We start from the raw sequence: 288,358 nt of genomic DNA, 5'->3' as shown, positions 1-288,358 counted from the left end.
ACCTATAGTGTTAGAAATGGCCTGGGTTGTATTGGTATTCCCCATGGAACCCCAGTGGAGAAAAATCCAGTGTGGCATAACCCAATCCTTATCCTGGGAGCTTCCTTTGATGAAAACATTAGGCCAATTCAGATTCTGTCTCCCCATTCTTTGGAGACTTCCTTTAGATTACCTTCATGCATGTGTATATTTTAAGATTCTACTTAATGAATTTTCTATAATACTGTTCCAAAGGCTATTATTTTTAGTGTGTTTCTCTTAATTCTCCATCATCTCCCTTTTCTTTCCCCTACCCCATTTAATTCCCCCATTCTAGTTGCCCCATCCCTCCCATAAGTATTTATTCTATTTCACTTTTATAATGATATCTATCTATATCCACATACTACTTCACTATATACATAACTTGATTATTATTGACTTAAAGGCTAATATTCACATATGCATACCATATTTGTATTTCTGGGTTGGGGTTACCTCACTCAGCATTTTTTTTCAGTCCCATTCAGTTACCTGTGGTGTTTCATTATTTCACTTTATTTTATTTACTTTCTCTTTTCTCATACAATACATCTCAATAATAGCCTTACATCTATCCCCTCATCTCAGTTCTCTACTCTCCTCTTCCCCAAATCAACTGCTCCTTCATTTATATTCAGAAAAGAGCCAGCCTCACAGTGATATCAATCAAACACTGTAGACTAATGAGGTTTACTAGAAGTGTGAATAGATCAGAACTAATCAGCTAGTGTATCTGAATTGATCCTCTAAGTTTTTCTGGCCAGGAAGCACCTAAGACTCTGGGTAGACCAGCCTTGTGCACTGTCTCAGGTACATTCCATAATGAAATGATGTTTGTTTATGTTGAAATGGCAGGGTTAGATGCTATATTACGTTTTTGATAACTAACTGATAATGTCAGTAAATGAGATGCTATATTAGACTATTCACCTTAGTTTTAATACTTAATTGAACTTCAAGTTTCAGAAACATACTCTACAAGTATAAAATAAAGTTTATCCATAAGGAAAAATAAAAAAGAATATATATATATATACATACACATACATATAGATAATACAGATATCATAAAATCTCAAACATGTATTTTCCTGCATAGGTCCTCCCAAAAATATCATGCCTACTCAATAAGGATTCTCTGAAGTAGCTGTAGGCTACTTCTCTCAAAGTATCTGCTGCAGTTTGCACTGTGAAGGTCGAAATAGAAATGCATCTCTTCACTTCTCTCAAGGGTCCATTCTGCTATCAATATCAAGAAGAGCATCATAAATCCCTGGGAATGACTCTCCTACATACTTGTGACTGCTGCAGTAGAGATGATATGCCTGTTGATAAAACAGGCCCCTGTCCATTAGGTGCAGACAATTTACAAGACAATGAGGGCACTACAATAGAACTGCACACTTCTGATTTTGTGACTTAAATAATCCACTTGTCACATAAACTTAAATTACAATAACCCCAGTCACATTTGTACACCTGATTTTTATTTTTAATGGATAACTCAGAGTGGTTCAAAGCTATAAAAATAATAGTAAGGTTAGCAAGTATGAACTGTGCCTATTATTTTAAAAGGTGATTTTTATTTTTGTAATTAATAAAAATAAACCATATAATATCAATATTAATGTCCTCAGAGGAGGAAACTGGTCAGACAGGAACAGTCATAAAATAATTAGTCTCCTTGCACTTTGTCAGGAAGTGATGATGTTTACATTATATTTCCTGCTGAGACATAGCTCTCCTTTGATCACAAAAGTCATGCTTATATCCATTCTACTGAATACTATTGTCAAGATTTTCAGTGTTTAAATAAGATGGGTTCATACAATACAAGTGTTCACTTAAAGCATGGCATATCTTTATGAATCAGTTTTAGGGTTATTCATGACCTAGGTAGGTGACTATTATTGAAGTGCACAAACAACTTGATTCACTGACCCTGGAAAACATGAGTTTAGTAATAATAATAAACAGCTTAGTCCATTATTTTTTTAAACTTGTCCTCATTGAAGTTCTTGGGACTTAGCAGAATGAAGCCAGATCCTTTATATTCTTTATTAGAAAGAAACAAAAAGTCTCCTGGCTCAGGTTGTAGTGGACTCTGTACTCCCATGAAATTAGTGAGCTGAATACAAACTTTCTATATTCCTCTCAGCATTCTAGTCTTCCTAACTCCCATCAGATGGACTCAGTAAGTTGTGCTTACCATATTTTAGGGCTTAACCTTCAAACTGTCCCACATTCAACCCACAAACTAATTCCAAAAGACCATAAGCCTTAGTGAGATTTTCACCACAACAAGCCACACTCAGCACAAGTTTCTTGTATTATTCACTTTCTACTTGCTGTGACAAAATACCTCCCAAAATCATCATAAGAAAAGAATGGAACATTTTATATCACAACTTAAGGGTAGTGTCTACTATGGTGGGGCAGATATTTGGGGCAGTTGAACATACTGCATCCACACTCAGGAAACAAGAGATGAATGCTGGTGTTCCAATTGCAGCAGCCCTTTATTCTTCCTGGACACTGTGTCATGATGCCACTTATACTGTGTGTGTGTGTGTGTGTGTGTGTGTGTGTGTGTGTGTGTGTGTGTGTGCTTTGCTGGTTTGATTAAATACTTTTTGAAACAACCTCACACGTAGGGTTTTGTCCCTTATACAATTCTAAATCTCATCAAGTTGACTGTAAGATCAACAATCACAGTCTCCAACCATTCCAAATGATTCTGAAGGAAAAAGATAATGCTGGAGCTATAACAGTACTAAATTTCAAGCTATATGAAAGAACCCTAGTACGAAAAAAGTACATGAAGTAAAGCTACATGTGAATAAATGGAATGGAAGAGGTGATCCAGAAATAAACCCTCACATTTACAAAAATGTCAAAAATATTTATTGAGTAAAAAGTCTTCAATAACTGGTACTGGGTAATGTGCATAAAAAAATTAAATTGCATCTGTGTCTCTTAATCTCTACAGCAATCATTTCATAATACATCAAAGACCAAAATATAGGACCTGAAATTCTGATAATACTATAGGTAATATAATGGAAACCTTTCAAAGCGTAGGTACAGATATAGACAAGAACATTTGAAATGATCTCCAATTGCTAGTAAATAATACCAAAACTTGACATTATTTAATGAAATATGTGCAACAAGAGAGAAAATCAAGTGCAGGAAATACCAGGTAGTTAAAAATAAAGGATTTATAAGTAGAATATATAAAGAACTTACACATTAAACACCCAAACCATATACTACTCATTCAGTAAGCAGGCTAATGAGATTAACACACTATTATCAAAAGAAAAGCACAAATATCGAATTAACACATAAGAAACTATTCAACACACTTATTATGAGGGAAATCTAAATTAAAACCAGTTTGAGATTCCATCTCTACTCAGAAACTAACAAAAATGAACATTGGTAAGTATGTAAGGAAAGGGAGACACTTATATCTCAAAGGTTAAGATGCCATTTAGCCCAATTACTATAGGGACAAATATGAAGGTACCTCAAGAAAACTATAAATAGGCCAACCATATTACTCATCTACCCCACCACTGAGTATATGCATGAAGAACTCCCTACACAAGATAGAGATAAATGCATACCAGTGCTTATTGTAGCACTATTCAATACAGAGGAATCATGGGGCCAGCCAAGATAGTTATCAATGAATTAATGGAAAAGAAAGTGCTAGAATATTACAAAGGATTTTTATTCAGCCACCAAGAGGAATGAAATTGTGATGCATGATAGAAAATTGATGCAACTAGAAATCATTATGTTAAACAAAATAAGCCATACACAAAAAGGCAAACTAATTTTTCTCTAATTTGTGGAACTTAGAATTACCTAAAGATATGTAAAATACAGAGGGACCCTGGAGGAATGTAGGAAGCCAGAGGGGGGGGGACTAGGTATTTAGAGGGGTGAATAAGCCTGGTATGAAGGAAAAGTACATTATGCATTTGAAACAATTTTTGTAGAATTTCATTTTACATACAATAAATTTACCTCAATAAAATATTTTGAATAATAAATAATAATGTTTTTACCCACTGCCAAAAAAATTTCAGTGATATTAGAGAATAGAATCATTTGTTCCATCACCTGTAGAAAAACCTGCTTAGTAACCCAGAAGGATCAATGAATGCATGTTCCAGATATGTCAGCTGGTCATTCAAATCATGTTTCCCATATAAGTTTGACAAATAAGTGCCTCAAAAGAAAGTTGGTTTGAGACAGTTTTCACAGAGGTTGCCAGTGAGAAACAAGAGCAAAATTCTCTAAACTACATTGGAGAGAAAAAACTTTTCACCCTGTGGTGGGCTGCTGGTCCTGCGATTTTTTAGAAGTGGGTTGAGCAGGCCATGGGTGTGGGGAGCCACAGCCTCAAGATGGCACCTGGCTGGATGCCAGGGAGACCGAGCTTAGCTGTAAACAAGCCTTATTTGGAAGAGCTTAGTGGATCTGGTGTGCCTCCTCCTTCTGTGACCTATCCGGGATCGCCAGGTGGCGTGAGCTAATTGGGTAATGAGCTTGCTTTTAAGGGCTTGCGGGGGGGGGGGGAGCTGGGAGAAAGAGAAGGTGAAGGAGAAGGTGAAGTAGAAGGTGAAGGAGAAGTTGATGTAGAAGGTTCCTGAATAAACTGCTTGAAGAAGAGTCATGGTCGTGTTTCTCTTGCTGGTTGAGATAGATGCAACAAGTGGTGGCCGTATGGGGAACCTCTCTCCATGGGTGAACGGCTCAGAACTTCCTGCAGTCAGGGCAGTCGACCGGCAAGTCCCAGATAAGTTGGGACCAAGTTAAGGACCTCGGTAAAGAGGCAATAAGGTCTCTGGTAAGGAGTGATAAAGTTCCGTGAACAGACAAAGTAGAAGTAACCAAAAGTGAAAGTATGGGGAATTTGACATCGCAACCCATTTATCTCGCTCTTCAAGAGCTGTTGCACTTTAAAGGGCTGAAGCTAGAAAAGGGGCAGGAGGTATTAGAACAGCTGAAGGATGATTGAACAGCACTCCATGATATTGGAAAAGGACAGTTCTGAAGAGAGTAATTCAGATTTGGAAGAGGAACTAGAATTGCTGGTGAAAAAAATGGAGAGGTCATCTTTCCGGAAGCGCTCTGACTCCTATGAGGTGGAGCCTACTGCTCCAAGACCACCCCGTCATAACTTCCTCTCCCGGTGGCTCCCGGGGGCAGTCCTTTTGCCCGGAGGTATGGAAGGAAGTGAGACATGAGTTGTATTATCCTGTCTTTCAGAATAACGAGGGCCAGTGCTATGATGAGCCCCTTGATTTCAAAACGATTAAAGTGTTTGCTGAGTCTGTCCGCACTTATGGGGTAACCACAGCTTTTACAACAGCGCAGGTTGAAGCTCTTAATCGCCATTGCATGACTCCAAGCGACTGGATGAGCTTGGTGCAAGCTTGTTTATCCCCTGGACAATATTTAGATTGGAAAGCCTTTTTAATAGAATATGCCAATGAACAGGCTGCTGTCAATCGTGCGGCAGGAAACACAGCCTGGGATGTGGACATGCTCCTGGGGCAAGGCCCATTCACTCAGCAACAGACGGGATATCCATTACAGGTCTTTGGACAAATTAATAATATAGCAACTCGAGCCTGGAAATCATTGCCCAATAAAAGAGAAGTGAGTGGCAATCTTACTAAGATCATTCAAGGTCCCATGGACATTCTGTTAACTAGTAAGGAGTTGAAATTGCTGCACTTAGCATATGGAGATTTGGTAAAGACCTTGGAGAGGAAGGGATTATACATAGCCCCAGAAAAGGGTAGTGTTATTAACTATTTAGGGGCTAAGATAAATAAAGATTAGATACATTACAAACTTTAAATTATTTTCAAAAATTATTAGGTAATATAAATTGGATTCAGCCATTTTTGAAAGTGTCTAATCAGGAGTTGAAACCATTGTATGATATATTAATTGGTAATTCTGATTTCAATTCCCCTCAGATGCTGACTGATGAAGCACAATTGGCATTGCAAAAGGTGGAACAAGGATTGAGTACAGCGTCCTTGATGCGATGCATCCCTAATCAACCCATTTGGCTGTGCATATTGGCAACCACTTGTCAGCCCACAGGAGTGCTATGGCAAGGGGCACCACTGTTATGGATCCACCCTAGAAGTTCATTGAATAAATCAGTAGAACCTTATCCTATCAGCGTGTCTAATCTTGCTTTAATGGGGATTCAACAATGTTTGCAATATTTTGGATGTCAACCTGATGTGCTTATTACTCCTTATTCTGCTGTTCAGATAAAAGTTTTGGTTGCCTCCTTAGATGAATGGGCTATTTTAAAATGCAGCTTTAATGGAGATATAGATAATCATTATCCTAAACATCCTATTTTAAATTTTTTGAAAGAACATCCAGTAATTTTTCCAAAAGTGACCTGAAAAGAACCCATTAAGGCTGCTGTAACCATATTTACTGATGGTTCCAAGACTGGGTGTGGTGCTTATGTAATTGAAGAGAGTGCCCCAGTTGTTTGTCAATTCATGCCGGGGTCACCTCAAAGTGTTGAATTTCAGATAGTCCTTGAAGTGTTTAGGAAAGTCCCTGAGGCCTTTAATTTAATTTCAGATTCCATTTATGTTGCTAATTTGGTGAAAGATTTGGAAGTTGTCGGGAAGGTGAAGGTAAATAGCCCTATTCAGCCATATATAATATAGCTGCAGGAGTTGATTTGGAGGCATTCACAGCCCTTTTATATTCAACATATTAGGGCACATTCTGGATTGCCGGGACCAGTTAGTGAGAAGAATGATTTAGTGGATAAATGTACCCGAAAGCACTTTATTTTTACATCCCTTCCGCTTGACAGAGCTCAACAATTTCATTCTCAATTTCATGTAAATTCAAAAACCTTACAGCATCGCTTTGGGATAACATGAGCAGCTGCTCGAGATATTGTTAAAGCCTGCAAAAATTGTGTAATATATTTGCATCCACCCACTTGGGGAGTGAATCCTAAAGGATTGGCTCCACTTAGAATATGGCAAATGGATATTACTCATGTTCCCGAATTTGGCACATTAAAATATGTACATGTATCTGTAGATACTTGTTCAGGAGTGATACATGATACCCCCTTAAGTGGTGAAAAGGCAAAAATGTAATTGCCCATTGTCTAGAGGCTTGGGCTGCTTGGGGTATGCCACAACAATTGAAGACTGATAATGGACCTGCGTATACTGCTGCGTCCTTCTCTGCATTTTGTAGACAAATGCACATAGATCTGAGACATGGCCTTCCTTATAATCCACAAGGTCAAAGCATCGTTGAGCGTGCTCATTGAACTTTAAAAGAATGTTTGATAAAACAAAAAGGGGGAACAGGCCATGGCCATACCCCTAAAGAGAGACTATCCTTAGCCCTGTTAAATCTTAATTTTTTTCAATTGGATGTGGATGGCCATTCAGCCACTGCTCGCCATCACAGTGTTCTCCCCATTGACAAAGGATTTGTCAAGTGGAAGGATGTCATTTCTGGCCTATGGAAGAAGGGTCCTGACCCTGTGTTATCATCGGCAAGAGGGTCTATTTGTGTTTACCCACAGGATCATCAAGAACCTCTGTGGGTTCCTGAAAGATTGACCAAATGAGTCCCTGCTCCCGAAGATTGTGAGGCCCAAAGACAGGTTGATTCACCTGATGCTAATGATGGTGATGCTGATTGGCGAGATGGCAGCGGATCAGCGGTGGAGAATCCTGTCAGTGTTCCCAAAGCCCATGCCGATTAGGCATTTGGCTCAAGTTTTTCCTAGGTTTTTTAGTAGCAATTTAAGCTTGAATTTACCTTATTTGCCTTTAGATAAAGATATTAGTCCAATAGAAGGTAATGTTAGTTTTAGGCTAGGTGGGAATTTATCTATAATGAAACAGATCCTGGATATAATTGGACTTGTGTCTGGCCTCCTTTTGTGTTTGTGATAAGTGATAGCACCTCTGCCAGCCTTAATGAAGAAAGCTAAATCACATGCCCCAAGTATGCTTTTATTTTCTATGCTGGGATGAAAGTATATTTCCTTTAGCCCTGGTAACCAGGATGCCCAGGTATGTTCCTGTTCCAGTAGAAAGTCCGAGCACCATGACCATTTTTAGACAGAAGAGAGATTTCGGAATCACTGCTGCTATTGTGGTGGCAATTACAGCTGCAGCTGTAGGAGGCACCACGGCTGCCATTGCCATGCACTCCACCGTTCAGACCACAGCTGATTTAAATAATTTGTAGCTAATGTAGCCACCGCTTTGGATGTGCAGTCTTCCCTTAATGCTCAATTAAAAGGCAGTATTATGGTTTTGAACCAACACATTGACCTAGTTCAGGAACAGGTCGATGCTCTGTGGCAGTTGGCACAACTAGGATGTGAGTGGAAGATGACTGGATTGTGTGTGACCTCTGTAATTATTTGTTAGCAGCCAATATGTCTAAACAGCTTTCTCAGTATCTTTTAGGTAATTGGTCTGGTGACTTCGACAAATTGATGCAGAACCTGAGGCTCTCTATTGTGAATGTGAATTCCACCCGGGTCAATGTCTCTGTTGCCGAAGGACTGTCTGCATGGATCACTCAAGCCATGAATCATCTGAAAGAGTGGGCGGGAATGGGTGCCCTGGGAGGAATGCTTATCCTAGTTAGTTTCATAGCCCTATGGTGTATCTGCAGGATGAGGGTCACACAGCAGAGAAGTAATGCCATGATTGCACAAGCCTTCGAGGCCCTGGAGGCAGGACAGTCACCTCAGGCTTGGCTAACAGCACTAAAGAGCTAAGCAGACATCCCACTCAGGCTGAGAGACGAAGTACTGCACTTGAAGTCAGTGTTCTGCAGCTTCATGAAGGGCATATCTGATTGCATATGGTTTGGTATCGTACTCCCCTCTCTGTGAAAAGATACCGGACAGGTGTGGCACCAGCTCGGCCGATAACTGGGCATGGGGTCATTACAAAGTCCTTTGATTTCAGGGATCAGACCTCTATCCTTGCCTGTTGTGTTATTCTTAAATAAAAAAGGGAGAACTGTGGGGAGCCACAGCCTCAAGATGGTGCCTGGCTGGATGCCAGGGAGACCGAGCTTAGCTGTAATAAAGCCTTATTTGGAAGAGCTTAGTGGATCTGGTGTGCCTCCTCCTTCTGTGACCTAGCTGGGATCACCAGGTGGCGTGAGCTAATTGGGTAATGAGCTTGCTTTTAATGGCTTGCTGGGGCGGGGGGGCGGGGGAGGGAGGGGGCGGGGGAGGCTGGGAGAAGTAGAAGAAGTAGAAGTAGAAGTAGAAGCTGAAGTAGAAGTGGGTGTACAAGGTTCCTGAATAAACTGCTTGAAGAAGAGTCATGGTCGTTTTTCTCTTGCTGGTCGAGAGACGCAACATGGGAAGCAATAACAGCTCCCCTCCATGGTCTCTGCACCAGCTCTTCCCTTTGGGATCTTGCCCTGTTTGAGTTCCTGAAGTGACTTATTCCTTCAGTGATGAACAGCAATGCTGAAGTATAAACCAATAAACCCCTTCTTCCCCAACTTGCCTTTTGGTATCTGTGTTTTATTGTAGAAATAGAAGCCCTAACTAAGACATACATATGGTAAATTAAAAGGGAGCAACAGAGGAATCTCAAATGGCCTAAAGGCACTTAAGGAATTACTCAACATCCTTAGCCATCAGGGAAATGCAAATCAAAACAACTCTGAGATACCATCTTATACCTGCCAGAATGGCTAAAATAAAAAACAACAATGATAGCTTATGCTGGAGAGGATGTGGAGAAAGGGAAACACTCCTCAACTTCTTGTGAGAGTGCAAACTTGTACAGCCACTTTGGAAATCAGTATGGCAGTTTCTCAGGAAAATGGTAATTGATCTACCTCAAGACCCAGCAATTCTACTCTTAGGTGTCTACCCAAAGATGTACATTCACACCAGAAGGATATTTGTTCAACTATGTTCATAACAACATTATTTGTAATAGCCAGAACCTGGAAGCATCCTAGATGCTTCTCAACTGAAGAATGGATTTAAAAAATGTGGTACATTTACACAATGGAGTACTAATGGGGGAGGGGGATTAATGACATCTTGAAATTAGCAGGCAAATGGATGGAACTAGAAGAAAACATCCCAGGTGAGGTAACCCAGACACTGGAAGACAAACATGGTATGTACTCACTCATAAGTGGATATTAGACAGAACAAAGGATAACCAGGCAACAATCTACAATCCCAGAGAAGCTAGGAAACCAGGATGATCCCAAGAGAGACATACATGAACCTCTTAAGAGGAAAGGGACAAGATCTCCTGAGTATATTGACAGCATCAGGGGAGGAAGGAGGGAGACAGGAGAGTATGAAGGATCAGGAAGGTTAAGTTGGGGAAAGAACAGAGAAGGAGAGCAAGGAAAGAGATAACTTAATAGAGGGAGCCATTAGGGGCTTAACAAGAAACTTGGCACTAGGGAAATTCCCAGGAATACACAAGGATGACCCCCAACTAAGAACGTAAGCAATAGTGCAGAGGCTACCTTAAATGCCCTTCCCCTATAATGAGATTGATGACGGTCTTAAATAGAGCCTTCATCCAGTAGCTGATGGAAGCAGAAGCAGACACCCACAGCTAAGCACTGAGCTGAACTATAGAATCCAATTGTAGAGAGGAAAGAGTGATGAGAAAAGTGGTCAAGATCATGCTGGGGAAACCCACAGAAACAGCTGACCTGAGCAAGTGGGAGCTCATGGACTGGGGAACCTGCATAAGTCTGAACTAGGCCCCCTGAATATGGGTGTCAGTTTGGGGGCATGGGCAGTCTGTGGGGCCTCTGGCAGTGGAAACTTTATTTCTAGTGTATGAACTGACTTTTGCAGCCCATTCCCTATGGAGGGATATTTTCTCATCCTAGATACATGGGGGAAGGCCTCAGTCCTGCCCCAAATGATGAGACAGACTTTGATGATACCTGATGGGAAGCCTCACCATCTGTAAGGAGTGGATGGGGGGGTGGGTTGGGGAGATGATGGGGGATGGGAGAACGGGAGGGAAATGGAACTGGGATTGGTATGTAAAATAAGATTGTTTTTAATTTAAATTAAGTAAATGATTTTCAAAAGGGAGCTCAGGTTTTAAACATGCTCACCTGTCCATCATAATTTTTCTTAATAATCATCAATTTAGGAAAATTTTCAGTAGAAATATACTGTTATTATGTAAGCAGAGGTGATTTTCGGGATTCACAGGATGTGAGCTTTTTCCATTTTATTGGACTGGAAATTTACAAAGGATATCTGACCGTGAAGCCAATTTCTCTTGTAGGATCACCACCTAATGGTAATTGTGGCTAATTGCACATTTTTGAACTGAGAAGTATAGCAAAGTGAAGCTGAAACATTTTGGGTCTCTAAAACATTGCATTTCCTGAGACTTTTGATTGTAAGAAAAAAATCAAGAAAGTATATATAATTCTAAATGAGTATTATCACAGTATGGTGGTTCAAGGGGCCAAAGCAACAGGATTGTAGGAGCTCCAGGGCATCCTGGGTTAAATAAAGAGACTGAAAACTAACAAACAAAGCAATAATATTAACAAACATAATTCTACAGAGACAAATTGCTCCCAGAAATATTCATAGGTTTTTTTTCTAACACTAGGGTAAAACTTCCTTGTGCAGAAGCACTTCTCATTGATCAACAGGAATTTCACAGCATCATGGGAAGCTGACAGGGCAGCATTATAACAATGCTGCTTATAATCACTTCCCTGTTACACCAAGCTGAGAATACATTTCAATGAGGTGCTATTAGTCAGGGGTCTTTCTAAATACTCCTTCTTCTTCACTGTTTGCAGTATTTAATAGACAGGAGGTCACAGGTATAAAAGATAAGTATAAACCAGGCCTTACTGTAGAAACTGAAGGTATACTCTAAGTAGCACTTGAAGCTGTTTTGGATGATGTGAAAGAATCACATTAGAAATTTCCTTGTTCTTTTTTGTATTTGGTTTCCAGTACACTCATTATCAATTGTATTGTATTGTCAAAATGATGAATTAATTTCAATAATTAGCATTAGGTGTTTCTCAAAATTCAAATAAAAATGAATTTATCAAATGAGATCAATTTTGTTTATTTAGAAATTTATTATATTTTTACATATTGACTTAGTGCTTTTGTGCATGCTATGTCAGCATGCATGCCATGATACATATGTGGCAGTCTGAGTACAGATTGCATCTGTCAGTTATTTCTTCCCACCATAGGAGTCTGAAAAATTGGACTCAAATAATCAGGTTGTTTTCTTTTGTTTTTTGTCTATTGTGTTGCAGTATCATTCAAATCCCCTAATCATTCATTCCTTATCATTTCATTCTTTGAGCACAACCCTAATTTATGACAATGCTGACTTGCATTCAGAGTAGAAATGTTCTTAAAAAGTAATGTAACAAGACTAAACAAGACCAAGTTCATGAACTATGGAAACACCCACCCATCGCCCAAATTTCATTTGTTAAAATTTTAAGTGGAGCAGCTTTGTGTTTAAATTTGAAAACAGACAACAGAAGTCTGTAATGTCATGGCTTTAACCTCTGTCACATATTATGTATATCACACTAGGGTAACAAATATAAAATGGGAACAAAATAAGGAAAATGTCTCCACAGCTACTGTAGCATTAAAATAGATGACACAGTGTAACCATTTCTAAGAAAATAGTATGTAAGGTAAACATACTTTCTTATTGTTGATTTGTAGTTAAGGGCTGTGTGGTAGCTCTGTTGGTAAGGTACTTGCTACCAAGCATGACAACACAAGTTTTGACCCCAGGAATTGACTGTAAAAGAGAAAGCAGACAACTACAGGCTGTCTTCTGTGATATGCATGCATTAGCACACACAATACATGAATGTAAAACATATATATATATATATATATATATATATATATAATGTGTGTGTGTGTGGTGTGTGTGTGTGTGTGTGTGTGTGTGTGTCTGTATACATACATATATGTGACTTACGTTGTGCAGAAAGCAGAGTATCTTGTTTGTAGAATCTGTTAAGAGAGTGAACTATGGGATCTCTATATAATGAAGATTTTAAAACCTACCAAGCCAGACCAAATCCTAGCATAGAGATGTGTGTTGGGCACTAAATTTCATTCTTAGGATTGGAGCCAGTGGCAATAGATAGGTTCTGGAACAGGGACAGAAAGTTTTGCTATGGTCTGGAAGAAGGGCACAACAAAGAATATTTGGGCAGCACATATTGGTCTTGACAGGTTAAGAAAAAAGGACAGAATATAAAGTGAGAAGGAAAGAATTGGGGAGAAGAATGGATATCATTAATAAAGAACAGTCTAAGAAAGTCACAAAGAACTAGTTAAACCTAGATGCCCCTCAACTGAAGAATGGATAGAGAAAATGTGGTACAGTCACACAATGGAGTACTATTCAGTGGAAAAAAAACAATGGAATCTTGAAATTCACAGGCAAATGGATGAAGTAGAAACCATCCTCAGTGAGATAACCTAGTCACAAAAATGCAAAAATGTTATGGACTCACTCATATGTGGATTTTAGATCTAGAGCAAGTAGCAGCCTACAATCCACAATGCTAGAGAAACTAGGAAACAAATAGTACCCTAAGAGAGACATGCATGGTCCCCCAGAGAAAGGGGCAAGATCTCTTAAGCTAATGGGGAGCATGGCGAGAAGGGAGTTAGAAGAAAGAGAAGGGGGAAGAAGATGGGAGAGGAGTACACGAGGGAACAGGAAGATCTAGTCAGGGGAAGAATAGAGGAGAGAAAGAAAAGAGATACCATTATAGAGGGAGCCATTATAGGTTTAAAGAGAAATCAGGCACTGGGGAAATGTCCAGATATCTACAAGGTTGGACCCAAATAGCAATCTAAGTAATAGTTGAGAGGCTACCTTAAATGCCCTGCTCAGATAGTGAGATTGATGACTACCTTAAATACCATCCTAGAGCCTTTATCCAGTAGCTGATGGAAGCAGAAGCAGACACCCACAGCTAAACACTGAGCTGAACTCTGGAATCCAGTTGCAGAGAGGGAGGAGTGGTGAGCAAAGTGGTCAAGACCAGGCTGGAGAAACCTATAGAAACAGCTGACCTGAACAAGGAGTTGCTCATGGACCCCAGACTTCCTGGTAAATCAGCATAGGACTGTTCCAGACACCCTGAAGGAGGAAGTCAGTTTGGAGGTCTGGACAATCTACAGGACCACTGGTCATGGATCAGTATTTACCCCTAGTACACAAATGAAATTTTGGAGCTCTCCCCACATAGAGGGATACTCTATCAGCCTAGATACACTGGGGAGGGTCTAAGCCCTGCTCCAAATGCTATGACAGACTTTGAAGATCCCCCATGGAAGGACTTATCCACTCTGGGGAGCAGAAAGGTGTTGGGATAGGAGGTCAGTAGTGGGCACGGGTGGAGGGCAGGGAGAGGGAATTGAGATAGACATGAAAAAGAAGCTTCTTTCTAATTTAAACAAAAAAGAAAAAAGAACTCTAAAGAACAAACAAAATATTTTCATTTTATTAAATATTTTTCCATTACTTTATATACCAACCACAGTTTCCTCTCCCTTTTCTCTCCTTGGTCCCACCTCCCCTTTTTTGCTGTCATCCCCTTGCTCTTCCTTTCTCTCTCTCCATTCAGAAAGGGACAGGAATACCATGGGCTTAAACAAAGCATGGCACATCATGCTGAGGCAGGACCAAGCTCTCTGCTTGCATCAAGACTAGGCAAGGTAATCCAGCATGGGGAACAGATTCCCAAAACCCAGCTAAGTGCCAGTGACAGGTCCTGGTCTTACTGTTAGGATCCTTATAAACAGACCTAGCTACACAATGGTCACATACTTACAGAGGGCCTAGTTTGGTCCCATGGAGTCTCCTTAACTGTTAGTCCAGAGTCCATGAGCTTCCACAAGCTCAGGTCAGCTGTCTCTCTGGTCTCCCTGGTCATGACCCCTCAGGGTCTTACAATTACTCCTCTCCTTCTTAAGCAAGATTCAGAGCTCAGCCAAGTGCTTGGCTGTAGATCTCTGCATCTGCTTCCATCAGTTACTGAACAGATTATTTCTGATAACAATTAGGGTAGTCACCAATTTGATTACAGCAGATAGTCGGTTCAGGCATCCTCTCCACTATTGCTAGGAGCCTTAGATGGGTCTATCCTTGTCAATTCCTTGGGTTGTTCCTGGATCTAGTTTTCTCACTAACCCTGAAATATACCCCCATCAAGAAGTCTCTTTCATTACTCTCCCCCTCTGTCACACCCCAGCCTCCTTCCTCAAGTTCCTAGCCCTCCATCCACCTCCCCCACTCTCAGTTTACCCAGGAGAATATCTCTTCTATTTCCTCCTCCCAGGAGATGATTGAGAGAAAAAAGCTAGTTGCCTTTATTATTTATTTTCTTTGTTGAAAAGGTATTTTATACAGTATACTTTAATTGTGTTTTTCTTCCCTCATTTTGTATCAAATCTTTCCACCTTTCTATTCATACAACTATATGCCTTCTTTCTCTCTCTTTAAATCAGCAAACAAAGGTGGAGTTAGTGGTGCACACCTTTGTGGATCTATGTATGTGTTAGGCCAGTCTGGTCTACAAAGGTAGCTCCAGTTCCAGAAATGCCAAAACTGTTACACAAGGAAATCCTGCCTAGGGAAAAACAAACCAAAACCAAAACCAAACAAACAAAAAAGACAAACACTGCAAAGAGATGAACTTTCCAGGACAATGCAGGAGAGCTCACCCTGGATGTGATTACAAGAGAGAACTGAAGTACTGACTAACCCTGCAACTACACATGCCCAGAACCAGTGTTATTCATTGGTCCACTTTAACATCCACATCTGTCCCTTCTGTGACCCGCTAGAACCCATGAAGGGACTGGTCCAGTAGACCCAAAGCTGCAGGATTTCGAAGAGGAGTTCTAGTGAGAGCCCAGCATTGATAGTGTAGCAGAGACCAGAGGCCTCGGACCAGAACAATGACTCCTTAGTATATTAAATTGTGTGTGTGTGTGTGTGTGTGTGTGTGTGTGTGTGTGTGTGTGTGTGTGTATGCTTTTCTTCACATGAACTTATGGAGCCCAGATATCAGTCTCATGTGCCTAACTCTATAGATTCCTACCATTTTTGTTTTGAGTCAAGCTCTCTCACTAAACCCGAAACTCAAATATTTGACAAGACTAAAGCTAGCCTTCATGAAAATTACAGTGGCAAGAAATACATTCAAGTTATCCATAGTGTCTTTTTTCATAACAACAAAAACAAGGACCAATACTAGTTGTCCTTCAACCTGTGAATAGTTAAACATATCATAAGGTGATGTATGACCTCAGCAAACAAAGAAAGGAACCTTGTGCACAAAACAGCTTAGTTAGAAGCTAGTTGTAATTTGAGATAAATACATGTGTAATTTTTCCAACAAATCATTATCCTACCTCTCATAAAACACAGGTAATTGTAGGTGAAACTAAGGGCCTCCCTACCCAAATCAGCCAGCATGAGCATGTACCCCAGACACTTCCTTAATGTGGAACAGAGTGGAGTCAGAACTAGATTGACAGCAAGTAGTTTATTAAGAAAGTACTCACAAAACAGAGCTGGAGACCAGGTTTACCCCGGATGCCTGCCCATTCACTCAGCCAGGTGGGAGAGGGAAAAGAGGGCCATATTCATGTGTCCCTGATATTTAAAGCCTTGCTATGTCACTCTGACCACGCCGAAGTGTGTGTGGTCAGCAGCACCTGTGCCATCCCTAAGTGAGGGTGGTCAGCATTTCCCCCTATTCTTCCTCCCTGAACAAAGGCTGCCACTATGCCCAGAGACTGCTGATGAAGAGACATCTGACTAGAAATGCCAACAAGGAAAGGACAACTTAGAAGAGTCAGTTACCTGAGCCAATGGGTTGGGGTATAAAGGAAGCCTAACTTCCATAATAAATGAGTCTGCAGTATGCTCTGCTACTTACTGTACTCCCAGTGCCTGTGTCTTTGATGTTGTGTCTTCTCACACCCTCACTCCAGGGGTGTCAGAGCAGGGTCATCTGTAACAGCTAATACTTATGTTTATCCAGACAAAAGATTTTGTAGACATAAGTAAATAAATCTTACATCTAGTTCCATGAAATTTCATGTATTCTTTAACTACAAACAAAGAAAAATGGGATCATTTTAATAGGCTATATAACTTGATATATTATATCATATAATATATTATATTGTTTTTTTTTACTTTTTTATCCTTTGAAGATATTCTCTTGTTCTTTATTTGAATAAGACACATGTAGACATCTGGTGTAGATAGATGTTTTAATCAATGTTTGCAATTGATTAAAATATACTTCTGAAGAACTATCAGGTAATTACATACATATATATATATATATATATATATATATGAGAGAGAGAGAGAGGGAGTAGAGAATTATTTAATACATTTCAATATATATTCACTGTCTATCTGATATAATTGTGGGATAATGATGAATAAGTATCTCTGTATCTTTTAAGAAATCAAGATCTGACCTTTAGACTTTTCATATAGGGCACTCTGTGATGAGTATTGGGATGAGAGTTCCATACTTTTTGTTGGAAGGTAATGGAGATATTGTGGTTGTTTGCTCCTTAAAGGCACTCAGGGAATGGGAAATGTGATATGGACCTTGAGCCTCAAAGCCTGCTTTTACTAGAAAAATAAAAAAATATCTCAAAAGCTTTGTATTTAAACTCATGACATATCAACCCAAAAATCTTCTGAGTTTGTGTTTACAATATCTGCAATAGTTGGTGAAAAGTTTTAACAAAGATTTTGAGTCATTTTCTGAGTAATGACATTGATTTATTTACTAAAAATCTATAATTCCTGTAAACGGGGGATATTTATTGTGAATAAAAATCTGTAATTATGGATTGTCCTGGTCTCATTTGTAAAATGGGGACTGTAATACAAGCTTGAGAACTTTGTCCTTTGATTAAAAACCCTGGCATAAAAATGTCCTCAGTATAATTTTATTGTGGTTTCACTACTATGTGCACCATTTCCAGGGTTAATGAACACTTGGTTATATTTTAACAAAAAATTATCTACAAATAAAACAAAACCAATCATGTACATCAGTACTATGCTAAACTACATAAGAACCCTAGGCAAAATAAAAATACTAAGAGCAATATTTATATAAATTTTTACATACCCCATCATAGATTATGTTTACATTAATATTACCTTTTAAAAGTGAAGTAAGATATATTTTTGCTGAGTCATTTGCCTTCCTCTACCTCATGTTAGTTACAGAGAACATAGTCATGATATCTTACTATGTGTTGGTATTTTTATTTTGCATGTTGTCTGCTTCTGGCTAGAACTTCCTGTTTAAGGGTTACAGCTACCATTCCCTTAGATGCTGAGAGCTACAAGTAGATTATTCCCAAGTCTCCTACAGAGACTACCTTTGATTAATTCTAGGCTAGAAAAAAATCATCCTGGCTATTGTTTGTAATATCCAGAACCTGGAAGCATCCTAGATGCCCCTCAACTGAAGAATGGATAGAGAAAATGTGGTACATTTACACAATGGAGTACTACTCAGCAGTAAAAAACAATTGAATCTTGAAATTCATAGGCAAATAGGTGGAACTAGAAGAAACCATTCTGAGATAGGTAACCCAGTCACAAAAAGACAAACATGGTATGTACTCACTCATATGTGGATTTTAGACATAGAGTAAAGAATTACCAGCCTACAATCCACACTGCCAGAGAAACTAGTAAAGAAGGAGGACCCTAAGAGAGACATACATGATCCCCTGAAGAAGGGGAAACAGACAAGATCTCCTGAGCAAATTGGGAGCTTGGGGTGAGGGAGCTAGGAGAATGAGGAGGGGAGAAGAGGAGGGGTGAGGAGGACATGAGGGAGCAGAAAGTTTGAGTCAGGGGAAGAATAGAAGATAACAAGAATGGAAATACGATAATAGAGGGAGACATTTTAGGTTTAAAGAGAAGCCAGACACTAGGGAAATTTCTGGAGATCTACAAAGAGGACACCAACTAACAATCTAAGAAACAGAAGAGAGGCTACCTTAAATGCCCTCCCCTGATTATAAGATTGATGACTGACTTATATGCCATCCTATAGCCCTGATGCAATACATGCTGTAATTTTGAAAACACCTGTCAATAACAAATTCTTCAAGCTATAGGATGGCTATAGCCTTCATCCAGCAGCTGGTGGAAGTAGAAGCAGACACCCACAACTAATCACTGAACTGAACTGGAATCAAGTTGCAAAGAAGGACGAGTGATGAACAAAGTTGTCTAGACCAGGCTGGTGAAACCCACAGAAACAGCTGACCTGAACAACTGGGGGCCTGTTGTTCCCCATACTGATACCTGGGAAACCAGCACGGGACTGATTCAGACCTGAGGAATGTGGGTGACAGTGTGGAGACCTACTACGGGGCCTCCTGTAGTAGATCAGTCCTGATCCCTAGCATAGGTGTGGACTTTTGGAGCCCATTCCATATAGAGGGATACTCCCTGAGCGAAGACACATGGGGCTGGCCCTAGGCCCTATCCCAAAGGATATGAAGACTCTTATGACCCCCTATGGAAGGCCTCACCCTCCCTAGGGAGCAAAAAGCATATGTGATTGGTAGGGATTTAGTTGGGGGGATGGTAGAGGAGGAGGGGAGGGAGAGGGAACTGGAATTGACATGTAAAACAATCTTGTTTCTAATTCAAATAAAAAAAGAACCTGGGAACTATTTCTGGGATGAAGTAGTATTTCTAATCTCTTGAATAAGAAACCTACAGTATTCAGTCAAGTGCTCATGGTGAAAACAGAGGAGCTACAAGGGAAAATATGATCATCTTTAGGAGAATACTAAGGCTCCATATAATCTCATCTCCAAGTAGTAGGTAAATTGAGATTCAAGGACATTATTTAAGTTATTCAGAGGCAGATATGAGCCTAGTTATGTTTTCTAGAAGTAATATCTGACCTCAAGTCACATTTAATGGGTGCCTTTCTTATTGTTACTCTCTGGACTCTGGGACAATTATTGACTTTTTCTTTTCCATCTGGAGAGGGAGCATTGGCTCTCAGGAGGAGAGCAAGCCAGCAGAGCTTTCGCCTCCAGAACAGAGTACTAACCACTGGCAGTAGATTCTGGATCTGCTTTCCTTCCCTTATAGAATATTTTAATGCATTGTATGTGGATTGTAAATCTATATTTCATAAGCACTTGGGTGTCTCTATATTGGACCACAAAGAATAGAATGATTCTTCTTTTCTTTGTTTTGTTGTTGTTGTTGTTGTTTTTCAGACAGGGTTTCTCTGTGTATCTTTGGATCCTATCCTGGCACTTGCTCTGGAGACCAGGCTGGCCTTGAACTCACAGAGATCCACCTACCTCTGCCTCCTGAGTGCTGAGATTAAAGGCGTGCACCACCAACACCCAGCAAGAAGATTGTTTCTTCTTTATCACCTACATACTCTCTTCACTTCTACTTCCAAATAAAAGAAATTATGAATCAAAATAAAATCATCCTGAGTGAGGTAACTGAGACCAAGAAAGACAAACATGATTGATATCCCCTCTAATTGGATATTAGCTATAAAATAAAGGAAAAGTATGCTACAATCCACAGACCAAAAGAGACTAGGTAGCATGGAGCATTCATGGGACAGGCAGAGGGGCACATGGATCCCTGGGAAGGGGAAATAGAATAGATTTTGTGAGTGGACTGAAGTCTGGTAGAGATGGGAACATGAGTGACTAGGTTGGGTGGGGTAGCAAATGGAAGAGTACTGAGACTAATGGAAATGGGGATGTTTCTAGGTCAAGTAAAAACTTGGCACAGGGGAGTCTCTGAGGATGATCCCAGCTAGACTCCTAGCAACAGAGGATATGTAGCCGGAACTGGATGTCTCCTGTGACCCCACAGGTACCTACCCCAAATTTCATCAGATAAGCTTCATCTAACAACTGATGAAAACAGATATAAACTGACAGCCAAATATTAGTAAAAGTTCAAAGAGTCCTGCAGAGGAGGAGAAGAAAGGACTGTAGGAACCACAGGGGTCAAAGACACCACAAGGAAACTCACAAAATCACCTAACCTGTACTGAAAGGTGTTCATAGAGACTGAAACTACAACCACGAGCCTTCATGGGACTGACATAGCCACTCTGCATATGTGTCACAGTTGTGTAGCAAGGTCCTCTTCTGGAACTTCTAACAGTGGGATCAGAGGCTGTCTCTGACTGTTTTTTGATGGCTTTTAGGACCTTATTCCTCATACTGGGTTTTCTTGCCCAGCCTTAATACAGGAGGAGATACTTAGTATTCTGCAACTTGATATGCTATGTTTTGTTGATACTCATGGAGTGATTTTCCTTTCCTAAACAGAAATATAGAAGGAGTGAATTTGTGGAGAACAGAGGGTTGAAAGGACTGGGAGGAGAGGAGGAAGAGGAAACCTGTGTGTAAAATAAATAAATAATATTTTTAAATGATACCCAATTTTCTTTGTGGTTCTGAGATAGTGTCTTTTAAGGTACTAAAAAACACTCCTGGAATGATTAAAATACAGCATCAGAGAGACACACTTTATAGTTTATTTATTACTATAAATAAATAATAAAAATAAAATAAATATGATTAAAATTCTGTGTGTATATGTGTATGTGCATGTATAAGAAAGAGAAAGAGAGAGAGAGGAGTCTATATATGTTCAGGAATTTGTGTAAGTGTATCTGCACATTCATGGTCATGTCCATGGAGGTAAGAGGTCATGTCACATGTTTTCCATCACTTTCTACATTTGAGACATGGTCTCTCCCTGAACTTAAAACTGACTGATTTTGGCAAGACTAATAGGTCAACAAGGTCCAGGGATCCTCCTTCTCGATTTCAACTGTGGTACAGTTCCTGGCCCATTGTACCATGCCCAGCTGAACAAGATGCTAGAGAACCAAATTCATGTACTCATGCTTCTACAGAAAGCACTTTACTGGATGAGTCAACCTGAGTCATTTCCAGGACTGAGATATTATATATTACTACCAGATATGGGATGTGGATATACTTAGGAAGGATAATGCAATCTAGACAAACACCCAGCATTAATCAAGGGTAGTCTCTGGAGGAGTCTTCAAAATATGCTTTAAAATATCTGCCTTTTTACTTAATGTGTCAAAGCATATTCCATGCATTAAATTTTCTTGCTCACTGTTATTCTGTTTCTTATTGTTTTGTGAAGTATCATGACCAATGGCATTCATGAAGGTACTGAAGTTTTTCACTGTTAGAAATCTTCCATTATCACAAGTTATGCTTTAATCACATTCATCTCTAACTAATACAAATGCTTAGACTTCATTTATCAATACATTTATTTACATCCATAATCCATGGTGCTTTTATAGGTTTACCACATGCTGAATCTTAACCCAAGTGATACAGCTAATAGTCCCAAAATAAAAATGACCTTTGCATTAGATTGAATACATACTTCTGATTTTTAAATATAGAGGTCCTCACTTTTGAAACTGGTGGCCTTAAACTAGCTCATAAAATTCTTTTTCTCACAGACATGATGGTGGAATGATTAAACATGCTGTGAGGCCAGAAATGGTCTTACATTCTTGTAATTCTAGGACCTGGAAGGCTGAGACAGTAAACTCACAAACCCAGGAATCGATCCCTGAGGACCCTAGGACCCTGACTCTGCTGAGATCACTGGGCTATTCTAGCCCCCACGGAGTGCAGAGAGTGCATAGTTGAGCTGCTTCAGGCCCTGCCTTGAGCCCAACTTTTGCCTGCCCACCCAGGCAAATCATGCCCCGGGGGTCTGGAAACAGGACAACTTGACCCCTGAGGAGCAAGCAACGCAGAGTCTGCTGACATCTCTGCACCAATGCTGCTCTCACCCACCTGGAGAGTGAGTGCCTCAGACCTGCGTGCACCAAACATGAGACTCATCAGAGTATTGGAGCCAATTGCACACACCTCAAGAGAACACAGAACCCATACACAGCAGGAAAGGAAGTGACACCACCAGTACCCACTGAAAGAAGAGATGGGAAGACGACAAGATAAGAACACATCCAACAACAGGAAAACCAATATGATACTACCAGAGTCTAGGAACTCTACACTACCAAGACATGAAAATCCCAACACAGAAATAGCAGAAGAAAGCAACCTTAAAAACAACTTCATGCAGATGATAGAGGAACTAAGAGAGGAAATCAGAAAATCCTTCAGAGAAATGGAAGAAAAGATGAAACAAAAGAAGCAAGAAATCAAGGAACGCCAAAAAAGCCAAGAAAATACAATTAAACAGCTGAAGGATATAGTTCAGGACCTGAAAACTGAGTTAGAGACAATAAAGAAAACACAAACTGAGGGAATGCTGGAAGTGGAAAAGCTGAGTAAACAATCAGGAACCACAGATGCAAGCATAAAACCACAGAATACAAGAAATGGAAGACAGAATCTCAGATGCTGAAGACAAACTAGAGGAAATAAACTTGTCAAGCAAAGAAAATCTGAAGTCCAACAAATCCATAACACAAACTATCCAGGAAATATGGGACACAGTGAAAAGACCAAACCTAAGGATAATAGGTATAAAAGAAGGTGAAGAAACCCAACTCAAAGGTGCAGAAAACATATTCAACAAAATCTTAGGAGAAAACATTCCCAACCTAAAGAAAGACATGCCAATGAAATTACAAGAAGCTGCTGGGTATTGGTGGCACACATCCCTCGGGAGGCAGAGGCAGGCAGGTCTTTGTGAGTTCAAGGCCAGCCTGTTCTCTAGAGCAAGCGCCAGAATAGGCTCCAAAGCTACACAGAGAAACCCTATCTTGAAACCCCCCCCCAAAAAAAAACCAAATTACAAGAAGCCTCCAAAACACCAAATAGAGTGGACAACAAAAGGAAGTCCCCTCGTCACATAATAATTAAAACACCAAACATACAGAATAAAGAAAAAAGTATTAAGAGAAGCAAGGTAAAAAAAGGCCAAATAACATATAAATGCAAACCTATCAGAATTACACCAGAATTCTCCATGGAAACTCTGAAAGCCAGAAAGACCTGGATAGATACTATACCAACTCTGAGAGAACAGGGATGCCAGCCCAGACTAATATACTCAGCAAAGCTTTCAATCTATATGAATGGAGAAAACAAGATATTCCATGACAAAACCAGATTTAAACAATATGTAACCACTAATCCGGCCCTACAGAAAGTACTGGTAGGAAAACTCCAACCTAAGAAAATTAACTACACTCACATAAACACAGGCAATAGATAACCCCACTCTACAAAAACACAAAATAAAAGGCAGGGTAAATCCTCATACAATACCAGTACCAACAACAAATAAAAAACAAACAAGAATAAACACTCAATGGACATTAATTTCCCTCAATATTAATCTTCTTAACTCGCCTATAAAAATACACAGGACAACAGATTGGATATGAAGACAGAATCCATCCTTGTGCAGCATACAAGAAATACACCTCAAATTCAAAGACAGACATTACCTCAGAGTAAAGGGTTGGGATAAGATATTCCAATCAAATGGACCCAAGAAACAAGCTGGTGTAGCAATCCTAATATCTAACAAATTAGACTTCAAAGTAAAATAAATCAAAAGAGATGAAGAAGGCCATTTCATACTCATCAAGGAAAAGTCCATCAAGATGAAATCTCAATCCTGAACATCTATGCCCCAAATACGAAGGCACCCACATTGGTAAGTGAAACATTACTAAAGTTCAAACCACACATAAAACCACACACACTTATAGTAGGAGACTTCAACACCCTGCTTTCACCACTAGACAGGAGCACCAGACAGAAACTTAACAAAGAAACAAAGAAGTTATGTCCCAACTGGGTTTAACAGATATCTATAGAACATTCCATCTAAATACAAAACAATTTACCTTCTTCTCAGCACCACATGGAACCTTCTATAAAATTGACCATATAGTTGGCAACAAAGCAAACCTCCACAGATAAAAAAGAAGTGAAATAACCCCCTGTATCTTATCAGATGATCATGCTTTAAAGTTAGAATACAACAGCAATACAAATTGCAGAAAACAAACAAACTCTTGGAAATTGAATAATACCCAATTGCACCATTCCTGGGTTGAGGAAGAAATAAAAAAGAAATTAAACTTCCCAGACTTTAATGAGAATGTAGACACAACATACCCAAACTTATGGGACACTCTGAAAGCAGTGCTAAGAGGAAAGTTCATAGCACTAAGTGCCCACATGAAGAAACTGGAGAAAGGTCACACTAGAGAATTGACAGAACAACTGAAAGCTTTAGTGCAAAAAGAAGCAAATTCACCAAGGAGGAGTAGATGCCAGGAAATAATCAACCTGGGGGCTGAAATCAATAAAGTAGAAACTAGGAAAACAGTAAAAAGAATCAATGAAACAAAGAGTTGGTTCTTTGAGAAGATCAACAAGACAGACAAACCTCTATCCAAATTAACCAAAAGGCAGAGAGAGAGAGAGAGCATACTAATTAGCAAAATCAGAAACAAAAAGGGGATATAACAATGGACACTGAGGAAATCCAGAGAATCATTAGGTTATACTTTGAAAACCTGTTCTCCAGAAAATTCGAAAATCTAAAGGAAATGGACAATTTTCTGGATAGATATCATATACCAAATTTAAGCCAAGAACAGATAAGCAGTTTAAATTGACCTATAACCCCTAATGAAATAGAAGCACTCATCAAAAGACTCCCAAACAAAAAAAGCCCAGGGCCAGATGGCTTCACTGCAGAATTCTACCAGAAATTCAAACAAAAGCTAATACCAGTACTCTGCAAATTGTTCCACACAATAGAAGCAGAAGGGACATCGCCAAACTCTTTTTACCAGGCTGCAATCACTTTGATTCCTAAGCTACACAAAGATACAACTAAAAAAAGAGTACTACAAACCAATATCCCTCATGAACATCGATGCAAAAATACTCAACAAAATATTGGCAAATCAAATCCAAGAACACATTAGAAAAACCATCCACTATGATCAAGAAGGCTTCATCCAAGGGATGCAAGTATGGTTCAACATATGAAAATCCATCAATGTAATCCACAATATAAACAAACTGAAAAAGAAAAACCACATGATCATCTCACTAGATGCTGAAAAAGCCTGTGACTTAATCCAACATCCCTTCATGATAAAGATCTTGGAGAGAACAGGAATAACATGAACATATCTAAACATGATAAAAGTTATATACACCAAACCAACAGCCAACATCAAACTAAATGGAGAGAAACTCAAAGCGATTTCTCTAAAATCAGGAAAAACACAAGGCTGTCCACTATCTCCGTATCTCTTCAATATTGTTCTTGAAGTTCTAGCTAGAACACTAAGACAAGAAAAGGAGATAAAATTGATACACATTGGAAAGGAAGAAGTCAAACATTCACTATTTGCAGATGATATGTATTTATCATCTGTATATAGTAGGTCTACTGATTTTTTTAATTAATTTTGTATCCTGCTACTTGGCTGAATGTGTTTATCAGCTGTAGGAGATCCCTGGTAGAGTTCTTATAGTCATTTATGTAGACTATCATATCATCTGCAAATAGTGAATGTACAATATTAACGTACATTGATTGTTGGCTCTTGTTTTTTTTTAGGATTTATTTTTGGTGGTCTCTTTGTGTTTGTATTTCACGCTCCTATTTCTGTTCTTATTTGGTACAATTGGATTATCTATTGCCTATGTTTTTGTGAGTGTAGTTATCTTCGTTGGGTTGGAGGTTTCCTTCCAGAACTTTCTGTAGTGCTAGTTTTATGAATATGTATTGTTTTAGTATGGTTTTTTTCATGGAATATCTTGTTTTCTGCATCTATAATGATAAAATTTTTGCCAGGTACAGTAGTCTGGGTGGGCATCCATGCTCCCTTAGTGTTTGTAGGATACCTCTCCAGGACCTTCTGGCTTTCAAAGTTTCCATTGAGAAGTTAGGTGTGATTCTGATATGTCTGCCTTTATATGTTACTTGGCCTTTTTTTTTTGCTGCTCTTAATATTTTCTCTTTATTCTGTAGGTTTTCTGTTTTGATTATTATGTATTGAGGGGACTTTGTGGTCCAGTCTGTTTGGTGTTCTGTGAGCTTCTTGTACTTTTATAGGCATATCCTTCTGTAGATTGTGGACGTTTTCTTCTATGATTCTGTTGAATATGTTTTCTGTACATTTGAGCTGTATTTCTTCACCTTCTTCTATACCTATTATTCATACGTTTGGCCTTTTCACGGTGTCCCATATTTCCTGGATATTTTGTGTTAGGTATTTGTTGGACTTGAGATTTTCTTTGGTTGATGATTGTATATCCTCTAGAGAGTCTTCAACAACTGAGATTCTCTCTTCCATCTCTTGAATTCTATTGGTTATACCCACATCTTTAGTTCCTGATCATTTATCCAGCATTTTTATTTCCAGCATCCCCTTGTTCTGTGTTTTCTTTATTGTGTCTATTTCACCTTTCATGCCTTGAACCATTTCAAGTTCTACCTTCACTTGTTTGTTTTTTCTTGGCTTTTTTTAATTTCTTTAAGAGATGTGTTCACTTCTTGAATTTTTTGGTTTGTCTTTTCCTCCATTTCATGTAAATTTTTTGCTTGTTTTTTGTTCTATTTCTTTAAGGGATTTTCTTTTTTTTCCTCTTTAAAGGTCTCTATCATCTTCCTAAGATAATTTTTGAGGTCCATCTCCTCTTCATCCTCTGTGTTGGGCTTTTCAGATCTTGCTGGTGTGGAGTCCCTAGATTCTGGTGGTGTCATTTTGGTATTTCTGTTGTTGAGTGTGTTCTTACTCTGTCTTCTTCCCATCCCTTCTTCTGGTGAGTGCAGTTGGGGTCTCTCCCTCTCTCTGGTGGCAGGTGGAGGGCTCAACCTCTGGTGGCAGCCGGATGGCAGAGGGTGATGGGTTGACAAGGGTGAGGTGTGTCTGGACTCAAGGTGGGCCTTACCAGTCTCGGCAAGTCCACCCTTGTTTGGGTGGGCTCAGGCAAAAGCAGGCAGGGGTTGATGGGGGATGTAGAGCAGTGCCCAGACTTACCTGCTCCCTGCCCCAGGACAGAAGGCAGAGTGTAGACATTTTCAGGGGTCTGCTCACAGACAGAAGCGAGCAGAGGTTGATGGGGGAGGAGAGACAGCAGAGCATTGCCCAGACTCACCTGATGCTTGGGCACCCATTGCAGGACAGAGGGGTGAGTGTGGACAGGGGTAAAGTGTGTCTCGATATATTGCTATTTCTATAGTTCGAATTCCAGGACAGAGTACAAAAAGACAGTAGTAGGGGAAATATCAATATGTCTTAAACTCTTTTCACCAACTCAAAGAATTATCATAAGTTCCAGGTAGTAGACTTGGATTCAACTCAAACAGTTCAATTGCACCCCACCCTCCCTTAATTACGAGACCCTAACCAGCCTAAGCCTTCTTCCCATTCCCCACTCTCTTCCCTTCCCCCAATAAAACTCCCCACATAGGCTCCATATGCATGGCATATTTGTTTTCATTGGCCTTTGGACTTCCCTCCAAAGTCTAATCTCATGCAAAATCATAGCAAATACTATTGTATGTTTATAGCCTAATATATAGACCAGTGTTATTATATGTTCCATAGAATTCAGACTGCATAGATTCAAGAATTAATGACAGAAAAATGTACTGACTACACAAAATAGATGTATATAATTAGCAGAGAATTAATATTCTACTGTTTGGGTTGCAGATGGCCCAGGAAATCGCAACAGTTAACACAAATGCCTTCTATTTGAGTGTAAATATCATTAGCATAGAAAATGAGTGTCTTCTATCTCACTGGTTTAAGATGCAGAAATATTTAAGCATGTTTGAGGGAAAGAAAAATAAAGATTTCTTTTGAGAGATGGGAGAAAGCATGTAGACTCAGACAGTCTCAACTCAGCATTATCCTCCTGCTTCATTTTTCTGAGTTTTGGGGTTACAGACCTTGTTCACCAGGCTTGGATTATGGTGCTTGCTTATGAGCACAATAAATAATTATATAATTAAACTTTATTTCAATATGTTCTTCAATAAAACATATATATATATATATATATATATATATATTCTCTCCACAATATACTATATTGCTATTCACACATATAATATGTTTCCACATATAGTCTTTTGACTGAAAAATACATCTTACAGTTCTCTTCAACTGTGACACACTAACCTAACCACCTTAGATTTCTGAAGTGTAGTTTCATTTTGCACTAACTTTAAACTATTTTCCATTGATACAAATGCAATTTGTCTTATGGTATTTGATCACATATTTGATTCTGATATGACAAATTAATATCATTGAAATGAAAATTTGTTAGTCAATATCTTATAGGTTATACATCTAGTCATATGCATCTGTTTGTGGAGAAATATTGTAATGTAGACAACTTTTAAATGTTTAAATAAAAATATATGAAGAAAAATTTGTCAAAATAAAAATTAAATAATCTTTGTAATAAAAAGAAATACAGTAAAAAAGAATTCTAAACTCACAAGAAGATACTTGAATTATCTAAAAGTATTATGGTTCCATGTTATAACTAAAATACTGAAAAATGTGAGCCTTGACTGTTGCTACTCACTTATCAATTTAACATGGGTTTGGCATTATCCATATAAGGAGTTCCTTCTTTAGTTTATGATATAAATTAATGCTTAAGGTTTGTTAGTAAAGTTAAACTCACAGGCTCATATATTTTCACAGTTGTCCTCAGATAATCAAATTGCTTTGTGAGGCTTGGGAATTATTAAGAATAGACACCTAACTTGTGGATAGAAAAAAGTATAGAACTCCCTCAAAGCTTAGAGCCTGGTCTGGCTTCTTATGCTTTTTCAATCTCCCAGTCAACCAGTATGTGAATACAGGTACTACACACTCTTCCCCAAAATGATGCCTTACTAGATGCAAGCTCTTTCCTGCCAGAGTGGGCCAGTGCCTATTGAACATGGGATCCAAACTCAATCCTCCCACCACTAGTCTTTGTTGTCAAGTATTCTGCCACAGCAATATGAAGAGTATTAATATGGATTATCACAGGCTTTTCATGATTTTCATTTTTTGTTTTGTTTTCCAATCCTTCTTTGTATTAATGCCTAGATACAATTTATACCAAATATGTTCTCACTTGCACAATTCCAATGTATGTGTAAAAAAGTATCAAAGTTTCTGTAATCACTCCACCTCTGCAAGAATCCTGTGTACCAGAGATTTCTATACATTTGTTCCACCATTTTCAATGTCATATATCCCCAAACTCTTGGGTATATATTTTTTCTGTTCTCTTTCCTGTTTTGATATGTTTCAGTTGAAGCATTTAATTTATTTAGGCTAATTCACATGAAGTTTAAAGTATATTTTGTTCCAAAACTTTGAGGACACATTTTAGATAATTTAGCAAACAATCATTACTTCAATTTAAAAAGTAAATCTTTAACTCTCATTCTATGCAATAAACAGTTTTATAGTCTTACTGTTTATCCATTACATTTTTGAATAGGAAAATTCACTTGTTTTTTTCTGTATAAAATACTACAATCTCTTGTCATTAATACTTTATTCTTTAACTTAATGTATGTTAAGAAAGCAATAGACATCAATCAAATAAAGAAATTTATTTGAATCTTCCTTTATACTAGAGCAGAAAAATAATTCAGTGTAGTGGTGGCTGTGGTAGTGTTGGTGTTGATGTTTGTCCTGTTTGTAGTGGTGGTTGTAGTTCTCTCTGTGTGTCTCTCTCTGTGTCTCTCTTTCTGTCTCTGTCTCTGTCTCTCTCTTTCTCTCTCTCTGTGTATGCATGTATGTAGAAATAATAATTTCTACAAAGAGACAATTAATTTGAAAGTAATTGAAAGAAAGATATAGAAAAAGATGAATGGAGTAGAGTTTTATTGGAAATTTATATAAACCCAGTACTCACAAAATTATTGAAAATATAAAAAGTGAAAAATCTGAAAAAATCTTTTCCTATGGCTTTACATTGAAATTTTTTCTCTGGTGGTTTCATGGTTTCGTGTCTTGAATTAAGGTCCTTGAGCTATTTTGAGTGGAACACTGTCTTCCTTCATCAATACTCTTTTGTTTTCTTGATTGAGTATATTGAAAATACTTTCAATGGTGGTTTTAATTTAAGAAGGTTTTAATTTCCAAAATTTCTATTAGATTAATTTGTTTAAAATCCTTCTTTTCTTTCTTAATTATTATTATTTCTTGAACAATGACAGGGGCTCCATATTCATGTGCCTGGAACCAACATATAACTGTATGAGTTTGACATAGTTAATACTTTAATATAGAAGCTTTATTTTGTTACATGTAACCTCTGGCTGAAGGGACTTGCAGTCCTTTCTGTCAATGCTTGTTTGTTTGCTTTGCTTTTCTATGTTATTGTTGGTGCTTCATGAACCTCTTCTGTATTCTTATTTATTGTATCATTGAGAACTAGATAAGGCACATGGTTTTTTAGCTCTCTTACATTGTGCTTACAATAAAGTTATTTGAATTTAATTCTGTAGAAGGAATGATTATGGGTGGCAAAAAGTAGAAAAAAAAGAAAAAGGTAAGAACACAAAGAAAGAATTTGGATTGCCAGGACTTCGATCTAAGAACAAAATGTTTAAGTGTGTGTATTCAGGCACTCTTTTTAGCAATGTGGCTGCAAGAATGATTCACTTGAGACCACAGATATAATGAAGGAGTTTTGGAAGAAATACAAGACTACATTCTTTCAAGTTCTTTGCCTCCTCAATGAACTAATCAATAACCAGAAACAAAAGACCAATAAGCAAAAATTTTATTTGAAAGCAAAAACATTTGAAACCTGAACACCATATAGAAGAGAGATTAATTTTGTGAAAACCTTGCTAGAGAATGGAAAACTGTTTGTGGCTAAAAATAAGAAAGGCTATCTCTAGTGTGATGTGGTTTATTTTAATCCTGTTTTATTTTAACTTAGGTCTTCAGATAACATTGTTATGCAATCAAACAAAATCATGTACAGCTAGTGGTTTGAGTTGAGGCAAGCATAGTAGGGACATTTATTTATAAGCACAGAAGATTTAAGTCATTCATTGGTTTTATTATTGACAGTGGTTTTGAAGAGGACAGAGTATACCTCAGGATAGGTTTTTACTTGGTTGATACAGATAAGTAATTTGTCTCAGTATGTGTGAGGCTAAAATGAAATAAAGTATGGAAGGTAGACATTGTTTCAATTCACGACTTGGAGTCTGGTAACCCTTTGTCAGTGTGACTATAAAACATTGTAAATATAATTGAGAGAGGCAATATATTCAAAATATTATACTTTTTGAAAAATGAAACACAATTAAATATAAAGGATTGTAGGGAAAACTGTTGCCAGCCCCTAAGTAGGCGTGGCTACAGCTTCCCCTACAATTCCCCTTTTAGTCTAAAAGAGAATTAAAACTAGGACATATAGATATTCCAATAAAGCATAGACTATCCAAAGGGATTTCTTACATTAGAGAGAAAATAATTTGTATTTTAAGGCATTGGAAAACACACCAAGGGAAATCTTTCATGGACAAGTGATTTCTTCTGAATTTTTTGTTTGTTCTACAAAATCTTTCTATATAATGATGGCAAAATTCAACTGCACATAGTTAGAAGTAAGACCTTTCTGGCCACAGGCAGGCTAATAGACACATGTGGAAAAATTTTTGTGGTAGTTGTTCCTCTGGAGAAACAATACCTCCTCACACCAGACACAGAAACAAAGAAATAAAAAAACTAATTCCACTAAAATGCAACATTTAAAACCAATGAGTTTATTGGGATTACTTACAGTACTATGGAAGAGACAAACCCAGCTATATCACAAAAAGCTCCCATTCATGAAATTGGTGACAACTCACCAATGCTGCGATCCTACAGCTGTATGCATGATGTTCATATCATTTCACAAATCATAGAGCATCAAACAGGCACTAGCATCAGTATAGTTGCAGAGTCCCCTCAGCCTAACAATGGTTTAACCTTTCTATCATTTTCAGAGAGGGTCTTATCTGTATTTTTCAAGTATCTGCAACCTCCTCAGAGCACACTTGACATCATTGTTCCTCAGACTGTAGATTACAGGATTAAGTGCTGGGGGTAACACAGTGTAGAGCACAGAAAAAAGCCTGTCTGTGATTGATGGTACATTTGAGGGTGGCTTCAGATAGACAATGCAAGCAGTAGCAATGAAAACTGTGAAAACAGTGAGGTGAGGGATGCATGTGGCAAATGCTTTGGACTGACCTTTAGAAGTAGGAGTCTTAAGTACAGTAAAGAATATGTAAAAATAAGAGATCACCACACATATAAAACAAGATGTGGCTAGACACACACACCAATTACAAGACTTTTATAAATGAACAAAAGAATTTTGGAGCATGAAATCCTTAGCAATGAGGAAACTGCACAGAAAAACTGTGGGATCACATTGGAGCCACAGAAATGCATAGAAAATGTGCCAGCTGTATAGATGGCTCCAAAGAATACTCCAGTGGCCCAGGAAACACCCAACATCACCACATAGGTACTATTATTCATGATGGCATCATAGTGCAGGGGACTGCAAATGGCAACATAGCGGTCATAGGACATGGCAGTCAGGACAAATAGTTCCCCTCCTGAAAAAATGTCATTAAAAATACCTGAAATGCACAGCCAAGAATGGAAATAGAACTGTTGTGAATTAGGCTATTGACAAAGAAATTTGGGATAAGAATTGACACAAATAAGATATCCAACAAGGACAAATTCTTCAAGAAGAAGTACATGGGTGTTTGAAGCTGCAGGTCAAGGGTGATGAGAGTGATGATGATGATATTACTTATTAGGGCTGCCACATACATCGCTAGGAAGAAAACTCCATATAAAGTCTGTAGCTCCTGGATGTCAGAGAACCCCATTAGGATGAATCCACTTATTGCAGTGACATTGGGCATACTAGAATCTTTACAGACACGGTCAGCATGAAAGTAAAAAATAAGAAATATTGGAACTGCCATAAGCTGTAAATACATTATGTACAGAAATAATCAGTGGAAAACAATTCAAGAAGTATACATAAGCTGTAAATACATTTCAAAAAATATTTTCAATTCTTTCTCCCTTTCTCTGAGACCATTGTCTTCTTTCTCTCCCTAAGGGATTTCGTGTGTGTGTGTGTGTGTGTGTGTGTGTGTGTGTGTGTGTGTGTGTGTGTTTTGTATCTATCTCTCTCCATCTTTCTCCCCTCCCTAAGTGTCTTCTCTCTCTCTCTCTCTCTCTCTCACTCTCTCTCTCTTTCTCTCTTTTTGTGTGTGTGTATGTGTGTGTGAGTGTGTGTGTGTGTGTGTGTGTGTGTGTGTGTGTGTGTGTTTGTGTGTCTTTCCATAGCCTTGGATTGTCCTTAAGGCTCTATATATGCAAATTAGGTTTTCTATGAGTTATAGACCCTATATTGAATAGCATAAAATGTAATTAAAAATTAGTCTTATAATTTTAAGTCTATAGTCATAATTAGTTTATGAAGAAATTTTCATGGTTTTAAGAAGGTCCTGATTCCATTTAAGTAAGTTATTCTTTTATGAATATTATAACCATGCCGGAAGTTGGAAAAAGAGGATTTTGAGTATTTGAACAACCGTGTCATGATAGTCATAAACATATATCTAAAATTACCTCAATATGATAATTACACATACATCAGAAAAATCACATTACCCCATATAACATACAATTACTATGTATCAATATGCATAAGCAATATAAAAATGCAGAAAAATAAAATAAATAAGAGAAAAAACTAAAATGTAAATTTTTCCTTTAAATCTTATAGACACAAACTTGCATTTGTATGAGATTGCTACTGAGTTTGAACAACAAAAATTTACCATGTAATAAATATTTGTGTCAACTATTTCTTAACAGTTTTCATCAAAGCATCTTAAATAAATAACAGATATTTAGATAATTCTTTACTTAAACCACTGCAAATGTACCACTGAAATCTAATGGTAAGATAAAAGATTGACATATCTCCCATAATTTAATTTGCATTTGGATTGTCTTAAACCTTGAGAGAAAGTGATACTCCACTCTGAGGACAAGCATTATGACTACCTCTAAACAGTAATACTGTCCCTTAAAGGCTTAAGAAAAGATAGATTAACCAAGATGTTTTCAATTTAGTATCATCTATTTTTTACATCATCTAAAAAGACCACCAAGAAGTCTTTATTCATTTCCCTAAACTTGTTTCGAACTGTGGAGGAATGTAGACAGATGACTAGCTGATGATCCTGACCCTATAAGGAGTAATAACCAAACTGTGAAGAAATATCAAATCCTTCAAATAAAACATTTGTCATATAAACAGCCTGCACAACAAATGCAGATTGTTCATCCTGACATTTCCCTTTAAACAGAGATTTTTTTCTCTAAGCAGAGTCAACTGTAACTATGTGAAAAGTGTGGAGACACTGTGTGATCAGACTGAGATAAGAATCAACCAGAACACAGCCTGACCTGGTAGTTATCATGTACTTTCCCTGTTTAATCTTGGAGTTTTTGCCATTATTTTGGAAGACAAGACTACTCAATATAATTATATTTGGTAAATCCCTTTCCTAACTTTCCCTATTATGTTTAATGTTTGATTTCTGTTGATATAAGATGTTCTTTTTTTCTCTCTTTTTATTATTATTAATTCAAGTTAGGGAACAGGCTTATTTCACATGTAATTCCCCTCTCCCTCTCCCTCCCCTTACCCCCATTCCTTCTCCCCCACCTCCAACCTACCCCCCACCCCATCCACCCACCACTCCCCAGGCAGGGTAGGGCCCCCAACCGGGGCTCCACCAAGTCCACCAAATCTTCCTGTGCTGGGCCTGGGTCCCTCCCCATGTGTTCAGAGACAGAGTGCATCCCTTCAAGTGGGATGGGCTCTCGAAGTCCCCCACATACACCAGGGCAAAAAGCCAGTCCACCTCCAGAGGCTCCCAGGAGTGCAGGGGCCTCCCCGATGGCATCCATGATCAGGGGGCTGGATTAGTCCCGTACTGGCCTCCCAAAGAGCATCTGGGGTCGATATGCTTTCCCTTTTTCAGGCCAACTGTTTATGTGGGTTTCTCCAACCTGGTACAGACCCCTTCATTCTTCATTCCTCCCTCTCTTCAACTAGGTTCCAGAATTCAGCTCAGTGTATTTCTGTGTATGTCTGTCTCTGCTTCCATCAGCCACTGGATGAGGACTCTAGGATAGCATAGAGAGTAGTCATCACTCTCATTCTAGGGGAGGGGCTTCTAGGCCATCCTCTCCTCCACTGCCCGGACTGTCAGATCGTGTCATCCTTATAGGTCTCTGGAGATCTTTCTAGTTCCAGATCTCTTCTCGGACCTATAGTGGCTCCCTCTGATATGGTATCTCTCATCCTGCTCTCTCTCCTCTATTCTTCCCCCAACTCAATATATCTGCTCCTCCATTTCTTCTCCTCTCCTCTTCTTGTGCTCTTATTGTGGCAGCACCCACTCCCCTACCCTCATGCTCTCAATTAGCTCGGGAGTTTAAGATGTTCTTAATGTACTGTAATAATCAAAAGCCAGGATTTCTGTGACCAAGGATTTGTTTAAAGAAACTCCAACCCAATGTTCCCTCATTTTCTTGAGTATTTATTATAATGTCATATTATTTGAAATTCACTTTTCAATATCATCTCTTATGACTTGATATAAGCCAAGTGCTGTTTGTTCAAACTATATTACTTGGTTTCTAGGTCAAAACTATTTAGATAACACTATTCTTTATTGAAATACAAGTAGGAAAATCTCTCATTGTCTCTCTTGCTGTCTGTTTCTCTGTGTGTTTGTGTATATGTGTGTGTGTTCCATGATTAAGTGACTGAGACTACTATAAAGTATATGGAGGCTTCTTATTCTCAACTAAATAAGGCAAAGTTAAACATGTACAAGCATGTACAAATATTTGAGTAAAAAACAAAAAGTCTTCAGATGGCATGAACTAGGTCAATAAAAGATCATAATTTACTGATTAGCCAATTACCTGCTTATACTTAAGGGATTTCCACCAAAGTTCACAGGGACAAGAATACATGACAAAGTCCCCTAGAAATGGCATTTGGGAAAGCACATTTCTAATGCAATATAAGATGAATCATATTTGGAATATTTAAACAAAATCTGTCTGACTACACAAACAAAATTGCTGGTAGAGGGGTAAGATTCTGGACACTTGCTACGCTATGATAATCCTCAGGCTGAGGAAATACAGGAAGGCAAATATGAGATATAAAGGTGAATAAATCACTACTAAATGGCATTGCTTTTTATAAACTTCTCATATGTCATTATTTATAATATTTTAGAATGTTTAAAGAACATATTATGACAGTTTAGCAATAGAAATTAGAAATTTGTACCTTAAAAATTCAGATTCTTCACATTCCTGTAATAGAATTACTCTTTAGATTTTCCATCAATTTGATTTGTTAAGGGAAAGATTTTAAAATCTGTAAGAGCTCATTTTAGCATTGGATCACCTAAATGCAATTCATATCATATTAATATTATATTGAGATTGTTATAAAACTCAAAATTTTGAGCTAAACTGCATTCATTTCTTATCCCAAGAAGGCAAATGTAAGCAACAAGGAAAATATTTTACCTTTTTATAAACTTTAATGTGGACTCACTTGAATTCATATATAATGAACATATTCCTAATGACCTTTTACAGTCACTTGGTCACTCCCTAGGAGTCCCAAATGGCAAATATTTCTGGATAGTCTTACTAGGAACCCATGTAAAGACAATTAGTGTTGCAATAATTGCTGTTTTCTAAAAATGAGGTTTATCAGTTCCCAGAAAATACACTGGAATAGGTCAAAAAGAGCATGGTCATATTTTCCTCAGAGTTAAATTAATAATTTATTTGTTTAGCTGAACAGTGAAAGGAGTTGGAGACAATGTTATAGTTATAAAATGTTACAAAATGTAAAAATTAGGAACTACATTTAAAGACTCCTGCCATATCACCTGTATTAACTACTTTCTCAAGACTGTAGCAAAATATGTCCGGAAAAAAGACAATATGAGAAAGGAAGGACTGAATTTAGCTCATGGTTTACAGGGGAAATGCTTCATGTCAGAGAACGCATAGTTTCTGAACACAGTACAACAACAATGGGAAGGCAGAAAACAACAAACTATACTGCTATAATGGTCATCTTCCCAGCTTTGTTTTTATACCTACTTGGACCTAAATATAGAAAACACAGCTACCCACACCCAGGATACATTCTTCTGTATCAAGGTCAAGCTTTACTGGAAATATGCTTAGATATAATCCATGTCTAAATCTCTAAACCAAAATTGCAAATCCCATCAGATTGATAGTAAATATTAGCCATCTCAAATTTATCAGATATCAATTTGATGTCCAAATTCATTACTTTTAAATCATAACACTGCACAGTGGTTCTTAAAGATGCATTTTTATTTCATAATGGCAAATATGTTTAGCACAAATATGTTTAGTACAAATCCATAAGGTCTTAGAAATTCTAATGGTCTTAGAGAGATGACTCTAAGTGGTTAAAGTTGATACTGCTCATGCTGAGGACTCAAATTTGTTTCACAGCTCCCACACTATGAAACCCACAACTGCCCATTAACTTCATCTCCAATGACCTTCTCCAGCTTCTGATGATAACCTCAACCACATGTACTCACTACCTCACACACATACATAGACATAATTTAAAATAAAATCAGTATTTTTACAAGTGGGATCCAATTTTCTCTGGAAACTCAGAGAAATCTCTTGCCTGGCCTTAACAAAATAAAACATCAAATTATATATATATATTCAGTGACACACACCCATTATAAAAGAGACATTCCCATTATAAAAGAGAATAACAAATGAAAAGTAAGGAAAAACCATTTAAAAGCAAAACTAAAATCAAACATGGCAAACAACAAACTTTTAGGTCTGTATTAGGAATCTGGGGTTTATGATGGAATCATTTGCATTCCCATAGCCTTGAGCCATCCCACTCATCCTGATCATAGCTCATATGCTTTTTCATCAAGCTGTCTCTACAATATACCTGCAGCATTCATTTTTAGACACACCATATTCTTGGCATTGCCAACACCCTGGGTTTCACTATATCCTAAGCTATACTTTCTCAGTTCCCTCTCAATCTTACTATCAGGAAATCTGTATTAACTAGTCACATATTATCTGGCCTCTTTAACTTCATGCAACCTTGATTTGAGTTTCCCTGCACTTGTTATTTTCCTATATTACAATTCAGCAAACTATTGTGTATCACACTTGTGGCACAGGTGAGTTCTACTGTCAACTATCATATAGCCTGGCTCCTCCACCAAAGTTCCAATGGCCTATTTAGACCTTTGATGCTGACCCTGGGGAAGTATCCACCTAAGTAAGAATTTCATAGTAGGGAACCATGTTAACAAGTTCATAGGTGGGGTTTTACTCTCAAAAGACCTTCCTATTTTTCCATGTATGAAATGGTGTTTTTGATTACTGGAGCAACCTAAAGATATTTTGTCTATTTTGTCAAGGTCTACAACTTTAAATTTAATTAAAAATCATTCCTCACCATTTGTATGCTTTTCTTATCTTTCAAAAACTTCTCACAATAAGTTTGATTTTTAAAAGTTTTGAGTAATAACTTCACCATTGCCTGAGAGACATTCTTTCCTAAAGGTCTTATGCAATAGAACTTAGTCTAATATGTTGAACTCAGTCTGACTCAACATTTCTGGATATGGGCAGGCTGTATGAATGTTCATTGCCAGAGTACAATGAAAATGTTTTGAGTCCACTTTACAATGAAAATAGTGTCCATGTTTTCCTTAGGGAGGCTCATGAACTGTGTCTACACTGTTTTAATTTTGCTAGGAATTCTGACCTATGAAGATTCTCCCAAAATGTCCCACTAATCTCTGCATTCTTAGGCTCTAAATTCTCCCACCTTCCTCCTATAAATAAATTCTTAAATATTAAGAAGCAAATAATCAGGCTAAACATAGTAAGAAAGACACTGCTTAATTCCAATGTTGTGCTAGTTACATTTCATATTATCATGACACAATAGTTAAAACAAGTAAGGTATTGTATTTTGCCTCATTGTTTTTTCATATTGTCTATTCCATCAGGGAAGCAAGGTTAGCATATTTATGAGGTAGATGGTCAAAATGTATCTGTGGTTTAGAAGCAGATAGAGATGAATTCTCTCACCCTACTTACCCCACATTTTGATTAGTACTGGGCCCTATCCCACTGAATGGTGTTCCACAATGGATGGATGAGCCTACCCAGATCACTCAAACATCTATGGAAATGATTTTGTCTGAAGTGATCATATTGATTGTAAGTCACTAGCCAACAAAACCATCCAAACTACTCTTAATTCCTCTTCATCACAATAATTGGGGGATTATGTAAATACTATGATATTAATGTATTTAAATATTTGGTAGTAAAAAAACACATGATGCCTTGAAAATCCTTGTTCAAACACCAATGTCAGCATGAAAAGAAAAATTAATTATAATATCCATTCATTATTTGTTTATTTGGGCCCTAGTATTTAAAGGCACCAGTTAAAATTTTTAGCCACAATAGCTCTGAACTCAGTTGCTGTCACAAAGGAATGAGTGGAATTCACACCCCCTTTTTTTATTTTCCAACATTTTTTTATTTGAATTAGAAACAGGATTGTTTTACATGACAATCCCATTTCCCTTCTCCCACCCGTCCACCACTACCTCCCCCCCCACAACTAAAACCTTATCTGTCACATATCTTTTCTGCTCCCCCTGGATGGTGAGGCCTTCCATAGTGTGTCATCAGAGTCTTTCGTATCCTTTGGGATAGGGCATAGGCCCACCCCCATGTGTCTTGGCTCAGGGAGTATTCCTCTATATGGAATGGGCTCCCAAAGTCCACACCTATACTAGGGATAGATACTGGGCTTCTTCAGGAGGTCCCATAGATTTCTGAGGTTTCCCAAGGGAAACCCATGTTCCTGGGGTCTGGATCAGTCCCATGCTGGTATTCCAGCTATCAGACTGGGGAGCACGAGTTCCTGGATGTTCAGGTCAGCTGTTTCTGTGGGTTTCACCAGCCTGGTCTGGACCTCTGTGCTCTTCACTGGTCCTTCTCTGTATCTGGTTCCTGTTCAGTTTGGTGATTAGTTATGGGTGTCTGCTTCTACTTCCACCAGCTGCTAGATGAAGGCTATAAGGTGGCATATAAGTCAGTCATCAATCTCATAACCATGGGAGGGCTTTTAAGGTAGCCTCTCTTCCATTGCTGAGATAGTTAGCTGCTGTCATCTTTGTAGATCTCCAGACATTTCCCTAGTGCCTGATTTCTCTGGAAACCAAAAATGGCTCCTTCTATTATGATATCTCCATTCTTGTTATCATTTATTCTCCCCCTGACTCATACTTTCTACTCCCTCATGTCCTTGGCATCCCTCTTCTTCTCCCCTTCTCATTCTCCTAGCTCCCTCCCCCCTCTTCCCATGCTCCCAATTTGCTCAGCAGATCTTGAACCTCTCCCCTTCTCCAGGGGACCATGTATGTCTCTCTTAGGGACCTCCTTGTTTATTAGCTTCTTTGGCAGTGTGGATTGTAGGCTGGTAATCCTTACTCTATGTCTAAAATCCACATATGAGTGAGTACATACCATGTTTGTCTTTTTGTGATTGGGTTACCTCGCTCAGAATGGTTTCTTCTAGATCCATCCACTTTCCCGCAAATTTCAATATTCCATTATTTTTTCTGCTGAATATTAATCCATTGTGTAAATGTACCACATTTTCTCTATTCATTCTTTGTTTGAGGGGCATTTAGGCTGCTTCCAGTTTCTGGCTATTACACACCCCTTTTTAATATAATAAACTTTCCTTAACATGTGATGCTGTTGTCACCACACCAGTAAGATGATTTACAGATCTTTCCACCAAGCATCACAATAAAGAGTACCCTGTAGAAATTTAATATATCAAAAAATAAAATTATCTATCTTCTCCAAAGACAATTTTAGCTTCAGTATATAGTAAACACTTGTAGAAAGACTGGTCATATCAGAAGAAGAGATTTTACTAGCACAATACTTAAAGAACATAATATTAAAATGACCTATGATAACATGATTATACACATAGATCTGTGTATTTCTCAAGCATCATCACATATTTTTATTAATATGAGAACATTTGTTAAAATTTCTGGCAGAGTGGGAATACAATTTAAGAAATGAAGGTGGTGGATGGTTGGTGTTACATGTGACCTTTTTAAGATTTGAACTAAAGTATTGATTTTTCTACTCATGAGCATTATCTTAGCTTTAAATATGATTATATAAAATTTGCAATTAGTTCATGCATTAAGCTGTTTATATTTAAAATAATCATTTAATGTAATATATTTTAATGTCTAAATTTAGAATATGTTCAAACTTAAAATTTGTAAGGATATTGTGGACTAGATTTCCTGTTTTCAAATATTTCCTGTATTTCAGACATAAGAAATAGCAAAATTGTATATTAATCTAATAATTATGTCTGGTTTTCTTCATGTTTATCTCCTTCAGATATACCACTAAGTTTACTTTATCCCACTCTTACTTCTAAAATTGTATGACATATGAGGGGGGTCAGGTTTGGTGTATAGTAGTCATATTCCATTTGGCTTTTCTACTTTGAAATAAGTCAGTTGTTTTTCTGTCTATGTTTCCAGTCAGAGTTTTGGAAATACTGAAGAACATAAGATAAATACTAAATAAAGAAAATTTTAACTGAGGATTTACACTTAAGCCTTGACTGTTGCTATTCACCCACCAATTTGATATGGATTTTATGTAAATCATGTTTTGAGTTAATACAGATGTTTTGATGTAAATTATTTCTTATAGTTTGCTTATAGTGTATCACTTACAGGCTTATATGTTTTCACAGTTTGTTCTAAACTTTTGAGGACACACGTTTTACAAATTAGAAAAACATGTTTCCTCAAAGTAAAGCATATATAATACTATCATGAATAAGAAATGGCTAAATTTAAATCTTGGTTCAGGTCCCTGTACTATTTGAGGAAGCCATGTTGATATCCAAGGAACATGCTACCATAAGGTCCATACAAATCTTGGTGGTCTGAGCAGCCATTCTGGGCAATGGTGACATCCTCAACTGGGTTGCTGTCAAGGATCATATCTGGGTCCATGGAGGCCAGGATCTGTATTGATGTCCACTAAGGGCCACATGGATGTCCAGTGTCTGATGCACAACCTATGACAATGTTGGTATCTGAGGGCTATGCTGCCACCAGGGTCAGTCCGATTTGGGTGGCCAGAGCTGTTATGGTATTGTCTGGACCAGGGCTTCAGCCAAGGGCCAATACAGGGCCAGTACTGAAACCTGTAGCTCCTGAGACCATCAAAGAATGTGCCAATGCCAGTAGTCTGTGTTTCCACCTGGGGTCATATTGGTGTCTGTGTACCATACTGCCTTGAAGGTCAGGCTGGTACAAGTGCTGTGCACTGCCACCTGGGGCCATACTAACATCTGGGTTAGGCAGATGCTTAGAATCATGTCTGGGTCCATGGTCTCACCACTTAGCCAGGGTCTGTATTGATGTCTGTTGCCCATGTTGCTATTAGAGACCATAGAGATGCCTTGGGTCTGAGCTGCAATCTGTGCTCCCAAACATATCTGAAGGCCATGTGGCCATTATGAACATGCTGATCTGAATGGCCTGTACTGTCTCTCAGGACCATGGTGACATCTGGGCCAGGACTTCTGCCAAAGGGCCATTGCCTGGGTCTATGGACCCACAGGAGCTATAGTCTGAGTTGGTGTTCATGACGCCTGTTACCAGCAAAGGCCATGTAGATCATGCAGGCCTGGTAAGCCACCTGAGACCATGTAGGTCTCCAAAGACCATGCTTCTGCTGGGGGCATGGAGGCAACTGGGTATGGGCCACTGCCTAAGATCATGTCAGGTCTGTGACCCTGCAGTGGCTGGGGTCTGAGGTGGTGTCCATGGCTCCTTTTACCACAGAGGAGTCTGCATATGCCCAGGTTCTTGTCAGCCACTAGAGACCATGGTGGTAACCTAGGGGCATACTGCCACCAGGTTTATGCTGATCTGGATGGCATGTGTTGACAGAGGGTTCATGGTGACATCTGGGTCAGACTGTGGCCAAGGGCTATGTCTACATTCATCTTCCTGCAGCTGTGGTCTGTAATGGTGTCCATAGACCAATTTAGCACAGATGCCCATTGGACTCAAGCTGTGCTGAGTTAGCCCAGCCCTTCACTGGCCCAGCTCTGCACTTGATGCTCCAACAGGAGAGTTGACCCTCCTTCTTAGGAGAGAGCTTGCTGTCCTCACTCAGGAAAGATGGACCTATCCCTAATCACAGGCATTCATCTCATCTGGGCAGCAAGCTAGAGTTGATTATCTGGTCAGGGATACATGTGAGCTGAACCTGAGGGAATGAGAGCTTAAGAGCTGATCCTACCCCCTCCCCTACATCAATTGAGAAAGAGTGCACTGAACCTTGCCTGGACAAAACAATAGAGCTGACTTTGGTGATGACTCATTGGGCCAGCCAAACTACATCCTCCATGTCAAGAGTATTCTTTATTTTTCTTTTTGGTATTGTTTTGTTTTGTTTCTCTTTTTGTTTGGTTTTTGGTTTTCTTTTAAATATGGTTTTGATTTTGTCATGATGTTGTAAGGAAGCAGAGGACAAATTTGATAGAACTGGGAGGTACATGGGATCAGAATGCATGATGTGAACCCCACAAAAAAAATCAATAAAAATTAAGAACAGAAAAGAAATGTCTAAATTGTTCCTCTACTGCCTTAGTTATTGTAGCAGCACTTTTATGGTTTTACTGTTTATCTGTTTCATTTCTGAATTTGGAAATGCACATGTGGTTTCTTCCTGTGTAGCGTATTACCCTCTCATGTGTTTGGCTCTTTATTCTTTAACTTAATATAGGAAGGACACCACTAGATATCAGTCAGAATGGAAACTCCTTTTAATTTTCCTTTATACCACATCTGAAAAAAATATTTAAGTGGTGGGAATTTATTATTGTTGTTGTTGCTGCTGTATGTGTTCATAAACAAAATTTTTTAAAAGAACAAATGAATTTTCCACATATGCAGGGAGGATATGGAATCAATTGGAGGTGGAGGGAGTAGAGTGGAAATGATATAAATACAGTACATTTTAGGCAATTAAAATAAATTTAGGCAATTAAAATAAAATTTGAAGAAAATAAATTTGAACAAAGATTCTTTGTCATAATGTGTTTTCATTGCTGGGTTTGGAGTTTGGGGGGTTTAACATTGAGGACTTTGAGGTTTAATAATATATGAAAATACACAGAGGTAAGCAAGCAACAGTTTATTGAAGAAATGAAAATATGTCAGGAATGAAAAAATAACTGCAATGACATTGCAAGTGAGAACCATGCTTTCAAAGGTGAGTTTGCTTCTTTTGTGTGTTAGCAGGTGTGACTAAGGGGATATCTTCAGTGTAATCACACTGACTTGTCTCCCATAGGTTCTTAGTTTGCATTGAAGTTGAGGTAGCCAAAGTAATGTGCAAATACTAATATTGAAATCATGAATTGGCCCAGTGGGCCCATTTTTTCCATAATTTGTACTTACTACTCAAGTTCCATCAGTAGAAGGTGATATCCTTGTCATTTTCAGAGGCTTCGGTGAATTATATATTGCTTAGGAATGTGTGTATGAGCATGGTATGAAATCATCAGAGCTGAGAACAAAAAGTTGGATCCCTTTATTTTCTGACTCATTGAGAATACATTTTTGTCTTATATATTAGACAAATATGAGATAGGATAATGAGATAGCTAAACACTGACCTGATCTGTGCATGATTTCTAGCTAGTAATGGGTTGTCAAACTGACTGTAGAATATCCTTAACATAACAGAAAGTGAGAAAACCATTATGGAAAAATTCATAGAAAACTGGATTTTTTTAGATGCAAAGCTAATTTTGATAAAAAAACAGCATCTACAGAAGATAATATACATTAAAAACCAGTCTTTCACATTAGAGACATTAGTGAAAAAGTAAAACATATCCAAGTTATTTCTGCCATAATTATAGGTTGCACCACCTCTTTTCAGCGTTTGTTAGAAAACACTTGACTTCACAGAGGAAGAAGTGAATATTTCCTCAATTGTAGACATCAGACAAAAGGACACATACAGATCATACTGGTACAAAATACCCAAGGATCTTTCTATAAATATTCTCTACACACCTTCTGATGCTGTTATAGAGTGGAGTAAATCTCAAGTAAGCCACTAGACTTAATTTTTGCTTTATTGTAAGTAGGTAGAGTTTCATAGAAACCAAGTGGGTATCTTTATCAACAGCTAATTTGCTTCCTATGCTGTGATCACATGTAATCATCTAAATTGTTTTGTTCGTATTCTATATATGAAGCATTATGAAAACCATCAAATTATTTTATATGTTTACTACTTTCTTTAAAGAGATAAAAATTCTTAAAACTTGAGCAGGAGAGATGGCTCAGCCATTAGAGGCTAGGCTCACAACCAAAAACATATTAAAACTTCCCTGTAAATTGTGATGAATTGTGTCACCCTCAAACACTTTGAAGCATTATGCGAAAGGAATGTCTTTAGTAAAAATTTTGAAGTACCCTTTTCAGAGCATTATGAACATCAGTGTTTCTCAGGCTGTAAATCACAGGATTAAGTGCTGGAGGTAACACAGTGTGCAGCATAGAAAGAAACCTGTCTATAATTGACGTTGTGTTTGAGGGTGGTTTCAGGTAGGCAAAGCAAGCTGTAGCAATGTAAACAGTGAAAACAATGAGATGGGGGAGACAGGTGGCAAATGCTTTGTACTGACCTTTAGTGGTAGGAATCTTCAGTACAGTGGAGAAAATGTAAAAGTAAGAGATCACAATACAAATAAAACAAAACATACCTAGAAACAGACCAATTCCAAGACTTGTGTAAATGACTGCAAATGATTTAGAGCACAAAATCCTTAGCAATGAGGGAACATCACAAAAAATCTGTGAGATTACATTAGAACCACAGAAAGGCATGGAAAATATGGCAGCTGTATACATGACTCCAAGAAGTAATGCAGTGCTCCAAGATGCACCCATCATCAGCATGCAGGTGACATTATTCATAATGGCATCATAGTGCAGGGGACTACAAACAGCAACATAGCGGTCATAGGACATGACAGTCAGGACAAATACTTCTCCTGATCCAAAAGAGGCCATAAAAAATACCTGACATGCACATCCAAGAGTAGAAATTGAATTGTTGTAAGTTAGACTATGGACAAAGAAATTTGGAATTGTGACAGATACTAGAAAGATGTCCAACAGGGACAAGTTCTTGAGGAAGAAGTACATGGGTGATTGGAGTTTTAGATCCAGGGTGATAAGAGTGATGGTGAGGAAGTTACTCATTAGTGTCAGCAGGTATGTTAACAGAAATGTCACTCCACATAGAGTCTCTAGTTCATGGATATCAGAGAACCCCATAAGGATGAATCCGGTTATTGCAGTGACATTGGACATAATATATTCTTTCACAGCCTGTGAGATGAGGAAAAATGAACAGAAATTGGCAAAGCCATAAATACTTACATTGATGTATAGATACACTAAGTGGAAAATTGTCAGTAAGTTGCCAAAATTGCTGCTACTTTTCCATAAAATTCTCATTTCTTCCTCCCTCACTCCCACATACTTGCCTTCTCCTTCCTATGTTTCTACATATGTCTCCTACATATATGTCTCTCTCCTCCTCTTTCTTCCTACTTCATTCTCTCATTTTCACTCCCCTTTTTATCTCTCTCCCATTCTATGATGGTTTTAGGAGTTTATATCTTATGCAGCTTTCCACAATTGATCTCTATAATATTAACTCATAGATTTTAAAAGGAAGACTAATTAGCTTGAACACTGTGAGATATAAATTAGTCTTCTTTTACTGTTCAGGGGAAGTTTTTAAGGTTAGAAAAACATTCATGGTTTTCCATGGTTTGAATTTTATTTGAAGTGTAAAGAATATTTTAAAAATACAGAAAATAAAGTTGAGAAAAGACAAAAATGATACCAAAAAGTTCCATTTAATCTTGTAGCCTCAACTTTGCCTTTGTTTTACATGCCTATGAGAGTGGCAACAAAGAATTTGGACCAATTTTTGACCTTTTGTGTAAATTATTTACTTAACTGGTTTCATTAAGAAAACTATAATAGTGACTAAATGATACATTTTCTAAAACCATTGCAAATGCAGTGGATAATAAAGTGTAGGATAAAATCCTCCCTTATCTTCCATTATTTCCTTTGTTTTGATTGTTTTAAACATTGAGAAAAAAGATAACCGTGCTGTCTACCTCAAGTCAGTAACAATAAACCTATAAGACTGAAGAAAATATTAGCTAACTAAAGTATTTGCAATTTTATTAACTGCTATCTTTTACATACTCTATTCCAGACTGCAGAGGACTCCAAGATGTCTTTATTTGTTGCCATAAACATTGCTTAAACAGTGGAGGGTAGTAGACAGATGACTACTGGTGACACTGACTCAGTGAGAAGATGTGATCAGCAAAAAGGAAACAAATTTTCTCTTCCAAATGATAGTTCTGACAAGCCAGTTACCTATAAATCAAATAAAAATTGCTCATCAACCTGATCAAACTTCCCTTTAGATTAGGCAGGGATTATCTCTCTAAGCAGATTCAACTCTAATAACCTTGCAACTCTTAAGACTCTCTCTAACCCAGACTATTTGACAGTGGTAATTCCTATGCTCTTTCCCGGTTTAATTTGGAGTTCTTGTCAATACTTCTGAAGACAGGGCTAATCTATTCCAACAAAATATCCCTTTATTTTCATGAACATTATTCTTTATCCCTAAATATGTGACACTTTTACATTTTGAAAAATCACATTGCCTATGTTGTTAAGAAGAAAGATTTGAATTCTCTCATGTCACTTACACCCACCTTTCGATTCATTATGGGACCCTTGGCCACATAATGATGTACCTCACAAAAGTGGATGAATCTTCCGCCTTTGTCAACCCTCTATGAAAATGTACTCAGAAGTTTGTTTGTTTGATTGGTAATTCTCAATATTGTAAAGTCTCTAACCAACAATACAGTCACAATTATTCTTAATGGTTTTTCATCTTAATAATTTTGACTCCAAAGGTTTAGGTAAACCTATTGTGTGTGGAGGAATGGATAATGATTCATGGGACTAGATAATAATATTAAATATAATTTATTTTAGGGAGAAGTCACTTACAGAAGAAACAGATGGCAATCACAGGTTTCCGCTCTAAGTATCCCCACAGGGCCAGGAGTTTGTGGCGCACTCCTTTAATCCCAGGACTCGAGAGGAAGAGGCAGGCAGATCTCTGTGAGTTTGAGGCCAGCCTGGTCTCCAGAGCGAGTGCCAGGATAGGCTCCAAAGCTACACAGAGAAACCCTGTCTCTTAAAAACTGACCGACCAACCAAACAAACAAAAAGGATCCCCACAGGCTGTACTTCTGAGACCTGCCCAGAAGCAAGAGAGAGCCCTGGGGTCAGGGACCCCAGATCTAGTTCTCCCTCTGTCATATCCTCACTTGTGACCACACCCAAACTCGCATAGTCAGTGCTACAGGTTGTGGGTGGGTTGGATATCTCACTACAATTGTATATAAGTATTTGATAGTATAAGAATAAGAGAATGCCATGAGAAAAATCTGTTCAATTATGAAAACCTTTGGCATGAAAAGCAAATTGATCATAAATGACATTAATTGTTTAGTCATTTGCTCCCTAATAGATTTCAAAGGGTGAGGTATATAAAATTTTAGCTATGTTTTTCAAAGAAAATTTAGTTTAAGCAAATACTAATATTTTCTAGTAAGACAGTCTATATGCCCCATAGGAGAGCCTTTCATTATGATACTCTTAAATGAGTTTAATATTAAAGTGGCCAATATAGACATATGCTTATGCCCATAGATTGATGCATCTCTCAGCAATAATGCAAGCTGCTTCTATTTACAATAGAATATGATTAACATAGAGAACCAAAACATGTTAAGGTAAAAAGAATAAGAGTCTACAGAACACAGTCCTAAAGGGAGGATATACACTGCACACCCAATCTGCAATGATCAAGATTATTGCTAAAGAGGGGTGGAAAGAGGGTAAAAAGTTCTCTCAGGTCTTTGCCCTGCCTTGCTTCCTCCTACAACTTCTCTATGTCTTTCCCTCTTCTCCTTCCTCACTCAGTTTCTGACTTTCTCCTCCCCCACCTCCTGCCGCTCTCTTTCATAGTGTTTCTGTATATGCATTCTTGTTGTGACTAAATGATAGACTAATAAAGAGATTATGGGGGCATCTTATTCTCCACTGGAGGAGGAAAAGTTAGTGCATACAAATATTTTTAGTAAACAACAAAAAACTTCAGAAAATGACATGTTTCTGGGCATTCAAACCTTGCTTTAGAGGTTTTGGGGTTGATTGCTAGAGTTTAAGGACTTTCCCCAAAATTCACAGCCAAGTATCTGGGCAAAAAAATTCTGGAGATGGTGGTTTGGAAATCACAACTCTAATTCAACATAAGCATTGATCATATATGGAATATTTCAAAAAAAGCTCCCTGTGAACAGAAAGAATGTTTTGTAAAGAGATAAATTTCAATACACTTGTCTGGCTATTATAACTCTCAGAATGGTGAAATATAAAAAGAAAATAAAGAAAGAAGAGTGACTATATCACTGTTAAATTACATTGCTTTTAGTATCTCCTCTAATTTCCTTCACATATATAATATTTAAAAATTTTTAGACAGTGCATTTTAACATTTTACCAATGGAAATTTAAAGTTGGTACCTTAGAACAATTCAGATTCTTCATGTTTCTAAAATCTGTTACTTTTCAGATATATGTAGAGAGATTTTCCAGGTCAACTTGATGGAGAAGATTTTTTTTTCAGATCCTTTAGAGGTCAATTTATCAGCAGATCAACTGAAAGTAAAATAGAACATGCAGCTCTTTTTGGAAACTCTAATATCACAACATCATTTTTACATCTTCAATATTACAAGAAAACTCAATAGTTCTAAGCTAAACTGTAAACATTTCGTAGTATGCAAATATATGCAGTAGGGATTTTAAACCTTATATAATCCAATCATCTCTAACAGATCTTTTTAAGTCACTTGGTTGTTCCCTTGGAGTTCCCAAAAGGGTATCTTTTTGGATAGCCTTACTAGGAATATATGACTTATAACAATTAGTGTTGTAATAATTGATGCTTACTATAGAAGAAATTAATCAGTCCCTAGGAAACACAATGAGATTGACCATAAAACAATGCTCATATTTCCCCACAATTAATTATGTGTTTCCTTAGTTGCATGGTTCATAGAGTTGGAGAAAACACTATAGTTAGAATCAAATATGAAATACAAAAATGAGGAAATTTGATTAAAAACTCCTGTCATCACTTGTATTAATTGCTTTTATAAAAATTGTGGCAAAATATATGAGAATAAAAAACAGAATGAGAAAGGAAAGACTGACTTTAATTCATGTTTTATAAGTGCAGTCAATCATGGTAGAGAAAGCATAGTTGCAGGATCATGAAAGAGAAGATTATGGTGTACCTACATTTGCAAAGAAGAAAAAGACAGACTAGAAATCTAATTATACGTGGCCCTGCTTTTCCTTTTCCATCATTGTTGTAAATCCAAAAAATAGAGCCATCTGTACTAAGAGCATATTTTCTTAAGAAGGTCAAGCTTTTCTGGAAATACCCTTAAACTCCAAAATTGTTTTTGATTGGTGACTTTAAATCTTATCATATTGGCAATAAGTATTAACCACCTTATCCTCATCCCTTATCATCTTGATGTCCAGATCAATCTGACACAACACTGTTAAAGAATAACACTACATTGATAAGGTTTCATCCTCATTTCATGATACAAATGTGTTTTGTACACCTCTATATAACCCTAAAGTCAGAAAAATTTTAAAGTTTTTCAAATGTCTATGGTCCAAGTTCTTGGAGAAATGACTCAGTGATTAAGAGCTGGGATGGGTCTTGCTATGGTTTGGTCTCCAGAAGCCCCATTATATTGCCCACAAGTACACATAACTTAAACCCCGAGTGTATTCAAACAAGTGTATTGAAATTTATCTCTTCTGTTTTCTTGTGGCATACTCACTCACATGTACACACATACAAAGAAAAGATATAAAATTTATAAGTGCATGGTCTATTTACCCTGAAAACTCAAAGAAATCTCTTGTCTACCTTTAAAATTTCAAAATTCAAATCATATACTTCAGTGAATACAATGGCACAGGGAAAATGGTCCAATTATAAAAAAGAGAATTGAATTAACATCAAGGAAAATGTCAATGGTAGACAGACATTCATCAGGACACAAAACAAAATTTTAGTTTTGTATGGGGAGCCTGAGGTTTATGATCGATTGAACCCCTGTATGCCCATAGCCTTGAGCAATCTCACTCCTCCTGTTTTCTAAACTTGGCTTCTCATTGAGCTGACTTTACAACAAATCTGCAGCTTTCCTTACTAGAAACCCATGATTTCAGAATTGCCAGCTTCCTGGAGTTCTATTACATATTTTCTTAGTTCTCTCTCAAACCTTCATTGCAGGGTACCTTTATGAACCTATCACACATTGTATGGATCCTGCCACCTTCTGAGACTTTACGACTTACCACAACCTTCATTCTTGTATACTTCGCTCCATCAAAGCAGGTATAATATTTATGGTACTAGTGGATTCTACTGTCAAATAAGAGTACAGAGTGAACCAAATCCAGTTTCACTAGCCTTTGAATGCCTCTGATTCTTGCCCTGGGGCAATATTGTCTTAAGTGAGGATTTTGCAATAGGATCCACGAACCCATTCTTAGTTTAGGATATCTTCTTTCAATATATTTGCATTTTCAAGAGGTAGGGTTTTACTTGCAAAATACTTCCTATTTTTCAATGTGTGAAATGGCCACTAATAAAAGATATTTTGTTGCCAAATGGTGGTAGTGTATGCCTTTAATCTCAGCACTCTGAAGGCAGAGGCAGGCAAATCTCTGTGAGTTCAAATCCAATCTGGTGTATAGAGTGAGATCCCAGACAGCCAGAACCATTATATAGAGAAACCTTGTCTCAGGAAACAAAACAAAACAAAGCAAAAAGATGTTTTGTCGACCTTATGATATACAACTTCAAATTTCCTTACACTCATCCTTCGCCATTGTTTAAGTTTTTTTTTCTTTCAGAAAGTTCTTGCCATAAGTTTGATTAAAATCTTTGGGTACTAACCATACCACTGCCTGAATGCCATGCTTTCTGAAATATCCTATGTCAGAAAACTTAGTCTAATATGTTAGAACCCTGACACAAAATTTCAGAATATGGCCAGACTTCATGGAGGTTCATTGTCAGAAAACAACAAAAATGCTTCCAGTCCACTTTATAATACCGTTAGAGCCCTTGTTTCCTTCATAAAGACCTATGAGCCAAATCTATTATTGTCATTTCTCTGGCAATTTTGACCTATTAAGCTTCCATGAGACTGTCCCACTAATGTATAAATTCTTAGTGTTCCACAGCTCTATAATCTCCAACTTTGATACTTAAATAAATTCCCATATATTAAGAAAGAGAGAATAAGGGTTATCATAACAAGGCCCCCCACTTCTTGATATCAATGGTCTGTATTAGTTACCTATAACACTGATGTGACAACATACTTAAAAGACAAATTTAATGAAGAAATTTCTATTTTGCTGATATAGTCAATCATGTTGGGGAAGAGATTTTGGCAGAACCATGAGGAAGATGATCGCAATGCCTTTATGTTTAAGAAACAGTTAAAGACGAATGGACTCTCTCTCTCTGATTGCCCTTTCTTTTGATTTAGTATGTATTTTGAACAGTGTTCTATTGCTGTAAATAGTTACCATAATCACAGCAACTCAAAAAAAAATGTTTAATTGGGGCTTGCTTACAGTTTCAGAGATTTAGTACATCATCGTCATGGCAGGGAGAATTATGATATTCATGAAGACATTGTTCTGGAGAGGTATCTGAGAGTTCTACATCCAGATCCTCAGGCAGCAGAGAGAGAGACAGAGCCTGGTTTAGGATTTTGAAACTTTAAAGCCCATCCTTATTATTCACTTCATCCATCAATGCCACACCTCATCATCTCTTTCAAATAGTACCACTCCCTGATAACCAAGCATTTAACTATATGATCCTATGGTGAATGATCTCATTCATACCACCACATTCTATTCCATGTATACATGGGATTTTAGCCTTATCATAATTTAATTTTTTTTACTCCAACTTTAGTCCTAACTATTAATCCTTCACATTGTCAACACTGCTGAAAAGTCCAAAATTCAGTCTCTGAGACTCATGTCACTTTCCCAATTGTAACCCCCATAAAAGCAAAAGGCAGGTCACATATTTCCAATACACAATTGTACAGGATATATATTGCCATTCAAAAGATTAGTGGATGAAACATAGTGAGGAAATACTGGACCAAAGCAAAACAGAAAAGTAACATGGCAAATTCCATATTTCATATCTCTATGTCTGATGTCAAAGGATTCCTCAGTTCTCCAAGGCCTATATGCTTTTTTGACTGACACATTTCTCTTTCTGGGGTAGTTCCAATCCTAGTCTCCAAATCTCCTTATCAGGTATCCCTTGAATCTGGAGTCTCCAACATCTTGGTTTTACTTTTATGTTGTTTTTGGCAACTATAAAGAGTGATGTTTCTCTGATTTCTTTTTCCACAAATGTATCATATGTATATAGTAGGGCTACAGATTTTTTTGAGTTAATCTTGTATCATGCCACTTTGCTGAAGGTGTTTATCAGATACAGGAGTTTCCTGGTAGAGTTTTTTGGGTTACTTTTATAGACTATCATATCATCTGCAAATAGTGAAAGTTTGACTTCTTCCTTTCTGATTTGTATCCCCTTGATCCCCTTTTGTTGTCTTATTGCTCTAGCTAGAACGTCAAGGACAATATTGAATAGGTATGGAGAGAGTGGAAAGCCTTGTGTTGTCCCTGATTTTAGAGGAATTGCATTGAGTTTCTCTCCATTTAATTTGATGTTGGCTGTGGGCTTGCTGTATGTTGCTTTTATTATGTTAAGATATATTCCTGATATTCCTGATCTCCCCAAGACCTTTATCATGAAGGGGTGTTGGATTTTGTCAAAGGCTTTTTGGCATCTAATGGGATGAACATGTGGTTTTTTTCTCTCTTTCTGTTTACATATTTGATTACATTGATGGGTTTTCCTATGTTGAACCATCCTTGCATCCCCGGGATGAAGCCTACTTGATCATGGTGGATGATTTCTCTGATGTGTTCTTGGATTCAATTCGCCAATATTTTATTGAGAATTTTTGCATCAATGTTCATGAGGGATATTGGTCTGTAGTTCTCTTTCTTAGTTGTGTCTTTGTGTGGCTTGGACATCAAGGTTACTGAAGCCTCATAAAAAGAGTTTGGCAATTACCCTTCTGCTTCTATTGTGTGGAATACTTTGAGGAGAATTGGTGTCAGCTGTTCCTTGAATTTCTGGTAGAATTCTACACTGAATCCATCTGATCCTGGGTTTTTATGGGGGGGTTGGGAGATTTTGATGACTGCTTATATTTCATTAGGGGTTATAGGTCTATTTAAGTTGCTTATCTGTTCTTGATTTAATTTTGGTAAATGAAATCTGTCCAGAAAATTGTCCATTACCTTTAGATTTTTGAACTTTGGGGAATACAGGTTTTCTAACTATGACCTGATGATTCTCTGGATTTCCTCTCTGTCTGTTGTTAGGCCCCTCTTTTCATTTCTGATTTAATTAATTTGCATGTTCACTCTCTGCCCTTTTGGTAAGTTTGGATAAAGATTTGCCTGTCTTGTTGTTCTTCTCAAAGAATCATCTCTTTGTTTCATTGATTCTTTGTATTGTTCTCCTAGTTTCCACTGTATTGACTTCACCCTCAATTTGATTATTTCCTGGAGTCTACTCCTCCGGGGTGTATTGGCTTCTTTGTGTTCTAGAGCTTTCAGTTGTGCTGCTAATTCTCTAGTGTGATTATTCTTCTGTTTCTTCATGTGGGCACTTAGTGCTATGAACACTCCTCTTAGTACTGCTTTCAAAGTGTTTGGGTATGTTGTGCCTGCATTCTCATTGAATTCTAGCAAAACTTATTTTTTTTTATTTCTTCCTGGACCCAGGAATTGTTCGATTGTGTGTTACTTAATTTCCATGAGTTTGTAGGTTTTCTGCAATTCATGTTGTTGTTGAATTCTAACTTTAAACCATGGTTGTCTGATAAGATACAGGGGGTTATTTTAAGTTGTTTGTACCTGTTGAGGTTTGCTGTATTGCCAAGTATTTGGTCAATTTTAGAGAAGGTTCCATGTGGAGCTGAGAAGAAGGTATATTGTTTGGTATTTGGATGGGATGTTCTATAGATGTCTGTTAAGCCCAATTGGGCCATAACTTCTATTAGTTCCTTTGTTAGGTTTCTGTCTGGTGTTCCTGGCCAGTGTTGAGAATGGGCTGTTGAAGTTTCCCACTATAAGTGTGTCCAGTTTTATGTGTAATTTGGGTTTTAATAATGTTTCTTTTATGAACATGGATGCCTTTGTATTGGGGATATAAATGTACAGAAGTGAGACTTCATCCTGATGGATTTTTACCTGTGAGGAGTAGGAAGTGACCACCTTCATCTCTTTTGATTGATTTTACTTTAAAGTCCAATTTGTTGGATATTAGGTTTGATACCCCTGATTGTTTCTTGGGCTATTGGAATATCTTTTCCCAACTTTTAATTCTTAGGTACAAACTGTCTTTGAAGTTGAGGTGTGTTTCTTGTCTGCAGCAGAAGGATGGATTCTGTCTTGTTATCCATTCTGCTAACCTGTGTCTTTTTATGGGTGAGTTAAGACCATATTGCAGATATTAATCACCATTGATTGTCCATTCTTGTTTGCTTTGGATTTGGCTGTGGTGGTGAGATTATGTGTGGGATTCTATCCCTTTTTTTCCTTTTGGCTGTTGGTAAAGTAGGGTTATCTATTGCCTATATTTTTCTGGTTGTAGTTAATTCCTTGGGTTGCAGTTTTCCTTCCAGAACTTTCTGTAGGGCTGGATTGGTCTATATTTACTTTTTAAATCTGGTTTTGTCATGGAATATCTTGTTTTCTCCATCTATATTGATTGAAAGCTTTGCTGGGTATAGTAGTCTGGGTTGGCATCCATGGTCTCCTAGTGTAGATAGAATAGCTATCCAGGACCTTCTGGCTTTCAGAGTTTCCATGGAAAAGTCAGGTGTAATTCTGATAGGTTTGCCTTTATATGTTACTTGACCTTTTATTCTGCTCTTAATATTTTCTCTTTATTCTGTATGTTTGGGGTTTTGAGTATTATGTCGCAAGGAGACCTTTTTTTGGTCCAGTCTATTTAGTGTTCTGTAGGGTTCTTGTACTTTCATTGGCATGTCTGTCTTTAGGTTGGTAAAATTTTCTTCTATTATTTGTTGAATATATTTTTGTTGAATTTATTTGAATATATATTTGAATATATTTGAATATATATTTGTTGAATATATTTTCTGTCCCTTGAGTTGGATTTCTTCATCTTCTTCTATACCCATCATTCTTAGGTTTGGTCTTTTCACAGTACCCCATATTTCCTAGATATTTTGTATTAGGGATTTGTTGCACTTAAGAATTTCTTTGGTTGATGAGTCTATTTCTCCTAGTGTATCTTCAACTCCTGAGATTCTCTCTTCCATCTCATGTATTCTGTTGGTTATGCTTGCTTCTGTAGTTCCTGATCATTTATCCAGTTTTTCTATTTCCAGCATTCCCTCAGATTGTGTTTTGTTTATTGTCTCTATTTCAGTTTTTAGGTCTTGAAGTGTTTCCTTGAAAGATTTGTTGATATCTTGTATTTTTTGGCTTGTTTTTTCTTCCATTTCTTTAAGGGATTTTATCATATCCTCTTTGAGGTCCTCTATCATTTTCATGAAAATGTGTTTAAGATCATTTTCTTCTGCTTCTTCTGTTTGCGATGTTCTGGTCTTTCTGGTCTATGGTACCTAGTCTCCAGTGTTGCCATATTGGGTTTTCTGTTGTTGAATGTACTTTTGCATTGCATTCTTCTCATCCTTTCTTCTGGTGGGTGAAGCAGGAGTCTCTTCCTCTCCTGGTGGTTAGGGGACTAAGATTCCCTTGTGGTACATGCAACCAATTCTAATACTCTGATGTCTGTCCTCTTCTCCTGGGCTGGTGGATGGAGGCAGGACTGTTACTGGGACCTTGACAGTCTCTGGGTATGCTGGAGCCCTCAGTTTGAGTTCAGAATCCATTGACCAACAATTTTATAATTAATATAATGTCTGTGTGTTTCTTTGGGGCAGAGAAGGGCTGCAGGACCATGCTTGACCAGAGAATCCCATGATACAATTGATTCATTAAGAGAATCAACAACATAGACAAACTCACTATTCAAACTTACTAAATGGCAGGGAGAAAATATCCAAATTAACAGAAAAAGAAACAAAAAGTGGAGATAACAATAGATACCTAGGAAATTCAAAGAATCATTAGGTTATACATCAAATACCTATACTCTGTAATACTGAAAAAATCTTAAAGAATTGGAAAATAGTCTCAACATATAGTACTACTTTCCAATGTTAAATCAAGTTTCAGTAAACAATTTAAATAAATCTATAACACCCACCAAAATACAAGTTTTTATTAAAAGTCTCCCAACCAAATAAGCCATGGGCCAGAAGGTTTAATCACAGAAATTGACCAAACCTTCAAAGAAGAGATAATGCCAATATTTCTCAAATTATTCCACAAAATAAAAAACAGGAAATGTTATCAAATTTGTTTATTGAGGCCACCATCACCCTGATACCTAAACCACAGAATTACTGAAAATGAAAATTACATACCAATTTTACTCTTGAACATTAATACAAAAACACTCAATTAAATACTCAAAAACTGAATCCAAGAATAAATCAAAAACATCATCCACCTTGTTCAAATAGGCTTTATCTTAGAGAGGCAGGAATTGCTCAACATAGGAAAATCTGTCAATATAATCTAGCATAAAAAGAAACTAAAAGAAAAACTATAACATGATAATCTCATTAGATACTGAAAATTTTTTCACCAAATCCAACACACAACCATGATTAAAGTCTTATAGAGATCAGAGATACAAAGAACATACCTAATCATAATAAAGTCAATACACAGAAAACATCATAGCAAACACATGTACAGCCAAAAATATATATCCAACATCAAATTGAATGGAGAACAACTTAAAACAATAGCACCAAATCAGGGACAAAAACTGGCTGCCCAATCTCTCCACATCTATTCAACAAAATGCTTGATTTTTTGCTAGAGCAGTAAGAAAATTGAAAGAGAACAAGCAGATACTCTATTTCTTTTAAGGACATTCTGTATCCTTTTTCCTTTCTCTCCCAATCATAGGTATATTTTTAAACACACTGTAAACTGATTAGAAATTATTTTTATATGGAACAGTCTTTACTATATACCTCTATAATTTTCTGACATACTAGTCTTTATTTTTTTTTTTTTTTTGGTTTTTATGAGACAGGGTTTCTCTGTGTAGCTTTGGAGCCTATCCTGGCACTCGCTCTGGAGACCATGCTGGCCTCGAACTCACAGCGATCTGCCTGCCTCTGCCTCTCGAGTGCTGGGATTAAAGGCGTGTGCCACCAACGCCCGGCAATACTAGTCTTTAATCTGCTACAAGGCATGGCTAAGATTAAGTCAGTGGCTTGCTCCACTCCATTCTTTAGCTTCATGAGAGTCTAACTTTATGGCAGAGGGATTGGTGGGAGCCATGTTTATTGTCAAAACTCTGTGGAGTTTCTAAGTCCATATCAACACCAGAAAGCAGGCAGCTGGATGCTCATAAACTCCATGTAAGTGTTTGGTAGCAGGGCCTCTTAAAAGATGCTTGAGTTTTTTGCTTCTAACCCTAAATCAGGAAGCCTCTCTTAAAGGATCTGAGATTCTGCTTGCCTCTAGCACACAGAACACACTCAAGAAAATGCTGCTACCAAGAAGCCATGCTTGATTCTGTTTGTGTGTGTGTGTGTTTAGAGTCCCTGGCCACCCTCTCACAGGATGTATGTAGATGTAGTTGTAGGCAGCATTTGTGGACAGAAGTTTCTGTCCCACCTGGTCCCACAGCTGTTTAACCCCAAATAAACACAAATAAACTGTATTTCCTATGGTTCAGGCTTCTTATTGGCTAGCTCTTTCTTAATTATTAACCCTTTTCTATTCATCTGTGTATTTCCACATGATCTTTGCTTACCAGAGATATGTGAGCCTCTTGCATCCTGGGAAGCTACATGGTATTGCCTTGACTCTGCCTACTACAATTATCTCTCCCTGTTTGTATTTCCTGCCTAGCTAAATCCTGCCTGTCCATTGGTTTATGCATTAATCAATAAGAGAAACATATATTCACAGCATACAGAAGCACATTCATCATCACCTTTCAGAATAGCTAAAATCAAAAACACAGTTGATAGCTCTTGCTGGAGAGGAAGTGAAGCCAGGGGAACATATGTTCACTGCTAGCAGGAGTACAAAGTTGTATAATTACTTTGGAAATCAATATGGAGGTTTCTCCAAATATTGGAAATTGATCTACCTCAAGACTCAGCTATATCACAAGGACACTTGCTCATCTATGTTCATAGCAGCTTTATTCTTAATAGCCAGAACCTGGAAAAACCTAGATGCCCCTCAACTAAGAATGGATTTAAAAATGTGATATATTTACACAATGATGTATCACTCAGCTGTTCAAAACAATGACACCACGAAATTTTCTGGCAAACAAATGGAACTAGAAAACACCATCCTAAGTGAGGTAACCCAAACCCAGAAGGTCAAATATGGTATGTACTTACTTATAAGTGGCTATTAGCTACAAAATAAAGGATAAACTGCTACAATACACAAACCCTGAGAAGCTAAGCAACAAAGAGGGACCAAGGGGAAATGCATACATCTCCAGAAGTATCAAGGACACCACAAGAAAACCCACAAAATTAATTAATCTGGACTCAAAGGAGCTTAGAGACTGAACCAACAACCAGGGAGCCTACATGGTACTGACCTAGACACTCTGAATATATATGACAGCTGTGTATCTTGCTCTTCTTGTGGGATTCCTAGCAATGGGAGCAGGGGCTGTCTCTGACTCTTTTGCTGAGGTTTTTGATACTTTCTTCCTGCCAGTTTACTCACTAGTAAGAGATCTCCCCACTTTCTTTATGAAAGTACTTAGTGCTTGGAACTTTGTGCTCAGCACCACTTTTATTGATTGTGTCCCATAAGTTTAGATATATTGTATATTCATTTTCATTGAATTCTAAGATGTCTTTTTTCTCTGTTCAGTTTCTGTCTGAATAACTTGTCCATTTGTGAGAGTGGATTGTTGAGGTGTCTCATTATTAATGCCTAGAGTTTGGTGTATTATTTAAGCTTTAGCAATGATTCTTTTACAAATGTGGGTGCTCTTGCATTTGAGAGAAGAATCCTTGAACAAAGTGGAAGCATGAGGGTAGAGAGGAAGGAGGTGGGAAGGGAGGAAAGATGGAGAGGAAGTAGAACAAGAGCTCTGAGACAGGGGAGGAATAAAGGAGGGCAAGAAAGGAGATGCCTTGATAGAGGGAGCCAGTACAAGTATGGATAAAGGTCTGGCACAGGGGAAATGTTAGGGGATCCACAAGGGATGACCCCAACTAAGAATTCAAGCTGTGGTGGAGAAGATGCCATTGATGCCTTTCCCCTATAATAAGATTGATATCTACCTTGGGTACCATCCCTAGAGCCTATGTCCAGTAGCTGTTTGAAGCAGAAACAGGCACCCACAGCTAAACACTGAACCATACTCCTGGTATGCAGTTGTGGAGAGGGAAGAGGGATGAGCAAAGGAGCCAAGATGGTGCTGCAGAAATCCACAGAAACAGTTGACCTGACCTAGTGAGAGCATGGATACCCTAGTCATAAAGCTGGGGAAACAGCATTGGACCAAACCAAGCCATCTGAATGTGGGTGCCAGCTAGGAGGCCAAGACAGTCTATAGGATTTCTAATAGTGGAGCCAGTCTTTATCCTTAGAGCACAAATGGACTTTGGAAGCCCATTTCCTATGGAGGGATACTATTGCAGCCTAAATCAGGCAAGGAGGGCCTAGGCCCTCCCCCAAATTATATGGCAGACTTGGAAGGTCCCTGGTGGAGGGTCTCACTATCCCTAGGGAGGAGTTGGGGAATAGGTTGGGGAGACTGTTGGGGAATATGGGAGGATGGGCGAGCGAGGGAATGCAGGGATGAATATGTAAATATTAGTAGTAATTAAAGAATTTAAATATAAATGGAAAAAATAAAAATAATTAAAATTTAAAGTTATCTTTAGTGATGGAGTGTGGTTTTCTCCTTCTCTAAACCAAAGAATACTTGTTAGAAGAAAATCCAATGTCTCATGTCAGAAGAGCCACCTATTATGAGACAGAAGAAGACCAAACTTAAGGGATTATTTTATTGCCACTAATTTCAAAATCCTTTGGTTTTATTTTAGTCTTTAAAATTTTCTTAAGGCATAAATATATCAAATATATCTGACATGATATTAATGATCACATAAAATAGAAACTAATTCTAGAAATACACTTCACTACAAAGGGGTCAAGACCATGCTGGGGAAACCCACAGAACCATACTCAAATTGGACATGCAGGACACAAAAGAAGATGACTCTCAAATTTTGCCAAGAAAAGGTAGGATAGTCCTTTGAAATTACTGCTTAACAAAATATCTGTCAGATATTATAGGCCTGAAGGCCAAAGACATATTCCCTGATATTTCAGAGGAATCTTGGGGTGCTGTACAGGCATCCAGACAGTTGTCACTGCTGTTTCTTAGTTTTGGAAGCTGCTTGCTCTACACTTCCTATTCAATCAGGTTTTATATATTTCTGAGATGCTCTTATGAGGGCCATGATAGGGAAGGAAAATTGATTTGTATAGGGGTTAGTTATGTTATTATAGGGGTTAGATAGTTATGTTATCTGGTGTGTGTGTGTGTGTGTGTGTGTGTGTGTGTGTGTGTGTGTGTGTGTGATGTGTTTTATTTGTATCCTATTTTGTTATGAACTAGGCCTTGAAATTACATTGATGTGCAATTAACCAAAATTGTATAGTAGTTAGAGCTGAGTCAAGCATAGTAGGGACATTTCCTTATGCATTTTTCCTTGTCACAAAGTTTCACACTGACATTTTAGGGAACATTGCTGGAAGGTTTTGTTATTGATAGTGTCTTTGAAAATCCTATAGTGTGCCCTCAAAAGATGATTCTGTTTTTATTTTGTTTGGATGAGAAGGATAAATGATTTGTCTTAGTATGTGTGAGATTAAGGTGAAATAGGATACTTAAGGAGGTGGACATTGCTTGGAATGATGATTCAGACTGGTGACTTTCTCAGAATGATCACAAAACACTGTTGAGATAATTGAAAGAAGCAATTCATTAAAAATACTTTACTTTTTTCTGGAAAGGAAAACTAAATTAAATATAAATGATAGATGATTATTCTGATAAAACATAGAATGGCCAAAACATTTCATACATGTTAGAGGAATTTTTTTTAATATTTGAAGACAATGGTAAATTCACTAAAAGAAATGTTTCATGGAAAAGTGATTTCTTCTGCAATTATAGTCAGTTCCCTAACTTCTTTTGAGACAGTGGTGGGAGCTTTTACAAGTACATAGTTATAGGTAATACTTTTCTGGAATGCACCTGACTGGCAGATATACATGGAGTAATCTCTGGAGACAAAACTCCTACTCAAACAAGTTAGATAACCAAAGAAAAACCAAAGTAATTCCACCATAGTCCAACTTCATGTACAAAAGAATTTATTGGAATTATTTACTTACAGGAGCATGGAAGAGTCAGCCAGGTATAGCTCCCATTCAGCATAGGTACAGTCATATAGCTGTAGTTTCACAGGTCGTTTCACAGATCAGAGAAATTTGTTCAGGCACTCGGGATAGTCAGAAAGAGTCCTTACTCCAGAAATTATTTAACACCTCTGTGATTTGGATAGAGGTACTTGTCTTTTTATCTTTTTTAACTCTCTAGAACTTAGGTTCTCAACTTTCCTAATGCTACAGCTCTATAATATAGATCCTGCTGTGTGATAACCCATAACCATAAAATTATTTTGTTGCTCTTTCATAAGTGTAATTTTGTTAATTTATGAATCATAATGTAAATATCTGATAAGAAGGAAATCTTATATGCAATCCCCTTGAAAGTGTCATTAGCCACCACCATACCCAGTGAAAAAATGACGAAGCCTTTTAGAAAAGTCTATTCCTCAAATGAGAACAACTTTATCGTAAAAGAAAAGAAACTGGTACTGTGACTTCTTATGTTAGTCTCATATAATCTAATTATCTAAATTTAGAAAATGTCATCCTTAATCTGAGTGTCTATTTACTAGGGGCAAAATATAAATGTCTACCCATCTATGTCTAAAGTTAAAAATTGAAAAACTTGCTTGTAAATCATGAGGCACTATATCACTGACAGACACTTTAAGGTGTAACATGGAGTGAACCCCTTGGGCAGAGATTTTGCTGCAACCTTCTCAGAGCACACTTGACATCAGTGTTCTTCAGGCTGTAGATCAGAGGGTTTAGTGTTGGAGGTAACACAGTATATAACACAATTATACACCCTGTCTGTAATTGATGGCACATGTGAGGGTAGCTTCATGTAGACAAAGCAAGCTGTAGCAATGAAAAGAGTGAAAACAGTGAGGTGGGGGATGCATGTGGCAAATGCTTTGGACTGGCCTTTAGTAGTAGGAATCTTAAGCACAGTGGAGAAAATGTAAGAGTAAGAGATCACAACACAGATAAAGCAAAAAACGCCTATACAAACACCAATTCCAAGACTTGAATAAATTACCACAAGTGTTTTGGAGCATGATATCCTTAGCAATGAGGGAATATCACAAAAAATCTGTGGTATCACATTAGAGCCACAGAAAGGCATAGAAAATGTGCCAGCTGTATATATGGCTCCAATCATTACCCCAATAGTCCAGGAAACAGCCACCATAAGCACACAAGTATCACTACTCATTATGGCTTGATAGTACAGGGGACTACAAATGGCCACATAGTGGTCATAGGGCATAACTGTCAGGATAAATACTTCTCCTGCTGCAAATGAAGTCATTAAAAATACTTGGAAGATACATCCAATAATGGAAATGGAATTGTTGTATGTTAAGCTGTTGACAAAGTAATTTGGGATTGGAACAGACACAAATAAGGCATCCAACATAGACAAATTCTTCAGGAAGAAGTACATAGGTGTTTGAAGCTGCAGGTCAAGGGTGATAAGAGTGATGATGATCAGGTTACTTATTAGGGCTGCCAAGTACATCACAAGGAAAAATACTCCACATAAGGTCTGTAAGTCCTGGATATCAGAGAACCCCATAAGGATGAATCCAGTTATTGCAGTGACATTGGACATAGTAGACTCTTTTCTGGCCTTTCAACAGGAAAAAAATAAGTAAAAATTTCCGTGACCCCAAATGATAACATTGATGTACAGAAATGCTCTGTGAAAAAAGGAGTAATAACTTAAAAACAAGAAACTTGGTTATTGATTTAAAAGGTAAGTTTAAAAAAAACTGTACTGCACTCCCATGAATTGATGTGTTTATTATCTGCCTCAGAAGCCAGGCTTTAGATAGCAGTGGTAATTAATGCTTCCAACATTATACCTAATTGTTGTGAACAGCAAATCCTATTTGACCACTCACTTCAGCCTGTGTGTTCCTGCTGTTTTGAATAATCAAATGCTGTGCATTGTCTCTACCTGAGCTGCAACCTGTTACAGACTTGAAATTCTGTTAAGTTGGAAGCAAGAATCCCTGACTACAAACCATATATAAATAAATGAATAAGTCAAAATAAGGATGGAAAAGTTCTAAAATACTCATTGCTGATGTTTTAAGATAGTCTTGCTTTCAGCTTCCGGGAGTTAATTTTTTTTGTTTAATTTGATAATCCAGACATGGTTGATTTATCTTGGGTTTAAACTGTGGTGCTTTCATGTTTACTGTAATTTAGTTTTACAACATTTTTTACTTATTAACCAGTACTTTTGATAATGTGGTGGCAACAAACCAGCAACTATTTAGAAGTATTACAAGACTTCATTCTTGAGTATTGGGAAGCTCATTCCAATCCCACTCAAAGCTCCTGTACAAGGTAAAGAGAAACCAAGGATCTGTATAGAGGAATGATCTGCAGTTAATTGAACTAGCCTGATTTGCAGTGATCTTTAGCTCTACAAAATCTCGTATTACTGTTTAAAGTCATTTCTTTTGGCAAATTGTCTGACCCAGTTATTAATGAATGAATATGTATTTGAAATTTTTTAAACTAAATAATTTGTGCTGTCACAGAAAAAAAGGGAATGTTCTATGGAAAGGAGTCAAGAAATTACACTTAAGGTACATTCATTTCCAAAGATTATTTATTTCTCCCTTACTCTCATACCCTCACTTTCTTTCTCCGTCTCTCTCCTTACTGTATATCTGTATACTCTGCCTGCCTCTTTCTCTATACTTTTGCCTTCCCTTAATGATGACTTTCTTCCTTCATCTCTCTCTTTCTCTCTGTCTCTGTCTCTGTCTCTGTCTCTGTCTCTGTCTCTCTGTGTGTGTGTGTGTGTGTGTGTGTGTGTGTGTGTGTGTGTGTGTGTGTGTGTGTCTTTCCTTGGATTGTCCTTAAGGCTCTGTATATTCTAACTAAATCTATAACTGAGCTATAGAACCTTAACTCCTCACCATTTTAAAATAAAGTATGAGTAGCATGAGCAATGTGTGATATATATTACCCTTATATTGTTTAAAGTATATAGTCATAATTAATCTAGGAAGAATTTTTGTGGTTTGAAGAGATCTTCTTTCCATTTAAGTGCTAATCAGTTATTTTGTGAATAGAAAATTTATGTCAGCTAGCTATAAGAGTTTTGAATGCTTGAACAGTAGAGGAATGATAGATTAATATGAGATCTGCCTAAAATTTACCTGGGCATTGTAAGACAGATATATCAAAAGATCACATAACCACATATAATATTAGGTTATTATGCACCAAAATACAGTAATAAACAAAACGATATGCAGAAAAATAAAATACCTAAAAGCTGAAAACAAAATGTAGAGGTTTTATTTAGTTCCCTAGCCAAATCCAAAAATAAATAAAATAAAAAAACCCACTCCTCCTTTGATTAAACAGTGATTGCCTTTCTAAGCAGAGGCAACTGTAATTACCTTGACATAGTGGAGACTCTGTGTCATCAGACTGTAATAATAATAAACCAAAGCACAATCTGACCCAATGGTTCTTATGCTCTTTCCTGTTTAATTGGGGAAGTCTTATCAGTACTTCTGAAGGCAAGGCTATTCGATACAAATATATTTACTAAGTTACTTTCTCACCTTTCACTATTACATTCAGTATTTAGTTTCTGTAGAGATCAGCTATTCCTAATGTGCTATGATTTTTCTAAATCCAGAATACAGGTTGCATAGGATTTCTTCTTTCTTGAATATTTTTTCATGCCTTATTGTTTGTAATATATATATATATATATATATATATATATATATATATATATATCCTGATGAAAGTCAGATGCTCTATGTTCAAGCTTTATTATTTACTAGGTCAAAATTTGTTACACAATTCTGTGGATGGAAGGTCTCTGTATGTGGGTGTTTGTAAGTGTGTGTATATGTGTGTGTGGGTGACATGCCTTCTCCACTGAAGGAGGCAAAGATAAGAACATACAACCGTGTACAGATATTCTACTACATAACAAAAATCTTCAGATGTCATATTTTAGGTCACTAAATAATAACTACTTACAAATTGGTCAGCCACTTAAGTTTAAGGGAACTCCACCAAAGTTTAGAGGACAAGTACCCATGACAAAGATTTCTAAAGATGACATTCAGGAAAGCACAGATCTAATGCAATAGAAGGATGAATCTTGAACAATTAAAAGAGAAGCTTATTCTTTGCTCAGGAAAAAGGTGTCATAGAGGGCTGAGATTCATCTATACCAATCAGTAGGCTGGCAAATACAGAAAAAAAGGCAAATAGGACAATGATAATGAATAAAGCACTGATGAATTACATTGCTTCTTATATCTGTTCCAATTTCCTCAACATCCATAATATTTTTAAATTCTTTTAGAGAGCATATTTTAACATTTTTATAGAAATTTGAAATTTGTCCTTTAAAACAATTCAGATTCTTCACCTTAGTAGAAAAGAATTACTCTTCACCTGTAGGAAGATTGTCCAGCAACATCAATGTGAGGAGGGGAAATTCTTCCATAAACTTTAGGTTCTTTTTGGCAGTGGATCACCTGGAAGAAAATGAAACATATCTGTTTCATTTGGACAATCTAAAATCATGTCATATTTATTACTGCATATTTAATGTTGTGAAAGAGTTCAAATTTTCTTTGCTAAAATGGTCATTTTCATCATGAGTATGCAAATATAAAAAATGTTTTACCTTTTTGTAACTTTTGATATGGATTCATCTGAGATGTTATGTAATCAAAATATTTCTAACCAACCTTTTAAAGTCACTTGGCTACTCCCTGGGAGTCCCCACAGGCAAATCTTTCTGGATCGCCTTATTAAGAATCCATGTCTTAAGACAATTAGTGTTGCAATAATTGGTGATTCCAACAGAACATATCAATACCCAGAAAATGCAATGGGTTAGATCAGGAAGAATATGCTCATATTTTCTGAAGAACTGAATTTGTATCTCTTTAGTTACACAATGCATAGAGTTGGAGACAACATTGTAATTGTAAACAAGTGTTACAAAATACAAAAATTATAAATGATGATGAAAAACTGCTACCACACCACCATATCAATTACTTCTCTTAATGCTTTTTGGCAAAACACATGAGGATAGAAGACAACATGATAACCAAAGGACTGACTTTAGTTCATGTTTTCAGGTATAGCAGATCATGGCAGAGAAAGCATAGTTGTGGGATTATAAAAGTCATGGTGTACCTAAAAGAAGGCAAAAAAGAGACAAACTATATCATTCTATTTATATTCTGTGTAGTAATAAAATATAAATGACCCAGAGACTGATACTGGTTCAAAATTCAAGCTGAATATCAGAAAAGCAAAGCTGCCAGCCACTAGCTTTTAGCACTAACTAGCTCAGACTGAAAGGGCAATCCATGCATGATCTCATCACCGAGTCTCAAACTGCTTTCTCTCCTCAGTGTGGCTGGATTAAGGGTGTGTACCACCACTACCTCCTAGCTTCTGGGTGCTGGAATTAAAAGTGTGTGCCTTGATTTTATGGCTTATGGCTGACTTTGCTTTGTGAATCTTCAAGCAAGTTTTAATAAATCATAAACAATATATCATTACAACTCTGTCCAGCTGTTTTTCTGCCCAGGACTTAAAAATAGAAAACAGAGCCATCTACACCCAGAGTACATCCTTTCCCAAGCTTAAGCCTTTCTGAGAGTCTTTGCCCTTAGAGATACTTGGTCTCTAAATCTAAATTCTAAATCCCATCAAACTAACAGTAAATATTAGCCATCTCAACACTATCTCTTGTCAACATGATGCTCAAAGGCATTACTTTTAAAACATAACACTACACAATATTCCTTGAAGAATCATGCATGTGCATATGAAGTTAATAATGTTTGTTTATTTATTCATTTATTTAACAAACCAACCACAGTTTCCCCTCCTTCCTCTCCTCCCGTTCTCTTTTCCACCTCCTGTCTACCCTGCCGTTCTCCTGCATTGTAATATCAAGTTAAGGCAGAACCAAGCTTTTCCCCCTTGCATTAAAGCTGGAACAGGCATCCAACCATAGGGAATAGGTTCCAAATAGTCAGACCATGCATGCACCGAGGACAGGTTCTGGTCCCATTGCTAGGGGCCCCACAGAAGACCAAGCTATACAACTGCCACCCAGATGCAGAGGGCCTAGGTCAGTCACATGCTGGCTCCTCCCCCTCTTCAACTAGACTCTCAGAGCTCAGCCCAGTGCTTGGCTATGGATCTCTGCATCTGCTTACATCAGTTATTGGCTCTATGATGACAATTAGAGCAGTCAGCAATCTGATTAGAGGAAAATGCCAATACAGGCACCCTCTCTTCTATTGCTAGGAGTCTTAGCTGGGGTCATTTTTCTGGCTTTTTTTTTTTTGGAGTTTCCTTGACAGCAGTATTTTCCCTAACCACATAATGACCCCTTCTATCAATATATCTCTCATTATTCTCCCTCTTCATCTCACTCCCAACTAGACCATCCTGATTCCTTATGTTCCCATGTCCAATCACCCCAACCCTCCCTTCCCCCAGTTTACTCAGGACATCATATTTCCTCTTCCCAGGGAGATTCATACGTCTCTCATAGGGTCCTCCTGGTGACATAGCATTTCTGGAGCCTGATTATCCTTTGCTTTACATCTAATATCCACTTATGAATGATTACATACCATATTTGTCTTTCTGGGTATGGGTTACCTCACTAAGGATGATTTTTTTCTAGTACCATCCATTTGCTGGCATATTTCATGTCATTGTTTTTTCCTAGCTGAGTAGTACTCCATTGTGTAGATGTACCACATCTTCTTTTCCACTCTTCAACTGAAGATATTTAGGTTGTTTCTACATTCTGAAAATTATGAATAATGAGCGTAGTTGAACAAGTGTCCTTGTGGTATGATTGAGCATCTTTGGGTATATGACCAAGAGGGGTATCCCTGGGTCTTGAGGTATGCTGTTTAAGGCCAGACATCCTATGACTTTGTGTGTCTGAAGAAAATTGAATCATATACTTAAATATAGTTATTTATTTTAAATTATGTTGTTATATGTGGTGGAGTTGGTGAGTAAATGTGAGTAAGGATGACATCAAAAGCCAGAATGACCCATTTGGGCTAGAGTTATAGGAAAACCTTCATAATCTAATGTGAGCACTGGAAACAAAACCTGCCTCCTCAGCAAGATTAGTGCCAACTATTAACAACTGAGTCACTCCAAGATTCTAGACCACAGACTTTTGAGTATTGCTGTAAAGGTTTAGGAGTTTCAAAAGCTTATTAAATACATTTGGTCTCATGAAATGAGCATGAGTCTTTAAAAACTTTGATATAATGTTGCACATAAAAGTAATGGGTTTGGGCAGCCAGTATACAAGGCACAGAGTTGAGATGGCTGATATTTCTTGTAAGTTTGATGAAATTTAGTATCAACTAAGAAAAACAATTGGAGTATGTCTCTAAGGACATTTCTGAATAGTATCGACCTTCTTAGAAAGAGGTAACCTGCCTGTCAGTGGCACTCTTTTCTGGATTTACACCCTGGAAAAAAAGAGAAGAAGCTGGCCAGAATACCATTAGAGTGCTGAAGTTTGCCATTTCTGCTTTATGACTGTACATACATTGTGACCAGATCTTTCATCATCCTGCAAGTAGTCTTTCTCTGTCATTTAGATTGTACCTGCAAATCAAAAGCTAAAATCAATCTTCCTTTTATTGCATTGACTTTTTTCCAAACACATTTTGGAACACCCATGAGAAAAGTAATTAATACAAGGTATATGGCTGGAGTCTTTATTCAAAGTTTCTAATTTTTGTATTTTGGAACAGTTGTTTAGAACTGCAATGTTGTCCCCAGTTCTGTGTGCTGTGCAATTAAGAAAATATACAATTAATTTAAGTATTGGGGAAATGTTATCATGTTCTTCATGATTTATTGCAGTGTATTATTGGCAGGCTGATTAATATGGTATGCAAAAAGCAGAAATTATTATAATACTAGTTGTCTTAAGACATGCAGTCTTCATGAGGCTATCCATAAAGGTTTTCCTTTCGAGACTGTAAGGGAGTAGGCATGTAACTTAACATTTCTTTTTTCAAAAGAAGTTTGGCCAAGCTGTGGTGGCACATGTCTTTAATCCCAGCACTCAGGAGGCAGAGGGCAAGGGATCTTGGAGAGTAGCCTGGTATACAAGAGCTAGTTCCAGGACAGCCTCCAAAGCCACAGAGAAATCCTGACTCAAAACACCAAGAAAAAAAAAAAAAGGTTTGATTAAATGAGGTTTCAAATGAATGTACATAAAAGAATATAAAAAGGAGTAATGTATACCCTGAAGATTTTATTTGCAATCTCAAGATAAGAAATCATTATAGTGTAGTTAAGAACTTTGAATTTTCACATAATCCTCTAAATGTAATGATAAGTTATGATTTAGGTGTTTCTAAAGGGGGTTATATGCTCTATTTTCCTTTCAGATGATTCACTGCTACACTGAACTCTAAAGTATGTGAAGAAATTACTCACCTCAAGTTGATCTGCTAAAACATCCTCCTACATATATATCTGAAGAATAACTCTTTGCTAGGAACATGAAGAACTAGAAATTTTTTAAGGTTCAAATTTCACATTTCCATTTGCAAATGTTAAAATAAATAATTTTTAAAATATTATACATTGGAGGAAATGGAAACAGCTTTTAAAGTAATATAATTTAGCCACGATTTATTCACATTTATTTTCTGTATTTTCCTAGACTGATTATGGCAATAATAGTCTGGCAAAGATTCTGAATCTTAGCTCTCTATTACACATTCTTTCTACATAAATAGACAGTTCCTTTATAAGTTGTGCAAATAGCATCTATCCTTTTATTTTATTAGAGCTGAGTTTCTAAAATGCCATCTCCAGAGACCTCTGACCTGTATTTTTTTTTCTGTGAATTTTGGTTGAAAGCCCCTATGCTCAAGCAATCAACTGACTAGTCTCTAAACCAAGAGCTTGTATTGTCCTAAAGCATTCCATACAAATAATTTTCTGTTGTTTTGTAGAATACTTATGCTTGCTTATCTTTGAGTTCTCTAATGCAGAACAAACTGCACTGATAATCTCTATTTTATTTTTTATCATATAGACAATGTAACACACACATACAGAGAGATGGGGAGATATATAATGGTTTGTCTTTCAAAAATTAAGTAAATAACTTTGCCCTAGTATTCAACAACGTAATTTGAAGCCAAAACAGTTGCATCAGAACAAGTCAGATAATATTAAAGGTGAATTTTCCACAATATGACATAGTAAAGAACAATTCTTAAGAAAATATGAATATTTTGTCTGATACTTTAAGGGAATCCTATGTCACAGGAACCCTAACTTTAGAGTCACAGCATATTAGGGATAGCTGATCTCCATAAATATCAAGCTGTAAACATAAGAGTGAAATGTAAGAAAGGAATTTAATCAATATAGTTAAAATGAATAGCTTTTTCTTTATTACTATTGACAAGAACTTTAATATTAAATAGAGAAAGAACATAGGAACTAACATAATTGAACAATCTGCCTCAGACTCTGGCATGTTTGATTATCTCAGTTCTCACATCACAAAGTATTAGCTGTATCAATGTAATTGCAGTTGACAATGATTAGAATGTCAATCCCTATTTATTCTAAAGAAAAATGTTGTCATATTAAACAGTTAATAAAACTGGAAACATCTTAGTTAATTCATCTTTTCTTCAGCATTGAAGGGATATATATACACCTTGGGGCAGACACCATACTTGTCCTAAGAGTGTGGCAACAATTTGTCTCAAAGTTAAACAGAATCAAAACCAACTAAAATAAGAGGAGATATGTCAAGCTTTATCCTATCCATTGGACTTTTACAATGATTTTAGGTAAAGCAGCATTTAAGTGTCTTATACATTTCTTTTAACCACTGTTGAAAACTTTTAAGAAGAGTTGACAATAATGTTCATTAACTGACTTCTGTTTCCCAAACTCATAGCCATCTTATGCAAAGGCAAAGTTTAAGCTACAAGAATAAATGAAACTCTTAAATTTTATTTTTGTGCTTTTTATGTTTTATTTTTCTTCATTTCTTTCATTTGTTTATGCATACTGATGCATATTAATTGCATATGATAAGGGAAAATATAATCCTTTGATGCATTGTAAATTATGTAATTATCATATTGAGATACTTTTGTAACTTACTTTTTCTTAATTATTGCATTTTTTATTGAGCTATACATTTTTCCCACCCCCTTTCCCTCCTTCCTTCTCCCCTTCTCCTTGCACCCAACTCTCCAATTTATTCTGGAGATCTTGTCTTTTTCCCCTTCCTAGGCAGATCCATGTATGTATCTATTAAGTCCACTTTGGGTTGTCCTTTGCTTTATGTCTAATAAACACTTTAGAGTGAGTACATACTCTCTTTGTTATGAGTCAGAATGACTTTTTCTGGTTCTGTCTATTTGCCTGCTAATTTCAAGGTAACATTGTTTTGGGGTTTTTTTGTTTCTTTGTTTTTTTCTGCTTAGTAGTACACCAATGTGTAAATGTACATTTCCCTTATCCATTCTTGGGTTGAGGGTCATCTAGGTTGATTGCAGTTTCTGCCTATTATAAATAATGCTGAATGTAGACAAGCAAATGTCTTTGGAGGTGAGTATACATCTTTTGGGTATATGACCAAACTGCCATACTGATTTCCAAAGTGGCTGTGTAAGTTTTCACTGCTACCAGCAATGGAGAAGTGTTCTCTTTGCTCCACATCCTCTCCAGAATAATGTGTCATCAGTGTTTTTGATCTTGGCCATTCTGACAGGAGTAAGTTGGTATCAGAGTTGTTTTCATTTGCATTATTCTGATGCCTGAGGAAGGTGAGCATTTCCTTAAATGTCTTTTGGCTATTTGAGATGCCTCAGTTAAGAGTTTACTATTTGCTGATGATATGATAGTATACATAAGTGACCCAAAAATCCTACCAAGGAACTGCTATAATTGATAAACACCTTCATTAATGTGGCAGAATACAAGATTAGCTCAAAAAATTAGTAGCCCTCCTATGTACACATGATAAATGGACTGAGAAAGAAATCAGAGAAAAAACACCCTTTGCAATAACCACAAATAGCATAAAATATCTTGGGGTGACTCTAACCACACAAGTGAAATACCTGTATGACAAGACCTTTAAGTATTTGAAAAAGAAATTGAAGAAGACAACAGAAAAATGGAAAAATCTCCCATGCTCTTGGATAAGTGGGATTAACATAGAAAAAAAAACCTGGAAATCTTAACAAAAGCAGTCTACAAATTGAATGCAATGCTCATCAAAATCCCAGCAAAATTCTTCACAGATCTTGAAAGAACAATACTCAGCTTCATATGGAAAAACAAAATAAATCCCAGGGTAGCTAAAACAATTGTAAATAATAAAGGAACTTTTGGAGGCATTACCATCCCTGACTTCAAACTCTATTACAGATTGATAGTAATGAAAACAGCTTGGTATTGGCATACAGACAGACAGTTTTACCAAATGGAATCAAATCGTAGGCCCTGACATTGATCCACACACCTATGAACACCTGGTTTTTGACAATGAAGCCAAAATTATACAATGGAAAAAAGAAAACATCTTCAAAAAATGGTGCTAGCATAACATTCAACATGTAGAAGAATGCAAGTAGATCTGTATCTATCACCATGCACAAAACTCAAATCCAAATGAATCAAAGGCCACAATATAAAACTAACTACATGAATCCTCATAGAAAAGAAAGTGGGAAGTATCCTTGAAAGAACTAGCACAGGAGATGATTCTTAAATATAACACCAGTAGCACAGACACTGAGAGCAACCATGAATAAATGGGACCACCGGAAACTGAGAAGCTTTTGTAAAATAAAGGACATTGTCAACCTGACATAATGGAAACCTACAGAACAGGAAAAGATCTTCCACAACCCAACATCTGACAGACAGCTGATCTCCAAAATGTACAAAGAACTCAAGAAACTAGACACCAAAAGACCAAATAATCCAATAAAAAGTTGGGCACAGATCTACACCAATCTTCTTAATTGTCTAACATAATTCTACAGGCCAAACATTCAAAGTTCTTCCTAAACTTAAGTGTATGTAATACTCATATAAGGATAATTCATTACTAAATATATGCAAATATGTCCAAATTAAAGCCATCATTTTTCTAAGTCATGAAAATATTCTAAAAATAAAATAAGACTAACATGTCACACATTATTCATGCTAGTCAGATTTATCTCAAAATAGTGAGGAGTTAATGTTTATATATTTTTATATATCAATTTTAATATCTCAATCTTAAAACAGATAATATTACAGGGCCTTAAGGGAAACTTGGGGCTAAGAGAGAAAGAGAGGGGGGTAGAGAAGAGTCAGAAAGGTGTGAGGAAAGGAGAAAGTGTGAGATAGGGCAAACAGGGATGATATAGAGTGAAGAGAGAAAAGAGTAGTCAGTGGCATAAGAGGGAGGGATAAAGAAAGGACAAATTTATGCAAATGTGGTAGTACTCTGGGTAGTTTCTTGGCTCCTTTTCTACTCAGTGCTTAAAAGCTTGACCTGATCATGCTAAGGACCTGAATATTTTCCCAGAACCCACATTAGGCTATGCATAATTAACTATAACTCAAGCACCAACAACCTGTACTATCTTCTGAGCACATTCTGAGTGACATGTACTCATCACTGCACACAAACAAACACAACTCAAAATAAAATAACTATTGTTGTGTATATTATCCAATTTTCTCTGGAAACTAAGATAAATCACTTATCTGGCTTTAAATATTAAAACACAAATTATAAACTTTATAAATTCAATCATACAGAGCATACATTCCCATTTTAAAACAGAAAAATGAGGGACCAAAAAGGTAGATCAAGTTAAATTGAGCAGGGCAAAAAACAAAAATTTGGGTTTTCATTTAGTATCTGAGGTTTATGATGGAATCATCTGCGCTGCCATAGACTTAAGTGAACAACCCACACTTCCAGTTCTGCTACTTTTAGCTCATGTGACTTTTCAGTGACCTTTCTCTATAACACATCTGCAGCTTTCTTTGCTAGACACCCTATGATATTAGTATTGCCAGTGTTTCAAAGTTTCAATACATCCTATGTGAGTTTCCTCTCCAACCCTTCTAAGAGGAAATCTATATAAACCTGTCACATATTGTCTGACTTCTTTAGTTTTCAGGTTCATTTGTTTATGATGCAATCACCCTTAATTTTAGTATAGTTCATTCCAACCAAACCAGTATCATGTTTGTCGCACTGGCAAGTTATACTGTCAATTCATGTGTAGCCTGGACTCTAGACCACAGTTTAAGTGGCCTCTATATGCCTTTGATGCTGATCCTGTGGAAATATTTCCTCAAGTGAGAATTTTGCAACAGAGAACCACTAAGACATTCTTAGGTGAGGATCTATTCTTTCAGTAATTTACATCTTAACAAGTTAATAGTTAGGGTTTTAATTTCAAATGACCTTATTTTTTCGTGTATGAAATGGTACTTCCATTTAGTGGAAATAATTAAAGAAGTTTTGTCTGCCATGTCATTGTCTACAATGTAAAATTTCCACACATTCATTCCTTACCTATTTGCATATCTTTATATCTTTCAGAAATTTCTTTTCATACACTTGACTAAAAGCCCTAAGTATTAACCACACCAGTACCTGAATGTCATGCTATCTTATGGTTCCATGCCAAAGAAGTAAGACTAAAACTATTAAGTTCAGTCTGACTCAACTTTTTTGATATGGGAAGACTACATGCAGGTTCACTGTTAGAATACAACAAAAAGTGCTTTGAATTTAGTTTACAAACCAATAGATCTCATGTTCTCCTTATGCAGCTTTATGAGCCAAATCTCTGTTTTCTGGCAGGAGTCATGCTATCACTACTAGGAAAAAACACTGCATAAATGTTTTATGGTTGAAACTCCTTAAAGCAAGGTCCTTTGGAAAATTCCATCCACCTGGCAAGAACCCATGGAAGAAATGCTGCAAGGCCATGTTCTGATCCGAGGGAGCTCATGGGCTTGAGTTCTCTCTCACTTTGCTATGTGTATTCTTATGGTAATTCTTAATTTTTTGTTTGGATTATATCTGAGTTTACTGTGAACAAAAGTTGATAATTTTTCATCAATTTCAACAAAGAAACAAAACCTCCCTGCAGTCATTCACAAAAACAAGTTTCTTGGGTCACCCCTGGCCAACTTTGCAGTTATTCTGAGAAAGCAGGAGGAATTCATTTAACATTAATGATTTTTGCTTATTTATCTCCTCTAAAATAGAGATAACTACAAATGTAATGACTTGGGAAAGAGTTTCTTTTTTTGACTTTTTTTATTTGAATTACAAACAAGATTGAATTGCATGACAATCCCACTTCCCTTCTCCCTCCCCCATCCCCCAACTAAAACTCTACCTATCACATATCCTTTCTTAAAAGATGAAATTAAACACTTATGTGGAAACATATAAAAAGGTAAACAATATGAAAATTCACAAATCTCTCTGGTGCCAGGATATGCATGGTTAGATTTTTTTTTAGTTGAAACTACCAGTTCATTTGGAAATGAAAGCACATGTTGAAAGGAAAAGTACATGTAGAAACTGCCAGGAAGGCTGGTATTCCTTTGCTCTATGTCTAATATCCATATATGAGTGAGTACATACCCTGCTTGTCTTTCTGTGATTAGGTTACCTCACTCAGGATGGTTTCTTCCAGTTCCATTCATTTGCCTCTGAATTTCAAGAACTCATTGTTCTTTTCTATTGAGTAATAATCAGTGTAAATGTACCCCACTTTCTCCATCCATTCTTTGGTTGAGGGGCATCTAGGTTGCTTCCAGGTTCTGGCTATTAACAACAATGCTGTTATGAACATAGTTGAACATATGTTCTTATTGTGTGAGTGTGCATTCTTTGGGTATATGCCCAAGAGAGGAATTGCTGAATCTTGATGTTGACGGATTCCCATTTTCTTGAGAAACTGCCATACTGATTTGCAAAGTAGTTTTATAAGTTTCCACTACCACCAGGAACAGAGGAGTGTGCCTATTTCTCCACATCCTCTCCAGCAAAGACTGTCATTGGTGTTTTCAAGTTTAGCCATTTGGCCAGCGTAAAATGGTATCTCACAGTTTTTTGAGCTGCATCTCCCTGATGGCTAAAGATGTTGAGCACTTTCTTAAGTGTCTTTCCACCATTTTAGATTCCTCTGTGGAGAATTCTCTATTTAATTCTGCACCCTACTTATTAATTGGATTGTTTGGTGTTTTGGTGGCTAGCTTCTTGAGTTCATTGAATATTTTGGAAATCAGCCCTCTGTAGGGATGCTGTAGCAACGCCTTCTAGGGGATAGCTACAGGTGTACCTGACCATACCTGTGAGGGAAAGGGTAAAGAGTGACAGATGGTGGCCCTGCTTTCACTTTCATCTTTGGCTTGCTATAGGGACTGCTACCCCACCGGTTGGCTAGGACACTCAGTAAGTAAAGCTTCTCCCTATTAAATACCCTTGCATTTTTTTCAATCATAGCCAATTTTATTTAAATTGTCCAAAATTTATAGCAAATGTCAATTGTTTCTAAAAATGTATGGCACCCTTTATATATAATGGTTACTGTGTCTTTAATCACTTCCTTTTTCTTCTTTTCTTTATAATTCTTTAGTAGAAGCCAGAATCTTGGGTTGCACAGTTGGGAGCCTCTGACCTACTGTTCTGATTAAGCTTCTTTTCGATATTCATGGCCAACATTTGGCTTCTAAAAGAAAGACTTTTTGTCTTTTCAATCACTTGCTGATAGGGTGAGACTGCATTGTTTCCCATAACCACATGACCTAGTTTAGAGTCAATCTTGGTGTCCAACCTTGCATTCCTAATCAAATTCACAATCCACCTTTCAGCTTCTTCTGGAGTCATATTCAGTTTATCTGCTAACATATTAATGCTGATACACTAGTGGATATGACAAAAAAGTTTCAAATATGAAGAGACGGGCATTTTCAAGACAAGCCACCAAGAAGAAGTCATTCACAAGCACTGATTCACATTCCCTCAGCTTTTTCTGAGCCCCATCAAAGTCAAAGTTAACATACAAGCATTCAACAAATTCTGTAATTGGATCTTTGTATCTTCAATTACAAATTCTGTAATTGAAGATCTTTGGATCTTCAACTCATGTTGAATAACTTTCATCAGATCTTTCAGAACCTGCTGGCGGTTCTCCTTGGCGTTCAGCAAGACGGCCGAGTATGACCTGACCACCTGCATTGCTCACTTCCTGGACCGGCACCTGGTCTTCCCGTTGCTCGAGTTCCTTTCCATGAAGGAGATATATAATGAAAAAGAATTATTACAAGGAAAATTGGATCTTCTTAGTGATACCAACATGGTAGACTTTGCTATGGATATCTACAAAACCTTTATTCGGATGACATCCCTCATGCTTTGAAAAAAGAACCACAGTTGTTGCACAACTGAAACAGCTCCAGGCAGAAACAGAACCAATTGTGAAGATGTTTGAAGACCCAGAAACTACAAGGCAGATGCAGTCAACCAGGGATGGTCGGATGTTATTTGACTACCTAGCAGACAAGCAAGGGTTTAGGCAAGAGTATTTACATACACTGTACAGATAAGCAAAATTCCAGTATGAGTGTGGGAATTACTCCGGAGCTGCAGAGTATCTTTACTTCTTCAGGGTTTTGGTTCCAGCAACAGATTCCCTTGTATTTTTACCTGGCTCCATATTGGTAATTTCCCACACTAGCCCTCTTTCAGATGTGGGGTTGGTGAATATCGTTTCCCATTCTGTGGTCTGCCATTTTGTTTGTTTACTGTGTCCTTTGCCTTACAGATGCATCTCAGTTTCGGGATGTGCCATTTATTAATTGTCAATCTCAATGTCTGTGCTACTGGTGTTAGGTTCATGAAGCTGTCTCCTATACTAATTGGTTCAAGGGTACCTCCCACTTTCTCTTCTAAGAGGTTCATTGTGGCTGGATTTATGTTTCGGTCTTTGATCCATGTGGACTTAAGTTTTGTGCATGGCAATAGATACAGATCTATCTGAAGTCTTCTACATGCCAGCATCCAGTTATGCCAGCACCATTTGTTGAAGATGCTTTCTTTTTTCCATTAGATAACTTCAGCTTCTTTGTCAAAGATGGGTGTTTGTAGGTGTTTGGGCTAATATCAGGGTTTTCAATTTGATTCCATTGGTCTACCTGTCTACTTTTGTGCAAACAACAAGCTGTTTCAGGACTATGGCTCTATAATAGAGCTTGAAATCAGGGCTGGTGATGCCTCCAGAAGTTGCTTTATTGTACAGTTGTTTTGGCTATCCTGGGTTTTTTGTTTTTCCGTATAAAGTTGAGTATTGTTCTTTCAAGGTCTGTGAAGGATTGTGATGGGATTTTGATGGGGATTGCACTGAATCTGTAGATTGTTTTTGCCAAGATTTCCATTTTTGCTATGTTGATACTACCTATCCAAGAGCGTGGGAGATCTTTCCAATTTCTGGTATCTTCTTTAATTTCTTTCTTTAAAGACTCAAAGGTCTTGCTATATATGTCTTTCACTTGTTTGGTTAGCAATACCCCAAGATAGTTTAGGTTGTTTGTGGCTATTGTAAAGGGTGATGTTTCTCTGATTTCTTTCTCAGCCTGTTTGTTTACTGTATATCAAAGGGCTACTGGTTTTTTAGTTAATTTTGTATCCTGCCAGTTTGCTGAAGGTTCCCAGAAGAAGAGGAGGAGGACAAGAACCTCTGAGCAAATTGTGAGCACTGGGGGGGAAGAGGAAGGTAGGAAGGGGAGAGTAGAGGAAGGTGAGGGGCCTGAAGAACAGGAGTGATGGGAAGGAATAGAGGAGGGCAAGAAAGGAGATGCCTTGATATGGAGAGCCAATATAGGTTTGGAGAGAGGTCTGGCACAGGGTAAAATATAGGGTATCCACAGGGATGACCCCAACTAAGAATCTTGGCAATGGTGTAGAGGCTGCCTTTGAAGACCTTCCTCTACAATGAAAATGATGACTGCTTTGGTTGCCATTGCTGACTGAAGCAGAAACAGGCATTCACAGCTAAACACTGAGCCATAATCCTGGTATCCATTTGCAGAGTGGGAGGAGAGAAGAGTGAAAGAACCAAGACTGTGCTGGAGAAACATTTTTCCTGACCTAGTGAGAGCAGAGACCCTAGTCATAACAATGGGGAACCAGCACTGGACCAAACCTAGCCCTCTGAATGTGGGTGCCAGATAGAAGACCAGGGCAGTTTATAGGAACTCTAACATATACCATTATATTTATAATATGTAGAATCTTCAGAGACATTTCATAAAGGATAAAAAACTCATTGAGTGGTAAATTCTCCAAGAGAAAAGTTTCATGGAGTAGTGATTTCTACTACAATTTTAGTTGGAGATTATATATATATATATATATATATATATATATATATATATATATATATTGAAGATGATGATGGAAACAATGTCCTGCAAGTAATGATAGCTGATGTTTTACTGGACCACCGGCTGGCGGCTGGCTGACAGACAGACTTGGACCTGTGAAGACACAACACCTACACACACCAGATGGACAACCAAAGGAAGAGCAAAGTAATTCTACCACAGTAAAACTGCTTGCACCAACTGGTTTTCTGGGATAACTTATTACAGATGCTAGAGGACTAAAAGACAGTTTCTTCCAAAAAAAAGCTTCAATACCAAATTTTGGTGAAAATTCACAGAAGCTGCAACCCTGCTGCTCAATGCTTGAAGTTCAAATAGCATTGCAGATCACAGAACTGCATCGAGGTGCTTAGGATTGTCAGAGAGTCTTTTCTTCCCAATAAATGTTAAACACTTCTATAATGTGGGAAAGGGACTTGTGCTTTTTAAACTTTTTAGAACTTGTATGGTTATTTTGACTTATTCCTTAGACCCATAAGCCATAATTCTCTAGACTGAAAGCAAAGCTTCTATTCATGAAAAACTGTTAAAAATCAGCCATATACCTTTCTTTGTCTCCAGGGTTGTTCTGATAATTCTCTCAATGTGGTTGGATACTATTTCTCTTTTAGAACTTAACCAATATGGTATTTCTCCAAGGTTGCCTTTATCAAAGCATTTGGCAGTACTTTGAGAATTGGGTGAAATCTTCAGAATGCTCTGGGCTTATAAGTTAGATTCCTGCATTTTCTAATTAGTAGAAAGACTGCACAGAAACTTTGAGTTAACTCTTCTTGAGTTTCTGTGCAGTCTTTCAAGTAAATTGTTTTTGTTGTTGTGGTTATTATTTTTGTTTGTAAATGAACAAGATAAGGAGTATCAAATGAATAGATATTGAAACTTATAAAAAATGACCAATCCTTTTAGAAAGTTATATTTTCCAAATGATGACAGTATTGATATAGGAGAGCAGAAGCCAGTACAATGATTTTATATGTTAATAAAATAATTAAATTTTCCGATCATAGAGAGTATCAGCCTTATTCTGAGTGTTCACTGTCTAAGGACAAATAGATTATGTATACTTATCTTTCCAAATTCAAAAACTGCAAAACTGTCTTTTAACTTGTGAGGCACTATAACACTAACAGATTCTTTGAAGTGTTAAATGAAGTGAACCTCCTGAACGAGATTTTGCTGTAACCTCCTCAGAGCACACCTGATGTCACTGTTCCTCAGGCTGTTGATAACAGGATTAAGTGCTGGAGGCAACACAGAGTAGAGAACAGAAAACAGTTTGTCCATAACTGATGGTGTTTTTTGAGGAAGGCTTCAGATGAACAAAACAAGCAGTAGCAATGAAAATAGTGAAAACAGTGAGGTGGGGGATGCATGCGGCAAATGCATTAGACTGGCTTTTAGTAGTGAAAATCTTCATCACAGGGGAGAAAATGTAAAAGTAAGAGATCATCACACAAATAAAACAAGACATGCCTAGGCACATACCATGCCCAAGACTTGTATAAATGACTGCAAGTGTTTTAGTGCAGGATATCCTTAATAATGAGGGGATGTCACAGAAACATTATGGGATCTAATTGGAGCCACAGAAATTCATGGAAAATGTGCCAGCTGTGTATAGAATTACAAAGAGTACCCCAGAGGCCCAGGAAACACAGACCATGAGTACATAGATTCTATTATTCATGATGGCCTCACAGTGCAGGGGACAAAAAATGGCAACATAGCTATAGTAGTAAATTACCAATACGGAGTCAGGTAGAAATATAAGGGTATTTAATAGGGAAAAGCCTTACTTACAGAGCGAACCAGCCAGCCGGTGGTAGTCTGTACCGCAAGAAGCAAAGAGAAACCGAAACCGAAACGCAGTCCCCCTACTCACTCTGACCACACCCTCACAAGCCCTCAGGTACTCCTGTAGCCAGCCCCTAAGAAGGCGTGGCTACAGCTTCCCCTACACATAGCCATCATAGGACATGGCAATCAGGACAAAAATATCACTTGCTAAGAAGGAAGTCATGAAAAGGATCTGAAAGGCACAACCCAGAATGGAAATGGAATTGCTGTGATTTAGGATGTTGAAAAATAAATTTGGAATTGGAACAGAAACAAGGAAGATGTCAAAAAGGGGCAAATTCTTCAGGAAGAAGTACATGGGTGTTTGGAGCTTCAGATTCAGGGTGATGAGAGTGATGATGATGAAGTTACTCATCAGGACTTCTAGGTACATTACCAAGAAGAACACTCCACAGAGAGTCTGTGGCTCCCAGATGTTTGAAAATCCTGTAAGGATGAAATCAGTTATTCTAATGAAGTTTGGAATTCTAGGTCCTTCAAATGGCCTATCAGGCAGGAGAAAGGAAAAAACAAATTGACACAGTCCCAAATATTTACACTGATGTAGAAAAAAATGTTCAGTTGAAATGGATCCAGAGCACTACATAGGTATATCTCCATTTCTAAAGTTTCTAGCCTTATTTTGCCATTAGATGGTACTAAAATATCTGTAGCCCTACTATATGCCAATGACACATTGGTGGAGAAAGAAATCAGAGAAACATCACCCTTTACATTTGCCACAAACAACATAAAATACTTTGGGGTAACACTAACCAAAAAAACATGAAAGACCTCTACCATAAGAATTTTGAGTCTCTAAAGAACAAAATTAAAGAAGAAACCAGAAAATGGAAAGATCTCCCATGCTCCTGGATAGGTAGGATCAACATAGTAAAAATGGCAATCTTGCCAAATGCAATCTACACATTCAATGCAATCCCATAAAAAACCCCCAACACAATTCTTCACAGACCTTGAAAGAACAATTCTCAACTTTATATGGAGAAACAAAAGACCCAGGATAGCCAAAACATCCTTGTACAATAGAGGGACTTTTGGAGGCATCACCATCCCTGACTTCAAGTTCTGTTACAGAGCTATAGTCCTGAAAACAGCTTGGTATTGGCACAAAAATAGACAGGTAGGCCAATGTACTAGAGTTGAAAACCCTGGTATTAACCCATACACCTATGAACACCTGATTGTTGATAAACAATCCAAATTTATATGATGGAACAAAGAGAACATCTTCAACAAATGGTGCTGGCATAACTGGTTGCAGACATGTAGAAGGCTGCGGCTAGACCCAAGCCTATCGCCTTGCACAAAACTTAGTTCAAAATGGATCAAAGACCTCAACATAAATCCAGTTACACTGAACCTATTAGAAGACAAAGTGGGAAATACCCTTGAATTAATTGGTACAGGAGACCACTTCCTGAACATTACACCAGTAGCACAGACACTGAGGTCAACAATTAATAAATGGGACCTCCTGAAACTGAGAAGCTTCTGTAAGGTAAAGAAGACAGTCAGCAAGACAAAAACAGCAGCCCACAACTGGGAAAAGATATTCACCAACCCCACATCTGACAGAGGGCTGATCTCCAAAAGATACAAAGAACTCAAAAAGCTAGACTCCAAAACACCAAACAATCCAATTAAAAAGTGGGGTACAGAACTAAATAGGCAATTCTCAATAGAGGAATCTAAAATGGCTGAAAGACACATAAGAAAGTGTTCAACATCCTTAGCCATCAGGGAAATGCAAATCAAAACAACTCTGAGATACCATCTTACTCCTGTCAGAATGGCCAAAATCAAAAACACCAATGACAGTTCATGTTGGAGAGGATGTGGAGAAAGGGGAACACTTCTCCACTGCTGGTGGGAGTGCCAACTTGTACAGCCACTTTGGAAATCAGTATGGTGACTCCTCAAGAAAATGGGAATGAGTCTACCACAGATCCAGCAATCCCACTCTTAGGCATATACTCAAAAGAAGCACATTCATACAACAAGCACATCTGTTCAACACTGTTCATAGCAGCACTATTTGTAATAGCCAGAAACTGGAAGCAGCCTAGATGCCCCTTAACCAAAGAATGGATAGAGAAATTGTGGTACATTTACATAATGGAGTAGTACTCTGCAGAAAAAGCAAAGGAATCTTGAAATTTGCAGGAAAATGGATAGAACTAGTAAAAACCATTCTGAATGAGGTAACTCAATCGCAAAAAGACAAACATGGTATGTACTCACTCATATGCGGATTTTAGACATAGAGTAAAGGATTACCAGCCTACAATCCACACTGCTAAAGAAGCTAATAAACAAGGAGGACCCTAAGAGAGACATACATGGTCCCCTGGAGAAGGGGAAAGGGTCAAGATCTCCTGAGAAAAATGGGAGCATGGGAAGAGGGTGGAGGGAGCTAGGAGAATGAGAAGGGGAGAAGAGGAGGGATGCCGAGGACATGAGGGAGCAGAAATGTTGGTCAGGGGATTAATAGATGATAACAAGAATGGAGATATCATAATAGAGGGAGACATTTTTGGTTTTCAGAGAAATCAGGCACTAAGTAAATGTCTGGAGATCTACAAAGATGACACCAGCTAACAATCTAAGCAACAGAGGAGAGGCTACCTTAAATGTCCTACCCTGATAATGAGATTGATGACTAAATTATATGCCATCCTATAGCCTTTGTCCAGCAGCTGGTGGAAGTAGAAGCAGACACCCACAACTAATCACCGAACTGAACTGAAACCCAGATTCAAAGAAGGATGAGTGAAGGGCACAGAGGTCCAGACCAGGCTGGTGAAACCCACAGAAACAGCTGAACTGAACATCGGGGAATTCTTTCTCACCAGACTGATAGCTGGAATACAAGCATGGGACTGATCCAGGCCCCATGAACATGGGTTTCTGTGAGGAAACCTCAGAAATCTACCAGACCTCTTGTAGAAGTTCAGTACTTATCCCTAACATAGGTGTGGACTTTGGGAGCCCATTCCAAATAGAGGAATACTCCCTAAGCCAAGACACTCAGAGGTGGGCCTAGGCCCTATCCCAATGGATACAAAAGATGCTGATGACACCAATGGAAGGCCTCACCATCCAGGGGGAGCAGAAAGGATTTGTGATAGGTAGGGTTTTAGTTGTGGGTGGTGCTGGTAGGGGAGGATGGGTGGGAGAAGAGAACTGAGATAGTCATGTAAATCAATCCTGTTTCTAATTCAAATAAAAAAAGTTGAAAAAGGAAAACATTTAATTGTGTTGGCCCCTTACAGTTTACTTGGATCAATCCATTATCATCATGGTGGGACATGGTGAACATAAAAGCAAATATGGTGCTACAGATGGAGCTAGCTGGTAAATGTTGATTTCCAGGCAACAGGAAGCAGACAGTAACACTGGGAGTATTTTGAGCATAGGAGAATACCTTCTTAGTGACACATTTCTTCCAAAAATACCACACCCAACTCCAACATGACCATATCTCTTAATAGTGCCATACACTTTGGTGGCCATTTTCTCTCCTTTAAATTTATTGAACACAAACATGTCATTTTGATGAGAAATCCAGCACTGCACAAGTTTATCTAGTCAAGGTCTAACATAACTTGGATTGAGGACCTCACAAAGTTTTGTGGATCTGAGGTGAATAGCCACATGAATGTCAGTACAAGAGTCCTGGCAATTGCTTCTAAAAAGCTGATCTTTCCTTGTGAAGAACTCCATTAATCTTTGGGTTTGAGCTATACAATATTTTTTGCAACCTATATTTTCTCTAGGTTGTATCATGGAATCTCAGGTAATAACAGGTCAGAGTATGTCACCAGAGTATCAGTAGGCCACACTGGTCTTACAGCCATTTCTTATGAGGTTATATTAGGATTGCAGTTGCCACTCCACTTGAATCAATTATCTTTTTGATGTCCTGGGAAGGTGAAGATAGAAATCTGTACGTTCAGGAAATTAGCCCCTAGAAGGACCTAGATTTTTGTTTGTTTAATGTTTAATGCTATTTTTCCCAGTAGTGAGAAGTCCTCTTTCTCTATAGATAATATTACGGACATGTGAGGTAGTAATAGCATCACACATACACACACACACACACATACACACACACACACACACACACACACACCCCTATGTGTGTTTGTGACTTTTTCCCAATTTAAAAGCCTGGGTAAGGCAATTATTATCACTGAAGTAAGGTACTTGGTTTGGAGTCAAAGCATTTTAGCAAAATTAACTACTGCAGTTCCCACATAACTTATTGTGTCTTTCATTATGAGACATGCATGAACATCTACAAGTTATCAGGAAATAAAGTAGAAAGATTGACAGCAAAGGGTTTCTGGAAACAGACTTGAAGAGGGACCAGGAATAGGGTCACACAAGCATTAGACATTCTACATACTCATTTTCTTTGGAGAAGTCCCTCAGGGTTCAGGATTTCTAAACATTGTACATGATTCTGACCTAGAGTTAAGTTGTTTGTTTGTTATTTATTAGAGTAGCAGTAGCTACTAGAGCCAAAAAGAACATAATATGGGCCATCCTGTTGTTACAGGGTACAAATTTGGGACAATTATGTTATGAGGCATTTCCATGACCCAAAAGTTTGAGATAAAACTGCCTTTATGTCTTTTTCTTTGTGGATAAACAGGTCAAATGGTTTTGAGACTTCTGGCAGTGATAGGTCTGGAGGTAATTTCACAGCTATATTTAAAGCCCCAAATGTCTTTTGTTTAGTCTGAGTCCAGATTAGTATCTCACTGACCCTTGAGCATAGAGACCTTATTATGGATTGTATTTCTATTCCTGAAAACTATGGTACCCAGAGGCAGAAACACATAGCTATTGAATCTGTCTCTTTGTCTTTGGACTTGTGATCTAAAGGATGGAAGCCATCCTACTCTGAGCCAGGTACATTTTGCCTCCCCTCAGTTGGTATTCAAGGTAAGTAGCCTCTGGTTTACAAAGTTGAATTTAATTAGCCAACTTTTGTGGTCCAGTTTGTATAACTGATGCAGCAGTCTCTCAGTGCCCCCTTTATGAAATTTATTTTAGTTTTAGAGGAAGAGATCATTTATGTATTATAACAGTATGGCCCTGGGAAACCTCTGATGGAAGGGCAAAACGACCACATTTAGTGTCTCATTAGAGAGCTTGAGAATTTTTCAGTCTTTGGGCAACCTTATCCATGTGAGTTGCTTGCTGAAATCGGATCTAAAGCTGTCCACTTAAAGGCAAAATGTATTGAGTCACTTCTGCCAATGGGAAGCTGATGGATGTATTCTTCAGTTCCAAAGGTATATACCTATCATTCTGGAAGACTCAGACTAATGAAAGTTAGAGGTCCCAGGTTTCTTCAGCAATGAGAGAAGTATATTACAGAATGTCTAGAATGACAGGGGGATGCCTGTCTCTCCAAGCCAGGCAATATTGACTGTAACTTTCCTTTGTGTTTCCATGGCCTTTGAGCATTGTTTAATGTTGACACAGAAAGATGAACTTGTCAGTTCATCTTTGATAGGAGCATATGTATGTGCCAGTCTCAAGAGGTTGTTTTCTTCCCACACACTAGCAATCTTTGATCTCAATCATATAGATAGTCCAAGGCAATCTTTTTTCTTGGGGTAGGACTTTCAGCTAGAGATATTCTTCTGACAGAAGGCAAGGCAGCAAACTTTTTCTGGGTATCTGCAAGTTAAACTACATCTCATCATTGAAAAAAGTGACTTTAGTTTTCAGGTTATGAAAAAGTTATTTATTCTCAGTTGATTCTCTCCTGTTAAAAACTTTTGAGATACATCCAGCAACTGGGACCCATTTATACCTTTAAACTTTTTAAACTTTATAGCATTTTTCTAATGGCCAATTAGATAACAAAGAAAATATTTTTAGATGCTGTTTTATTACCTCTGCAAATGTTCCATATAAATTGTTTAAAGTCTCCACCCTCAAAAGGAAAGTCCATTCTTTCCAAGTTGCATTATCCAAAGCCATCCCCTTTCCTGACTACTGTGAAGTTTTTGTTTGTTTGTTTGTTTGTTTTGTGTTTTTCTGTGAATGTTGGATTTGTAATTATACAAATTACTGGTTGAAAGGTAGAAAATCATGAAAGATGAAGGAGTGCAACTTCCTGTTTCCCTTTGTCTGGGTCTCCTTTTGCTTTGTGCATTCTGCTTTGATGGCAGAGGTCCTTGATGAAAATCGGAAAACTTTACTGCCTCTACACAGGAACCAGGACTGACCTGGACCATGATCAGGAGTCAAACTGCTAAAAGAGTGTGTACTCCAAAGTAGAACTGATAGAGGTTTTTGTGGTTTCTCTGGGGTATGTGTCAGAGAACAAAAAGGATTACAGTTCCCAGCAAGAAGGCATAGGTGTCAAGTGGAAGAGGGTACAATGGAATGGTGAGGTATTCACAATAGAAAAACCACTGGTGAATAAATGAAATCAGAACTGAGATAAACTACTTGAAAGACACACAAAAAAACACAATAAAGACAACCAGGTGTAGCCACCACACATTCATAAACCTGGACAGGAACATACAGTGACATCTCTCACAGATCTATCACTCAGGATCAGTGACTGTGTCAGATATCTCCTATGTGTTCAAACAGAAGACACAATGACAAGATTTACCACCAAAGATGACAGACTAGGCAACTTTTGAATTTGTTTCCTTTGGGGATGATTAGAAAACTCCTCTGAAGCATTAGACAGCAACTGATCTGTGATCTCTTTCTGAAGGGAAAAATGGGGATACAGTATCGAAATTATTGTATAAAAGAGTAGATTGTACCACCTAGAGGGATACTCCTTGAGTCAAGACACATGGGGGTGGGCCAAGGCCATATCCCAAGGATATGATAGACTCTGATGACCCCCTATGAAAGGCCTCACCCTCCCTGGGGAACAGAAAGGATATGTGATAGGTAGGGTTTTAGTTGGGGGGAGACAGGGGAGGAGAGGAGGGAGAGGGAACTGGGATTGACATGTAAAACAATCTTGTTTCTAATTAAAATTTTAAAAACTTAATAAAAGATTAGATTTCTAATTATATTTTGAACAACCATAGTCTCTAGTATTTTACATAGGTTTGGATTTTTGCATGTTGATACAAATTTAAGGTTATTTTAGTTATACTGTATGTTTATTTCTTTTCTTGTCTAAGGTATTGTACTTATGCAGCTCATTTAAAAATGTATTGAAATGTTTTAGTCCTTGAAAGCTATTTTTGAATAATAAAGAAATATAAAGGTTAATAGTCATCTATAACAATCAAACTTATGTTTGTTTACAAGATCAAACAGAGATACATTTTAGATAGGTGATCTTTAAACTCCTCAAAGACTAACAGGATATGGCATTTCAAATATTTTAATAACATAATGCTTTTTAGGAAAGTGAAAACTTCTGATCCTGGCAACACCAATTTACTTCAAAGTAGGATAATGGACATCAAAGAACCTCCTTATGGAACTTGCTTTTTTTCTGGAAAAATCTGGGCAAAGAAACTGTCCTTGTCTCAACTGAGACATTATACTGTCCAAATTGAACAGTGAAATGGCTATTTAAGTCTGTTGCTTAGACTACCCAGCAGCAATTCAGTAGTTTTACTTCTTAATTTCTGAATAGAATTTGAATGTCAGATTGTATCATATAACATGCTACCACCACATGTGTTAAACTCTTTGCTAATAACACGGTGCATACAAGAAACAAATAGATACTTATCTGAAAGAGAGCTCCTTGCAATTTTTCCTTTATTCCACAGCAGTAAAACACTTCAGGGTGATTTGGTTTTTGGTGGTAGTAGTAGAATGTGGTTCTCTCTCTGTCTCTGTGTCTCCCTCTGTGTGTGTCTCTCTCTCATGTTTTGTGTGTTAGGGCAGGTAGAATCATTATCTTTATGGGTTAGTTAATGTTGATGGGTGTGTCCAGTGTGATATCTTATTTGTCTCCTTTCTTGTTTTAAAATAGATCTTTAGACTACATTGAGTTGCAATCACACAAAATCATATACAACTAATGTATGGAGTTGAGTCAGGCATACTAGGGTCATTCCTTATAAGCTGCATTTATTATCATTAAGTTCCACTAGTAGAAATTGATATACTGGTAACTGTATGGAGGTTTGAAGGAACTGAACGTTGCTTGGGGAATTGGTTTTTTTGTCTTCAGAATCTGTCATATGCTTTGGATGTGTGTCAAGGCTCACAGAGTATCCCTCTATGTGGAATGGGCTCCCAAAGTCCATACCTATGCTAGGGATAAGTACTGATCTACTACAAGAAGCCCCATGGATTTCCGAGGACTCCTCACTGACACCCAGGTTCATGGGGTCTGGATCTGTCCCATGCTTGTTTCCCAGTTCCCCCTTGTTAAGGTCAGCTGTTTCTGTGGGTTTCTCCAGCCTGGTCTTTAACGCTTTGCTCATTACTCCTCCTTCTCTGCAACTGGATTCCAGTTCAGTTTTCAGTGTTTAGCTGTGGGTGTCAGATTCTACTTCCACCAGCTGCTGGATGAAGGCTATAGCCATCCTATAGTTTGGAGAATTTGTTATTGACAGGTGTTTTAAAAATTGCAGCATGTATCACATAAGGGCAAGTGCCTTCATTTTCTTATTGGATGACATGGATAAGAGATTTGTCCCAGTATGTCTGTGTCCTAGGTAGGATAGGATAAAAGGGAAATGAAAATTGCTTCTATGACTCTGATTTTAGTCATTCTTTATAACAGAAACCATAATACATTGTTAATATAACTGACACTGGTTGTAGATTATGAAAACCTCATAGTAAACATTGTATATTTTCTACAGATGAAAATTAAGCAAATACAATACATAAACCATTATATTGGTAAAGTGTAGAACCTTCAGAGACATTTCATAAAGGGTAAAGAAATACTATGTGTTTGAATACATTGAGTGGTAAATTCTCCAAGAGAAAACTTTCATGGACTAATGTTTTCTACTACAATTTTATTTGGTTCCATATCTTCTTTGTAGATGATGATGGGAACAATGTCCCGCAAGTATTTATAGATGATGTTTTACTGGACTACAGGCAGAAGGCAGACACACATGGATCATTGGTGTGTGAACTTTTCCTGTGAAGACACACACCTACTCACACCAGATGGACAATCAAAGTAATTCTACCACAGTACAACTTTTTGCACCAGTGGGTTTCTTGGGATTACTTACTTACAGCCACTGGAGGACTAAGACAGTTGTTACAAAAAATACTTCAATGCCCAATTTTGGTGAAAATTCACAGAAGCTGCAACCCTGAAGCTCAATGCATAAAATTCAAATGGCATTGCAGATCACAGAGATGCATCCAAGTGCTTAGAATTGTCAGAGAATCTTTTATCCCCAACAGTTATTTAACACTTCTATAATGTGGGAAAGGAAATTGTGATTTTTAAACTTTTTAGAACTTGTAAGGTTATTTAGACTTATTACTGAGACCCATGAGCCACAATTATTTAGCCTGTAATTAATGCTTCTATTTAGGAGCAACTGTCAAAAAACAACCATACAAATTTCTGCCTCTCCAGTGTTGTTCTGATATTACTCTCAACCTGGTTGGATACTAGTTCACTTTTAGAACTTGTCTCATATGATCTTTCTCCAAGATTGTCTTTATCTAAGCGTTTGGTAGTACTTTGAGTATTGGGTTAAATATCCAGAATGATCTGTGCCAATAAGTTATATTTCTGCATCTACTATGTAGTAAAAGTCTATCACAGAAAACTTAATTCTCCCTGATTGGTTACATGGTACTGCTATCTAAATTGTTTTTGTTGTGGTGGTTATTATTTTTGTTTCTAAATGAACCAGAAAAGGAGAATAAAAATGTGCAGATATTGAAACTTACAAAAAATGACTCATCCTTTTAGAAAGTTATATTCTCCAAAGGATGAAAGATTTGGTATAGGAGAGCAGAAACTGGTACAACCATTTTTATATGTTAATTACATATAATTTAGCTTTGTGATCATAGATAATATCAGTCTCATTCTGGGTGTTCATTTTCTAAGGACAAAAATGATTATCTATGCTTATCTTTCCAAGGTCAAAAATTGCAAAATTGCTTTTAACTTGTGAGGCACTATAACACTAACAGATTCTTTGAAGTGTTAAATGAAGTGAACCTCTTGAACAGAGATTTTGCTGTAATCTCCTCAGAGCATACTTGATGTCATTGTTCCTCAGGCTGTATATCACAGGATTAAGTGCTGGAGGCAACACAGTGTAGAGCACAGAAAACAGTTTGTCTGCAACTGATGGTGTTTTTGATGGAGGCTTCAGATAAACAAAACAAGCAGTAGCAATGAAAATAGTGAACACAGTGAGGTGGGGGATGCATGTGGAAAATGCTTTAGACTGGCTTTTAGTGGTGGAAATCTTCATCACAGTGGAGAAAATGTAAAAGTAAGAGATCATCACACAAATAAAGCAAAACATGCCTATGCACATACCAAGCCCAAGACTTGTGTAAGTGATTACAAGTGTTTTAGAGCAGGAAATCCTTAACAAGGAGGGAACATCACAGAAAAACTGTAGGATCACATTGGAGCCACAGAAATTCATTGAAAATGAGCCAGCTGTGTGTAGGTTTCCTATTAGTAGCCCAGTAGCCCAGGAAACACACATCATCAGCACACAGGTTCTACTACTCATAATTAATTCATAGTGCAGGGGACAGCAAATGGCAACATAGCGGTCATAGGACATGGCAGTCAGGACAAGTATCTCACTTGCTGAAAAGGAAGTCATGAAAAGTATCTGAAAAGCACAACCCAGCATGGAAATGGAATTTCTGTGAGTTAGGCTGTTGAAAAAAAAGTTTGGAATTGGAACAGAAACAAGGAAGATGTCAAAGAGGGACAAATTCTTCAGGAAGAAGTACATGGGTGTTTGGAGTTTCAGATCCAGGGTGATGAGAATGATGATGAGGAAGTTACTCATCAGGACTTCTAGGTACATTACCAAGAACAACATTCCACAGAGAGTCTGTAGCTCTTGGGTGTCTGAAAATCCCGAAAGGATAAACTCTGTTATTCTAGTGAAGTTTGGCATTCTAGGTCCCTCAAATGACCTGTCAGGTAGGAGAAAGGAACAAAAATTGACACAGTCCCATATATTTAGACTGAAGTACAATAATGTTCAGCTGAAATGGATCCAGAGCACTACATAGGTATTTCTCCATTTCTAAAGTTTCCAATCTTATACTTCCATAAGATGGTATTTTCACTTAATATATAGATTGTGCTTTGAAATGGAGTTCTTCATTGGTCTAAGTAATAAAAACACAGAGTCAGATATAGAAGAAAATCCTGAGGGATCAGATAGAAGGAGTAAGCTGTGGCCACACCTTATCTCCTTATTGTCTCAGCAGACCTGAGAGCAGGTTCCTATTTCTCCCTGCTTGTGTCCTGTTTCCACCCACCTATCTCACTTTATGTCTGTCTTTATAGACCTCCAGACCACTATGAATAACTAGTGGCAAGCTCCTTTTGCTGACTCTCAGACAGGCTTTATTGGACAAGCAAGATATCATCATAGTACTTATTTTTCATTTATATCATTTTACTCTACCATCTAGTATAACAATTTTTTAGAAAAATCATAAGATATATAAATGGTGCTTTTCCTAATAGAAATGACTCTTTACCTGAAACTGCAGTTACCCAGAGCACAACAAACTAATGGATAAAACTGTAGATTTTCTCCCTTCTGTGTCTTATTTCCTTTGTCTTAATCTTGAGTGTGATCACTATTCAATTTTGCGTACCCACAATTATCATTCAATAAGTGTTCAAATAATGTTATTGTCTTTACTACACTTAGAGTATTTTTAAAAGATTACCAAATTCCACCTTTTATTATGTGTTCTGGACCTTTTAGATGGCACATGCATGCCTTCATTCATTGGCTCTAGTCTTTGATGAAGAGAAGTATACTCCATGAAAATCTCTCAATCACTAAGCAGGAGCAATCATCTCCTAAGTACCAATTTGCTCCCTTTCCAGACCACATATATGATACGTAAACATCTTTCAGTAAACATGAATGTTCTGCTTCCCAGAAGAAGCCTTTTCTCTGGATCAAATGGGGATTGACCCCAATCCAGCCTCAGCAATTTTCTTGTTAAAGATAAGATTCTACATGCTCAGAACTGAAATATCTATCAACCAGGCCACTATTTGAATAGGAGGGTTTGAGAATGCATAGCTCTCATCCTTCTTTAGTAATAATCCTTGAGTTCCTCTCACTACTTTTAAATACATATTTGCCTTATATGGTTATTTTACCAAACTCCTAATTTTACTATTGTTTTGATTTGTTTCTGTATTGATTAACCACTCCTAGTTTGTTAGAACTCTCTAAATCAGGCTTCTTATGACATACAATTTCCAAAACAAAACAAAGGAATTTTCTTTCTTAAGGAAATAATATTATCCATCACATTAGTTGTATGTGTAAAATAGTAAATAGTCATGGGTTCTAAGTCTTTATGGTTATAATTAATAGGCTAAATATGCAAATATATAATCTCTGTCTTCATTAATGTAAACAATGTCATATAAACACAGATTTGTTGTTCAATATTTATATCATCTTAAATTCATGCAATCTTAAGTATTGAACATATCAGTGAGTTTACTAACATATGAGAGCTAAGGCTTATTGAAGAATAGGAGAAGTGATTTCCACAGTGAAAAGCACATATGTGGGGTGTGTGTGTGTTTGTGTGTGTGTGTGTGTGTGTGTGTTTGTGTGTGTGTGTGTGTGCATTCACTGTTATACACATATACATATATGCATGCAACATCTATTAGTGAAACAAAGTGACAACAACAAAAAAGAGGCCATGGGCTGGAAAGAGGGAAGTATATGGGAGGGTTTATAATAAGGGAAGTGAGAAATATTGCAATCCAATTTTATTCTCAAAAATTAAATATAAAAGAGAAGAGAAAATTAAAGAGAAAGGTGAGGGGCAGGAGACTTGGATCAACCAAAAACAAAACAAATCAAAACAAAACAGAAAAACAATAAAAAAATCAATTGCTGCTCAAGGAGCAATATAATTTTAGTATCCAAAATTTACTTAGGAGCTCAAAACTGACTATACTCCAGTTCCAAGAAACCTAAAACCTATTTGAATTGTTTATAACCACCATTCAGGCCCAGTAAACACAAACATAAATGCAAATAAAAAAAATCCCACAAATACTCAGAAAATAAAAACAATAGATATGTATTAAAGAAAGGAGATAATTTAGAAAAGTTTTTTACATTGTTTGGGTACACACATTTATAGTAGAGACATGTGAGGATTCTTTGCTGTTTTGTTTGTAAAAGAATCTGGATAAATGAACAAATTAAAGTACTTCCTCCATTTGTTCCTCCATATGTTTCTTCATCACATCACTTTTCTGGAATCAGGTTTGAACAAAATCCACCATATTATGATAGTCTATGTACATCTAAGCTGTAACAGATTCAATTTTACATACATATTAGACATGGTGCTAAATGTTAGTGAAAAACTTATGGAGCAATGGAATGCTTCTTATACCAAAGAAGAGGTAAAATATCTATACTTTAAAATAATATACAAAACAAAATACTTGGACAGTCACATAACAAAGTTTATAGAATAAAATCAAGCACCCATATAACTAATCTAATACAAATGTTTGAGATGACCTTTGCCAGCCCATTGGAACCGTGAAGAAACATGAAAAATACAAAAACAGTGAAGAAATTACTTATATGTTACATTATTCTTAGTATCTATTCTAATTCTCTAATCATAATAATATTTATGAGATTTCAATCTTTTTTGGAGTAAAGTATTTTAATATTTTATCATTATAAATTTGAAATATGTACTTTAAAACAATTTTGATTCTTCAATTTCCTGGAAAAGATATTAGTCACCAGACTTATGGAGGAAGACTTTCCAGGAGGTCCAACTTAGGAGCCAGAATTTCTTACAGATGTTAACATTCAGATTATTGGTGGAACATAAAAATTCGCAAATTCCGTAATTATAACATACAGTTATGATTTAGGCTTCCAATAAGACTCAAAAGTCTATGCAAAGCTGTAATCATTTCTTAATTCAGAATAAATCAGGTACAAACAAGAAAATCATTTACCATCTTATAAATTTTGGTAGACTTCCTTTGAAGCACTGTGTAAACAAAAAGCCTCTAATAGATCTTTTTAAGGCATTTGTCTGCAGCCTTAGGATTCCCAAAGGAAAATCTTTCTAAATAGACTTCCTTATTATTTACCTTTCTCTTAAGACAATTAGTGTTATAATAATTGGCACTTTCTGTAGAAGAGACTGATCAGTCCCATGAAAATACACAGATAGATCATGAAGAATGCAGCTTACACTTTTCCCCAGATTGTATTAAACTATCTATATATACTCTGAGCCATACTGGAAAAAAAGTTATTATAATTGTTAGCAAATATTAGGATATGTCCAGAAATTTTGCCTAGGGACACTTGCCACATATTTATGTCATTAGTTGTTTTCATCATTATTATAAAAAAAATACCTGAAACACAAAACACATCTTAAGGAAAATAAGATGTATTTGTGCTCATGTTTGAGTGTGCAAATACATCATGATAGGGAAGGCATGATGTCAGAAGTATGGGGTGGAAGGTCACATTGTTCTTGACTTATGAAGCATGAAGTCATGTGCTAAGACTCTGATGATGCTTGCCTCACTCTTTCCTTTTTATTCACTTAAGGACCACAGTGAACAGAATGGTACCTCTAACACAGATAGTCCACTTTCCAGCTCATTCAGTACTATTTGGAAAGTCAATCATGAACTTGACAAGATATGATTTTCTTCTGTCATTCTAAATCACACAATGTTGAAAATTGTTATGAATCATGAAAGTTTCATCCTTTGCCAACTTGACACACAAACATGTTTCCACCATTTTATACCTTATGTCTAAAATTTTATATTTGTTTCATCATGCAAAATTCAATTATTCTGTCACTTAATGTTCACAGTTTTAACGGCACCAATATTCTTCAAGAGTCTACTGTTCAAATTTCTTTGGAATCTATGTTGACCTAAAAACTGTGAGTTTCCCTAAAATGAAAATATAAGTTACATATTTCAAATATACAATGGAACAGCATAAGATTGCCAATACCATAGGTAAAGGGAAGGCAGTGGGAGGGGGTGGTAGTTCATAACAAGGAAAATTGGTTTAAAACAAAACTAAAACATCAGAAAAATACTATAAACTGCAGCTCTATATCTGGTATTTGTCACTTATGCTGGTATCATTTGGGCTTCTATAGTGATAGGCAAAGGCAAACCCACAACTCTAGCTCTGCCACCTCCAGCAATGTGACTTCCTGTTTAAGTTGGAGTCTCTTGTGTTTGTAGCTTTCTGAGGTAGATTTCCAGGAGTTTTGCTATCATCAACATTTTGAGATTTCCACTAAAGCTTTTGCTTCATTTTCTAGGTGTGTGAGGTGGCATTTCAAGGGCTTCTTGTGAGATACTTGACTTTACCACACTTTCCCTCTCCTCAGAAGCTTTATGGAAATTTTTGCAACCTTCACATTCTCTTTTCACTTGAATATTTCATGACTGTAAAACCAGTGCCACATGAATAACTCAGCCATGTTAGCCAACTACATGCTCAAGCTGTAGTCAGGACTCTTAAGATAACAATTACAGTGGCTTCCATATTCTTTTGATGCTAACTTTGGGGAACACTTTCCTAAATGGCCATATTAGATCAAAGAAGCTCTGATGGCATATTTAATTTTAGTTATCATTTGAAGGGATTTTAAATTTGAATAATTTGGAGGTTTTCATAAATAAGAATTTCATTAAGTCAACTTTCTATTGTCTGAGGGTGGAGCATGTTCCATTTCCTTATGTGAACTGCTCCATTTAAGAATTATAGATTGTCTGTTTGTTTTTGGTTTTTTTTGTTTTTTGAGACAGGGTTTCTCTGTGGCTTTGGAGGCTGTCCTGGAACTAGCTTTTGTAGACCAGAGATCCACCTGCCTCTGCCTCCCGAGGGCTGGGACTAAAGGCATGCGCCACCAATGCCCTGCAAGAATTATAGATTGTCTTTACCAACTTTACTTCAAGTTTCAAATTGCTTATCCTCCTTGCCAAAATAAACTGCACATTTTCAATACCTTTGGCTCTTTTACACAATAGACTTGAATAAAAATAAATGGTAAAAACTAGGAAAACCTATAGAGAAAAACTTCACAGACACAAAACACAAATATCAGTAGACATCTATATAAACAACCTTGGTCTTGCCCCAAATGAAGTGAGAGACTTTGATGAGTGCCCATGGGAGGCCTCACCCTCTCTGAGGAGTAGATGCGGAGTTGGGTGGGAAAATGGTGGGTACAATGGAAAGATGGGAAGAAGAGGGAACTGGATTTGGCATGTAAAAAAAGGTTGTTTTAAAAATAAAATAAAAATGAGAATGAAAAAACTTTTGAGGACCAAACCTGAAGCAGCAGGGTGACCTTTAGGGGACCATGTTAAAGCAGGTAGAATCATTTTCTTAATGTGTTAGTTAAAGTTAATGTGTGTGTTCAGTGTGATGTGTCTTACTTGTCTCATTTTTTGTTATAATTAGATCTTGAGAGTACATTGTGTTACAATGAATGAAAATCATGCATAGCTAAAGTTTGAAGTTGAGTCAAGCATGTTAAGTGTTATCTTCTTACAAGTTGTATTTATTATCATCATGTTTCACTATTAGAAATTGATATACTGGTCATTGTATGGAGGTTTTGGGGAAATGCAGATTGTTTGGAGAAATTGTTATTGGTTTTAAAAATTGAGAATGAATCCCACAAAGGTAAGTACCTTTGTTGTCTTTTCTCAATATACATATGTCTAAATTGAATAGGATAAAAGAGAAGTGAACATTGCTTCCATTAGTCTGATTCTAGTAATCATTTGTCACAGTGACCATAAACCATTATTAATATAATTGAAAGTGGTTGTACATTAAGAAAACTTGTTTTTTTTTCTAGAAATGAAGATTAAATACAAAACACAAATAATTATATTGATAAAGTATAGAATCTCCAGAGATTTCATAAATGGTAAACAAAATCTTGTGTGTTTCAATGCAGTGACTGGCAAATTCACAGAGAGAAATTTTTCACTGATAAGTGATTTCTACTACAACTTTATTTAGTTCCAGATCTTCTTTGTAGATGATGATGAGAACATGCAGCTAGGTAAAGGTGATATTTTGCCAGACCACAAGTAGGCTGACACACAAAAGAGGACCATTGTTGTGTTAACATTTCCTGTGGAGAAACAACACCTACTCAAACCAGATAGACACACAAAGAATGACCAAATTAATTCCACCAAATACAACTTTTTCACCAATTTGCTTAATGGGATTACTTACTTATAGCAGCTGGACAACTCAAAGGGCAGTTGCATCAACAAAATGCTTCCATACCCAATTTTGGTGAAAAGTCACAGAAGCTGCAACCCTGCTCCTGGAAAAGTGAAGTTCAAATACATTACAGATCACAGAGCTGTATCTAGATTCTAAGGGTAGTCAGAGAGTTTTTTCTCCACATAATTTTTTAATCTAAAAATAAGGAAAAGAGACGTGTTTTTTAAACTCTCTAGAACTTGTAAGATATTTTAGAACTATTCCCTACACTCATGATCCATCATTTTCTCATCTCTAAAAAAATGCTTCTATTAAGGAGAAACCGAAAAAAAAAAAAAACAGTCACACAAGATTCTGCCTCTTCTGTGTCCCTCTGACAATACACTCAACCTGTTTGGATACTATTTCAGTTTTATAAATTGTGTCATATAATCTTTCTCGAAGTTTGCTGTTTTTAAGCTTTTGATATTACTTTGAGTATTAGATTAAATCTCCAGAATTATAGGGGTTTCCTGGTTATAATCCTGCCTGTATTTTCTAATTAGTAGAAAGATGAGCACAGAAGCCATGTCCTTGATGGATCACATTCTTCCAAAATGTAAACTCTTTTGTTGTGGTTATTATTTTTTGCTTGCAAATAAACCAAATAAGGAGTTTCAAGTGAGCAGATACTGAAATTTACCAAAAAACCCCAATCCTTTTAGAATGTTATATTCCCATATAATGACAGTTTTACTATCTAAATGCAGAAACTAGTACCACAAATTTAACCAGATACAATTAAATTTTTTGATCATAGATAATATTAGCCTTATTCTTGGTATTTATTTTCTAAGGACAAAAAATAGTGTCTAAATTTGTCTTTCCAGTGTCATAAATTGCAAAACTTGCTTGTAACTTCCAAGTACTATATCACTGACAGTTGTTTTGAAGTGTTAAATGGCATGAACCCATTGCGCAGAGATTTTGCTGCAACCTCTTCAGAGCACATTTGACATCATTGTTCCTTAGACTGTAGATCACAGGATTAAGTGCTGGAGGTAACAGGGTGTAGAGCACAGAAAAAAACCTGTCTGTGATTGATGGTACATTTGAGGGTGGCTTCAGATAGACAAAGCAAGCAGTAGCAATGAAAACAGTGAAAACAGTGAGGTGGGGGATGCATGTGGCAAATGCTTTGGACTGTCCTCTAGTGGTAGGAATCTTCAATACAGTAGAGAAAATGTAAAAGTAAGAGACCACCACACAGATAAAGCAAGAAATGCCTAGACACAGACCAAGTCCATGACTTGCATAAATGACCACAAGTGATTCAGAGCAGGAAATCATTAACAATGAAGGGACATCACAGAAAAACTGTGGGATCACATTGGAGCCACAGAAAGGCATAGAAAATGTGCCAGCTGTATATACAGTTCCAAAGAGTATGCCAGTGACCCAGGAAACACACAACATCAGTGCACAGATTCTACTACTCATAATTAATTCATAGTGCAGGGGACAGCAAATGGCAACATAGCGGTCATAGGACATGGCAGTCAGGACAAGTGTCTCACTTGCTGAAAAGGAAGTCATGAAAAGTATCTGAAAGGCACAACCCAGCATGGAAATGGAATTTCTGTGAGTTAGGCTGTTGAAAAAAAAGTTTGGAATTGGAACAGAAACAAGAAACAAGTCAAACAGGGACAAATTCTTCAGGAAGAAATACATGGGTGTTTGGAGCTTCAGATCCAGGGTGATGAGAGTGATGATGAGGGTGTTACTCATCAGGACTGCTAGGTATATTACCAAGAAGAACACTCCACAGATTGTCTGTAGCTCCTGAATGTCTGAAAACCCCATAAGGATGAATCCTGTTATTCTGGTGAAGTTTGGCATTCTAGGTCCTTCAAATGGCCTGCCAGGTAGGAGATATGAGCAAAAATTGACACAGTTCGAAATAGTTACACTGATGTACACAAATGGATCCAGGACACTAATTAGGTAGACCTCAAATTTTATAGTCCCCATTTTATGTTTTCATAAGGTGCTACTTTCACGTGATCCATAAATTGTACTAATTTATCATTTATATCAATTTTCTGTACCATGAATTGTTATAAATTGTAGACAAATCATAACAGACATGCATGATGTTTTCCTAATTGAAATGAATCTTCACCTGAAACTGAAGTCCAGTGTGCAACAAACTAAAGGATAAAACCTTAGATTTTCTCCCTTCTGTGTTTTATTTACTTTGCCTTAATCTTGGATGAGATAACTGCTCATCTTACTGCATTTATTTTCCAAAGAGAGTTCAACTCAAGTTAGTGTCTTTCTTGTATCTATAATATTTTTAAATGATTGCCAAAGTCCTCCTTTTATCATGTTTTCTGGACCCTTTGAGTGGCACTGGATGCCTACATTCATTGGTTTGGTCTCTAAGTGAACTTTTCTTCATGCAAATCTCTCAAAGGTGAGCCTGTGCCCCTAACCAGCATTGATCATCTCTTAGGCACCAATTAGTCTCCCTTCCAGATCACATATCTGATACATAAACATCTTTCAGTACACATGAACATTCTGCTTCATAGCAGAAGTCTTTTCTCTGGATCAAATGGGTATTGCCCCAATTCAGCCTCAGCAATTTTCTTTGTACTGATAAGCTTCTGAATATTCAGAACTGAGATAACTAACACCAGATGACTATGTGAATAGCTGTGCTTTAAGAATCCATAGTTCTTATCCTTTTTTGGTAATAACCTTTTAGTTCTTCTTACTACTTTCAGATATATAGTTACCTTATATGTTTATATTATCAAACTCATTCCCTGTTTTATAATTGTTTTTTTATTTGGTTTCTCTGGTGAATAACCAGTTCCATTTTCTGGAACTCTCTAAAGTAGGCTTGCCATGGCATAAGATTTCCGAAATACAAAAAAAAAATGCAAGAAAGAGTAAAGGTATACAGGAGGCTTTGGAATGAGGGAATGGAAGAGAGAAACATTGGAATTCAATTTATTCTCAAAAAATTAAAAACAAATGAGAGGAAAAAATGAGAAATGCGAAGTGCATGGCACTTGACTCAGCTATTACAAGTACTTGTTCTCTTGGAGGAGATATTGTTTCAGTTTCAAAAACCTAATGGTGGCTAATAATTGAGTATATCTCAATTTCCATGGAACCTGGGGACTATTTGAGTTGTCTGTAGATCCAGGCAGGCACAATGTACACAAACACAAATGCAAAGACAAATCCTACAAATACACAAAAAGTAAAATATGTGTCTTGAAGACAGGAGATAGTTTATAAAAGAATTGAGTAGGTCATCTACACACATTTGTAGTGGAGACATGACAGAATTTTCTGATTTTTGTTTGTAAAAGAATAGTGAGGAATGTATACATCAAAATACTTCCTCCATTTGTTCCTCCATATTTCTCTTTATCACATCATGTTTTCTGGAATCAGTTTTTAGTAATATCCAACATACTATGGTATTCTATGTATATTTAAGCTATATTGATACATTCCTGGTTACTAGGTTTAGGTATTGACTAGTCTTCAATGAAAAACAAAAAGATACATTGTTACATATATATTAGTCATGGTACTAAATAATAGTAACAAAATTCAAGAATATTGTGGGGCAGTGGAAAAATTGTTCTCCCAAGGAGGAGGTAAAATATAAATACATTTTAGTAATATACAAAGCAAAGAAATAAAATTCTAAGGCACTGACATAACAAAATTCATAGATTAGCTATGCAGTTGCTTCATTTTTTAAAGATGGGGGACTTTCAATTCACACCAAATGCAGAGGACAACTGAACATATCTCAGAGAAGGTATTTTAGAATGAATAGTTCTCATGTAAAATAAATGTGGGTCTTGTTTAGATACTTTCTCGAGAAGCAGTGGTGAACAGTGAGGAAGTGTGGTAGGGTGCTAAGAATTGTAATGACATTTGTTTGCCCATTGCAATCAACAGGAAAAAGAAACACGAAAAAATACAAAAACAGTGAAGAAATAACTTATACATTGCATGTTTTGGTATCTACTCCTATCTTCTAAATCTTAGAATGTTTATGGGACTTTGAGTCTTTTATTTGGGGCAAACAATGTTAATATTTTATCATCAGAAATTTGAAATCCATACTGTGAAGCAATTCAGATTCCTCAAATTCCTGTAAAAGGGATTAGTCACCCAAATTATGTAGACATTTTTTCTAGGAGGTCCAAATGAAGTGTCAAAATTTTTCATAGACATTAACATTCAGATGAATGATAGATCAACTAAAAGTTTTGTAAACTCTGTAATCATAACATGTGGTTATAATTTAGACTTTTGATGAATCTCAAATGTCTATGAAAACCTATTGTCATTTACTAGTACAGAATAAAGCAAATGCAAACAAGAAAATAATTTACTGACTTACACATTTTGGTTGGATTTCCTCTGATGCACCTTGTAATCCAAATGTCTCTTTCAGATCTTTTTAAGGCACTTGGCTGCATCCTTAAGATTCCCAAAGGAAAATAGACTTTTCACTATTATTTAATTTTTTTCTTAATTGGTGTTATAATAATTGATGTTTTGTAGGAGGAATTTCTCACTCCCATGAAAATACACTAGAATAGATCATAAAGAGCAAGGGTAACATTATTCTGAGGATTATATCAAACTAATTATATTGAAAAACATTATTATAGCTGTTAGTAAATTTTAGAATTCATCCAGAAAATTTGCCTAAGAACTCTAGTCATATGTTCATATTATTAGCTAATTTTTCATTGCTGGAACCTAAAAAACAAAACACAATTTAAGAAAATCAAGGATTATTTATGCTCATGTTTGAGTTTGAGTTTGAGCATTATTTATGCTCATGATAGGGAATGCATGTTATCAGAATTATGGGGTGGCAGGTTACGTTGTACCTAAATTATGAAGCAGAGAAGACACAGTTTTAGGCTTTGTTGACACTATCCTTTCTCTTTTCCCTTTATTCAGTTGAGGACTACAGTCAATGTAATGGTACCTCTAACACAAAAAGTCCATATTACACCACACTCAGCAATACTTGCAATGGCCATCATAAATATATCATATTTCTTTCTTCTGTCATTCTAAATCACACACAGTTGAAAATTATTATTATTATTATTATTATGAACTTTATCCTTTGCCAACTTGACATCCAAACATATGTTTACAGTATTACATTCCCTTCCTTATGTCTGAGGGATTATATTTATTTCATCATGCTAAATTCACATAGTCTATCTTTTAATATTTAGTTTTAACAGCAGCAACATTCTTCTGGAGTCTGCTGTTCAAATTTCTTTGGAATCCTATAAAGTGTGAGCATCATAAAATCAAAATATAAATTACATATTTCAAATACACAATAGAAGAATAGAAGAATGCCCATTCCAAAAGTATGCGGTAGGCAGTGGAGGGATGGGGGTTCATAATGAATAAAATCTGTTTAAAATGAATGTAAAATATCATAAAATACCATACTCTGAATCTCTATATCTGATATTTGTCAATTATGATGGTATCATTTGGGCTTCTACAGTGCTAGGAAACCCCACAATCTAGCTCTTCCACCTGCAGCAATGTGACTTCTTATTTAAGCTGGAACCTCTCTAAGCTTACAGCTTTCTGTGGTAGGTTTCCCAGAGTTCCAGTGTCACCAACATTCTGGGGTTTTCTTTCTTTTTTTGAGATTAATTAATTTATTACGTATACAACATTATGCCTCCATATATGCCTGCAGGCCAGAAGGTGGTACCATATCTCAATACAGATGGTTGTGAGCCACCATGTGGTTACTGGGAATTGAACTCAGGACCTCTGGAAGAACAGCCAGTACTCTTAACCTCTGAGCCATCTCTCCTGGGGTTTTCACTGAAACTTTAGCTTCTCTTCCTTGAGATGTGCAATGGCCTCTCAGGAGCTCCTTTTGGGTATTTGACCTTGCTACATATTCTCTGACCTCAGCAGCTTTCTGGAACTTTGTCTTCAACCTCTATATTCCCCTTAGTATTGAACATTTTATGGCTGTAAAACCAGTACCATATGGATGACTCTGCCATGTTAATCTAAAATAGCTTCCACATACTTTTGATGCTAACCTCTGGGAAACACTTTCATAGATTGCCATCTTAGAATAAAGGAGCCCTATGGTACTTTTAGTTATTTTATTTGAAGGGAATTTATATTTGAATAAATTGGAATCTTTGATAGACAAGGTTTACTATTGGATGAATCTTTCCATTTTCTGAGGATGGAGCATATTCCATTTCCTTACTTGGACTAACCCATTTAGGAATTATAGATTATTGGTCTTTACACTACTTACTTACAAATTTTCAACTTGTTTATTCTACTTTCCTACATAAACAGCACATTTTCCATACCTTCTGTCTCTTATTTATGAAAACCTCCCTTTTGTCTCTGTGAATCCTTGCACATACTTTTCCTCTCTTTCAAATTCATGGGCAATTGTTCATTAATTACAATGACATACATCTTGGAATATGTATATACATATATTTCCTGAAATATAACCTCTGTGTAATGTTGCTTGTATGCATGTTTGGTAGATGACACTTTGGTATTAAATAATCAATGGTGGAAGATCTATTTCTTCCACTCTCTGCATGATTTGGTTGCCTATAGTTCTCAGTGTAGCAGTGAGGCATCCTGGTCTCTCCCCAACACTTTAGCTAATGTCACAGGTGTAAACCACTTAAATTACTTTTTTCCTGAACTTGTTGTTTGCTTGTTCATTACATAAGAATGTAAGAGATTTAATGGATACTTAAATTTGTTAAATATGCTAGTCTTATATTGCTTAATTTAACCTTTTTAAAATGTTTAATCATGTTACCCTTGCTAACATTTTAAGTTCTATGCATTTATTCACCAATTTCCCATTATCCAAGAAAGCATGCTTATCTAATATTTTTCTAGTAAAATTGTCTAGCTACATATATGATAGCACATAATTATAAAGTTTTTGAAATGTCTACTTCACCATCTATGTTGATTTGAAACTCAAGGACATAACTTTAACATATAACACTTCACTCAGATTCATAAATATTTGTGGTGTTATAAGATATCCATACCAGACTTCTCAGTCATGGGTTTAAGCATAGAAAGGCTTTATTAGACAGGCGGATTTTATAGTGGGTGCTTGGGATCACACTGTATTGCTGAAGCATTCAAGGTGAGCTTTTCAGCACACACACACACACACACACAAAAAAAAAAAAAAAAAAAAAAAAAAAAACTCTTGTTCTGGCAGCCTGTTACAATCCACAGTGGTCTTAATGAAGAAGTCAAATTATGGACTCATACAGCTCTAAGGAGGTAGTTGGCCTTAAGAACCACTGAGTTTACTGCATTGATACATAGATGGCCATATACTTTAACAAGCACATGCAGTGTTGTACCATTAACCTTATAAGTATGAGAATAGAACACCCAGACAGTGCTGATAGCAGAGTAATTACTCACGGGGACCAAAAGAATAGAGACTGGTATTAATTATCTAATTTATGACTTTGTCTCTTCCTATTTGAGGTTTTTCCCAAACAAGCCAAATTTTATTTACTTACTACTTATAAATTAACATAGAAAAAACAGGGTTTTCAAAAAGCCATACCTAGTTACCCCCCTATCTCCTGAGAACTATCCTGGAAAAGACACAAATTCCCTGTGTTCAAAAATGGTTATTTTTGAATAACTAGGAATAAGTAGGAAACTAGGAATGCTAAACACAGGGTTGCTTCTTCAGCAGAAGCAATATATACAAGATTTCTGTAAAAAAGAATGTGAATAGATGTAGTTAATAGCCTAGTACTATATGCAATCTGTTGGGCAAAGCCACATCAGAACCTCCCATACTATTTTGTTTATCCCAGTCTTTTCTTCCCTTGACCCTTATCTTAGCATTGCTTTGCAGACAATAGAACCCATCTGTGGGGGAGATATGACATGTTCTTTACAGGTTAATGACTTCTACACTATCTCTATGATGACACCAGATTCTCCCTAGGACTCGCTAGTCTTGTAAACTATATAAACCACAAGAGACTGACAGAGCTGTTACCAGGAAACCACTTTTTTTCCAAATTTATTCTTAAGTGTGCCTAAAATAAACTATTTGGGGTCAGACTCTAGAAGTCTGAACCGGCATGAACTACGGAGATGTGTTACACTTGATTTCCTTCTAGTCTCAAACAGATTGTTACTCTGCCAGCCATGGATTTCCTACAGGTCCCTACACTTCTCCAGTTTTGTAAACCTTTTCTGTAATGGAAAAGGAATGCTGTTTTAATTGAGAAAGGGAAACTTTTAATACCTCTAGTTTCTGCTCAGTCTGTATCCTTTGGTTCTTAGTATGCATCTTCCATGATAAATGCTGATATTTCTAGAACTGTTGTGCTGGTTGTACTACATCCCACCAAAAGTGAAAAAAAGATAGGTGTAAATGTTTTTGTAGGCTAGGGTCCATATTTTTATTTCTTTTCTATTATATAAGTAAACCTGAGACAGAATTATATAAAGATGAATAAAAGGGGTTTCTCAATTTTAAAAATATCAAAAAGGGGAATACATCAAAGTATTACTACATGTGCTGCAATAAGTAGTGTCAGAAACCATTAATTTTGTTCTCCAACTGAGTTAACTACATGATGTATTCTACCATGTAGAATGTGCATGAAGCAGAAATCCTAATTATAAGGAGAAGTTAAACAAAAATATTTCAGGGAAGATGATTTTAGTGAAAAATTCTACCATATCTTCACAGAAGAGTTTGTACCAATGTCTCACAAATTATTTCATAAAAAAGAAATAGAAGGAACATTGCTCAAATCACTTTATTAGGCTAGACTTACCCTAATAACCAAAACACACAAAGATGCAACAAATAAGAAAAATTACAGACCAATTTTCCATATGCAAATATTCTCAATGATACTTGCAAAATAAAACTAAGACCAAATCAAAAGGTCATTTACCATGTCCAAGTAGTTAGGTTTTATCCTAGAGATGCACATGTGGGTTAATATACTAAAATTAATAGATATAATATGCCATGTATATAAACTAAAAGTCAAAAAACACATGTTCATCTCTAGCTCCTATATATATTCCCTCAAACTTCATGATGCTGTTGTTTTTAGCTGCTGATTAAAACTCATTCCATTGTGTAAATATATCACATTTCCTTATCCATTCTTCAGTTGAGCGACATAGCAATTTCTTTCAGGTTCTTGATATAACAAATGAAGCTAATATCATTAACTCATTAGGTGCAGGAAAGGACTTTACAATATTGAACACTCCCTCATGATAAATGTCCTAGAAACATTAAGGATTTATGGTACATACCTTAACAAAACAAAGGCAGTATACAGCAAGCCAACATTTAACATCATATTAAATGTAGAGAAATTCTACTAAAATCAAGAACAAGACAAGGCTTTCCACTCTCTCCATGCCTACTCAGTGAAGTCGTAGCTGGAGCAATAAGACAATTGAAGGAAAGCAAGAGGATATAATTTGGAAAGTAGAATGAAAACATCTACAAATGTAGATGATATGGTAGAGTATAAAAGTGAAGCTAAGAAATCAACTGAGAAAATCCTATAGTCAATAACCAATCTCAGGAATGTAGCAGAATGCAAAGCTAATACATAAGCATCAGTAGTCTTCCTATATAAAAATGACAGATCAAGAAAGGAATCAGGACTTGCTTCCAGTTCCGCCAACCTGACCCCGACGGAGGTGAGTGACCCTCTGCTCTTGCCCAACTCTTATCCAAAGCCCCATTCACCCCGATCTCTCTGGGCCTGGACCTGCTTAGAGTAGACCCGCCCAGCCAGGAAGGAGCTCCGTGAGTCTAGAAACACCTCACTCTTCCTTCCCACTCCAAAGACCTGACCCCTATGGAGCATGACCCCTATTGAGTCCCATTCACCCTGGATCTCTCTGGGACTAGGCCTGCTTGGAGTGGACACAACCAACAAGGAAGGAGCCCCCTGAGTCTGGAAACACCTCACCCTTCCTTCCTGACCCATCGGCCTGACCCTTCCTGAGGACTAACCCTTACTGAGTGAGGAGACTACTAAGAGAGGCAAGACCATCCAGAAGTGTGGACATTGAAGTCCTGGCCCACACACACCACCGGAACACAAGAGGAGATAGAGAGACCCCACCTATACCAACTGAAAGAAGATATGGGAAGAAGACAGAATAAGAACTCACTCAACAATAGAAAGAGCAATATGACACCACCAGAATCTAGGGACTCCACTCCACCAAGATCTGAAAAGCCCAACACAAAGGATGAAGAAGAAATGGACCTCAAAAATTATCTTGGGAAATTGATAGAGACCTTTAAAGAGGAAAGAAGAAAAACCCTTAAAGAAATAGAAGAAAAAAACAAGCAAAAAATTACACGAAATGGAGGAAAAGACAAACCAAAAAATTCAAGAAATAAACAAATCTCTTAAAGAATCTAAAGAAACCCAAGAAAAAGCAACCAAACAAGTGAAGGAAGCACTCGAAACAGTTCAAGGCATGAAAGCAGAAATAGACATAATAAAGAAATCGCAGAATGAGGTGATGCTGGAAATAGAAAGGCTGGATAAATGACCAGGAACTAAAGATGTGAGTATAACTGATAGAATTCAAGAGATGGAAGAGAGAATCTCAGTTATTGAAGACTCACTAGAGGACATACATTCATCAACCAAAGAAAATCTCAAGTCCAACAAATCCCAACACAAAATATCCAGGAAATATGGGACACCATGAAAAGGCCAAACCTAAGAATAATAGTAAAAAAGATGAGGAAAAACCTCTTAAAGGTACAGAAAACATATTCAACAAAATCATAGAAGAAAACTTCCCCAAACTACAGAAGGATATGCTTATGAAAGTACAAGAAGCTTACAGAACACCAAATAGACTGGACCACAAAAAGAAGTCCCCTCAACACATAATAATCAAAACAACAAACCTTCGGAATGAAGAGAAAATAATAAGAGCAGCAAAGGAAAAAGGCCAAGTAACATATAAAGACAGACCTATCAGAATCATACCCAACTTCTCAATGGAAACTCTGAAATACAGAAGGACTTGGATAGATATCCCACAAACACTAAGGGAACATGGATATCAACACAGAGTACTGTACCCAGCAAAACTTTCAATCACCATGATGGAGAAAACAAGATATTACATGACAAAAACAGATTTAAACAATACATATCCACAAATCCAGCACTATAGAAGGTTCTGGAAGGAAAACTCCAACCCAACGAACATAACTACACTCACAAAAACATAGGCAATAGATAATCCAATTTTACCAAACATGAAAACAAACAGGGGGGTGAAATCCACACACAATGACACCACCAACAATATATCCAAAACAAACAAGAACCAACAAGCAATGGACATTAATATCCCTCAATGTCAATGGTCTTAACCTACACATAAAAAGATAGAGGCTAACAGATTGAATACAAAGACAGAATCCATCCTTCTGCTGTATACAAGAAACACACCTCAACTTCAAAGACAGGCTTTACCTCAGAGTAAAGGGTTGGTAAAAGATTTTCCAATCAAATGGGCCCAAGAAACTAGCTGGTGTAGCAATCCTAATATCTAACTAATGAGACTTCAAACAAAATCAATCAAAAGAGATGAAGAAGGACATTTCATACTCATCACAGGAAAAGTCAATCAAGATGAAGTCTCAATCCTGAACATCTATGCCCCAAATACGAAGGGACCCACATTTGTAAAAGAAACATTACTAAAGCTCAAACCACACATAAAACCACACACACATATGCTAGGAGACTTCAACACCCCCTTTCACCACTAGACAGGACCACCAGACAGAAACTTAACAAAGAAACAAAGGATCTGAAAGAAGTTATGAACCAACTGGGTTTAACAGAAAACTATAAAACATTTCATCAAACACAAAAGAATATACCTTCTCAGTGCCACATGGAACCCTCTCTAAAATTGACTACATAGTAGGCAGCAAAGCAAACCTCCACAGTTACAAAAGAATTGAAATAAGCCCCTATATCATATCAAATCACCATGCTTTAAAGCTAGAATTCAACAGCAATACAAATTGCAGAAAACCTACATATTCGTGGAAATTGAATAACACTGAATTGAACCATTCCTGGGTTGAGGAAGAAATAAAAAATGAAATTATAGTCTTCCTAGAATTTAATGAGAATGTAGACACAACATACCCAAACATATGAGACACTCTGAAAGCAGTGCTAAGAGGAAACTTCATAGCACTAAGTACCCACATGAAGAAACTGGAGAAAAGTCACACTAGAGAATTGACAGAAAAACTGAAAACTTTAGAGCAAAAAGAAGCAAACTCACCAAAGAGGAGTAGATGCCAAGAAATAATCAACCTGAGGACTGAAATCAATAAAGTAGAAACTAGGAAAACATTACAAAGAATCAATGAAACAAAGAGTTGGTTCTTTGAGAAGATCATCAAGATAGACAAAACCTCTATCCAAACTAACCAAACGGTAGAGAGAGCATGCTAACTAACAAATCAGAAACAAAAATGGGGATATAACAGCAGACACTGAGGAAATCCAGAGAATCTTAAGGTCAAACTTTGAAAACCTGTACTCCAAAAAAATAAAAATATCTAAAGGAAATGGACAGTTTTCTGGATAGATATCACTTAACAAAATTAAACCAAGAACAGATAAGCAGTTTAAATCAACCTATAATCCCTATTGAAATAGAAGCAATCATCAAAAGCCTCCCAACCAAAAAAAGCTGAAGGCCAGTTGGCTTCACTTCAGAATTCTACCAGAAATTCAAACAAGAGCTGAAACCAGTACTGCTCAAACTGTTCTACACAATAGAAGCAGAAGGGACATTGCCAAACTCTTTTTATGAGGCTACAATCACTTTGATACCCAAGTGACACAAAGATACAACTAAAAAAGAGAACTACAGACCATATCCTTCATGAACATCAATGCTAAAATACTCAATAAAATATTGGTGATTCGAATCCAAGAACACATCAGAAAATTCATCCACCATGATCAATTAGGCTTCATCCCAGGGATGCAAGGATGGTTCAACATATGAAAATCCATCAATGTAATCCACCATATAAACAAACTGAAAAAGAAAAACCACATGATCATCTCACTAGATGCTGAAAAGACCTTTGACAAAATCCAACATCCCTTCATGATAAAGATCTTGGAGAGAACAGGAATAACAGTAACATATCTAAGCATGATAAACGAAATATATATCAAACCAATAGCCAACATCGAACTAAATGGAGAGAAACTCAAAGCAATTCCTCTAAAATCAGGAACAAGACATTGCTGCTACTCTCTCTGTATCTCTTCAATATTGTACTTGAAGTTCTAGCTAGAGCAATAAGACAAGAAAAGAGGATCAAAGGGATACAAATTGGAAAGGAAGAAGTCAAACTTTCACTATTTGCAGATGACATGATAGTCTACATTAGTGACCTGAAAAACTCTACCAGGAAACTCATACAGCTGATAAACCCTCCATCAAGGTAGCAGAATACAAAATTAACTCAAAAAAATCAGTAGCCCTACTATATACAGATGATAAATCCAATGAGAAAGAAATCAGGGAAACATCACCCTTCACAATATCCACAAGCAACATAAAATATCTTGGGGTAACACTAACCAAAAAGGTGAAGACCTGTACAGTAAGAACTTTGATACTCTAAAGAAAGAAATTAAAGAAGATACCAGAAAATGGAAAGATCTCCCATGCTCTTGGATAGGTAGAATCAATATAGTAAAAATGGAAATCTTGCCAAAAGCAATCTACAGATTCAACGCAATCACAATCACAATCACAATCACAATCCCAAAACAGTTATTCACAGACATTGAAAGGACAAGTCTCAACTTTATATGGAAAAATAAAAAAAAAAACAGGATTGCCAAAACAACTCTGTACAATAAAGGATCTTCTGGAAGCATCACCATCCTTGACTTCAAGCTCTATTATAGAGCTATAGTCCTGAAAACAGCTTGGTATTGGCACACAAATAAAAAGATAGACGAATGGAATTGAATTAAAACCCTGATATTAACCCACACACCTATGAACACATTATTTTTGACAAAGATGCTAAATCTATACAATGAAAAAAAGATATCATCTTCAACAAATGATGCTGGCACAACTGGATTTGAACATTACTCCAGTAGCACAGACACTGAGGTCTGCAATTAATAAATGAGACCTCCTGAAACTGAGAAGCTTCTGTAAGGCAAAGCACATGGTCAAGTAGTCAAAATGGCAGCTAACAGAATAGGAAAAGTTCTTCACCAACACCACATCTAACTGAGGGCTGATTTCAAAAATATACAAGGAACTCAAGATTCTAGCCTCAAAAACACCAAACAATGAAATTAAAATTGGGATGCAGAACTAAATAGAGAATTCTCAACAGAGGAATCTGAAATGGCTGAAAGACACTTAAGAAAGTGCTCAAAATCCTAGGTGATCAGAGAAATGCAACTCAAAACAACTCTGAGATACCACCTCACACCTGTCAGAATGGCTAAAATAAAAAATACCAATGACAATCTATGTTGGAGAGGATGTGGAGAAAAAAGGAACACTCTTCCATTGCTGGTGGGAGTGCAAACTTGTAAGACCACTCTGGAAATCAGTATGTTGGTTGCTCAGAAAAATGGGAATCAGTCAACCTCAAGATCCAGCAATTCCTCTCTTGGGTGTATACCCAAATAATGCACATACATACAACAAGGACATATGTTCACCCATGTTCATAGCAGCATTATTTGTAATAGCCAGAACCTGGAAGCAACCTAGATGCACCTCAAATGAAGAATTGATAGAGAAAATGTGGTACAAGACTGATCCAGACTCCTGAATCTGGATGTCAATGAGGAGGCCTCTGTACTCTAGGGTACCCCTGGTAGTGGATTAGTATTTTCCCTGGTGTAAGAAGGGTCTTTGAGAGCACATCCCATGTGAATGGATGCACTCTTGCCCAGGACACATGGGGAAGGGCCTAGGCCCAGCCCAGGATGATGTGGACTTTGTGGAGCCCCCATTGAGGGCCCTACCATGGCCGGGGAGTGGAAGGTGTATGGGGTGTGGGGTAGGTCGGGGGTGGGGGATGAGGGGTGGGAGAGGGAGAAGGGATTGACATGTGAAACAAGCTTGTTCCTAATTTGAACTAATAAAAAAATTCACAAAAAGAAAGGAATCATGAAAGCCATATCCTCCCCAACAGCCTAAAATAATATAAAACATCTTGAGGTAACTCTAACAAAACAGCCGAAAGACTTGCACAATAAAACTATACATCTTTGAAGAAAATATTGAAGATGATATCAGAAGATAGAAAGATCTCCAACACTCATTGATTGGTAGTATTAATATAGTAAAACTTCAAAAAGCAATCTACAGATGAAATTAAATATCCATTAAAAATTGAATACAATTCACAGACCTTGGAAGAATAAATTTCTATTTCATATGAAAAATCAAAATCTCCAAAATATCTAAAACAATTATAGACAATAAAAGAATATTGGGAGGTCTCACCATTTCTGAACTAAAGTTCTACCGATAAAAACATCATTGTATTGACATTAAACCAGACATGTTGTTGAATGGAATTGAAGATACATAAATGTACCCAAATGGAAACCTGAAATTTTATTTAAAAAGCCAGAAATATACACCAGAATAGATACAAAGTCTTTCAAATATTGCCAGTCAAACTGGATGGTTACATGTAGAAGAATGCAAATAGATACATGCCTATCACCCAGCAGATCTAAATGGATCAAAACCACAACCTAAAACCATATGCACTGAACCTGATAGAAAAGAAAGTGGGGAATATTCTTGTGCACATTGGCTTTGGAGAATTTCTATCAGAACCCTGAAGGCACTGAGGTCATAAAATAATAAATGATACCTCATGAACCTGAAAACCAAGGCAAAGGACACATTCATTCAAAGTGGCAGTATGTAAAAATATTTTAACTCACATATGATAATCCACTAATATACAAAATGCATAAAATTAGATTTCAAAAATAAAAATAATAATCAAAGTTAAAAATGAGATACACATCTAAAAGAATTCTCAATAGTGCCACCTCTCCCATAATAGAGCATTTTATACAGCTTCTAAGCAAAGTTCCTCTATATAGCAGCAGCTCTTTCTTTTTCTTTTTTTTTTTTTTGGTTTTTCGAGACAGGGTTTATCTATGTAGCTTTGGAGCCTATCCTGGCACTCATTCTGGAGACCAGGCTGGCCTCGAACTCACAAAGATCTGCCTGCCTCTGCCTCTGCCTCCCGAGTGCTGGGACTAAAGGCATGTGCCACCAACACCCAGCCATAGCAGCAGCTGTTTCACTTCTCTCTCTCTCTCTCTCTCTCTCTCTCTCTCTCTCTCTCTCTCTCTCTCTCTCTCTCTCTCACACACACACACACACACACACACACACACACACACAAAATTCTCCTACATCATTCTGACTCTTTACACTCTCTATCATTCAATCTCTCACACTTATCTCACGTTTCTTCTTCATATATCAAGCCTTCTCTCTCTGCCCTTTCATCGGTATTCCTCACTCAGCGCACACACACACTCACTCTCTGCATAGCTCTTACATAGCTCTGTACAGCCTTCTCTCTCTACACCACCACATCTCTCAAACCAAACTTTAGACAATTATATGTAATATTTTTCATGTCTGATACATTCTTAACATATGATAAATCACTTAGTTTCTCTTAGGCTAGATGTCACATTAATGGTTCAGTGAAATACCTGGCTCTGCAGATAGGCTTAGTGCTTAGGGTTTCCAGACAGAAAATGACATGGGAATGCAAGACATAACAACTACAGTTAATTATCTGGACCTTCAGTGGTTGGGAGTACATGCAGATATTACATTCCTGCAGTGAGTTATGTCTACTAAAGTTACTTCAAGCTCTGACCTTGGATCAGCAAACATCTGGGAAAATGACCTTGTATTTGTCCCTAAAGCCAACCAGATATTCATCTCCAGGGGCAACCAGCATGTTTTGCATTTGTTCTGGAGTCTAAAATTAGCTGTCTATGTAAAAGGCTGTCTTTGTGACTAAAAGTGCTATGTCAATCTGAGTAATGTAATAAACTAGTATTATTCCTATTCTTAAACATTATACAGTTTATGCAGAAATCATCTTAATGACTGTCTACAGCTATATGTGTGCTCAATAGATATATTACACACATGATATAAAAACACAAGCAGTAGAAATACACCCAAATCTATTATTGGTGAAGGAAAGCAGTTCCTAGGGAAGAATGAAGTGGCACATGAGAGAAATTAAAGACATAGACAAGTGATTATCTATAGCCTTTCTCCCACAGCCTTTCCAGGTGGGGCTACACATCAGAGATTCACTCATCTGATAGGTTGACCTGTTGAACACAAATTGTCTCCTGCTGTATTGCTCCCCAGCCCTCTGCACTTTCCTTCACTTCCTAACCTTAACTGTCCTTGAACTTTTGCTGTAGACCAGGTTGGTATCAAAGTCAGAGATTTACCACTCTATGCATTTTTGAGTGCTGTGGTTAAGGGATGCATCATCACACATGGCTCTAACCTTTACTTTAATTCCTTTTCACAAGTTGGGACCTTAGCTGGGTTGGATTTTTCCCTGAGGCTATCACTCCTTTTATTTCATTTCTTTATCTCTTTGTCTCCTTGAACACAGGATCTAGTTCCATCCCACTTTCTGATGTTCTTGTATTTCTCAAATATCTTTATTTGTTCTGTTTATTCCTTTTTATAATATATCTTCATTAGAGTTAACACTAATAACCACACAACAAAGTCTATATTGGGCTGTTTTAAGATTTCCTCTGCCAAGGGAAACAATCTAAAACTCTTCACTTTAGCCTTAGGCAAACTTTTTGGACAAGGACAAAAGCAGTCACATTCTTCACCAAAATATCACAAGACCAGTCTCTAGGCCACATACTGACATTCTCCTCTGAAACTCTTGAGCCCCACAATTCAAATCATTCTCATCATCATTGTCTTTCATGCTCCTACAACTATGGCCCAGTGCTCAAAGCATTCCACTGTTTCCCTAGCTCAAAGTACCAAAGCCCAAATTTCTCTGAACCAAAACATGGTCAGAGATATAACAATAATAACCCACTCCCTGGCACAAACTTCTGTCTCACTTAAGGTTTCTATTGCTGTGAAGACACACCATGACCCAGGCAACTTTTATGAAGGAAAACACTTCATTGTGATGACTTCTTACAGTTTACTTGGATCAGTCTGCTTTCATAATAGTGGGTCATGGTGGCATGAAAGCAGATATGGTGCTTGAGAAGGAGCTGGCTGCTACATGTTGAATTCAAATTCAATGCCTACCTGTCCAATGACTAATATCTTCCAAAAGGGCCATACCCAACTCCAACATGACCATATCTCTTAATAGTGCCATACACTTTCCATGTCATCAGGATGAGACATCGTACACTGCACAAGGTTATCTAATTCAGGTCTTACATAACTTGGTTTGAGGAATTCACAAAGTTTTGTGGACCTGAATTGAGTAGCCAGATGAATGTCAGTACTACAGTCCTACCAATTTCTTCTAAAAAGCTAATCTTTCCTTCTGAAGCACTCCATTAGTCTGTGTGTTTGAGCTGTCCAATTTTTCTTGCAACCCATATTTTCTCTTTGTTGAAACATGGAATCTCAGGTAATACCAGGTCAGAGTATGCCTCCAGACTATCAGTAGGCCACACTGGTCTTAGAGCAATTTCTTATGAGGTCATATTAGGATTGCAATTGCCACTCCACTTGACTCAGTGGAGGCATTTCTTTGATGTCCTGGGCAGGTAAGGATAGAAATTTGTAGAGTCAGCAAAGTAGCCTCTAGAAGGACCAAGATTTTTATTGTTTCATTTTTAATGGTATTTTTCCTAAAAGCATGATCTCTATAGACCATACCATGAACATGTGAAGTAGTAAAGGCATAGCCATTATAAACAAACAAACAAGCAAAAGCAACAAAATGAAGTCAAGCCTTCCCTTGTGAAAAAGAGAACTGGAAGCATATTATGTATCCACATTTCCTAGTTGTAGGCAGCCTCTGTCTTTCTGACTCAAACTGTGGTAATAGATCTACATTCTAATCTTCATGCTTAAATGAGTTGTCAGATAGGATGATGTTTTACTTTTCTGTATCAAACTTTGAAATAAGCAACTGGAAAATTTTGATGTTCCTTCCTATTAAAATTTTATGGGCCATGAGCTAAAGTGTTGTGAAATACTTTGTATTTTAAAAATATTTGAGGGTAATTCTTAATTTATATTTTATCTAACTCATACAAATCTGCAAAAACTAAGAAAAGGAGTTGAAAGTTTTAAATAATTTTTGGAAACTCATGAAACTGAAAAGTGTCATTTGGGTTTTAATGCAAGTGTTGAGCACAGAGCATGTTGCTATTGCTCTCCATGTTATGATGGCTAATGGATGTTCAAAAGCTTACATCCTCATTTAAATCCTTAGGAATCATATTTTACATTATATTTTAGGTTTTAAAAGAGATGATTGTAATTCTGTTCTTTTAATATCTTTCATATATTAGTATATCAGCATGAAGAGGAGTGACATGGAGAGAAAAAGAAAGGGGTTTGAAAGGAGGGAAAGAGATGAGAGAGAGAGAGAGAAAAAAATATCTGATTGGTTTCAGATGTTAAAACCACATAGAATATTGTCTTGTGGTCCATGCAGGTACCTGCCACATACTTCAGATGATGGAGACTATCCTTAATCTTCCCACACCATTTCCTTATCTCAGTCATCATAGCCACAATTTCAAAGTGACTCAGGTGACAATTTGTCTGCTCCTTCTGCTCATGTGTATTGCTGGATTTTAATTGGGTCCAGTTTTACCAAATCTCTGGAAATAATTACCTGCCTAAATTGTCTCTGGGCATTTTGTCCCAATTAAACCTATGTTCTCAGAGCCTTTGTACTCAGGAGGATGCCTACATTTTAGATAAAAGAGAACAAAACTAGTAAAATTTTTAAAAGTCAAGAATGGTGTTTTATGCATCTGGAGACATCCTGCAACCTACTATAGACAGGATTAACTTTCTTTAAAACCTTTATTTGGAAAAGTTAACAACAGAGAATTTCAATCTCATTTTTGAATGATGAGCAGTCCCTGGTGAGTGTCCTGTGACCATAGTTGTAACCCTAACCTTCCTTCCTATTTACTGGGGGATTTCCCAGCCATTGCCCACTTTAGTTTAAAAGGTTTTAAGATGGAAAAGGTAGTTCAATTACAAGTCCTGAATATGTGACAAGAACAAATCTTATCTTTTTCATTTGGGAAGCAATCGGTAATTTCATTAAGAGAATGAGTGAAGACAGCATACACTGCTTTTAGAGAAAAGCAATCACAGGAAGATCATGATGTTTTATAGAAGTTCCATTTCAAATATAACAGCAATATCATGGAGTGTGATAGACTAAAGTGTCAAACATAAGACAAAAAAGCTGATCAATGTGTTTCTACACCACCTGACTCATACTTTATATTTACAACATCATTTACTCAATATTTAGAAAGTGATCCACAATTGCATATAAACCAATCCCATCCCAGAAAAGATGTAAGTATTAAAAATTTTTATAATATATAGTATATTTTAATTTGTTCTCTATTTACACAACAATATTAATACAGTTATGTAAGCATTACCTATATAACAGAAGCATATATGCCTAGTTAAAAGATTGCAAATGCTTTTTTGATAACATTTTAAAAGATTTATTTATTTTAATTTTTGTAATTATAATATAATTATATTCTTTCTTACTTCTTTTTCCTCCCTCCAAACATCCTCAAATACCCCAATTTCTCTATTTCAATTTCAGGTTCTCTTTTTTCATTAATTGATATACATATACACATATGTGTATATATGCATATATGTGTATATATAGGCACGTATATTCCTAAATACAGATTTATGAATGTTTTGCCTGCAAGTATGTGTACATACCACCTGCATGCATTGCCATTTGAGAAGGGCAGAAGAGAGTATTGGATCCCCTAGCGCTGAAACTAGGGGATAGTTATGAGCCACAGTCTGAGGCTGAATCTGAATTCAGAGCCTCTGCATGACTACTCAATGCCTTTAATTACTACTGAGCTGGCTACTAAGTCCCTCTCTCAATTTTTGTGGAGATTTTTTCCTGAATAAATCTTAAAGACTTTACTTAGTGTTTATGATGGTTTTATTTCACTTGAAATATTTTTACATATTGAAATCATAGTGTTTTAAATGAGATAAGTGATACTTAATATATCGAGTGTATAGTATAACAATTAAAAATACCTGGTAAAGAGAATGTTCATTCTTACTAAACTTGACTGTTTAAATTCCATTTCAACTATAACTTGCTTCCATCAGGAAATCAAGAATAAAATATTTTAAAATTAGAGAAATAGAACTTAAAGCAAATACATAAACCATTTGTAAACATTAAATATTCTTATTACTTATAAACATAAAATGGTCACCTTTATAATGACTTTAACCTGTCATCAAATCTCATCAGAAGCTTAAAATTATCTTTACATGTAGAAAATATCTAGTTATAAATGTTTCATTATGGAAAATGGCAGTATATCATATTCCTCTCAGATTTTTTTTCTTTGCTCTAGGCTTATAAAGATCTTAACATATTTTATGAAAATAGTATATGTGTCCTTTGTAATCAGTATTTCTTCAACATTTATGACTACATATGATGTTGACACAATACTCTTGAATATCTTCTCAAGATTTTTAATAGTTTGAGGCAAGCAATTTTCTTGATTACATGTGTATTGGTATACCAGTCCTAAAAGTAAATAATTATGAATATTCAGCTTTGAAAAACACATTTAGTACCTCAGAATATAGTTAGTTTATTTCCATATTTCTATGGGAATTAAAATAGCATGAGCTTATTTTAAAACATAGTTATTTAATTTTGAAAAACAAATTGTAACAATTAAATTATATTAATGCTTACTGGTTTTTAAAGTGATCTAGATGTTTTAAATTGGTTGTCTAGTGACAAATGGTCATTTCTGAAAACTTACATACAGTTATATACCAAATGAACAGGTTTATTTACGTTTATTTCATTTATATATAAATACATTTATTTGTGCAATAACAACTAGAAAAAAAAGGGCCATGGATCTGAAGAACAGGGAGAAATTTAGGGATGGGTTTAAAGAGACAAAAGGTAAAGGAGAAATGTAATTATATCATGATCTAAAAACAAAAACAAAAATAACTAAACAAGAATGACAAATCACACAGTAGCCCAGTAAGTTAGTGTAGATCCCCTAATTTTACTTGTTATTATTCTGCCTTCATGCTCTGGGGGAAAAAATGCTACTAGTTTGCTCAGTGGAAGAGATAAATCTGTCAGTGTTGCCTTGTATCAAATCTTAAGGAAAGGTTTTATTTTGCAGCACAAACACTCCCTTTAATGTACTATTGAAAAATTTACACATGAATGGTGATGGATATAATAAAAAGTCTTCCTGCATTTGTTGAGATTGGCATGTGATTTTTAAACCTTGCATCTTTTAATCGGTGAAGATCATTGACTGCTTAAATTGAAATTGTCACCAGTGCAAGGATAAAATATAATTGACCAAGAAGTTTAACAGATTTAATGCATTAAACTATAATATCTACTAATACTTGTTCAGTAGTTTAAAATTCTTAAAGGTTATTCACCTATATTTTATTGAAGTGACTTTGTCTTGTTTTGGTGATTAAGCATCATTGTTTTGGTGCTTAATTTGTGGTTTTGCTTTTTTATTAATTGGTATGAAAAGTTTTCATTCAAAATATTTATTATTTTCATTTGAATATTATTAAACTGTGGATGTTTATTGTTATTAATTTTCCTTTAGTGATGAACTTACAGACTACAATAATGGTCATACTATGTCTCTTTGACTTAATATATATTTTAGAATAAGTATTTGATTTCTTATTTGATCTATTTTTAAAATGTAACTTATTGCTATTTTTATTTTTCCCATTTTACCACTGATTTCTAATTCATTATGAAGTCATGAAAGGAATTTGGGTAATTTGATTTGTGTTTTAAGTTTTCCAGGTGTATTTTGGCTCAGCATATGGTGTGCTAGACTTGTTTGACTTGGTATAATATTACAGGACCATCCATGCTGCTTCAAATAGATAAATGAGGAAAGTGGGCATCTTCAAAGCAAGCTAAAGAGCTGCAGAATACTAAGGTCACAATTATACTGATACTTTTGAGGTGAATTTTCCATATATTTCTACAAGATCCTTTTAGTACATGGTGTTCATATCTATGCACTAACATTTATAAAATCTATTTCCAATATGAGCTATTGGTCATTTTGAAGGCTGAGTATTAAAATCTTACATTTCTATTGTGACATTTATTTAAAGTCTTTCAGTTTGATTTCATATTGAGATGCTCTGATATTCATCCACAGAGCTCTGTAACTTTTATTTAGTAATGATGTTTGGCTCCAGTGATGACATTTTAGAGCTATTATAAGAGATCCTCCAAGCAAGAGAGTCTCATGAACCTACTCATGCTCCTACTGAACACTCACTTCAGTTTCAGTTGGAGTTTTTCTTTATAGATGTGATGTTATACAATATTGTCAAAGATGTCATACAATATCACTTCATTCATTGTTTATGCTTACTATATTGCCATTTAAATTACAACATTTTATATTTGTAATATATAGAGTTTTAAAACCTTTGCATAGATAGTGGTAATTCACAATATACATGTAGTCTACATCTGGTAAAAAGGAATATATGTCTAGATGCTCAATAACTTGTGGAGTTTCAGCACAATACACTCTACTTTTTCCAAAATATGGTATTGTGTAATTATCCTGATACAGCCATCATGAACCTTTGTGAAAGGATGCACTTTGTAGATAACCAATTTTCTTTTCTCTAGCACACTGCAACTATAATCAAATTATGATGGATGTTCCTTTCTGACTTGATGCTCAGTTACACTTCCCAAATTGCCATCTTACACTGCTGCTGAAGGTGAATTTGAACACATCATATTTCCATTCCAAGGTGGGTCACCTACTGATAAAGCCTGCATTCAGTATATTTTGCATTTCAGTCATTTATTTGTTAGGGGTTGCATTTTTGAATGGGTTTTACATTTTTATTTAATTGCTTACTTTACTGTGGCTCTAAACTAATTTGTGGGCATTCTAGACAGTTATCTTGACAGATATCTGCCAAATACAGTAGAGATATGCTGATATATTTGATACATGCCATAATAATATCTCTATTTAGAAGAATATTTTTCTTTCTTTGCATCTTAAAAAAACAATTTACTACCATTTTTGAAAATGAATTAAATTTTGCAAATGTGGGTTTAAAGTAGTTAATGATTGTAGAATGAATATTAAAAACCCAGAGGCATATTTTGGGGCTAAAGCTGAAGATCAGATAAGCAAATTGTCCAGCCACTAGACATTTTTCACTTCTACCAATCTTCATACAGAAAGGGACAATCCTGTCCTCCAGACTACACTGCTCACCACCAAACCTCAAACTCATGGAACTGATCTAGTCTAAAACAGAAACAGAGCTCTTGTCTTCTCCAGCCTTATATTGCTCTCTAGAGCTGGAGTTAAAGACTTGGGATCCAAAGTGCTGAGATCAACTTTGGGTGAGCTCTGTTTCTGTTTTAGACTAGATCAATTTTATGCATTTCAGTGTGACCTTGAAATAACAGAGATCTATCTGTCTCTGTTTCTTCAGTGCTAAGATTAAGGTGTATGCCACCACTGACTGGCCTCTATGACTGTGGCAAGCTTTGCACTCTGATCTTCAGGCAAGCTCTATTTGTTAGATCATAAACAAAATATCCCTTTTTGTCTAAAACCAAAAAGAAGGCTATAACCAATACAAGAATACTTATATACAATAAGTACAATAACTATGATATATACAGGCAATAAGGTCATCAACAATGACTAGTACATTTTCTTTTTTCTCTATTTTTTATTTGAATTAGAAACAAGACTGTTTTATATGTCAATCCCAGTTACCTCTCCCTCCCATCCTTTCCTACTACCCCCCCCAAATAAAACCCTACTTATCACATATTCTTTCTTCTCCAAAGGGAGGGTGAGGCCTTCCATAGGGGGTCATCAGAGTCTATCATATACTGTAGGATAGGGCCTAAGCCCACCTCTGTGTGCCTTGGCTCAAGGAATATCCTCTGTGTAGAATGGCCTCCCAAAGTCCACACCTATGATAGTGATAAGTACTGAACTAATATAGGAGGTCCCATAGATTTCCGAGGTCTCCTCACTGAAACGCCTGTTCCTGGGGTCTGGATCAGTCCCATGCTGGTATCCCAGCTATCAGTCTGGGGACCAAGAGCTCCCTGTTGTTCAGGTCAGATGTTCCTGTGTGTTTCACCAGCCTGGTCTGGAACTCTTTGCTCATCACTTGTTCTTCTCTGGAACTGGATTCCACTTCAGTTCAGTGATTAGTTGTGGGTGTCTGCTTCTACTTCCACCAGCTGTTGGATGTTGGCTATAGAATGGCATATAAGAGTCATCAATCTCATTATCAGGGGAGGGCATTTAAGGTAGCCTCTCCTCTGTTGGTTAAATTGTTAGTTGGTGTTGTCTTTGTATATCTCCAGACCTTTCCCTAGTGCCTGATTTCTCTTTAAACCTAAAATGTTCCCTTTTATTGTGGTATCTCCTTTCTTGTTTTCTTCTATTCTTCCCCCAACTCAAACTTTCTGCTCCCTCATGTCCTCCTCACTCCTCCTCTTCTCCCCTTCTCATTCTCCTAGCTCTCTCTCCCCTCTTCCCATGCTCCCAATTTGCTCCTGAGATCTTGCCCATTCCCCTTATCCAGGGTACCGTGTATGTATCTCTTAGGGTCCTCCTTTTTTACTAGCTTCTCTGGCAGTGTGGATTATAGGCTGGTATTCCTTTACTCTATGTCTAAAATCCACGTATGAGTGAGTACATACCACATTTGTCTTTTTGAGATTGGGTTACCTTCACTCAGAATGGTTTCTTCTAGTTCCTTCCATTTTCCTGCAAATTTCAAGATTCCATTGATTTTTTTCCTGCAGAGTAGTACTCCATCATATAAATGTACCACATTTTCTCTATTCATTCTTTAGTTGAGGGATATTTAGTTTGCTTCCAGGTTCTGGCTATTACAAATATTCCTGCTATGAACATGGTTGAACAGATGTCCTTGTATGAATGTGCTTCTTTTGGGTATATGCCTAAGAGTGGAATTGCTGATCTTGTGATAGACTGATACTCATTTTCCTGAGGAGTCGCCATACTGATTTCCAAAGTGGCTGTACAAGTTGGCACTCCCACCAACAGTGGAGTTTGTTCCATATGCTATCCAGCATAACTATCATTGGTGTTTTTTATTTTAGCCATTCTAACAGGAGTAAGATGGTATCTCAGAGATGGTTTAATTTGCATTTCCCTGATGGCTAAGGATGATGAACACTTTTTTATGTGCCTTTCAGCCATTTTAGATTCCTCTATTTAGAACTGTCTATTTAGTTCTGTACCCTACTTTTTAATTGGATTGTTTGGTGTTTTGGAGACTTGCTTCTTGAGTTCTTTGTATATTTTGGAGATCATCCCTATGTCATATGATGGGCTGGTGAATATCTTTTCCCAGTCTGTGGGCTGTCGTTTTGTCTTGCTGACTGTGTCCTTTGCCTTACAGAAGCTTCTCAGTTTCAGGAGGACCCATTTATCAATTGTTGATCTCAGTGACTGTTCTACTGGTGTAATGTTAAGGAAGTGGTCTCCTGTACCAATGAATTCAAGGGTATTTCCCACTTTGTCTTCTAATAGGGTTAGTGTGGCTGCGTTTATGTTGAGGTCTTTGATCCATTTGGACTTAAGTTTTGTGCATAGTGATTGACATGGTTCTATTTGAAAACTATATTTGATAATATAGGATAGATATGGAGTAGTTTCTCCATATCTATCCTATATTGATGCATTCAAAAGTTAGTACCTAATTAACTTTCTATTCTAATTTGAATTATTAAATTACCTTTTAATGTCTCTCAACATTTTACACTTTACATCGCTTTAGTGAGTTTCTTTTCTGAATCTGATAAACCAGGAAACCTATAACTAGAGCCAAGAAGGAAATAATATTAATGGAGTAAGCAGGAAGTGCAAACAAGTGACTTCTAAAAACTGTGAGAAATGATAAAGCAGCTGGATGCCTGAACAGTCAGTCACCCAAGGATCTTCTGCAACATTGGGTCATGCATCTTTGGCCTAGCATATCTGACAGACTTTTCTGTGAAACAGGATTTTGAAGGACTGTCCCACCTTGTCTTAGCAAGGGTTGGTAGTCACTCATATTGGTGCCCTGCTTGTCTAGCATACTGTCAGTAGTCACGGCAAGGTACCTTTTATGCCAACTGGCATACATTTTCCACAAAGAAAGTAAACTCAGTGTGGAGTTTCTTTGATGCCCAGCACCTTCTCTGATGTATATTGGTGCTGCCAGGAGCAGGCCTGTCTCGTTATAAAAAAAAAAAAAACTAAGTTATTAAAACATCTTAAATAACATATTCTGCAGATCTCTGAAGTGTTTGAAGATGATCTGTATAAAATATATCTGTTTGACCTTGTAAACATACTTAACATAACTATAAATTCAATTGTAATAGGCACCTAATTACTAACCTACATTTCCTTATTATCCTATATAGTTGGTAATAATAACTTCCAAGAACTAGAAATTTGCATTACATTGTTAAAAGAGATGTATAGGTACAATATCTTAAACAAGATTAGAAACATATGTCCAGTGTGTTTTAACATAATTAATCTCAAATTTGTATCAATATATTATACAAAATTTGAATACAATATATAAAAGCCCAATCTAATTTAAAATATTTAAAACTAGTAGTTGCTTTTTAGAAGTCAATTTATTAATCTACCTTTTTAGTCTTCTCTACATCTTTATTTTTTCAAAGTATATTCAATAATCAATCCTTTTTATTCTATCCCTTTTTCTTTTCAAAATGAGAACCCTGAATCTAATCTTTGTTTAGCTTTTTTTCTGACCATTAGCAATAAAAACTTCTAACCAATCACCTAAACACTTACAATATCCATACTGAATAAAAAACAAAAAAACACCCATGCCACCTCTTGGGAAAGTGAGTGTCATATTCTCAAACTTTCTTCCTGATGTCCAGGAGTGATGGCATCTTTAAAGGATCCAGATTAGAAAAATTTTGGTTAATTGTCAAGTCTTGGAATTGGTATCTGTATCATATTTTCCAGTTTATACATAATTTTAAAGTATAGGGCTTGTCTCAAGTCCTGGATAGAGTAGTCTGTGAGGCTGGGTCATCTCAATTAGTCACTTCAAAATTATTCTGAGCAGTTTGTAATCCAAAGCTGATGTTTAGTTGATGCTTTTCAGGTTAGTAGTGTTATTGTAGTCCTGGTGTAATTGTCATTGTGGGGTTCTATATTTTTTGGAGACTCCACAGATCACTTTAGGTCAGATTATTCCTTTTCTTGGCAATATTTTCTGGGAAGTTCTCGCTTCCACTTTGTATTTTTACCCCAACCCTAACTTTAGGGTGGTTCCAAACCTAATCTTTATCTATCTAGATTCATGGTTTCTACCCAAATTTTTGTCTTATCTTCTAAAGCTCTTCTGTCATCTAGAGCAGTAATTTTTAAACAGGTATTAGGTTCTTATTTTGCTCTGGGAAGGAGTTTCCACAATGACAGTAAACAATGAATTGAAATTGTCATAGGGGCTTGCAAGAGTCCCCTCAAGGAGTTCCCCAATTGCAAACGGTTACCTTGAATATTCCTTATTGATCTACATTAATTAGTCCAATGCATGCCTTTACCACACCTTCTGCATAATCCAGAAGGAAGGGGGAGTTCTGTTTGGATTATGGTTAGAAAAATACATTGTTTCTAGGAATGCCCTGTTTACAGTCCCTTTTAAGGTGACCTTGCTTGTCACAAATGAAACATTTGGCATTTCAATTTTTCGTCAAATCTTTGGAAATCACCTCTCCTATTCGTACATCATCATGGTCATGAGATCCAATATTGATTGTATCTCAGACTTATTCCTCCAAAGGAGCTGACCTTGCCTTTAAAGTTATAATTATCCTTTTTCACTGAAATTTGCCATTTTCAAAAGACAGAGATTGAATTGTTATCTGTCTAGCCTCTGAACTTGGTATCATTCTATTTACTGCTGATGTCAATCTTTGTAAGTAATCTGTGAAGAATTCTTTTGGACCCTGTATAACTTTAGTAAATAATTCAATCTTATTTCGTATTTCTCCAAAGCTGATTTGTGGCATAAAGCCAGTGCATGGTCATGATATAGATATTTATGTTAGTAAATTAGTTAGCTTTCTGTGTTAGTATAATCTCCTCCAACAAGTTGATCTTGGGAGATTTTTATCCCTCCAGGTTTACTCCATTGTTCAGTCATCTTAGCCTCTTCTTTGAAAAAGTTACTTCATTGTAATTGTGAACCAAGCTTTAAAACACCTTTAAGAAAGTCTATTCAGTCTTTAGGGATACTTCTATAACAACCTGACTATGAGTTTAACATATGCTTCACAGATGGTGAATGCATACCATGTGAGACTTGAATCTCCTTAAATCTAACATTGGCACAGGGGTCCATTTAGTTTTTACAGAGCCTCTGTCATTTGGCAATTCCTGAAAAGTTACTGGATATATTAAGGTTGTTTGTTTGAAAACCCTAAGCCATTCTCTAAACTTATAATTTAATGCTGGAATTGGTTCTCCTTTAAATTCCTCTGTCTGAGTTTGAATATCTAAATGGCCTGCTTTAGCAAGTTTTTCTAAGGCCTGTACCTTGGCATTTGTATCAACCAAATTTTTAGAGATAAACCAAGAATTATCAAACTGACAACAAAGATTACCAAAATTATAATTAACAGTATGTTAATACTGGTTATATTGACTATCCCTTCATTTAATTCTCCCTCCATTGTACTAGTGTTTCCCAGTTTTTTAATGTGTGAAGCATTCCCCTTTTAATTTTTTTATTTAAATTAGAAACAAGATTGTTTTACATGTTAATCCCCATTCCCTCTCCCTCCCTCCTCTCCTGTCCCCCACTAACACCGTATCTGTCCAATACCATTTCTGCTCCCCAGGCAGAGTGAAGCCTTCCTTTAAGAGTCCCCAATTGTTTCACTGAATCTTCAGGCATTGTCAGTGAACTGTGAGGTGTAGCACAGCATGTCTGATCAGAGAACTGCCATGTGGCCATGAGCTAAGAGTTGCAATCCAAGGAGAGAGTCTATAGGGGAAGCCCACAACCCAAGATGGGGGTGGGGGTGGTAGGAATAGCGGATGTCTGAAAAACCAAACATGGGATTGTGTGGAAAAAACACATGTGGTAGGAGTGGCCTGAAGGTAAAACCAGCCAGTCTAGGGTGCTTAAGTCTTATGCCATTTGGAGCATAGGTAGTTCTGGAGTTTTCATGGCAGTTGGATACTGTTTTAGAGAGGCTACAACAGGAAAATTCCAAACTTGCACAGAGGCTTGGGAAAAAAAGAAAAGAAAATCTAGCATGCTGGGCAGTAACTCCAGTGGAAATCCTGTATGCAGCCCGAGCCTGTGCCAGTGGCTGCAAAGTCACAAACAAGTGATCTGTTGTGAATTTGTACAACGAAAATTGGGTTCCAGATATAACACCAATAATGAAAACCTGTAGACAGGTATTGGGTTTCAAACTGAAGATCAGAAATGAAAAGCAGTCAACCACTAGAGAGCTCTAAATTCTACCAAGGCTCAGAACAAAATGGGGCAATCCTGTCCTCAGCAGGACCAGATTGAACACACTGCCCTCCTTTTTCCATTCCCCTTTATTCCTCCTTAGTGTTGGGATTAAAGTTGTATATCACCATCACACTGTTCCTATGGCTAACTAGTGTGGCTGCTAGGATTAAAAGTGTGTGCCACCACTGCTTGGCCTCTGTGGCTGACTAATATGGCTAGTTTTGCACTATGATCTTCAGGCAAGCTTTATTTGCTAGATCAGAAACAAAATAGCACCACAAATGTTCATTAGCTAATGTCACTAAATAATGTTCCCTTAATTTTTTTTACATTTTATGCTGTTAGAATTTTGAGGTTTCTAATGTATCAAATTCTTTAAACAAGAAGTTACCACTTGTGATTATTTTACCACTTGCCATTCTTTGGTTACCTCTTTTATGACAGTTTCCTATCTCTTTTTATCAACACTTCTTAGGCTGTTCTGTTTTTAATTAATTAATCTTTTATATTTAGGTAGTATCTGGTGGTTGCCATTATGGATCTGATAAAACTTATTACATTATTTTATTAAGCTGAGAGCAGCTTACCTTTAATTACTTGTGTATAAATCTCTGCACTTTAACATCCATATACTCAAGTATAAATTTCAGAACATAACTTTTTATACTGTGCATTATTCAGGGAACACGACAGTATGTTGATCAATATTAGGAGAACATGGTATGGCATTCAATACTATAAAATGTTGCCAGTAAAGCTTGGAGCCCAACTCATATGAACATAAAAGCTACCATGCATTGTATCATGTTTAGTTTTATGTGGAAGTTGTTTGCTCCAGGACCCAGCTAGCCAAAGAATATTTCAGATGTTGCTGTGGATATGTATATAAATACTGTTTGCAATCTAAATACTTTAAGAAATTGGGATTATCATCTTTAGCAATAGTGATTTTCAGGAAAACCTGAGGTTTCACCAAGAAGAGAAAATTCTTCCTTAATTATGTAAGTTAAACTGTGCCTGGGTTTCCAGGAAAATGTTATTACTCTGAAGTTCTCAGACATTCTAAAAATTTAGTGAGATAGTTTCTTAAACTCCCCCTTCTTCCATGCTCATTATTCTCTCTCTCCCAACTCGTCCTCTTATGTCCATGTCTCTCAAATTTCACTCTCAATTCCCCCATTCTTCCTCCTATACATTTGTGTGTAAATATGAAAAGAATCATGGAACATAAATATGCTTCATATGTAAACATATATATGATAATAAATATAAAAACACAATTTTCACATACACCCCACTTGCTATTGCTAATTGATAAGGTAGTTTACCTGGAAGAGGAACTTACCATATATTAATTATTATGGAATATAATTCAAAGTGCTTAGCATCATACAGTACAATTGGACAGGCTGCCACATCTTTCTGTATTAACAACTATCATGATAAAAATGTGTACAAACCAGAGAAACAAATACTTGGTTTTTCACACATTAAGTTGGAAAATAGAAGCAAAGAGTATTATGAGAAGTGCTAGTACGCTTTCAATTATTTTAGGTTATTCTTTGTCACTGCTTTTCTCTTTCAGATAAACCTGTACTTTGGGAGTATGGCCAATTCCACCCTGGTGACTGAGTTCCTCCTGGAGGTTTTTGCTGAGACATGGGAACTCAGGCTCCTCCTCAGTGTACTGTTCCTACTGGTGTACTTGGGCAGCCTTTTAGGGAACTTTACCATCATCATTGCTACCACAGTTGACCCGACCCTGAACACACCCATGTACTTCTTCCTCAGGAATCTATCCATCTTAGACATGTGCTATGTTTCTGTCACTGTCCCCAATGCCTGTGTCAACTCTCTCACTGACCACAGGAATATTTCTATGACTGGGTGTGCAGCTCAGATCTTTTTGGTCTTCTTTTGTGCTTGTGTAGAGATTCTCTTTCTTGCTGTCATGGCTCAGGACCGCTATGTGGCCATCTGTAAGCCTCTCCTCTACCCTATGATCATGAGTCACCAAGTCTGTATTCAGATGACATTGGCTTCCCTATTTAGCTGCCTTGTCATTGCAGGTATGCACACTATCAAAACATTCCAGCTTTCCTTCTGTCATTCTAACATGGTACCCCAGTTCTTCTGTGATATCCCTTCTTTGCTGAGACTTTCTTGCTCAGACACTTTTATCAACAAACTATTAATTCTTCTGACTGCCATTGGGGTCAGTGGTAGCTGCTTTATCTTCATTGCTATATCATATGTTCGAATATTATCAACTGTGATGAGGGTTCCTGTCAAAGGAGAGCGAGGGAAGGCTTTTTCCACCTGTGTCCCTCACATTATTGTGGTGTCTTTGTTTCTTTCTTCTGGTGCCTACGTGTATCTAAGAACTCCAGTAACATCAGAAGTAGTTCAGGAAATGACACTTTCTGTATTATATACCATCGTTCCACCATTCTTAAATCCTATCATATATAGTCTTAGAAACAAACAGATAAAGGAGGCTGTGAGGAAAGTAATATTAAGGATTTTTTTCAGAGTTTAATATAAAAATATTGTATTGGTCAGGATGTTATAGAGGAAAACACACAAGCACACACACACATACACACTACCAAGTGGCTTTTTCCCATTTTATTGAAGAAATTTTTTACATAATATATTCTGATTTTAGTTACCCCTTCCTCTACTCTTCCTAATTCCTCAACCTGTCCTCCCATCCAGATCTATCCCCTTTCATCTCATTAGGAAACAACAGACTTCTAATTGTAAATAATAAAATAAAATGAAATAAAGTATAAGAAAAAGCAAAAACTAGTGCATCAAAACATCCCAAAAGCAAGAAATAGACAGAAAGAGATGAAGACAAGGTCCAAAAACTGCAGAGTTCCACTCATTTAAAAACTAAAGAAGCCCATAAAAATATTAATATATATGCAGAGGACTTGTATGGTAAAAAGATGGAGAAATAAATCTCTGCAATATATCTTAAAATAAAATATAAGATAAAAAATAGCCCTGAAAAGAAATTATGAGGGAAGGCTCCTTTAATTAAATCCTTGAGTTGGTTTTCTCTTCAACACCCACTTCTGGGCATGCAGTCTAGTGTAGTTTGTTTAACCATTGAAACTCCCTTGGAAGAAAATAAATTTACACTTGGAAGTAGTTATCAAGTAGAGATCATTTCCAGTTTAAAGATATGGGCATGTGTCTTCTTCTTATTTCAGTTCTAGGATTTCATCTAATGAGACACATGTAGCCTTTTGATGTTGCATCAGTCTCTACAAGTTCATATATGTGGACATCATGTTGATTTAGATGGCCTTGTCTTCTTGTTGTCCTCCATCACCTCTAATTCATACACTCTTTCAGTTTCCTTTGCACAAAGCTCCTTGAGCCCATAGTGGAAGGATCTGGTGGAGCCATCCAGTTTAAGGCTGACTGCTCTAAGGTCTCTAGTCTTTCACTCTCTGCATTATGTTTGCTGAATAAGACACTGGTCTATGAGTGTAGCAGATTGTCATTAGGAGTTATTTTATTTTTAAGTTTTTAAATTTAATTTATATAGAGTGGTAGTATTTGATGTTACCCTAGGTCCTAGGGCTATCTAGTCCAGGTTCTTGTTTACCCAAACAGTTAATATGGGTTCTGTCTAGAGGTGTGGATCATAAGTCAAACCAGACAAACTTTGAGTCACCATTGCCCTAGTGTTCTGTTCTTGCAAGCCAGGACACAATTATAGTTCAAAGAATTTGGGGCTAGACTGGGGTTTATACTACTATAATGGTAATATGCAAAGAACTTTTCTGTACCAAATACACGAGAATGTAAGAGTTAAGGAACTCTATAGACACCAGCTTGACTTCTTCACCTTCAATAACATGTGTAGGTTTGTCCTCAGCAATGAACTTTACGGTCAGTTTTGGAGAGCAACCTGTAGTCTTGATGATGATCTGGGTTGTTTTGGTGGTCCACATGAAGGCCTTTGGCCAACAATTCAATTTAACATTACACAAAACTAGTACTGGGAGCTTCATTTGATAACAACAGATGGCCTGTTTGGACTCTCTCCCATTATTTTGTGATTTTAGTTTAGATTGTGATTTAGTTTAGATTAGATAAAAACATATATATAAATGTTTTTACTGCATTGGGTTTCCACTATGCCCTTCCAAAGGGTCTTATTTTATTTTGTCTCCCCGTAATCCCATCTTCTTCCCTGCCTGTTTTCTCCCCCAACCAACTTAATCCTCCCATTCCAGTCTTCCCCATCCACCCACAACTATTGATTGTATTTCTCTTTTCTAATGAGATCTATCTGTTTACCCTACTCCCTTATTCTAAACAAAACTGTGGTTCTAATAATTGTAGCTTGGTTATAATTGACTTAAAGCCTCATAGTCACATATAGTAACTAATACCCTATTCATCTTCCTGGGTCCCTGTTACCTCACTCAGGATGGTTATTTTTCCTGGTTCCATCCATTTACCTGTGACATTTCATGATTTAATTATTGACTAATATCCCTTTGTGTAAATGTACCATAATTTCTTTACCCATTCTTCAGTTGAGGAACATCTTTAAATTCATGACTATTATAAATAGAGCAATTAACATGTTTGAGCAAGTATCTCTGTGATAGGATTAAGTAACATTTGGGTATATGTCTAAGAGGAGTATAGCTGGATCTTGAGGTAGATTTATTTCCATCTTCCTCTGAACTGCCACATTGATATCTATAGTGACTGTACATTTGCACTCCTACCAACAAGAGATTTGGTTTGCATTTCCCTGAGGACTAAGTATGCTGGACATTTCTTGACATATTTCTCAGCTACATGAGTTTCATTTTGAAAATTTTCTGTTTGGAACTGTAACTTTTTTTTTAACTGGGTCATTTGTTTTCTTGATATCTCATTTCTTCAGTTCTTTGTACATTTTAATATTAGCCCCCTATTGGGTATGAAGTTAAAAATATTTTCTCATTCTGTAGGATGATATTTTGTCTTTATTATGGTGTCTTTTGCTATCCAGAAAGTTCTCAGTGTCGTGAAATCCAGTTTATTATTTGTTGATCTTAAATTGTGTGCTAACGGTGTTCTTTTAAGGAGTTATTTTGTGACAGTAAGTTCAAGGATATATTCAACATTTTACCTTCTATCAGGTTGTATATCCAGTTTTATATTAAGGCTTTGATTCATTTGAAGTTGAGTCTTGTTCAGGGATATATGGATCTATTTACATTCTTCTTTTCTATGTACAGCATCCAATTTGACTAGTCCCATTTGTTGACCTTCCTATCTTTTTTCAATTGCATATTTTTGGTTTATTTATCAAAATTCTGGTCTCAATAGGTATGGGGATTTATGTCTGGTTTGCAATTTGATTCCATTGACTAACATGTATGTTTTATGCCTTTACCATGCTCTTAGTTTTTTAACTATAGCTGTAGAGTATATTGTGAGGTCATCAATAGTGATATGTTTAGTAGGTGTTTTTTTAATTCCAGGTTGTATTAGCTATCCGTGTGTGTGTGTGTGTGTGTGTGTGTGTGTGTGTGTGTGTGTGTTTCCAATATTAAGCTGAAAATTGTTCTTTCAAATATGTGAAAATTGTGTTGGAATTTTTATAAGAATTGCATAGAATCTGTAGATTGCTTTTGGTAGGATAGCCATTTTCACTGTATTAATCCTAATATATATCCATGAGCATAGGAAATCTTTCCATCTTCTGGCATCTTCTTTAGTTTCTTTCAAAAATATTTTAAAGTTTTATCAAATAAGTAGTTATATTCAGTGTTCTCTTGCTGTAAAGAGACACCATGAGCACAGAAACTCTTATAAAAGGATGAATTTAATAGGGGATTTCTTATGGTTTCAGAGATTTAATTTATCATCATTTTTGGTAGTATAGCTGCACACAGGCAGACATGGTGATAGAGAAATAACTGAGAGTTCTACATCCAGATCCATTGGCAGCAGGAAGAGACTGACATTGGGCTTGGCTTGGGCTTTTCAAACTTCATTCCCCATCCCGGGTGAAAGCCTTCCTCCAACAAATCCACACATACTCAAACAAGCCCAAACTTCTTAAATCTTGTCAGGTAGTGCCACTCCTTGATTATAGTAGGAAATTACCAATACGGAATCAGGTAGAAATATAAGGGTATTTAATAGGGAAAAGCCTTACTTACAGAGCGAACCAGCCAGCCGGTGGTAGTCTGTACAGCAAGAAGCAAAGAGAAACCGAAACCGAAAACGCAGACCCCCTACTCACTCTGACCACGCCCTCACAAGCCCTCAGGTACTCCTGTAGCCAGCCCCTAAGAAGGCATGGTTACAGCTTCCCCTACACTTGATGACTAAGCATTCAAATCTATCAGCATTTAGGGGCTATTTGTATCCAAACCACAACATAATAACTTCACTTGGATGGTTAGAGTTACCCTAAAATATTTTGTATTATTTGAGAAAGACTATTGATTTTTGTGATTTATTTTGTATCGAGCTACTTTGCTGAAGTGCTTACCAGGAATAGGAGTTTCCTAGTGGAAATCTTTAGGTCACCTATGTATGCTATCATATCATCTGTAAATAATGATATTTTGACTTCTTCCTTTCCAATTTGTATACTTGTTCTCCTTTGTCTGTGTTACTAATTTAGCTGAGACTTCAAGTGCTATAGGAAATAGGTATGGAGAGAGTGGACAACATTGTCTTGTTCCTGATTTCAAGTGGGATTGCTTTGAGTTTCTCTTCATTTAATCTAATGTTGAATACGGACTTCTTGGAAACTGCCTTTAGTATATTGAGGTATGTCCCTTGTATCCCTAGTCTCTCTAGAACTTTCGTCTTCTTTTTGTTCCAGAACTTTCAGGTGTGCTATTAAGTTACTAATATGAGATGTCTCCTTTTTTTTTTAATATAGGCACTTAGTGGCATGACCTTGCCTTTTAGAAATTTCTTAAATAAAAAATAATTAAAGTAAAAATAAATAACCAAAAAACATGGAGTTATTTATTGTTTTGTTCAACCACTCCTGGGGTGGAGGCCTACCCTGGAGTGTGGTTGATACAGTGACACTGTATTGGAGAAAACTGATTTTCTCTTTCCCAACAGGTATCAGTTGCTAAGACCTCCTTGGTTAAAGGTAGGTCTTTGTATTGATTTTTCCCTTTTCCCTTCTTGGATTTTCTCACCTTGAACCTGTGCAGGTCTTTTGAATGCTAACACAATTTGAAATTTTTGCCTTACTATTTTTTTATTTGTTTTGACTTTTGGTTTTGGAATTCATTTCTATTTTTTGAGAGAGAGAGCATACATGAAGTTGGATGGGTATAAAGGTGATGAGGATATGAAAAGATGGAGATTGCCAGTATAGTGACAATTCCTTACAGCTTTCATATACATCTAAAATTCTCTTCACATTTCAGATGGCAATGATTCAAAGTACCAATGCTGATGTAACTTGTCATTCTTTCTGATGTCTCTGTTTGTTCAAATAACTATGTGATTTCTTTCCTTTGCTCAACCCTTACTGATAAATATGACTCCAGCAATGTGGTGTAAGGAAATCTGATGAACTACAGAAATAACTCAAAGGCAAATAAAAAAAGATGAGCACTGCAACATACAAATGTATGATTTTAATATATATACATATATATGCAATGAATACAACTAAGTTCAGTGAATTTTGTGTAAAAAAGGAAATAATAAACATAAAATTCAAGACCATGATTATTTTGACAGAAAAGGCACAGCTGTTCAGGAATGCACAGTTCTTTCTTGATATGGTTACTGAGATTACAAATGTTAGTTAATTATTAATTATACATGTATTTTGCATATAGTTTAAATAAAATGAATTTATAGTCTAACATTCATGCTTTAAAATGCAGAATGATGAGGTTTACTAGAATTGTGAATAGATCAGAAATCATCAACTAGTGTCTGAAGTGATTCTTTGAGCTTTGGTGTCCAGGCAGCACTTAAGCCTCTGTGCAGAGCAGGCTTGTACACTGTCACAGGTGTGTTCCCTAATGATGTGATTCTTGTGTACGTTGAGATGACACAGGTAGATGCTATATTAGATTTCTGAAAATGTCAGCTAAATGAGTTGCTATATTTGACTGTTTATCATAGTTTTAATGACTTAATTGAACCTCAAATTTCAGAGGTATATTCTACAATTACAAAATAAAATTTATCCATTTTTTCTTTTTTGATACACAAGGAAAAATAACCAGAATATAAATGTGTATATAAACATACATACAGATATTACACATAATCATAAAATCTCAACCTGTATTTTTCTATATAGGTCATCCCAATAATATCATACCTACTAAATAGGGATTCTCTGAAGTACCTTTAGGCTACTTCTCTCAAAGTCTCTGCTGCAGCTTGCACTGTGAAGGCTGCAATAGAAATCTGTCTCTTCACTTCTCTCCAGGCCTTAGAAGGGTCCACTTTGCTATCAATATCAAAAAGAGCATCATAAATCCCTGGGAATGACTCTCCAGCATATTTGTTGTGGCTGCTTGGAGCATAGATAATATGCCTGTTGATAAAACATATTTCCATACATTGGTTACACAAACAATATACAAGAGAATGAGGGCACTGTGTTTGAACTGCATATGTCTTATTTTCTTGCTTGAATGTTTCAATTGTTACCTGAATTCAAAATACTATATTCTCCTGGAATATTAATATACATAATTTTACATTTAATGGATAACTCAAAGTGCTTCAGTGCAAAACAAATAACAGTAAGAATAACTAGTATGAACTGTGCTTAGTATTTAAAATGTTGACTTACAATTTTTTATAATTACTAAAATAACTGTGTAATGGTGATAATGGTGTTACAAGGAGGAAAGTGATCTGAGAAGAAAAGTAATAAAATATTCTCAATGCACATTGCCAGTAAATGGTGATGTTTTACATCATACTCCCTGCTAAGACACATCATGGCATCATGCTCATAGCCAGCCAACTGTGTACTATTGCCAACTTTTTATTGTTTTGGTAAGATGGATTCATCTTTATAAGAATCAACCTATAGTATAACAAGTCATTATGAATCAATTTTTAGTCTCATGCATGACATAGGTACATATATATTACTGAAGTAGCCAAAGGACTTAATGGAGTGACTCTGGAAGACCATTTCATAATAAAGTCTTACACCAAGCAACATAGTCCATAGTCTTTTTAATTCAAACTCATTCATGTTCTTAAAAACTTGAAGAGTGGCTCTCAACCTTCTTAAATACTGCGTGACCTTTTAATACAGTTTTTCTTGTTATGGTGATGCCCAATTATTAAACTATTGAGTTGCTGATTCATAACTTTGCTTCTGTTATGAATCATAATGTAAAACTCTCATATGCAAGATTTCTGATAATTCACTGGGAGTTTCCAGTGAAAGTATCCTGTGACCTTCAAAGTGGTCAAGATCCACAGGTTGAGAAGCACTGGCCTATCAGAGTGAAGTCAGATTCTATACATTTTTTATTAGAATTAAACACAAAGAGCCTTTGTCCAGGTTCTAGTGGAGTCTTCATACTCTCCACTGGTGAGCAGAACACCAAGTCTGCATGCTTCTCTCAGCATTCTAGTCTTCCTAACTCCCACCAGATACACTCTCAATGAGGTGTGCTTATCATATTTTAGGAATTAATCCTCAAACTCTCCCACACTCAACCTTGCAAACTAATTCCAAAGGACAATGAGCATCAGTAAGATTATCATAGCAACAACCCACACTTAGCACAAGTTTCCTGTATTACTTACTTTCACCTAACTGTGACAAAATACCTGCCAAAATCCACATAAGGTAAGAATGGAATATTTTGTCTCAGAATTTAAGGGTACAGTATACTCTGGTGGGGGAAGCATGACAGCAGAAAGGTGGGGCAGCTGAGCATATTATATCCACACTCAGCCAGAAGAGAGATAATTCTGGTAATCCCATTACAATCCCCTTATATTCCACCCAGGCCCTGTGCCATGTCAGGATGCCACCTATGCTAAGTATTATGTGTTCCCAAATTGGTTACTCATTTTCTGTAAACAATCTCACACCCAGAATTTTGTCTCTTGTGTGATTCTAAATCTCATTATGTTGACAATGAGATTAATAATCCCAGTCTCCAACAATTCAAAATAGTTCTGAGTGAAAAGAATAATGCTGGAGGTATCATAGTACTTAGTTTCAAGCTGCACTACAGAGCCCCATTCCCAAAAAAGCACATGACACAAAAAATACATGGATAAATGAAAAGATGTCAATAAATATTCATTGAGAAAAAGATAGCCTCCTCAACAAATGTTGCTGGTTAAACTACACAAGAGAATGAAACTATATCCCTGTCTCTTTTGCTACATATACAAGCATTTCATAATGGATCAAAGACCATAAAGTAATACCTGAATCCCTGATAGTGATAAAATATAGGGAAAACATTTCAAGGTGTAGGTGTAGACAAGGATATTTGAAAAGGACTCCAGTTGCTAATAAATAATGCCAAGTTCTTAAAACCTTTGCTCATATTATCTATTTTCCCTTTCTATGACTGAATTCCAGGATTCTAGTGTTTAGCTGTGGATTTGTACATCTGCTTCCATTAGTTACTAGATGGAAGGTTCTATGATGACAATTAAGGTAGTCATCAATATGATTGCAGAAGAATGGCAGTTAAGGTATCCCTACATGATTTCTTTGGTTCTTAGTTGGGGAAGACCATGATGGGGAAACCCACAGAAACAGCTTACCCAAGAAAGTGGGAGTTGAAAGACTCTAGACTGACAGCTGGGGAATCTGCATAAGACAGAACTAGACCATCTGAATGAGGGTGACAGTTGGATGGCTGGGCAGTTTGTGGGGCCACTAGCAAGGTAACCAGTATTCATCCCTAGTGCATGAATCGGCTCTTTGGAGGTCATTTCCTATGGAAAGTACCTTTCTCAGGCTAGATACAGAGGGGAGGACCTTGGTCCTGCCTCAAGTAATGTGACAGACTTTGTTGATTCCCTATGGGAGGTCTCACACTCTGTGAGGAGTGGATGGGGGTGAGGTGAGGAGAAGGTGGGGAAAGCAGGAAGATGGTATGGAGAGGGAACTAGTATTGGTATGTAAAGTAAGATAGTTTAAAAAATAAAAATATAATAAAAAGGGAAAATATTTCCAGGGATTGATTAGTATAATGTAAGGAAAATTTAAAGGTTCTGTGCAGCAGGGGACAGGTAAATGAATGGACTATTGATGAAATTGGAGAAAATCTTTGTTACTTAAACATCTGACAGAGGATTGATATCTAAAATATATAAGGAACACACTCATTAAACAACCAAACCCTACACTACTCAGTTAATAATTGGGCTAAAGAGAAAAACACACTCTTCTCAAGAGATGAAGCATAAAATCTAATCAACATGCAAAAGTGTTCAACATGCTAATTATCAGGGAAATTTAAATTAAAACCACCTTGCGTTCCGATCTCTCCCAAGTAACTAACAAAGCAGAAGAAATGCTGATGAAGATGTAGGGAGAAAGGAATGTTTACACATCAATGGTTGGAGTGTACCTAGCCTAATTACTATAGGAATAAATATGAAAGTAACTCAAGAAAAATACAAATAGAGCTACCATATGATTCAGCTACCCCACTTCTGGGTATATGCCTGAAGGGCTCTATTCCTATGACAGAGGTGAATGTATACATGTCCTTATAGTAGTACTATTTATTACAACTCAGTTATATGACCATCCTAGATAGTTATCAATGAATTAGTAAGAAAAAGATGGATATATTCAGCTACAAGGAAGAATGGAATTATGCTGTTTACTAGTACATGGATTCCACTAAATAAACCATACACAGAAGGATAAGTCACTATTGCTTTAATTGTGGGACCTAGAATTCCTTACAGATATGTGAAATACAGAAAGGACACTGGAAAAATGATGCAAGCCTGTGACAGGGGACAAGGGGACTGAGTACTTAGAGTGATGAATGAGACTGGGATGAAGGACAAAGTATTTATGTTTTAAACAAACAAATTTTATAGAACCTAATTCTGTGTATAGTGAAATTACCTTACCGACAATATTTTGAAAAATAATAAACTATGATATTTTTTACACAAAGTGATATTAGACTATGGAATTATTTTTTCTCACCTGTAGAAAGGCCTGTCTGGTAACCCTAAAGGATCAATGAATGCACGTTCCAGGTACATCAGCTGGTCATTAATAATTCTCAGTGATATCGGGCTAAAAAAAGAAATTAATAAATTTGTACCTTCATGAAGTTATGAAAACAACCTGGTAAACTATAAGTCTGCAGTAAAATTACTGATGCATTTTAATCATTTTGAAATGCAAATTGAGAATATCATGAACATTATACAGATTGACAGGACTGTACTTATTTATTTAGGAATACTGTAACAACAATTAGTGGGGGGAAAAGGCCATGAAATACCAAAGATAATAATAGGGATATGAAGGGATTAGAGAGAGGAATGAGAGGGTAGAAATGGTGTGATTTTATTATAATCTCAGAAATAAAATAAATTAAAAGATATCAGCATGTATAACCCTCATATTTCAAACATCCCATAAAGTACTATTCAAATAAAGCATGAGCTATGAAACAGTAACATGCTGATGGTAAAACATGATACAACTTTAATGCACAGGGAAATGAGAATTAATAATTCTGTGTTTACAATTACTGTCAAGTTTTTTCTACAATAGAGAACCTAGAAATCTACTCACAAAATTAACAAAAACATGGCAATATGAAAATCTATTAATATCTTTTAAATTTACCAAATTAAAAATATTAAGTAAGTGACAATATATAATATTCTTGTTTTTAAAGATAAATTTGTCAAATATATAATCCTCACTTTATATTTTTCTCAGTATTCAAATATCATGTAGCAAATACTTTTAAAGAGATCACATTCTCAAGGGACATTATGATTCAGGAGGTTATTATTATTAATAAAAATGAATCAATCAATTAAAAATCAACTATCAACACCCAAATCACTCCATCATTAATTATCAAATACAGTAGTCTAATCATGCCATGCTTTAATTAGTGAATATTATAGTTTTATTAAATAGTTGTTTTATCCATTAATTTATCCAGATCTTCATTTTATATGTATTTTAATAATAATTGCATGTAATAGTACCTCACTCTTATAAATACTATTTTAAAAGTTTAACTTTGGAGTAATCCTGAACATTATACAGGGTTATAATTCCATTTCATAAACTAAGGATTAGTTTGGCAATGTTTATAATTTTACATCTAAACAGTAAATGTTAACATTTGTCAAATTCTGCTTCTGGTTTTGGTTTCACACAGAATTATTCCTACTTGGTCAGCATTTCTAAAAATAATGACTGAATAGTATTTGTTATTGCTGAAAAACTGATTTTTTTACTGGAGATGAAAAGGATTGTATACATATATGGACATAATGACTTAAAGCACAAGTAGAGAAGTTTGCTCCAAGAACAAAAGAATCTAACTGGAGTATGATATACAGAAGTGAAAAAAGAACAAGTGAAACCAAAGCATGTTGGAGTCAGTACTAAAGTAGATAAACTGTATGTAGTAGACTCGCAGGAAGGAGACACTGTGGTGCAGTTACAATTCATGTAAGAAATAAAATCTTTGAAAGATACAGAACACTGAATGAGATGAATTAGAGTGAAGACAGAAAACATAAAAGAATTTCCCAAGCTATTTCTACAACAAAAATTTAAATTAATGTTATTTTAATTATATCTAATATATTCTACATAATTATCTACTACAGATAGAATATAGTATAATACATGACATACTTGCTTTTGTCTAAGTCTTGAATTTTTTTGTTGAATTCATATGTAATCTCTGTAAAATTCTTTACTGCAGAAAACAGTGAATCTGAAATGGAAATTCAAATTATCAAAAGCTATAAGAACATCATTTCTAAAGCAGGTAAGTTGCCAATGCCTGCAGTCTCAGCACTCAGGAAGCTGAAGCATGTGGATCACTCCAACTCAGGAGTTTAATATCAGCCAGTGCAAGATATGAAAGTGCCATTTCATTATGAGAAAAACACAGCATGTTCTGTACAGTTCAAAATATACAAACTACATAGGAAGTCATTTTTTAAATTTATGAGGTATTTATATATTTTAGAGCATCTATGTAATTAAATGCATATATTAATAGAAAAAGATCTTATCTGGTATACTAGAAACAATGATGAAAAATCATTAAAACATAAGATTGAATTTGAAAGATAAATTGTAACATACCAAATGATACCATGTATTTCTTCATCTCCTGTGTATGGTTTATTGAAATGTTGTAGATACTTTCAGCATGTTTTTTCAGAGCTACAGCATAATCTTGACAGTTAAAGGGAAGCACTATAGAATTTGCCAGTTCAAACACCATCCCTCCACGAACTTGGGCCACAGTAAGGTGATATTTAAATGTTGGATCATAAAATTTTTCAACCAACTCATATGTTTCATAGACACTGTGATAGAGTGGATAGCTTCTGACTTTGTTTGTTTTCTACAAGGAATAAAACAAAATACATCTCTGTAAGATAGCTCAGAACAAGACCCATAATGTGATACTTATTGTGGATATTGTTAAGTTTGATCACTGATAAATAGGAACCATATAAACTCAGGAACTTAGAATTTAGTAAAGTGCTAATTCAGCCATGTGCAAATGAAAACACATGTACACATGATACAGGAAAAAGGCAGTGAAAATATTCTTTCATAGGCATTCAAGAGAGTTGTCAGTCAGCCAGAACACAAGAGATATGTAAATGTGTTGAGAGTCCAAAGAATAAACTGTATTAGAAAAGAAATAATTTAAGAAGAGTGGTAGGGAATCATCAGACAAGTGAAGTAATATTACAGACTAGAATATAGGTGACTCTGTCAAATCATTTATCACTGAAAATTCCACACAAAAAATGTCTGAGAAGCAGAATGCTGCACAGTGGAGGAACCGAGCACTGAGGACCACAGTGGTGGATAGGGATACATATTCATGAGAGAGAAGTGATATTCAATCAGGCATAAGAAAGCTGCCTATGTGAAAGCCAAGGACTTTCTACATAGTGAACTACTGACTAATGTCTTCTGATCTTTTCTCAATATGCTCCATTGCTACTGATGTAAAACACATGTTGTTTAGTATGCTGAAGAGACAGACTAGGAAACTCTTCATGATGGTGAGTTTCATTCTGACTGAAAAATTCATTATCAAGTACATTCAGTAATCACCTGAACTTTATAGTTTCTGATATGTCAAAGTTATCTATTCTTATCAAAACCCCCATATAAACTCATATAACTTCTTACACAACAGATTCCTGGCTGGGGGCAAATAACTTGTTAAAGATTACAGAATTACAAACATTCACTGTTGTCTAAATAATATCATCTGGTTTTAGGATTTGGAGCACAATGGAAAGTCAGAATTGAGTCTAATTGATTTCTCCTCTGACTATATCCTTGTTTGCCAACAATTTAAGCAAGGTCTCTCTTACATTTTAATGATTGTGCTGGGTAGCTTTATGTCAACTTGACACAATCGAGAGCCATCTAAGAGGAAGGAACTTCAAGTGAGAAAATGCCACTGAAAGATAAGGCTGTAGAGAAATCTTTAAGGCACTTTATTAATTAATCAGTTATTGTAGTTGGTGCCATCTCTAGACTGAGGAAGCCATAAAAAGCAAGCCGTTAAGCAGCACTTCTCCACAGCCTCTGCATCAGTTCCTTCCTTTAGGTTCCAGTTCAATATTGAACAGTCCTTCCCAAGTTGCTTTGGTCATGCTGTGTCATCTCAGCAATCAACCTTAAATAAGGAAATTACTTTGACATATTTTCTGGCAAACATAAATCTGAAAAATAAACTTAGACATGTAAGTTATTACTTACAATCATTGAAGTAAGTAAAGTTTAGAAAAAATTAAAAGGACTTAAGGATTAAGTATATACCCATACTTAATCCCTAAGAATTCATTAATTTAGACTTACCCAATTTTTAGTATATCTTGCTCTGCCTGAAGCAATTCCAAGTCTTTGGAAAAACACTTCAAAATCATTGCCAGATCCCAGCTTGCTAATCCTTTCAGATACAAAGTTAGTAGAATTAGTTCAGAGTACATGCTCATTGCATAAAGATCAAAGGTCAAATACTAAATTCTAGTTATGCTAGTACAAATATGATAGCCTTAGACATACACCTAAAATAAGATATTTATTCTGATTTTGAAAATGTACTCCTCTGTAATGCAATTCTATGAAGTGACACTTTCATAAATCATAGGTTTATTTAAGGATTCCGGAAGGTGGAAAACACTTTCCTTCAAAATATTTGTTTCACGTATGTCTGTTTATATGCTAATGAAAGAAATGAGACATTAGACATTTTCAGATAATTAGAATATAAATTATGCCTGACCATGTATGTTATTCATATTGTAGATATCTTCATTTATAAAATATTGAGATATTTATTTCCCTTCTCTTTCATGTAAAGATACAAGCAGTAAGTCATAGTTATAATTTATCACAGTAAATAAAATATTTGCTACATTCATGATGTTCAGGAAAATGAGTAACTATAGATTGGCATGGGATAGATATCGACAGGGTTTGTGTTCCATTTTCTCTACTGTGACCTTTAACATGTACCATGTAAAATCATCATGTGTACTAATGAACCCATAGTTCTTTCATTCCTTTTAAAGGAAAATGAAAATTATTTTTCACAGTGTACCTTGAAGGGCCCATATCATTAGAAGTTTCTGTGCTCACACTGAACCTCTTATAAGAGAAAGTGGGAGGTACCCTTGAACTAATTGGTACAGGAGAACACTTCCTGAACATAATACCAGTAGCACAGACAGAGTTCAACAATTAACAAATGGGAACTCCTGAAACTGAGAAGCTTCTGTAAGGCAAAGGACACAGTCAACAAGACAAAATGGCAGCCCAGAAAATGGGAAAAGATCTTCACCAATTCCACATTTGACAGAGGGCTGATTTCTAAAATATACAAATAAATCAAGAAGCTAGTCACCAAAATACCAAATAATCTAATTAAAAGTTGGATACAGAACTAAGTAAATAATTCTCAATGGGGGAATCTAAAATGGCTGAAAGACACTCAAGAAAATGTTCAATATCCTTACCACAAATCAAAACAACTGAGATACTGTCTTGCACCTGTCAGAATAGCTAAAATCAGTCCATGTTTGTCTTTTTGTGACTGAGTTACTTCACTTAGGACGATTTCTTCTAGTTCCACCCATTTGCCTGCAAAATTCAAAATTTCATTGTTTTTTTTTTCCACTGAGTAGTACTCCATTGTGTAAATGTACCACATTTTCTTTATTCATTCTTCAGTTGAGGAGCATCTAGGTTGCTTCCAGCTTCTGGCTATCACAAATAATGCTGCTATTAACATAGTTGAACAGATGTCTTTGTTGTATGAATGCACATCCTTTGGGTATCTGCTTAAGTGTGCAATTGCTGAATCTTGAGGGAGACTGATTCCCATTTTCTGGAGGAACCTCCATACTGATTCCAAAGTGTCTGTACAACTTTGCATTCCCACTAGCAGTGGAGAAGTGTTTCCCTTTCTTTGCATCCTCTCCAGCATAAACTGTTGGTTTTTTTTCTCTTTTAAAGTTCAAATAAGAAATAACTGGTTTTTTTTTTCATTTCAATCCCAGTTCCCTCTCCCTCTTCCTCTGCCTTCATCTAGTAGATGATGGAAGCAGAAACAGAGACCCATAGCTAAACACTGAGCTGAACTCCTGGAATCCAGTTGCAGAGAGGAAGGAGTGATGAACAAATGGGTCAAGACCTAGCTGGTGAAACCCACAGAAACAGTTGACTTGAACAAGGGGGAGCTCATGGTCCTCAGACTGACAGCAGGGAAACCATCATAGGACCGAACCAGGCCTCCTGAATGTGGGTATCAGTTAAGAGGCCTTGGCAGTCTATGGGGCCTCTGGTAGTAAAACAGTATTTATCCACAGTATACAAATGGACTTTGGGAACACATTTCTCATAGAGGGATACTCTCTTGGCCTAGACACTCAGGGGAAGGCCTAGGCCATTCCCAAATGATGTGAGAGACTATGATTATCTCCCAGGGAAGACCTCATCCTACCTGGGGAGCAGAAGAGGCATAGGATTGGAGGTAGTTGGGGGGCATGGGAGGATGGGAGGGAGAGAAAACTGGGATTGATATGTAAAATAAGATTGTTTCTCAGCTTGTTATTGGCACAAAAATAGACAGGTAGACCAATGCAATATAATTGAAAACCCTGATATTAACCCACATACCTATGAACACCTGATTTTTGACAAAGCTAAAGAAAGCATCCTCAACAAATGGTGCTGGCATAACTGGATGCTGGCATGTATAAAACTGTAGGTAGATCTATGTCTATTGCCATGCATAAATCTAAAGTCCAAATGGATCAAAGACCTCAACATAAATCCAGACACATTTAACCTATTAGAAGAGATAGTGGGACATACCCTTGAACAAACTGGTTCAGGAGACCACTTTCTGACCATGACACCAGTAGCACAAACACTGAGGTTGACAATTAATAAATGGGACCTCCTGAAACTGAGAAGCTTCTGTAATGCAAACGACACAGTCAAGAAAACAAAACGGCACCCCACAGAATGGGAAAAGATATTCACCAACCCCACATCTTATAGAGGGCTGATCTCAAAAATTTACAAAGAACTCAAGGAGCTAGTTTCCAAAACACCAACTAATTCAATTAAAAAGTGGAGTACAGAACTAAATAGAGAATTCTCAATAGAGGACTCTAAAATGGCTGAAAGACACATAAGAAAGTGCTCAACATCCTTAGCCATCAGGGAAATGCAAATAAATCAACTCTGAGATACCATTTTACTCCTGTCAGAATGGCTAAAATCAAAAATACCAATGACAGTTCATGCTTGATAGGATGTGGAGAAAGGGTAACACTCCTCCACTACTGGTGGGAGTGCAAACTCCTACAGCCACCTTGGATATCAGTATGGTGATTCCTCAGGAAAATGAAAATCAGTTTACCACAAGGTCCAGCAATTCCACTCTTAGGCATATACCTGAAAGAAGCACATTCATACAACACGGACATCTGTTCAACTATGTTCAAAGCAGCATTATTTGTAAGAGCCAGACCTGGAAGCAGCCTAGATGTCCCTCAACTGAAGAATGAATAAAGAAAATGTGGTACATTCACACAATGGAGTACTACTCAGTAGGAAAAAAATGGAATCTTAAAATCCGCAGGCAAATGGATGGAACTAGAAGAAACCGTCCTGAGCTAGGTAACCCAGTCACAAAAAGACTAACATGATATGTACTCATTCATAAATGGATATTAGTTATAGTGCAAAGGTTTACCAGCCTACAATCCACATTGCCAAAGAAGCTAGGAAACAAGGAGGAGTCTAAGAGGAACATGAATGGTTCCCTGGAGAAGGGGAAAGGGACAAGATTTCCTGAGCAAATTGGGAGCATGGGGAAGGGGAGAGGGAGCTAGGAGAATGAGAAGGGGGATATGAGGGTGCAGGAAGGTTGAGTTGAGGGAAGAATAGAGGAGAGCAAGATAAAAAATACCATAATAGAGGGAGACATTATAGGTTTAAATAGAAATCAGACACTAGGGAAATGTCCAGAGATCTACAAAGATGACACCAACTAACAATCTATGAAACAGAGGAGAGGCTGCCTTAAATGCCCTCCCCTAATAAGATTGATGACTAAGTTACATGCCATCCTAGAGCCTTCACCCAGCAACTGATGGAAGTAGAAGCAGACACCCACAGCTAAATAATAAACTGAACTGGAATCCAATTTCAGAGAGGGAGGAGTGATGAGCAAAGGGGTTAAGACCAGGCTGGTGAAACCCACAGAAACAGCTGACCTGAATAAGGGGATCTCATGGTCCCCTGAAAGATATCTGGGAAAACAGCATAGGACTGATCCAGACCACATGAAAGTGCCTGTCAGTGAGGAGGCCTCTGAAATCTATGGGGCCTCTTGTAGTAGATCTGTACTCATTCCTAGCATAGGAATGGACTTTGGGAGCCCATTCCACATAGAGGGAACTCCCTGAGCCTGGACCCAAGGGGGAGGGCCTGGGCCCTGCTCCAAAGGATATGATAAACCCTGAGGATCCCCCATGGAAGGCCTTACCCTCCCTGTGGTATAGAAAAGGTATGGACAGGTAGGTTGTTAGTCCGGGTAGGGAAGAAGGCGAGGGGAGGGAACTGGGATTGATATGTAAAGCAATTTTGTTTCTAATTTAAATTAAAAAATGAAAAAATATTGTTTCTAATTCAAATAAAAAGAAAAAACAAAAAAAGAAGTTTGGCTGCTGCCTGTTGTATACAGCTTGCTCAAAAAAATCACCTTTTGAAATACTAAGATTTAATTTCAAAACACAGGGTAATATTCCATTGCAAACCTAAGCACTGCATTCATTTGCCACATGTGGGAGCATTTTGAAAGTTACTTTTTACTAGCAATTGAAAAAAGTACGCTTTTATTTCCAAAACAATCCACAGAGTAACCAAACTAGGTACAATGTCTGTGTTGTTTTTGTACCTGGGCAGTCCGCTGAATTCTGGTGAAGGACTCTTTTCTCTCCAGCTGTCATAAAGAGATTTGCCTTCAAAGCCTTCATCGGGGCTTTGGAGCTAAACAAATGTAAAAGAAGAGAACACTTACATATCTAATGCATAAACTTCAATGTCCCTCAATGAGAAAGTGAAGAGTGAAACTCCATTACAGCAAAACAAAATAAATGAGCTATCTACATTAGAAGTTGCTGTGAATTACTGGGCTGCTGTATGGCACGGTGTAAGTGTGCTTTCCTGGTATTCTAGAGGCTTTGGATTCAATCCCCAGCATAGAGATTAGACAGTTACAATGAGAAATTTCTCAAGAGAAAATGTTTGTGCATGTGTAAGTGCAACCATGAAGATTTGAGGTGCATTGAAAAGAATTCAACAAATTATTACGAAGTCATTTTCTGTAGAAGAACAATTGTAGATCTGTTTTCCAAGATTAAAGGAAATTACTCTCAAAATCATATGCTTTTCCTACTCTTATAAATAAACACATGGAACAACCTTACTAATGCAAATATTCCTGTTAATATTGCTTCTTGTCAATAGGATTAATGAATTCTTACATGATATATAACAGAGTCATTAAGTAACATAACAAAATGCAATGTAATTAACGGTATTCTTTTTAATTAATTCTTGGGCTAAACATTGGGCTTGAAACTCATTACCTTTTCTTAGAAATAGAAGTTAAAGGAATAAAACATGACCTATTATTGAATTTTATAATTAGAATATATAAAGTTGCATCAGGAATATTTAATAAGCTAAGCATAACCAAAGCTCCATAATTATTTAGGTTCAGTGGAAGAATTTACACAATATTTTGTTTCATGTTTAATAACTCTCAAGTATATTATTTCAAAATACAGTCAGTTCAAAAAATATTTAACACCTACACTATTTAAAGTTTTTATAAAAATGTAGAGGTCAGTGTATTATATAGTGCAAAAATATATCTATAAATAATGATTAGATTAGATAGATTAGATTTTTTCTTGCATGTGAAGAGAATAAAAAATATATATGCACCTTTACCTCTAAAATATGAATAAAGAAACAAATTATTTTACTCACACTTACAAATTAATTCAATTTTCTTAAGAAAAATACATTTAAAAGTAAAATATATTATTACATTATGAGTTTATCAAGTAAAGATTTTTAAGTAATTGCAAATACTCTCTCCAACCAAATAAAACAAAACAAAACAAAACAAAAAACTGCCAAGCTTTGTCATTTGCCTTAAATTGCTGAAATACTATTTGTGAGGGATTTAAATTTCATATGCTGCATAGTATCTGATAAAATTGCATTGAAATGATGAAGATCTTAAACATCTACATGAAATTTTTCTAATTAAAGTTTTTTTGTTTGTTTGTTTTTGTTTCTCTGTGTAGCTTTGGAGCCTATCCTGGCACTCACTCTGGAGACCAGGCTGGCCTGGAACTCACAGAGATCTGCCTGCCTCTGCCTCCTGAGTGCTGGGATTAAAGGCGTGTGCCACCAATGCCCAGCTTAAAGTATTTCTTACATCTCTAGAATAAACCATTTTTTCATGATTGAATTCCATGCTTTGAATACAAAGATTAGTGGTTTTATTTATAATTCCTTTGGGAAGTAGTTTTGATTTTCTTAGAAATACAATTGAAATGGTAAACATATCCAAGGATCAGGTTTTCTGGGTTTTACTTGGTTTTTGCAGTACATTACAGGTCAGTTTCAAAAACCTGTCATGTGCCTGTAATTCCAGATCTCTGGAGGCTGAAACAGGAGGATCTAGAGAACAAATCCAAAGAGATCTGGACTTAGTGTCAAGACTCTTACTTAAAAGAGCTTTCCACATAGCAGTGTTAGTTCTGCCTCTCAACCAGCTTCAGTATCTGTCACTGCTAAGAGAGCTAGGAAACATGCCAGGACTGGTCCATAAACTGGAATCCAGGGCAAAAGATAAGAAGGGATCTACACAAAGCATCACCTAGTGTTTGTCCTAAAATGACTCTGCAGTTTCAATAAAGAAATCATTTTTCATACATCTTGAGTTAATTGATTTTTACCATAAAGAGGATATAAAGCAGTTTCAGAGTACAGGAATTAAACTACAGTTTAAGCAACTGTGTTTCTCCAGTTTCAAACCTGGGAATGCTGCCTAAACGCTACCTCACAGAGGATAGGGAGATTGGATGTAGTAATGGAAAAAGTGTTGGGAAACTGTGACAGCTCAGGGAAGGGAATGTTTATCATATGAGAAGTAAAGCTGGTTATACAAATATAAATGTCAAACATAATTACACCCCAAGCAGAGGTCCTGACATGGTGTGTCTTTCTCTTTACCTCTTTCGTTAGGTTGTACACTAGGCTGTGCATCAGTGGTGTGCAATCAACTCTTAGAGTGTAATTTCCTGAAAGAGAAGGGATAGAAAAGTTTAGCTGTTTTGTTTCTGTTATTTTATTCAAAGATGACTGCTGAACTTTATATTGAATGATCTGTTCAAACATGTACTTAATGAAAACTCCATAATGCACTCCATCTTAAACTATAAAATCCAACATCTTTGGCAGTGAAACAATTGAAACTAGACACGAGGTTGGGGAGAGAGCTAAACAGATGACCAACTCTCCAAATCTTCTCCTCCAACTCTACCTAAGACCTCTGCCTTAAGGACTTTGAAAATACTGTTATCTCAGCCTGTATCAGCATTCTACATAATATCTGAATGACTTCTTCACCTTTTGCACTCATGTTACATTTTCTGAGTGATCTTCCTCACTCCTGTATGGGACACTACACTTTACATCCACCCCATAGTAGCTACTGTCTTCATCTCTTGCCTTTGGTCTGCTGTAACATCGCGCACCTCCCTCAAACTTGACTGTCTTATTATTTCTTTCCTCCAAATGCACTGTTAAAAAAAGAGCCTGCACATGTATCCAAATCATTGGATTTCTTCTTGGAATGTTATTTTTTCCCAAAGTAAAGGATCTATGTCACTGAAAGCTGTGTGGTGCAGACATGCAATCCCAACATTCAGGAGGCTGAAGCAGGATGCTCATGAGCTCTATACCAGACAGGACCACAATGTAAAAACTCTATCTCAAAAAATATAGAAGAGCCGTTTCCGCTGACTTGATCTATAAAGAGGTGAGCAGCCCTCTGCTCTTACCCAACTACCATCTAAAGACCCATTCACCCCTATCTCTCTCTCTCTCTGGGCCTTTGAGTGCTTGGGGTAGACCCTCCCAGGCAGGGAGGAGCTCCCTGAATCTGGAAACACCTCACTCTTCCTTCCCTTTCTGCTGACCTGATCCATAGCAGGTGAGCAACACTCTGCTCTTACCCAACTCCTATCCAAAGCCCCATTCACCCTGTTCTCTCTGGGCCTGGGCCTGCTTGGGGTATACACGCCCAGGCAGGAAGGAGCTCCCAGAGTCTGGAAACACTTCCTTCCTTCCCACTCTTCCTTTCCATCCTGATGACCTGACCCCCATGGAGGCCTACCTCCTTCAGAGTGAAGAGACTAAGAGGAGAGGCAAGACCATGCAGAGCTGCAGACATTGAATTGCTGGCCCACACACACCACTGGGTCACAAGAGAAGATAGAGAGACCCCAACTGCACCCACTGGAAGAAGATATGGGAAGAAGACAGAATAAAAACTCACTCAACAACAGAAAGACCAATATGACACCAACAGAATCTAAGGACTCCACTCCAGCAAGATCTGAAAAGCCCAACACAGAGCATGAAGAAGAGATGGACCTCAAAATTATCTCGGCAAGATGATAGAGACCTTTAAAGAGGAAACAAGAAAATCCCTTGTCCTTCCCTTTCTGCCGACCTATCCGCAATGAGTCCAAAGCGTCATTCACCCAGGTCTCCCCAGGCTTGTGCCTGCTTGGAGTAGACACACCCAGGCAGGGAGGAGCTCCCTGAATCTGGGAACAGGCCACTCTACCTTCCCTTTCTGCTAACCATGGTGAGTGATCCTCTTATCTTACCCAACTCCCGTCCAAACCCCATCCACCCCAATCACCTTGGACCTGCTCCTGCTGGGGGTAGACCTGCCTAGGCAATGAGGAACTCGCTGAGCCTGGAAACACCCCACTCTTCCTTCCCATCCCCCGCACACACACCTGACCCCTATGGAGGCCTAACTCCTTCAGAGTGAGAAGACTACCAGGAGAGGCAAGACCATCCAGAGCTGCACACATTGAATTCCTGGGCCACACACACCACAGGGTAACAAGAAGAGATAGAGAGACCCCACCTGCACTCACTGGAAGAAGATATGGGAAGAAGACAGAATAGGAACTCACTCAACAACAGAAAGACCAATATGATACCACCAGAATCTAGGGACTCCACTCCAGCAAGATCCGAAAAGCCCAACACAGTGCATGAACAAGAGATGAACCTCAAAAATTATCACAACAAGATGATAGAGACCATTAAAGAAGAAACAAGAAAATCCCTTAAAGAAATAGAAGAAAAAGCAAGCAAAAAAATTACATGAAATGGAGGAAAAGACAAACCAAAAAATTCAAGAAATAAACAAATCTCTTAAAGAATCTAAAGAAAGCCAAGAAAAAACAACCAAACAAGTGAAAAGAAGCTCTTGAAACAGTTCAAAGCATGAAAGCTGAAATAGACACAATAAAGAAAAAACAGAATGAGGCGATGCTGGAAATGGAAAGACTGGATAAATGATCAGGAACTAAAGATGTGAGTAAAACTAATAAAATCCAAGAGATGGAAGAGAGAATCTCAGCTAGTGAAGACTCTCTAGAGGATATACATTCATCAACCAAAGAAAACCTCAAATCCAACAAATCCCTAACACAAAATATCCAGGAAATATGGGACACCGTGGAAAGACCAAACCTAAGAGTAATAGGTATAGAAGAAGGTGAAGAAACACTGCTCAAAGGAACAGAAAACATATTCAAAAAATCATAGAAGAAAACTTTCCCAACCTACAGAAGGATATGCCTATGAAAGTACAAGAAGCTTACAAGACACCAAAAAGACTGGACCACAAAAAGAAGTCCCCCTGACACATAATAATCAAAATGCCAAATCTACAGAATAAAGAGAAAATATTAAGAGCAGCAAAGGAAAAACGCCAAGTAACATAAAAGGCAAACCAATCAGAATTACACCAGACTTCTCAATGGAAACTCTGAAAGCCAGAAGGTCTTGGATAGATACCAAACAAGTACTAAGGGGGCATGGATGTCAACCCAGACTACTGTAGCCAGCAAAACTTTCAATCACTATAGATGGAGAAAACAAGATGATCCATGACAAAAACAGATTTAAACAATACATATCCACAAATCCAGGACTGCAGAAGATTCTGGAAGGAAAACTCCAACACAACGAACATAACTACACTCACAAAAACACAGGCAATAGATAATCTAATTTTACCAAACACAAAAAGAAGCAGGAGGGCAAAATCCACACACAATGACATCACCAACAATAAATCCAAAACAAACAAGAAGCAACGAACAATGGACATTAATATCCCTAAATGTCAATGATCTTAGCTTACCTATAAAAAGATATAGGCTAACAGAATGGATATGAAGACAGAATCCATCCTTCTGCTGTTTACAAGAAATACACCTCAACTTCAAAGACATGCAATACCTCAGAGTAAAAGGATGGGAAAAGATTTTCCAATCAAATGGGCTCAAGAAACAAGCTAATGTAGCAATCCTAATATCTAACAAATTAGACTTTAAACTACAATCAATCAAAAGAGATGAAAAAGGGCATTTCATACTCATCAGAGGAAAAGTCCATCAAGATGAAGTCTCAATCCTGAACATCTATGCCCCAAATTCGAAGGCACCCACATTTGTAAAAGAAACATTACTAAAGCTCAAACCACACATAAAACCACACACACACACACACATGCTAGGAGACTTCAACACCCCCCTTACACCACTAGACAGGACCACCAGACAGAAACTTAACAAAGAAACAAAGGATCTGAAAGAAGTTATGACCCCACTGGCGTTAATGGATATCTATAGAGCATTCCATCCAAACTCAAAAGAATATACCTTCTTCTCAGCGCCACATGACACCTTCTCTAAAATTGACCACATAGTAGGCAGCAAAGCAAACCTCCATAGTTACAAAAGAATTGAAATAACCCCCTGTTTCTTATCAGATCACCATGCATTAAAGCTAGAATTCAACAGCAATACGAATGGCAGAAAACCTACAAACTCTTGGAAAATGAATAAAACCCAATTGCACCATTCCTGGGTTGAGTAAGAAATAAAAAAAAAACAAATTAAAGACTTCCTAGAATTTAATGAGAATGTAGACACAACATACCCGAACTTATGGGACACTCTGAAAGCAGTGCTAAGAGGGAAGTACATAGCACTAAGTGCTCACATGAAGAAACTGGAGAAAAGTCACATTAGAGAATTGACAGAACAACTGAAAGCATTAGAGCAAAAAGAAGCAAACTCACCAAGGAGGAGTAAATGCCAGGAAATAATCAACCTGAGAGCTGAAATCAATAAAGTAGAAACTAGGAAAACATTACATAGAATCAATGAAACAAAGAGTTGGTTCTTTGAGAAGATCAATAAGATAGACAAACCTCTAGCGAAACTAACCAAAAGGCAGAAAGAAAGCATGCTAATTAACAAAATCAGAAACCAAAAGGGGAATATAACAATGGACAATGAGGAAATCCAGAGAATCTTCAAGTTATATTTTGAAAACCTGTACTCCACAACATTCGAAAATCTAAAGGAAATGGACAGTTTTCTGAATAATTATCCCTAAGCAAAATTAAACCAAGATCAGATAAACAATTTAAATCGACCCATAACCCCTAATGAAATAGAAGCAGTCATCAAAAGCCTCCCAACCAAAAAAGCCCAGGGCCAGATGACTTCACTGAAGAATTCTACCAGAAATTCAAACAAGAGCTGACACCAGTACTCCTCAAACTGTTCCGCACAATAGAAGCAGATGGGATATTGTCAAACTCTTTCTATGAGGCTACAATCACTTTGATACCCAAGCCACAAAAGGATATGACTAAGAAAGAGAAGTACAGACCGATATCCCTCATGAACATCGATGCTAAAATACTCAATAAAATATTGGCTAACCCAATCCAAGAACATATCAGAAAAATTATCCACGACGATCAAGTAGGCTTCAGCCCAGGGATGCAAGGATGGTTCAACATACGTAAATACATCATTGTAATCCACCATATAAACAAACTGAAAAAGAAAAACCACATGGTCATATCACTAGACACTGAAAAAGCCTTTGACAAAATCCAACATCCCTTCATGATAAAGATCTTGGAGAGAACAGGAATAACAGGAACATATCTAAACATGATAAACGCAATATACACCAAACCAATAGACAACATCAAACTAAATGGAGAGAAACTCAAAGCGATTCCTCTAAAATCAGGAACAAGACAAGTCTGTCAACTCTCTCCATACCTCTTCAATATTGTATTTGAAGGTCTAGATAGAGCAAATAGAAAAGAAAAGGGGATCAAAGGGATACAAATTGGAAAGGAAGAAGTCAAACTTTCACTATTTGCAGATGACATGATAGTCTACATTAGTGACCCAAAAAATTCTACCAGGGAACTCCTACAGATGATAAACACTTTCAGCAAGGTAGCAGGATACAAAATTAACTAAAAAAATCTGTAGCCCTACTATATACAGATGATAAACTCAATGAGAAAGAAATCATGGAAACATCACCTTTCACAATATCCACAAGCAACATAAAATATCTGGGGGTAACACTAACCAAAAAAGTGAAAGACCTGTACAATAAGAACTTTGAGACTTTAAAGAAAGAAATTAAAGAAGATACCAGAAAATGGAAAGATCTCCCATGCTCTTGGATAGGTAGAATTAACATAGTAAAAATGGCAATCCTACCAAAAGCAATCTACAGATTCAATGCAATCCCCATCAAAATCCCAACACAGTTTTTCACAGACATTGAAAGAACAATACTCAACTTTATATGAAAAGATAAAAAACCCAGCGTGGACAAAACAATTCTTTACAATAAATGATCTTCTGGAGGCATCACCAACCCTGACTTCAATCTCTACTATAGAGCCATAGTTCTGAAAACATCTTGGTATTGGCACAAAAATAGACAGATAGACCAATGGAATCAAATTGAAGACCCAGATATTAACCCACGCACCTACGAACACCTTATTTTTGACAAAGGTGCTAAATCTATACAATGGAAAAAAGATAGCATCTTCAACAAATGATGCTGGCACAATTGGATTCGGACATGCAGAAGATTGCAGATAGATCCAAACCTGTTACCATGCACGAAACTTAAATGCGAATGGATCAAAGATCTCAGCCTAAATCCAGCCACACTGAATCTTCTAGAAGAGAATGTGGGAATCACCCTTGAACAAATTGGCACAGGAGACCGATTCCTGAACATCACACCAGTAGCACAGACACTGAGGTCTGCAATCAATAAATGGGACCTCCTGAAACTGAGAAGCTTCTGTAAGGCAAATGACACAGTCAGTAAGACAAAACGACCACCCACAGAATGGGAAAAGATCTTCACCGACCCCTCTTCTGACAGAGGGCTGATTTCCAAAATGTACAAGGAGCTCAAGAAGCTAACCACCAAAACACCAAACAATGAAATTAAACAGTGGGGTGCAGAACTAAACAGAATTTTCAACAGAGGAATCTGAAATGGCTGAAAGACACTTAAGAAAGTGCTCAAATCGACGCCAGATGCTGTCAGGGAGGCCAGTACAAGACTGATCCAGACCCCTGAACATGGATGTCAATAAGGAGGCCTCTGCACTCCAGGGAGCCTTTGGTGGTGGATTAGTATTTTTCCCTGGTGTAAGAAGGAACTTTGAGAGCCCATCCCACGTGAAGGGTTACACTCTGTCCCTGGACACATGGAGAAGGGGCCATGACCAGCACAGGAAGATTTGGTGGACTTTGCAGAGCCCCTGTTGAGGGCCCTACCCTGCCTGGGTAGTGGGGGGTGGGTGGGGTGAGGGGGTGGGCTGGGGGTGGGGGAGGAGGGATGAGGGTGAGGGGAGGGAGAGGGAGAAGGGACTTGAAATAAGCTTGTTCCCTAACTAGAACGAATAAATAAATTTAAAAAAAGAAAGTGCTCAAAATCCTTGGCCATCAGAGAAATGCAACTCAAAACAACTCTGAGATACCACCTCACACCTGTCAGAATGGCTAAAATCAAAAATACCAATGACAATCTATGCTGGAGAGGATGTGGAGAAGAAGGAACACTCCTCCATTGCTGGTGGGAGTGTGAACTTGTAAGACCACTCTGGAAATCAGTATGGCAGTTGCTCAGAAAAATGGGAATCAATCTACCTCAAGATCCAGCCATTCCTCTCTTGGGTATATACCCAAATAGTGCATATTCATACAACAAAGACATATGTTCAACCATGTTCATAGCAGCATAGTTTGTAATAGCCAGAACCTGGAAGCAACCTAGATGCCCCTCAACTGAAGAATGGATAGAGAAAATGTGGTACATTTATACAATGGAGTACTACTCAGCAGAAAAAAGCAATGGAATCTTGAAATTCGCAGGCAAATGGATGGAACTAGAAGAAACCATTCTAAGTGAGGTAACCCAGTCACAAAAAGACAAACATGGTATGTACTCACTCATATATGAATTTTAGACATAGAGCAATGGATTACCAGCCTATAATCCTCTTCACCAAAGAAACTAGGAAACATGAAGGACTCTAAGTGATAAATAGACCCCAGGAATGGGAAGTGGCATGAACTCCTGAGCTAATTGGGAGCATGAGGGTAGGGGAGAGGGAGCTGCTACAATAAGAGCAAGAGAAGAGGAGTAGAGGAGAGGAAATGGAGGAGCAGAAATATTGAGTTGGGGGAAGAATAGAGGAGAGAGAGCAGGATGAGAGATACCATATCAGAGAGAGCCACCATAATCCAAGAAGAGATCTGGAACCAGAGAGATCTCCAGAGACCTACAAGGATGACACGATCTGACAATCCAGGCAATGGTGGAGAGGATAACCTAAAAGCCCTTCCCCTAAAATGAGATTGATGACTACTCTTTATGCCATCCTAGAGCCCTCATCCAGTGGCTGATGGAAGCAGAGACAGACATCCACAGATATATACTGAGCTGAAATCGGGAATTTAGTTGAAGAGAGGGAGGAATGAAGAGCAAAGGGGTCTGTACCAGGTTGGAGAAACCCACAGGAACTGTTGGCCTGAACAAGGGAGAGCACTTGACCCCAGATGCTGTCTGGGAGGCCAGTACAAGACTGATCCAGACCCCTGAACATGAATGCCAATAAGGAGGCCTCTGCACTCCAGGGAGCCTCTGGTGGTGGATTAGTATTTTTCCCTGGTGCAAGAAGGGACTTTGAGATCCCATCCCAAGTGAAGGGTTACACTCTGTCCCTGGATGAGGGCGTGGTGATACAATCCATTCAAGACTTTTACTACACTAATATTTTCTTCCTACAGGACCCCACATGACTATCATTGTCCCATTTCAGCAGGAAGTAACTTGAAGGATGCTATGCCTCCTTTCCCCATTGTTGTCACTTAGGATACTGTATATACCTAGTTAGGGATAGCTTCCTATTGTTTTTGGTTGGGATTGGAACGAGGTGTTCAGGCTTGGATACCTCTTTCAGATGACTTTAGTGTTTAGTTAAAATAGATATTTAGGATGTGACATAAGCAGATTGTTGTATCTTCTTATATTTTACCTTTATGGTTGTTAATTTTGGATACTTTAAACTGTTAAGTTTTAATCCTCTTTTAGACTAAAAGGGGAATTGTAGGGGAAGCTGTAGCCACTCCTACTTAGGGGCTGGCTACAGGTGTGCCTGACCACGCCCTCAAAAGCTTGCAAGGGCGTGGTCAGGGGACGTAGGGTGACTGCATTTTTGCTTTCGGTTTTGCTTTTGGGCTTGCGGACAGACTGCTGCCATGCCGGTTGGCTAGGTAACTATGTAAGTAAGGCTTTTCCCTAATAATAAATACCCTTATATTTCTACCTGACTCCGTATTGGTAATTTCCCACTATACCTGGACACATGGGGAAGGGCCCAGGACCAGCACAGGAAGATTTGGTGGACTTTGCAGAGCCCCCATTGAGGGCCCTACCCTGCCTGGGGAGTGGTGGGTGGATGGGGTTGGGGGTAGGCTGGGGTTGGGGGAGGAGGAGAGGGATGAGGGGAGGGAGAGGCAAAAGGGACTTACGTGTGAAACAAGCTTGTTCCTTTACTTGAACTAATAAAAAATATTTAAACAAAGAATGAAACTCAATGAAAAAATACAGAATAGATGTATAAATAGAAAATGTAATTTCAGATACACATGAATATGTGTATTCATATGAGAATGACTTGGAGGGAGGTGGTTTGAAAGCATTTATTATAATTTAAGTGCACTATTCCTGGTACCAAAGAATTATATTTGTGGATCTGTATTCACTTCAAACTTGACATAGAAATTTGAATATACATTAAAGGACACTTGCTGCAATATTAGCTACAGAACTAAAATGTGATTAATTGTTCTATTGAGTATGCTACAAAAGTATTTCTATCATTTTATTTTTGTCACTTTTCTGTTGTTTTGGAATTTGTTATGGTGTGAAGTTAGTAAGTCAATGTGTGTTCTGCATATGGAAGTTTTATATAATGTTTTCTGAGTGAAAAGTTGGATTTATAACCATTTACATGTCATATTATAGGATCTAACTGGAGGTAAAAAGCATAATATGCGGGATGGTTCTGAACTCAACCCTTCCCTTGCAGGTGACCTGTAGGAAGTTATTTTACTTCTCTGAGTCCTCTTTGTACAGTAGAAGCAATATAAGTACTTATATTGCATGATAGTTAAATTCATACCTATTAGATGGAAAGCACTTAAGACAGTATCTTAATGACTTCTGGAACATGTGTCAATTAAATAGTCTGAGAATCAACATGACAGAAACTCTCTCAACTGAAGCAAGCATAAGATGACAGCTCTTTTGGGTAAGAGTGGTTTGTGTATTGCTCATAATTATTTGAAATTTTATAAATTTTATTATTTTTGAAAACAGAAACATCACTTTGTTTTGTTTTATGTACATAAGTACATTTTAACAAAAATTCACAAATATGTGGTTTATTTTATCTCTTTAGAAATAAACATCTAAACAAAAAATGCAATAAAGTGAGATATATGGTATCTCAATTAGACTGTACCTATATGTATTAGTTGTTGATCATAAAAATTATGATCCAGTTCCAGTGATATACTAAAATACTGGACAAGTAAAATATTTGAGACTACCAATAATAATAACATTTCACCTTATTTGAAATTTGTTTATTTGGAGTATTTATTCTGTTAGGCACACATGTGCAATATAATCATATTTGTACTTGTATGTTTGCAATGTTCTGGAATACATGCAGGGCATAGGGCATGTTAGGTAACCTCTCTGTCACTTACCTGTGTATGTCCAGCCCCCCAATCATATGATTTAAGTAAGAAAAGAATGATAAACACATTGATGATTTTTGAATAGTCACTGTGTGCAAGTCAGATATCATGGAGTTTGCAAACGCCAATTCATTTTAAAATCATGAAAGAAGCCTTTGAGATAGGTATTTTTGTTGGGGGTAAATAAATTTACACACACACACACACACACACACAAAGACACAAAGGAAAGGGGTGGCAGACTGTCATGAACAGCACTGCCATTGCCCATTAAGGCAAGAGGAGGAAGGAGAACTGACCTCAACCAGGAAGGCTAAACTTTGAAACAATGATGCTCAGAAATGCAGATGAAGAAGAAAATGTAAATGTCAATGTGACTCCAGCAAAGCATTATGCTACCACTGATGGCTGGAGAATTTACATTGTGCGTGGATGTGCTTGTGCGTGTGACAGTGTACATGTAGAAGTCAGAGCACAACTTTGTGTAGTCAGTTTTCACTGTTCTTCTTTAAATGGGTTCCTAGAATACACCTTAAATTTCTCAGGCTTGCTTGAAAGTGCCTTTGCTTGCTTAACCATCTCTCTAGTCTCTATATGCAAATGTCTTATACACCATTCAAAATCAAAAGACTCTTCAAGTTCATGACTTAGGCATTCAGCAGGTAATTGTTGCCACATTAAAGAGCATCTGGTGGAGGAGGTAAAGTAAGGAATACTGTCTTCCTGGACTAGCAATGCAAGGGAAATGCCTCTTATTTTACTCATGCAGTCAGTGAAGAGCTCAGCTTATAAAAACTGTAAGCCTACACATATTCTGGGGAAACTGGAGCTGACAGACACTGCAAATTACTAATAATTGCTTCTTGCCTTACAGCCTACAGTCTGGCAGCTATTAGGTATGGAGGTAAACTTTTAACAGTTATTTCCTGCCTTATAGCCAGGAAGTTATGGTGAACAATGGTTATTTTCTAACAATTGCTTCCAAGTAACTCCCTGCATTGTAATCCCTTCACCTGTAACTGTCTCTCCTATGTGACCTTCTGAAAGGTTCAGGCACTATGCTGGCCTGCCCCTGTTACCTGGTGGAATCCACTCAGGCAATACCCTGGTCAGCCCAAGGTTCCATGGGAAAGAAGTCTGCACGCAGGTGCAGAGGACCCCTTTAAAAGATAGGCCTCTGCCCCTTTATACTCTCTCTCTCTCCCTCACCCTCTCCCTCTCCCTCTCTCTCCCTCTCTCCCCTCTCTCCCTCTCTCTCCCTCTCTCTCCCTCTCTCTCCCTCTCTCTCCCTCTCCCTCTCTTCTCCCTCTCCCTCTCCCTCTTTCTCTCCCTCTCCATCTCCTTCCCTCCCTCTCTCCCTCTCTCCCTCTCCCTCTCTCTCCCTTTCTCCCTGTCTCCCTGTCTCCCTGTCTCCCTGTCTCTCTCTCTCTGTTTCTCTCTGTTCCCGTTCTCTGTCCCGCTCTCTGTGCTATTCTGTCCCCCACCTATGCTCTCGCTGTCTCTCTATGGCGACCGGCCATGGCGGTCAGCCATTACCCTGTTCCTCTTCTTAGTCTACCCATTCTGCTGGGCCTTATAATAAACTTATAGTCAATATGTCTGTCTCATTATTTCTCTTTTCTTCTTTTTAAACAAAACAATAACACCTTCTGCCTTGCATTCTTTCAGGGAAGGAGAAAAGCAGCTAAGTCAAGATAGCCACAGGCTTTCACAAATATCTTAAGTTTGAACCCTATAACCAAAAGTTATGAATATTCAAATGTAATGTGACTTTAAGCTTACCACCCAGATTAGAAAAGCTCTCTGATGGGCACCTGGTGCTTGATTTTTACTACAAGAAGAAGCTCAAGACCTGTTCCCATTGTCACAGTGTCAGCAGCCAGAACTCTGACCTGTGGACCCAGGGATCTGGAAGTCTCTTTTTGCCCCATGGTGACTGGAATAAAGTTTGTTTCTAGTTCATAGACCTTGGTCGTCTGTTCCCCAATATTCACATGCCCCTGGGACTCTACAGTCAGGACTGAATCAAGGGAGGAGGTGTGAAAACAGCCACAAGTCTCCTAATCCTACGTTAATAGGCTGCATTCTGTGCCAGAATGCTATCCTTCTACAAAACTGTTACCTCCATAGTAATCATCTCGATGGAGGCCCACACTACTCACCTTCTATGGAGGAATCAGCATTAATGTAAGCGACACCACGTTCATGAAGGAGTCTGGAATGTTCCTATAACAAGATATAAAAATTTAAGCTTAATATAACACTCTCCCACCCAAGCCACATTTGCCTTTCTTGAATGTAGATGTTTGAATGAAATTGCCTCATGTGTCACTCGAATTTGGAATTAAGTCTAAAAAGAAAGTTGGATTGAGAAAGTGTTGCAGTGGTTGTCAGTGAGAAACTAGAGCAACGTTTTCTAAACTACATTTGAGAGGATGAACTGCTTACACACAGTAGATGAAAAAGGAGTTGTGATTTTGAACACGCAAACCTGTCATTATTTTTCTCATTAAACATCAATTTGGGAGTCTTTTGGTAGGAATATACTTTTAAAGATGTTGCCATTATTTAAGCAGAGGTGATTTCCAAGACACACACACACACACACACACACACACACACACACACAAAAGCTGTCTCCAATTTACTAGTCAGAAAATTCACAAAGGAAATGCGACGATAAAGCCAATATCTCTTGTAGTATATTGCCACCTAGTGGTAATTTTCACTGATTGCACATTTCTAGAACTCAGAAGTGTGGCACAGTGACCTCCAAGTTGGGTTTCTAAAACATTGCATTTCCTCAGAATTTTGCTTGTAAGTAAAAAAATTCAGAAAAGTATATACAACTCTTAGTGATAAAAGGCAATGTGATCACAGTGTGATGGTTCAGGGGCAGGAGGATTGTGGTAGTTCTGGGGCATCATGGGATGAATAAATGCTGCTAACCAAGAAAAAAAAATAACAACAACAATAATTCTATAGAGGCAAGTTGCTCCCTGATATATTCATAGGTTTGCTTGATTCCAGGATGAAACTTCCTTGTAGATAAACACTTCACCTTGATGAACAGGAATAGAGCAAGTTTTCAGAGAACCCTGAAATACCTATGTTTAACAGCGGTCACATGAGCATTCAGAGTAGCAAGGGGGAACTGATGGAGCAGATGTCAATGCTGCCTGCATTTACATCTCTGTCACACCAAGCCAATTGTAAATTCCGATGGAGTTATTATTCAGGGCTCCTAAAATATTCCATCCTTCTATCTAACTGTCTGCAGGAGTCCACAGGTATAAAAAGATAAATGTAAACCAGGCCTTACTGTAGAAACTGAGGGTTCAGTGTAAGTAGCACTTGCAGCTCTTTTGGGTGGTGTGGAAGAATCACATTAGAAACTGTCATGGATTTGTGTAAAAAACAAACTCATGTAAGAAACTGTCATGTTGTCTTTTATATTTGGTGCCCAGTGCAGATTTATTTACTGCATTGCATTGTGAAACATAAAAATAAATTAATTTCAGTAGTCGACATGAAGTGTTCCTAAAAAATAAAATAAAGCTGAATACTTAAAATAAGATCATTTTTATCTTTTAAAACAAATTATTGGATTTTATTGATTGATTTAGTGTTTTGTGCATGCTATGTAAGCATGAATGCCATGACACATATGTGGTAGACTGAGGACAGACTGCAGCTGTCAGTTCTCTCCTCCCACCATATGGGTCCCAAGAATTGGACTCAAAATCACCAGCTTGGCAGCAAGTGCCTTGACCAGCTGAGTGATCTTGTTGTCCTCTTGTAGATTTTTGAACAATGATGCAATCCTTTGGGATAATTAGGCATGTCCAACCTTTGCTTATGAGCCACATGCTGCCTAGTATAGGGATGAATGAAGTCCAACACAAAATTGCAAACATGCTTAAAACATTATGATATGATTTTCATTCAGCATTTTTATAAAAATACCTTGATTTTGTGATCCTTCATAATGAATTTTGTCTACATGACATTATGTTGTTCTATCAAAACATATATCAGTGACGTTTTAGAAAAACTCTAAGCATTACCTGACTGGAATCACTTGTTATTTTTCCAAGCTTCACAGAAAAGTCCCAACTGTTTTGACATTTGGACAAATTTATATGGAAGCAAATTTTGACATACCTCTGCCCACTCAGTAGAACCAAGAAGGCCAAATTCTTCTGCATCCCAGCTTGCAAACAAAATTGTTCTTCTAGGCCTCCATCCTGAAATGCATGGGAATAACATATAAATGCCAGTATTTATATAAAAATATAATATCCACCCAAGACAAGGAGACATCTACAAGATGGGAGAATGCAAAATGCTGTTGTTATTGGTTTTTTTCTCCACTTAGAAAGTAGCAATGTGGCTCACATCCTCACGTATACAATTTTTTTGTATGTTTTAGAAATGGAAATTGCTAAAAATCAAATAGTATTGAAAAAGGAATGATGTAGAAACACTGAAATCTAGATAAAGTGGGAAATACCCTTGAATTAATTGGTACAGGAGACTGATTCCTGAACATAACACCAGTAGCACAGACACTGAGATCAACAATTAATAAATGGGACCTCCTGAAACTGAGAAGCTTCTGTAAGGCAAAGGACACAGTCAGCAAGACAAAACAACAGCCCACAGACTGGGAAAAGATATTCACCAACCCCACATCTGACAGAGGGCTGATCTCCAAAATATACAAAGAACTCAGGAAGCTAGACTCGAAAACACCAATCCAATTTAAAAATGGGGTACAGAACGAAATAGACAATTCTCAATAGAGGAATCTAAAATGGCTGAAAGACACATAACAAAGTGTTCAACATCCTTACCCATCAGGGAAATGCAAATCAAAATAACTCTGAGATACCATCTTACTCCAGTTAGAATGGCTAAAATCAAAAATACCAATGACAGTTTATGCTGGAGAGGATGCGGAGAAAGAGGAACACTCCTCCACTGCTGGTGGGAGTGCCAACATGTACAGCCACTTTGGAAATCAGTATGGCGACTCCTCAAGAAAATGGGAATCAGTTTACCACAAGATCCAGCAATTCCACTCCTAGGCATATACCCAAAAGAAGCACATTCATAAAACAAGGACATCTGTTCAACGATGTTAATAGCAGCATTCTTTGTAATAGCCAGAAACTGGAAACAGCCTAGATGCCCTCAACTGAAGAATGGATAGAGAAAATGTGGTACATTTACACAATGGAGTACTACTCAACAGAAAAAAAAACAATAGAATCTTGAAATTTGCAGGAAAATGGATGGAACTCGAAGAAACCATTCTGAGTGTGGTAACCCAATCACAAAAAGACAAACGATATGTGCTCACTCATATGTGGACCTGCTTTATGATACATAGTAGTGACCGTGCTTTATCAGAGCTGTTTTTAATGATGTTGCTCAGAATGGTTTCCTTCCAGATGATGATTGAGAAGCTAATTTAAAAAAATGGTGCCAGGTACCACAAGGGTAACAGAACTGTGCTGTTTTTCTGGGATTTTGTTTTTTACTTTTTTTTTAATGGAGAGTGCTGGATGTCTCTACAATTTTGTTTAAATGACTGCAGAACCTGGAAAAGCTGTTGCTGCTATTGATGCATAACATACTGCCATTATTGATATATATATATATATATATATATATATTTGAATTTTTGGAAACTTTAGCTGTGCTGTCAACTTTGGAAAAAAGTTGAACACAGTTTACCGTGTTCAATTGGCATTGTACAAAATTTACATTGTACAAAAATTAACAGCCATATTGTTCTAGAAATGTTGAACCTAATTTTTTTCCATTTGTACAGGGGTAACGCACTATATTAAATATGCAAGGTCTTAAAAAAAAGAAGAAATTTTGAGAGGCCATCCCATATGAAGGGATGCTTTCTTGATCTGGACACATGGGGAAGAAGGGCCTAGGCCTGGCCCAGGATGATGTGGTAGACTTTGGGGAGCCCCTTTTGAGGGACTTACCCTGCCTGGGGAGTGGAGGGGGGATGGCTAGGGGCAGGTGGGATGTTGAGGGGGGGAAGGGAGAGGTAGAAGGGATTGACATCTGAAGCAAGCTTATTCCTAATTTCAACTAATAAAATAAAAAAAATTTTAAAAAAAAGTGAAATCTAAATGAAGTCATGAGATATTTCAAATAGTTTGCAATTGTCCAGAGTAGTAAACAGCTCTGAGCTGCAGATGCCTGATACAGAGGGAGAAACCATAGGTACAGGCTGTGCTGCAGTGGCAGGGAGAACTGCGGGAAAAGATACAGAACCCTGCCAAGTTGTTCTGAAATAACATTTTCCATACCCCAAGGCGATCTGATTCGGTGATTTTTTTTTCTCCTCTGCTATCTTGTAAAATTGGTTATCAGTGGCTCACTTTGAGATAGCAATATCTACTGATACTGAAAAGCATGCTATTTGATAAGTAGGTTTTATGGTTTGGAGGTAATAAACAGTATCCTTGGAGTTGAAGAAAGATAGGATTTTAAAGCCCGATTCTCTCACTTCCTAGATGCAAGTAAGGCTGTGCCATGCACATTCACAAAGCCTTCTTGTCTTCATCTGAAAACAATTATAGCAGAATAAAGAGGAGACATCATTTGATTGTCGGGAGCATTAAAAGGAATAATGTTTATGAAGCATCTAGTAAATGCTATAAGGTCCTTGTAATACCGATAAGTATTTCAGGTGTATTTATTAAGCATGTTTTCCCTATAACTATTGAATCCAATGTTTTCTTTTTGTCTAATGTGCTATGGTATCATTCCAATCCCTTATTCATTCATTCCTTCTCACTTCATTCTTTGAGCATAGCTCTTAGCTATGGCAATGCTGATTTGCATTCACTGTAGAAACTTTGTTATGAAATCATGAAACCTTTGTAAGGAGGTTAAACAAGACCAAGTTAATGCACTGTGGAAACACCCATACCCCAACTGTGGTGCATCTTTTATTTTGAAGAGACAACAAGAGTTTGCAATGTGCCAACCCCAGTCCTCTACCTCTGTCATGCAACCTATATAACCCTAGGCTAACATATGTAAAATGGGAACAGAAATAAGAATATATCTTCATGGTTACTATGGGATCAAATTAGATCACACATATGTAAAAAGTTTCTCAGAACATAGGTACCGAAAGTAAACATACTTTCTTCCTGTTGATTAACACTTAAGGGCTTCAAGATGGTTCTGCTGGTAAATGTACTTGCTGCCAAGCCTGACAACATTCTTTTAGTCCCTGGAATCTACATTGAAAGAAAAAGCATACTTCTACAACCTGTCTTCTGATTTCCACACCCACTCTGTGGTATGCATGCATGTGTGTGTGTGTGTGTGTGTGTGTGTGTGTGTGTGTGTGTGTGTGAGAGAGAGAGAGAGAGAGAGAGAGAGAGAGAGAGAGAGAGAGAGAGAGAGGATTTACATTATACAGAATCCAGGTACCTTTTTTGTAGAATATGTTAAGAAAATAAAGGATTAGATCTCTATGATTACTTTTAAAACTAACAATCCAGACCATATCCCAACAATGAGATGGGAACTGGGCAGAAAATCTCACCCTTAGTGTTGGAGCCAGTGGCAAGTTGGTGGCTTTTGGGAGAGGGACAGAAAGTTTTCTCTAGAAGTGTAGCCTCTGCTAACTGGACAGAAGAAGGCTGCACATCCAAGAATATTTGAACAACACAATCTGGTCTTGCTAGGTTAAAAAATTACATGGCACAAATGTGGGTTAGAGGGGAAGACTGGGAGGAAGATTGATCATAATAAAAGAAAACATATTGTTGGAATCTCATAAAAATGAATCTTAAAAACGCTAAAGGACAAGCAAAATATTTTTAATTAAAGTTAATTAAAAATATTTCCGCAAAGAAACCCACAACTACCCCCTTGAGTTATTCCTTTTGTTTAAATTCCAATATTTTACCTGAAAATATTGAAATGACTTGATTAATGGTGATAAGAGTGTGAACAGGAATAAAATGATATGGATATCATGGTTCCCGCTGGGAAGAACCATCAATATTTTTCTATTTAGATCCTTTTTTCTCCTAAGTTACATAGTACAGGTGATCCGAGGTGTTATAATAGAGGAGATTGAGAATATCTCCCTCAGTTCTTGGCCGGGAAACCCTTGACAGAGCAACCAATAACCATGTGGCTTATTTCAGATTTTCAGATAATATATGTTTATTTTGCAAACTAATTAAAAATAATAAAAAATAATTAACCAACACTAATGTTTACACTACCATTGTTACTAATTTATTCACAATTTTGAGCATACATTTATTTATTTGGTTTTCTTTTTTATTTATAAATTTATTTATTTTACATCCAAACTTCAGTGTTGGGCCCTTCCCCCATAAGGGTCAGCTTACCAGCTTGTGATGAGGAGCTTACTTCTTATTTCCCTCCTTCCGATAAGCCTGAATGAAAGTTCCTTTTATCCACCCATCCTTATTCCCGGAGGGCCCTGGAAACATGAACTTCTGACCTGGGTGGTTTTCCACCGTGCCTGCTGACTGGTATATAAGGCTTCCCTCCTTTGTAATAAATGGCATTCTCCTTTCAAGAATGATCAGCTGTCTTGTCTTTATTTGAATCCTCAAGCCCCTCGCCTGAATCCATGAGAAGTATTGTAGCGCTGGCTCTACACTTCAGTTTTTCTTCCTTCTTCTGCTCCCATTCCCTCCCCCTCACCTCACCTTTGCCTCCCCTCCCAATCCACTCCTCTGTTTCTATTCAGAAAACGGCAGGACTCCATTAGACATCGACAAAAACCCATTACATTTCAAATTGCAGTAAGACTAAGCACCTCCCATGATACTAAGGTGGGGCAAAGCAACCAAGTAAAAAGACTAGGTTCTCAAAAGCCAGTCAAAGAGTTAGCAACAGCCCCTGCTCCTACTGATAGAAGTCCTACAAGAAGGCCAACCTACACAACTGTCATACATACGTGGAGGGTTTAGATAAGTCCCATGTGGGCTCCCTAGATGTAGCTTTAGACTCTTTGAGCTACTGTGAACCCAGGTTAGTTGATTCTGTGGATTTTCCTGTAATGTCCTTGACCCCTGTGGCTCCTACAATCCTTCTGCCTCTTCTTCCAGAGGATTCCCCAAGATGAGCCCAAGGCTTGAGTGTGGTTCTGCCCCTGTTCTGTCACTTGCTGGATGAAGCTTCTCTGAAGACAATTAGACTAGGCACCAATCTATGAGTATAGCAGATTATCATTAAGCATCGTTACATTCACTTTTTTTTTTCTCTAGTGGAATTTGGTTAAATCCTAGGTTTCTGGGCCATTAAGCCTCTGGGTCATGGCACTCCAGGAATATCAGGGGTGATTTCATTCTCATGGCATGGGTCTCAGGCTGGACCAGTCATTAGTTGGCCAAACTCACCATCTCTGCATCACCCCTGAATGACTCTTAGGCAGGAAAGGCTATTGATCAAAGGTTGTGTGGCTGGGTTAATGTCCCAATTCCTCCACTGGAAGTCTTGAATTGTCACAGGAGATGGCCAGTTCAGGCTACCTATCCACTGTTGCTACAATTATTAGCTATGGTCATCCTTGTTGATTCTTGGGAGTTTTTCTTGTCCCCGGATTTTGTCTAACCATGAAATGTATGCCCCCCTTTCTAGTCATGTCTTTCAAAACTCTTCCCCTCCATTCCCTATCAAACATAATGGCTGATATTCACTTGTCCATCTGCCCTCATCCCCCCATGATCTTCCCAGGGAGATCTTAGTGCCTGCTGCACCCTTTAGACTTCCTTGTTACCTAGACTTCCTAGGTCTGTGGATTGTAGCATGGTTATCCTTTACTTTAAAGTTAATATCCATTTTTAAGTAAATACATACCATGGTTGCCTTTCTGGTTCTGAGTTACCTTACCCAGGATGATTTTTTTTTCTAGTTCCATCCATTTGCCTTCAAATTCCAGAATGTTCTGTTCTTATTTACACAATAATCCATTGTGTAAATGTACCACAACTTATTTATCAATTCTTCACTTGAGGGACATGAAGGTTGTTTCTAGGTTCTGACTAGAATAAAGCTGCTATGAACAGAGTTGAGCAAGTGTCCTTGTGGTATGACTGAGCAACCTTTGTATGTATTTCCAAGAGTACGTTAGCTGAGTCTTGAGGAGTGTTGATTCCCAGTTATCAGAGAAATCACCACAATTATCTCCAAAGTGTCAATACAAGTTTGCACTCCCACCAGCAATGGAGAAGTGTTCCTCTTACTCCACATCTGTACAAGCACGAACTATCCCTTATTGTTTTGATCTTAGCCATTCTAACAGATGAAAGGTAGAATCTCAGAGTCATTTTGACTTGCATTTTCCTGATGGCTAAGAATATTTAAGTGTTTCTCAGCCATTTAAGATTCTGCTGTTGAGAATTCTCTGTTTAGGTCTTGTTGGTTTATTTAGTTTTCTGATGTCTGATTTCTTGAGGTCTTTATATATTTTGGAAACCAGCTCTCTGTCAGGTATGGTGTTGGTAAAGATTTTTCCTGTTTTGTTCTATTGACAGTATCCTTTGCCTCAGAGAAGATTTTCAGTTATGTAAGGTCCCATTTATTAACTGTCAATCTTAGTGATTGGGTTAGTGGTGTTCTGTTCAGGAAATTGTTCCATGTGCCAATGCCTTTAAGTGTATTCCCCCTACTTCCTCTTATATCAGGTTCAGTGTATCTGGATTTATGTTGAGGTCTATGATACAATTGGAATTGAGTTTTGTACTTAGTCCTAGATATGGACCTAATTGTATTCTTCTACATGACAGCATCCAGTTATACCAGCACTACTTGTTGAAGATGCTTTCTTATTCTCATGGTACAATTTTGGCTTGTTTTTCAAAGACCAGGTGTCCATAGGTGTGTACATTTACCTCTGGATCTTTGATTCAAGTCTATTGATCCACCTATCTGCTTTTATATTATATACCTTGAAGTTCATTCACTTAGTATACTATATTATATATTATGTATATTATATATAATGTGCCATATTATATATAATAAATAATATAGTTATTATATATAATAAACTTATTTAAAATAATAAAAATATAATTAAACAACATTAATGTTTGCACTGCCCTCGTTATTGATTTATTGACATTGTTGAACCCATATTCGTTTATTTGGTTTCCTATTGTTTATTGCAGATTGAAAAGAGGGCTTCTTGCACACAAGGCACTTGCTCTAACATGGCGCTACTTCCCAGGCCCCAAAATAATATATTAACGCTCATTTTTCAAAAGATTCAACTGAAATTCCCAGAATTTCAGTTTTTATTCACTGCTTCTCTTACCTTCTGTCTTCAGTTTTCCAAAGCTCCTCACAATTTCATGAACAACAGCTGCTCCACTCTGAGGGTCAATGCCACCAAAGACCCAGGCATCTCTGTGACCTCCAAGAATGACATATCTGTCTAGACACCAGCAGAGCAAGAATCACAACTAGAGTAGATTGCAAATGACTGAAAAGCATTCACAACTCAAAGCAAAACTACCAACATCCCTAAGGCTTAGGTTATTTGCTCAGATTTCAGTATTGGCTTCATCTATCTGATGAAATTATGAATGTGATTTAAAATTTAATTCAATGTGTTACTGAAATAATAAGCATGTAGACAACAGGAAAATATGAAACTATCCCTGTATACCTCCTTTCAACTATCTAATTTCTGTTGCCACTTTGTGTCCAACATTTTCAGAGAGTACACAGTTCTCTACTTCCTAGTCCTATTCTATTTCCAATAAATAAGAGTTCTATGGCACTCTCTATCTGCTATACAAAGAGGAAACTGCTTGGGCTGAACATTTTGGAGGCCATCATTCCATATTTGTTTAGATTCATATCATCTTTAAATGTCAGACTCTCCTTTTTTAATGTATCTATTTTTTCTTTTTTATTTATATTAGAAACAAGCATTTTTTACATGTCAACCCCAGTTCCTTTTCCCTCCCATCTTCCCCTGCCCTCCACTGACCCCCATATCCCATCCTCTTTCTGCTCTCCAGGGAGGGTGAGGCCTTCCATGGGGCCTCATATCTGCCATATCATTTGGAGCAGGGCCTAGGCCCTACCCCAGATGCCTAGGCTGAGAAAGTAACCTCTATGTGGAATGGGCTCCCAAAGTCCATTAATATACTAGGGATAAATATTGATACACTACCAGAGGCACCACAGATTGTCCAGGTCTCCTAACTGACATCCGGGGGGGAGGAAGACATGAGGTACCAGGAAGATTGAGTCGACAGAAGAATAGAGGAGAGCAAGAAAAGAGATACCACAATAGAGGGAGCCATTGTACATTTAAAGAGAAATCTGGCACTAGGGAAATGTCCAAATATCTACAAGGATGACTCCAACTAATAATCTAAGCAATAGTGGAGACTATACTTTATGTCCTTCCCAGAACTCTTCTTTTAAATCATGATCTCCTTGTCCCTAGTTTATGTGTGTTTTAATTGCCCAACTCAAAAGATTGCCACAGTACCTGCCCAAAATAACCATCTAATAAGACTCAATAATTCTCCTGTGTGTGTGTGTGTCCATATGTATAAACACAGTCTATTACTTACAAGCCTTCACTTTATAAAAGTCTTCACTCTTAAAAAGGACAATATGTCTATTCATAGCATAGTACAACATATAATGACAATTTTAACATCTGGACGGGGATTACATGAACTTGAGCCTAAATCCAGCCTACTTTATCTACTCTGAGATCTTGTCTCAGAAAAACAAATGAGCAATACTTTTGTAAGAAATATATTCCATTAAATTTTACTATTTATGTTAAAAATGATCAATGAAAACCTAAGGAATAAAAACCAAAGTTTTAAAGAATCAAAATGTTTAATAAAATATGTCTCACAATGTTTACAAACCACACTTAAGGGAGGCCCTATGCTTGGCAGTAAATGGCCAACAGAAAATGAATTTGTTGGTAGTTTGGGGATTATTTTGTCTCATATTGCTTTGTTTGGGCATTTTTAAAATTTTTATAATTGTTTCCTTACATATTATGCTTTCTGGTTTTATGGTTTTATGGTGTCTGTGTGTGTGTACATGTGTGTGTAAGTGTGTGTGTGTGTGTGTGTGTGTGTGTGTGTGTGTCTATTCATGTATGTGTGTATGCACTAGTAATGTTCTTTGTTTTCCTTTTACTCTGTTTATTTTACTGTATTCCCATGTTATTTTAATTTTTTATTTGCTTGCTTGTTTGTTTTCTAAAGGAAGAGAGAATGTACATGTGAAATGGTATGAATAGGAAGGTGGGGAGGGTCTAGTAGGAAATGAGCAAGGGGAAATGTGATATGAATATATTGTATAAATTATTTTTTCAGCAAATAAAGAAATGGTTCAGCTTACCATTCCCATCCATCCTCAAACATCCATGCTTCTTTTCTTGCATCACAGATGATAATATACTATACCCAGAATGTCTTACTCTGTGTTTCGACGAACTTCATTAAGACAGCAACTTGAATTCTTAGTTTATTCTGCACCCAGAGTACATGTGGTACATAATATTTGATTCACCAATATGTACCAAACAAATGCTCCATTTACCTGGTTCAATAGCTCCTTTGAGTGTGCCAATGACATTATAGATTCTTGTCACTTTACTGTAGGAGTGTATGTGCAGCTTGACTCTTCTAATTCAAAGGCAAAAACACATTCTTTGAAAATAGTTGGTACAGATTTAGCACCCACATTTCTTAACTCTATTATTATTATTTAAAAAGATTTCTGGTTATACATGGGAGGAAAGTAACATTTGCTAATTTTAATGATATAAAATCATTGTCCTATTCAACTAATAGTTTTATTTCTTGATGGTACTGACTAGACTTTACATGTTTTTCATCTTCTATAAATGTCTCATTTCAAAGCCCTCTGGTTAAAATTATTATAATAATAACTTAACTGTTTTGAAAAGTTTCCAGCAAAGCCAGGTCCCACATTGTAAGGCACATTGAGGCCTCCCTTCCAGCTGTCAGGGGGTGCTGGACCACCCATGTGTCTGTTGGATATTGAAAAAAATTATTAGTTAGATAAACTTTAATATAACAAATTAAAATACCAAGTAATCCACTATCTAGGCTATCTTCTTCTAATAGTTTCTAAGAGTGAACAACAGAGCAAAGTGTTTTGCATGTAATATCCATTGACCCTTTCTGCCACTCCTGTAAGGCAGTGGCAACTATCAATTCCATTTTGCAGATGAGGAACTTGAGGACAAAGTGAACTCATAGCAATGGCCAAAGTTATGATGATAAGAGATGCAGTTGATGTTCTAATTATTTACAAGAACCCCAAAATGTGTTACTAATTATGTAAAGATAAACCATGTGTTTCTTGTGTTTTTCTTTTGTTGTTGTTATTGTTTTCTTTGTGTTTTTTTAAATTGGCCTGTCTGTTTTTTAAAAAGAGAGAAAGAAGGTATGGAATTGGATGGGTAGGAAGTTGAAGAGGATCTGGGAGGAGAATAGGGCTAGAAAAACCATGATCCACATATAGTGTATGAAAAAAATTACAATAGGAAAGTGATATAACTTTGGAAGATAGAGAGATAGCTCCTTCATTAAGAGAACTTGTTCTTCTTGCAGTAGGCCTCAGTTTTGTTCCCATAACCCACATGTTGGCTCACAAACATCTATAACTCTAGTTCCAAGGGATCTGATGCCCTAATCTGATCTCTGTGAACACCAGGCAGGCAAGTAGTGGTGCACATACATACATGCAAGTAAAACAACTGTGCACATTAAATCTAAAAATCTTACAAATAAAATAAAAACTCTCTGGACATAATTTGGCAGTTCTATCAAGGAACAAACAGCAGTTGTGACTGCAGGCAGGAGACCTACATAAGATTAAGTCAGAGGAGACCAAAGTATAAAGTTGTGAGAAGGCCAGAGTACCCTATTATCAGAAACTGTTATAATTGATTGCTGGGAAAGGTAGAGTTGGTTTTCTTTCGGAATATGTCTCCAGGGAGAAGATGTGTTCTCGTATAATCTATGAATATACTAAAATCCCTAATTAAACTTTTTGGATTTAAATAAAAAAATAAGAAAAGAGCACATGAAGTTTGGAAGGGATAGTGGTGGTAGGATAGGGGAGAACCTGAAGGGGAGTGAATAGGGGGTGGATTTCACCAAAACACAGTAATATACATGCATGAAATTCTTAGTCAACAAAAAAATCATTAAGACTTTCTCTTCCTAGAAAATATTAAAAAGTGTAATCTGTTTTAAAAGCTCTATGAAAGAGTAAATCTGCCCTCCCTTTTTCCATATCTCATTAGTTTGGCTAATAGAAAGAATTCCAGAAAATGTACTACAAAATGTATTTAATGTATTTTTCACTAAATAGAATTAAATGTGTGGGGAGATGCCTTCGTTAGTAAATATTGCTGGATAAGCATAAGAATGTGAACTTGCAGAGATGCTACAAAAGCTGAGTGAGATGACATGTCAGTATCCCAAGTAATGAGAGGGAAACAAGTAAATTGTGAGGTGTAGTGGCCAGTCAGTCCTGTCAAGTATTTGAGCTTCAGATTCAGTGGGAGAGCATGACTCAAAACAAAAAGAGTGGGCATCCCTAGAGGAATGACACATGACAATGACCTCTGGGCTCCATAAGTTCATGTGCAGGAAAGCATACACACACACACACACACACACACACACACACACACACACACACATAACTGAACAGCATACATGAGGTATTAAAAGATATATCCACAATTCTAGAAAGTATAATTCATACTCAAAACAATAGAGTATTCAAAATACAAAATGTTACTGAACACAATTATATTCATCTTATACTTTGAATAGAATATTTTGACAAGTATATACTAATTAATAGAGCTTTTAAAATAGAAATGTGTAAAGAGAAACTTCATTATAAATAGCACACACACATAAGTCTATACATACAAATATAGCCTATACCCCAAGAACACAAAAACTAGTAATTAGACAAAACATAACAATTAGACAGAACAGAATAGTTTTATAAAATCTAACAATGATTAAAGAAACACAAGCATGGAGAATAGACGTTTTAGTTAATGAATAATACTAATAAATATATTTACTACTCCCTCATTCAGACAACAAATCCCTTGAGGAAAATAAAAACCTTAAATGTTAAAAGGCAACAATAATTCATTCTTAAAATATCTCAGGATTTGAAAAGTTTTAGATACTTGAAGAATACATAAAAACAGTCCTAATTTTTAAAAATGGTGATCTTATCCTTTTCCAAGCATTTATTGTTTGCTGTGAAAAATGCACTATATTCTTCTTATTAATACAATTACATATAAAATAGTATCTTCTCACCTAAGAGTTTAAGCCACTCATAAGACACACATACAACCAATAACAATAGATAACCAAACACTATCAAATTTTATTACAGAAACCTTTAATGCTATTGACCCTGTAAAAAAGAATGGTTAATTTAGCCAGGAGGATGAGGAACACATTTCAAAATGAGGTTTCACACATATGGATTTTAAATAAATAACATGAAAAGATGAAAGTGTTTGACAAAGTGTGAAAGGAATCCAGGAAAGGAGTATAGAGCAAGAACAAGTAATAGATGATATTAGTGCAGTCCCTAACCCCTAACCGCTTCTCTTCCCCAGATCTACTCCTTCATTTTCATTCAAAAAAGAACAGAACTGCCAGAGATATCAATCAAACATTGTATATCAAGTTACAGTAAGACTAGGCCCATCGTATCAAGGCTGGACAAACCAACACAGTAGAACGGAAACAATCTCAAAATCGGACAAAAGAGTCATAGTCATAGATAGCCCCTACTCCCACTATTAGGAGATTTTTTATCAAAGTAATTCTGTTATATTTATGTAACTCAAAACTGTACATCAGATAAATGAATAAATAAAAACATTGGCAAGAAATTCATATACAGTTTTTCATAGTTTCCTCTTTCATAACAATAAAAACAAGGAACAACCTTAGTTGTCCTTCAACTAGTCAATGTTTATACAAACTGCAGTGTCATCATGTGATGGAACACTTTAGTAATACAAAAAAGGGAACTTCATGCACAAAACAGTCCACTTAGAAGATTGTAATTTTTAATCAAATAATTACCCTACCTCAATTAGGATACAGTTAATATTTATCTTTTTATGCAGTCCAAAAAATTAGCAGTCTGACCTAATAAATCTTATTTCTAATTCTGTGGAATTCTATGCATTGTCTTTATAACTACAAAGAAAATATGGGGTCATAATAGATTCTATAACTGGAATCATATGATGTATTGTTTTGAAAAATCTGCTTTTCAACCTAATATATCACAAAAATATTCCATGTTATTAAATATTCTTGCCCAATATTATTCTGTATTTCATTGTTTTATATAGTATCATGACCAGTGAAATGCTAGAAGGGCAGAAGGTTTTCATTATTTTAATCATTCCACTATAATGACAAATACTCTTATAATAATATTTATCTTAAGTCGGGCGTTGGTGGTGCATGCCTTTACTCCCAGCAGAGGCAGGTGGATCTCTGTGAGTTCGAGACCAACCTGGTCTACAAGAGCTAGTTCCAGGACAGCCTCCAAAGCCACAGAGAAACCCTATCTCGAAAAACCAAAAAAAAAAAAAAAAAACAAATAATAAATATTTATCTTTAATATAAATGTTTAGATTTCATTTTCAATACACACACACACACATATATATATATATATATATGTGTGTGTGTGTGTGTGTGTGTGTGTGTGTGTATTTGTGACTCTTACATTATTATTCTCTTCCTCGAAGAAGTAGAAATTCAAAAATAATATTGAAAGGATCGATTAATAAGAGATATATTGAGAAAAGCATATGGAGATAGCAGAGTAGGAAGCTAGAGAAGGTTGGGAAAGTGATCACAGTCTAAATGCCATTCTGACACAAGGTAAAGGTTAAAGGGAAGGAAGAAAACGAAAGATGCAATGACAGTATAGCATTTAATTGATCAAGACCATGAAATAGCCATCAATTAACAGCCTTGCCTCTAATTAGCTCTATGTGTCCTGAAAAGGCCTATATTATCATCCTTGACACAACTAGCCACTGCCTGCTTGAGAACATGAGGGAAGCAAGAATGTGTCACAAACATGGTTCAGGTAATTATTAATAATTTGCCCTACATCTGAAAATCCAGAATAATCATTTTCGTGCCTGTCACACATTGGATATCCAAACACAAAATAAATTCCAGAATCAGAACTAGAATTCTTTGAAATTATAAAGGCATTGTAGATGGCATCCATACTGAGGACAGAGTACCAAAATTTGAAGATTAAAGCAAAACATTTGAAAATTCTCAAGAATGAGAAATACCAAAGCAGGAATCTTCTACTTTTCTCTATAAAACTTACTCTAGGAGTTTCTTTGCATCATCATATCCAATTGGATGGACCGGAATACTTGGAAGTCCTAAAGCCTCTGTCAACTCATGCCTATAAGCATATTCTGAGAAAAAGAAAAAGTGTATTTGTCACTAAAAAGTCTTTGTAAATTAGATTTCTGCAAATAAGATTAGACACATTCTTTCATATATTTTAGAAATGGTAAATTTCCAAATGTCAAAAATTATAGAGTGATGAGCAAAGGGGTCGAGACCAGGCTGGTGAAACCCACAGAAACAGCTGACCTGAACAATGGCCAGCTCTTGGTTCCCAGAATGATAGCTGGGAAACCAGCATGGGACTAATCCAGACCCCAGGAACGTGGGTATCAGTGAGGAGACCTCGGAAATCCATGGGGCCTCCTGTAGTAGATCAGTACTTATCACTAGCATAGTTGTGGACTTTGGGAGCCCATTCCACATAGAGGGATACTCCCTGGGCCAGGACACATAGGGGTGGACCTAGGTCCTGTCCAAAAGGATATGACAGACTCTGAAGAACCCTATGGAAGGCCTCACCCTCCCTGTGGAGCAGAAAAGTAATGTGATAGGTAGGGATTTAGTTGGCAGGGTGGTAGGGGAGGAGGGGAGGGAGATGGATCTGTAATTGACATGTAAAACAATCTTGTTTCTAATTCAAATTAAAAATGGAAAAATATGGAGAAATTGAAACTCTTCTATAATCTTTTGAGAGTATGAAGTCACCTAATGGTCTAGAATATCTCTCTTATGAATGCCAAACAGACAAGTGCTTTGTTGAGCATTTCAATCATAACATGGATGTCCCCATCACATCCCTTCCTTTGAGGGTCAGAATCCTCTGGAAGAGGAGTCAGAAAAAAGTTTAAGAGCCAGAGGTGATGAAGGACACCAAGCAAACAAGGCTTTCTAAACAGAACAAAACTGATTTATATATGAACTCACAGAGACTATGGCAACATACACAGAGCCTTCCCAGGTCTGTGCCAGATGAGGTCTTAAAGCTGAAAGGAAAAGTAGGAAAAACCTCCCATACCTAAGCCTAAAGTTATCTCCAATTGATAACCAAACACATTGAAAAACTAGTTTTCTCCAAGGGAATTTCACTGGGGAATTTCACTCTTAAGGGCAGACTTAATGTGCAGTAGTAAATGGCAAACAGAAAATGTACTCAGTTGTATCTTTATAGACATTTTTGTCTCATAATCTTTTTTCAGGAGACCTTTTCTAACCCCACAGGCCTATTGCATATATGTATTACTTCCAGTTTTGCATCTTTTGTGGTATTCCTGTGTGGCAGATGTGTGTTTCTCTATGTGGCAAATGTATGTGTATGTGCATCTACTTGTGTTTCTAGTACTTTTTCTTTGGCTCTTTTTCTTTTATTTGCTTGTCCTATTCCAATTTATTTGCTCTTATTTCATCTTATTTTGGTTTGTTATTATTTGGATAGCTACATCGTTTCTAATGAGAGATACAATGTTTGTTCAGCGGGGAGAGCAGGTGGTGAAGATCTCAGAGGGATTGGGAGAGAGGAAATATGTTGTATGCAGGGAAGTGGTTTTGCATGCCTTTGATCCCAGCACTAGAGAGACAGAGGCAGGAGGATCTCTATCAGTTCAAGGCCAGCCTGGTCTACAGAGCAACACAGAGAAACCCTGCCTCAAGACAAACAAACAAACAGAATATATTGTATGAAAACATTCTATTTTCAATGAAAGAAAAATTAAAAAGCAAAATTTAAACAAATATAATAAGGTAAAACACACAAATACTATCTGTAGGTATTACATTCCTTCCCTCTAAAATTCCATCATTTTAAATGTTCAAATCATGAACAGAAGTTCCAGTTAATTTAAATTTTATTTCACAATTTTAGCTTAATAGAAGGAACTTGAGTTGAGAGAGGTTCATATTTTTTAGAGTGTAAATGGAAAAGTAAGAGTAAATAAAGTCATGCAGGGCAAACTTGTGGGTTTTCATTCCATTTATAGGATCAATGTTCTATTTAATATTTGAGGATTTTTCTTTTTCATATTCTTTGAAAATTTTGTACATGTATACAATTTATCTTGATCATGTTCATCCCTCCCCCTCCAACTCCCCATGAGTCTCCACATGCTTTATTTTACCTATGTTATGTATTTTATTAAAAACCCTCTGAACAAACTTAATTCTGCTCATCTGTAGATGGGTGTGGGGTCAGATACTGGGTATGAGAAGCCTAACAATAGCCACACACCACCAATGTGACTCTACTTTACGATAGAGGATATTAAGTGGTTTTAAAGAATGAAAACAGCTATGACAGTGCTCTGTGTTTTACGGAAGGTTTGTAAACCCCAAATACATAAGCTTTGGAGAAATATAGAATTTGATGAATCAGAAATGAAAAATAAATACATAAGTGTCATGGGTACTTTGACAAACTCCTTTCACCAAGTTATGAGAACTTGCTCTGTCCCAAGCTATGCAAAACTAAATGAACACAGATTTTGTAGACATCATCTGATGGTTAAATGCATCCAAAGCAATTTATCTGTTTAATTAATGTTTGGCCAGGCAGCATTTCAGCAAAAGACAAGAATGTGGACTCTGAAGCCACACTGGGACTTTGAACTCCAGTACCCTGCTTACTGGTGTGATGATGGAGGACAAACTGCTTGTTTCTAGTCTCAATTTCCTCCAGGCAGGAGATCAAAGTACCCACCTTGTCTGTAAGGCTGCTGAGGCATGCAGAAGATGTCATTTAGGAAACACTACTTGGTAATCATGTTTGCAAAGCAGCAAAAGCTGCTGTATCCTTAGTGTACTATCTAACCACTTTATAAGACATTTTGCTATTCAGTTCCTTACTAGAAAAGTAAAAACTGTACTCATGAGAATTATAAGTTTTGAGTGAATTTCTTTAAGAAGAAAAGCCAACCTGGTCAAAACTCACAGGCAGAAAATAAAGATCAGACTAGAACAGACATGTCTACTTATATTCCTTTTAACCCATGTTCACTGTTGATAATCACACACTATGTTACAGATTATTGTAAAAATATTCTTGTGATATTCTACTTCCACCCCCCATGTAAGTGTCATGCATTTTATTATCCATGAACCATATTACATTTCAATATCTGAAATAGTCTGAATTACAAACCTAACAGATTGAAGCATTAAAATACGGGGTAAGGAACATGAAACCATGATTTTCAGAATCTAGAGTATCTTATTTCTATGATTCAAAAAGAATGAGAAAAATATATCCTTAGAAATTCTTTACAAAAATCATTTGAAACAGTGAGATTTTTATGATTGTTTGGGTCTGAACACTCACCATTGGCTGGATAACCTGGTGTGAGTGGATCACCTGCACCATTAAGGTTTAAGACATTCCCACGCTGGACACCACCTCCAGGGAGGTTCCAGCCATCTGGATAGGACTTCACCCCAGGAACAACATAGTCAGCAGGGTCTGAGTACAGAATGACACCTTTCGCACCTGCCAGTTGAGCATTTTTAACCTAGAAGACACGGTGTTTCTTTTCTCAGTTTAGGTTATGTCACTCCAGACTTAGAAATATCAGAAGCCAAAATTACATTAAGTGAATAGCTAAGCTTTAGCTTCTGTTTTAAAGCTCTGGTCTCACTGAGTTTCCAAGGCTGAGCTTAAATCCACTCTGTAACCCAGGAAGACCTTGAACTTGCAATCCTCCTCCCTTTGCCTTTCAAGGCGTTACACTTATGTGCCCCTGGGCCTGGATGCTACTACAAAATCTCAAAGATGATGGGTTTGCAGAGCAGCAGACCTGGAAAATTCCCATCACAGTGTGAGCAAGGATTTACTGTTCCCGCTAATTTTCTAGAAGCATAATAAGCAAGTAAAATCCACAAACAAAATTTCTATTAAATATATGTCAGAAAGGGAATATTTTGGCTTTTTCCATTACCTATAACAATGATCTACATGAAATTTACTTTAGTAAGTTGTTGATGATAATATTTAAAATAAAGTTACTGTAAATTAGTCAGAAGCCCAGTGTGATATTTTTCATGCTTTTTTAAAAAAAAGATTTATTTATTTACTATGTATACACTATTCTATATGCATGTTTTCCTGTACACCAAAAGAGAGCATCAGATTTCATTTTGCATAGCTGTGAGCCACCATGTGGTAGATAGGAATAGAACTCAGGAACTCTGGAAGTACAGTTATTTTTCTTAACCAGTGAATCATCTCTCCAGCCACTAAGTCAGAGAAACTTGCAGGTACAGAAAAATATGCTGCATTCACTCTTGTCAATAAGGTAATAATTTCAAGAACACAGATCAAAAATCCTTTCTATATATTATGTGTCTTCCTTGTAAGGTGGGAGTGTATAGAGTTAAGAGAATAATAACCTCAAAAAATTGAAGGAGATGGTTCAACACATGTAAAATATATGCAATATTTTAGATTAAGGAAAGAGGTAAACTTTAAAAATGTTATCAGCACATATGCATCGTACAAAACAGTCAATTCATTAGAGCAAATTCACACATGAACATCACATGCTCTGATTATATTCCTCCTCATATTAGCCTCTTCTTTCTTCCATCATCCTTCCCATTTCTTTCTTTTTTACTAACAAATAGACCACCTCCCTTCTATTTTCATGTGTATTTTTTGATCTTGCTTTTGTAATCTAGATTCTGTTTATGAGAGAAAATGAAATATTTATCTTATTTAGTTTAACATGATGATCTCCAATTCCTCTGCTTTCTTGCAAGAACGTCATTTCCTTACTTTATTTCCTCTGAACACTTTCCCATATCTGGCGATAACAATCTTTCCAGAACAATTAATCTTCATGTCCCGCTCCAGTTTAAAGAAGTCTTCAATCCGTGCATAGTTAACATACAATAGATCCCCCTGTTGAGAACAAGAACAATTTAATAGAAAATGTAGCATATGGAGTTAGTTATGTATGAATGAGTGATGTTTGACACTGAAAGAGATAAAGACAAAGCAAGAACCTCCAAGAGGTCCAGGACAGATGAGCCTCAAATGAGACATAGGAGAAGTTAACTTAAATTGAAAACAAAATTAGACAAGAGACACATGAGTTAAATGATAAATTGTCTTTTACCTATCTTTTATTGAGTAGCTATCAAATGTAGAAATAGCCCAAAGAATTATATCAGTATTCAGACTGCTACATGTAATCTGAAAATGTCCAGCCACCATAGGGTGACAAACCCTTTAAGAAAGAGCTTTCTTCTCTTTAGACTGTACAAGTGAATAGGAATATAGTAGGTCTTCACAAACATCACACACCAAAAATGCCATGTTTTACATGTTTAGTGCCAGTCATTTGTGTGATAACATGCAAGCATATTGTCATCCCTACATCTCAACCTTGAATTTATAAAGACATTTTCTAATCCAGTACTTAATTTCTGAAAAGTAATGTAGACATCCATTTATTTCTCTTAGGCATCTAAAACAGGTTCAGTATACCTTTATGACACCAAGTGCCTGCAAGGAATATAATTTCCAGCATACTATAAATAGCAACATTTCAGAAGCAATGGCATAGTTGATTATTTATATCTGAAGGAGTTTAAGTACTCATATTTGTTTACTATTAGCTTCTGCCGTTTAAAAATATATGAACACAGTCTGACAATGTAGCATCATGACATAATATTTAATCACAATGTACCAGGCTCTAGGCTCAATGAACAATCTACAAAAATATTAATTATGAACAAAACCCCAAATCTACATATGACTGTATTTTTCAATAATTTCACAATTTTGTCGATGCCTTAAGGATTAACTTAGAAACCTTTGTGAAGGTATGGATCTAAGATATACTGCCTGGATGGCTCTTCAGTGAATGATCTGCTTCAAGTGCAGGGAAGATTTTTTTCAAAAGAACCTAAGAGCTGAGGATTGAGATAAGTGCTGTGAAATGCTGTCTCCTGGACACAGTGGCTGTTGCATTCGGGAACACAAAGCCCCACTGGTTACCAGCAGAAGATCAAGCCAGGCAAAATTCCTGCATCAATGGGTGAGGCCCCATCCCTTTGAAACCACTGGCAGTTGTTACTTGCTAGAAGAGAAAGAATCATCTTTTAGTGAAGGGGTGGCCACTGGTAGGCTTCCCTGTGCTGCAGTAGGTAACCTCAGCCATGATGGCAGGACTAACTAGAGTTATCAGCCAAAATCCAAGAGGAAAAGAAAGAGAAAAGAGAGAGCAAATGGAGACCAACCAGATGAGACAGACAGAAATAGAGAGAGAAAGAGATTAAGATGATCAGTTCACATTTCTTGATTTTATCAGTTAGTTCTCACTTGGGAGAAATTCACAATTTTGGGGAGATCTCCGCCTTAAAATTACAAAATGACAGCTTTCTTTTGATAACCTGTCAATTGTCATAAGACAAATTATTCTGGAGAATGGATTGGAGAAGGCAATGGTTAAAAACTTTGCAAACAAAAGTAACTAAAAGATACAGTCTCTGGGCAATATGAACTCTCAGTTGAAAATGACTTTGTTCTAGACAATGGCCTTCTTGTATGATCTACACTGAGCTGTTGTTCTATGATTGTGAATATAATCTGGCCCTTGACTTGGAATTTTCCCCAATTCCTTCAAGCTTCCATTGTTCTGCCTTATCAATATGGAAAGCAGTGGTTCTCAAAGAGTGGCCCTGGAGTGTGCCCTCACAGAGGACCTTGTAATAAGCACCCTTGAGCTCTTGGGTACATTTTCAAATCTGTTGAATTTCATGGGCTGGAAACTATAATCTGTGCTCTGCAAACCCTCCATTGAGGACACATGTTAAAACTTGAGAAATACTATAATGTGTTCATAGACATTTGAAATTGCAAATTTCAAATAGTCTAATGCATGTCCCATTGTTATATGTTCCACAGGATTCAGACTACATAGGTTCAAGAATTAATCATGGAGAAATACACTGAATACACATGAGACCTGTATAGTCAGTAGAAAATTAATACTGTACTGGTTAGATTACAGATCACCCAGAAAAATCACAATAGCCAACACATGTGCCTTCTATTTAAATCTAAATAGGTATAGCATAGAGAATGAAACCTTCTAAATCACTATTCTACATTGTAAAGGAACTTAAGCATGTTTGAAAGGAAGAAGAATAAGAGGTTTATGATTTCTCTTTTGGAAGGAGAAAAACTATGTAGGTCAGACGGGTCTCAAACTCATAGCAATCCTCCTGCTTCATTCTTCTGAGCTATCAGGTTACAAGCCTTGTCCACCAGGCTAGGGTGGTGGTACTTTCTTATGAGTAGAATAATTACATATTTGAAACTTTAGTGGATTTCAATGAATTACTCAAAAGAACTATAAACTATCTAGGGATGGCTATAACCCTATTTGGAAATATAATCTGTTTTGACATACAATCTTTTAACCACACAGTACATTTCATAGTGCTCTACAACTAGCACACACTAAACTAATGTTCTAAGATGTTTTTTAGGTATATTTTATGTTTTTGCATAATTTTAAACTACATTTCATTGCTACACGTGCTATTATCTCATGGGATTTGTCCATATATTTGACTCTGATATACATGGCAAATTAATCATATCTTCTAAATGAAATTTCATTATTCTGTATCTTGTCTGTTATACATCTTAGATGTCATACACATCTATTTGCAGAGAAATATTATAAATAATGTAGACAAGATTTTAAATGTTTAAAGTAAAAAATATAAAGAATTAATTTGGAATTGTTTTTGAACAGAGGAAAATACAGACAACAGATCATCACATTGAACACTGTGGCTAACTATTAGTGACCACTACAACTGACCAAAATAGTAACAATTATAATTTATCACTGCAGCTGACCGCAGGAAGTTCCATAGATTACTGTCACACAGCTGATTGTCACAGTAATCATTAAAGCTGATCATTATAACTGCTCAGCTCAATGTCCACTATGCCTGACCACTGGTGACCACAGCAACTGACCAACCCATATGACCACTAAAGTAATCACCAGAACTGACTATCACAGATGACCAGAATATTCACCACTATGGCTTTCCATCACACTAGACAGTACAACTGACCACCACTGAAACACACCAGTGATCAATATGGTTGACTATCATAGTGAACACTACTGTGGACCACACCAATGACCACCACATTAACCATTATGAATTACCATCACAATGACAATTATGAGTTGCCATCTCAGTGACACTACAACTGACCACCATAGTGAACTTCATAGTGATCACTATGGTGTCCATGACAGTGAACACTACAACTGACTACTTCAATGACCACTGTCTTAGTAAATGTTCTATTACTGTGAAGAGATACTATGATGAAGGCAACCTTTAAGATAAAGTATTTAATCTTTGCTTACTTACAGTCTCAGAGATTTAGTACTTTTTCATTGCAGGGAGCATTGCAGCACACAGGCAGACATGGTACTGGAAAAGTAGCTAAGTAGAAAAGTAGAAAAGCAGTTCTGCATCCTGGCAGCAGGAAGAAAAGGACCTGGCTTGGGCTTTTTAAAACCACAAGGTTCATCCCCAATGACACATTTTCTACAACTAGGCCAAAACTAATCCTTCTTATGTAGTGCTACTCTTTGGTGACTAAGCATTCACAAACATGAGCCTATGGAGGCATTTCTTATTCAAATCACCACAACTACTATGACCAATCATCATAGTGACCACTAACATTTATCTCCATAGTGACCATTACAGCTGACCAATGCAATTGTACACAACAGTAACCACCTCAACTGGTGACTGTAGTCAATAATTCCAACTAACCACCACAGTGACCACAAAGGCTGATTGTCACAGTGACCGCTGTATGTAACTATCACATTTACCTCCATAGCTGACCTCTATAGCCAACCATAATATTGACGACAGCTGACCATCACCATTGTCCTTTACAATGAACACTATAACTGAGCATCACAGTGACCATGATGACTAATAATAGTCCCATTCGATATGACCACTAGAGCTGCCTCCATAGTGACTATGATAGTTACCACTAAAACAGAACATAGTAATGACCACTGTGGCTCACCACAACAGTTATCGTAGCAATTCACCATTCCACAGAACCATCAAATTGACCACTACAACTGTCATCAATAGTGACTACTACAGCTGACCACTATAGACAATATTGACAACGTCAGCTGACTGATACAGCTGAGTATTATAACAGACCAAAATAGTGACCACTATACTTACCATCACAATGACCACTACAGCTGACAATTGCAGCCGACCACCGTAATGTTCTCTATGACTTTCCACTGCAGTGACCAAGACAACTAACATCCATAGTGGCTATTTCAACTGACAAATATAGCTGACCACCACAGATGACCATAATGAATACTATAACTATCATCCAAAATGACCATGACAACTGATCTCCAAGTGACTGCCACAACTTGCTACAATACTAGTAAAAAACACCTGATCACCACAATGACTTCCACAGATGACAATCTAAATGACCACTACATTTGACCACTAGATCTGACTTTAATAGTGACAACTACAGCTGGTTAGCACAGCTGACCACTTAAATGAACACTATAACAGACTGCCACAGTGAAAATGACAATGGACCACGATAGTAACAAATACAGCTGATTAAAATAAGTATCACAGATAACTGTCAAGCAACTGGCTGTTATATGAATAACTACAACTGACCATTAAAACTCAGGGTTCTCTTCTACTTAATATTTTAATTTTATTACATTGTGTATTTTTTTATTGTGTATGGATGATTTGCCTGGAAGTATGACTGTGAGTCATGCATGTGTCTGTTGCCTGAGGAAGGAAGAAGAGGCCTTTGAATGACTTGGGACTGCAGTTGCAGACAATTGTGAATGATGTATGGGTGCTAGTAACTGAACCAGGTCCTCTGGAAGAGTAACCAGTACTCTTAACCACAGAATCATCTCTCTAGTCCCTCATACTTATAAACAAGGGTCCATTTCATTCTCTTGAGGGCTCAACCCCCAGTTGAGATACCACTCAAGATAGCAAACAAGACCCAGCAACACCATCAAATCAAACCATATGTAGGAGAACAGTAAAACATAGTTAACATTAAGCATGCCTCTGCCCTGATGGCCACAGAAAGAAGAAAAAATATAGAGAAAATACATTAAGAGATTAAAATTTAATAGAGGAAAAATAATAATAAAATACTGAAATGTGATAAAGGAAAGCCTGAGGAATGGAAAAAGAAATAAATAGCCAGATTCTTTCAGTAGCTTATGAGAAAAGACCAGAGAAAAGAAAGAGATTTAAAAACAAATTAAAGACTTAAAAAATGAAATCTGGGAACTGTGTGGAGTAAACAGAGATACCAAAACAGAAATCAGCCATTTTTCCTTTTAGCTGAGATACTTGTCTTGGATCAGAGAGGGCTCTTTTGTGCTTTTTCTGTTCTCACCACACTGGTCGGTGTTGTGTTTGTACTGAGTGCTGCATGGCTAGGCCAGGGGCCAGTGGAGCGTGGTGGAAACACAGCTCTACACTGTCTCTCCAACAGGCCAAGTTTGCATTCTTATGGGGGGATGTCCTTCTGTGTATATGTTTCTTTCATTGGTTGAGAATAAAACACTGTAGCCAATAGAGGCAGGGAGATAGGAGGGACTAGGAGATGATGAGAATTCTGGGAAACTTAGGCAGAGGCAGTTGCCAAGTAGGGCACCAAATGATTAACAGGACCAGACATTTCTCTGGACCCTTAGAAGTGTATGGCATATCTCTGGGAGCTCTTCTTTTCCCTTTCTTCTGTTTCCCAGTCACTATGATGGCTCTACTAAAACATGTCTTTTTACCATAATTCCCTACCTTTCCTTGGACCTTGAGCAATGGGACAAGGAAACATGGACCCAGACATCTGAAATTACAAATCAAAATAAATCCTCCATCTTCCAGTTTTCAGTTGCTTATCTTAGGCATTTACATTTGGACATAGTAATGAACACACACACACACGCACGCACGCACGCACGCACGCACGCACACACGCACCCCAGTAAGGATTGCCTTCATGGTTTGTGAAATTGAGAAGAGGCTTAAGGGAATTTTCTGAACTAATGGCAACACTATATACATCAAGAATTTTGATTACTCAGAAATGTGTATTTGTCAAAAGTCAAAAATATGTAAGTTTACACATCTAATTTCAGCAAATTTTAGTTTTAAAAGCTCCATGTGTTGTGAGAAGTTGGGCCCCAGCCCCCACAGGGTCACCATGAGTTGCTTGTAGGCCACTAATCACAGGTGTATCTGGTTTTCTAGTCCTGGCTTACAGCCCAAGCCTTGCCCCACTGGCATAAGAAACAGGAGCTCTTACAAATGGGGCTTTTTCACTGTGCTGTAAGTCTGTATATAATGCTGCTCGTTTCTTGGAAAAAAGACAGACTCACACACATTATCTTAGTGCAAGCTTTTAGGTAAATCTCCAGGCTTCCGCCCGATACACGGACTTAGTCAACACAAGTGGAGGTTCCATTAGACCTAGTCGTGGCACAGGAGCCACAAACTTGAACAACAGCAAAAATCCATTAATACTTCCTTTTTTATTAAGGTAGCCTAGTTTGTTAAGTGTGGAAAAGGAATAAATTTGAATTGTATAGAATCCCCTCTTACTATAGTTTAACTATTGGTTAAATGTGTGAGGAAATAGGACTTCTGTTCATCATTTGTATTGTGCTGTGCTACATTGTTACCTCTGGTGTCCCTTGCGGAGAGAAGGCACTGAAAGGTGGCACTACATCTGAGATGTTCTCATATCCCGGAGGTGGCAGTTCAGATAATGACGTGTTGAAAATCTAGAGAAAAAAACAAGATAATCAAGAGCAAATCAGTTAAAGCTTATCACAAGCAAGGAAGAAAAATGCATCCCTCTCTCCAGCTAAGTATCACATTGGTTAAACACAGGTGCTCCACAGTAGGATAGAAGAGACTCAACCTCATGAGAATCCCAGATAACAACAGCCTAACTAGACAGATGCTGCACAGTAGGCTACAAGAGATCTAACCTCATGAGAGTGCCAGATAACCACATTCCAGATGCACAGGTGCTCCAGAGTAGGCTAGAAATGATTCAACCTCTTGAGAGTCCTAGATAACAAAGGTCCACACACACAGTTGCTCCATAATAGGCTAGAATAGTTTCAACTTCTTGACTGTCATAGAAAAGCTCATAAACACCACTTCCATTTATGGAGAAAATGTCTGCAAGCTTTGTTTTAAAGTCATTAAATAGGCATATAGCCTTGCATAGTAAAAGTGGTCATTTTTATAATAATGTTGGAACAATTTAAATATTAAATTTGCTTTAACAAAAAGGTTACATGGTAAAGAGATCCATCCTCAATAGTATTCTAATACACTAAATAACACTAATACTTGAAATAATGAAAAACACTAACCAAAATACATATTTGTGTATCTATTTAAGTGTATCATCACTAAATTGGAAAAGCAAAGATTATTAAGAATATCCTAAAACAGCAAACAAATAAAAAGAGATGTGCAACAGGAATTCTGACAGGTACTACTAAAATTTGCATTATAGGTTTAGATACTGAATATTCCTCAATGTCTGCATGTTAAAGGATTGGTTGTCAGGATGGCAATATCAGGAGGAAGTACAAACTCTATGAGATAGGGCCTTGTGGGTAATCTCGCAGTGGCAGGTCTGACTTTAAATAATTTCTGGCATCCCAGCATCTTCCTCATTCTTTGCTTTCTTGTGACATTAGCAGTTTATGCTACCTCTCCCTTCACCATTATCCACTGCATCATTAGAGGTCTGAACCAATGGAATCCTTTGATTACAGACTTGAGACATCAGAGCTTTTAGTTAAAATAAACTTTATTAAGTAAATTAACACAAGTAATGAAAGACTATAAGAGAACAGTCCATTTCTGTCTGTTGGACCTATCAAAGTATAAGAGCCCATAAAAGAACATAGACAATAACACAGTCTAACTACACTTCAGGAAAAAAAGTCTTACAGGAGAGTCCTGCATAAATTGGTCTCCAAAGAATAATATATTTTCAGGTTAAGGATAAATTAGATATAAACTGATTCCACAGAAAATGGTGATTCAAGGTAGATGAGGAAAGTAGGCCTCAAATAATTGGCAACATTTTTCCTTTCATTACTTAGATAGTACAAAATGCCTCTTGTTGAGGAAATTGTTTTAGAATAGTTTCCAGTTGGTAGTGCTGCTTGAGACCCAGCAGAAACTGTCAATACTTAACTGTAACACAAAATATAAAAACCACATATTGGAGTTGAAGCTGAAGATCAGAAAAGCAAAGCAGTGAAGCCAATTGCTCTTACCTCTACCAAGCTGAAATGGCAATCCTATCTCCACAAATCCTCAGAGACAATGCTCTCCACGAATCCTCAGAGGCAAATGCAGACTTCTCTGCTCTCCACTAAACCGCAAACTGCAATCCTGTCAGTTCCTGTCTCCTCCTACTTTATATTCCTCTCTTGACCCAGCCACATCACTCCTTTTTCGACCTCCCTAGGGCTGGGTTTAAAGGCCTGTGATCCCAAGTGTTGAAATCACCTTTGTATTAGCTGTTTCTGTTTTAGAAGGAATCAATTAATTTCTTGGAGCTCAGGGTAGCCTTGAACTAACAGAGATCTGTCTGCCTCCTTCTCCTGAGTCGTGTGATTAAAGGTGTGTACCACCTCCATCTGGCCTCTATGGCTAGCTAGTATGACTGCTGGCATTAAAGGTGTGTATCATCACTGCCTATCTCTCTGGCTGTGGCTATATTTGCATTTATATCTCTCATAGCTTTATTAAATCATAAATAATATATCAAGACACTTAACTATCATATTAATCTTCATGTAATTAATAAAGATAGAAGGAAGTAATATTAAAGAGAGATATCGGCCAAATAGTGATGATACAGACTACTAAATCAATATGAAAGATAAAGTCCCTAAACTAACAAGTATGTATTTTTTGTCAAAGAAACTGAACAATTATACAAATTGACAATACTAATTTCTAACAGAAAACTTAGTTGGATTTTTATTGTTGTGATAAAACACCCCGATCAAAAGCAGCTTAAGAATAAAATAGTTTATATCGGTTTACAGTTTATAGTCCATCACTGAAGTCTAGGCTGTAAGTCAAGTCAGAAACCTGGAAGAAGGTACTGAAGCAAACACCATGGGGGAACTCTATTTAATGACTTATTCCTCATTGCTTACTCAGCCTGATTTCTTATACATCCAGGACCACCATCTCAGTAGTGACATGCCATAGTGGGTTGGACCCTGTCACATCAACCACTAATCAAGACAGTCCCCCACAGTCTTGTGTGCAGGCCAATTCTATGGAAGCATTTTTCTCAATTAACATTCCCTTCTTCCAGATATACCTTTATTTGTGTCAAGTAGACACAATCAGCACAATTCTTTACGTATAAACAATACTACATTTTCACAATGTGTATATTTCTGAAATTATATTAAACCTGATAATGAGAACAAAAATAAAAATGGTAAGCCAAGCATAGTAATGCAAAAGCAAAAGGATTGCAAATTCTAGGTTAGCCTAGGCTAGCAAAATGCAGTCTAAAAGAATGAACAAATAAATAAGTAAATAATTTAAGAAAAATGTAAGTTAGAAAGTTATTATGCATCTATGATTACTGAAATACCTCTGATGGGGGAGGTCCTTCTGTGTATGTTTGTCTTATTTGTTGATAAATAAATTACTGTTGGCCAATAGGGAAGCAAGTTAGGCGGGACTAGGAGTTGAGGAGTATTCTGGGAAATGTAGTAAAGAGAAGTCTTGTGATCCAGACAGGAAGTGACATAGTAAGCAGACTCAGAAAATAAACAGGGACAAGCAGGAAATCATTCTCTTCCTCCTCTTCTTTTCTCTGGGAGCCGACATGTGAGCCCGACAAGACAGGATGCATGCTGCCCGCATCCTCAATCAGATAAGTCTTTATAAAATATATAGATTAATAATCATGGTTGATACTTAAAACAGAGAAGCAGATAAGAAATCTTAGTCATTGGCCAGCAGCATTATAATTAATATAAGACTCTGTGTGTTATTTCAGGTGCCCATGTGGCTTTGGGGTTCAGGCAGCTTGACCGAAAGACTTATCGTACATACTTTCAATCCAAACTTGTGAGAGTTAACTGAAGTAGTTATAAGAGAACTTGAACCTCACAATTTGTTAAAGACTGGATATCAGCAAATTGAGAATTTTTCAGAAGATGCTACAAGTAATAGCAAAGTCAACACAAGGACAGTAATAAAGGAAATCTAAAGTAAGCACATAATCAATAAAACATGAAATTAAGTTATAAAAGATTCCTAAAGACAAAGTTTAGTATTTGAATACATCAGCAGAAGTGACATTTCTCTGACAAAATCAATAAGGACAAAATAGCAAAATCAATACTATATCTATCTTTAGATATGATGCAATTTTAAAATGTGAAAATATGTGAAGAATAATGGAGGACAAAACTTGAAATTTAGACAAAGTGGAAAATGAATCTTATTTTTATTTTACTCTTTTAAGTTTGTATTTCTGTACCTCACTGTAGTACTATGTCAACAAAAAAACTGTGCATCAGCACGTAAGTATATCAACCGTAAGATGTAGCTTCTCACTATACCACCACTACTGCTGCAATATTACTATTTTTGAGACAAAAAAAGTTTCAATATGTAATCCAAGCTAGCTTTGAATTCATGAGGTAGCCCACACTGGCCTTGAATCTCAAGACTATCTTCTTTAATCAGATTCTCTAATGCTGGAATTAGAGACTGACATAATCAAAACTGAATAAAAATGTGATTAAAAAGATGAAAGTTGATATAAACAATACATATTTTAAAAATATAAACAGTATTATGGCGATTAAAAATTATCCTAGTTGTTTTATCTCTTCTGTCAAATAAATGTATCATGACCAAATGGTTTTCATTTGCGTTTAAAATATTAAAAAATATTAAAGTTTTTGACTATATAGTTTTTCAAAAAAAATTATCACTTAAAAGTTTTCATTTACTTTACATCCCAATAGCAGTTTCCCTCCCTCCTCTGTTCCTGTTCCCTTCCCTCCTACCTTCCCTCTATCTCCCCCACCATTCATCCACTCCTCCATCTCCACTCAGAAAAGGCAGGCCTCCCATGGGGGTCACCAAAGCATGCCACATCATGCTGAGGCAGAACCAGGCTCCACCCCCTGCATCAAGGCTGTGCAAGGCAACCCAGCATGGGAAATAGGTTCCCAAAAGCCAGCTTAAATGCCAGGGACAGATCCTGATCCCACTGCTAGAAGCCCCACAAGCAGACCAAGCTACACAACAGGCACACACATACAGATGGCCTAGGTCAATCCATAGAAGCTCCCTAGCTATTGATTCAGAATCGCTGAGCTCCCAAGATTTCAGGTGGGTTCCCTGTCATGACCTTGACACCCTGGCTTGTTTCCCTACAATCCTTTCTCCCTCTCTTCAACAGAACTGCCAGAGCTCAGTCCAATGCTTGGCTGTGGATCTCTGCATCTGCTTCCATCAGTTACTGTATGAAAGCTCTCTAATGACAATTAAGGCAGTCACCAATCTGATTACAGGAGATGGCCAATTCAGGTACTCTCTCCACTATTGCTAAGAGTCTTAGATGGGGTCATTCTTGTGGATCCCTGGGAGTTTCCCTGGCACCAGGTTTCTCCCTACCCAAGTCCCCCACTCCATGCTGCCTCTAAGCAGCCCAACTGGACCCTCATGTTCCCACCTCCCCCAGCCCAACTTCTTCCTCTCCCTGGATTATCCAGGAGATCTCTTCTATTTCATAGTTTTTTTTTTTTTTTAATTTTAAGAAATGATTAATAGTACTTGAAAACTGGGGTTAGGCCAGAGCAATAAGCATGGACCTGAATGATCACAATACAAAAAGACACTTAAAAAATCTGGAATAAATGTGGGGGAAGAATAGAGGAGAGCAAGATAAGAGATACCATAATTAAAGGAGACATTATAAGTTTAAAGATAAATCAGGCACTAGGGAAGTGTCCAGAGGTCTACAAAGTTGACACCAATTAACAACAGAGGAGAGGCTATCTTAAATGCCCTCCCTTGATAAGAAGATTGATGACTGACTTATATGCCATCCTATAGTCTTCATCAAGCCGCTGGTGGAAGGAGAAGCGGACACCCACAGCTAAACCTTGAAATGAACTGAAATCCAGTTGCAGAGAAGGAGGACTGATGAGCAAAGGGGTCCATACCAGGCTTGTGAAACCCACAGAAACAGCTGACCTGAACAAGGGGGAGCTCTTGGTGCCCAGACTGATAGCTGGGAAACCAGCAAGGGACTGATCCAGACCCCATAAAAGTGGGTGTCAGTGAAGAGACTTCAGAAATCTATGGGGCCTCTTGTAGTAGATCAGTACTTATCCCTAGCATAAGTATGGACTTTAGGAACCCATTTCACTCCTGAGCCTAGACACAAGGTGGTGGGCCTAGGCTGTATCCCAAAGGATATGACAGACTCTGAAGACGCCCTATAGGAGGCCTCACCCTCCCTGGGGAGCAAAAGGGTATGTGATAGGTAAGATTTTATTTGGGGGGATGGTGGCAAAGGAGGAGGGGAGGGAGAGGGAGCTAGGATTGACATGTAAAACAATCTTGTTTCTCATTCAAATAAAAAATGGGAAAAAAGCAGTGCAAACATGCTACTTATAGGCAATAAGTATCAGAAAAAAGAATCAGCTCATAGTTGAATAATTGCCCTGGAGAGGGGAACACAAGCAAGAAGCATGGTGTGCTCTAGAAATGTGAGATTAAAGTTAGGAGTGTATCATATCAGTGATTATACGTGTTTCTACATTTATGCATGTTTATTATAAGACTGGCATATTACTAGTAAAAAAGTCAAATAACAATTTTAAAAGAAAGTCAAATATGGAAATGTTCTAATTTGTATATAGCTTGAAAAGTGCTATGTATAACAGGAATACTAATTTTAAGATGACTATTAGAAGCTACATAGACTGTACTAGATATATTGGGTTTGCTATGGAAAATGTACTGAGAGGGATTAATGTTTTAGTTACACTTTATTGTTTTCATATTGAACATAGGTATTAATCAGATCAACTTCAACTAACTGCACTATAACCTGTGGTGATATTTTGTTTAGGATCTAAAAATAAATCTTGCCTGAAGATCAAAATAGCAAAGCATCCAGCCAGTAGCTCTTACCTCTACCTCAGACCAAAGGGGCAATCCTGTCCTCAGTGTAACTGCAGAATGACTGACTCCTGTCTCCTCCCATCTTATATTCCTCTCTAGTGCTGGTAATAAAGGGGTGCACCACCATCACCCAGACTCTATAGCTAATTAGTGTGGCTGCTGGAATTAAAGGGGTGTGCCACCACTGCCTGGCCACTATGGCTGACTAGTGTGGCTAGCTTTGCACTCTGATCTCTAGGGAAGCTTTACTTGTTTTACCATAAACAATTCAGGCAACCTTTGTTTATTAGACCATAAACAAAATATCACAATAATCTGTTTGGCAAATATGGACCCTAACTTACAAACAGGATTGTAAATTCTTTGCTGTAGATATACTATGCCTCCAAATTGCATTCCCTTTCAAAGGTCTAAGAAAAGGCCTTAGCAGAAGCCTATGTACATGGTCATTTGATAAATCATCATTCAGAGCATCTAGAACTTTTAGCTAAGACCGGGTGGAAACATAGTCTTTTAAACCAATATATCCTTGCTAGTTCAAACCCACACTGGTTCTCTAAATAAGCTGGATAGCTCTAAATCTGTGCAATGTCTTTATGCTTTAAACCCAAAAGAGTCTATTTAGCTGCTCAGAATCTTAAGTGTTTATTGAATTTGAATTTGTTATATAATACTAAAAGAATAGAAAGTAACAATAGTGAAGCATTCAAAAAAAAAAAAAAAAAACTTCCCCAAATCACATTAAATTCACACACTCTAAGAAATGAACTGACATTGATATGGATACTCTAAAGGCAAATCACAAATGTCAATAATATTGAGTTTGATAAAGGTGGAGATGATACTACAGGATTTCAGTGAAGTGTTTCTTATATTCTTTTTTTCTTACCTCATTTCTGTCTTCATCAATGATTGAGATGTAGTTAGGATGAGTCTTATTTGGGTAGGACAATAGCACATCATAATGGGACAACTCAACTGAATCCAGACCAAATTCTTTCCACTGTGCTTGAATTTGCTTTGCAAGCTTAAAATTGTGTTCTGTTCCAGCCAAATGTGGTGTCCGTGTGAAATTACTGGTGAAGAAACATTGAACTTGTTTAAACATTAATGGTTAATTTGTCTTTATCTCCAAAACACACCAAGACAAAGACACTATTGTCGCGCCTATAATGCAAAATATAGTGCAGTAAATACAAGATGCAGAGATTTTCCATAAAGAAGTTTAAATTCAAAGCCTCTCAATCAACGGGGCCCGTAAGAAACCAGAAAAAGAAATTATTTTCATGTTTTTTAGCTCCACTGTAATTGATGTAGACATGTATGTGTATGCTTACAGATATACAACGCAACCCATATATAAATATTTAATGGTCATTTTGTATCAAATCACTTTGTATTCATTAGGAAATCCTTTAGCTATTAGAGGGATTTCAAACATTTTGACACATGTTATTTTGATTTGTTGAAAATTATAAAGCTGGCGTGCGTGCGCCGTTGTGGCCCATGCTGTGGCAGCGCGGCGCGGCAATGGAACCGGCTGAGCTGCAGAACGAGCTAGTGTCAGCCGAGGGCCCGAACCGGAAGGCGGTGCTGAGGTAGCCTTGCGGCTCTCGGGTGCTGCAGCCAGGGACTGCTCTTTTCTCTCGCCGACAGCTTTTCCTCCCCTCCATGAGGAAGAAGCCATCTCTGGCTGATGGCAGCAATCCTGACGGTGATCTCCTCCAAGAAAACTGGCTGGTTAATGACATGTTCATCTTTGAGAATGTGGGCTTCACCAAGGACGTGGGCAACATCAAGTTTCTGATCTGTGCAGACTGTGAGATTGGACCCATTGGCTGGCATTGCATAGACGACAAGAACAGTTTCTATGTGGCCTTGGAAAGTTTCCCAAGAGTAACTGAGGTGACTCGGCTGTAAAACTATACAGCTCTCCCCACGAGAACTGACAGTGAACCTGTGGTGACTGCTGTGCTGGCAGTCTTCTTGGTACTAATACAAATGATAAGCACCGATGTTTGCCCTTGAACTTGCAAAGGGCCGTCCGGCTTCCTTCAAGCCTCAGTGCATGTCTCCCACCTAGTCCTCTATGCATCACAACTGTCCTAACCCCCACCTCCCCATTTTGGAACATGGAAGAACATGGGGGTACTCTACAAAGTATAGTCTGGTCCTTGGCACTCTGCCTGGGCACCTTCCAGCGCCTGCTCCATGCTCGACAAGAGCAGCAGTCAACTTTTTAGCCATGATGACAGGAAAAACATGCTCACTTGCTAATTGTTGAAACTCCGCCTTTTTCTCATTCAAGAAGCCAGGTGTAATAGGGACATACCTGCAATCCTACCTCTTGGGAGGTGGAAGCAGGAAGATCAGGAGTTCAAGGCCAGCCTCAGCTATATAATGAATTCTAAGCCTGCCTGCACTATGTGAGACATCTCAAAAAACATAAAGCATACAAGTATTTGAGAGTGACTTCATGGGATGTGAACTACTTGTCTACAGCAGTGTATTCTTTTAAAAGTAAAACACTTACAAATGTCAGTATTTAAACCACTAATTAGAAACACATTACTTTAGACACATTTTCAGTACTGTGTTTAAGACCCTTGGTGCCAGGCTGATAGTGACATTTTATAGTGAAGATGAATATGGCCATTCTTCCTTGAAGATCTTGATTAGGTTTCTCTTTTTATTATTGCCTCCCTGCTGCAGTCTGCATTGTTAACCCCAAGGGAAACTCAGCCCTAACTGTTTGCCAGGCTGTCTTGGAGTCAGAGTGGAGGGTACAGGATTTACAGAGGATAGCTTAGCCAAATCACATCTGAGTTTACTAAGAAAAATTTCCTTAACAGGTGCTGTCATCACTCATTAAATATAGGTTCACTTGGACTGTTTATACCAACACAGGATGCAAATGCTTTCTACCAAGACCGCCATTGTTATGGGGTTGAGATTGCCTTTTCTTATTGGCCAACTTAAACCTTCAACGTGATTTCCAGTTACTTTGTCATTTCTCTTCTGAAGTGACTCAGTAGCTTAAAAGGACTCTGTATAAAACAGTGCAACTTTACCATCATCCCTTTCTCTGGAGGCCTAAAATTGAAATATGGACTAAGTAGGGACCTTGTTATCCCTTAAAATACCAGCAAATCAGGAGGTCAAGGCAGGTCAAGGTCAGCCTCAGTTACATACGAAATTCAAGGCCACCCTGTACTACACGAGCTTGTCTCAAACAAGCAAAAAACAACAAATAGAAGTTGGAAAGATGGATCAGCATTTAAGAGTGTTTGCTGTTTTTTCAAAGGACCAGAGTTCAATGCTGGTAAGGCCAGGTCAAAGGGACAAGCTTGTAGACAAGCAGGCACACAGTAAAAATAAGTAAGTAAAAATTTTATAACTTAAAAAACAAAAGTTGTGGCCGGGCAGTGGTAGTGCGAGCCTTTAATCCCAGCACTGAGGAGGCAGAGGCTGGCAGATGTCTGTGAGTTCAAGGCCAGCCTGGTCTACAGAGCAAGTTCCAGGATAGCCTGGGCTGTTACACAGAGAAACTCCCTCTGCATCTGTTTCCTGGCTATTATTTCCTCACTGAAGTGTTGCAAGGGCTCCCTCTTAAAGTACAGGCCCTGGGCAGTTTTGCCAGCACCTGCTCACAATCTGAAGAGGCTCTAACGGCAAACAAGAGACCATGTTTTCCAAACAAATAAGCAAGCACACCTGAATATGGTAACCGTTGAGACTGACCAGCATGGGTCAGAAGGAACAAAACAAGCAGATGGGTCTAGGGACACATGGCCCTTCATTTCATAAGTCAAAGATCTAAACTGAACTAGGCTTTTAACTTATGCCCTCTTTTTAAACCACAGAAACAATAGGTTTACTGTATATCAATGTCAAAATAAGTATAAAGTTCTAATTAACTCACATTTCCATTGGGCAGAGCTTGCCAGTAGTAATGTGTATGTCCTAATGTCTTTCTATGTGCATACATAGTTTTCTAAACAAATATGAGGTCATACTGCACTCATTTTCATCTCGTTACTTTTCATTTAACAAAAAGGGAACATCTTCCTTGTCAGTAGACACACAGCCGTGAACAATACCAATGCTCCCTTTTCTTGCTAGGCTGTAACTTTAGTAATCCAGTTGTGTTGCCTACAGTTGCTCGTAACACTGACACAGCACGAAAGTGTATTAACTCTATTTCCCATCTCATTTCCTCGGCTTGTACTAGAAGAAGTGCAATTGCAGGGTGGGCTTGTCGTCAGAGCTTTGCCAAATGGACAAAGCTGTCCAGTCTACTCTCCCTTCTGAAACTCGGGTTTCTGCTCCCTTACTAACACTGGGTATTTTTTTTATCATTAAGAAACACTTGCCACTTGCATTTTTTAAAGCATCTTTTTTGAACTATTTCTGATTTTAAAAAAATGAGTGAACGAAAGAAACTTGGCCACATTCTTATTTTTGTTTATTTTGAACTGTATAGACCAAGCTGGCCCCAAACTTGTTTCTTCTTTCTAGAACTGCCAAATGTTGACCCAGTGACCAAAATAAAGTCATTTAAGCAGTGAAAACAAAAGAAAATTATAAAGCATGTGGTTAGATACACTAAATATGTATTAATATATTTTATTTTTAAATAAGTATAAATATAACTTTGTGACAATGTCTAACTTTTAGTTTCTTGCATGTTGAGGTTCAGACCCAGGGCCTTGTGTATGCTCAGTGATAGAACTCTTGCCTAGAATGTGCAAAGCACAATTCTTTTAAAATTTATTCATTTATTTCTTTTGCTTTAAACTATTTCAGTAAGAATAGAATTGTCTTTACATTTTCAAAACATCTTCTTTCCAATTTCATCCTTACCACAGCAGTATCTTTATCATCATAATGATAGATTCATTATTCACTCAAAGTTACTGCCCTATCAAAGTTACTGCCCTATCAATAAGCCAAGATGGAGTTTGAACTAACTTCCATGCTATTCTAAAGTCAACCTTTTCTTGATTAAAACATATTATCTTTCTTAAACAATGAGTAAAGGATGAGTCAGCAAAGTAAGTTCCTCCATCCAAATCTAGCTCCGATCTGTTTTCATACAGTCCACAAGCAAAGAACAGCTTTACATTTTAAGTAGGCAAGTAAACATAAATGTATTTTGTAACGCATCAACACATGAGAATCAAATTTCAGTGCACATAAGTACAATTTTATCAGAACTGGCACAAGCAGTTTCCTCATACTTCCTATGGCTTCTTTTGTGCTGCAGGAGCAAGATTAAGTACTTGTGACAGATTTTTGTTGGCCTGCAATGGCTGGTCTTTTATATGAAATGTTTGCTGATTCCCACTCTGGAAGCTTCCTAATGATATGAAGTTAAAGTTGAAGCTGTAATCTTCCCCTATGGAATGCAATACAAGATCCTCAATAAACAAAACACTGTGAAAAGCCAAGTTTTTGTAAGTGAAATGTTGTATCAAAACATCTTAACAGAACACTGCTTTTTTTCCGATATACTACCCATATCAACTTTTAACTATATACTTACTATAAAAATTTTTTGATGTTCTCTGCCTTCAATTCATGTAAAAATGCCTTCTTCATGCCAGGATGGGGAACAATGTTAGTAGAGTCACTGGAAGATTTTATAAACCACCCTGAAAAATACAAGCAAAATCATGAATGGGATATGAACTTATGGCTGCGTGTTATTTTTATGTCAGACACAGTTAATTATCTTTTGTATTAGGGATTTTGATGTTTTGCTTGCTTGCTTCTTTAGGAAAAAGAGCATTTCAGTATATGTTTTTGTTTTTTGAATTGCAAAGCAAGTGCAACATATTTTAACCAGATTTCAATTATGTGTGTTGCTGTTACTTCTCAGAAAAGTTTAATAAGGAAATTCAATTTGGTATTATTGTTTCAACTAGTGGAGATAAGATGTTTTGAAAATGTATCTTTTTCTACATTAGCTTCTCTTGCCAGTAATTGCTTGCTTCTTTGTAGAGCTAGAATAAGCATTTAACAAATGATTACAATGAATTAATTATGAGTACAGTGACAACAGAGATTGCTCAACAGTTAAGAGCAAGTACTGTTCTTGCAATGGACTCAAGTTTGATTCTCAGCACCAACATCTGGCAGTTCACAATTATGGTAAACACACTCTGGAGGAAGTAATGCCCTCTTCTGTGTGGACACCTGCTCTCATATCTCATACAAGAACATTCCCACAGTATAAACATATGCAGATAATCAAAGACAGGATCTTAATTATGGTTGTATTTTAAGTGCATCAATTATCTCAGAGCATTAAAGAAAACTCAGACTTTTAATCTGCTTTGAATTTGAAACTAAAACAAAACATACTGATGTTTTTGTTTCCAGTTGAAGTAGGCTTGAGAAACTGAAGTTCATAAACCTACAATGGACTACTATGTAATCCATAGTCCGGTAAGAAATCCAATACACAGAAAGCTGCAGACAGTTTATAACCAGCTCCTTAGTCCCTGGCCTCATGAGTTTATTTTAATCTCAATGGGATACGGCATTATTATGGGGTTTACAGAGTATCTGGCCTGGGAATACAGAAGGCTACCAGGCAAACTTTCAAGAAAGTTTTCCCATTTTTTGATCGCACAAATACAGAAGCACATAAATACACACATTGAGACACGTAGTTGTTTAAAAAGGAATATATTATCTATCCCTTCTGTGTATAAAATTGAGGGAACTGGACATGGCAGTGAGGTTAGGGAAGAATACCCTGAGGATGCTAGATTAGAACCAAGGTCTGAAAAAAATATAAAGGAGCAAGATAGAGTTGTGCTGGGGAGGCAGAACACTAAGACACTAACAAACTGAGTAATTGAGCAGTGAAACCAAGGCTCACAATGAGGGTAAAATAGTATAAACAATAAATCATTTTTAGGACACACAGCCTTTTGAGTCCTTTGCTTGCCTTTCCAAACTTTGTTTCTCACTTTTAAACTGAAATAATGGAAACTCAATTTAAATCATCTTTCTGAATAAATACCTCATTGAAGTCCCAACAACCATAGGTGGTTACTGATATCTTTGTGTTAGTTAAGATTGGAGGCTATGGCCCAAGGCTATGCAACTGGTCCATAGTCTGTTTTATTACAAATCTCAGAGAGGTGTCTGAGAATTCAGAGCAAAGAAGGACGACTGGGATGTCATCTTAGACTACAATGTGTGTCCAAGTCAGAAGGAAGACCTGAGCATTGTTCTAGGAAAACTCTGCGTGCTGTTTCACATTCTATTGTCTCTAAATTGCTCATATTAGCCTTGTCATAAAGATGGGGAATCAGTGACTTTTTCACAGTGCAAATTAGTGATACAAATTCAGAATTCAAAACGGTGCTAGCCTGTGAGGCTCAAGTTTCTTGCAGAGTTGGATGAACTATGATAAGCTAAGCTAAAAGACCTCCTGCTAAGAAAGTGCTGACTGTAATTAACATTTCCCAGAACGTGCCTATGTTAGGACCAATGTGACAGAAGGAGACTCCATTCACAGCAATTCCCTGAATCTGGTGGTACCCCAGAAACGACCCTAGATATGAGCTAGATGAAACCCCAAGCAAGCAAGAAGCACTCAATGCCAAGCTTGTTGACTGATCTGGATCAGCAGCCACTGGGGATTCTGAGCCTTTTTTTCTGAGAAGTGTGAAGGCATCTGGCAGGGTTCAGGAGCTCAAACCCTGCTCCAGTTCCACTTTTTCGTTTTTGCTCTTTTTTTTTTTTTTTTTTAATCTGACTTTAATCTGTGCATTACAATCCTACAAGAAGTTTATTCAAAACTCAGTCCGGCACAGACACCAACAAACCAGCACTTTACTCACAGGGATTGCTCCTTCCTTCCCCCGCCCAAATAAAGACATTCGTGGGCTATTTAGGACAGGATCGCCTCTGGTACACATAGATCTGCAGAGTTCACAACGGGAAAGAAAAGGGGCAGCCAAGTCGGGATTCTGTGGTTTGCCCCGCAAATGCACCCTACCAAAGACGAAGCCAATGATGAAGATTCCGGAGAAAGCCAGCACCAGTGTCCCTGCGCAGAGCCAGCGCTGGCGGCGTCCCGGGTCCACCACAGAGTCGCCGTCCTGCAGTGGGTTCCACATCCTCCGCCACTCTGCTCTTCCTTCTCCTTCAGGTCTCCTGTGGCCCCACAGCAGCGCCTCTGCTGGCCGGTTTCCTCCCACTTCTGCCCCAGGGAATAGAAGTCATTCCCAAGGCTTTCTCCTCCCCCAGATAACCAACTGGGCTACATAGAGAGATAAACAATACCAGTAAGCAAAGATAATGTGCCAAGTAGCACAGCCTGTATTTAAAAAGGATTATGGACTCTTTTTTCTTGCTTAATGATCCGCATTAACCACAATAAACCTTGTTTGAGGGATGGGAGTGACTTCACCCTGAAGAACCCACATTTATACACATGAGTGTACATTCTCCTTTCCCTAAAAGCTTCTCTTTCTGTTAACCCTGTGCTAAATGTGTTAAATTATTTTCCTGATAAACTCACACACATGCATGTGTGCACTCGAGCACACACACATACACCTTATTTTTGGATAGGTAAATAAATTAAACTGCAACCTGAATATCACCATTCTTTTCTTAGTGAAGAAATAATAGATTTAGATAGAAATACTGAATGAAGAAAAGATGATTTTACTAAACCTTGGTCATCAGTTCTTACAGAATTCTCTGAAAGCTCCTATAGGATAAGGATTGTTTCTGGCAAGCACTTGCAAACAATTTGCATGTGATGAATAAGGGTGAATGACCTGTACAGCGACTTTTGCTGCCTGAGTATGAAGAGGTATTCTTCTAGAGGCCTTTTAAAAATAATAAAGCATAATCAGACAGAGTAAAAGCAAGACAAGCTCACAAAATGGTTTACTCTGGGACCCTGGTTTTGGTTCTGTACAGCACCACACCTTTTGTAATAATGCAGCTGGTATGCTAGTTCCTTCAAAAAGGACCAAAAGGACACCACACAAAAAGGACACATACTCCATCTAAACGATGCGCACTGAAACCTCAGAACTCCCTCAGCCCCCACCTGTGGCAGAGCACATGTACTCACATCTTTGAACAGTAGTCTACATTTCTCTGCTTCTAGTAACAATCATATTTAGACACTATATATATATATATATGTATGTATATATATATATCCAATGTACCTAAATATGAAGAGTAGAAGCTTAAGCTGGTTTTGGAAGAATGTTCTGTAAAGCAAAATTATGTCCTATAATAACTTTTATAGAGAATACCACTTTGTGCCTATGTGTAACTGGGCATGCAAATGATTAAAATAAAAGTATATATTAGGAAGAAAGACATATAGTAGAAAAATACAGGACATCATCAATCATTCAAAATAGAAAACCACCCAAACTACATGAATTCCCCACCTTCTTTTAGATTTTATAAAAGAAACCACAGGTTATACATTCTAACCCTTGGGTACCATCATTCACATAGCCTGCTGTCATTATTGATGGTGTATTCCTCTATAGTGGATAATCTGAATAAATTTAGCTTGATTATTTAAAAACGTGTGTGAGATCTTAATTTCAGTATTTTGGATAAGAGACAAGTATCTGGAAATACCTGGCCCAGACACCGACCACCAAAATAAAAAACACATAGGTTTAGTCCAGTGATTTCCATCTGTAGGAGAAACAAGAGACAGCTCCTTAATCGTTCATGGAACTGGACCCCGGTAAACCTGTGTCTTTGGCTTTTTTGGGAGTAGGGGGAGTTTCCAAACATGGTTTTCTGTGGCTTTGGAGGCTGTCCTGGAGCTAGCTCTTGTAGACCAGGCTGGTCTTGAACTCACAGAGATTCGCCTGCCTCTGCCTCCTGAGTGCTGAGATTAAAGGTGTGTGCCACCATCGCCCGGCTGTGTCTTTGGCTTTTACATACACAAAAAAGTTTTCAGTTAAGCCAGTGCCAGGAAAGATTCAAGTTTATTAAAGGGCATTTCTAAGGGAATGGAGATCTTTGGAAGAAGGTAACACATACCCCAGCATGGGTGTGGCTTTTCTAAGACATTTGTAATTACTCCTTTCCAATGCCATATATGCCATTTTTGATTGGTTTTGAAGCTATAATCTTCTGAGTGTTGCTAAGAAATCTAAATGATATAATAGGATTGTTTCTGTCATCCATCTGACAGAATTATGATGGATAAGGTTAACACATAAACCAGCAGGATGCAGGAACTTAGAATATCTTCACTGTAAACAAAGTTAATTATCTTATTTGTGAGACACACAGAAAGTCACAGAGAGTGGAATGAAGCCATTCCCAAGATAAGCATTTAGACTTTAACCTGGGTCATTGCCACTCAACAGTAAATACCTACAGCATTCTATGTGAAAGAAATATCCTCTCCTCTGACAGCAACCTTCAAAACAAATGTTAATTGGTCAGTAACTCTTAGTTCTCAGCTAAGAGACATAACCGTACTTTAGGATGAGGTGTTCCTTTCCCTTGGCATCTTTCCATAATGCTTTCTGAGTATCCTGCCCCAGGAGCAGATAAAGAGCCAAACACTGGCAAGGAACTCAAACATGCCCAAATCTTTATTGGTTTAAGCCTTTCTGAATTGAGTTTTCTGACTCTTTTGACTATAATGTTTTACACAAAACACTAATTAGTAGGTCATTGACTAAATGGAAATGAAAGGTGGGGGCAATTATATTAGCTAACCAGCATTTGAGAGTTGGTAAATATATTCTAACTCTTCATCTGAAATAATTTAAAAGTCTTTTGGAAAGGGGGTCTCACTCTCACTGGGTAGCTCTGACCATCCTGAAACTCACAGAGAACCAACTGCCTTTGCCTCCTCAATACCGAGATTACAGGTGTGTGCTGCTTCATCCTGCCTTAAAATGATTTTTCTTTAATAAATCTTGGAATTAGACTTGTAACAGGACTCAGAAGACTTGAAGGCATAACAGCATAATATTGTCAGATTAATTCTCCAAAAATTCAGCTTTGTGTTTTTAATCTCCCAGTTCAGAAAACTTCAAAGGTTCCCAGTTTACTATCAAATGAGTCTAAATTCTGGGACAACACACGAAGGCTGTCTACACTTGAGGGTCTTTCTAGCAGCTCTTCCATTAACTGTCATGTATTCGTGTGTTACTTCCTTACTCTCACTCATTAAACTCACTTATAGAACAGGAATAATAATATATTCTGTCTAATAAACATGTCAGAAGGGTTTGCATAGGTTTCTGGCCCCTTAGAAATGGATTTGTGTGGATGGAACATGCTGCATCCTCTTCTTTCAAAGCAACTTTATTAAAAAGAAACTTTTTTACCATCTATTTGTTCAAGTGTTTTCAAATTGAAATTCACACACACACACACACACACACACACACACACACACACACACACATATCCAGTAGTCACCTTTGTTTAAAACCAATAAACTACATTATGTTCACCAAACCTGAATGAAACCCATTGTCTTAAGAACAATGAAGAAATACATTTCAAACAACAAAATGAGATAGATACACACAAATTCAGAGGGATGACATCAGTTGAAATGAAAATTAGGCTACATAAATCTTTATACACACATTAGTTAAGTGAAAGTGTTATTCCCTCTGGAGTTCAGCCCTTGAGGAAAGGGGCAAACTAATTCACCATGTCTTACCTGCAGTCATCAAGAAAGAAACTTGCTTCTGGAAACAGTTTAACATAATAAAGAAAACTATGTCTATTCCAGAGAGGCATGGATTTTTTTGTCATTTCAGACTAGAAAACTGGGTCGTGGAGCCCTGAGTATGGGGTTACGGTTGTCTAGTTGTTGCTGGTAGAAGCTAGTGCCAGCAAGACAGACCTTCAGCTGCTATGGACTTCTCTAGATGGCTGCCAGCCCTGGCACTGAGCCTGGAGTTACTGGCCATCAGTGGTGCCAGTTGCTGCTTTTAGCATAGAGTATCCCTGAGTTAGGAAGGATGAGGCAGTGGTCATCAGGAAAACCTGTGGGGGAGTAAGGAAAATAAGAGCTCTGGTTCATTGGCAAAGAGAAGAGTCATGTCCCTGTCCTTCTAGAATATTATAATATAGAGCCCAGTGCTGGCTACTCATCTAACCCAGCCAATTAACCTTCTAAATGTCCTTGGGTGGCAGTAATCCTTCTCTGGGCATTGATCTTTGGGTTGTCTATTTCTAGTCTTCAAGGCCTTGCATTCAGTCCCCACATGCCAGGACTGGCCTCCCACATGGAAGTTACACATGGGTGGAAGTTTGTTCCAAACTACCCTCCAACAGAGACCAACTTGGGCTTTATTTGTTTCATGAAATGCTACTCATAGTTAGGGGAGCTCCTCAAGGACACAGGAGCTCCTGGAATCTGTGTGGCTTGGCTGTGGAGCAGGAATCAGACTCTGAGTAACTGGCTGCCAGGACACAATGTCCATCACAGACTTTTGAACCACAAAGGTGGTGATGAGGGTGCTGATACCAAGATGATGAACTTGGAAGTACCCAAGTTTTTAAGTCCAGGTTGGCATGCTTAACTAGGTTGTTAAGGTTAAACTTTAGGAGGAAGATGAGGAACATATCCACACAGATCTGCAGCACCGGGGACACAAAGATGAGTACCCGGAGAAACACAAAGAAGACAGGGACCCTCTGAACTTCACTCAACCTTGAGGCAGCATGCCATTCAGCAAGCATTCAGCCTTACTTTTCTTGTATAATGGTTCACATTTTTATTTTGTGTATATCTCTGGATTCAGCTTGTCAAGCACAGGTGCAGGTGAGTTTTTGAGCTCCTACTCGAAGATGCAAGACTCCAAGACAGCCCTCACCTCCATATGGGTCCTAAGAACATCATGGAATCTGCTGCCACATCTCCAGCTGTATACCTGCTGGAACTAATCTTTAATACACACAAGAAAATAACACACAGTCTGTGTTTTAATTTGTAACCACAATAGTCTCACATTCTAAAGTGCTTACAGAATAAGATAGTTCTAGAAATTATGAATCCTAATAACCCAAGAAAACTGATCTAAACAAAAAAGTGGCATAGATATATGATAATATCTTTTATAACGTTACCTAAATTTCACTTTTTCAATATTTATTTCCCATTTTCTTTGTGAAAGGGGACCTAAACTAAGGGTGTCTTTACAAAAGAAACTATTTAGGCAAGTTTCCTTGCTTTGAAAGTTTGAGGAATAGAGAATGGCAATATTCTTTCTAGCTAAGGAAGAAAATATTTTAAAAAGTATTTTAGTAAGTTTAGAAGATATAAATAAAACATGTACTTCCCATTCATTTTTATTGCTATATATTCTAAAAAAATGTATAAAGGCACATAAGAAGTAAAAAGTCCACGCACCATTTTGCATTGCTCTTTGGCATAGTGTATCTCCTTCCAGAGATCGGTACCACAATCTTTGAGAATTATTTCTATTCCTATGTAGCAATTTGTAAATAGAAAATATCATAATATACCGTGATTAACTAGAAATTTAAGAAAATGTTTATCATATACATATTTAACATCATAATTATACTAGTGATGAATAAAAACATTGCTCATTCAGCATCAAGCTGGAAACAGGATGTTCATAGACCTCCAGAATACTGCTTCACATTGTCTTGCTATCACTATTTTCATAATGAAGAGCATCAGCTGTTTCCTTCTTTTGAATCTGGTGCCAGCATTTACTTAGCATTGTAGGGTTTCAAGGATTCTATAATTGAATCATCCAATATTTATGCTCCTATAATGCTTTTTCTCCAGAATTTTGTTTTGAAGCTATGATACAATGTGCTAAACACTGTTTCTTCAAGAAAGCATGAGTCCTAATTTATAGCATTTGCTGAATGAATTCCATGATGTATGTATTCCCACCACAGTCAGTTTAAAGTAGTTATTTTTATGTAGTGTGAGGTTGAAAAGAGATGCCAATAATTACTTCTTGTGAGTTGATAGGAACAGGTTTCTGCACACCACAAACTAGTTTATCGTCCATAATTGTCCATATGCCAATAGTTCTTAACTGTAAGTGTTACACACAGTCTCTCTCTCTCTCTCTCTCTCTCTCTCTCTCTCTCTCTCTCTCTCTCTCTCCTCTCCTCTCCTCTCCTTTCTTCTCCCCTCTTCTCTATTCTCATCTAGTATGTATTGTGTAACATCTCTAGTCCTTGATAACTAATAATTGTGCTTCCTTGAAGCTTTTTATCCATATCATCTGGAGTTTACATATATTTACATTTCAAGATTTATATCTAGAAGACTAAAATGCTATTGTAAAGCATTCACAAGCCAGGTTCATTAGTCTTGCTTCTTCTCCATACTCATCAATGAATTTTCTTTTTACTTATAATTAAGGAGTCCTTCCAAAATCTATTTCTCATTTGAAATCCTCTGTTTTTGTACTGATTTTCTTTTTTTTTTTTTTGCATTTTCTGTTGAGTATTTTTTTCCTTTCCTTTTTGATTTGTAGGTTTTGTATTTCTTTTTACCTATAATTTTGTAATTTATTTTATTCAGTAATACAGTCTTTTGCACACATATACATGACTCTACCTCACTTTTTGACACTTTTGAATATTTAAAAATAGATGTGAAAATGAAAAGTGGTCATTTTACTCATTAAAAACTATGAAGGAGCAGGTTGGGTGGGCTGGGCATGGGAGGCAGGTTGTAGTTAGGAATGAGGAGGGGAGAAACTAAAGAGACATCTTGATTGGGATGGGCATTTCAGGGTTAGGGAGAAATCTGGTGCCAGTGAAACTAAGGAATCTACAAGGATGACTCCAGCTTATACTCCTAGCAATATTGGAGAGGGTGCCTGAACTGGCCTTCCCCTGTAATCAGATTGGTGACTACCCTAATTGTCATCAGAGAGCCTTTACCCAGTACCTGATGGAAGCAGATGCAGAGATTCACACCAAAGCACTGGGATGAGCTATGGGAGTCTTGCTGAAGAAATGGATGAGGGATTTATGAGCCAGGGGGTCAGGGTCATGATGGAAGAACCCACAGAGATAGCTGACCTGAGCTTATGGAAGCTCATCATTCTGGACCAACAGTTAGGGAGCTTCCATGGGGCCAACCTAGGCCCTCTGCATGTGTGTGACAATTATGTAGCTTGACTTGTTTGCAAGATTCCTAACAGTGAGATCAGGACCTATCCCTGGTGCTTAGCTCACTTTTAGGAACCTATCCCCCATGATGAATTACTTTACTCAGCCTTTATGCAGGGGGAAGAGTTGGTCCTACCTCAACTGATGTGCCATGCTTTGTTCAAACCCATTGGAGGCCTGCCCTTTTCTAAATGGAGATGGAGGAGGATGGATGAGGAGTGAGGAGATGGGAGTCACGGTGTGTGTGGGGGGCATGACCAGGAGGAGAAGAGGGAAGTGACCAGTGTGTGAAATAAATGAAAAGGTTAATAAAATAAAATTTAAAAATTGCAATGTATGCATGATTCACAGAAACATTTGTTATAGTGAGATGTTGTCGATATCTATCTTGAAAAATAGCAAAAGAAATCATGTCATTTGGAAGAAAGACATGTCCTTCCAAAGGTTGTTGAAAAAGAAAAACAAGGCAAAAAGACTCTATTGAGTCCACAAACAGTGGAATACTCACAGCATGTTAAAGATGCTAGGGCATTAGAAAATAGCCAGGAATCAGCAAAGAGAACTAAGAAACTGTTCCTATTTGGTTTTAATATAAAAGTACTATCTGTCAGAAGCAGATAGGAAAAAAATATTAGGAAAAACATCACCATTCAAAATCTTTAAACACTAGGGAAATGAAATCAAAGCCACATTGAGATTCCATCTCAGCCCAGTCAGAATGGTTAACTTCAAGAAAACAAGTGACAAATGCTGGCGAGAGCATGGGGGAAGGAACTCTTACTCACTGTTGGAATATAAATTAGTCCTCCACTGTGGAAATCTACTAAAAGTAGAACTACCATTTGATCCAGCATACCATGTCCATTACTGTAGTGTAGAGAAAAATTCCCATAGGAGACAAGAGTAGGTAAAGGGGGATTAATATGAGCAAGTATGTTATCTGTACACATATATGAAAATGTGAAAAGGAAATAAGTTATATTAAAAAGAATTTTCTGCTGGACTGTTATGGCACATGATTTAATTCTAGCATTCAAGAAGCAGAGGCAGTTGCATCTCTGTGAGTTTGATGCCAGCCTGGTCTACAGAGCTAGTTCTAGGACAGCCAGGGTTTTACAAAGAAACTCTTTTGAAAATAAACAGACCCCCAAAAATTCTGTCATAAAATTTCATCCACTTGTATGGCTTTACTTAAAATATCATGTGACTTGAAATTAGTAAGCCTGAGTTGCATTGGCTCTGTGTTTGTGCTCTTTAACACTAAGTTTATCACTTCTTTATTTAGAAATTTTACTCTGTGCTCATCTAGAAATTCACTGTAAGTAGATAATTCCCATAGACCTCAATATTTCCTTGATGACTGTAGAGATATGAGTGCCATTTCTTATTAATAGCTCAGGAAATTTCCACAGGAATATGGACACCAGAAAAATACAACTATTACATGTGGCTAGAAATCACAAAGCCTAAAAAATTACATGGACTTATTTTGGAAAAAGTCCCTAGTCTGAATTCATCTGACATTAACTTTGGCCTATTCATGAGCATAAAGTTTAAAATAAATAGTAAAGAAAATCAAGTCATTTTTTAAAACATAACCATTTTATTGAATTTGTGGAAGCATTCCTCAAGAAATGACATAGTATTTTTTCTTTTTTTATTTAGAAACAATCATTTTACATATCAGTCCCTGTTCCATCTCCTCCCATCCTCCCATTCCCCCTACCAACCGCCCCCCAATATAACCCCACCAAATCCCCAAGGGTCGTGAGGCATTCCATGGGGAATCATCAAAGTCTGTCACATCATTTGGGGGAAATCACGCAGTATTATATATGTATATTCATGTGAGTGCATTTCAGAAGACAACAAATAAAATTACCCACAGAAAGTTACAAAGACATAATGTGTTATCTAAGAATATGGTCATTGCTAAATTCCCCAAGAAAATTCTAGTTTCCATAAAGCCTCTATATACAAAAATTTTTACCTTACAAAACAGTGATTGAAATAGATGATAATACAGTGCTTTACAGAAACAAGGATAGTGTGTGATTTCTTAAGACTTTATTAAAAATTAACCCTTGAAATATTGAATTGGTTTCAGTGATTAAATTTTTGAACCCAATCATCCATGATTTTCAGCACTCCTTGCAAGAAACTAAGGCTTATCATTTTAGGATTCATTTTATTTGACAAAATAGAATGATGGTGTGGTGCTTCATCTGATACAGTTACGGCCCAGGAAGAGACCTGTCATCACATCACAGTGTGAAACTATATGCTGCTATCACTATCAGGGACAACTACTATCAAAACAAATCCCGCCATTGACCTAAAAGTACGGCTATATTCTAAACTTTTATTTTTTTATATGTATATGGTGGGTATTGCATAACTGCATGGGTGCTGGTAGAGACCAAAGGAGTCTGATCTTCTTGGAGTTTTCTAACACAGTTACTGGAAACTGAACTTTGGTCCTCTGGAGATCGTGAATCATTCTTAACCTCATAGCAGTCTCTCAAGTGCCCATATCACATGATTTTATACCATGGATTGAACCAAAATACTCAGCCATTTGAAAAAAAATCTTTAAATCTCTGATATGTCTAAGGATCATTACTTTTGAATACTTCTTTGCACTCAATTTATTTCCTTCTTTTATTTGCTTATTTATATCTGTAACATTACTACTTCCTGTAGAGCATCTCGGCTTCATTCTTTCATTTGAAGATAAGAGCTCTCAGCTTCTTGTCCCTGCAGTCAGCTATGCCTTCTGCTTGCTTCCCATGCTTACCCACCATGTTGAACTGTTAGCCCTCGGGAATTGAAACCCAAACTTCTCCTATAAACTCCATAAGCTGCCTTGCTCTTCATATTTTATCACAGCAAGAGAAAAGTAACTAATGCATAAAGCATGAAGTCCAAATGGATTTTGGGATTTGGGGGTGGGGTGGGGCAAGCTGTAGTGTGACACTTCCATACATGCATCCCTCCATTCAGCTTCAGCATCACTTTTAAAAAATGGATGGCTTCTTGAACATTCTTAGCTGTTTTGTAACAGTTGGCTTTTAAAAATCTATCTCAACTTCTTGTAATCCTCACTACATAAACTACTCTAGTCATCTATTAGAGCTCCAATCAAAGATTATGGCTATATTGGACATAAACCAAATTATTACAATATTTTTTCCTACAAACAGCCAGGATCTGAGAAAAGTGTGAGCACCAATTACCCAAACTTGATATTTCTTTTCCTCGGTATTTCCAAATCTTTAATTCGCTCTTTTATTTAGGGATTGCATGATATAGAGTGAAATTAAGACATTTTTGCTTCTTTGATAAAATATTTTTGAAAAATAGATTAAGGTTGGACACCTGGAACAATTAAAAATCTTTTACAATTAATTTAGACCCTGTCAAGCTAGGACTATAGGTAGTTGTGAGAATCTGACATGAGTCATGGGAACCAAACCCTTGTCCTCTGCACAAAAGGTAAACAATCTTAACCATGGAGCCATCTCACCACCCTTCACAATCTTATTTTAATGTTGTTATTTTCCCATATATAAATCATATTGTATTAAAAACTAAATAATCAGAGATTATCAAATTTTCTTTCAGTGACATTTTGCCATATATATATGGCAAAATATATATATATGTATATATATATATATATATATATCAGAAAATGCTAGTATTAGCTTAATTATCAAGTACAAAGACTTACTTAGATCATTATATATTGTTAATCTACTTCTGATGCCAACCCCATGATTGGCTAGTCCATTTTATCGAAAGGCATTTCTTATCAACTCAAGTAGAACTAATCTCAGAATGTGCCTTTTTACACCTATCACAGAGATTCAACAATTTGTTTGAGTATATTTTTTCTAGGTCTTAGAGATAATAAAGTTGGGGATTGGTGAAGAAGAAAAGGTTCTAAGGTTTAAAGTTGTTCTGCCGTCTACCCCTTCACATAGAAGTGTTTATTGAGTATCTCAGAGGCTTCAGGAATCTGATGTGACACATGCAATAGGTACAACAGGACAATAGAAAGGAGACCTGCTCTCCATCCTCACCAAGGTGACATATTTCCAAAAAAGATAGTCATCAAAGGAATATGCTTTTCATCTTTTAAAGTGCTATGGAAGAAGAAATAAGAGACAGAGTAAAAGGCAGGCAGTGGTGACCATCTTCATACATATTTTTACTCTGAAAGCCAGTGGGGTAGATTAAAAATGAGGAAAACATCTGAGACAGAAGGTGATAAATATATGAATGAAATGTTGCAGGAAATTCATTGCTTGGTATATTAGAGGAACTGAAATTACAAGAAAGTGAGACAGGTTTGATGGAGTATGAAATGCATAAAAAGCAAGCTGGACCCACCTCTTCTGTTCTTTTTTTTTTTTTTTACGTTATGTACAGCTTTTTTGTTGGTACCATTTTCTACTTTCTCATTAATTCTGACTTCTCTTCAACAATAAAAAGGTGGGATTTGAAAACTCATTTTGACACATTTGTGCACTTATCAACAGCTGTTTCTTAGAGCATATATGCTTTTTTTGCTTATATCATAGTACTAATGACCTACACAAGGAAATTTGTTTAATTTTTTAAAATGTCTGCATTATGATTATTCCCATTTCCAAAATAGATTATGTGGTAATTGAGAAATTTATAATGCATCTCTGACTTTTGCCAAAAGTTTAGATCTTTTCTGGTCAAAGCAAAATTTAGATTTGTTTGAAATGAACAGATATTTCATTAATGCCATTAGCCAGTACATGTAAATACACTCTCGATCCTGGTAAGATTACTAAGTAGGGCAGGTCAGTAGAAGGAAAAGGCATCTGCTTTCCATGTCTGCAGAAATGTCCTGACTGTCAGATCTGGTCTACCCCCTGGGGTTCTAACATGATCAGTTGAAGTGATAAAGGCCTGATCTTGCTTTCTTTGGCTATAGAGATGCAAGTGATGATTGCTGTTGCTTCTTGGTGAGGAATTTGTTCTGTTCCACTCCTCTTTCCATCAACAGTAAGTCAATAGGTAATTGAAACCTCAGAGGAGGTTGCTTCCATGGAAGACATTTTGAATATACCGAAATGGTTATGCCAGCTATCAAAATACATGTTGAGGTGTTAGATTTGGTCAACATTTTTTCTCAATACTTCATAATTTATTCTAAAAAATTAGTACAAATGAGTGTGTATAGAAAAATTGTAAATTTGTCCTAAAGGAACTTACAAGAAAAAGAATGTTTTCAAATGTCAGGCCTGAATCAACAGATCAGCTTATCACTAGAATGTAAGCCAACAGAGAAGGCCTTGTTTGAAAGGTGAAACGTGGAAAGCTGATATGAAGTAGGGACCAGGGATTTCTCTAAAATACAATCCTTTAACTTCACAAGGAAGGACTTACTCTTTTCAGATAGTCCTGAAACTTCTCAACTCCTGCTAGGAATAAAACAACAGATTGAGGAATGGAGACGTGGTAGTTAAGAGCACTTATTGCTCTCCTCGACTCAGCATTCTGTTCCCAGAGCCCGTGTTAGGTCTGTAACATCAGGTCTATAGGATCCAATATCCTCTTATAGTATCTTCAAACATATATACACATGGCACACAAAAACACATACCCCCCAGAGAGAGCGAGACAGTGTGTAAATTAAAAAAGAAATATTAGAAAAGAGATAGAACAGAATATGGGATAGAAAAGAAGTGTCTACAACCTAACACTGCCAGACCAGTAAATGCATCATTGTATGTATTTTAGTGTCTAATTTCTTTTTTCCCCCAAATAATTCTTTTCTTTTTTTTTTCTCTCTTTTTATTATTATTAATTCAAGTTAGGGAACAGGCTTGTTTCACATGTAATTCCCCTCTCCCTCTCCCTCTCCCTCCCCTTACCCCCATTCCTTCTCCCCCACCTCCAACCTACCCCCCACCCCATCCACCCACCACTCCCCAGGCAGGGTAGGGCCCCCAACCGGGGCTCCACCAAGTCCACCAAATCTTCCTGTGCTGGGCCTGGGTCCCTCCCCATGTGTTCAGAGACAGAGTGCATCCCTTCAAGTGGGATGGGCTCTCGAAGTCCCCCACATACACCAGGGCAAAAAGCCAGTCCACCTCCGGAGGCTCCCAGGAGTGCAGGGGCCTCCCCGATGGCATCCATGATCAGGGGGCTGGATTAGTACTGGCCTCCCAAAGAGCATCTGGGGTCGATATGCTTTCCCTTTTTCAGGCCAACTGTTTATGTGGGTTTCTCCAACCTGGTACAGACCCCTTCGTTCTTCATTCCTCCCTCTCTTCAACTAGGTTCCAGAATTCAGCTCAGTGTATTTCTGTGTATGTCTGTCTCTGCTTCCATCAGCCACTGGATGAGGACTCTAGGATAGCATAGAGAGTAGTCATCACTCTCATTCTAGGGGAGGGGCTTCTAGGCCATCCTCTCCTCCACTGCCCGGACTGTCAGATCGTGTCATCCTTATAGGTCTCTGGAGATCTTTCTAGTTCCAGATCTCTTCTTGGACCTATAGTGGCTCCCTCTGATATGGTATCTCTCATCCTGCTCTCTCTCCTCTATTCTTCCCCCAACTCAATATATCTGCTCCTCCATTTCTTCTCCTCTCCTCTTCTTCTTGTGCTCTTATTGTGGCAGCACCCACTCCCCTACCCTCATGCTCTCAATTAGCTCGGGAGTTTATGCCACTTCCCATTCCTGGGGTCCATTTATCCCTTAGAGTCATTCATGATTTCTAGTTTCTTTGGGGAAGAGATTATAGGCTGGTAATCCTTTGCTCTATGTCTAAAAATTATATATGACTGAGTACATACCATGTTTGTCTTTTTGTGATTGGGTTACCTCACTCAGGATGGTTTCTTCTAGTTCCATCCATTGGCCTGCGAATTTCAAGATTCCATTGCATTTTTCTCTGAGTAGTACTCCATTGTATAAATGTACCACATTTTCTCTTTCCATTCTTCAGTTGAGGGGCATCTAGGTTGCTTCCAGGTTCTGGCTATTACAAACAATGCTGCTATGAACATGGTTGAACATATGTCCTTGTTGTATGGACATGCAGTATTTGGGTATATACCCAAGAGAGGAATGGCTGGATCTTGAGGTAGATTGATTCCCATTTTTCTGAGCAACCGCCATACTGATTTCCAAAGTGGTCTTACAAGTTCACACTCCCACCAGCAATGGAGGAGTGTTCCTTCTTCTCCGCAACCTCTCCAGCATAGGTTGTCATTGGTATTTTTGATTTTAGCCATTCTGACAGGTGTGAGGTGGTATCTCAGAGTTGTTTTGAGTTGCATTTCTCTGATGGCCAAGGATTTTGAGCACTTTCTTAAGTGTCTTTCAGCCATTTCAGATTCCTCTGTTGAAAAATCTCTGTTTAGTTCTGCACCCCACTTTTTAATTTCATTGTTGGTGTTTTGGTGGCTAGCTTCTTGAGCTCCTTGTATATTTTGGAAATCAGTCCTCTGTCAGATGTGGGGCTGGTGAAGATCTTTTCCCATTCTGTGGGTGGTCGTTTTGTCTTACTGACTGTGTCCTTTGCCTTACAGAAGCTTCTCAGTTTCAGGAGGTCCCATTTATTGATTGCAGACCTCAGTGTCTGTGCTTCTGGCGTGATGTTCAGGAATCGTTCTCCTGTGCCAATTTGTTCAAGGGTTGTTCCCACTTTCTCTTCTAGAAGATTCAGTGTGGCTGGATTTATGGAGAGATCTTTGATACATTTGCACTTAAGTTTCGTGCATGGTGACAGGTATGGATCAATCTGCAATTTTCTGCATGTCCAAATCCAATTGTGCCAGCACCATTTCTTGAAGATGCTATCTTTTTTCCATTGTATGGATTTAGCACCTTTGTCAAAAATAAGGTGTTCGTAGGTGAGTGGATTAATATCTGGGTTTCAATTTGATTCCATTGGTCTATCTGTCTATTCTTGTGCCAATACCAAGCTGTTTTCAGAACTATGGCTCTATAGTAGAGCTTGAAGTCAGGGATGGTGATGCCTCCAGAAGATCTTTTATTGTAAAGAGTTGTTTTGGCTATCCTGGGTTTTTTATTTTTCCATATAAAGTTGAGTATTGTTCTTTCAATGTCTGTGAAAAACTGTGTTGGGATTTTGATAGGGATTGCGTTGAATCTGTAGATTGCTTTTGGTAGGATTGCCATTTTTACTATGTTAATTCTGCCTATCCAAGAGCATGGGAGATCTTTCCACTTTCTGGTATCTTCTTTAATTTCTTTCTTTAAAGTCTCAAAGTTCTTATTGTACAGGTCTTTCACTTTTTTGGTTAGTGTTACCCCAAGATATTTTATGTTGCTTGTGGATATTGTGAAAGGTGATGTTTCCATGATTTCTTTCTCATTGAGTTTATCATCTGTATACAGTAGGGCTACAGATTTTTTTGAGTTAATTTTGTATCCTGCTACCTTGCTGAAGGTGTTTATCAGCTGTATGAGTTTCCTGGTAGAGTTTTTCGGGTCACTTATGTAGACTATCATGTCATCTGCAAATAGTGAAAGTTTAACTTCTTCCTTTCCAATTTGTATCCCTTTGATCTCCTGTTCTTGTCTTATTGCTCTAGCTAGAACTTCAAGTACAACATTGAAGAGGTATGGAGAGAGTGGACATCCTTGTCTTGTTCCTGATTTTAGAGGAAAAGCTTCGAGTTTCTCTCCATTTAGTTTGATGTTGGCTATTGGTTTGGTGTATATCGCGTTTATCATGTTTAGATATGTTCCTGTTATTCCTGTTCTCTCCAAGATCTTTATCATGAAGGGATGCTGGATTTTGTCAAAGGCTTTTTCAGCATCTAGTGAGATGATCATGTGGTTTTTCTTTTTCAGTTTGTTTATATGGTGGATTACATTAATGGTTTTTCATATGTTGAACCATCCGTACTTTGATTATAGTTTACCTCCTCCAACTTCTTTGGGATCCTTGATTTTTTTGTTTTGGGGAGAAAGAAAATATGGCATTGGGTTGGTAGAGAGGTTGGGGGAATCTGGGAAGAATTGGAGGAAGGAAAAAAACTGACCAAAATATGTTATATAAAAAAGTGTTTGTTTATTTTAAAAGGTCCATTGTATATTCATAACAGTCAAATAAGTAGTCTGGGAGACATGGCATGACATTATGAGTTTCCAGAGGAATCAGGAAGGAGAAGCATATCCATATGCCTCTCTCTGTTGCCTTCTTAGGGTATTTCTTCAAATGCCAATTTCCCTGGGAAGTTTCCAAGGATCACCAGGTTTATAGTTACACTGCCCACTCCAGCACCATGTAGCCCATCCCTTTCTTCTCCTCGAGCTTTCTCTATGTTTCATATGGTTGACATATGCATAGTATTTGTCCTCTCCTCTACATGAAGGCATTGATTTTGTTCTGTTTTATCATAGTACTATAGAAAGTATCAAACACAAAAAATGCAGCACATAGATAACATTCAAATATCTAAGGTAAAATAACTCTGGGCTCATTCCCATGATCAAATTACAAGAAGATGGAAGAAGAACAGAATACTGGGGACAAACTGTACTACTGGCTAGAAGCCATTGCATATCCTGCATTTTTCTCTTTGAGGACAATGTGACTCAATAATAAAGAAACAGCAAAAGCAATCACATTCATAGGATGGATTTTGATTTTAAAATTAACTAGTAGGTGCTTTCTATATTAAAATGTCATTATCTTTTGTTTTGTTTTGTTTTGCTTTGTTTAATCCAGGCAGATACCCAGTGGCTCCCTAGGAGTGTATTTATAAGGTTTTATATTCTCAGCAGCCTATCTGACTTCTTTACCAGCTAACCTCTTCTTTAGAATCTCTTCCTTAGCAAATTACACACAGATTTTAATTTTTCAACCTGCTCACATTGGTTTGAAGTTCCTTTTGGTAAGTGTATTTACCAAAGTATAGTGTGAAAACTCTGAATAAAAGCACCATAGAGTCTCCTGTTGCTATAATTTCCTCTGTTATGTGGCAGATTCTCATAAATCATTGTTGTTGGTGTGATAATGTGATTAAAGCTCAGAGTGACAATAATCCAAGGCAATTAAAACAAAGAAAACCACTATCAAGCAAGAAAATACTGTCTACTGTCTTGTTTTTTTTATACTCTGTGTCATTATATGTAATTCACTTTTTGGTTTTATACAAGGGTTAGAATTAAAACATTTTCTTAAGTCTTAAAGATATTTGAGATTTTTTTGTTTTTGTTTTTGTTTTTTGTTACTCTTGTGGTACTTGGCACCATTTTTTTAAATTAGTACTGTCTTGTTTTGGCATATTATAATTCTGTTAAGCTCCCTTCCTGTTTTGGCTTTAACTGTGGTGCAGAAATTTTCATATATAAAAGTGCACAGGAATGTTACTTCTTATATTTTGTATTACCAGATTTTGACACTAGATGTCAATATGAGACTGTGGGCAGTGGCGTTCTTTCTGTAAACAAGAAGGAAACAAAGACCTGACATTAGAACAAGTAGCAAAATTTGTCTCCCTATAAATTGAATTTAAGACTGGTCAATGCAGTTATTTTAGGGGAGATTTTGATGTAGTCTAGTATAGGAAAAAATACCGGACAGAGAATTGAGGCTTGTGGGGTTTCGCTCCAATTCTGCCATTTTCTATTTCTGTTCTATTTCTTCACCGTTCTAAACTAGGTCTTTTCAGTATTGGGGATTAACCTTAGGGTATCCTGCTAGGCACTCTACCTCTCTGTTCTCTGAAAGTGTCATCATAAGGTAAGGTGACAAAAGGAGCCAATCTTCTCAAAGAACCTGAACACCTGCTCTTACTTCTGGTAGCTCTGACCCATTCTCATGATAGCTGCTTTGGGCACTGACAAATGTTGCCCATCAGGAGTGATGACCATACAGTCAGCTTGGAGCATTTCCGGGTCCTGTTGCAGTCTCTGTTTTACTGTGAACACTGGCCCCACCGTGTTCTGATCAACCCGGAAGCTAGAAAACTTCTATGCCCTTTCTCATTTCTTTAGACTCCATAAACTGGTGGAAATATTGTACAAAAAAATACTTTTCATTTATTTAATATTCCATAAAAACTAGTCACTACCTCTGTCTCTATGAACTGTTTTGAGGGTATTGAAGATTGAACAAAACTCCTTTAAGGTCTCATACAAATATAATTTTAGCAGCTGTCATTTGGGTTTTCAGTCTCAGTGGGAAATGAATTATTTATATTATATATTTATGAGCATCTAATCTGAATATTCTGTTTCAAAAATCAATTCTCTGCACTTCCCACCCAGACACCTACCTAAAATACCCATGACTTAATCTTTTATTCATGCTTCTCCCAGAGGCAGGCAATCGCAGCCTACTTGTTGTAGACTTAGACTGTTGCATGAATGTCTCATTTATCTTTCTATGCATATTTATGCTCTACTTCACTGTTTATATGGCATATAATTCTTTTTGAAGTGTAGGTACTCACACTCTCACCCATTTCCTTTGTGACTGTTTTACTCAAGGTTAAGCTACAAGACCATTATGGTTCAGAGTAACTCAAGTTACCTGAAATCTTTACTATCTCAGTACAAAAATTATACAGACCAATGCCATAAATGTTTATATAGAATTAGTTCATTCCTCAAACACATAGTGAGCATTTACTCAGTGTTCTGTGATGCTGAGACAACAAACACCATGGAGTGTGACATAAAGGTAATGTAAACATCCTTACACAGCAAAGGGAAACCACTACAGTGGAGTTGTGGGCAGTTTGAATGGAAGAGTGGTAGAAGGCAAGCACAGCTTTCTGTAGCCTGTATGACCCTTATTCTTGAGGTGATATTCAAAGAAAGTTTGGGAGAAGGTATAGATGGAAAGTTGACAGACTTCTCTAGACAAAGCAGTCATCAGAGGCAAAGGAAAAGAAGCTGAAGACTGCATAGAAAACTGGAGAACCATGTGTGTGGTCTGTGCTTGGTAATTACATGGGAGCTCTGGTATGCTAGTGATGATGAAGAATTAATATTAATCTCTTGGTTTACCTGAAATTTACTAAGTACCCCCATTGTTTCTATTTTACCCTGTATTTGGATTTACTTAATATGATTTTTCACTTTTTCTTAGGGCATTTTATAAGCCATGCAAATTTACATAAAATATTCTTCATGTATAATGTGTGACACATCATTGGTCTTTATATGACAGATTTTATCTTGTGTGATATTCTTTTACCTAGATCATGCCCATTCCCCAAGGTCACATTTGTGTTTAGCAGCCAAATTAAATTTTTATGTAGAAGAATGGAATGACACAAATAACAGATAGAAAACAGGGAGGAAGAAGAAGCAAGGAGAGAATGTATTCTTATTGTGGAAGATGAAATTAATGATTCTTGGATATCTCATGGTCTTGCTTTATTTTGTCTTTTGAATCAATTTGAAGCATATATATATATATATATATATATATATATATATATATATGGAATTAGTGATCAACCTGCCAATTCTCATATGTGTTGGGATCACAGATGACGTATGCTACCATGCTCAAGGTGAAAATTTTATAATAATTATTTCCTGAAGAAAGTATAACCTCATTGCCATATGAAACATGAATCCCCAGCCTGTATATGTGTGTGCCCGTATGTGTATTTTCTATTTTCCTTACTAATATATATATATGCAGAGAGAAGACTATATGCATAATTATTAAATATGTTTTATTAGTCAAATATTGGTTTTAAGACCTGCATGATAAATTTCCTCTGGAATATTGAGTATGAAAATTAAACTTAAAATATATTGTTTATGTAAAATAAGGTGACATTCCATTCTAGAAATTGTAAGCACTTAAACAATGATTCAGGATCTTCACTGAACTGCTTTACTGTTCATGCCAAACACATTCTGTATTCAATAATGGCTCCCTGCAGGGGAAGTTTCAGAAATGGCAGCTGTCAGACACATATAAGCTGTTCAGGAGACTCAAAAAGACAGTGAAGAGAGATGAATATTTCTATGGATTCAGGCTTGACCACCTGGTGTCGCCATAGGTGACCTTGAATAAAACGCTTGTTTGTACCCAAGCTTTTAGTTTTCTGTTAGCTGAATGACAGTAAAAATAATCGGTTTTCAGTGTTAAGGTGGGAAACAGGAAAAAGAAGGTCTAAAGAGATACTTTACTATTACATAGAAGGTATAAAGAGACCAATGCCAGACACATGCAAAGTTCTCTGCAAGTAACTGTCATCATTATGTCCAGAGAAATTAAAAAAGTGAATGACTATCAGTAAGTTACAAGCTTAAAGTCTAGTATTAGTCCCTGTGTTTTCTTGCTCTGTGATCTCTGTCACATACATATTTTTTATGTTCATACAAAAGAACTATATCTATTATACATAGTTGAGAGTTGGCATGTGACATGGGTTTGGCCAGGGATGTACATACATGCAAGCACAAATACAGAATCTAAGAAAAACGAATGTTTTCCTGCAAGCTTAATTGGAAGATGCGATGTTGAGGGTCTTTGAAATTGAGTTTGTATGCTTTTTTTTTCTTTTGCCTGACATGAGGACTGTTATGACTTGCAAGATTTTAGTGCTTTGAAAACAGAATCACATGGCACTGTGCAAAGTGCACTTTGTGGGCTTAAGGAGCCCTTGCACTGGAGTTGAAACTCTAAGGGAAATCCATATCCATCTACTTGGCTTTGTATTACACTACATATCTTTAAAGGAGAATTTGGTTGTCATGGTTTTTGTAAAATCCCATGCCACAATTAAATGTTATTTAATATATTTTGTATCTCTCAGAATAGTCACCTCATTTACACACTATGCTGAGAGTCTAATAGGCATTAAATACAATGTTGTTTTCTTTGGCTTTTGTATTTGCTGTTATGTAAGATGCATAATTAGCAGTTCCTTTTATTAATGTCAAATCTTGCTTTTAATATATTCCTACTAGTGAATCACCTTCTCAAATAACAGGATTTTAAGAAAACACAGAGATAGGCCTGGCAATGTTCCTCAGTTTTAGGACAATTTCTTAGCATGTATATGTTACTAAGTCCAAATTCCATTGTCAAATTAATACTCTTTAAAAAATTATTTCTTTTATTTTTAAGATAATATAATTACATCAAAACTCCTTTACTATTCCTCTCTCTACACCCTTCCAAATATTCTCCTTGGGGACTTTTAAATTCATGATTTTTAAAAATTAATTGTTCCATACATACTTTTGAAAAATATTACTTTTCTTTATTTGAATTTCATACATGTACACAAAGATACATGATGATCTCCGCTCCCTATTCCCTTCCTTATGCCATGAAATCACCTACAACATGGACTTCTTCTAAATTCCATAGCTTTGTGTGTGTGTGTGTGTGTGTGTGTGTGTGTGTGTGTGTGTGTGTGTGTCATAATCCACTAAGTCGAACTAGTATTGTCTAAATGTAAGATCTATCACTGAGAAGTATATCAGTGACCACACATTAAAAAAAAATGATTCTGCCTCTCCCAGAAGCTATCTACAGCCAATAACTCCTCAGTAAGAGGTGTGGCCTGCAGAAAGCCATAAATCAGGGCAACTAAACTCAATTTTTTGATAGGTTGATCTTGTGCAATTCTTTTACAGCTAACCACAGCTGCCATGAATTCATAGTGTGATAATCATATCAACTCTAGAAGTCTGCATTTCATAACCCTCCATTGCATCATCTGGCTTTTGCATTCTTCTTATTATTTTGAGATGTTTCTTGAGCCTTGCAAGACAATACATTTTATGTCTGTAGAAACTGAACCCTAGAGATTTCAGAGATTTACAAAAATTCTCATGGTGTTATAGGAAGAATTTTAGCTATGCTTACCTCTGTTTTTATAAGCATGTCATATACTTGAAATACACTATCATGTACTAGAATTATGCTTTGTACTATTTGTTCCATTTGTGCCATTTACATGGAAGATAAAGTTAGTTAAGTAGGTGATTGTCATGATTGTCATGCCCCTATCCCAGACTCCAATTCATCTCCTACCCTTGCTACACCATTATTTCCATCCGTTTTCATACTTCCTTTTTTTTAACCCACTAAGTCCACTTAATGTTGTGTGTATATGCATGTGTAGAGGGCCATATATCAGAATACAGATAGCTTTTCAGGAACCACATCCCTGGAGAAAACTGACTGTCCCCAGCAACCATCAACTGTCAATAGTCACTCATCTAGGGGTGGACCTCCATGACCAACTCTCCCCTTTATGCTGTATCTTTTGTCTAGCTAGAGCTTGTGTTGTCTGCATACAGTAATAGACAGTGCTAGTTTATTTGTGAGATGTATTGTTGTGTCCCGAAAGTATGGTTGTCTTGTAGGAATTGTTAGTTAATGGGGTTACATACACCCCAAAACATTGCAGGATATTGTTCTTGGCTACCCTTCAGAACTTGACAGTGAGGTACTACTACTGAAAACACCACATATTTGAGTTATAGAACACAGGAAAATTAAGCTGGTACCCACCTTGAAGTTTCATCTGTACTATATACTATATAGGTATCACACTATTGGAAGGTACTAAACACACTACCAGAAAAAAAGATAAATTAGTCACCAATCTTACCCAGATTATAAACCCCATGAACTAGCATAATGACTAGCCTGGCAAGACATGCCCTTTGATATAATTGTGGTATGAATGCTATGGAAGTAACTAACCACTTTCTGATTAAATCTAAAGCTTTCTACAACATAGAGCTAACTTATGTCTGGCACTATTGACAGGGTCAACAGCTGAAGGCTATGTAGTCTAGGAGGTTCTAGGAGAGTATCTACTGTTATTATTTTGCTAAACGAACATGAAATTAAATAAACTCTCAAATGGTTAATGTCATACCCATAGACTATTTTATCACTCAACCCTAATGAGAGAAGCTTATTTTTGCAGTAGATGTTAATTAACATGGAGAACAATAGCTGGCCCACCTGAAGAGGACAAAAGGCTGTGGAAATCTGAATCTTAAATGATCCCATTTATCCACAACCCTACCCCCACCAAAGGTTCAGGGATCACCATCGCAGAGGGAGCAGAAAGGTTGTAAGACCTGGGGTGCTGCATAACTATATGTAAATAGTGTTTTCTGGACACAGAAGTTTATTCACTTTATTAATTGTCCCTGATAAGAGTTACTAGTATTTAAATGTAGATTTTACTGACACCAAGTTTATCCTAACATCATCAAAATATTTACTGAGGTAGTGCAAACTAGAAGAAATTGAAAGTCAGCTTTAATTTTTTTCTTTGCTTGGAGGCAGCAGTGGTGATTTTTATTCTCTTCTGTAGGACTGGAATTCCCTGATTTAGAATTCCATGCTTTAATTTGAAATATAATTGATCCTTGGAATTTGTCATTTGAACGCTACTTCAGTTGAGAGTATCGGTTTTCTCATACAAAGTGGCACCTGTTAGGTTGCCCATACTCATAGGGACAACACTGATTGGACCCAGTGGGTTATGAGGGAAAGTTAGTAGGGAGTTAGTATAATTAAAATGCATATATGAAATTCTCAAAGAATGAATTTTAACAACTACACAGTAAGTATATGACAACATCAGGACCAGAAATCAGGTCATTTTTGTACTTCTTGCCAAAATCACTCTGTCACTGCTACATCTGACTCCCACAATACTTTAGTGGCTGACAATTTTCTTCCATTTCAATGTCTCCTCTGTAGCCCCCAGAGTGGACTGCATGATGAAAAAGCTTAATTTCAGAATGAATTTATTCATTATCAATTTTAGACATCCATTTAAACATTTATTTCCTTATTATTTGCATATTGAATGAAGATAGCATTTGACAGTTTGCTTATTCAATGCCCATTATTGACACTACATGTTCTTTGCATAATACTGATTACATTGCATGCAAAATCAATCAATATGTAAAACCACTAACAAAACTTTCTCTACCCACTGTAATCAAGGTCACATATATGGGAAACTTGTATCTCATCACACTATGTATGTATGGATCCAGGATTTGCTAGTGCAACTGTGAGTCCTTCTCTTCATTCTCAATCAGAAACGTGACAATGATTCATTTAAAAATATTAAGTTTACACTGGTTTCACAAGAGTCTACAAGACCCAATCCTCTGCATTAGCATTGTGAGTTCAGTGGGAAGGTATACACAGGATAATTTTTAGATTTCAATTGTGGACAGCTGAGAGCTTTTTGGGAAAGATACATGGAAGGATCCAGTTCTAGCAGAGACTTTACAGGCATAAGCCAAGACAAGAAGGAATAAGCAGAATAAATGCAACTTCAAGTCAGATTTGTCTTCAGAAGAGAGGGTTGGGTGATTAGAACAGACCTCTGAGAAAGAAAAAATCTGGTGTGGCTCTGTGCCTGTCTCTACAGGCCTGCTAGGACTGGATATCAGATACTTCAGCTCAGGGGATTATTCCAGGGAAATACACACTGATGTGATCTCACTGGACTTGTCCTAATTGATACATTTTCTTGAACAAATGTGTCACTGCATTGTTTGTACACAATTAAGTAGGAGAAACATGGATCAAGCTTTGGTTTTTTTGTAGTGAGAATGACATTGTCCATTGAAGATGCATATTGCAATAATTCACCTAGAAAGAAAGGTGTGATGTATCATACTACAAATAGTAAAAGTGGGAAAGGAGTGCTTGAGTTGGAAAATAAAGACAATGGTATCCTGAACTTACTCCGAAAGCCAGTCCAGAGATATTTTAAGAGATATCTTAAACAGCAGACTATATAGAAAATAAACACATCAATACTTTAATTAATAATTATTAACTACTTATATATAAATTAGTACTAGATAATTTATTATCTCTTGACATAACAAATGAGCATGTATCAGTAACACCTTCTTTTGAATTAATAGCATCTGTTCTTTCCTTTCCATTATGCAAACCATTTCCTTCCTTGAAGACTCAGTCTTTCTCCACAAAGTGTTTGCTGATGATGCCACCTGCATTGGCCCCTTCTTCCACATTTCCAGCAAAAGCTTTTATTACAAGAGGTGTACTCTGCCAATTGCAGAGACATTTAACTTTCTCTTTTAACACAGTAGTGTAACCTGTTATGATAGGCAGAATAAGAGCTTTCAAAGATGTCTCCACAGTACCTAGATTCTGCAGATATCCTGTGTTGGAAAAAAGACATCCTAAATGGTAGAACATGTAAGGTACTTTCCCAAGCCTCAGTCTTGATGTCTTGACTTATGAAAGTGTTCTAAGGTCCTGCATGGATTGCTCCAGTTACATTGCTTCCTTGATCACGTACATTCTCTTGAATGGCCCACACATATCAGGAGACAGATGCAGCACCACATTGGCCTAAGCTTTCTCAAAACCAACTGCTAGAGCTCCCTATATATTCAAAGGAGGCTGTTGCGTAGTTTACCTTGAAAAGCCTCTCCTCCTTGATGTGCCCTGCTTTATCTCCCTCCTTCAAAAAGTTAGGATCCTGATAGAACTTTCTAGGAGAATGTATTTTTAAAGTTTATTTTTATTTGGTATGGTATAAAGTAATATTTATACCATAAAATATCTATGAATCAATGATAACCCCTGTAATGATCTATGTACACAATGTATAATGTTTAAATCAGTTTAAGAAATATATCTTCAAAAGTGTTTATAATGTACAAAGGTGGGCAGCTAATCATAAACATAAAAGTGTTTCTAGACTCTCCTTATCAGGAAACTCAACTCATGTTCATCCACCAATACATATCATTGGTTACTATATCTAAATGATAAATAAAATTGTATCTAGAAATTTGGGTAAAACAGGTGTTCCTTACCATAAACTCTCAAAATATGCAGGTCTATTTGAATCATTCTTTATCTTCTTATTAATTTGAAATTTGTATATTCCAGACTTTATAAATTATCTTTCTTTGGTTGGCAACTTAGAAGTCCAGTATATAGTGCAAAATATATAGTACAAACATGGCAGTTTCTTGTATAATGCTTGCATACACATTGTGTAATGTTTAAATCAATACATATCTTATCAATATAATGTTTAAATCATGTTAAATATATCTATCTTTATATTTATCATGAGGGGTATTTATTAATCATTTCAGTGACAGAAGAAGATAAGCATGGTAACAAAACACACCAACTGTACAATTAACTAGAATATATGGAAAGTTGCTTCATCCCCTTTCTCAATTTCACTCCAGGTCTGCATGTCTGCAGCTTTGCTGCCATTGGCTGGCTCTGTGAATGAGTCAGCTTCTCAGTGGAGTGCAGAGAGCATGGACCTCCAGGAGAGGCTTTTTTATTGCCTATTTTAAAATCACTGAACCTGTCTTTCTGGTATGTACTCATCATTGTGACATCTCCCCTGTTCTGGTCTTCTGGTGCTTGTCCTATGATCTCTGTACCTCCAGCATTCCAGGAATTTACTGGCCACTTGGTAGCTACCTGCTGTTTTCAGTGACCTTATGTGCTCTCAAAATGTGCCATCCCTGAGAAAAACAGTCTCAAGTATCTTGAAAGGGTAGATAACAGCTTCCCCTGATCTCTTACATGTAATCCTCTTCCCTTTTGCTTTTCTTCCTAGTTTTAGAGACAGAGTTCTCATCAATTCTCTCTGAAATTTTCAGAAGGTCTTTCATCTTTCAGGCTTCTCCACATAGAGCTACTTTATTAAATACTTACATTTTTGTCTCTCATATTGCAGTTCAGCAATACATTTTATTACATTCATTTTTATGAGTGTTTGCTTTTACCTGCTTTACTCCTATGTCATCCCACAACAATTAGACTACTGAATAGAGAAACATTTTGTACCCTGGGATTGTTGCCCAGCATTGAAATAGCAGATAGGCTGAGTCTGTGAGGAAGAGTATTGATAATGTGTACATCATTGAAGCAATGAAGAGTACCTACTACAGCCAGAAGTTTGAATCCTCTGCCTTCAAGTCCACATCTATATTTAAACCCTAATTACTCAGCTTCCCATGATGCAGGCAATTATATTTGATCTCAGAATACAACACATCCCATGCTAAGTTGTTTTAGAATTGATACACAATTTTATGATGAAGTTTGACTACATAACTCCTAGCCTTCTTATTCTTGTGTTGTGCTTCTCCTATATTAGGTCTGTTTTCATAAGCAAAATTTTTTTCTGGGTTTTTAGTATTCAAGTACAGTCAGCCCTAAATATCACCATGATAGTATCCTGAAAGCCCCTCTGTTTCTTCCCAACTGACAAAAATTTATGTTGCTTATCATTTTTGGCAGGTCTCTGTGTGTGCACACACTCCTTTGTGTGTGTGCATTGCATATGCATATATACATATGTATACAATGTCAACCAGTAGATCACAAATTCAGACATAATATTCTATATCCTGCTTGTCCCCTCAGTAAAATAACTGCAAATTGTACTGTGATGCAGTGCCTACTATAGTTTATTTGTTTTTTTATTGCCTCAATTTGACCACAATCTGTAGAGTCATTAAATCTGCTTTTTTAATTGTCTTCAATTTACTGTATGCAAGCTGTATTTCATGACTGCCTTCATCTGATGCCAGCTCATTTCCCAATAAAGATGTTATAAATATTATTATTCAAAATGCCATATATAAATTTGGTCAGTTTTTTTTCACTATATCTATGAAATTCTGTCCCTCAAGCTCCAAGACTTTCTGGAACAGATCTCTACTCTCAGATATGTTAGGTATAATGCTCTTTCACTGCTGAGCACACATAGTGATATGGATAAGTCTCAGAGATACCAAATTGATATTCACTACTGTCCTCAAAGTTTATGGTTTGAAATTGGGTTGCTTTTTTCATGCAGATACGGAGACAGTAACTTTTTTCCTATTTTAGTATGACTTGATCCCATCAGAATATAAAACATTTATGTTTGTATCTCATTACTTTGCAAATTTCATGGTGAACCAGTTTGCTCAGGTTTCTAGAACACTGCCTATTTCCCCTACCACACAGTAAAAATGGTAACCCAAGAACCATTTTAATAGGAGGCCTATTTGAATAAAAATGAGTCAGACAGGGAACATTCAAACTATTTTTTTGATAGAGCCAACTTGCATGCTTGCCTCTCATTTTTATAGCAAGTTAGAAACTATGCCTGTTCTTGGGGGCGGGGGAGGGGGGAGGCTAGATAAAATTCCCAAGCTTGAAATTTGGTAAAGAAGCGAAAATAGTCAGATTGGACGATATGGAGGAAGTCCTGGCGTCTTGAGAAAGTGGGAGGCAGATAGGGAGAAATGAAGAGTTATCACAAAAAGACTGCTATGTATGTGTCCATTACAAGATAACAAACAGGAAGCTGGTAAGCAACTAGAGAAAGGTTCTGAAGTTTACTATTGCAATTTTCAAAACACTCATATGTGTTGGCTAATCTGGGACCCACTGGACAAGGCAGTCCACCAGCCCTCCTGTCCTAGTCCTTTCTAGGAAAAGGCCTGTTCGGTTGTGCCTTTCGTTTTCTTAAGTACATATGAGCTGCTTGTGCTGTCACCACTCTGCCAAGTTTCCCTAGAGCATTCCTGGAGTCTAAAAGCACAAAATGTGTGATGATATGTTATTTATGATTAAATAAGATTGCCTGAAGTATAAGAATGCAAAGCCAGTCACACTAGTTAGGCTATAGAAACTAGGCAGTGGTGGTATACTCCTTTACCCCCAGGACTCAGGAGACAGATTTATATGTATCTCTGTTAGTTCAAGGCCACACTGAGCCACAAGAAATTGATCCGGTCTAAAAGAGAAACAGCTCACACAAAGGAGATCTCAGTACTTGGGATCCCATGCCTTTAATCTGTTTTATTCAGTTGGTAAGATTTAAATTGTTGCATTTAAGGGTTTTGTGTTATTTCATAACAAAATATAATATATATATGTATATATATATAATTCTTCTTAATTGAATTGTTGATAGTTCTTTGATCTGTCCTCTGCTATTTTTATGGGTTTCTGTTGTATTGTGTTGGGACTCATGGACTCTCTTTCCATCTCTTTTGTTCCTCTATTTTCTTGAGAAATATAGTCTTTCCTGTTTTGTTGTCCTTGGTTTTTTGTTCATTTGTTTTAGATACGACTGTCTTATTTATGAAAATACTTTATTTCTTTAAGAATTTTTGGTGGTTCTGGAATTGTGATCATGATTTGACATAAGTTGTGCATTGTCTTGAAACGTTCTTGTTTGTCCATCACATTTTATCTGATATAACAATTTTGTTTTGTTTTGTTTCATCCTTGAAATTTTCCCCTTGTGTTGTTGAGTTCCTCTTTTGTTGTTCCTATGTTTCTACCTTTTTAAGTTGTTGCTTTTCTCTTAAAGCTTATAGTTTTCCTATTATGCTTCTTATTTTTGATATTTTGACTTTGGTGTAAGATAGACAGATTCTCTGGCCATGTCTAGTTTGGATTTCTAAGTATCTCTTCTGTTTCTATTTCTGTTTAAGACTGTTTCTGTTTGTTACTTTATCGCCACTCCTTCTATTTTGTAAGTTTATAGTTTATTATTGTGAGTATATTGTGAAACTTTGGCTGTGTTATTGTTTTGATTTTTCCTTTATGCATATCTGAATGAATGCATTATTATCTCAACCTTTTCCTCAATCCCTGAGATGTGCTCATTGTCCCTGTCTCTGATGATATTTTCAATTGTGTTTATTAATTGTCCAACAATGATTGATTGCTCCATTTTCACATTTGTTTTATTTTTTTCTAAGAGGCACATTTCTCTGAAATTTTCTTTTTATTTTTCAGTTTTTAATCTCTGTCTTTTTAAATTTTTTTAATTTAAATTAAAAACAATCTTATTTTACATACAAATCCCAGTTCTCACTCCCTCCCATCTTCCCATGCTCTACAACAATCCCCATCCCACCCCCATGCACTCCTCAGGGTGGGGAGGCCTTCCATGGGGGATCATCAAAGTATCATATCATTTGCGGCAGGGTCTAGTTCCTCCCCACTGTATCTAGGCTGAGAGAGTATCCCTTCATGGGGAATGGGTTCCCGAAGTCCATTTGTGCACTAGGGATAAATACTGGTTCCACTGCCAGAGGCCCCATAGATTTCCAGTCCTCCTAACTGACACCCACATTCAGAGGCCTGGTTCAGTCCTATGTTGGTTCCCCAGCTGTCTGGCTGGTGTCCATGAGTTCCCACTTGCTCAGGTGAACTGTTTCAGCTTGTTCTTGACCCCTTTTCTCTTCACTTCTCCCTCTCTACAACTGAATTCCATGAGTTCTGCTTAGTGCTTTGCTGTGTGTGTCTGCTTCCACTTCCAGCAGCTACTGGATGAAGGCTCTGGGATGGCATTTAAAGTAGTCATCAATCTCATTATAGTAGAAGGACATTTAAGGTAGCCTGTCCACTATTGCTTAGATTCTTAGTTGGAGTCATTCTTGTAGATTCCTGGAAATTTCCTAGTGCCAGATTTCTCTTTAAACCTATGATGACTCCCTCTATTAAGGTACCTCTTTTCTTGGACCCCTTCTCTATTCTTCCCCCATGTTTTCTTACCCCCTCTTCCCCCTTCTCTTCCTGTTACCTCCCTCCCCCTGCACCATACTCCTTATTTGCTCAGGGGCTCTTGTCCCTTTCCCCTTCTCCGGGGGAATATGTACGTCTCTCTCAGGGTCCTCCTTGTTTCCTAGCTTCTCTGGGGTTGTAGATTATAGGCTGGTAATGCTTTGCTCTATGTCTAATATCCACTTATGAGTGAGTATATACCATGTTTATCTTTCTGTGTCTGGGTTACCTCACTTAGGTTGGTTTCTTCTACTTCCAACCATTTACCTCCGAATTTCAAGATTTCATTGTTATTTTCCACTGAGTAATACTCCATTTGTGTAAATGTATCACATTTTCTTTATCTATTCTTCAGTTGTGGGGCATTTAGGTTGCTTCCAGGTTCTGGATATTACAAATAGTACTGCTATGAACATAGTTGAACAGATGTCCTTGTGGTATGAATGTGAAATTACCTGTCTTACTGGTAATTTCATACACCATGATGATTTTCTTATAAGTCTTGAATGGACTCCTTCACTTCTTTCATCTGCTCATTTGAATTATACATGTGTTCAATGCAGCATTTTTCTGACATTTCAACTATCTAGTTATTTTTAGTTTTCAATATTGAAGAGTTAGAAGTTTGTGGAGGTGTTTCATTGGACTGTTATTTTGTGGTTTGAGGTTACTGTTGTGTTTTGTGCATTGGTTTAACAGACCTACTTTTCAGACTTTCCCCTTCATATTCCACTTTTGTTTATTTTGTTTCATTTTATATGAATCTTCCCAGTAAGTATTCTTCACATGGATTTATGCTGTCTAGTGCTGTTTAGAGGGGAAAGTGATTGTAGCAGATAGTATGATTTAACTGCTCTGTCAGTTTTAACTTGTAGTGGAAGACATGGTGCAGTTCACTTGTGTCCTCCTGAGGTGTCCTACCCTAGTGATGTCAGCTAGGGTAATAGTTAAGGAGGATGTAATTTGTATTTTTCACCAGATAATAGTGACAATATTTTAGTAGTGGAATGAGAAAGAATAGGAAAATAGAGTTAATGGAAATAAGATGAGAATAAGAAGTAAAATATATTTGGAATTATGATATCATTAACAAAACTATTACAAGTATAGAAAAATACTGTAGATGTAAAAAGTGACAGTAATAAATCTCTTTTCTTATGATATTCAAACTAAAACACAACATTAACAGTCAATTTACAATACTATAAGAACTAATTACAAATAATAACATCAAATAGAAGGTATTCAATCTTCAGCCAGTGTTTTTCTTCATTGGGATATTATTTCTTCTTTGACTTTGACTATTTTTGTAGTAGTCTTCACAGGTAGAAAAAGAGATGTTAATATCAACCTTTTAAAACATTTAAGTTAATGTGTCCTTGTGGAAGTGAGAATTTTCTGTCACTGAAATTGACCTTCTGCCAGAATTCCCTGAACTGGGACCTCCCACCTACAAGTTAAAGCATTGTCTGTTTGGATTTGAGAACTGGTCTTTCTACAAACAGAGTTCTGTGTGACTGAAGCTGAGGAAGTATAGTCCATCTACCTGGTTTTACCTTTAAACAGCATCAGAATGTCATGCCAGTTTCCATAGAAACACTTCCTGTCACTCCAGGTAGCTTGCACAGGCGATGGCAGAGGAAGGAGAAATTTTTCACTGGAAAACATCTCCTGGATTCAGATTCAGGTTCCAAAATTGTTTTCTGCTACTCTCTTCATTGCCTACTCTAGTCATTACTATGGACTATAAATCGCAAAGAGCCTCCAATTCATTTTAGAGTTTTAACAACTTAAAATAAATTATCATCCATAGAAACTGAAGCTCCCAGAAATAATAAAGTACACTATGTTGATTCTACAAAGCTGGATGCCAGATTAAAACTTCATTATGGAGGAGAGTTGGAGTTTCCCAGAAATTTAACCAAACTTTCCTAGATAATTTTCAGACTATGTAATGATGATTTATTGTCCACATCTGTAGATGACCTGGCATCTTTTCAACTATCAACTAAAGCTTTTCAACTAAAGCTTTGAAATGTATTAACTTAGTAGAAAACTGGAAGCCCAGGTTCTAAGAATGCTACCAGGTCATACGGAAGCCTAGAGAAGAGAGGCACTGACCGTGCTGTAGCTTTCCTGCCGGATGCCTTCGTCAGTGTCTGTGGTAATACTTTGAGTTATAATTTTCCTTTGTTCTGTGGCTATAAAATGTTTTTTGTAACTACATCCACACATCCACATTGGAACATGTGATTTGAGAGAGCCTGAAACCATGTTCCCAGTCATATTAATATCGGTTTGCTTCAGAATGTACTGTCATTTATTCCCTTTTAGGTGACAACTACTTGTGCACTTGAACTAAATAGTTGTAAGAATCTATCTTCATGAAGTAAAGTATAGTTAAAAATTCTATCTGTGCTCCATAAGTTTTGTGAGTCCAAAAGGTTTTCTTTGTATTGATTAAATGGTTCTTTGACAATTTCTTTCTTTTTTAATGGTTTGTATTGAAAATCCATACAATATGTTCTATTCATGGCTTCTTCTCCCCCATCTCCTCCAGATCCCTCTCTCTACCCACCCCAAGCCATTATTTCTTTCCCTCTTTATGGAATAAGAAAAAACAGAATAAAACAAAGAAATAGATTTAAAAAATTTTAAATCAGAAAAAGCACCAAAAAATATGTAAATATACTCACACAAAGTAAACCCATAAAAACACAAAATCAGAAACTTTATTGTAAATGTAAAAGACCAGTAGAATTTTTTTGCTTTTTAAAAAAAGCCTAAACAAAGCAGTATAAGGCAAAAACAAATCTACAAAAGCAGCATTTGTGTTTCTCACCTAGATAATTACTAAGGAGATGTTTTCTTTTATTTGACTGTGGAAAATAAAAAATGAGGATATATTTTTCATTGCCAGGATCATTGAAAATGTGTATGACAGTTTGAATATAAACAGTAGACTGATTGCCCATTCTTCACTAGGAAATGAGGGAATTCCTTGTTGTTAAGGGTGTTTACTGTACTTATTTGCCATCTTAACTCTTTTCAGTAATATTAACATTTAAACTATATTTCTCAATAGAGCAGGCTTAAAAAGACTAGCTTATCCTTGGGTGTTTATAATTGATTCCGTCATATCCTAGCACGGTCACTGTACCTTCCCTAGATTCAAAGGAAAACATGCCAGTATTTGCAGTCTGTCTGACAACACTGTGAGGAAACATCCTGATAAATTATGAGTGAATTACTCAGGATGCCAGATGTTCATGGCAGTAATTCTTACATGAAAATACATCTGGCATATTCCAGAAATGAAAACTACCTTTTATCTATATCCATCTGGTGTTTTTTTCTCAGGTGTTTCCTCAGCAACCACTTGGATGGAAACAGTAAAATAATAACAACCTTGATTTTCACACAAAGGTTTGGAATATTCACTTCAAGAAGAAAATAATTTCCTTCTTGTTCTCTTACCAGAAATGCCTGATGTACACAGTCAAGGTCACTCAGAAAAGGTAAAGTAACCTCAAAAAGGCAATTTTCAAAACAATCCCTACTGTGTTTTGCATAAATAAACTGCTGTACTAAATCATGGCATGTAAAAAGTTGAGTAAGCCAAATTCTTTGAGTGAAGCCAAATACCTAAATCGGCCTGAAAGTCATGTGTATGCAAAGAGGCATAGGCACATGTGAGTGCAGTTGTCCACAGAAGCCAGAAGTAGTCCTAGAGCTGGCAATACAGGCAACTGAGAGTAGCCTGATATGGGTTCAGCCTGATGCATTTTAACAGAAGATCACATCTTGTTCTGAGCTCAAGCATCTCACAAAGAAGTCTTGTGGCTGGCCCTCTGAAAACTTGCTTATCTCTTATGGCCAAATACTGCCAGACAACACTTACTGGCTTACTATTAGGCCATTTTATTCTATTCTCACTTCAAGGAAAGCCCTATAAGCACTATTTTCTGAGTTTTCTCTTTGATAATTGTGATGGCTATCATTTTAACAAGACAGAGGCTAGGACCACCTAGAAGAAGAGTGTCTGAGCATGCCTGTGTGGGACCAGCTTTGTGTGTGTGTGTGTGTGTGTGTGTGTGTGTGTGTGTGTGTGTGTGTGTGTGTGTGTGAAGAGGGTGTGCATGTTACAGATTTCATGAGGTATTCAATGGACAATATTTGGGATTTGGCTCTTTCCATTAACCTTGGGTTCTAGAAATGAAACTCAGGTCACCAGACTTGTGTGGCAATTGTTTTTATAAATCAATCTACCTGGAGGATTACCTTTTTTCTTCTCATTATTTTTTAATTTTTTTTTTGAGACAGGATTTCTCTGTGTAGCTTTGGAGCCTATCCTGGCACTCGCTCTGGAGACCAGGCTATTATGTTTTAATTTTAAAAACAATCTTATTTACATATCAATCCTCTTTCTCCTTTCCTCCAACTCTTCCCACCCCCTCTCCTCTCCACAGAGAGTGAGGGCTCCCATGGGGAATCATCAAAGCCTGTCACATCATTTGGGATAGATCCAAGGCCCTTCTCCCTTTACCTAGGCTGAGCAAGGTATCCCTCCATAGGTAATAGGCTCCAAAAAGCCAGTTCATGCACTAGGGATAAATACTGTTTCCACTGATAGTGGCCACTGAAACTGCCCAAGCCACCCATCTGTCACTAACATTCAGAGGCCCTAGTTCAGGCTTATACAAGTTTCCCAGCTGTCAGTCTGGAGTCAGTGATATCCCACTTGCTCCAGTCAGCTGTTTCTGTGGGTTTCCCCAACATGGTCTTGATCCCTTTGCTCATATTATCACTCCTCCCTCTCTATGACTGGACTTTCAGGCATTTGGCCCAGTGTTTAGCTGTGGATCTCTGATCTGCTTCCATCAGTTGCTAGATGAAGGTTCTATGATGAAATTAAGGTAGTCATCAATCTGTTATAGGGGTAAGGCAGTTAAGGTGCCCTCTTTACTATTTCTTAGATTCTTGGCTGGGGTCATCCTTGTGGATTTTGGATTTCCCTAGTGCAAAGTTTCTAGCTAAACTCATAATGGCTCCCTCTATCAAGGCATCTCTTTCCTTGTTGTCCCTCTCTATAATAAGCCTAAGGGACAACATGAGAGATAAGGAAGTTTGACCTCCAGGATTATCTTAATTACATTCATTGTGAGGGGAAGATCCATCCACTGTGGATGGCACCATTCTATGGATGGGTTCCTGAAATATATCAGATGAAGAAAATAAGCTGAGCAGCATCGTGGTCACACCACTCTCTTCCTGGATGTGGGTGCAGTTTGAACAGCTGCTTTAAGCTCCTTCTGACTTCACTTCTTCACCATCATGGCCTGCACCTTGAACTTGGAGCCAGAAAAATCCCTTCTCACTTAAGTTGCTTTTGTTAAAGTATTTTATTCCAGCAACAGACAAAAGCTACAGATACATTTGTTGTGTAGTCTCTTTTCAAGCAGGTCAATGAACCAAGTGTGAGTAACAGACAGATCCATGATATTGTGTGTGTGTGTGTGTGTATGTGTGTGTGCAGGTAAAGCATTCTCTTCTTAATGCTTTCTAACCATTCATCATAGGATTCGTGGGCTTTTTCTTTTCTTTGTAAGCTTAAGTATTTGCAATTAGAAATTATATTTGTCTTTTCCTATTAGCTAATGGGAAAATATCTGGGAAGGGACAAAGATGGTATAACTATACTTATGTAGATATAATGTTTATTGGGTATCCTAATTTCTACATAGGGAAGTCCAAAGCCAGGTGGCATCCAAACATTTTACTCTTGAGTGAACTATGAATCTACAGAATCTATAAAACAGAGCTACAAAAGTCAGTGCAGTATCCCTGTGTGCACTTATCTCTGGATGTGTGTGTGTGTGTGTGTGTGTGTGTGTGTGTGTGTGTGTGTGTGTGTGTGTGTGTGTGTATGTGTGTCTATGTGTGTGCCTGTGTGTGTACATATATTGCTACAAAACTGAGAAGATGTACACAAACCATTGTGCAGAAAATGCTAACATAGAGAGCTCTGAACAAAGATCCAGGAGACTGACAATATGTTTGATCCACACCAACATGCATTTGAAGTGGATCCTTTACCCATAGTGATATGAGCATTTATTTGGACTATATGAATGTTATATCTGTTTAAAGTTGAAACTATTTGATGTCATAAAAATTAAAAAAGTAGTTAAAACTTTGACCATAAAAGTATTTCATCTATATTTTCCCACTTTTAATATGGTTTTCTTTTTCTTCTCTTCATCATTGTTTGCCTGTAACACATTCCTGTTGTCCTCATTTGCCCTGGAGGGTTATTTTAAGCCTGTACCCAAAAGACAAACATTGTTTTCACACATGTGATTATATTTCCTGTGTTGAAGACAAAGTAATCAGAATGAAAAATTTTTAATAGCTGAAAGTTATAAGGCCAAAGGATTTGACGTTATCAAGACCCCTCTAAAAGAAACAGACACTCACTCAAGGACTATATGTTGGTATCCTTGTGTATCATCTATATAGGAATTGACTACTTTTCATATAATAGAGGGTTAATGTTTTGAAATGGCAGCTTTTTAATTTAAACATGAGTAATTCAGGAGCCCAGTGTTTAGGCTATGTTTTCCAGTGTATTGTGGAACAGGCATTTATAGCTGTTTTCAACTGTATGGATAACAAAAAAATTAATTTCCCAAAATTCAACCTCCTTACAGGCTATGCCATGTATTTTACTTGTTTTTTTTTCCTTGAATGCATACTGGAGAGGAGTATTTTGTAACCCCCATCTCTTAAGTTGTAAGAAGTTAGAAAACTTGTATATCAAACACTTGGGGACATTCAGATTTTGCCTTTAAAGAAGCTATTACTGTGAGTTGGTAAATAGCAATATTCAACAAAAAGTGACACAGTTAGCAAGACAAAACAGCAGCCCACAGATTGGGAGAAGATATTCACCAACCCTGTCACCAACTTCTGACAGAGGGCTGATCTCCAAAATTTACAAAGAACTCAAGAAGCTATTCTCCAAAACACCAAATAATCCAATTAAAAAGTGGAGTACAGAACTAAATAGAGAATTCTCAATAGAGGAATCTAAAACGGCTGAGAGACATTTAAGAAAGTGCTCAACATCCTTAGCCATCAGGGAAATGCAAATCAAAACGACTCTGAGATACCATCCATCTTACTCTAGTCAGAATGGCTAAAATCCAAAACACCAATGATAACTTATGCCGGAGAGGATGTGGAAAAGGGGAAACACTCCTCCACTGCTGGTGGGAGTGCAAACTCATGCAGTCACTTTGGAAATCAGTATGGCAATTCCTCAGAAAAATGGGAATCAGTCTACCACAAGATCCAGCCTTTTGGCCCCCAGACTGATACCAGCATGGAACTGATCTAGACCTCAGAAATCTATGGGGCCTCTTGGAGTACTTATCAGTACTTATTCCGAGCATAGGAATGGACTTTGGGAACCAATTTCACATAGAGGGATACTCCCTTAGCCTAGACACACAGGGGTGGTCCTAGGCCCTATCCCAAAGGATATGACAGACTCTTAAGGCCCCCCTGGAAGATCTCACTCTCCCTGGGGAGCAGAAAGGGTATGGGATAGGTAGGGTGTTAGTGGGGGGCAGGGGAGGAAGGGAGGTAGAGGGAACTGGGATTGAGATGTAAAACAATCTTGTTTCTAATTTAAATAAATAATGGAGAAAAATTAAATGAGGGAATACATTGAATTTTGAAATAAGCAATTGAAATAACAGAATTCTTTTGAAGTAAGGAATTGTATAAGACAGAGAAGCAAAATGGTCTTCAAAGGAGGAACTCACAGAAACATTGATGTAGACAAATTAACAAGGCATTTTTCAGTGACTACTGGTAGCACGAGTGATGGAAAATAATGAAGGGATTAATTATGAATTAATATTTATTAGCATAGAGCATAGTAAAAAGTATAATTTGTGACCACTCTATCATTTCCTTCTGCCAGCATCTTGGTCTGCATTTATTCTAGCAGAATTCATAGGCACTTGCATAAAGGATGGAGAGTCACATCATAAAGCAGAAATAATATGGAAAATGGCCTAGAAGCATAAAGACTAGGAAAATAATGTATTATTTTGTGAATTAATATGTTCTTCACTCTAAATTTCCTTTTTCAGGCTTTGGAGAGGTAACAAGTTAGAAATATACTGAATCTAGTAAGAAACGAAAAAAAAGTATGTGGTAAACAGGAAGAAAATTAATGTTTTTTCAGTATCTGAGATTAGTCAGAAATGTTGCCAAAGAACTTGTTAGCTGACAGATTTTTTTAACTTAATCTTTCCAAATTATAGGAATGTTTAAGGAAGATTAATGCTTAGCCCAAAGTCATACAGTTATTAAAGGCTAAAAATATATTTTGAAATAAGCATCACTGATCTCTCAGTCCATGCTTCATTGTCAAATAAAATTTGTAAAATTTTAAATAAATAAATCTATTATGAGAAAAAATTCATAGAAAATTCAATAAATAAAATATGGTTAATAATTCATCTTTCAATTTGTGTTACTTTATAGCATATCATCCCGACATTTGTTAGCTTAAAAGAACTCTTTTTTGTTTTGTTTTTTTCGAGACAGAGTTTCTCTGTGTAGCTTTGCACTCACTCTGGAGACCAGGCTGGCCTCGAACTCAAATAGATCCGCCTGCCTCTGCCCCCCCCCCCAGTGCTGGGATTAAAGGCATGCGCCACCAACGCCCAGTTTAAAATAACTCTTAAATAGCTTTCTTTCTCATGATATTGGACTGATTGAGAATACCTGTATGTTTTCTGTTCTGTATTGCATCAGACGTTGGCTAATCATGCAGTCATCTGAAAGATCTTCGGGGGTATAACAAAGCCATCACTGTTAACACAGGCCCCCACTCTTATGATCAAACCCAACTTTGATCAATTCCCAATGACTGCACTGCCAAATACAAATAGAGTTATGGACTTAAATTTCTAACACATCAACCTGGGGTACACATTTAAGACTAGCAGGGCTTCATTAGAACAAGATGCATTCTGTATATATTCTGCCATTCATATTCCAATGTTTACTATGTGAGAAAGAGCTACACTTTCTACAGCACTATACTTAGTCCTTGTGTTGGGGCCCATAAAAATGTCCTTCATTTTATCTGCCCTTGCTCTTCCAAAGTGAAATCACAGAATGTTTGGCCTAATGTGTAGTTATAGTGTCTTTCCTTGACAACAGGATGTTTGGTCTAAGATGTATATGCAACAGGTTGTTTAGCCTAGAATGTGTTATTGCCTATCCCGCCTAAACAACAGACTACTTACTCAGGATATGGTTATTTGATGCTTTTGGTATTGAGAAAGTAATTGAACTTGCTTGTTTTTTGTATCTTGGTAAGGAAGTCTTTTCCCTTCTCTGCCTCTTTTGATGGGGTTATAAAAAGACTTCAAAGAATAAACTTGGGGGTGATCCTGGTATTCAACAGGTGCCCTCCCAACTCTACTTCTTGTTTCTAGACTATTCCTTTCATCATCCCACAGTTCCTATCTCAGATACAAACCTGGACAGATTGACTGGATCAGTCAGATGATGCCCCAGAAATATTGGATACTACACCCTTGTACACAGGAAATGTTGATGTGGTTATAAGTTGAATGTACTCAGAAGCATATAAAATAAATGGTGCTCATAAGAAGTCTCTCCCGAATTCTCCTATGGCATCATAATCAAAATAAGAAAGGATGAAATCAGCTGACAAGGATCATTTTTATTTTACAACCATTACAGTGCAGTAACTTCAAGTAGTAATGTTTTATTTTATCCCGCTCTGCAGAAACCTGCAAACTGCAGAGGGTTAAAAGTTCTATCTCACATTGACCTGTCTCAGGAACCAGTGCAGTTGCTGAAGAAGCAAGTTCACACTATTAATTAGTAATTCATTATTGCATGATTGCAAAGGAGCCTTATGACCCATCCGGTCTTAAAATGGGCACAATCATCAGTATTTCCATCTTCTCAAAATAGGAAAAGCTTTTAGTCTAAAGTGCATAATGCCTGGACTGCATTTCAAGGTGCTGCCTTTCTGTTACAATCTTTTTGAAAATCAAGTTTATGAACAACTATTTGTAGTCTAACATGTTTATTTTTCTTTATATTGACATTAAAGTACCACTTAATACATAATTTACATTTTATCTTTGCTATGATCATGAGTTTATTTAAACCAGAAAAACAAAGCAGCAAAATCTTAAACTTGCTGTAGAAAAGTGGGAACTTATTCTAAACCTGGCATTTCATTTTTAGCATAGTGCAGTGAAAATTAGTATTTCTTCATTACTGAGAAGATAATAGTAATACTGTACATTCTTAACAGAGGAATAGAAGCACAATGGAAACCTATCAGACACTGTAAGAAAAACAGGTTGCTTCATAACCCTGTGGGCTTGTGTTGCGATAAGAATAAACAGAGGGTCTATGGTTGCCTTTCCGTATCAAATACCACCATAAAAACACTGGATATATGGCCATCTTTTCCATAGTGTCTTTCTAAAAGCAATATGAACAGCCCCAAACTTTCAAAAATAAAAGGAAAAATGAAAATTATCATTAGTTATACACAAATAGATACTTATAAGCAAAATTGAGGACGTGAGTCTAGTTTTACTTATTTAGCAAAGTAATCCACTGATCTCTGCCTTCAATACTCCAGTGAAGTTATTCCCAAGCCATTGATGCAAGAGCTTTATTGCTTCAGACCTCATTTGAAATGTTTTTGTCCACTCCTTTTCATTATGTTTGTTCTCTCTCTCTCTCTCTCTCTCTCTCTCTCTCTCTCTCTCTCTCTCTCTCTTGGCTTTGGGAACAACTCTGAGGCGTTTGTCTTCATTCACTTGGACATTTAATGGTGCTTTGTAGTCTCACACTTGATTCCTTGTTTCATCTCTTCACAGTTCATGTCTTTCTTGTTGTTGACTATAGTAGATGTTCAGTGATGTAAGGCAAAGGGCACCTCCATGCTAGTTACCTGGTATTTCTTTTTCTGTGATGCCCTTTATATTTTTTCTCTTGGATAACGTTCAATGTTTACAGTATTGCCTTATTTAATAAGTATTTTTCCTTTAAAATTTGATAACTTTCTGTTCTTTGCTATCATATTACCTCATGCTTTTCTCCTTTGCATTCCTCTTATTTCAAGGTGCCATAAGTAAACACCACTGAAGTTATCCCTTAATAATAAACTGCAATCTATTCATGATGTATATTGGGGTGTGATGAGCCTGTATTCTTTCTGATACCAGTAATGCAAATTTGAACTTTATTCCTTACAATCATGTTTCCTCATATGAAGATAATGACATGTACCCTGTAGACTTTTTTGGGGAAGAACATTATACAATGCATCTAAAATATTTAGCATAATGCCTGACAATAAATAGTCAATAAATTTTACCTACTCTTTTTATAGGGATTAAACTGAATAGGGAAGGAAGCAGAAACCAATAAAACAGTGATTTGGGGAGGGGGATGAAGACAAGGAAATAACAGATTAACCAGACCCAATGGAAAATTTGGTAGAACAAAAGAATTCAATGGAAAATTTGATTAGCACTGATGTCTGATGAACACATCCACGTTGTAGCCTTAAGTTGGTAAAGGAGGTGGATTTCAAGTAAAGATACTCAAAATTGATGTTAATGACAAATTATTATATAGGATGGAAATCAGTTTTTTCATTCAGACCTTAAATGTTGTAACAGACATTTCAGATATCAGATAAGCCTAATTTTAAAAGAACGGGTGTTAATTTATCATCAGGTTCTTTAAAATATGCTTAGAAAATAACCAGAGCATTGATTAAGTACGCTGAGTTAATGCAGGATAAAGGGTGTCATACACAAGAATTTGTGAGTAATTAAATAGATTACATGGTTTCTTGCTCATCATTTTATTTTTATGAAACAAAAAGCATGGGAGACTAGGTACCTTCTATGGTAGAGCAGTGTTTGAAACACAAGGCTCTGAAATCTTAACTATGACTAGGTTTATGATAACAGTTGAAAAACTGAAATATATCTATAATTACTCAATATTTTATCTATATTCAGAGATCCACAGCTAAGCACTGGTCTGAGCTCCCAGAGTCCAGTTGAAAAGAAGGAAGAGTGATAACATAAGCAAAGGTTTTTAGACCAATTTGGGGATACCCTCAGAAACAGCTGACCTGAGCTAGTGGGAGCTCACTAACTCTGGACTGACAGTGGTGGAGCATGCATAGGACCAAACTAGGCCCTCTGAATATGGGCGACAATTGTGTGTCTTGGACAGTTTATGGGGCCATTTAACAGTGAGACCAAGATTTTTCCCTAATGCTTGACCTGGCATTTTGGAGCCCATTCTCTTTGGTAGGATACCTTGCTCACCCCATATATTTGGAGAAGGCCCTGATGCTGCCTCAAATTATGGTGCCAGAGTTCGTTGACTCCCCATGGGAGTGGGTGGGGCATGGGGTAGGGGGAAGGAGAGGTTAGAAGGGGGGAGTGGGGAGGGAAGAAGGGAATGAAAACTGTGATTGGTATGTAAAATGAGAAAAGATTGGTTTTAAAATAAAAAATGGTTAAAAAAGGAAAAGTGATTTTTTTCACTTTAGCAAAAAGTGGGAAAAAAATCTATGGATGCTTCTGTGTTCCAGTGGCACAGCTGATTCACTGTAACAGAAACTGTCTGGTCCACAGAGCCTAAGATATAAAGTTCTCTTTGGAGAACACCTGTTGATCCATAACCCCAGAGTCTAGAATTCTTTCAGCATATAGTTTTTTCAATGTATTCTACAATTTAGTCAGTTCCAAGAACTAAATAACTATATGGTGTTTAGGTGAAAATATAGGGTAGAAATTACTCACCATGAATAATGGGATACAGAAAGGAAGGTGAATATTAGGAATATATGGAAGTAGGAGAAATGAAATAAGTCCAAGAAATGTAAGTTTACCAGAAGGCACTGAAGGGAAGAAGTTTATCTTGGGAAACATTCCAAAAGAGACCTAAGGGATTTGATGGCCTCAAGCTGCATAAACAAACCTTCCATGTCAGCTTCTGTCACAGCGAGTGTAGCTGAAGCCTCAGATAATGCCAGAAATGAGAAAACACAGTATTAAGTCAGACAGCAATGATGAATCTCTAATTAGAAAGAGAAGGCTGGGAGCCTCAAGGAGTAGGCACAGGTCATCCAAATAGAAAGGTCTTGACAACTGCTAGGCCATGTCTCAGGGATTCCTACGGCAAAATCCAAATAAATATGTATGGAAACACGTTTATTATGAACACGCTCCTACTTCATTTCCCAGCAAAATATTCTAAAGGGATAAATGGAATACACATTAATCTCTTTATATTTATGCACAAACTTACACCACACACACACACACACACACACACACACACACACACACGTATACATATATGCATTTTTGAGGGTAGAGGATTTTTTTGGTCATTTTAAATGTGAGTCTTATATTGCACATTGCTACTGATAATTACTTAGAATTCTATTTCAAAAAATAAGTCACTACCATTTAAGGTATAAAATAGGGGATGTTAAGATGACTCAGAAGTTAATATCACTGGCTGCTCTGACATTCACATGGTGGCTCACAACTGTGTGAAAATCTACTTTTAGGTGAGTTAACCCAGTTCCTTCTTTCAGTCTCCTTATACACTGGGTAAATGCTTGATGTACAATCATACCTGCAAGCAAAATACCCGTACACATACAATTTAAAAATTTCTTTAGACATATAGTATTCCTTTCTTCACAATAAATGGTTCCCACAACCTGATTATATTTTTTCTATTGTTGACATTCAAATGATATAGAATTCTTGTGGATTACAATGTCAAAACTAAGCACTTTATTTATTTATTACCTGTGCTACACACATACATTTGTTTATTTACCACATTTCAGATGTCTGCCACTGTATTTTAGTAGTAATTAGTTGTAACGATAACTCTTTCTGCCAGCTGCCTGAATTCTGCCACCACATTAGGGCCCCCAAATAACACATAGTGTCTTATATTAGTTACAATGCTGCTGGCCAATGACTAGGATTTCTTATTTGTTAGCTCTGTTTTAAGTATCAACCATAAACATTAATCTATATATTTTATAAAGACTTATCGAGGACACCAATGGCATGCATCCTCTTTTCCCTGGGATAATATGGTGACTACTGTATTTACTACATTTCCAACAATCCTCCTTGACACTTAGCCCCACCTATCTTGGTTTCCTATTGGCCAACAGTGCTTTATTTATGAACCAATAAGACAAACATATAAACAGAAGAACTTCCCCCATTAATTAGTTATGTGGTAAAGTAAAATCTATAGTTAATCAATTGAGTTATGATACTAAGTGGATAGTAACCCATCAATTCTTATACAAATCATCCAGAATATTTCAATGGCACAATTCAAATCTAGAAATAAAAATACAACAAATATCTTGTAATAATACAGGAAGACTCCTGGTTATTCATTTCCTGGGGTCTAGATAATTTTAGGAGGGAAATTTGTGTTACAATGTGATGATACATGATTAAAGGAGTTAAAATAAAATGGTGTTGAAGCAGGTCAGGGAAAATCACACAAAGAATGGAATACACTCATTTTAAGTATAATTTGGAGATGATATCTAAGAAAAAATTGGCATTTGGTTTGCCTGTTAGCATAATAATATGAGAATGTCCATTAAAAGATGAAAGGTTGCTTTTCAAGTGTCACTAGATTTTGACTGTCTTTCAATCTAGGGGTATACTGAGACTCATGCTGACAAAATGTCTTATCTTTACTTAGTAATACATTTCTTGAGCCACTGCAACAATATGTTCTCATAAGCAAAGACACAGGGCTCAGAATATTCACTCAAGGTGAAAGAGAGTCAACAGAGGGCCAAGCTACTAAACAAGAAGACTACATCAGAGAGACCTCAAGGACACTGGCAATATAGAGATATCAGTGCTTCCCAGTGGGCAAGTCTTCTCTAAGAAAAGATATGATTACATTTGATTACTAGTTTCATAACAATGAAAAATTTTAAAATAATAAAAGTGACATTCTATGGAGTTGTGGCTCAGTGTGGAGTGCTTGCCTATTCTGTATGAGGACATAGATTTGCTTGCCAAGACTCAAATGAAGAATACCATATTGATAATAAGTTAAAAAATATATTGTCTTATAGGAAAGAATGAATATAAATATATTATAATAAATAACTGGTAACTATAAAATCACCAAGAAGATAACTGAGAGAAATGGAAATAGTAAGAATCTTAGTATGGATAAAACTTCAGTGAGGAAGAGGAATTAGCTTAACTAAAATTTATTTTTTGAAGACTGAGATTACTGCCTTTATCCTATTCAGAAAGGAACCTGCTGCTGACCTCAAAGTCTCTTCCAGCACTGGCAGTCTGTTAGTTAATAACCACAGGGAATGTTAAAAAGAAATAATGCTGAGTTTCACTTCAGCTTTTGCAGCACTGGGGGGAAGATAGTTTTTCTCAGACATCGGTCTGATTACATCAGAAACCTACCAAGGCAGTAATACTTTTAAAAGTAATTTGATTCATAGGATTTTTTTGACAGTTTTGTCATACTTGTAAAAAGAACAATCACATTGCTATGGCTGTTTAATAATCAGGAAGAAAAGAATTATTATTTTGCTTGGGTAAATTTAAAAGATGTGTAATGATTGGGTGCTATATTCAGTAATATGTTTGTAGTTTCTGGTATATGGTGATTGTTTGCAGCTTGCTGGGACTGAATACCAAGCATAATCTTCCTACTTATGAGAAACAAGTTCTCAGTGTATAAGCTGGCAGGTGCTGAGAGAAATGCCAGTTCAGAGCATAGTCTGTGGTCCAAGGAAGTGTCCTGGCAATGGGATGGAGATCATATGGAGACAAATTCTACGGGTAGAAGAATTCAGTCATCTAGCCCACACACTTGAGAGGGATACCCATTGCTGGACATTTGCCAGAGTTTATGCACTGGCTGAATTTCATGGTTTGGTTAAACGTTAATTCAAACTTGGAACAAGACAAGTCACAGTCTCAGAGTAGTGTGGAATGGGCACTGGGAACAAATTCTGTAGAGGATCCAGAAAGACTCTAAAGATCCAGTTGTCACATATAAAATAGATAGGACTGAAAATTTAAAGACATGTAAATTAAAGTTAAAGATGTTTATGGAAATGAGGTCAGAAGAAATCTTGCACATTGTGATGGGTATGTATATTGCCACAAACACCCTGGAAATCGTCCTGGGATTCATTAAGCCTTTGAAGATGTAATTTCCACTTGATCCAGAAATCCCACTTCAGTCTAACTGACCACCACTAATCAATGCAGAAAATGTGCTGTAGGTATATTAACAATGTGGATGAATTCAAAGACATGATGTTACAGAAAGTATTCCAGACACAAGATGACAATACTACATGCATCTGTCTAACTTTTTCATGTTTATTTGTTTGTTTGTTTATTTTGGATCTGAAGTAGCTTAGGCTTACCCCTAACTCACTATGTCTGGCTTTGACCTTGTGATTCTCCTGTCCCTGCATTGTCTCTATGCAACCCACTGAATTTTGGCATTATATTCAGTAACAAAGATCCATAGACTGGATATCTTTTTTGTTTGCTTGCTTTCATGATTCCTAGGTTCAAAGAATAGGCCTTCAGCACCTCCCATGAAATTATTTCTTATTAATTGATTTAATTTATTTGAAACAGGGTTTCACTATGCTTCGAATCATTGTCTTGAACTCCTGGGATAAAGTGGCCTTCTTCTGCATCCACCTAAATAGTTGAAACTTCAATTATGTATCACATTTTGCTTGATAAATTTATTTTAAATTACATTTCTATAGCTTACAATCACATATAAATAGATTTGACAAATTCTTAATTTTAAGTTTTTATTCAAAAAGCAATTAAAAGTGAAAATATAATACTAGGTTTTTTCTTTTTATTGTAAATAGATTTTTTGCAATATATATTGATTACACTCTCCTTTCCCTCAACTCCTTCCAATTCCTAATCACTTCCCTCCCCTTTGTATTCACTTCCTTTCTGTCTCTCATTATAAAAAACAACAACAACAAAAATACAAAAAACACAGGTTTCTACGAAATAACAAGCATGGCAAAACAAAGTATACTAAATGGAGAAAAGCTATCATACTGAAATTGAACACTGCAACCCAACAGTAGGAAAAGAATCCCAAAGGCAGGTACAAGAACAGAGACCCAATTATTCTCATAATCAAGATTCTCATCAAAATACTAAGCTAATAGGTATAATATATTTGCAGAGGACCTAGTGTAGACCAGTATAGGTCCTGTGCTTGCTGCTTCAGTCTCAGTGAGCTCACATGCACTTTTCTTAGTTGACTCAGAGAGCTTGTTCTCCTAGTGTTCGCCATTCACTCTGGCTCTGACACTCTTTGTTTCTCTTCTTTGGGGTTCCCTGAGTTTTGAGGGGGAGGAACTCGATTGAGACATACCATTTAGAGTCTCTCTCCACATAATATCTATCTCTGGGTCTCTGTATCTGTTTCCATGTGTTGCCAGAAGAAGCCTCTCTGATGACTGGGCAAGGCACTAATATGAGTATAGAAGGTTATGATTAGAAATCATTTTATTAATACTTTTTTTAGACCAGTAGTTTTTGGGTTTAACCTAAGTCTCCAGGCTGTCTAGTCTCTGATTCTTTGTTATGAAAACAGAGTCAGGAATAGGCTGACTGGGACTCTTGTGGACTGGGTCTTAAGTCAAATTAGATATTGGTTGGGTATTTCCACAAGCCCTAGCATATTTTGCAGGCAGGGCAGGTTGGAAGTCAAAGGTTTTGTGGCTGGACTGATGTCCACATTTCCCTTACTGTAGCTTGCAGAGTACCTTCCCACACCAAAAACAAAAACAAAAGAAAAAAAAAAAAAACTAGAGCATAAGGTACAGGCACCATGTAGACACCAGCTCAGCTTCTCTGTGTTCAATGAGTTCTTTGGATGTTGTTCTTGGCAATGGGGCCCTACTATTGGTTTGCAGAGAGCAATACTTTATCATAACAAACCCCTGGGAATTTGTTTTGAATTGTTTTGGGAATTTCCATAGGACCCCCTCAGCTAATGGAAGTCCCAGCCCTGGAAGCCTTAAATGGAGACAAGAGATGGCTACTTGAGACTCTGTAACCCCACATTACTAGGCATCTTCATTATGATCCCCTTCACAGATTTCAGGAAGTTTTCACTGCACTAGGATTCCACATCACCCCCAAATGCTCTCCAATTCCAGCCATCTCTCAATGCACTTTCACTTCATCCCATCTCCCCTCCGCCTTATACCCTTGTTCACATCCCTACCAGATCCCAGTCTTCCTATAAAATTTATTCTCTCTCTCTCTCTCTCTCTCTCTCTCTCTCTCTCTCTCTCTCTCTCTCTCTCTCTCTCTCTCGGAGATCTATGCATCCACTTTATAGCCCTCCTTTTACCTAGCCTCTCTAGGTCTACACATTGTAGCTTGGTTTTCATTTACTTAACACCCAATAACCAACTATAATTGAATGCATACCAATTTTATTTTTCATGGTCTGGGTTACCCAGCTCAGGATGATTTTTCTAGTTCCATCTATTTGCATGAGAATTTCATGATGTCATTATTTTTATAAAGTTGTGCAACACTCCATTGTGTAAATATACCACATTTTCTTTATCTGTCTTTCTGTTGAACAACATCAAGATTATTTCCATTTTCTGGCTATTATGAATAAAGCCATAATGAACATGGTTGAGCAACGTTAGTTGTGGTAGAATAGAACATCCTTTGGATATATGGCGAGGTGTGGTATACCTGGATGTTGCAGTAGATCAATTACCAACATTATGAGGAAGCCCCATATTCATTTCCATTTTGGCTGTACAAGTTTGCATGCCTACCGGCAATGAAAGCGTGTTCTCCTTGCTCTATATCATCACCTGCATGAGCTGTTTCTTGTGTTATTCATCTTAGCTGTTCTAACAGGTTAAAATGGAATCCCAAAGTTGTTTTGATTTGCGTTTCCTTGATGGTTAAGGATGTTGAACATTTAAGTGTTTCTCAGCCATTTGACATTCCTCTATTGAAAATTCTGTTTATATGTGCCCCATATTTTATTATAAAATTGTATTTAAATTAGAAACAATCTTATTTTACATATTCCCAGTTTCCTCTCCCTCCAATCCTCCCATCCTCCCACCCCCCCCCCCAGACACCTTGTTCAAGGCCCATCTACTCCCCAGGGAAGGTGAGGCCTTCCATGGGGGATCGTCAAAGTCTGTCACATCATTTGGGGAAGGGCCTAGGCCCTCTTCCATGTATCTAGCTGAGAGAGTATCCCTCCTTGAGGAATGGGCTCCTAAAGTCCATTCATGCCCTAGAGATAAATATGGGTTCCACTGCCAGAAGCCCCACAGACTGTCCAGGCCTCCTAACTGACTGACACCCATGTTCAGGGGGCCTGGTTGCCCAGGATCTGTGAGCTCCCACTTGCTCAGTTCAGTTCTTTCTGTGGGTTTCCACCAGCATGGTCTTGACCCTTCTTCTCATCACTCCTCCCTCTCTACAAATGGGTTCCAAGATTTTGGCTCAGTGCCTAGCTGTGGATCTCTGCTTCTGCTTCCATCAGCTACAGGATGAAGCCTCTAGGATGGCATTTAAGGTAGTCGTCAATCTCATTATAGGGGAAGGGCATTTAGGGTAGCCTCTCCACTATTGCTTGGATTCTTAGTTGGGGTCATCCTTGTAGATCTCTGGACATTTCCCTAGTGCCAGATTTCTCTTTAAGCCTATAGTGGCGCCCTCTATTAAGGTGTCTCTTTTCTTTCTCTCCTCTATTTTTCCCTGACTCTAACTTGCTGATGCCTCATATTCACCTCTCCCTTCCCCTTCACCCCTCCTCTTGTTCCTACCTCCCCCCCCCGCCATGTTCCTAATTTTGTTAATGAGCTCTTGTCACGTTCCATTCTCCAAGGTAACATATTTGTCTCTCTTAGGGTCCTCCTTGTTTCCTAGATTCTCTGGCAGTATGGATTGTAGGCTCTTAAATCTTTTTTTAGAGAGGGGGGGATTTGCAGATTGTTTTTAACTTTTTAAAATTTACATTAGAAACAAGCTTTTTTTACATGTCAATCTCAGTTCCCTCTCCCTCCACTCCTCCCCTGCCCCCCACTGACCCCCTGTCTCAACCCTTTACTGCTCCCCAGGGATGGTGAGGACTTCCATGGGGCATCTTCAAAGTCTGTCATATTTGGAGCAGGGCCTAGACCCTCCACAGTGTGTCTATATCCATATATGAGTGAGTACATACCATGTTTATCTTTATGTGACTGGGTTGCCTCACTTGGGATGTTTTCTTCTAGATCCATCCATTTTCCTGCAAATTTCAAGATTCCATTGTTTTTTTCCACTGAGTAGTACTCCATTGTTTAAATGTACCACATTTTCTCTGTCCATTCTTCAGTTGATGGGCATCTAGGTTGCTTCCAGGTTCTGACTATTACAAATAATGCTGCTATGAATATATTAATATAGTTGAACAGATGTCCTTGTGGTATGAATGTGCATCCTTTCGGTATATGCCTAGAAGTGGAATTGCTGAATCTTAAGCTGATTCCCATTTTCCTAAGAAACTCCTTTTTGCTTCATTGATTGTTTGTATTGTTCTTTTTATTTTTATTGATTTTAGCCCTCAGTTTATTTCCTGCCTTCTACTCCTCTTGGTATGCTTACTTCTTTGTTTTGTTAGAGCTTTCAGATGTGCTGTTAAGTGACTAGTAAGAGCTATCTTCTTTTTTATTTAATGAAGTCACTTAGTTTTGTGAAATTTCCAGTTAGCAACACTTTAATTGTGACCCATAACTTTGGATTCAATCATTTTGATTGAACTCTAGAAAGTCTTTAATTTCTGTCTTTATTTTTCTTGACCCATTTTTTTGTTGTTGTTGATTACAGAACTGTTTTGTTTCTATGTGTTTGGGAGCTTTCTCTTGTTTCTGTCCTTGTTGTTACCCATCATTAATTGATGGTGGTCTGATGGGGTGCATATTATTCTAATTTTCTTGTACCTGTTTATACTTGCTTTGTGTCCAAGTTTGTGATAAATTTTGGAGACAGCTCCATGAGTGCTGAGGAAAAGGTGTATTATTTTGTGTTGTTGTACAATGTTATGTAGATATCTGTTCGATTGGTTTGGTTAATTAAGTGTGCACTCCAGTGTTTCTCTGTTTAGTTTTTGTGTGGATGACCTGCCCAATGGTGAGAGTGGAATATTGAAGTATCCCATCATGAATGTGTGAATACCAATATGGGGTTTAAGTGATGCCTCTTTGACAGATGTATATGTCTTGTTTCCAGGGAATAGATGTTAAGAACTGATATGTCATTTTGTCCCTCACCAGTTCCTTGATTAATTTTCATTGGAAGTCTATTTTGTTAGATATTAGAATATCTATACCAGCTCGCTTCTTTTTCCAACCCATTCCTCTGAGATAATGTCTATCTTTTGATGTTGAGGTATGTTTCCTGTATGCAGCAGAATAATAGATCCTATTTTCACATCCATTCTGTTAGTCTGTGTCTTTTTATTGATTGAGAATATTGATATAGAGAGATATCAGTGATCAATATTTCTAATTCTTCTTACTTTGCTGTTGTTGGTGTTGTTGGTGGTGATGGTTGTGTGTGTGTGTGTGTGTGTGTGTGTGTGTTTTGTGTGTGTGTGTGTGTGTGTGTTATGGGGGGTGCTTCTCTATTGTTTGGTTTTTCCTAGTGTGAAATTAATTACTTCCTGTGTTTTGTTAGGTGTAGCTAACTTCCTTGTGTTGGAATTTTCTTTCTAGTAACTTCTTTAGGCCTGGATTTCTGAATTGATATTGTTTAAATTTGTCTTCATCATAGAATATCTCATTTTCTCCACTTACGATGATTGAAAGTTTTGCTAAAATAGTAGTCTGGCCTGGCATCTGTGGTCCCATAGAGTCTGCAGGGCATCTGTCCATGCCTTTTTGGCTTTTAGAGACTCATTAACAAGTCAGGTATAATTCTAATGGGTCAACTCTTATACATTACTTGGTCTTTTGGTTTTGCAACCTTTAATGATCTTTCTTTGTTCTGTATATTTAATGTTATGATTATTATGTTGTAAGGAAACTTTCTTTTCTAGTCCAATCTATTTGGTGTTTTGCATGCTTCTTGTATCTTTATAGGCATTTCATGCTTTAGGTTAGGAAAGTTTTCTTCTATGGTTGTGTTATAATTATTTTCTGGGCCTTTGAGCTTGAATTCTCCTTCCTCTATTCCTATTATTCTTAGGTTTGGTCTTTCATCGTGTCACAGATTTCCTAGATGTTTTCCAACAGGATATTTTTAGATTTAACATTTTCATTGTCCACTGTATCTATTTTTTAAATTATCCATGTCTGAGGCTTTCAGTTCCATCTCTTGTATTCTGTTGGTTCTCTCTTCCATCTCTTGAATTCGGCTTGCATCTGTAGTTCCTGTTCACTTGCCTAATTTTCCATTTCCAGAATTCCCTCGTTTTCTATATGGTTCCAATTTTTTGGTCTTAAACAGTTTTATTCATTTCCCTCAATTGTTAGGGTTGGGTGGGGACTTTTTAAAAGATTTACTCATTTCTTCCATTTTTTTATTTGTCTTTTCCTCAATTTCTTTAAGGAAATTATTCACTTCTTTAAGGACCTCTATCATCTTAATTTTGTTTTAAGGTCTTTTCTTGTGTTTCATTTGTGTTGGAACATTCTGGACTTCATGTAGTGGGATCTGGGATCTGGTGGTGACATATTTTCCTGGCTGATGTTGATTATGTTCTAATTCTGGTGTCTAGGCATCAGCATCTGTGGTGATTATAGGTCTTGGTGCTGATTTCTAGGTTTGTCTTTGTTGATAAATGTTTTATTCTTTGGTTTCTTATTCTTCTTTGATCTTCTGGCTTGTATGTCCTGTGGTTAAACAGGGGGTTGCTGCCCAAGTTGGGGTCAGGAGTTCTAGAGGCCTGTTTGACTTCTGATCCAGCAGGTAGTCTCTGCCAATTTCAATATTCCATAAAGTATTGATAGTAGTAAATCTTAGTTATATGCTCTAATGATTATTCAAATAATAAATGAGAAAAATGAGGTACACATAAATAAGCAGTATTAAGTGATCCAAATTTGAAAATCCACCTTCCCAAAATATCCTACCGATAATTGTCCCAACAAAACACAAATTATAAAATGAAGATATTAAAATCTTACCAGACAAGTTGTATAAATTGATAGATATTCATTAACATTATCTTTTAAACAGTTTGCCTCAGAAATATGTAGTTGAGTGATTATAAAATTACACATACTTTAAGGTTATTATAATATTCTTGGTAAAGAAATATTTTCTGCATCTGTTTTAAGTATTTTTACTAATTAAATTCATGTGTATTTTACTTAATTCATGAATAATTTCATTCCAATACTTCGAAAGAGATTATAAGCTAATTAGGATCAGGCAAATATAGTGAAATCTTGAGAAGAAATTTCGTGCTACAGAATGAAAAAAAAATCATCTCTGTGGTTGTAATAAGCTGGATCTGAATTCCAGCAGGATGATTAACTAGCTATACAAATTTTGCAATTGATTTAATCCTTCTAACTCTCAATTTCCTTCTATGTAAAATTGAGATAATAATTCTTATCTTTCTAGGTTACGTTATGAACTTCAAGCAATACTTTCAAAGTTCTCAATTCATAATAAAAAATCTTTAATAGTTACTCTTCCTTGGATTCTTTAATCTAAATCTTTTATCTGAGCCCTTTCCAAACAGGAACTTTACCAGCAAAATATGCAAATTGCTTAAGAAAATTGGTTCATCTCTTATATTTTTAAAATCAAATTTCCCTTGGCATTCTGTGACTTAATCTTCTATTATAAATGTATCTAATACATCATTCCTGAAAATATAATAAAAGTAAATATCAAAACTATAGAATTATATTGATATTGAAATTTGAAATATTTGGAAGACTATGCTTGCATAAAATTATTAACAAATCATGTGTCATATTTTACTGTTGACTAAGCTCTTTTATGCAAAGCTTTTGAAGAAGATAAGGCTATATTAATAACAAATTACACATTTTAAAAAATTGAGACAGATTATGTTATGAACACCCAGGCAGATGAAAAGCATTTCAGAGAACTTAAACATTGGTTTAGCTTCTCAAAATCTGAACAAAAATTGGTCAAAAAGAAGGGGTCATATATAGACTGGGGCAATTCATAGGCTTAAAACTGTGGAAGCCAGAATATCCATTAATACTAATTTCTTTTGGGTTACTTTTCTATTCTCCAACTGTGACAAAGAACAGTCAGTGGGTTGTAATAGAGATTCAGCATTCTGTATGGCTTGAGGTTTTAAAATGACAATATATATTGTTAAGCAAGAATAGCGGCCAAGGGATTGAGGAAAAGAAAGAGGGGGAAGAAGATGAAAACTGAAAAGAAGACAGGAAGAAAGGTTAAAAGAAAGGAAAGGGAACAAAGATGAAGTGGGAAGAGTGGAAAAAAGAAAAGGAGAGGAGAGGAGAAAAAGGAAATGAGTGGGCAGGTTGTAAAAGATGCAACAGTAGGCAAGGAAATGCAGATGTCTCCACTGTCATCTTGCATTTAGATGTTCAGAGATTTTATTGCTATGTGATGGAAAATAATGCTGTACCTACTCCCCACAATGAGCAATGAAAAATAAATTGTGTGGTATGCTTAGAAACCAAAATCATCCAATGTTTAAAATTGTCACAACCTGCCATATTGCTGAATTTCTTTCATTTCGGGACAGATGCATTTCTCCATTTTGGCTTTCGCTTCATTTTCTTTCATGAAAGTACTGGCCGCTTCTGATAATCTAATTTTCAGATAGATAATCTAAATGACTGATGATGTGACAAAGTATTAAAATCATTTCTGTCTAATTATGAATGAAAATTTTAAATTAAGAATTTATCTCATTTATAAATATAAAAGATAAACTTTAGTAGAAATTTAAATCCCAACTTCATTAGAAAACTAAATTCCAGCATTTGCTAGTGAAATCTTTAATGAATACTTAGATTACCAAAATATAATTTGAATTATTATAACACAGTCATTGGAACATCTGCTTATATTCAATAGGCTGGTTACATACATAGACTTTTAAAGTTGGTTTGTTAAGTATTTATGGGTCTAGGCTCAGGGAGTATCCCTCTTCCTATGCTAGGGATAAGTACTGATCTACTACAAAGGGCTCTATAGATTTTCGAGGTTTCCTCACTGACAACCATGTTCATGGGGTGTGGATCAGTCAGTCCCATTCTGGCTTCCCAGCTATCAGTCTGGGGACCAAGAGCTCTCCCTTGTTCAGGTCAGCTGTTTCTGTGGGTTTCACCAGCCTGGGCTGGACCATTTTTCTCATCACTCCTCCTTCTCTGCAATTGGATTACATTTCAGCTCAGTGTTTAGATGTGGGTGTCTGCTTCTACTTCTACCAGCTGCTGGATGAAGGCTATAGGATGGCATATAAATTAGTCATCCATCTCATTATCAGGGGAGGGCATTTAAGGTAGCCTCTCCTTTGTTGCTCAGATCATTAGTTGGTGTCATCTTTGTAGATCTCCAGACATTTCCCAAGTGTCTGAATTCTCTTTAAACCTATAATGTCTCCCTCTATTATGGTATCTCTTGCTGTCTTCTATTCTTTCCCTAACTCAAACTTCCTGCTCCCTCCTTTCCTCCTCACTCCTCCTCCCCTTCTCATTCTCCTAGCTCCCTCTTCCCTACCTCCATGCTCCCAATTTGCTCAGGAAATCTTGTCCCTTTCCCCTTCTTCAGGGGACAATGTATGTCTCTCTTAGACTCCTCCTTGTTTCTTTGCTAGAAAAAATTATCAAGATGGATGTTGTGAACTTCCTAAAGTTGCCATATTAAGGAGGGATGAAGGGAAGAAAGGAGAAAGACAGAAAGGAAGGGACAGAGAGAGATGAGATCAAAAGTAGAGAGCTTTTTTCATAAATCATATAAGCTATATTAGTTCTTCATTTGAGTATCAGGGCCACAAGATCATTTAGCCCACCAAGTCCCTGGAACTTTGTCCAAATTGCCTTTTTCCTATGAAGTTGTTAGTCATTGAGTTGGTATTCATCCTACTCCCTAACAGACCTCCTAAGTCATAAGTCTACATCTTCTGCAACAGTGATACCTATAACAGACAAAGAGCATCATGGTGGGACTGCTGATAATGGTTAAAACAATGATGCCTTTCTCAGTTCACTTCTCAGACATCGTCTTCTTTGCATAGCACTTCTGCCAGCTCTAATTAACTTCCCTGTGATACCCCAGAACAAGCTTGCACTAATACAAGAGAATCAATTAATTTTTCATATATAGCAGCTAAATATAATTATTTCAAATTAAATTCCAAAAAACTTTTATTAATTAAATTTAACATAGAAGATATAAATGTTCAAGCCTTACTTTATTCTTACCTGATTATTACACTATTTTTTGAGTATTATCTATGTCTGTTTTTAGGTTCTTCTGTTGTTTGAAAAACAGGGACAAAACAAACAAACAAAAAAACCAAAATGATGTACATGAAGTTCCCTAAATCCAAGTGTGCTGACGTCACTTTAGCAGTTTAAAATGGAACACAGTGGAAGTATTTATAACACAGATCAGTTACCATTAAAATCAGGCCATTTTTCCCTGAAGGGAGCCAATTGTTAAATATGCACCAGATAGCAGTGTTTACCTCGTGTGCTTTCTTTAGGCCTTAATTTATTTCTTAAAGAAAGGTTTCCACAGTGGCCCATTATTCTTTTTTTCTGATTCTGTTTTGTTCTTTGAAAATCTGGTCCTTGGTGTTTTTAATTATTTATTTTATTTTTCAAGATCATATTATAATCACACTATTTCCATGTTCTTTTTCCTCCCTCTATCCCTCTAAACCCTTCCATATATCCCTCATGCATTCTTTCAAATTCATGGATATATATATATGTATGTATGTATGTATGTATGTGTGTGTGTGTGTGTGTATGTATGTCTAATCTTTTTCATGCATATACATGTGTGTATATATTCCTAAATAAAACCTTTTTAATCTGTCTACTACTAGTATATGTTTTTATGGATGACCACTTGGCATTGGACAACTAGTTGGTATGCTTTCCCCTGGGGAAAGACAATTTTTTTCACATAGCATTTCTTAGTTGCCTGTAGTTCTTTTGTAGGATTGAGGTCTCCTGGGATTTCCCCCTTTACACTTTAGTGTGTCTATTATAGTTGTCCTTATTCAGTTCATGTTTAGGCTGTCATGTTGGTGAGACTTTATGGGTGTAGATTCCGACATAACTTGGAGACACAGCTGACAGCCTGGATATATATATATATATATATATATATATATATATATATATATATATATATTAGAGAGGCATTCATATTTACATATCCATCCCCCCATTCCCTCACCCTCCCATCCTCCCATGTTCCCCACCAACCCCCCAACCCACCCCCCACCTTCTCCCCAGGCATAGTGAGGCCCTCTATGGAGGACCATCAAAGTCTGTCATATCTTTTGAGGGAGGGAGTCTGCCCTCCTTGCTGTATCTGAGCTGCAATAGTATCCCTCTATAGAGAATGGGCTCCCAAAGTCCATTTGTGCTCTAAGGATAAACACTGGCTCTACTATTAGAGGTCTCATAGATTGTCCTGGGGCTCTTAAATATTTTGCCCTGTCTTCTGCAATGTTCCATAGAACTTTTATGTGTGGGAGTGTTTTACAGATATATCTATTGGGACTGGGCATCATAACTCAACATTTTGATTGGCACTGCTTTTCTGTAATTGTCTCTGTTTGTTGCAAAGAGAAGTTTCCTCAGTGAAGGTAATCTATATTTATTAATGATCACCAGACTTAAATTTGAGTGAAAACATGTACCAGCTTTTATGTTTTTAATAGTATTGATTTTCTAGGGTAGCTTACAAAATAATAAGTTTCATTAAGGCATGCACAGTTTGCTTTCACTAACTCCTCTCCCTTTCCTCCTGTCCCTATCATCTCCCTGCAATTGCTTCCCTTTCTTCCCCCATGATTTGACTTTATGTGCCAATATCACATATTTTCATTACCCCATTTATTTATTCTCTTATTATATTTAACCCATCTCTACTTTACTGTTTTGTGGCCTAAAATCACACACACACACACACACACACACACACACACACACACACACACACACACACCACTGTCACATACCTTCATATATTTTTAAATCCAGGTTTTACCTCTGAGAGAAAATACACAGTGAAATCATGAATATCAAGTACATGGAAGAAACTTTAGAGCTCTCAGATCCTGAAGCACTGAATAACAGATAGATGACTCTAAAATTTGACACACTACTCCTCAGGCTCAGAGATAAGAAACTCCACCATTCTTAGTTGATGAGATGAATCATGAGGTTGAAGCTATCTCTCCCATGCATTTCCAAGCCTGAGTCAGTCTTGAGAGTCTCACTGCCCCTAACTTCCTGCTTTCCACAATTCCCTTTCTGGAGCTTCCTGTACTCATGAGCTGTCTCAGGTGAAATTTAGTTTCCTCAGATGTGAATGTTCTCCAATTTCAGGCTCTAAGAGCACTTCAGTTTTTAACAAAAGATTTTTCAAGATGGTACTGAACTATTGATCCCAACCCCTAGTCATGCATCAATTCAAGTATGTCACATATGAAACTGTTGAAGGACAACAGTACTAGTTTCAGTGATGGGTCAAAGTTAGGTAAAGATGATAGGCACTGTATCATATTATTTTCTGAGTTGTTTGTTAAAGTTTGGCTGAAAACTGACAGGTAATCACTAAATAGTTATTTTTTTTTCATGTAACCTTGCCCCGTTTGTAGGTGGTAAATAGTTATCATCCTATCAGATTCATGAAATTAGTAAAATAAAGAGAGGTGTAAATTCTACATACCTAGTAAGTGACTCCTGGAATGTAGAAAACTTATTCTAAGTTTGCAATCAAAGACAGCAATATAAAGTAGTATATATCATCAATCTTTATATACAGAACGTCTGGGAGAATCCTTTGGAGACATTTATGAAAAGAGCTTCATGGAGTGAAAATGGGCTCAGCATAGACATTAGAATAATAAGTGTCTTCTCAAAATAGTACTCAAATGTACTCTGAAGTACAATGGAAGCCATTTGATAGTGTGGACAGAGGAAATAGTCATAATTGATGGCTCAAATCTACAGATAATTGTCTACATGTGGGCAGTAGCACCTATAGTAAGAGTTCAATTTATCACTATTAGTTCTCACACCAGGAACAAAGAACTGAGGTACCTATTTAACATATCAAAGTGCACCTGGCCATCAGTTTCTTCCAGCATCCCTCAGTCCTACGTACTACTCCCCAGCCCCTAACCTAAATGTCTCCATTCCAGCAGCTGGGCTGCCCTTCTCCAAGCTGCACTTCTTTGTCTAATTCATCCATTTTGGTTAGCTGGTCCTTTCTGTATACTCTCTTGGCCAATCTCTGGCCCAGGCTGTGCTCTTGCTTGGTGACTCCTCTTCTCTCTCCCCTACACAATCTCCTCACATGGCCCAGTTCAGTGTGCTCATGTACATGCTGGATTCTCCCAGATGTCCATGCTTCTGGTCATGCTTTCCCTTTTATATATAATAAACTCTCTCCCACCATATCTAGAAGAGCTTATGTCCTTTCCTTTTTTATTTCCTTTTTTTCATTCAATTCCAACCTCAGACTTAGTTACCAAAGATTCAGAGTTAGAATACATAGTGCAATAGAAAGAGCAGAGTGAGGTTTTGAAAACAGACACAATGTGATTATGTAACTAACCACAAATTAGTGAACCATGGTTCACCATGTACCCAACCTCACCACAGTTTGTTTTTCCCATCTCATAAATGTGAACATCAACACGAAATTGGTGGGGCTGTCATTAATTATTAAGGAAGGCTTTTTAATGATTTTAAAGATATTATACAAAGCTTCACAAGACCATTTTCATGTAAACGCATAGTACAGAGCATACATTGATCGTATTTCTTAGCCTCTATCCTCTTCTCTCCTGCTTGTTCTCTAGAGAGTTTCAGCTCTACTTTCAAGTTATATACACACATATGATTTTATGTATCTTTAAATTCAGGGCTTTCAATGACATAAAACATGACATTTTCTTTCTGTTACTCATTTAATTCGTTTAATAATATGGTTGCCTTATACAGGGAATGTTTTGTTCATTAGTAATGTTCAGAGAAAACAGTTCCTATAACTAAAGAGCAACTTGAGGAAAAAACGAAAGGATGTTTTGATTTAGAGAAAGAAGAGTTGTAGCTATGGCTACACTCAGGCTACAAGATTATTGACTTTCAGGAGCTGGAGAGATGGCTCAGTTATGAAGAGTTATGCTTTTCCAGAGGACTAGGTTTGATTCCTAGCACACACTGTCTGACTTCAGTTCCAGCAAATTGAATACCTTCCTTCTCCTGGCCTCTGTAGGCACCAGACACAAAAGAGGTGCTCAGACATGCATTCAGGCAAAAGGTTCATACATATCACATAAAATAAAATAAAATACAAACTTACCTACAAATACAGTAAACAGGATGTATGACTACTTCGGATGCTGGAACTGAGGAAAAGAACAAATAGAACTTACATTAAGATCCTGAAACCTTTTGGAAACAGAAGCTAATGCAAATGTCAGTTTCTGTACTTGAAAGTCTACTTTCTTTAGGCTTACCCCTGTCTTTCCCAGACCATATCTTCGAAGCAGAATTTCCTGAAGCTTAGAGACAGCAATACTAGCCCTTTCTGCCTCGAGCCATTTTGCTTCCATTCCTATATTAGATAATTGGGATCATACCTGGCTCTCATGACCTATCCCTCCATGAAAAGCTTCAACCCCATGCACGTAGCTTCCTTTCGGCAGCATCTTTAGTGGATACCAAGAAAGAGTTCTGGGAATATAAAATGCCAGTATAATTCTTCATGTGCCAACCAACCTGGTCAATCTCAGATATGAGAGAGAGAGAGAGAGAGAGAGAGAGAGAGAGAGAGAGAGAGAGAGAGAGAGAGAGAGATTGGCATCCTTTTAAATTATGTCAGGACCTGGCAGTTTTTATATGTGGAGTCGATGGAAGGAAGGCAAAGGATCAGAGAACATGGTAAGTGTTTATTAGATGTGATTTACTTCTCAATAATTAATGTGGCAGGAATTGAAAACAAGTCTTCCAGGAGAGATTTTTTTGTAGAAATTTAATTAATTGGCCAGGCTTTGCAATGCTCCTTTCCCAGAGAAGCAGTTGTCAGATAAGTGCTTCCAGCATAGCTGTGGCTGTAATTATTATTCAAGTTCATGCTGCAAAGTCATCTTCACTTAAGAATTCTACTATTCACCACTCAAAACAGTCATGGGCAAGACTTTGCTACACTAATATACCCTGGGAGATATTCTCAGAATTAAGAAGAAAATGCAGCCAGCAATCATTTTAGATGTTTATTTTCAGAAGTAAATTTTCCTCCTTTAGGTCAAATTTGGCTTAAGGTTCTTTTTCAATTTAATTTTTGTTAGTGTCATGAAAAACTATTATGTTAAATGTTCAGGCATAAGCAAGCATTATTCCATAGCTCCTGGTTGTCATGGTAATGTAAGTGCACATATGAAGTTGGTATTGTGGTCATTGAATTCCCATTAAAATATCATGCACATTTGCATGAATGCTTGCCCAGACCATTGTAGCTGGGTTTGCTCTCCTCTGCTACATTCCACAACGATGCCAAGTGATTTCATATTCTGAGATGAGCTTGTCAGAGGTCACTGCATCTATTATTGATCTGTCTCTGGTGGAAGTTGAACTGCATTCAAAAGGTAACATATACAAATAGAGAGCTATGTAGTTAACCTTGCCAATTACTTTCAGTCTGAACTGAGATAACTCTCCATCTTCTCATAAGTGATTTATTTTCCTTACCTTTAATATTTCGTCTCCTAAAATATTCCATAAATAATCTCTCCCTAGATTATTAATGACCCATTGCTCTTGAAGATACTAGGTTCTAGAGGACTAGGGACATGGCTTTGTTCGAAAGCGCTTGCTGTACGGAATGAGGACCTGAGTTTATATAAACATCATGCACATAAAAGTCAAGTGTACTGATGCACAGCTGTAATACAAGTCCTGAGGTAGAAGAGAGAGTCCCTCGGGCTGGGTGGACACCCTGTCTAGACAGTCACCAATCTCCAGTTTCAGTGTGAAACTCTGTCATAAAAATCACACTGTTTTCCATTTACACTTGCATACAGATATCCACACTTAAGAACATGTACACAGATACACACATGCCCAAGATACAAGATTTTAATTTTTATGTGTTTGTTCTTTGCTCACACATCTTATTCTCAGGATATATTTTGTTCCCTTTAACCTAAAACTATTATTTTCATTGTTCTGTTTTGTTTGCTGGTTTGATAAAAATACTTGTAAGTAAGCTTGGTGTCACACACCTTCAGACACATACAAGTGGCATAAAGTTAGACCCTTGTGAAATTGAAGACTTAGATATGTAGCAGGACTCTCAATATTTTTAATCATGAGTATACCATGTTATAGAATGGATGCTGGATCTTAGATACTCAAGAGTAATTCTTTGGTTAAAATATAAGTCCTACAAAATGGCAACCTACAGAATGGGAAAAGATTTTTACCAATCTCACATCCAACAGAGGCCTAATATCTCAAATATAAAGAACTCATGAAACCAGACATCAATAAAACAAATAATCCAATATAAAAATGGGGTATAGGTATAAACAGAGAATTCTCAACATAGAAATCTCAAATGGCTTAGAAACATTTAAAGAAATGTTCAACACCCTTAGCCATTAGGAAAATGCTAATCAAAATGACTCTGATATTCCATCTTACAACTTTCAGATTGGCTCAGATCAAAAACGCAAGTGACAACTCATGCTGTCGAGTATGTAGAGCAAGGAGAGCACCCCTCAATTGCTGGTGAAAGTGAAAACTTGAAATCAATATGGCTCTTCCTCAGGAAATTGGGAATTGATTTCAAGGCACAATTATACCACTTTGGGGTATATACCCAAAGGATGCTCCACCCTACCATAAAGTCACTTGCTCAACTATGTTCATATTTATTCACAACAGCCAGAAACTGAAAACAACCTAGATGACCCTCAACTGAAGAATTGATAAAGAAAATGTGGTGCATTTATGAAATGGAGCATTACTAAGCTGGTAAAAAAATAATAAAATCATGAAATTTTCAGGCAAATGGATGGAACTAGGAAAAATCATGCTGAATGAGGTAACTCAGACTGAAAAAAAGAAACCTGATATGTATTCACTTATAATTGACTATTAGACATAAAGGATAATCATGCTACAATTCAAAGACCCAGAGAGGCTAAACAACAAGGAAGGCCCAAGGGGGGATGCTTGGATCCCTGGGTATGAGGAAAAGAATAGATTTCATGAGTAGACTGGGGGAAGATAGGGATAGGAACAGGATGTTTAGGTAGGAGAGAGGTGGAGAGACAACTTGAACAAGGGGGCATTTCTGGAACAAGGTAGAAACCAAGTGCAATGAAAACTCCCAGGAATTCATGAGGGTGACCCTAGTGAAGATACCTAGCATTGGAGGATACACAACCTGAACTGGCCATCCTCTCCAAGCAGACAAAGCTTCCAGTGGGGAAATTAGGACACCATCCCAGCCACGAAACCTTCCACCAACAATTAGTCCTGCCTGACAGATGTGATAGGGTAAAGTCAGAACAGAACTTGTGGAAGTGGCCAACCAATGACTGATCCAAATCAAGACCCACGAAACGAAAGGGAGCCCATGCCAGATATTGCCTGGATGGCCAGGAACCAGAGCCTGGAAACCCAGAGACCAAGGATAGAATCAAATACAATCTACAGAAATAACAAAACAAAACAAAACAAAAAAAAACAAGTCAATGAAATAATTCCTAATGATTACTATACTCATAGACTGGAGTCTTGCTTAATCATCATCAGAGTCTTCATCCAGCAACTTATGAGAGAAGATGCAGAGAACAATGACCAAACATTAGGCAGAACTTGGGAAATCCTGCATAAGAGGGGAAGGAAATAATGTAGGAGCCAGAGGGTTCAAAACACTACAAGAAAATGACCAAAAGAATCAAGTAACTCGGGCTTAAATGGGCTCAAAGAGACTCAACTGACAACTGGGTAGCCTGGATGGGTCTCACTTATTATATATATGTTTGTGTAGCTTGTTGCTCCTATGGGACTCCTAACAGTAGGAAGAGGGACTGTTTTTGACACTTGCCTGCTTTTGCAATACTTTTCCTCCTAATGGGTTGCCTCATCCAGCCTTAACATGAGGGGATATGCCTTGTTTTATTGAAACATGACATGAAATGGTTGAAATCCCTGGAAGGTCTATCCTTTTCTGAAGGGAAAGGATGAGGAGTGTATCTTGGGGAGATGGGGTGTGGTGGGGAGGGACTCAGAGGATAGGAAGAGAGGAGAGGGCAAACTGCAGTCAGGATGCAATATATAAGAGAATGATAAATTCTAAAAATTAAAAAAAAGTTAAGTCCTGGCTGATTATCCTTTTCTTAATCAAATGTCATGTATTATCTTTACAAATATTTGTAAACATAAGTTATTTATTGACTTTTCTATATTAGTACATTATGTGAGCTATTTTTATTTTAATGTCATTGTGTAAACATCCTTTCACTGATCTAAAAACTTAAATAAACCAACCATTAGAAGTTCTTTCAGCATTTAATATGTAGGTTATAATACTAAGGAATATGGCATAATACATAGGAGTTTTGTTGACTAAAGACAGATGAAAACATTATCATTAGCAAACACACACATATACACAGGCATATACACAAGCATTCACACACACACACACACACACACACACACAGAGAGAGAGAGAGAGAGAGAGAGAGAGAGAGAGAGAGAGAGAGAGAGAGAGAGAGAGAGAGAGAGAGAATTCCAGAATCTATTACTAGTTGGGAGTTATATTTGGAGAACCACATAAAGGCTCTATATACTTCCTCATTATACTTCCACATATGGCTCTGACATCTATGTCGGTCTTGGTGGGTCTTTTCCATTATAAATCCCATTTGAAAATCTAGGTATTAAGCAGGGAGTTGGTGGCACACGTCTTTAATCCCAGCACTCGGGAGGCAGAGGCAGGCAGATCTCTGTGAGTTTGAGACCAGCCTGGTCTACAAGAGCTAGTTCCAGGACAGCCTCCAAAGCCACAGAGAAACCCTGTCTCGAAAAACCAAAAAAAAAAAAAAAAAAAGAAAGAAAGAAAGAAAATCTAGATATTGCCACACTTTTCAAAATTCTATCCAAGTACTCATCTTTTGAAGTGATATATTCAAGTAATGGAAAATACAATGGTAAGAAACAGCACTAAAAGTATTTTTTATAACTCTGAAGGTAAATTCCAACACAAACAGGACATAATGGAATTATTTACCTTTGTCTCAAGGTTAGGAAAAATTAGTTGAACTGGAATCATTGTTTCTTACTATAGATCATATACTAAATATTAACTATTTATATATATTACTTTAAAATACAAAAGATAAAGTTTTAAAATGTTTACCTGAAAATCACATGAGCTATTCTATTACATTTCTAATCACATAAGCATATCCTAAATTTTATTAATATTTTTCACTAAATTGAGAGAGCAACAGAACAAGGTTAAAACAAGTTTGATCTTAACATCCTAAATAAATACACTTAGAGTTATTACTATGTGCATAACTTCTGACTTCAATGTTTTGGAAAATTGGATCATTTTAAAATGTGACTATGTAGAATATTTTTATCTAATGTTAAATAAATGTCAATATGTACTGTTTTCTTAGAACCATTAATAATGAGAGAGATGTGGTCTAGGTATACAGTTTAATAGTGGAGTGCCTATGCAAGGTCTTGAAGCCAATCCTCCTCACCTCATGGAAGGAACAAAGAAGGCAGTGAAAGAAGGAAGGAAAGAAGAAAGGAAGGAAGGAAGGAAGGAAGGAAGGAAGGAAGGAAGGAAGGGGCAATCCCCAGCAGCCTACAAGCAAGTGAGAGACCTGTCTCCAGGCTCCACTACCACCACTACAACCCACTTCATTCTGTTCCCCCAAGACAACTCAGCTGCCCAAACCCATGAACTTGGCCATTATCTTTGTGCCCAGCTCTTCCTTGCAACCACAGCAGACTACACTGGCACAGGTACAACCCACACCAGTTGGAAAAACAGATAGTAAACACCACCGTAAGAGGAGATTCAACAACAGAAAAGGAAATAGGACACCATTAAGAACCCAGTGATCCCACACCTTTAATCCCAGCAGAGGTAGGTGGATCTCTGTGAGTTCGAGGCCAGCCTGGTCTCCAGAGAGAGTGCCAGGATAGGCTCCAAAGCTACACAGAGAAACCCTGTCTCGAACAAACAAACAAACAAAAAACACACAGTGATCCTATAACAGCAAGAACTGTATATTGCAATGTGTCTGAGAACAAGAAAATGAGGTTAAAAGTTAAAATAACTTTATGACTGTAATAGAGGCCCTTAAAAAGGAAATAAAATATTCCCTTAAATAAGTCTAGTAAAAGACAAAAAAAATGGGAGAAATCAATAAACCCCTTAAAGAAAGACAAGAAAGTCAAGAAAAATATCAAGCAGGTGAAGGAAATGGTTCAAGACTTGAAAATTGAAGTAGAAGCAAGGAACCAGGCAGGCAAGCAGGCAGGCAAAAGTTTGAGAGCCAAAGTTATGTTTTAAGTTTTAATCACTGTGTCAAAGAGATCCATGAAATAAAAATGCCTCTAACTTGTAAGCCCTTTACCTGAGGAAAGATACTTCCTGAGATGCTGAAGGCTTTTGTTCATATAAGGTAACAAGCCACATATTTCCACTTCCCTAAACAAGTTTGGTTTAACCAGCTGCATGAGATATGCTTGATCATATGTAGGTGGGAGCTCTGTGTGTGTGTGTGTGTGTGTGTGTGTGTGTGTGTGTGTGTGTGTGTGTGTGTGTGTATGCTTCATATATACACTTCATATATATATATATATATATACATCCTGATATAATATATATAATATATATATATATATATTATATCAGGATGTATATATATATGCTTGCCCCTAATTTGACAAAGGCAGAGAAGTGCATAGCCATGTGGATTTACCTTTATAAGTACTTGGCCAATGTAGCTTTTGGCCATTTTCTGGGAACCCCAGAATAGACCTGGTCAGAGTCCTTCATCCTGGCCAATATTTGATTAAAGATTGCTTCAACTTTGATTCAAAATTATGGTACTTATTCTCACCCAGCAGGATTAACATTTTCTGGATACCCCCAGAATTCACACCACCCACTCAGCTTCTATAGCCTGACCTTGTTCCAGAACTCGGGAGCTGAGGGTCACCTTAGGAGGCAAACGCTTTGAAATGTTCCAAGACTGCAAAGCATGCCTTCTGTTTTGTAGGCTACCAGAGTTAACTATCTTTCTGAGAAAAACAGCAAGCATCCACAGAGGCTTCCTGGTGAATGAATCATAGTCTGACTCTGTTCTGTGGTATCCTGATCTAGGATGTGGAGGGTAGGACGGGGTCAATGAGGCCACACATACTCTCCCATCCAGGGCAAAAAGCAAGACATTGCATGCCTACCTGGTTCATTTCTTTAAGTTTTGTCTGTCTATGTTGTGTGAGTGAATGTGTCTATGATATCTGGTATATCAGTAAGTTTTGTTGCAAATATGGGAGCCCAGACAGGTGTAGGCCAGGCTCAGCTGAATGTATGAATATAAATGATGGTGGACAATGCATGTTTTATTTCTGCCTTGGCTCCTTTGAGTGTGTGAGCTTTGTGCATTCTGTGTCTACTGTTTTTATTTTTGCTATCTCTGCCACTGTCAGCCATCAGCTGCCACCACTAATGCTGCTTGCCATGGCTGCTTTAGCAGTGATTTATATGCCTTTAGGTGTGGATAACATTAAAATTGTTATATGCTCTTCTACTTTATTGAAAAGTTGGCTCTAGAGTTGGGTTGTGGCTCCCTTTTCTTCAGATCCAAGATATTTAGAAGTTTCTTCTATGTTCCATGTCAGGAGATTTCAAGAGTTTGTCACAGGAAAAAGAGCAAAGTAGAACAGCTAAAAAATATACTATTGGTTTCATTTAACTTCCTAAAATTTTACTAAGATATAAACCTTATCTCAAGATGTGTAAGATTATTATATGAACTTTTAGTTCTTTCAAGATTTGTAAGTTCATTGGGTATGTCAAAAATCTGTAAAATCTATGAATAAAGTGAACTTAAAACTAATAACATGGGGTTGATAGTTAAAAAAAAATCTTTGCATAGGTCATCTCAATGTATCCATGTGGCATGACCCTATCTTGGGATATAAGTAGCAAGTGGCTTGATGCCATCTTAGCTTCATTCCTCCATCAGGATGAAGGCAGTCACATGGATTGCAGACATCTTTGCTAAGAATGGGGAGGATAGATGTCATGTGACTTCACCACTATCCTCATTAAAGGTGGTGATGTAAACCACCAACCAATGAGGCAACAACAGGTCTCCAAGATAATTTGGATTTTGTTTCATAATTCCTGTTCTGAAAACAAGGTTTATGAAAGATAGGATTTAGAAACAATGCTTGTTTAGTAAGATATTAGAAATGCACTTCCATGTATTCATATATGAAAATGTATTTTGTGCTGACAGCTGAACTTTGTAATATGAGAGTCACCCAGGTAGGCTTGGTTTTAAAGATATGAAGTGTCGTGGAGAATAGCTGAGGCTTGCTACTGTGTGGTAGGGCTGACAATCTTAAAGAGAACCCAGAAGTAACACAGCAGTTTTGGAGATGTCAGTGCCATGTGATAGACACCAGAAGCACCAACCACAATGAAATGGAGCTGGCTGGGGTCTAGAAAGCAGGCTGTATGTGCTGCCAAGGGCAGTGCTAGAAAGGTGTCCTGAGCCCTTGCAGAAGCTCAGAGGACTGTGAGTGAATCCCACATATTGAATACTGAATTGTTTGCACTATGGTAATTTGGTTTTCCCTTGTCCAGATTATGGTTATGGCCTTTTTTTTCCACCCTCTGGAAGTAAAAATGGTACTTTTATTTCAAGAGCATACAATTGGGTGAGATTTTAAACATCATTAAGAGGAAATTTTGGAGTTTTACAGGCAATTTATATTTAAAAACTTGGATATGTTTCAAGGAGTAGCTTTTAAAATATTTAAATTTATAATGGAATGGGATATTTTAAGTTCATAAAGTGTTTTATGCTATTAATATACTTGAGCATATAGATGATCACATAGCCCCACCTCCACAATGACACACTTCCTTCAACAAAGCCATAGCAACTCCAACAGAGACACAATTCCTAATAGTGCCATTCCCTATGAATTTATGGGGGCCAATTTTTTCAAACTACCACAACCTACTCTCTGGAACTAAGGAGTTTGTAACCATATCATAATGCAAAAAAAAATGTTATCTTAAAAAAATAAGTAAGTAAAAGGCTAGAGTTAGGGCCACAGTTATGATCACCAAACACTAAATAGTGGAGACTGAGCTATTCCTATCCTATGATACATTGAGACAATAACCTAAGAAATCTGGGGGGGGGGACCAGTATGGCAATGTACTTGGAGCAATGGTTCTCAACCTATGGATCATGACCCTTTAGGAGTCAAAAGATCCTTTCACAGAGATAGCCTAGAAATGTCTGCATATTGGATGTTCTTAAATCCTATTTATCTTGAAAACATGTATATGGTGGGTTGTGTCTATTTGCTTATACCAAATGAGGGAATTTTTATCTTTTATCTTCACAGTCTCCTGTAGGTGTGTCCAGTTTGTAGGATAGCTATGCATGCACTCGGGAGGCAGAGGCAGGTGGATCTCTGTGAGTTCGAGGCCAGCCTGGTCTCCAGAGAGAGTGCCAGGATAGGCTCCAAAGCCTATCCCACACCCATATGAATGGCCACACATTCATTGTTTGGTCAAATATTCAAGATTATCTTGGCAGCACAAATTAGGGTGTCTGTGCTTAAAATCACAAAAGAGTACACACAGTTGGGTGGGCAAGAAACAGGAACTTCTAGGAGTTGGGGGAATATGTCAAAAATACATTGTAGAAAATTCTCAATGAGCTAATATAAAAGACCTGTGATAGCCTGCATGTGAGACAATAAGAACATGGGATATAGAAAAGGATAAATTTAAACTTAAGAATAATTCACAGGGACTTGGTAACTGTTTCTGCAAAGGTTAATCAAAATGAAGTACTAAGGAGCAATAATGGATGTCAGGTAGGACAATAAATGTGGACAAGCCAGGTATGATGTGTGTGCTATAGAGAGGGCAACTCAGGAGACTGAACCAGGAATGTTGTGTGGCCCTTGCCTGGACAGCATAGGAAGGGCTCAATCCTTAATCAAAATCAAGAATGTAAGACCTGAATTCAAGTTTCAGATTTTCCATTTAAAACACTGCTTTCTCTCAGTTTTCAGTGTTCTTGTGTTTAAAATAGAACTGTAGCATTTGCTTCAAATGTGTATTATGTTGTTAGTGTTTATTATATTGTACTGCATTATATTATATTGTTTAATATTGTTAGTATTTCATAAACTCTGGGTTATGACTTGTTCATTATAAAATTATGAACAGCCAGCATCTTTATTTTTATTTCATTTCCCTGTGTGTATGTATATATACATTCTACAGCCTATCTATGAAGGCCAGAGAACATTTTAGAGGAGTCAGTTCTCTCCTTCCATCATGAGATTTCCAGGGATGAAACTCAGGTTTGTAGGCTCAGTGGCAAGCACCTTTATCAGCTAACCAAACTCACTGGCCCATTAACCAGCAATTTTATAAGAATGGTTTGGAGGAAAATGTAACATGAAAAAATAAAAGACCCAGAGACAGATATTTGGCTTCAAGCTTAAGATCAGGGAAGCTATTCAGCCAGCCACTAACTCTTACATCTAGATCAGGCTGAAAGGCTGATCCACACAGCAGCTCTTCACCAATCTCAAACTGCTGCCTCTCCTCAATGTGTCTGGAGAACCAATGTCTCCTACTGACTACTTGCTCCTGTCTTTTATACCTGTCTAGTGCTGGGACTAAAGTTGTGACCTTAATTCTCTTAGACTGATTCAATTTGTGTAGACACGGGTAGCCTTGAACTCACAGAGATCTGTCTACTCTTAATCCTGAGTCCTAGGATTAAATGTGTATACTACCACCTCCTAGCTTCTGCTGCTGGGATTAAAGGTGTGTATCACCCACTGCCTGATCTCTACAGCTTGAAGCTGGCTTCACTTTCTGAATCCTCAGTCAAGCTTTGGTAAATCATAAATAATATATCACTACAGGAAAATGTAGACACAGAGAAATAATGATAATTTTCATAGTAGTTTCTACCAATGATTATGTGTATGCATGTGTTTGTGTTAGGGAAGCAGTAAGCTACCAACTAAAATACTTTTTCTACAGATTGTGGTACATACATACGGAAAAACGCAGCATTGTATAATAACACGTGCAAGTATTTTACATAGATCATCACAAAGGAACAGAACAAGGATCATAGCCAAATCTGGGGAATATGATGTGAAGGAAAAGCTAATCAATGCTGAAAATACAGCAGAGAACAAAAATAAAATTGGTTGTGGTAATCATCAACTTGTGAAAAACAAAACAAAGGTGACCTATAAAAGTATAGACTTAGCATAGTATTATTTATCAAAACAATACAATAACAGTGCTTCGTGATGCTTTGTTATTAATGCTTATTGCAAAGTTAATTGTAAAAAGAAATACAAGATGATTTCCTAGTAGGAAGTGCAGTCAACAATAAAATGCAGCTCCAGCTCTTTCCTACCTCTGTAGAAGGTAAAATAGATATAAAATAGATATGGTTTTATTTAATTTATTTTTTTAATTTTTTCCTATTTAAAATATTACTAACAGGGTTAGGAATTTCCTTGGTAGAAAGTAAAATAGATACATTTATATTTATCATACTTATCTTTTTTCTAATTGGAAAATTACTAACAGTGTGGGAGCAAATAAAAATTTAAGAGGATTTTTTCCCCTGTCAGATAGGGAAAGGCCCTTTTGATTTAGTTGGCAGGGTGAGTCTGGAGATAAGCTTTATGACTTCTGCAGCTGGTGTCTGCAGATTGCAACCACAGCAGTGACTGTCCAATCTGCAGTTCAAAGTGACAGATTCCATTCCATCCACTTTGGCATAAAACATCTGATTTTAGTGAAGCTCCTTAAAGCCGTTCAAACTGTCCTCAAGTATCTACTGGGAGAGACATGGGAAAAGAAAGAAGAGACAATCTGATTTTGGCAGGTGGACAGAGTAATTTAATGCTTCCTTCTCTTGATCCTGAGAGGGAAGGCCTTACATCTTAGGCCTGGCATCAGTGTACTCCCTGCCCAAAGTTCTCTCGTCTTTTCTATACCCTCCAGTCCTGAGTTAATTTTCAATGTTACATGTCCCAATTCCTAGGTCTCTCAATGATGTGTCATGGACTGTGTGGCTTATAAACAATAAAAATTAATTCCTCACTGTTATGGAAACCAGAACTGTGGGATCCGGGTACTGGCAGGATTGTAAGGGCTGTCTCTGGATGCCAGCAACTCTTTGTGTCCTCACATGCCCTGAAGACATAACCAGCTACTTGGTTAAGGAGGTCCAGACCTTACTGCTTAATTACTTCCAAAATTCTCTACTTCCAAATGCCATCAAATTGGGATTAGGTTTCAGTATTTCAATTTGGGATGGATATAAGCTTCAGCATATCTTACTATTTTCCTCTGTAATTTTTCTAATTTTTGTACAGAAATAAAATATACTAATTCTCCCCCAATTAATTTAATTTTTTACAAAATTATCACCACTTCAAGTTGAGTTTCTGATATCTTGCTGTGCAGGGGAACCATGCCTCTGTCTAAGAGTCCATGCAGTATGGATGGAATCTAATAAGAAAGTGCCACAGGTTCTCCATTCAGCAGATGAAGGTCTATGGAGAAACAGAACAGATTGAACTACATGCTCTACATGCACTATACCTTGCATGATGCTCAACCAGAGCCATGCATTAGAATTACCTGGGGAAACTTGCACAATGTGTAAAACCATCTTAATTAGTCTAGAACTTTGTTCATGGGTCCTCTATAACATCTGTTCAACTCTTTTTGTGTTGATGATGTTGTTTTGTTTTACTTTAGGCTGTTGAACTGATCTCTGTTAATGTTCAAGTCTGAAAAACACAATCATAGACAGCATGCCTTATTGTCATTTAAGCTACATGTAAATCATATGAAGATCATATTGAAATGCAGATTATGCACTGTGCTACTCTAACAAATACCTAGAGATGTGGATGGTGTTGTCCAGGTATCACATTTCAAATAACAAGGACCTAGAACACTGAACATTAATCTGTTCAATAGATCATCTGATCTATTGTCACATGCAATAGAGCACTATCTAGTCAAACCAAAACTAAAAGATTCTATGTCATATGAGCATATATTGAAATAGAAAGAGCATATATGTCTGTAAATTTGCTTCCACTATTATAAATTTCAATTAACTAAATGAATGGCAACCATTGATTCTCTGTGGTCCTTTAACACAGGGGCGGTTTTGTACATTTTCTATGGAGCCAAAGCAGACATCACTGAAAGATTTCTGGACTAAGAAACTAGAAATTCAGGTTCTGATCATAGATCTGAAATCGTTCCAGACTATGTCTTCTAGTATTTCCCTCATTTTACATCATCTGCAAGTACAAAAATAGTTCAAAACCCATCCTAATGTGTCATAAAGAAGACTAAGAGACAACTGGCAACACAGGATAAAAAGTACATGCAAGCATAAACAAACAAGATAACTGAGTTATTGCAAGTATGACCACTAATTGAGTGTCAAGTTTAGTGGGCATTTAGGGAGAGATTGGGAGATGGCACTGTAGGGTGCAGTGTTACTTCCTATGTTTAACATATATTACATAATTTATTCTGTTGTATTTAACCATAATGCTGATTTCAAAACATACAGATAATAAGAATTGTAAATAAGCTAGTTAAGAAGTTATGAGAAATTGAATAAGTTCACATGACTCAGTTCCCAGGCCTACTACATAATAGAGACAGGCCTCCATCTCTTCCCAGAGTTCTTTGTCCTTTCCAGGACACAAGCTTAAGTAAAGAGTCAAAGACAACTTTAAGAATATAAAGGAAGCTGGGTGGTGGTGGTGCACACATTTAATCCCAGCACTCAGAGGCAGAGGCAGGCAGATCTCTGTGAGTTCAAGGCCAGCCTGGTCTACAGAGCGAGTTCCAGGACAGTCTTCAAAAACTACAGAGAAACCCTGTTTCAGAAAAACAAAGAATACAAAGGCAAACTGTACCAGAAGCACAAAAGATATCAAGTAAGCCTCCTTCCTCAAAAGATACTAAGCATTTAAAGTGTATAAATCTTGGGTTTTCTGATGCATTCAGCAACTGAATAGTGCTCTGGAAGTTTTTTGTGTCAATTCAACATAAACTAGAGTCAGTAAAAGCTTTCTGAACTCAAACTGACCAAACATTTTTTCACAATCAAGATAATGGCAGGTCATTTCTGGCAGGGTTCAGCTTTGGTGCATTGTGTAGCTCCATGTCACTGTTGTTCTAAACACACACACACACACACACACACACACACACACACACACAAACACTTTGCCTTGTGTATGCCTTGATGATTCACAATACCATTCAATAATGCCTGAGCATCTCAGCTTAGATTCTCCAGTGTTATATGTCATGAGTTTCAGTGATTTTATTGCATCTACACTTCTGTGCTCTCATTAAAGTAAAATGGATTAATCATAGAAAATAAAGACATTAATGTTTTGATAATTTCCAACCATAATTTCCCAGCATCTGTCAAGTTATTATATATTGAAACTACAATTTTGTTGTTTTTCTCCATTTTTTTAAAATTTCAATTAGAAACAAGATTGTTTTACATGTCAATCCCAGTTCCCTCTCCCTCCTCTCCTCCCCTGCCCCTACTAACACTGTACTTATCCCATACATACCCTTTCTGCTCCCCAGGGAGAGTGAGGCCTTCCATGGGGGGGGGGTCTTCAGAGTCTGTCATATCCTTTGGAATAGGGCCAAGAGCCTCCTCCGTGTGTCTAGGCTTAGGGAGTATCCCTCTATGTGAAATGGGCTCCAAAGACCATTCCTATCCTAGGTATAAGTACTGATCTACTACAAGAGGCCCATAGATTTCTGAGGCCTCGTCACTGACACCCACATTCATGGGGTCTGGATTAGTTCCATGCTGGTTTCCCAATGATCAGTCTGGGGGCCAAGAGCTCCCATTTGGTCAGGTCAGCTGTTTCTGTGGGTTTCACCAGTCTGGTATTAACCCCTTTGCTCATCACTCCTCCTTCTCTGCAACTGGATTCCAGTTCAGTTCAGTGGTTAGCTGTGGGTATCTGCTTCTACTTCCATCAGTTGCTGGATGAAGGCTCTAAGATGGCATATAAGTCAGTCATCAATCTCATTTTTGGAGAAGGTCATTTAAGGTAGCCTCTCCACTGTTGCTTAGATGGTTAGTTGGTGTCATCCTTGTAGAATCCTTGTAGATCTCTCTCTCTCTCTCTCTCTCTCTCTCTCTCTCTCTCTCTCTCTCTGTGTGTGTGTGTGTGTGTGTGTGTGTGTGTGTGTGTGCACGCATGAGAATGTGTGCCACATTTTTGCCAGTGTCAGCAGAGGCCAGAACAGGACACTTGATCTCTTGGAACTGGAGTTACAGGTAGCTGTGAGGGAAACCCAAATCAATGTTTAATTTATAAAAAAAAAAATTCTATTGAATGCTTAAGAAAACATACTGCTTTTGACAAGGACCCAGGTTTGATTCACAGCACCTGCATGGCAGATCAAAACCACCTATAATTCCATTTCCAGAAGACCCAGGGTCTTATTTAGTGCTCCTTCATGC

At 37.1% G+C, this 288,358-nt stretch overlaps 6 protein-coding genes and 3 pseudogenes across 8 annotated transcripts; 2 read left to right on the top strand and 7 right to left on the bottom strand.

The window, feature by feature from the left end:
- Window positions 1-33,232: 33,232 nt before the first annotated feature.
- On the bottom strand, window positions 33,233-34,163 carry LOC107977111 (annotated as a pseudogene).
- A 12,792-nt stretch (window positions 34,164-46,955) lies between these two features.
- LOC100757194 (olfactory receptor 14A2-like) lies at window positions 46,956-47,879 on the bottom strand. The gene has a single exon (XM_027407491.1). It carries the CDS (start codon window positions 47,877-47,879, stop codon window positions 46,956-46,958), a length of 924 nt encoding a protein of 307 aa, XP_027263292.1.
- Window positions 47,880-65,012: 17,133 nt separating this feature from the next.
- On the bottom strand, window positions 65,013-66,021 carry LOC100756904 (olfactory receptor 14A2). The gene is given in 2 exon segments (XM_027407943.1): window positions 65,013-65,201; window positions 65,203-66,021. Coding segments are annotated over 2 exon segments (1,008 nt in total).
- An 18,062-nt stretch (window positions 66,022-84,083) lies between these two features.
- Window positions 84,084-88,313, bottom strand: LOC100770892 (annotated as a pseudogene).
- A 6,620-nt stretch (window positions 88,314-94,933) lies between these two features.
- Window positions 94,934-95,896, bottom strand: LOC100770032 (olfactory receptor 14A2-like). The gene has a single exon (XM_027407944.1). It carries the CDS (start codon window positions 95,894-95,896, stop codon window positions 94,934-94,936), a length of 963 nt encoding a protein of 320 aa, XP_027263745.1.
- Window positions 95,897-103,099: 7,203 nt separating this feature from the next.
- LOC100770603 (olfactory receptor 14A2-like) lies at window positions 103,100-104,146 on the bottom strand. The gene is given in 1 exon segment (XM_027407492.2): window positions 103,100-104,146. A coding segment is annotated over 1 exon segment (1,047 nt).
- A 30,763-nt stretch (window positions 104,147-134,909) lies between these two features.
- On the top strand, window positions 134,910-135,842 carry LOC100770321 (olfactory receptor 14C36). Its single transcript, XM_027407945.1, has one exon. The coding sequence runs from the start codon at window positions 134,910-134,912 to the stop codon at window positions 135,840-135,842; it is 933 nt and encodes a 310-aa protein (XP_027263746.1).
- A 5,086-nt stretch (window positions 135,843-140,928) lies between these two features.
- Window positions 140,929-279,798, bottom strand: LOC100768684 (glutamate carboxypeptidase 2). 3 transcript variants are annotated; one of them, XM_027407583.2, is made up of 21 exons: window positions 279,709-279,798; window positions 272,839-272,884; window positions 211,376-211,639; window positions 208,904-209,012; window positions 204,248-204,434; window positions 196,824-196,925; window positions 189,821-189,946; window positions 188,372-188,558; window positions 185,036-185,129; window positions 180,543-180,638; window positions 180,185-180,270; window positions 177,915-178,034; window positions 170,729-170,811; window positions 168,727-168,790; window positions 156,360-156,427; window positions 154,003-154,094; window positions 149,388-149,478; window positions 147,639-147,903; window positions 147,180-147,261; window positions 145,491-145,583; window positions 140,929-141,776 (listed from the first exon to the last, which is right to left on the bottom strand). In XM_027407583.2, the coding sequence occupies exons 3-21, from the start codon at window positions 211,494-211,496 to the stop codon at window positions 141,674-141,676; spliced, it is 2,169 nt and encodes a 722-aa protein (XP_027263384.1). In that variant the 5' UTR covers window positions 211,497-211,639; window positions 272,839-272,884; window positions 279,709-279,798; the 3' UTR covers window positions 140,929-141,673. The 3 variants fall into 3 exon arrangements, with proteins under 3 accessions (XP_027263384.1, XP_027263383.1, XP_027263382.1); XM_027407582.2 differs by having other exon boundaries at window positions 140,929-141,863; window positions 180,185-180,267; window positions 279,709-279,797; XM_027407581.2 differs by having other exon boundaries at window positions 140,929-141,863; window positions 279,709-279,796.
- LOC118237998 lies at window positions 204,889-205,514 on the top strand (annotated as a pseudogene).
- Window positions 279,799-288,358: the final 8,560 nt, after the last annotated feature.

This window comes from Cricetulus griseus, chromosome 3 (genome assembly GCF_003668045.3).
Source record: "Cricetulus griseus strain 17A/GY chromosome 3, alternate assembly CriGri-PICRH-1.0, whole genome shotgun sequence".
Taxonomy (NCBI): Eukaryota; Metazoa; Chordata; class Mammalia; order Rodentia; family Cricetidae; genus Cricetulus; species Cricetulus griseus.
Note: the sequence above shows the minus strand (reverse complement) of the source record. Positions and strands in the feature narration are given on the sequence as shown.

What these genes read in the sequence shown, in the direction of transcription:
- LOC100770032 (XM_027407944.1), bottom strand. Translation starts at nt 95,896, where the DNA reads ATGCCAAACTTCACTAGAATAACAGAGTTTATCCTTTCGGGATTTTCA.
- LOC100768684 (XM_027407581.2), bottom strand. Translation starts at nt 211,496, where the DNA reads ATGTGGAACCCACTGCAGGACGGCGACTCTGTGGTGGACCCGGGACGC. An exon ending in ACCAGGTTATCCAGCCAATG is followed by an intron (nt 185,130 to 188,371) that starts GTGAGTGTTCAG and finishes TCTTTTTCTCAG; the next exon opens with AATATGCTTATAGGCATGAG. An exon ending in GCTGGAAACTTTTCAAAACA is followed by an intron (nt 180,271 to 180,542) that starts GTTAAGTTATTA and finishes CCTTTGAATTAG; the next exon opens with AAGAGTCAAGCTGCACATAC.
- LOC100757194 (XM_027407491.1), bottom strand. Translation starts at nt 47,879, where the DNA reads ATGTCCAATGTCACTGCAATAACCGGATTCATCCTTATGGGGTTCTCT.
- LOC100770321 (XM_027407945.1), top strand. Translation starts at nt 134,910, where the DNA reads ATGGCCAATTCCACCCTGGTGACTGAGTTCCTCCTGGAGGTTTTTGCT.